Source organism: Python bivittatus, unplaced genomic scaffold (assembly GCF_059951505.1).
Source record: "Python bivittatus isolate LINGU-HERP-01145 unplaced genomic scaffold, Pbiv_v1 ctg000980_np1212, whole genome shotgun sequence".
In the NCBI taxonomy this organism is placed as follows: domain Eukaryota; kingdom Metazoa; phylum Chordata; class Lepidosauria; order Squamata; family Pythonidae; genus Python; species Python bivittatus.
The window spans coordinates 27717852-27957265 of record NW_028277125.1 but is presented as its reverse complement, the minus strand read 5'-3'; the positions used below and the strand labels follow the sequence as shown (position 1 = coordinate 27957265).

The 239414-nt window shown below is 36.6% G+C and overlaps 5 protein-coding genes across 7 annotated transcripts; 3 read left to right on the top strand and 2 right to left on the bottom strand.

The window, feature by feature from the left end:
• The first annotated feature begins 1119 nt into the window (after positions 1 to 1119).
• Positions 1120 to 54600, top strand: PLS1 (plastin 1). Its single transcript, XM_007433121.4, has 16 exons — positions 1120 to 1271; positions 16861 to 16967; positions 22486 to 22649; positions 24511 to 24640; positions 29737 to 29869; positions 30847 to 30928; positions 33348 to 33513; positions 33686 to 33828; positions 35248 to 35343; positions 36492 to 36687; positions 42755 to 42833; positions 45051 to 45165; positions 46968 to 47101; positions 49247 to 49370; positions 50890 to 51014; positions 53400 to 54600. The coding sequence occupies exons 2-16, from the start codon at positions 16898 to 16900 to the stop codon at positions 53533 to 53535; spliced, it is 1893 nt and encodes a 630-aa protein (XP_007433183.1). The 5' UTR covers positions 1120 to 1271; positions 16861 to 16897; the 3' UTR covers positions 53536 to 54600.
• Positions 54601 to 63779: 9179 nt separating this feature from the next.
• TRPC1 (transient receptor potential cation channel subfamily C member 1) lies at positions 63780 to 84566 on the top strand. Of its 2 annotated transcripts, none has more exons than XM_088131843.1 (13): positions 63780 to 64207; positions 64830 to 64984; positions 65157 to 65258; positions 66231 to 66454; positions 68526 to 68657; positions 70058 to 70253; positions 71542 to 71878; positions 73677 to 73816; positions 74973 to 75116; positions 76830 to 77005; positions 78360 to 78561; positions 78923 to 79117; positions 83184 to 84566. In XM_088131843.1, the coding sequence occupies exons 1-13, from the start codon at positions 64072 to 64074 to the stop codon at positions 83409 to 83411; spliced, it is 2367 nt and encodes a 788-aa protein (XP_087987969.1). In that variant the 5' UTR covers positions 63780 to 64071; the 3' UTR covers positions 83412 to 84566. The 2 variants fall into 2 exon arrangements, with proteins under 2 accessions (XP_087987969.1, XP_007433184.1); XM_007433122.4 differs by having other exon boundaries at positions 63782 to 64207; positions 66252 to 66454; positions 83184 to 84565.
• Positions 84567 to 84706: 140 nt separating this feature from the next.
• On the bottom strand, positions 84707 to 117783 carry PCOLCE2 (procollagen C-endopeptidase enhancer 2). Its single transcript, XM_025169762.2, has 9 exons — positions 117073 to 117783; positions 108978 to 109083; positions 98140 to 98395; positions 96972 to 97096; positions 92373 to 92509; positions 90687 to 90841; positions 89967 to 90050; positions 88993 to 89160; positions 84707 to 86847 (listed from the first exon to the last, which is right to left on the bottom strand). Exons 1-9 carry the CDS (start codon positions 117273 to 117275, stop codon positions 86717 to 86719), a joined length of 1365 nt encoding a protein of 454 aa, XP_025025530.1. The 5' UTR covers positions 117276 to 117783; the 3' UTR covers positions 84707 to 86716.
• Positions 117784 to 119611: 1828 nt separating this feature from the next.
• Positions 119612 to 179047, bottom strand: PAQR9 (progestin and adipoQ receptor family member 9). The gene is made up of 2 exons (XM_088131959.1): positions 173380 to 179047; positions 119612 to 130064 (listed from the first exon to the last, which is right to left on the bottom strand). Exon 1 carries the CDS (start codon positions 174812 to 174814, stop codon positions 173381 to 173383), a length of 1434 nt encoding a protein of 477 aa, XP_087988085.1. The 5' UTR covers positions 174815 to 179047; the 3' UTR covers positions 119612 to 130064; position 173380.
• On the top strand, positions 173986 to 238340 carry U2SURP (U2 snRNP associated SURP domain containing). 2 transcript variants are annotated; one of them, XM_007440091.4, is made up of 28 exons: positions 173986 to 174122; positions 192258 to 192625; positions 197740 to 197787; positions 199489 to 199587; positions 203901 to 204015; positions 204638 to 204771; positions 206985 to 207052; positions 214330 to 214424; positions 214504 to 214536; positions 214623 to 214705; positions 216324 to 216489; positions 217128 to 217339; positions 219032 to 219075; positions 223330 to 223434; positions 223647 to 223713; positions 223878 to 224041; positions 224413 to 224575; positions 225033 to 225112; positions 225625 to 225712; positions 226550 to 226672; positions 227915 to 228071; positions 229135 to 229230; positions 229486 to 229552; positions 231394 to 231556; positions 232139 to 232249; positions 233587 to 233699; positions 234497 to 234673; positions 236602 to 238340. In XM_007440091.4, the coding sequence occupies exons 2-28, from the start codon at positions 192581 to 192583 to the stop codon at positions 236738 to 236740; spliced, it is 2955 nt and encodes a 984-aa protein (XP_007440153.1). In that variant the 5' UTR covers positions 173986 to 174122; positions 192258 to 192580; the 3' UTR covers positions 236741 to 238340. The 2 variants fall into 2 exon arrangements, with proteins under 2 accessions (XP_007440153.1, XP_087988084.1); XM_088131958.1 differs by lacking the exons at positions 173986 to 174122; positions 192258 to 192625; positions 197740 to 197787; ... (7 more) ...; positions 216324 to 216489; positions 219032 to 219075 and having other exon boundaries at positions 217158 to 217339.
• Positions 238341 to 239414: the final 1074 nt, after the last annotated feature.

Here is a 239414-nt window from a genome sequence, read left to right as displayed (position 1 = left end):
AAATTTAATAAACTATTATTACTATTATCTCAGGAAATCACCAAAGTCTGAGACTGTAAAGTCACCTGAGAACCTTTAATGGTCAAGCTGGCTCTTCCTAAACGGAATAGAACTGACCACCTAAACTACTGTTGCCACACACACTACACCACCCAATGTGCTTACTAAGATTGCTTGTGATGCTAGTTTATCCTACCTCAACACAGTGCTTTAGTCAAGCTCAGAGGTATTTATGGCTACTCTCGCTGTTTGAACTCTGAGGGCTACCATTTCTAATTATTGCAAACTGGAATTTGAAACCATCTCCCAGAAATCCACAGCCAATGACTTCATATGATTAAAAAGATGCGTAAAGTTTGAAATGAAAATGATCTACTCACTGAAAATGATCTACTCATCAGTAAATCTTATGGCCTAATTCACATGTTGATGGTTTACTTACTCATGGCTTATTACATCACAATTTTGCACATAAAGCTAAGTTACAATGCATAGTTTACAAACCATAACTACTGGGTTCATGCAGTAAACCAAGCCAGAGCCAAATGGTATGGCTTAGTGCAATGGGAACCCAAGAACTTGTTTTTTGTTTGTGTTTTAATTGGACCAAAGAGAATGCATACAAGGAATTATTGGTGTCAACCCAGCTCCCATTCTAAATACACTCCCTTAAGCTCTATTGAACTGGGCTGAAGGATCGCAATTTCCCAAACCCCCAGCCATTATAGCCATTGTGTATATGGCTATGACTGTTGGGGATTGTAGGAACTATAGTCCTCCAATACCTTGGGGCCATCGAACTAAGGAAAGATCTTCTAAGTTAGGAGGTCTGGGTCTCTGTAAAACTTTTAAAATCACGTCTCTTTTTGCGGGATACCTCAACCAGGTAACAACCCTCGGTCAGAAACTCCTGCCCCGTCGCCAGCTCGGAACATGCATGCAACTTAATTAGTTTCGTTTTCACGCGGATAATTGCAGCTGGAATTTGATCCCAGGCAGCTCTCCTCCCAGCTCCTTTGTAACGGCGATGTTTGTGCTATAAACCCGCCTCCCACCGCCAGGAAAACGCGGGGATTGATTTCTATAGCTGTCAGTCAACAGCGGTACGAGGGAGGGACGGGCGGCTGGCTGGCTGCAGGTGTCCTCCTGTACTTTCCGAGGCTTAGCCCAGAAAGTGGAGCTGCGGCGAAATCCAGCTACGAAGCGTAGCGGCGTAGAAACCACGGCAGGCAGGTGAAAGGAGCAGAGTCCGGATCCTTGGTGTATGACAGGTATCTTTTCCTTGAAACGCGTAGGGCGGGTGACCCCGATTTCTTATTTCATTTTAGTTATACCCACAAGAAAGGCTGTTCATCAAATATGAGATTTGTTTTTAGACAGCTTTAATCTTTTTGTAGGTTTTGTCATGCTACTTGCGTGACTTTTCTTTCTTAACTTGTCAAACCCATAGCTTCTGAGTAAATAGGCCCTTTAGGATAAGAGAACCTTTGGTGAAATACAAAACAAGGCTGCCATTCATAACTATTTCCTTCAGCACAAGGTGCGTTTTCAGGGATCTCACGGAAGGGCAATATTACAGTGTCATTATTCTTAGTCTGCTAAGGGTGCAAAGCGCTCTTATATAAGCTTTAGACAGGCCAAATGGGAAAGTATGAAGTGTGTTTTCCCCTTTTCAAAGGTAGACCGAGGAGGATGCAAGGGTGAGCATGAAAGCAAACTATATTTCTGACAGTAAACATATTTGTCATGAAAGAAACTGGTCAGGATTGAAAGAAAGGATATGTTTTAGCAATTCCCTTGAAACCAGATGGATCAACAAGGCAGTTCTAAGTAAGTGTAACTCAGAAATACACTCCTGTAAATTGGGAAGGACTTGTTTTCTGATAAAAGTCTTTAGGATTGGTGCTGAAAATGGCAACTGTCCCTTCATCTCGAACCACAAACATCTTTGTTCTTTTCTTTCCACAAAATATGCACACATCAATAAATTCCAATTTATTTCTTTTTGCATTACTTTAAAGATCACAGGTGTATCAGCAGTAATATGAAAGATTTGTGACAACTCTAGGTTGTGGAATTAGGTGACATTAGGTTTACTTTTCATGTATAACTTCAGGATCTTTCTTGCTCCTTACAGTAGACAGGAATGGAGGAGAATAAAAAATTAATGTAGTAATGTAATCCTAATACAGCCCAGGAATTCAAAATTGCCCTATGTTTTCTGAAGAATTTAAATATTTATCTTGATATGACATTGTGAGTGCAAATGCTATTGGGTCTCAAAAAATTGAGGTATATATTCTAGGATAGCATTGAATTCGGTGTAAGTGTTGAGGCTGGAATTTGAACATGTATCCTTCCATAAGAATGTAATAAAGGATCTTGTACTGTATCTTCCTGGGTTTAATTATCAACACTGGAGTTAATTTTTTTTTCTTTTTCTGAAGTTCTTGATTACTCTTTTTCTCTCAAAGATTTCAAAACTGCTCTGAGGGCAAATTTGTTCTTCTTTCTGATCAGAGGTATCCAGTGTGAATTATCTATTTTTATTTTTCTTAACTATATATATTTTATATATATATAGGTTATCTTATCAAAATGTCTCCATCCAATATGACCGTTCACACTATAAACAGCAAAGCTATGTGATCATTTACAAGAGAAAACAATATTATGTAGTGTTTAAATACATGTGAAAAATGTAAAATAAGGTACTAAATAGCATCTCCCTTCTGTGTGCATGCAACTTTTAATTTATATTCTTACAGGAAAAAATAAATCCCCTATCCATCTTTATGTATATCTAAACCATCTTCCTTTTCATCTTCTTTCTGTAGAATTTTATAGCTGTCTGGTGATATGACTGTGAGAATTAATAGCTTGAAGTAAACATCAATTATATATTTTTTAAAGCAAAGTATATTAATACTACTGAAATCTGAGCTGTCTTGGAAAATCTTTATATATAGTTGTTTTATTCTTTATCTGTTTATTTACTTAATATATATCTGTATCACTTACCATGAATCTATCTCAATGTGGTTGTACAAATAAAAATAAATACTGTTAAAATACAATGGTAAAATGCAGTAACTTAAAACAATGTAAAACATACTGATTAAAAAAGAGGAAGGAAATGGAATATAAAACCTTTTATCCATAATATTCACCCAAGGAAGTCCTGAATGAAGAATTAGTTTCAACAGATACATAAGGACATAGCAGAAGACTGCTAGATTTCAAGAGTGAGAGCATCCTGGAGAATAGGTGCCATCATACAGAAATCCCAGATGTAAATAATTACAAGATGACATGGCCATGCAGGAGGATCTCTCTGATTACCTTAGTGATTATGCAGGTCTGTAAAGGGGCAGGAAATCTATTCAGTACCCTGCTTCTAAGTTGTCTAGATCCAGTATATCAGAAGCAAATCTTGAGTCTGAGCCTTTTTTCCTAATAATGTTACAACTCTGTTAAATATTTCAGGCAAGAAACTTAGAAAGGAAAAGGCCAAGCATGAGAGAGCTTCTGAACTTGTGTTCAGTAGTGCAATATTAGTTAATTGAGGAAAATGGGCCAGAAGCAAGCTGGAAAAGGTAATAAAAAGTGAAAGTATTGCAAACACATGTCTTTGCAAGGATATTTCTACCATGTGGGTACTGTAACATTCTAGATAACCAGCATTTGTATCCATATATGGTAATGAAAGTGGCTTCCTAAACGACAGGTTGAGTCACTCACCTTTGATCACACTGCTTTCTCTTATCTGCTCAGAACAAACTTTAAACCTGTTTTCCTTGGATCTTGCAAAAATGAAATAAAATTAGTTGTCTTTAAAGTCTGACAATTTCTTTGTTTTGGAATACTGTGGATTTCATATCCAAACTTTGAAGACATATTTGGTACTGGGACTGCTACCAACCGTTTAGATACCAAATATATTTCAGGAAATTCACAGATGAAAAATGTATAATAATTTACAGATACAGTATAAACATGCATCCACCTACTTCTGTGTGAAAACTCTGTTTGAAGGTACTAAGAATGTGGAATGAGGCATGGTAGAGAGAAGAACAAAGGTTAGCAAAGTGTTGCCTGATTTTTGGCTTATGTCTGTCTCTTCCAGCATTCTCTCTTGCCACATTGTTTAGGTGGGTTCAGTTGACCCTCTGGAAAGGCTTTTCAAAGACTGAAATAGTGAAAGAATCAGGAAACATTCCTAAGTTAATTTATCGTAAGACCCAAACTAATATCTTCACTGTTAACCTTTGGTAAAAGAGTCTTTTCTCAAATGAGCTTTGAATGTTTTTACATGAGTTCCTGAGGATAACGGAGTTGGAAGGAGTTGTTTTGGTCAATGCTCAGTGCAGAAATTGAAATTAATCCATGAAGAATGACTGTCTAGCCTCTGCTTAGACACATCCTGTGAAGATGAGCCCATCATTTCTCTAAATAATTGGTTCCATGTCGAACTGCTCTTATAGTTATAAAGATTGCTTAAAAAAAAAAATCGATTGGAATGAGAAAAAAATATGCCATGACCTGCTTCTGCTTGACATCCTTTCAGGTATTTGAAGAATGCTATCATATTCCAGCTCAGTCATCTTTTTTCAAGGCTAAATATAACCAGCTCCTCTAATCGCTCTTCATAGGATCCTGATCTATTCCTATGATCATCTTCATTGCCCTTCTCTGAAACGGTTTCAATTTATGTAAAGTCATGCCCAGAACCATATACAATAGATAAGGGGTGCATGGATCATGATGAAAGCAGAATAAATTGAAACAATTACATCCTGTGATTTGCAAATTATACTTGTGTTAATGTTTCTAAGACAGCATTGTAGTTTTCCTCAGAACATTACGCTGCTGGTTCATGTTCTGTTTGCATTCAACTACTGTTCCAACCTTTTTTTTACACAGGTACCATTATCAAATTAGGAACACACACGCACGCACACCCTGTTTTATACCTGGTGGTTTGATTTTTGTTTCCTAAGTGAAGAACATTCACTTGTCTTTGTTAAATTTCATGCTGATATTTTCAGCTCATTTCTTTAATCTATCAAAATAATTTTGAAATTTATGTTTGGTATTAGGTTTCCTACCCATTTTTTGTCAACTACAGATTTAATAAGGCTTTCTTCCACCCATTCATCCAAGTCATTAGTGAAAGTATTGCACAGTAGAGGACTTAGGGTTGTTCCTCATAGCATAGCGCTTCGCATTTCTCTCCAGATTGATAAGGAATCATTGATGAGCTTTTACGATTTTTAACCATGCGTGTATCTACTGAATTGTTATACATCCAGCCCACATTTAACTAGTTATGCTCTGCTGTAACAGCATAGCATGTGATCCCAGTCCATTTAGCATGATATGAACCAGATCAATACAGATGGTCCTCTTACAATGATGAAGGGAAAGAACTTAGGGCCAAATCACAACATTTGGAGGCTGTAAGTGGCTGTATTCAGAGGTTCAAAAAGCACAAGGACCTGGATTCCAATTAGCAAAATTGTTCTGATATATTTTGTTCCTTAAGGTAAAGGATGGTTCTTGATGCCTCTATTTTACCAACAGAAGTAGATCAGACTGATGTTGAATCTTATGTAATACTAGCACTTGGTTAGGATTCTCTTCACCCCCCAAAAGAAGTAGGCCAGCTGCAGAGAAGGGATCACTCAGAGGAGTTGATATTGTACCTCCCACCTACCCACCCATGTATCCCAACAGTTGCCTTGCTGTTCCTAACAGAGCAGCCATCCTTAAGATCATATGCCACTGGAGTGGTACCTCAATCTACTATGGCTCTTAAAATTAAAATAGCTATAATATTGTAATACTTGTCTGTTAGCCAGTCATACTGCAGTAATTTCTGTTCTGAACAAAGGAGATTGAGAAGTGAAGTTCAGCTTTGCTTATAATGTAGCACAAATGAAAACTGTGAGGGGATGAGGGATGCGGGCAGTGCATTTGGGAAGTTTTTAGATTGCTAACATTGGCCTAATTATAGGAACTTGCTGACTAATTAAATCCTTTAAAATGTTTCAATCCAAAATCTGGCTCACTGCCATTCTGTTCATATTCTTAGTTAGACTCAATGTGTAATTTATATGCATAAGACAACCTCTTTCTGGATTTCTTTTACATACTCTTCCCTGTCATTAGCAATTCTTTCTCTTTATCTTAAGCCACTTTACCAGAGTTCCTAGCATTCTCAAACTTTTGCTGCCAAATGTGTTCTTCATCAGAATCATGTGGTTTAGAAGTGTAAGCCTGTAATTTTCCTAATCGCTTTCATTTACAAGCATGCTGGTAGCTTCAGGCTCTATTAAGAGTCACAGATGTTCTTTTCTCCTCCCCCTGTGCATCTATTACTTTTTCTTCCCCACCATGATCTCTCTATGCACTCGCTGTGGCAGATTTTGATCACGGCCAGTCAATGCTTCTACTGTCTTTCTCTCCCAAAGTAGGTCAAGAGAGAGAAAGGAACATGAGGTCCCACATTCCCAAGAGCGCTGGGTGTACAGTTTCTGCCGTTCTCTTTGTCTCTGCTAAGAATGGCACATCCTTTTGGGAAGAGAACAGCTCCCACTTTTCAACAAAATGTGTAACATTTAGTGATAGCAAAACCATTGAATGTGGCATTCCTCAAAAATGTTTTAGCTATGAACAGTTAGGAGTAGGTGACTGGTTGCTAGAAACTTTAGAGGTTTTCCTTGGGAATGTAGAAAAAGCTGTTCTCTTGTGACTGTTTATAAAGATTTTTTTTTAAAGCCCCTGAATTTCTAAATTACCAATTAATGTTTTGTAATTACCAATGTTTGTGCAGTTATCATTCCATTTCTTTTGTCCTGGTGTATAAATCCCATCCTTTGTATTATCTTTGGCCTCTGAATCACAGGGGATGTCTAGGGAATTAGGTGGTGCGCACTTGTGTCATCCATCCGGTAGAGACTGATATGACATTGCCATGGGCAAAATGTTTATTCTGTAATGTTGTAAGTATTATTCATAAATTAAGTGTGCTTAAAATGTCTAATTGTCCATTGCCTTGCCTGGTTTTTCAGTTCAATTATGTGTGCTAGCCCTAGGACATGGTAAAGTCCTCTAAGGCTGAAGCAGTCTAGAAATCTTATGAATAAATAAAATGCATTTAAATCTGACACGGATAAAAATTTCCTTGATTTGCTTCACACATCTGTTTTGCCTTTGTGAGGAAAATGTAGTTATATGAACTCTCCTATTGTTCTTCAACTTTTGGGGAAACACTCAAAATGATGTTCTAAGCAGGAATTCTTAACTCCCCAAAAGAAGAGAAGCTTCTTAAAAATAAAAAAAACTGGATGCATGCCAGAATGTAGCAGTATGGCAACACATTCTGTGTTTTGAAATAAAGTCATTCCGGACTTATATCCCATATAAACATCACGGCAGGACCTGAAATGTTATTGGGTTAAAGCAGTTGGCTGTGGAGGAATTGGTGAAAATTCTTAGATAGCCGTATGAGAGATTGATCACCAATTACAGGGGACATTTAGTTGCAGTTGTTGCAGCTAAAAGTGGTACAATTCAATACTGAATTTAAGGGGCAGTTACTTTTTTAAACTGGCACGTTGCATGTTGGATTACTTTATTTATGATTTAAATGAAAAAAGCAGCAAATGTTGCTATTGCATTTTCAGTCATGCTCCGTTTACATAATGAAACTGTTATGCAAAAATTCAGAAAACCCTAAAAGGATTGTGTACTTTTTAACAGAACTGTAGATAAGAATGATCAGTTCACGTTAGATCTGTAATTGTCTAACCAAGGTAAAAGCCAGCGCCCGGTATTTGAAAGCTAGCATAGTAGACTTAGTTTAAAATTTTCAATTCCATTTTAATTTACTCTTGGCTTTTGACAATGCACTTTATATGGATTTATGCTGCTTTAGAGAGGCATACCTCAAGTGCACTGTGCTGTGAAATTCGTTAATCCCTTTTCAGACAGGCGTGCACAATTTTATGTTGAGTTAACTTCAGGAGTAACCAGTTCTTTGGTTTTGGCAGATGCTGTCTGTGTGGGTGATTGGCTAATCATTATGTCAGTCATGCAACTATTCTTCCTCTCCCCCAAGAGGAAAATTTCAAACACAATTTGCAATCAAAGTTAAGAAAAAGAGGAAACATCAAAACTCTGGAAGTACAAGAAATAAAATCTTTCCCTTTTCTTGGTTGCTATACAGTATTTTAGTCATCTAGTATAATAATCTTTTGATATAGAGTGTTGCCAAGAATTAACAGGCTAACAGAAGGACATATTCCTCTGTAATAAATATTACAAGATGAAGATTTTGAAATGTTAATAATATAAATAGGGCTTTACATTATCACTAACTTCCATCATTTGAGGGCACAAAATTTACTTGCTAATGTAGAACATTTGCACATTTGTATTAATTAATTACTACTTTATTAGCTTTTGGAGAGTCATTAAAGTAGCCAGTTAGCTTCCATTTATTGTGAGACTTCAGGCTTGTGATGATTAAAGTTTCTAGTTCACTATGAAATGAAATGTTAATTCTTACTGATGGAGTAAAGCTCTGGCTAAAATCATAGGCAGAGTTGAATCGTTCTTCAAATTATGTAGTTATGTGATTGTTGGACAAAAACATTTTTCTCCTTGATATATTAGTTTTATATGGCCAGGGAATTTTTTAATGGAATGAAGAGTCATCCAATTTTTTTTTTTTAGTTTTTACCTAACTTTCTTTTTTTCAGCACTCAAGACAGCCTACAACCATCACAACAAAAATAAGAGTATAACAATAAAATTGATGCAACTAAAATCAAAATTCAAGGGAAAAATAGATACTTTTGTCCATGCATATTTAGATTTTAAACTGTCATGGCTGCTTTTCAGAAGAGGTGAAAAAAAGCATATTATGCATTTATGTAATCAAGACTGACTAAGGACTAAATTGCTATTGAAATCTATGTCTCAGAAGGTTTCCATAGCCAACAAACCAATAAATAAAAAAAGGAAATCCTTATAATGAATATAATAATATGTTCATAATCATAATTATGTGGTCATTTTTCCTTTCATGCAAGCAGATCCTACTTAAAATATAACATGCTCAGTTTTAGTTTTAATCTAATTTTTGATTTACTAATGTGATATATATATGTATACTTATATATACATTAATTCACAGTTGTACATAATTTTATGCAGAAAATTATTTGTGATGGGCAAATATCTTGCATACATCTTTTATATAGCCTGCATTCTATTTCCTTGAGAAATCAACATACTTGATTAATCAAGTAGTACAAGCCATTTCATAATTGTACATTTAAGATATTGATTGAATTCATATAATGTGATTTGTTTAGTTTTGGCTTAGTATGTTGCAGGAATCCAGACATTGTTTGTAAATCAATGGTTTATGACTTGGTATACACTCAAAATATGGGGCTCATTCAACAGATAATGCCTAAATGTAAAGCTTCAAGTTAGTCTTGGACTTCTGGGGAGGTATGGCAAATTGCAGATGGCTCTGTGAAAGCGGAGCTAACAACTGCAGCAAAGACCAAGGAACCGGTGAGTAGACTGGTTCCTCGGAACCCTTCCAGAAAAGACAGGACTGGAAATTGCCCACATGTGCTCCAGATGGCTGCTCCTCATGAGGAGACTGCAGGACAGTGGTTTTCCATGGGTTTGAACGCCAGGAGACGAAGGGGTTAGCCCTATTTCTCACAACTGTGGTGGAGACTTTTAAAGGACACTAAGTTCGCAAACCTCACTTTCTAATCACTGTTGGAAATTGCCTATTAACCGTTTTAAAGCTATTGGAGATCTTTGGAATGACAACTTTGAAAAGTCTTCATCAGGTGAGTTTATCTTCAACTCTGAACTAAAGAAAAATTAATTTTAAGCTTAAGAACTTAAAAAATCTGAAATAAACAGCAAAAAAGCTAAATAAGATTTTGATTTTAGAAAGTTATAAATGGACTAAGGGTCCAGATAAATTTGGTATATTTAAACTTTTATGATAAGATTTTGGAATTAAATATAAAGAACGAACAGCTTCTCATGGGAAACCTGTTTTGGTTTTTGGAGGACATAACAGAGATAAGTAATCTCATGATTTAAAAACTGGATACTAGAGGGGACTAAAGATTTTAGGTAGAAGAAGAAAGTGCAAGCCTCTAAAATGCAAAACATTATAACAATGAAAATACTGAAGAAGACTTTTGATGTATGCAGTCAGAAATTAGTAGCCACAATATCAACAATGGTTGGCTATCAACAATGTCAGTAATGATGTCTGCTTTTATGGATAGACTATGTCCAAAAGATGTTATTGAAGAAATGACAGATGTAAAATAAATTTTATCTGACAAGATAGAGAAGGTATTGAAAGTAGATTTATAACTGACAGGCCAAGATAATGACTTGGAAAAGGGTGTTTCATTGGATCTGCAAAAGAAATTGGCTGATACTTTTAAAATTTGAAAGGGAAGTACAAATGATAAACCAAGAAAGTGACCTGGACAATTTTTTCCTGTTGGATTTACAAAAGAGGCTTTTAAAGCCTTGAATAACTCTCTGTGATGTGGCAAAGAAGAAATGAAGAGAAATCAAATCCTACGACAATGTTTGAATGAACTAAAGCTTAAGACTGTTAGAAGTAAAAGGAAGGAATGTAATGTTGGTTTATTTGATGAAGGTTAAAGCAAGATACATTGTTACTTCTGGCAACCCTTTATGTACTTTTGCTGACTCCAGGACTGAAAAGATGATGCTTTATGGATTGTGTATAGATAAGGGATGGGATATGGGATGAAGAGGTAATTGTTTGTAACTTTATGGGGGGTGAAGTGTTATTAAAATTGTTTATGCTTCTTGTGATGAAGGTTGGAAGTCACTTCTTTATATATTTCTTTTCTCTTTGTTATATTCTTACTTTTTTCTTTTTTCTTTCTTTTTTTTCCTTGCACCTTTTATCCTTTCTATTTTCTTTCTTTAAGTTTAGTTTGTATTAGATTTTACTATTATAATAAACATTCTTAATAAAATTAGAGAGAGAGCACATACACTTCAAGTTAGTCTTGACTTCTGGTAACTACATGGACAAATTCATACAGTTTCTAGGTAACATTTTTGGAGGTGGTTTGTCATTACCTTCTTTCTAGGGCTAAGAGGGAGTGACTAGCTCAGTCATCCATTTGGCTTCTGTGTCTAAGACAAAACTAGAACTCAGGTCTCCCTAATCCTAGTCCAGCACCTTACCCAATACAGTAGACCAAACTGGTTTTTAAATGAAACAGCCCATACAATGTGTGAACCAAATAATTGGATTAACCTAGTGTTTCTTAGTTAGTAAATAACAACAAATACAAGGATATGGTTTCAGTAGTACTGTATATTTAACATTGCACAGTTACCAGGCAAACTCAAAGTATCTGATTGTGAAGCGTAGTCTAGATTATAATTTGTATAAAGAAAAACAGTTTTAATCTGGAATCCATTTGCTATATAGTCCTATTAAACCTAATTTTATTAAAGAACTCATTTAAAATTGCCATTTAAACATAGCATCTTTTATGGAAACCTTGCAAAAAAGCTTTTTTTAAAAAAAGATAAATGGAAATGTCAGCCATAAACCCACAAAAAGGAGTTGGGCAGTGGTACCTACCCACTGTTGTGGTACTTTCACACAGCACAGTTTCAACTCCCCAATCCCTCCAAAGCAGTTTAAAGCAGCCATGCTAACTGTCTTCATTCATGTACATCATCTCACCTTGACATACTGAGAATGAAATGAGCCAATCAGCATTCGGTCATCAGTTTTACAACCCGTTGCTTTTTTTGCAAATACCTTTAACCATGGTTGTAGGCTGAAGCAGGGAAGGAAGAAAGAGGGCAATAAACTCTAATCAAATTATTTTTGTTTTAAGGTTGCAGGAGCTCCTTGTAAGCTCGTATCCATACCACCACTGTTTCCATTGTATTGCATTGCATTGCATTCCACCATTGCTAGAATTAACAAAATCATCTCATCATCCATTTTTCACAAAAGGGAAAGAAAATAATTAAAAAGCACTAATAATGTTTTTTAAGTAATCTCAGACTTTACATATCCATTCATCTACTGCCACAAAGAAGGGGAAATTATTGTCAGTTTCACACCTGCTATATCAAATCAACATTTCCTGTAAAGGACTTACTAGGACAGTTGAAGTTCAAGAGGTAGGTGGAAAGATAGCAGGGAGCTGCCTGCAGTGGAGAATGGACCATCCATAACCTTTGTTTAGCAGTTGTAAATAAAAAATGCAGTTTGGGTTATGTGACAGGTAATGCTGGAACTAAAACAATTCAACTTCAACCAGTGTTTTTCTTTTGAACTGATACTGATTCCTTTTTTGGGAGTGTCTCTTCCTTTTCCAGCAGAAGGAAGGTTCTTCAGGACCGAGAATCATATTACCTCTGATCTAGAACATAGCATATAGCCATTCTATTAACATTCATTAAAGTTATTCTTCCTATAATCTACTTTTAAAGCCAGTTCTGCTGGGGTCCTGCCTAGGAGGGTGTTGCTTTAATAACCAAATTAGTAATGTAGATAATTAGTAAATCTCAGCAGAATCGGAAGCCAGACCAAGCTTTGTACACAAGGTTCTAATGGTATATATGAAAGCTGGACAGTAAAAGTCAGTCCAAATATGAATAATGGTGATTAGGGATCATGCCTAGTGATTCCATCCAAGACTTAATCAGATCTGACCCTGCTTAGCCTTTTCAGAGTCAACTAAGGTCATTAAGGTGTGGCTATCTACTGTGACTGGCTTAACTCTAAAACAATATAGATTTTCATGCTTTTTAGACTTGAAAGAGGGAGATATAGGAAATATGTCCAAAATCTTGGTGTTTCATTTCTTATCGATTAAAAAATCAAGCACTTTAGTTATAGTCTAGAACATTTAGGTTTCTGTCATTTGTACACCTTTTGGTACCAGTTTTATTATCTTAAAAGTTTCTAAAGTAATAGTTTGTTTCATCAGAACCAAGAAAGAGTCTTAGGGTACCTTTACAATTTGATCACGGTACGTGCTTTTATGGGTCACAGTCCATGCCATCAGATATATGGTATGTGGACTTAGAAGTTGAGTATGCATGGTTGTGTGTGGACACCTAATCAGTAAGATCAGAGAGAAATTAAATACAAAATGTTGGATGGTGAAAGTGATGTAATTAATAATGAGACTCACAAAGTAGATGTAGGTAAAAACAAATGTAGCCATCATTTCTATATGCAGTGTTTTTATTTTCTGTTTTTTAGTTTCATGAAGCTGTCACTCAGGAATGCATAAAAACATTCTCTTTCATTTTTAAAGTGAAATGAGATCAGGTGAGTTTTGTAAGCTACAGAAGAAATGAGTGCATATATTTTAATTGTGCACTTAAATAAGACAATAGTAATAGATAAACAAGATCTAATATTATTTAGAAATAAGACAAATTTCTACCTATCTTTCATTTGACTTTCTTCTTAGAAAGCATTACATACTCAACTGGGTCATGGGGAGGGAAATAAGTGTGACATGCAGACTCTAAAACCTAGCCAATTAATCCAGAGGAAGTTAGATATAATCCCAAACACACCCAGTAATCCATATTATTTGCTGTGACAACATACAAGGTAATGAATTGACGGGGGGAAGGGATTGCTGGGTCATTTCTGACATGCAAACAGGGCCATTAGTTCTAATTTATAAACCATGGCAACTTTTTTTTCAATAAAGAATGTAATGCTTAGAATAACACATACTGTGACCATTGATAACTTCTGTTCTTTGCATATGACACAGTTTGTGTGAACAGAACCCCACTCATCTTGTGTCTTTCCTTGTTCACTTGACACTGTCAATTGAGGTACGTTAGGTTAGTTCCAAAGAATCCTATCTTGTTTTGAGCTAAAACTAATTTTAGGGATTAGTTTTAGCTCAAAACAGCACAGGATTCTTTGGAATTAACCTAATGTACCTCAGTCAACAGTGCCAAGTGAACATGGGAAAAAAAAGTTGCAGAGCGCATCAGTCTTCTTTTCCTACTGCTAGAAGGCAAAATCTACAGTAAGAGCAGCCCTGCAAAATGGCACTGCTCTATGACCTTCATCTTTTTTTCATTTTCATCCTTCTCCAACTGGGAAAAAATGGGAAAAAGCAACTACAAAGTGATGGGGTGATTAAGTCTCCCTTGGCTCTGCACAGTGGCACTGACCCTGATCAGGTCATATGGGTTTTTAATCCCCACCCCTAACATAAAGAAAAGTAGAAAGTGACAATCTCCCAGTGACCCTTTGTGACAGCTGGAATGACATAAAAATTGTTAGCTGCTGTTTGACCAGGACATTGGTGATCTGTGTTGCTGTTTTGTGGGTTAAGTGTTTATTCTGACAGAGTGTCTGACTGGATCAGTTGTGCTATGCATACATAGCCATAGTTTTTCTGTGAGACATACATGAGAAATACCATATAGAAATAATACATTTTGAGTTTTAATTTTAATTTAGTGGTGCTTGATCAGGTGTGTCAACAAAAGCAAGATTGGGCTACAGGGCAAGAATGTCTCTTATATCATTAGTTACCATGATCACTGGAGTTTAGCCATTACTGGTGATAACCCCAAAGCTCTGAAGCTGATTGGAAATCCGTGGGCTAGTCACTGAGTCTCTGCCTGTCAAATTCATATACATATACAATAAAATGAAACAAAACACAAAATTAAAGCATCATACACGCTAGGCAGCAATGCAGTCATTCAAAATCTAAACGAATACAAATTAAAAACTAATTAAAAGCCAATTTAAAAGCCTGGGAAAATAGAAAGGTTTTCACCAGGTACCAAAATGATGCTAATGTGGGTGCCATTTGCACCTTTCTGGGGAGTAAGTTCAATAAATGGGGTGTCACCAGAGAAAAAGCTTTCTCCACCCACCTCACCTCTTTTGTGGGGGGACCTGGAGGTGGATCTCATTAGAAGATCTTAATTAGTTAACTATTTAACTCTTAAGAGGATAGTTCAGAGGACGAAGCAGAGGAAGCAGGAATAATGTACTCTGGCCTCCTAAGAGGAAATGTTATATAAATGCAATTAATAATTCATAGGCTACCCTTATACAGAGAAAGGTTATTTTCTGATATTAAGAGTAAAACAACCAGAGTCAGTCTGTAGGGAATGTTGCCATGCTCTGTTTTTCTAACCTTCAAGCTACAGTAAAGAGAAGATCTTTCTGATACAGTGGTTTGGGTGTGCAGAAACAGCTCAGAAGCCATGTGGTTAACACACAATTTAATATCTTAAATAAAATGTTATTAATTATAAATTTTAATGTGTGCTAACCAATTAAAGCAAGCAAAGGAGAAATAATAATTTTATTTTTTTTATTTTTATACTATAATTTCAGAATGGATATCTGTAACAAATTAAAGAGGTTGTGCCATCTTAAAGATGTGTAATTTGTAGTTTGTATGCTAGACTGGCCTATTCAATCATGAGTAAACTAAACCATGGCCTAATAAGATATGTGAGTCCAGCCATTGTGTTACTAGTATTCAAATTGTGGGAATTTAAAAATAGCCAAGAATAGAAAAATATATACACAGGTGGAAGATAGTAGTAGTAGTGACATACTAACGTGTCATTCTATTATATACCTTAAACCTTCTACAGTTAGTACATGAATTTACAGTACTGTATAATACTTTCAAGTCACGCATCAAAATGTATTCATTTTCCAGCAGGTGATATCACTATGCAATTGAGTATGACAGCTGAATAGTTAAATTGGAAATTATATGTTAAAATGTATTTGGTGTTTTTATTATTATTCTTTGCCATTTGATGTAATTTCTATCCTTGACTCATTGGATATACTTGTCTTCTCTGTGATTAAAAAAGATTGCAAACCTATTCATGTAATGCTTAAGTTGCAATTTGTAATCAAAGATAACTTTAGTCCAAAGAACAGGAACAAATGTAATTTCACAAATCCAATTTATTATTTTATTGATTTGCTATTTATTGGATTATGGCCTTTTGACAATTATAACATAGGTTGTTAAGATCAAATTAGTGAATAAATAAATGAAATTGTCTTGATGATAGATTATAATTGTTACCAAAGTACATTGTGCAGAAGCAAAGTATCAAATAAACAGTCAGATTTCTGGGTTTTGTTCTGAAATAACACATTATAGTCATATGTACATGTCAGGCCAACAATAAAATAATGTACATGTCAGGCCAACAATAAAATAATTTAAAATCTAAAATCTCTGTCCTATGAAATTTACCTTAATTCTATCCCTACCAATCTACAATAGAACTTCTACCAGTAAAAGTGAAACAACTTTCTTAATAGCTAGATGTACCTCCAAGGAGTTCACTAAATGCCTTCTATAGTTTGCCCTCACTTTATAGAAACTTCAGCCACCGACTTCCTCAGGAAATTTATAGCCACCCAATTAAATATATTCCTACCATATATTCTTCTACCATTATAAGAAGAAGAAATGGAACACTAGTACTTTCTTTTTTCCACCACAAGGGCAGAGGTATTGCTTACAGAAGATATTGGAGTATCTGCCCGTTAAAATCACTGACACCATGCCATTATGTAGGCCCACTGTTTCAGTATGATAAATGTGGCCCAGCTGTTTTTAATATTCAGAAAAGAATATTTCTAATATTCTTTTAATATTCAGAAAAGTATAAATTCTAATGGATCAAAAAGAATATTTCTATTATTGAATAATATGTCTTTCCTAATTATACTTTGTAATATGTCTTGTTGATTATTTTTAGACATAAAGAACTGAAAATAATTGGTGTGGCAATCAAGATGGAAAATAACATAACAACAATTTCTCGAGAGGAACTAGAAGAACTAAAAGAAGCATTCAGTAAAATAGGTACGTTTCCTGAAATTTTCTGGGGTTTTAGCTGGCTTTTGGTGATAAAAGATTAAAAATTAATTACATCTACTACTTTTTATTTCATACTTTATTTCATAAGCCTGTCCCTTTCCAAGTTACATAGTATCAAGACATCTGCTATGATAATTTTGTAATAGATTCTGTGTATATTATCAATCTGGAGATTCTACATAATGGTCCTGCTCAACTGAGATTAACCAGTCTCATATTTTTAACATTCTGATTGCTATCCCTGTCTTGTTTCTTTCATAACAATCAAAATCATATGTATTGTCGAAGGCTTTCACGGCCGGCATACGATGGCTGGTGTGGGTCTTCCGGGCTGTGTGGCCATGTTCTGGAAGTTTTGTTTCCTAACGTTTCGCCAGCACCTGTGACTGGCATCTTCAGAGTGCAGGAGCACAGACAGGAGCTGGGTACAGAGAGAACTGCTCCTGTCTGTGCTCCTGCACTCTGAAGATGCCAGTCACAGGTGCTGGCGAAACATTAGGAAACAAAACTTCCCGAACACGGCCACACAGCCCGGAAGACCCACACCAGCAATCAAAATCATACCTTGCTTTTTCTTATTGAGAAGAACAAGGAAAAGATCCTGGTTTGGACCTATTGCTAACTGAATTGTGGGAAGTGGCTTCCTGAGAGCAATTAATAAGCATAAACTAGATGTTTGTTCCTGATATTCTTTAGCATTTCATCAAACTGGAGCAGTGAACAACTATTGTGATCTTTTTAACGTATTTGCTGTGTATTCTAGCTAGAAGATAAATAACCTTAATTTTTTAACAAAGGTGTTTGACATATTCATAAGAATATATGTCTTTTTATGAATTATTAAGGACTGTAATGCATATATTTAAAATATATTCCATGGGGGGGCGGGGAATTCTTGATCATAATACATCCAGTGAATCTTGTAGCGAATTGTGACCTCTATTTCCAATACCAAAATTTTTGTTTTCTCATATTTAAATCTAAAATGGTACCATCTGATTAAAGTACAGGATTTTTCTTGCAATGTGTTATTACCTGCTTTAAACATAGTCTGGATATATCTATCACATTAAACTATTGTTCATTTTAATCATATTTTGTTGAATAAACCATAGTGATTAGCTCTAACATCATGATAAGCCATACACTCTTATGGAATTACAGTATAATATCATTATACTGTACCATTTATACCATTAAAATAGCCTAACTGTTATAGTAATAATAATAGTAGTATTAATAATGTTTCACTTATTAGTTCCCATAACAGTTTGCTATAACTATATAAGCCCTCTGATTCCCAGTTCACACTGACATGTCTTGAGGGAATTACGCAGATTGGGGATAGTGAAATCTGTATTCCGATATAACTGTGTCAGGGGCTAGGAACAGTTGTAAAAGACTAAAATTGCAAAGACTAAAATTTGCTTGATACATTTTCCCTGAAATAACCTTATATTTTAATTTGGGGGCTATTTATAAGTGCTTAAAATATACATAATTAGGCTTTGGTTTGCTAGGATGTAAGAGATTTTGCCTCATGGTGCTTTTCAATTGCCATTAAAAGGAGTTGAACTTTGTGAGAGCACTGTTAATAAATAACCCCATTTAGCTTGTTCTGTTCAGTAAGAAGCTAACAGTTAAAAATATACTGGTTTCTCTTTAGATTGTATACATCTTTCACCTTTTACTGAAGATTTCATATAGTCTTTAACCACACGTTATTGATGGTATATTTGAAGGGTTGCAGAGAAAAAGCATTATTTTTCATTGCTTCTTGTAGTGTTAAAAGGCATACCCAATAATTTGTTCAGTTGCATAGAACATAGAAAGGCTGTGATGGTTGGCAATTCAGATAAACTGCTTACTCTGTGGCATCCTTCCCTCATACATAAGCCTCATACATAAGCAAGGTCAAATTGTCATGCAAGCAGCAAATCTTCCTGACACTAGTAAGGCATCTTTTCGCAACTTCCCAGTGTCCATAGAAATTTTGATATGTAGATCAGCTGCCCTCCAGTTACACTGATTTACTCAAGGATAACAGAGTGTAGAAACATTCAGGATTTCCCATGTTCATAGCACAAGAGAGCTACACTGTTACAACAACACGAAGGAGTAATTGGTGGGGCATCCATATCTTTGATAAGCTAACACATATGTGTAATTTACTTGATATCTGTGCCTTTGATTACTGATGCCAGCCTTTCTGCTCTGGGCAAATAAGTGCCAGATGACACCCTCTATTTCCTTGTCTTGACTGTAAAGCAATTATTCAAATAGCCTGTACTTCTTAGTATAGAATGTAATGGGATAAAACCAATATAAGAACTGTGTTGTGTAATTTCCCATTGATACGGACTTGTATGATGACTGAAGTCATGAATTGGCAAATAATAGACTATACAGAAGCAAAGTGAAATCTTGTGAAAATTACTAGTTTGACAAAGAAATAAATATAAGACAGGCATAAAGGAAAAGAGATTGAACACAGGGAATCCAACTAATTATATTGAATGTTTCTACACTAATACACAAAGTATGGGTTAACAAGCAAGATGAGCTGGATGTCATGAGGCACAAAGGCAAGTGTGACATAAAGGGATTATAGAAACATAGTGAGATGAATTCCACCACTGGAAATTGGACATGAAAGATAAACTTTGTTTCAGAGGAACAGGCAACACAACAGAGGAGATGGTGTAGCATTATTTATCAGAAATGAACTTACCTATACAGAGATCCATTGGACTGAAAATAACACAAGTGTTGAAAGCATCTGGATTAAGATAAAAAGGCAAACTAACAGAAGTGCTATTTTGCTAGGAGTCTGATACAGACCACCAAATCAGTCATTAGAGGTACATGATAATTTGTTAAAGCAGATAATTGAAGCGTCAAAAAATCATGAGGCGATTATGATGATCTATCCAGACATGAATTGGAAGACTAATTCTGTCAAATACAAAATGTCTGATAAATTTTTGATTCATGATATTGATAATTTTGTGGAGTCCTTGGGGTTCTCTGAGCTTGGTTCTTTTCTTGCAAACGTTTCATTACCCGGCTAGGTAACATCTTCAGTGCTAAAATGGGATGGGGTTTGCTCTCTATTTATGTGCTGTGACCTGCCTTGCCAGTGCTGGTATGGGTGGGGGTTTTGTTTTGCTCCTCTGGTAGTTCTTTGATTAGCATCTGTTTGCTGCTTGATTGTGTGCCTGGTGGTAACCTTTGCTTATCTGGGTGATGATTGCTGGTGATTGATTGCTGGTGAGGCGATCTTCTGGTCTTTTGTCTCTTTTGAATAGTATGTAGATGCTCTTTATCTCTATGTGTCTGTTAATTGCTGCCTTGTCTGAATACCCAGCTTCCAAGAATTCTCTTGCATATTTGGATTTAGCTTGGTCTAAAATGCTGATAGTTTCCCAGTTAAAACTATGATTGAGTCTGTCCATGTGTTGTGAGATTAAGGAATTTTCATCATGTCTTCTGACTGCTAGTTGGTACTCGTGGATGCTCTCTGCTAGTCTTCTGCCTGTCTGTCCTATGTAGTGTTCGTTACAGTCCTTACACTCTATGTTGTAGATGACTCCTGTTTTTTCTTCTTGGGCTACTGGGTCTTTTGGTTTACTTAGGATATTTTGGAGTGATTTTGTTGGTTTGTATGCTACAGAGATGCCATATGGTTCTAATAATCTGTTGGTGGTTTCTGAGACGTTTCTGATGTATGGCAGTGTGATCCTTTTCATAGCTTGTGTAGGTTGTGTTGTAGTAGGTTGAGTGGTCAGACTTTTTGATAAAATTACGTGGATATCCACTTTGTTGGAAGATGTTGTATAGGTGGTCTTTTTCCTTTTTCTGCTGTTCTGGGTTGCTGCAATGCATTTGTGCTTGCTTGAATAATGTTCTTACACAGCTCCTCTTGTGGGAGGTTGGGTTGTTACTTTGGTAATGGAGTACTTGATTGGTGTGGGTTGTCTTCCGATAAACCTGGATTTCTAATTTCCTGTTCTTTCCTCTGCTGATGAGGATATCCAGGAAGGGGAGCATGTTGTTGTTTTCTTCCTCTCTGGTGAATTTTATTCCTTTGAAGATGTTGTTAATGGTTTCATGTGTCTTCTCTAGTTGTTTCTTTTTTATTATAACAAATGTGTCATCTACATACCGGATCCATACTTTAGGTTGTATGTGGGGAAGAGCTATAGCTTCTAGGCATTACATTACCTAGCCGGGTAATGAAACGTTTGCAAGAAAAGAACCAAGCTCAGAGAACCCCAAGGACTCCACAGTTCAACCCTGAGCTACACATATTCACCTCTAGTGATAATTTTCTCTTTCAAAAGGTTGTGGTGGGAAGTAGAGCAATTTACTACCTTAGATTTGGTTCTTACTGAAGACTGAAGATATTAAATAAGGGAAAATTTGGGTGCAGTGACCTCGCATTGTTAGTTTTTGATTTAACAAAAACCAGGTGAAAAAAACTGTCAACTTAAATCATGGTTTTTAGAATGGGCAATATTAATACAGTAAACTAATGGAAATAGTAAGGAAGATAATATGGAAAGAAAATCTTAAAGATAACTGCAATTGGCTGAAACTTCTTGAAAAGTAAACTAAGAACAGTGGAGTCTCAAAAAATATTAATGAGGAAGAAAACTAGGAGCCATCTAAAGGAGTCAGCGTGGTTAAATAGGCAGGTCACAAAGGAGCTGACTAAAGAAGAATGCTTATGGAAGTGGAAGGAAAAAGTAACAACGAAGAAAGTCAACAAAGCTTCACCTCAGAAACAAGGAATGCAGTCAGGAAAACAAAGGTAGAAAATGAGATAAGGTTAGCAAGAAAGACAATTATCTAGCAATCCTGTGTTTCTTCAAACATGCTGAAAGCAAGAGAAAGTAAAGGAAGTGATGAGTTTACTGCTGATTCAAAATGGAGAAATCTTAACACATGACCAAGAGAAAGCAGAGGAACTCAACTCATATTTTGCCTCTGTCTTTGCATACAAAAATGGTGCTTTGAATAGCCTAGACTGTGAAAGAAGAAAAAAAGGGGCAGTCCAGTAGAGATGTGATCAGGAAACTTTAAACTAATTTGAATACCTTCCAGTCACCATGCCTTTGACTACCCGCACCTTAGAATACTGAAAGAACTGGCTGAAGAGCTTAGTTCATTCTTAGTTCACTTCAAGTTTTAAGTGAAACATAAGATGTGGTGACAAGAAAGGCTTATATAATAACAATAACCACACACACAGAGACACATATACACCCTACAGAAAACCACTATAAATATAAATGGGTTCCCAGCTAATCTGTTTGAAATTATAATACTTAAGCAAATCTCTTATACATTATCTATTACTAAAGATAGCCTAAATTCAAGAAGGTAATAACAAAAGAATAAAAATGTATTATTTTCAGTATTACACTCATGTGTTTTTAAAACAGCAGTTAAAATGTCAGTAGTAACAAAGCTGAGATTTTTTTTATTTTTTATTTTACAGACATTGACAATAGTGGATATGTCAGTGATTATGAACTTCAAGATCTTTTCAAAGAAGCAAGTCTTCCATTACCTGGCTATAAAGTCCGTGAAATTGTGGAAAAAATTATAGCAGTGACAGATAGTAACAAGGATGGCAAAATCAACTTTGAAGAATTTGTATCAGTAAGTAAGCTCATATCTCAGGCTATGTTTATCTGAATATAACTGATTTAGTATTAACTAATTATATATGAAACAAAAGGTCGTTATTACAATATACTTTAAAACGCATGTTATGAACTGTGGCTTTGCTTTATGTATCACATTGCTAAGTAGTGTACAATATTCCTAAATCGTACATGTACAATCAAGAACTGATTGGCCTGTCATATTAGTTGAGGAATGGCTATATGATACCATTGTTTTGTAACTTTCACAGTATTTATTTATTTAAATTTATTAGTCACCCAACTTTAGCAGCTTAGTGAGAGCTTTTGACCAGAGGCTCTCAAAATAATAATTTAAAGATTCAGTTTTGAAAATGAATAGAAGACTGTTTTAATAGTTATAACTTACCACATGTACTCTTATCTGTACTTTTGAAGATTTTCAGGGCAGCACATGGATCTTCATGTTCTTTTGCTACAGAAGACTATGAACATATATCAATTACAATAGATTGTGAAGTGTTGGCTGTTACATTTAGTGCAACAGTCACCAAATCCTATGACTTGGCCCAGGAAAGAAAAATGTACTACACAGATCACAGACTAGCAGAAAACAGCAATAATGTTCTTAACATGAAAATAGTCATCAATGTGCACCAAATGGGGTTGGAGTTAAAAACAGAAACAAAACAAAAAACAAAAGACAGGAAGCAATAGCTTCTTGGGAGAACTATATAAATACTGTAACTGATGCATAAAAGTGCGTGTGCATATTCTGTGTCATGAGTTGGATGCCTGAAACAGTGAATGGTTGAGTCACCTATATCACATAAGTAGGGCCAACAGAAGGAAGATTGAGGCCATGTAACACTGCATCCCCATAAGTTACGAGGAGGCTTGTGAAGATGCAGGTAGTCCTTGGGTTACGCCCATTCATTCAGTGACTGTTGAAAGTTACACAGCCCTTAAAAAATGGGCTTATAATCGGTCCTTGCACTTACAACTATTGCAGTGTCCCGCCATCACATTCGCCTGCCCTGCGCAAACTGCCTCCACTTCAACTCTACCCACCCACCCATCTCCCACCCCCCATCTCTGTCCTTTTGGCTGCCCTGCACAACATGGCCAAGATGAAGGGGCCGCTATATTCTGCTGCTGCATACCCTAAACTTTTCTCAGTTTAGTTTCTGAAATTAAACTGCTCTAAATGTTCTTGGACAAAACTCAAACGTGCTTTTCTTTAACCTGAAGAAAATTAGTACAGTAATGTCTTCATATTCTTCAGGAAGACTATTCTTAATTACCTTAGACAATTTTGCACCTTGTTGCTCTGGTTCTTATACTGCTCCTGAAAGGAGCTTATGTATGTAATGCATCGTTCACATTTTAAAGTTTTTTTTTTTTTTAATTGCAGAGTTAAAACATGAAGAAAACTTACCAGGCCATAGTCTGCCTGAAATAGCTTTCAGTCTTTTGCACATCTCTGATGCAGTTTGTTTATCTTCAATATGAATAAGCAAATTGTCTATAATAGATTAGGTAAAAAAGATTTTTTAGTGTATTATTATATAAAATACTTTAATTCCCCTATATCAAAAAAGATCAAATATGAAGGAATTAAATAATAAAGAATTGTTTCTCAATTATAAATCTCCTTAGTTTGTCCCTTTCTCTTTCTACTTTCAGCTTCTCTCTCCCTCCCCACTCCCAATTATAATTGACTTACTCCATGATATAGTGTTCATACTTCATCTAGTTGGAATAATTATGTGGATGTGCTAAAAAAACAGGAAGAAGAAAGTCAGCAATTATAGTAATGCTTTGACATGGCTGCTCTTTGATTATTTTCTGTTCTATTTGCTATTGTTTTGTTCCAGGTAATTCAGGAATTGAAAAGTAAAGATATTAGCAAATCATTTCGAAAATCCATAAACAAAAAACTGGGGATTACTGCAATTGGAGGAACATCATCCATTTCCAGTGAGGGGACTCAGCATTCTTACTCAGGTAAAAAAGCTGTAATGAGTTCAAAGGAATGTTTTTGTGAATGTAATGCCGGGATTAACATTTATATTGGAATGTGGATACCGCTCTTATAATTACTGGATGGCCTGTTCAATATAAATAAACTTTTGTCCTCCACTGCCCAACTGACTCACTAGATCCCCCTTTTATTCAATTAGTTCCATCTCCTCCCTGAGGATGGCATCTCCTGAGATCTCTGATGCTAATTTTTCCATAATCGCAACAATCTCCATCTTTTTTTGGAACATTGACTGGAAAGTGAAGAACTTGGATTGAGTATTATCCATTTCAGCACCATTCTGAGAGTGAGATGTTCCTCCTGGGGACATATCTCTGGAACTGTCATTACCCAGACAGAGTAGAGGCAATTAATTTGCAACGTGTGGGTGCCACAGCAGAAAAGACTCCTTTTGGGACCTGCCAGCTGACACTCCCTAGCTGACAGTACCCAGAGCATGTCCTTCCTGCCAAATTGGGTGGATAAAAACAATTGGAGTGAGATGGTCCCTTAAGTAACCTAAGCCATGAAGGGCTTAAAGGGTGAAAACCAACACTTGAATTGTACCCAGAAGCACACTGGAAGCCAATGCAGCTCACGGAGCAGTGGTGTCACATGTGCTGAATAACTGGCACCAATACTTACCTGCCCCACCACATTTTGCACAGTTGAGGCTTCTGAATAATGCTTCCCCTCCTCTAGATGTTTAAGCTATTCAGGAATCACTTTGCAGACCAAAGCACCCTGCTTTTTACCCTGTCTCATTTTATCCATTTCTCAATCTTCAACCTCAAGCAAGGACTCCAAAGAGCAGGGCACAACTCTCATTCTATAGAAGAGAATATATATAGCTCAAGGTTGTACTGTGGAGTCCCTGGTGATATTCAAAGAATTTTGGTATTCTTTGGCTTTCTCAATTATCCAGTATGCATCAGCAATAACATCTCACATTCCTCAGCCTTTTCTAAAGTCAGCTTGAACATGTGGCACCTCTTTTTCCATGTAGGGCTTTAATTCAGTTGGATAATTTTAAGCACTATTTTGCTAGCATGGGAAATTAAGGATATTGTGTATCATTTTCACACTCTGTTAAGTCTCCTCTTTTTTAAAATATAGATTGACTCTTTCAGTTGGCTGGCCAATGTGTCATTTTCCAGATTTGCTGGAACTTTTACTGAAACTTCTTCTGTGCTTGCCATATTTCTGTGGGTATTCCATCAGTTTCTGTAGCCTTCCAGCTTGGTGATGACTGGAGTGCTGAGCTAACTTCATCTTCTCGTACTAAAGATTCTTGTAAACAGGGAATATCTTCTAAGGTATCTTGGATGTTGACATCTCTATTGTACACTGTTTCAGTATAATCCTTCCTTTGAATCAGTTACTATCTGCCATTGGCATCATTTAGCATACCAATTGAGGTTGGAACCTCCCGATTTCAGAGATTTTCTTGCTTCTAACAGCTGTCTGAAATTTTTTCTTAAGTTTGTTTCTGAGATTTTTGTCTTTCTTGGCTTTGGATTCTCCTTTCTTCTTTGCAAATTCCAGAGTTTATTTTGACATCCAGTTTGCTTTCTTCTGTTTTTTTGTTTAAATCTTTGGCAGTCTTTTTCACCTTCATCCTTAATGACATAAGTTCATTCCACAGGTCCTCTGGTTCTCTATAAATTAGGTTCTGGTCTTCAAAGCAATTTCTGATATTCTCCTTGGAAATGGTGGGTGTATGCTCAGGTTCATATTGTGAAAACTAGTTGGCTTTGTTCTTCTCCTTTAGCTTAACTTGGAACTTGCACTTAGGCAGTTTGTGAACTATTCCACAGTCAGCACCTGACATATCTTTGATGTTATAACTGACCCCCTCCACCTCCTTTTAGCAATAATATAGTCAATTTGATTTCTATGTCTCCATTTGGTGATGTCCATGTGTACAGGTACCTTCTGGTTGTTTGAAGACAATGTTAGCTATAAAGAAATCATTGGAATGGCAGAAATGCCTATGTCATTCTCCTGCTTCATTTTGGTTTCCTAAGTCATACAATTCAACTACTTTTTCTTCCTTAATATTTCCAACTTTGGCATTCCAGTCTCCAGTCACAAGCAGCATATTTTGCTTGCATGTTCTGTCACTTTCCAATTGAACTCAATCACAAATCTCATCAACCTCTTCTGAGCATCAGTGGTTGGAGCATGAAGTTACATGTTTGTCATTTGAAAGAGTTGTCCACAAAGTCTAATTGGTATTATTTGGTCATTGATTGTACTGTAGCCAATAGTATTCTTGCTATACTCTTCCTAAGAAAAAATCAGTGCCATTCCTTCTTTGTTTTTCATGTCCTCAGTAGTAAACAGTGTGATCTTCTGACTGAAAGTGTCTAATTCCAGTCTGTCTCATTTTGCTGATGCCTAAGATGTCAGTGTGTAGTTGATTCATTTCATCTTTCACTGTGTTGAACCATGTTCATACTTCCTAAGTACTATGTTCCCACTGCAGCTTCTGATTTTCTTGTGAGAAACTAGACATCCCAAAGGTTTCATCTAACCACATCATAAAAACCATTAGTGCTCCAAAAGATTCTCAGCTCTTCCTCAGTAACATGCTGAGTGATATCTGAGGCCCTATATCATCAATCTGGCACTATATCATCAATCATTTTATATTTTATATCCATGTAGTTTTGTTGATAAAAATGCAGGAGTGGTTTACCATTATCTTCTCCTGCACAGTATGAATTGTTGCCTTTGCAATTGTCACTAAAATGATCATGTGCCTTCAACGTTTTCCTATATCACTTCTGCCCATTATAAATACCTGCTTGCTTTAGTTGGGGAACTGGATAACTGTCAGGCCCAGCCCAAGAACAACGGTGAAACAGTCCAGTTGAGTAAAGTTCCTTTATTTGCTTACACCTTATAGACAGAATCTTGCCAGACTAAATCTATACTACTGCAACTAGTGGATACACCCTGGGAGCTTGTAGGGAGTGGCTATCCTGAACCTCTTTTGCTTCCCACACCTCCCCTGTGGACTGTGTTGTCTCTTGTCTCCTTTTCCCTCCTGGAATGTACCCCCTCCTTTCTGATAGCCTTGATTTCTCACATTACCCTCCTCTTTGTAGATAGATTCCATCACAATAACCCTCACATCTTGGGGGACCTTGCTGGGAATATATACTCTTGGCATATATTCCTGGCATTCTTCACTCATCCCTCTGAGGGCCGCCTCTCTGCCACAGTGAGACAGTACAGCAGAACCTGTATATCAATCCAATAATACTATATCAACCCAATAATAATAATACTATATCAACCCAATAATACAGTCCCTCTCTGAATTAGCAGGCTGAGTGGTTCCAGCTCTTTTATACGCATACAACATCATGATAATATCTATCTCCCAGGTTGGAATGAGAAGGGCACTGAGGATTTTGGCTTCTATGCATTATCCACCTCTCCTCAGGTCTGAAAATTTGTACTAATTTTCTTTCTATTTTTCCATATTTTCATTTTTACCTCTTCTCTTGTTTCCAACTGCTGGCCTTATTTATTTATCATGCATATTTCTATCCCACTGCAATAAGAAAGACTTTCAGTGGTTTACATAAAACAAGACAATTTAAAACATCTTAAAAATTGACAATAATAATAGGAACAATAAAACAACATTAACACTAAAGCAACAATGATATTGTATAAATTGAGAACTCTCAATTTGAGGAGGGTTCTCAAAAACAGCTTGATTTTCAGGAGTTTTATGGTCATAATACAGGTTGCTGGATTCAGACACCTTGCACTTAAACTTTTGCAAGTTATTGGGAAAATACAAAGGAAGGCAGAACCATTTCTTTCAAATGCATGTTAATCATATGATGGTGTAAGATATCAGAATCCTAGCATCTCCGTGAGCATTATTTTTTATTTTAAAAAGAGGTTTGCCGACTACATTCTTTTCAGTGGGACAGGAATGAGCTTAGCATACAAACAAAATTAATTGCTAGCTGGTTATATCATTGAACTCCTCCTCATAGCAGTGGATACTGTAAAATGCTTTTTATGAACTGACTATGCCTCAGAACACCCTCAGTTTTCCTAATGTGAATTTCAGTGAATGATCTCTTGCAGTTCTCAAGTAACTATTAGGAAATATAGTTTTCTACACTGATTTTCTCATTAATGTCTGAAGAATGTTAGTTCTTTGGACCATAGCTGGAAAATCACTGATTTGGTGGTAGTTGTAGTAGTAGCATGAGCTTATAAATAAATATCATACGGGTAAATTAAAATTACATAGAATATAAATCAATATAAAAATAAAACAATATAATATCAGACAATTCCTAATAATGTATTAGATTGTGGAAAAAGTTAGCTGCTTCTTCCATTGACCATCATCTTCTCAGGCTGATAATACTGCTGCATAGGAACACCTTTATGCAAATCAGATGTAAAAATAATGGAACAGCAATCAAATTATTTTAAATGAAGGTCTTTTGCTGCTATATGGTGCGCAAGTCTGTGCATAAAAGGACACTTCTACCCAGGAAGTAAAGGCTGTTCTCCATGTCCCTCGATTAACAATAAATGCACTCTCCCATTTGGAACTTGGCTATGTCATTTTTGAGGCTAGGCTGGCTAAAACAAATATTCTGGGGTGTGTCCTTGGTTGACTGTACACTTTTTGATCATTATACCTCCTCCTTGAAAAAGCAAATAGACTTGGATTTTTCTTAATACGTTCTTATTATAGCTATCACCTCTAGATAAAGAGGTCCAGATAAAGCTTTGGCAGAGCTTAAGTAGAGAGAATTGCGCTTAGATGTTCAAAAGGACAGACCAAAAATGTCACATATTTATTACTGTGAGTTGGTGGGTGCTCCTTTTCTCATACCTAAATATTTTTATCATATTCTTCATGCCACACAAAGAAAAGCATTCACATTCGCTCAATTTGATGTCCTGCCTTCAATGGTTAGTACGGATACATAATACAATATTCCTTTTGCAGGTGCTTTTCAGCAAGGTTGAGTCTGTGGCACATGTGTTGCTAGACTGCTCTTAAAATGAATTCTCCTCTTCTATTTTGCAGAAGAAGAAAAGGTTGCATTTGTTAACTGGATAAATAAAGCTCTTAAAGATGACCCTGACTGCAAACATTGTCTCCCTATGGATCCATCAGATGACAGCCTTTTTAATTCACTTGCTGATGGTATCCTTCTTTGGTATGTTCAGTTTTTTTAAAAATGCTTACCAAAAAACTGGCTGGTGAGTTCTTAAGGCATTAACATTGCTTAATTTTGATAGGATAAGCTCCATTTATTTTAGTAGAAAACTTAAGCAAATTCTGAATTCTTTCATTGAAATCAATAGAAATTAGAGCGTATACAGGTCGTCCTCGCTTACTAATGGTAATTGGGACCGGGAACTCTGTCACTAAGCAACGTGGTCATAAAGCACAATGTCATGTGACTGCCCCAACTCGTGAAGGCAGTTCTGGCAGTCCCAGTTGCTATCATTAGGCGAATCCTGTGCGGTCGCAGCATCCCATACAGTTCCCCATTGCTGCTGCTCTCTACTGCTATTAGCAGTCTCATTGAGGAGTTCTACGAAGGAAAAGTCAGTCCCCCCCCCCTTCCATTCTGGATATGAATGAACAAAGACTGCTATTTTTAACAGCAGCCTCGGTTGTATATAGAGTGCTTTAATATAATCTATACTGATCCCAGCAATTACCCAAGGATAAGCTTTTGAAAATCAGACTTAAGCTAACTGTTTTTAGCAGGGTGCTAGTATCCTAAGGACCATTGCCTTCATTTTTCATGCTGAGTTAAAGACAGCTCTGTCATCTTCCATCTTAACACAGAGAAACTGTATGTTACATGAATGTGCGTATACATTTGCATATTTATGCTTCTTCCTCTGTGTGTGGTTTCTAAGTGCTAAGCAGATGCTTCAGTTAATAAACATTGAACATGAATGTGTTAAAAAACTAAATGAATTCCAGCTTTGTGTGTTATGATGTTGTTCCACTTCTGGAAACATTAGCAGTTATGTTATCTTGTTTCCGTATATCTCCATTAAATGTTTTGCTATTTAATGTTCACATTTATGGATAAATTAAATATGCCAATCTTTTAAATCACTTTACACTGAATTTCTTCCACATTGCACTAATAATTATTTTTCTTTAATTTCATAGCAAAATGATTAATTTATCTCAGCCAGATACAATTGATGAAAGAGCTATTAATAAGAAGAAGCTTACTGCATTCACTGTATCTGTAAGTACAACACAGTCAAAATCTAAGTAGTTGAATGGCAATTAAGAGGATGAACAAGGCAATAAATTGCAAGCCAAGACTTAAATGGACTATGTTGGGAAGGACACTAAAATTTGATCATAACCATCAAGTAAAATTTCATTATGAGATAATCTAAGCCTGAACATTTCTTGCCCAAGCCAGACATTTTGGGTGAGAAATGGCACTGATTCTTTAGATTAGCTTATAGTTAATGAGTATTTTAAAATATTTAGAAGAATGTGGTTTCTTTAAAACTGCTAAGTTGTAACGTATCCAGTTGAAATGTGTTTTGATTTTACAGTTTGGGCCTGATGCATGAGCAGAATCTGAAACTCCTGAATTATTAAAATTGTTAGAAAAGGTTTTTGGAAGTTTCTGAATATACAATTAATTTTAATCTACAACTGAAAAGTTGTATCAAGATAAATATAGGAGAACTTTCGCTTAGTTAGAACATCCTATTTTAACAAAACAATGTGCTAGAATTTTAAAAATGCCACATTGGTATTCTATGATCTCAGGATGCAATTAATTCAACAGAGGATTCTCTTTCATGTTTATTGTGCACCCCAGAAAAATGTGGGGTTAGGATTAGATTTCAAACTCATATGTAGCATTTTGGAAATGACACAGACTTTATGTTTTAGAGTTGTTCTACATTGATGACATTTTGGTATAATAACCATAAGTTTGTTAATAGCATATTGGGAAAAGAAATAAGGATAAAGATGTGAATGTGATGTTAAATTATATTCCCAAATCCTAGAAATTTCCAAAGTATGAGGATCTTTGGATTTATCGTTCATGGGCTGTAGCTAAGAAGTTTGTTTTACTCCAGTGAAAAGACAAAACCCTTAGGAGAGAATACTTTCAGCATAGGAAATGACTTTTTATTGATATTGCAGAAAGTGTGATCAATATGACTCTGGGTAGCCAAAGTTTAATTTGTTGTTTAAGACCTGAGTTTCAATTGTACATAAATGTACTGAGCATGTCTTTTTTTCCCCTTTCATTATTTTTCTTTGCATTTTTCTTTATTTTTGTTTCTGTTTTCTTGTATTCCTTTTAATTTTTGTATTTTGGCTTTTTTTGCTTCTGATTATAGATTGAAAGCAACAAGAATGCATATAAAAACAAGGCAATAAACTGTGATATTTCTAGTTATTTAAACTTACTGTATGTATCTCTATTGTATTAAATCCATTAATATATGTGAACCTTTGAGTATTAACAACTTCCAGGGATCTTTCTGGATTTTTTTTTTTTCTGCAAAGCTAAAGCAACCCAGTTTTTCATTTCTAGCACATAATTTGGCACATATTTCTGTCTGTACCACATTTGTAACACATGTTTGTAGAATACACCAATTCAAGTTGTTCTAGTACCACTTTTGTTATGACTATTACGTTTACAGAGTAAATAAATGATATTTTAATTGCACTGTGGATTGTAGTTGTGTGGGTATCATTTGTGAGGGAGAAGGACATGATTTCTCTTTTTGGTTATTCCTCAAATAATTGCTCAAACTTACTACTTCATAGATTTAATTTATTGCAAGAGTTTAAATTTTTGCAAGAGTTATATAGTCTGCTGACTAAACATTTTAATGTGATGGTAAGGATTGTGTGGTCAAGCACCCATGATATAGTTCTATAATTCAATTTCATGAATTAGGTTGCTAGTAATGATAATATGCTGTCCCCAGGTCAGTTCTTCCTCCTTGCTATTTTGTGTGAAGGCTAACTGCAATTTTAGTAGATTATGGAAGAGTATTCCTATCTCTGTGTACCTGGATGTCCTATGAGCTAATCTTGTCAGTTTTCAGACATATTACTTTGAGACGTTTTCTTCTTTCTATCCCATCCAATGTATGATTTTAGAACTACCTCCAATTTAATATTTTCCCCCTAACCAAACTACTTATTGTTTCTGCCTGGTGAGAATCAGCATGATTCTTTTTTCCATGCGCAACATATAGTACATATATTTTCATATCTGATACTAAGGGCTTTATTTATTTAACTTTCCTCTCTTAATTTTTCTTACATTATTTATTTTGTTTAGATAACATAGTTGTATAGCAATTTTTGGGAAATCCTAGCATATGCATATTCTGAGTTTTGATGGTAATATTTATGTTGTTAAGTTTCTAAGAAAGCAAACATATATTAATAATAGCAATATTAAGAAGGGCCTCTATCAGCTCTTTCAAAGACATACTTAATATTATAGAATAATTTATTAAATGTTCACTTTCATTTTTTCAAACATTTGAACTGAAATTGAAAACAGTTCGAATGCCAGTTGATTTGTGAAATCCTTTCTTAGTCTGTCTCATGTTCAGTTGTACATCTGTTTATTTCTGTCTAACAAACAATTGTTTTTACTTTGCTTTTAGGAAAATCTAGATCTAGCACTAAATTCTGCATCAGCTATTGGCTGTACAGTAGTTAACATTGGATCGCAAGATCTAAAAGACGGGAAGCCACATTTGGTGTTAGGACTATTGTGGCAAATCATTAAAGTTGGGCTTTTTTCTGATATAGAAATCTCCAGAAATGAAGGTAAGAATTTTAAAAACCTATCAGGAGTAATAAATTCTATAGCTTAAGCATATTCTTTTGTTTGTTTTCCTTCAGAAGTTCCAGAACTTCTCCTTCAGAAGTTCTGGAATAGAATAATAAAGAGTAATAATAGAGAGTAAACCAGCTAATATTTCTTGAAAACCTTTTCCAGCTCTTATTGGTTTGCTAAATGATGGGGAAGAATTAGAGCAATTAATGAAATTGTCTCCAGAAGAACTCCTGCTACGCTGGGTTAACTACCATCTGGATAATGCTGGCTGGAAGAAAATAAGCAACTTTAGTCAAGACATTAAGGTATATCTTAGTTAAACTCTGTAGTAAACAAAGCATTTGTTTTGATTCTGAATTTTAAAATAGAACTAATCAAAGTTTTCATACAAATATTGTACTGTTGCATTTTAAGAATTATCCTACTTGAAATACTTTTTGAACCTATCACACCATTGCCATACATCACCAACATATGAAAGATAAAGATTAGCACTATTTGTCCAGGCACCTTTTTATTGCTATAAATCTGCAGATGCATTCTGAGTATGATCCTACACTTTGTCTTTTTCAAAGGGGGTATCTCCAAGAGAGGTATGACATCCATTAAAAAGATACATTCATACAGAATATGACAGAAGTGGTGGTTGCCCTATAGAAGCCAAGCATCTTATTCTCCCAACATTTTTCCAAATCGTTTAGAACTATACTGGTCCTGGGGCTGGTATGATTATTTCCCTTATATTGGAATTAATGGGAGAAGAAATTAAAAATTCTCCCACTCTGTCTGTAGCAAGCCAACAGAGCTATAGATATGACAGCTGCTACACCACAGAATGTTCCTGTTCTCCCTGGAAATTTACATAATATATTAACAACTCTTAGTCTTCTCTGCTGTCTGCAAAGCAATGGAGGTCAAGTTACTTTCTGGTTTGACCGTTGTCTTTTTGCTTCTAAAATTAAACCTTCCAATACAGAAATAACTGAAATCATTTTGTTTGCCTATTTAATATCATAGGTTACAGCATACTAGTACAGTATAGGTGTCCAGTATGAGTCGCATTTCAGCATTGGACAGACAGTGTATTGTTGGAGCCCCAAGGAGGGCCCATGTAACGCCTCTGCTCCGCGAGCTGCATTAGGTGCCAGTTTGTTTCCGGCTCCAATTCAAGGTGTTGGTTATCACCTTTAAAGCCCTACATGGCATGGGACCAGGTTACCTAAGGGACCGCCTCTCCCCTATGACTTCAACCCATCCCACCCGATCACACAGAGAGGGCATGCTTCGGACCCCCTCAGTGAAAGAACTTCAATTAGCGGGGTCCAGAAGGCGGGCCTTCTCTACGGTAGCCCCCGCTCTTTGGAATATTCTGCCCCCGGAGGTGCGATTGGCCCACTTGCTCCTGGCCTTCCATAAGGCTTTGAAGACCTGGTTCTACCACTTGGCCTGAGGTGGGGAGGGAATACCTCAAGCATGGGGATGGCTAGCCCCATAGAGACCTCCTGTCTTCAGCCTCAGATTTTTCATCTTCTTGGACTCTCCTTCCCCTTTTTAGTAATGTTTTTAACTGATGTTTTATGTATTTATATATATTTATGTTTTTAATGTTTGTTGTGAGTCGCCCAGAGTTCCCCCATTGGGGGGAGATGGGCGGTTGAGAAATTTAATAAATAAATAAATAAATAAGAAGAATTTTTGTTTAGAATTTGTGTTGTTCATTTCAGGACTCAAGAGCTTACTATCATCTGCTGAATCAAATTGCACCCAAAGGAGGCAACGATGGAGAAGCAGCTATTGCCATTGATCTTTCAGGCCTTAATGTAAGTGTGCTGGTAAACCTTTCATATTATAAACACGGGCTAAGTTGGAGAAGCAAGTTATAGCTTTTCTACTAAAGAGATCTAATGCCCAGCACAAAATTTCCACTGGAGTATGATTTCTGGAATAGATAACTAAACGGTATGATTGAATAGATAACTAACAATATGATACCTTTAAGTTGATACTTTTTTAAAAAAATAATGGATTGCTTTATACTATATGATGCGACCAACTATGTTAGAAAAGTTTGCATAATCCAGCCAGTTGTGCTGGTTATTTAATAATGACCATCCACTTAATGTCAGTGGATGCTTTGGGAATGGAGCTAGAAGATGATTCCAAGTATACAGTTGAAGATTCAAGCCTACAGCTGTGGATTTCATGCCATCATGTCAACTATGGCCTTGTCTCAATTTATTTTTGTCTCAATATTGTGGAGTCAATTATGGCTTTTCACCACTACATAGTCTTAGATAATCCTGACTGTTCAGATCCAATCCAATCTAATTTCAGACCCTGACTACCACGAAAAAATCCCAAAACAGTCACGTAAGTCTGAAAAAGACTTGGCTGCTTGAATGATTCAGACTATGCTTTGAATGTGCTTCCATGAGTTTGGAGGCACCTCTTTTGAAAAATTTGCACAGCCTTATTTTAAATCCCGTAACAAGTAGATGATGAGAAAATAAAGGGAAACAAAATAGATATCTGTTAGTATTTTTAGAATAAATTCTTCTAGGAATGTAACAGCAAAGCATCTTACCCTTTTCACCATTATATAGACTGTTTTTTTAACATAATAATATATTCTTGAGTACTGTATTGTGTTCTAATCAGATTCTGTTCTTAGATATTATACTAAAAATCCTTGAGAATTTTATTTTGCTTTTAATGAAAACAATACATGTGTTTCCTTCTGAGGGAAGATTATGGTGGGACTGCTGTAACTAGTCCAAAATGTAAATCCTAGATGCATTTATACGCAATCAGGAACCCTGCTAAAACAGGATTCTCAGATTTTCTTTCCAAACAATTTCTGGTTTGCATCTATATCTAGCATTTTATGTCTAATGCAAACTTAGATGAATATATGGATTTAGAAATGTAAAAATATTTTATTTGAAATATGCAATTTATTTTTCCCCAGGAGCCAAATGATTTGAGGAGGGCTGAATATATGCTTCAACAAGCAGATAAATTGGGTTGCAGACAGTTTGTGACTCCTACAGATGTGGTTGCAGGCAACCCTAAACTTAATACAGCCTTTGTTGCAAACCTCTTTAATACATACCCTGCCCTGCAGAAGCCTAAAAACAGTTCTTATGATGTTAATTTATTAGAAGGTAAGCACACACTGATTAGATATTACAGAAATGACTATTTGTATTTGTAATGTTTATTCTTCCTTAATTTAAATAATATAATTTGTTTTTTGTTTGCTTGTTTATTTATATAGTGTATTTGCATGCTGCCTCTCCCTTAATCGCTTAGGGTAGTTTACCCTAAGCAATACAGTTAAAACAGCAACAGTTCAGTTAAAACAAATGCTAAACCAGATTAAAAGATCTGAATATGATTTGACCTGCTTTCTAAACCTAAGGAGAGTGAAGTGCTGCCACATTGTAGGCCAGCTGAGTTTCTGGACTGTCTTCAAAGGCAACCCATAAAGAGTAATCCAGTCTGGCAGCCACCAGTGCACAAGTTTTTCTTCTCCACTTATGGACATGATTTATCAACCAAAGTTGATAAAAGCACTCTTGATTTTATATAATGGTCCAGGATTAACACTAGATTCAAAAGGGACCCCCAGACTGCAAATTTGATCCTTAAGGGGGAATGCACCCTTGTCCAGAGTAGGCATTTTTCCCAAATCCTAAAGTCCACTTTCTGAATCCAACTCCAACTTGTCCACATGAAGTTTCAATTTGTCTTTTTAACATCAAGTCCCTTATAGCCTGGTGACATTCAGAACCCCAGGAGATGTCCCACCTGAAGCTCACCAGAAAGGAGAGGTATAGATAACTCTCATTGCCATACTAGATAACAACTAGTTCTGAACCTGAAGTTCCTCTGATTGTTCATATAAATATGAACTATCATATCTGTTACATAGATATGATAGCTCATATAGTTCATCTAAAAGTTAAATAACAAGGAAAGCAGGGTAGAACCTTGTGGGACCCCATAGGATAATTCTCAGGGTTTTGAGCAGAAGTCTCCCAGTTTCACTTTCTGTTAGTGCTTGCAGCAGTGCCAATAACAATATTGTGGTCAACAGTATCAAAACACATACAAAGACATCCAGGAATGCCAACAGCACTTCTATATCTTCATATCCTTCAGAGGCACCATGGCTACCTCCATACTGAATTCCTGTTTGAATCCAGACTAAAAAGGTTCTAAGTGTTTCACATTATAAACTAAGAATTCCACAAGCATTTTTAATGCTGCTTTTATGCATTAATTCAGCAAACAGGAGAATCCAGAAAGATGTTCAACCAGTCCATAGTAAGTTATTTAGGATTACCTTGATATTCTTTTCCAGGATATTTTGATGGAGAATTAAATCTACCTTTTAATTCTTTTTATATGACATAAAATGGGAGTATAAATAAGGCCATGTTGGCAGAGATTCCTGGATTCATGTCATTCAGTATTGTATTTTCAAATACAGACTGCTAGATGTCTCTTGGAATCTTACAGTCTGAAAATAAACACTGCAAATTATCCTGCCATTTCTTGATCACCAATTCTCAGCCTCTGACAAATAGCTTATAGTAGACATGTTTTTGGAAAAATTGTCTCAAGCTATTCTGAAGATTCCAAAGTCAGAAGTCCCATCTTCACATCTTATGGAAACAAATCTCATAAATCAATTGCATCATTTTAGGGACTTGGTTTTGTCTGCCCTATGTTTATTATCCATTTCAAAGCAAACAAACAAACCCCCCATCACCTTCTGTGTGAATAAATATGCAGTGTCTAATTATTGGCCATGACTGCAGCAAAGAGGGCCAAAAATCCATCTTTATATTTCAGAGGTAAGGTTTTAATACTGGAGACGAAGTGCTAGTTACCACGTTTTCAGCAGATAGAGAAATTTAGCTGTTTTCCTCCCTTGCTGCCCTTCTTTTAAAAAATGCTTTCTTTGAAATTGCTGTTTACAATGTGCAAAAATCCCCCATTGTCACCAATGAAGAGTGTAATTTCTGTGCCAGCACTGAAGCAGCAATAGAGGACAGAATTAAAAGTTTCCTCTTTTGTTTTTGTAAAAGAAGCCTTGACAAATTATCAGCATCTCTCTAGTTTGCAACTACTTTGTAGATTAAAATGTGCATATTAAATTAAAAGAAGTTTTTAGCATTGTTTATTTTGGCCCAGAAATCTATTATCTACTTTTTTTAATTGACATACTGTACGTATTTATATTTCCACAGATCATATGGTCTTCATAAATAATTATATATTTCAGTTAAAAAGGTATTTCGCAGTGTTTTCTCCAACCATACTCCAGGCTAGATACTTTTTCATGTTTTTTTGGAATGGGGAGAGGGCAGATGTGCTTGTTTCCATTCAAAGGAGCTGTGGGGTAAAATTGGAAGTTGGAATCACTCGACTGGATGTTCCTATACCTATAAACCTAACTGCACAAGTCAGTTAAGAATGAAAAAGATTTTCCCCAATACAGTTGAAGCTCCTCTGCTCTTTTGAATGTAAGAAACCCCTGTTTCTGGAGGTAGGATGGGTGGATGGGGAGGAGTTCCAATCACAAATCTGTCAATATCTTGGACCTTAAAGCCTGTGTTTTTAGGAATTTATGATCATGAATGTTAAGCATATCCATCTGTTGAAAGTTAGGCTAGCTCTCATAATCTTACATTTCATAACTTTCCAATCTTTCTTCATAAAATGCAGATTTGACTCCTCCTACTGTAGGTACTGTATGTAGTTGGGGGCTTTTGGCCTGTAAAATTATATTTTGAAATCTGTTTTCCTCTTTTATTCTATTACTGTTATGACTGCTCTCTTTGTAACTGTCCTGCTTTTGTGAAGTATTGGTCTTTTTCTTTTAATATGCCATTACAGCTGAAGAAAAATATTAGAAACAGCCATTGATTTTAAAATCCTATAAAATGCCAGCTTAACTTTATTTGCATACATAATTGGGCTCTTAAGAGTCATGATGTGAAACCTCACAAATGTGAATTAAAAGATAAAGTTGTCAAGAGAGAAAATTCTCTTCCCTAAATTCAACTATTTGTTCAAACCATATATCAGCTAGAAAGGCTTCCAACAGCTTCCAGTAGAATAAAAACAAGACAGTTTCCTGCCTCAGACTTATAGAAGAAAATTATGGAGAAAAAAAAGGGAAGACATGCAAACTTAAGCATAGTTCTTAATGTTATACAGTTGTTATCACAGACAATTGTAATACCATCAGAAGTTGTTAGTGGTGTTATCACTGTGAACTATAATGGAAACATTTCAAAGACAGGACAGAATGATGCTGCATCCTATATTTCTCTCAGAACAGCCTACTGAAATGGCTGCTGGATAACTCTTGGAGAACCCATGGGCTCTCCATCACAGCTGGGCTGATAGGCATATCTGCAGTCCATATCTTGGTAAAAAAATACACTGATATAATTTGTGCCATTCCATCAAATAAGCCTTATTTTGCCCGTGAGATAAGGCTGGAGATTAGTGCTGTTCTGCAGTTTTACAGGTAGTCCTCAGTTAATGACAGTAATTTATTTAATAACAAATAAATTGGGACCGGAATTTCCATCACTAAGCAATGAGGTCGTAAAATGCAAAGTCACGTGACTACATCACTTAGCGACGATAATCCCAACGGTGCCCATTGCTGTCATTAAACGAATCCCACACAGTCATTAGGCAAGGGCCCACCCTGATCCAAGCTATTCTAGGCTTGGCCCCTCCCACCCCCGGGCCTCGGTAAGCCTCAGTAAGACTGCCTCCTCTGGAACTCCCCCCACCCGCCTACCTCCCTCTATCTCTGCCCTTTTGGCTGCCCTGCCTTGCCACCCCCAGCTGACCTTCTCCACCTTCTTCTTCCTACTGCTGATGGTGAAGGTCAGCTGAGGGTGGCAGGGCTGGCAGAACACAGGGCAGCAGGGCTGGCAAAGACAGCGAAGTGCAGGGCGGCCAAAAGGTCAGAGATGGGGAGATAGGCAGGTGGAGGGAATTGAAGCACCTCTGTGGTTGTAAGTGTGGATGGGCTGCCAAGCAGCTGAATTTTGATCACGTGACCATGGGGGTGCTACAGTGGTCATAACTTCAGGGAACTGGCATAAGTACCATTCATTCAGCACCATCATAACTTTGAACAGTCTCTGAACAAATGATTGTTGCCTGAGGACTACCTGTAATGCAGGACAATTTATGGACAGTAATTGATGAATTCCTTTTCCACACTCCTTTGCTATGAATGTGACCAGTCATATGATGTAAAAGAGGAAACAATTGAACTCTTGTCAGTTTCATCCTATTTCTGATACACAGTATCATAGATAAGTTCTATACAGGATTGGCAGTGTGGCAGCCATTAAGACAAATAGTAAAAAAGTACACAAGTGCTTCTTCAAAAATTCACTAAACCCATATTTAATGAATTTTCCAAGATTTGAATCTGGACATTTAGTTTGCAATTGCTCTGGTTCATTCATGAAATTTTATAGAAGTCCAGAAAACAATATTTTCTACCACTACAGGTAGTCTCGACTTACGATGGCAATTGGGACTCGAATTTCCATTGCTAAGCAATGTAGTCATAAAGTGCGGCTGCATCGCTTAGAGACAACAATCCTTGCAGTCCTGGTTGCCACTGTTAACTGAATCCTACAGTCATTAGGCGAGGTGAATTCCAAAGTCAGTTACCAAACAGTTGTAAGTTGAGGACTACCTGCAATTCCATTTTATTTCTTATTATAAAAATAATCAAATCATATTAGAAATAATAATAGTAAAGACAGAAAAATGCACTGCATTTTGATTGGCAGTGCTGAGAGCTGCATTGCTATAAAACCCAATGGAGAAATATCTCTTACCCCAACAGCAGTCATGCCTAAAGGTGGCTGGATTTTTTTTTCTTGCAAAATGAATGTGGAAGTTACTACTATTCTGATAAATGAAATTAAACTATCAGCATTTTTCTATCTTGAGTGAAAAATAATCACCATAACTGTTCTGCTCATGTCATCTGTTTTGATCTCTATACACCTATTGCTGCCCAACATTTTGAATACAGAAGAGAAGTTCCACAAGTTATTACCATGTTCCAGCTTGTGTTGGTTTTCTATTATTTATTCCTATTCCACATAAAACAATAATGTATATTGTCAAGAAGGTATCTATTGAACATTGAACAAGAGGGAAAGGAGTTATGGTGATGGTAGGTGGTAATGAAGTTTAAGAATTTGATTTTAGAGTGGCATATTAAATGTGTTTATTTTTTACTTTCACAATTCCTTTCAGTCAGAATTGCTTGCATGTTATTTGTCCTATTTGTCCAAAGTGGATTTTCTGCATTATTTAGCATGAAGTTTTAATTTTTATTGTGAACTTGCCAAATACATCTTTTAGCATCCCTTCTTTCTATAACCAATTTTCTTGATAGCATGTTAATATACTTTGAAATATTCAAAATATATTTCAATTAGAGATTGAGATACCTTTTGAAACAAATCTTAATAATTAATCCCAAAAGGGATTATGGTCCCAATTTAAATAATATAAGGTCAGTGAATAAGCAACTGGATAAAATCTTTAAGTACTTTGTATTTGTTTAGCCTGTTCTCAACTGATTCACTGTTGAGTCTATGCTATACAACAGGGTGAAAATATATATAATTATGAAATAGTGGTGCCATTATTACTGCATAACCCTAATGGGAACTGGTGTACTGTGAAGAAAAATCAGGTAATTTTAACTAAAGGTTGCAAAAGAAAATATACAGTTTTCCTGAACTTATGACATATAAACTAAGTTAAAAATATGACATTGACTAATCTTATTGGTTAGCATTATAGCCAGCTGAAATGGGCTTTGACTCAAAAGATCTAGAGTCATATAGGCCCCAAACTTGTAGTTTGATTGATGGTTTTATACATAACCAGCAAACTGAACTAACAGTTTTTGACAGAAAAAGAGATTTTTTTGCTATTGCTGTACCCTGTATTTTGCACATTAAGTATTCTTTTTATAGTTTTGATTTAATTTAGATTTGTTTACTCTTCACCAATTTATATATTTTTCTACTTTATGATAGCATTCCCTCTCTCCTGCTTTGTGATACCATTCCTCCTATTTGGGGTTCAATAGAGTTTTAAAAACAGGCCAGAAAAAAAAATCAGAGTATAATTAAGTTATGTAACTTTCTGCTGTAGGTGAAAGTAAGGAAGAGAGAACATTTAGAAACTGGATGAATTCATTGGGTGTAACTCCTTATATTAATCACTTATACAGGTAAAATATAAATAAATAAACCCTTATGTCGTTTTTACACTGAGCAAACCTTGGTCACTTAAAGTCCATTGAAATATACCAACACTCTTAAGTGTTTTAGATCGTTCCTTTGTTTCAAGGTTTGATATAAAATTATTTATATGCAGTAACACAGTGGTGCTAACTTCAATCACATTTTGTCCTAGTACACCTGTGCTGAATCATTTAAGCTTATTTGAATTAATACTGACTTTTTATCTGCATCCAAGGGCAAGATTGTTCTAGCTAGCTCAAAACTTTTGCCAGTTTGGGCAGAATTATTTTTAGGTATATTGGTGATTTGAATATATGCCTAAAACTGTTGCAGAACTGAATTGGTGGCTAGAACACAGAGTTGACTTTACAGAGAGCTAACAATTCTAGGAGCAATTTGAGAGCCTACAGTTGCATGTTCTTTCTGATATACTTCTTGAATAAGTATTGTCTCAATACACTATTGCTTTCTGATTGAATTAGTAAAGATGGTAATCCAGTCTATGATTATATTGCATTCCATAGGATTCTCCCTGAATGAATCAACGATAACACAGTATGGAACAGTTTGAACCTGTTGGGCCTGAGGAAGTGGACAGGATTCTTATGACTGCAAACTTGCTCATTAGAACTGTGCCTCCCTGGTTGGCTAAGGCTGCCTGGGGGGTGACATGTGGGTGGGCTCTAGCGGTGGTGAATTCATCCTTGAGAGAGGGGGTTGTTCCTTCACCTCTTAAGGAGGCATTGGTTTGCCCCCTCCTGAAAAAGCCATCACTGGATCCCACCATACTGGACAACTTCCATCCAGGGTCCTTGTGGTATCCTTCTGGATGGACTCTGTGGGTTGGGAGTGGGTGGCATAGTATTGGGCTGGTTTTCTTCTTTCCTACAGAGTCAGTACCAGTAAGTGTTGATTGGGAATGGGAGGTCCCGTCTGTGGCCCCTACTATGTGGGGTCCTGCAGAGTTCAGTACTGTCTCTATTCCTATGTAACACGTACATGAAACTGCTAGGTGAGATCATTTGTCACCATGGGGTGAGGTATCATCAGTATGCTGATGATACCTAATTATACATCTCTGCCCCTGGTGAACTAAGTAATGCTGTGGATGTCTTGTCCCAGTGCCTGGAGGCTGTATGTCTGGATGGGAACAACGGGCTTTAACTGAACCCTGGCAAGCTGAATAGCTTTGGATCTTCAGGCCTTCTGAATCTGAGTCTTTACCATCTTTGATGCTGGATGAGGTAGCACTGCCCCAAACAATCTGGAGGTTCTTCTGGATTCACGGCAACTTTGTGTTGTGTACCAGTTGTGCTTGTTCCTGGATCACGAGGCTCTGCTCATAGTTATTCATGCCTTGGTCACCTCCCAAATGGACCACTGTAAGATGCTCTACATGGGGCTGCCCTTGAAGAATATCCAGAAGCTTCAGCTGGTCCAAAATGCAGTGGCACGGGCAGTTATGTGTGCCTCTAAGAGGACAAATGTCCCCTCTGCTCCATGAGCTGCATCAGTTACTAGTTTGCTTCCGGGTGCAATTCAAGGTGCTTTTTAACTTTTAAACCCTACATGACATGGGGACAGGTTATCTGAGGAACTGCCTGTCCCCGATTATATCAGCCTGTCCCATCAGATCTGGTAGGAGAGGCATGTTGTGGGTCCCATCTGCTAAGGAGTTCCATCTGATGGGACCTAGGAGGCAAACCTTTTCTGCTGTGCCACCCGCCCTTAGGAACATTTCCTCCTGAGGAAGGGTTGGAACCAACCTTTATGGCCTTCCAGAAATCTCTCAAAATGTTTTTTCATCAGGCCTGGGGATCCCCTGGCAACAGGGAGCACATATGTTGGCTGCACCATGTATAACATTCCAATTTTAACTCTTTCAATCTTGTTTTTATTTAAGTTTAATTATTTAAGTGTTTTAAGCAGTTTTATAACATGCTTTAATTGTTTTATAGTACGCCACCAAGAGTCACCTTGTGTGAGATGGGTGACCAAATAAATCTGATTAATAATAATAAATGATAATTAGAATAATAATACTTTAAAATAGTCTAAAAAAGAAATGTGAATGATTTTAGTAAATAAAATTCAGAAAATTTAGAAGCAGTGAAAATATCTGATTTCTGGTATATGACTAATTAAAGGATCATGGGTTTCCTTTTAATTAGAAGATCCTTTTTTTTCTCCCTCACTCTGACCAGTGACCTTGCTGATGGCTTAGTAATCTTTCAGCTCTATGAAACAATCCGTGTACCAGTAGAATGGAGCCATGTAAACAAACCACCATATCCTGCACTTGGGGGTAACATGAAAAAGGTTGGTAAATATTTCTGTGTTAGGAATTGTGGTGCCTCCTTAATCACCACTAATTTCTATCCATCTTTCTCAGTTATAAGCGAACCTGGTAGAGCCAGGTAGCACGCATGTAAATTAATATCTGTACTGATAATTTTTGCAGTTCTGTTTGTGATTCACAAAGCCAAATAGAAACTTGTAACAGAATTTTGGGCCCACTGAAACTAAGCACAAAAGTACCTTCCACATTACGACAGGTAGTCCTCAACTTATGACTGGTTGTTTAATGACCATTCAACATAACAACGGCCTCAGAAAGGTGCTTTACGGCCTGTAAAGCACTTCCAGCCATCGTAAAGGGTGCTTTACAGCCTGTAAAGCACTTCCAGCCATCATAAAACATTGCACCACCACCCCATGAAGTCACATGACTGCATTCCAGGGGCTTGGCAACTGGCTTGCATTTATGACCAGTTGCCAAATGCCCTGCAATCATGTGATTGCCATTTGGAATCTTCTCTGCCGGCTTCCCCAGAAAGTCAGTGGGGAAGCAGGCAAGGAAGGTTGCAAGTAGAGGATGGAGGGGAGCTGAAATGCATGGAAGGGAGGGGAAACCCTTCGGTGGGCTGCAGGAATGGAGCTCAAATCCTGAAGATTTCAGCTCCATTCCTGCACCCCCAGAAAGGATTTCCCCTCTATGCACAGAGGGAAGGGGAAACCCTTCAGCAGGCTGCAGGAAAGTTTGAGAGCGAAAGGGCTGCCTGCCAGGAGGATTTCATCTCCACACGGGCTGAAATCAGCTTCAGCAGGCAGCTCTTTCGCTCTGTCCACTTAACAACCCAGGAGATCACTTAATGACCACAACCAGGAGTGCCCAGTTTGCACTTGTTGAGCGAAGCAGTCACATGGGCATCTTGCTTAACAACTGCTTCGCTCAACAATCAAGATTTTGGTCCCAGTTGTAGTAGTTAAGCGAGGACTACCTGTATTTGGCTAATGTCCAAGCACTGACACACAAACAATAGGTGGTAGCTAATAACTGAAATAGGTGGAGTATTAAAGTGGGTACCAGCAAAAGCAGTGAATAGTAGAGACGTATTTAGTGATACACCATCAGGTGGCTGCCTGATAAGAGATCTCAAGATATAATCTACATAGCCATACTGGATTTAAAAAGACAGCAGAAACTTAATTTACTCTGGTCAATAACAAAGTATTTTATATTTTGCTCATGTACAGTGCTAGGGTTTTCTTTACTATATTAGCATAGTATAGTGCAAATATATAATATTAAAAAAACTCCAGGCAAACCAGAGCTCTGGCACCTTCTCCACTATTTCATTATCATTTTAAAAACTTACAGAAAGCTAAAGATCAGTTGCCAGTCCTATATATCTGATATAGCAATGTCACATGCCAAATTGATTATTTTTAACAGAATACTTCTGGGAAGGAAAGATTTTTTTATGCATTTTCCAGAGTAGAAATATGCCCTCTACTTTAATGTAAAGTTAAATTACTTCTTGACACATAGGTAATGCAAGGGCAGAATTGCATAATGAAATATACCAATTTAATCCAAATAAGTAGTTAGAAACTGAAGTAATATTAATGTATCCCTATGGGATTCTCTCTAATATATTTGGCAAACCCAAATTATACTCAAAATGTTTTCTAACTGAATATATTAGAGAAAGTGATCTCTTGATACAGATGCACTTCTTCCACAGGTATTTTTTTTCCTTCCAAAAGTTTTAGGTAAAAATATTTGCAATTTCTAAATCTGGATAATAATTGTGATTTTTATCTATAAATAATTTTAGATTGAAAATTGTAACTATGCAGTAGAACTGGGAAAGACAAATGCCAGATTTTCGTTGGTTGGAATTGGTGGAAAGGATCTCAACGAAGGCAACCCAACCTTGACCTTGGCACTAGTGTGGCAATTAATGAGAAGGTGAGGCTTTATCACATCTCACTAAACGCAATGGCTTTAAAAATCAGCATGTGTTCTTCACTTATTCAAGCAACTGGTTTATAAAGCAGTTTAAAATCCAGATAATTACACTAGTGTTTTTTCCACTAAAGCTTTTATCATTTACAATGTGCCTTTTTCTAAATGAAAATATGCATTACACTGCTGTGCATGTCTGCCATGCTATAAAGGACTTACTAATAAGTTAATCAAAATTGTTGCAATATTGAACGTCATGCAAATATTTATTCTAAATATCTAACTAAATGTGGTATGGTTTGTTTCCAATCTTGCTCAAGACTGGAAAATTTATATTTAGAAATTCAAGAAGTATATTAAAAATATATTTGTGTTCTACGTTTAATCCTATAGCATATTATAAAGATGCTTGTTATCCATAAATGTTTCTAAACACTATTTTAAAAATGCCAAAATTATTTTCTTTTTGAAAAGTAAATGTGATGGCTGTTGTAACTTGAATGATATTGGAATTTGAACTTGACAGACCTTAATTACCAGAAAGTTTATAAAAAACTGAAATAATATTTATGAGGAAGTGATTTGACGGAAAAAATAGATTGAATTCTTAATCTTCTGAATAAGTTAGAAGGGGATGGAAAGGGTAACTGTGAATTTTTAAAAAGTAGCCTCCTTAAGTGGCTGCTAGAGAGTTTGTGCACTGCAACTAGACTTGCAACCAAAGACAGACGATTTTAAAGCTGTAAGAACAATTTTGGGATCAATAAGCTGCAGGAAACAAATTGTGTAGGCACAAAAAGTGTATAGGTCTCTGTTCCCTCCTTATGCCTCTATATGCCAGCTTATCTGTTGTGCATTATTTAGTTATTGTTTAACATTTGTATTTTGTAAGCATTAGCCATGGAGGCTATAAGTCCTATTTTTAGCAGTTAAAGGGAACAGTGCTTAACCTACATAAGCTTATCTATGATATAATTTTCTTCTCTGGACTAACTACTTCTGAGTAATTGGGTGAATTCTACTCTGGTGGCTTATTTATTTATCTATGCCTTCGACTCAGTGTTGACTCCTGGCAACTGCATGGACAAGTCCCTGCAGTTTTCTTGGCAACATTTCAGAAGTAGTTTCTGAAGTAGTTTCTCAGCCCTTCCAAGGCCGAGAGAGAATGACTGCCCCAAGGTCACCCAGCTGCTGTTGTGCCTAAGTCAGAACTAGAACTCATGGGTCTCCCAGTTTCTAGCCTGAGGCTTTTACCACTATCCCAGACTGGCTCTACCTATGCTTTTATGACACTTCAATACTTCTGACCCTAAGTGGCTAATAAGCCAAAAATACAGTAATATAATACAATATAGAAAAACAGAATAATAAAATAAATACAAAATCATAAGCCAAATCTAGTAATGATAAAAAGTACCATATATTAATCATAATAATCAGCACTAATAGTTCATAATGCTAATATCCCGAAACATCTCAAATACAACCAACCAACTAATCAACTCCTCAGTCTCTGAATATCTTTTAAATAGCCAATTTTTCAAAGGCTTTATATAAAAGAAGAGCCCCTGCTGAAAATGCTTGCCTCCGAGTCCCCTCCTTAAGGGGCAGTCCATGGACCCAGCTATATTGGACAACTATCACCCAGCCCCCAACTTTCCTTTTGTGGCCACGTGGCAGCTGCAATGGATTCTAGAAAAAACAAATTATCTGGATCTTTTCCAGGCAAGATTTCAGGCTCAGACATGAAACAGAAACTGCATTGTTCACCTCTGTTGATACTTACAGGGGAATTTGGAGGTGAGAACTCTATGGGTCATGGATGGATTTAGGGTTGCCTTTGATGTCCTTTGACTATGCTATCTTTCTGGACCATCTGTGAGGGTTGGAGGCTCACTTTCAATACTTGGTTTAAAAAAAACAAAAACTGAATTTCTGTACCATCTTTTGTGATGACACTTAAATTCTCGTACAGTGTAGTGAAGTTGTGGCTTGTTTTTATATACGTCATCTCTTTTTATTTTATTTTCTCAGTGCAGTCACACCTCCTGTAGGTTTTGTTGAAAAATGTGTTTATCTAAAGCAATACCCAGAAAATTCAGGACAACTTTAGATTTCCTTACCAGTTGCATATACTATCTATTGCAGGTATACTTTGAATGTACTATCAGACCTTGGAGAAGGGGAGAAAGTAAATGACGAAACTATCATTAAATGGGTGAATCAAACTCTTGCAAATGCAAATAAGACCACTTCAATATCTAGCTTCAAGGTAATAAAAATACTATCCAAGTAAATGGAATATTATATTAATTAGATAGAGAAATCTTGGCTGGGAATGAATTTATAGCAGAAATTCAACACTTTTTTAAAAAATTGCCTACAATATTAGATTTAAAAAATGTAAAAACAGAAGGGATACTGGCTAACAATATGTGCATATGTATAGCTCTATTTGTAATGGACCAGTCTATTTTTCTGTAGAAATAGATAAAAAATAATTTTGTGGAAGGAATGAGGATTTTATATGATGATTAATTAAAAACAGCAGAGGAAGAACATCCTATCAAAGAGAGTGAAATCTTGCACTTCCACTACAATTGACATATAATAGTCAAATATAGAACTTAACAGAAAGTAGAGGTAGTTTATATATCATAAAAATATTAAAAGTATCAAAAGTAAACTCTTCAAAGAAAAGCATTTTTGGTCATCATACGTTTTTGAGAAAAATCAATCCATTGTATCACAAATTTTTGTAAAAAATCCCCAAATCTTCATTTACCAACCAAATATTTTACAGATCCTTGAATTTTCTATAGTTTCAACAGTATTCTTTTCTCGTGTAAATTGAAATAAAATTACAATTCTTTCTTCTATCCACACATGAAATTCTGCATTAGCTTCAATCAGCTTTGGACAAGTACAGCATTCTAAGTGCATACTGTTTATGGGAACGAACAGAAATACTATAGAAAATAATGTTATGACCAGTTAGCCAAAATGTTTTTCAGAGATCCAGCTTGCCTTTGCCTGTTTTTCTCTTGACGATGGCACACAAGAGATACACTTCAGAAAAATAGGGACAGAAGAGTTACAACAGACTAACATGATCCACAATTAATAGTACTAACAATAAATTCTATATCCCATCAATTTATTAAGAAACATCAACTTAATAGCTCAAAGGGGATAGTAAAATGCTGGTTTCAGATAATACAGGGTTCATGGTGGAACTTAAAAAGTATGAGCCAATCTTGAAACCATAGCTTTAATCTCCTGGGTAGGAAAAACACGGTGAAACTCTTAAAGAATAGAGCTAATTACATCATTCTAGGGCATCTCCTGCTGATTACTTGATGTCATGGACAAGAACACTCATCTGCTTGAGCTGTTAAAAGGATGCTGACTACAGCAGTAGCACCTGCTATTTTAAGACAGAAGAAGTACATTGTAGGATCCCAGGAACAAAATGTATTACCCAGGGACCATCTCAAAATCATAAAGGGATTCCAGAAAGAAGCAGAGTACTGTATACCATTTATAAATATGTAGAAGGAAATGGTAATAATAGAACAAAGCCATCCACATGAAAATTCTTATGAACGTGTTATCTGGGCAGCAGCAGAAGTTTCTGAAACCATGTTGATGAGACTTCTTTGTAATATCATGGACAACAGCTGGCTAAAAGAGAAAAGTATATGACAAACCAAATGAAAGATGAGAAATTAGGATGAAAGAAAATAATTCATTATTGATAACTAACAATACTTTAATATATTTCATTTCAGGACCGATCTATAAGCACTAGTTTACCCGTATTAGATTTAATAGATGCTATTGCACCAAAAGCAGTCCGCCCAGAAATGGTCAAGAGAGAAGATCTAACAGAAGCAGACAAGCTAAATAATGCTAAGTAAGTCCTTGCAGCATATTTCAGAAGACTATACTGTTGAATGAAAGCAACAAGTAATCCTTTAAAGTGCCATAGTTTATAGAAGTATGGAATTTTGAAGAACAATGTTTTAGTATGGGTTAAAGCTGCCTTTATTAAGTTTCAAATGGGAGAAGTATATCAGTTGTTCTGTATCTTCCAACTATTATGATTATGATTAGTAATAGTAGTAGTAGTAATTAAATTTATTATGGTTGCCCACTCCAAAAGAGTCTGGGCTGCTTACAACATATTAAAATATGTAATTAAAACAGTTAAAAATGTAACAGCAAGACATAATGTCCCAGACAGAAGACAACCATATCAAACTAAAATACAACTGAGTCTCCACAAACAGATTAATCCCAAACTGGGGAATATTTCATGCATCTAACAAAGTACATTAATGCTGGAAAACATACAATATCCTGCTTCTGCAGTGACTAATCTTTGCTGGAAAAAGATTTGCATTAGGCATACTGATGCAACGTTCTTTATTTCTGCAAAAGATAGAATCCCACTCAATAGACTACATGCAGCATGACATATTAAACTTTGACATAAGTCAAATAATATTTAATGGGTTAGATTTAGAATTAATCATACCCATGGCAGGATAATTGCAGTTGCAATGAGTCACATTAAAGACACTCTACATTGATATCAGTCCACTAAAGCAGTAACATCTTTTTGCAGATTTGTGTGGGAGCTTGAAAAATAAATGTACATGCTTTAGCAGTCCTCACAAAAGGACTGAAGCACGTCTTTTGAATGATTTTTGAAGCATGTACAGCCTTAATCTACATTATATGCTAAGTGAGGTAATCTAGGGTTATTACTTATTGTTAGTATGTTAATTACACCAAGCTGTAATTTCTGTCTCACAAATTCAATTGAAAAACAGAATTGCTTTCCTGAATCAATGTCTGGGATCAGAGATAATTTATACCAGGATGGATAAATATACACTCAGTCCAGATAAAACTGAATTGATAAAGTTGTTACTAGGCAGATAGTTTTGGAAATATCTGTTATTGGTACAGCCATACTCTCCCTAAACTATCATGTTTGTGATTGGAAACACTTCTGAATCACAGTGGCCTTGTAGGGGAGTGTTTTGAATCACATTTAACTAATAAGTGAGCTGTAGCTATTACTAGAATATCGAATCCTGACCATTGTTACTTAGGCTTTTGTTATTTAGAGATTTATAATAATAGGTCTCCATGAAGCTATCCTTGAAAGCCATCTGGAAACGACTTTCTGAATAGTTAACAGTTTGAAATTAGTGTATATCTACACAGCCCTTTCCTACAACTGTATTTTCAGTATGTTCATATAAGCTGAAGAAAGGACTGTAGAGACTGGTACTTTTTTACTGTCGTTTTCTATAACGAACTTCCAGGCTGTTCTCCAGGGCAATCTCATGGAGAATTCAACACAGTGCTGCAGCCTTGAATCTTTGATATTACCTTTCGTGAGAAGTCAATACTGTCTCACTAAGCTTCTCAAAGCAACAAGGTGTTCCTTAATGTTTTCTAAAATGTTAGGGCAGTGTTTCTCAACCTTGGCAACTTTAAGAATTCTGGAAGTTGAAGTCCATGGATCTTAAAGTTGTCATGGTTGAGAAACATTGTGTTAGGGATTAGTGTACTACTTCTTTCTGAATTGGTTTAAATTTGTTATTTAATTCTATGATTTATATTCCATTTTTCTGCCCATATGACACTCAAGACAATTAAATAATCAAAGAACATTTTAAATCTTATTAAAACAGTTAAAATCTCTGTTACAACTAAAGCAGACCAAAAAGGGCTGGCTGGAATTCGATGCAAGCACCTTTACTAGACTTAGAAAGGTTAGGGACTAAGTGAAACCTCCAAGAGAATACTTATTGTTTATAGCATTTTTTTAAATTTCTTTGTTGTAATTTTACACTGTGCAATGTTGTGGGAAATTCATATTTTATAATATTTTACACAATGTTTTATATATTGCATAACAACTGTTGAAAAGTAAATAGACAAAGATAGTTTAAAACACTGACACATATCTGTGACTAAAATATTAAAATATTCATAGGTTGGTGAAAAGAATATTCTGTAGTCAACTTTTATTAACCAATGCAGCTTTAAAAAATGTGTTACTCATAGCTCCTCTGAATAGCTAGTTCTGAGGGTTGGGAACTATCTGGAATAGAATGGGATATAGCATGTAGGATTGCAGTAGATTATGATTGGAGAAAAGAGTGGAGATAATTTATTGCTCATTAGCAAAGACAAAAGTTACTAAGGAAAGCATCATTGGGTATACCTCCAATGCAAATAATGCCAAATGAGTAATTTTTTCCCCCTTTTTCTTTCCAAGATATGCTATTTCAATTGCTCGGAAAATTGGTGCTTGTATATATGCCTTACCAGATGACTTGGTAGAAGTGAAGCCAAAAATGGTTATGACAGTGTTCGCATGTTTAATGGGAAGAGGACTAAACAAAATAAAATAAAGAAGACTTTTTTTTCATTTTCTGCCATGATAAACACATTGAATGCCTCATTGTTTACAGACTAATGTAAAGCAGATAATTTATATGCATAAATGTGGAAAAGTAAAGATAGATTATTTAAAATGGTTTCTTTTTTAGTTATCATCTGAAATGTGTATTATAACAGTATGTGAACTAACATTGCTAACATGCAATAATTGTAGTTAACATTACTATGTTCAATAGTTTTTTTTAACCTATATATGATTTATTTTTCTCAATGCAAAGATTACCAAGATTTTAGGAAATGCTGTGAAGTCAAACATTTTAACTGATAAGATAATTGCAATTGTTGCTGGCATTTATCACTTGCTATGGTTATAAAATGAGATAATGTTTTAAAGCTGGTTTTAGTTATTTCTGTGTTTGGAAATTAATAAGAAAATAATAAATAATGAGGGCCAGTGAAGTTGTAACAAATCTTGTACTTCAACCATGATTTAGGTGTTGAGAAGAAAGTAACCTTACCAAAGTTACTTTCTTCCATTAACCTGCTGGTGTAAATTATAGTTAACTGTTATGTGAGTGGCTCTGTTCTTCCTAATTTAGATTTCTTTTTGGAAAATGACTTCACAGAGAGATGGTACTAACTGTAAACCTTAAGCATTGATGAGACTGGTGAGAGAAGAATCAGCAAAATTTGCTCTGGAGAGGAGAAAGCATATTTTGTTTCAATCTCAAATCCCATGAGCATGTTCATGGAATGAGACCCCTGCATTAGCTCCAGAGTAGTAGCTTATGTTTATTAAATTGTAAACTATTTTATATTTCAATTTCTCAGAAAAAGGAATCTATAGAGAGTATGGTAGCATGCTACTTTAGTTATCCTTATGAAACAATCAGAGATGTGACAAAATGGAGAAATTTTGATGCAGAAGAGGAATGTTGGTGTATTCACATAGCTGTGTTTGTATGCCTCTAGTACTGCTAGGATAACCATTGTATGTTAAATGAAGGATTTACTGTTAATTAACTAATCAGTTAAATATTGGGAATTAAAGTGGTAACACTGATAGTTAAAACTTACTACTTGTGCTGCTTGAAGTTACACATTCCATTTCTGAGGTTTTTCTGTAGAAATGCTTTAGGTATTATAACTTGTACATTTTATATAAAAAAAATTTACTATAGAAAAATCAAACCGTTAGGGTTTGTGGTCTAGCGTAAAACTAATTAAAATATGTATAATGATAGCAAGAAGCAAATTGCATGTATATTGTATGCCTTGCTCTGTGTGTGTGTGTGTGTGTGATTATATATATATACACACACATATACATATACACACAAACACACACACATATGCACATTTTAAATAAAATACTGTATTAAAAATCAATAAAAGAAATAGCAGGTCCAGTTTTGGGCCTCCTGTAAATGCAGTGGGCTTCTTGAAAATATTTTTAATGTGTGTACATGTTCTGTTCATTGTATCTATTTGTTATATTAACTACTAAGCAGTAGGAGGCACTACAAGCAGTTTCATTCTTATTGGGATTCTTCAGGCATAGGTATCCTCCGTACCAGAGGAGGATGTTTGGAGGATACATATGCCTCTTACTGACTAATAGCTTTCTTTTTTTTTAGTATTTTTTTATTAAAAGTTTTAACTACAATAGTAAAAGATAATACAAACTAAAAGAAAAAAGAAAAATAGAGAATGAAAGGTGAAAGAAAGCAAAAAAGAGAAAGAGAAAAAAAAACCCTAAGAAAGTGATTTCCCACCCTCATCACAAGTATAAACAGTTTCACTGTGTCTTCGCCTCCTCTTAATTAACAGATATAAAACTCTTCATCCCATAACTCAACTCTTAACTATAGGCAAGTTCAATAAGCAACGTCTTTTCCAATCCAGGTGTCAGCAGAAAGTCCAAACAGAGCCCTAAAATAATAACATTAATTAACAAATATAAAATTCATCATTCCATATCTCAACTCTTAACTGAAAGCACACACAATACATGTTTTTCCAGTCCAGATATCAGCAAGTCCAGAAAGAACCACCCAAAATAATATGTTCCATTTTAACCCTGATCAAATAAGCTAACTTTATGTTGCTTCCTTTTGCATAAAGCAATCTTGGTCTTTAGTCGGTTCAAATGATTATTGACCCTTGTCTTGAATTTCTTCAAAAACTCTTTTGTTAAGTCCAGCAAGAAGAAACTATTCCAATTGCTGTCTGGGATTGGCATTTTTATTTCCTTCTTAACTTTTAAAGCCTGTTCTGATTTTTTTTTGGGGGGGGGGATATCCAATGACAATTTCTTATACACGTTCTCCATAATTGTGTCAGATACATTTTATTGCAAATCTTTTTCTGTAACAGCTTCTTCTGGGAACAGACTTATAAGAACACACAACATAGCTGACATTGTTGATTTAAGGTCCCAGTGCAATTCCTCAAAAATATCTCTGAATGCCATTATAAGTTGCTTATCATGTTATGTCTCCAATATCAAAATTAATTTTTCTTTCCTACAAAAATGAATTTATTCTTTAAAATTAATTTCAAAATCTTAATATTCAAAATCAAATATTTTGATTTCTGATTTCCTTAACCTGCTTAAAACTTTCTATAGCTAAAACCTTGTCTTTCTGCTGTTTATTTTAAATTCTTAAAGCTTATAAAGATACAGCTTCATTTTCTTATATTAAGGATTGAAGGCACCCAGTGTTTCCAGCTGTGTCATTTTGAAGATGTCTTAACTTCTTTAAAGCAATTAATAGGCAATTTCTGAAAGTGGTTAGCAAAGAAAGTGCAAACTTAATGTCCTTTAAAGGCTCTGATTGTGGCTGGAGCAAGAATGGCAACTTCCCTTGTCTCCCAGTTCTCCCACCCTCTGGAGATTGCTGCCTTGCAGTCTCCTCATGAGGAGCAAACATATGGAGCACAACACAATTTCATATCCTCTCTTTCTCCAGAGAGGGTTGAAGGAGCTGATCTACTTGCCAGCTCTTTGTTCTTAGCTGCAATCATCAGCTCCACTTTTTTCAGAGCCATCTTTAATCCGCCATGTTCCTGAGGAAGTCCCACTAATGGCCAATAGCTAATATAAAATCTAAAGCTATATAAACTCTCCCCTACCCCCCACCCCCGCCGCTGCCATAAGAGGAGATGGTCTTGAGGCCTCTAGCATTAGGCCCAGAACAGTAAAAATTACAAAACTCTAGTAGAAAAGCATATAGAAAAAAGGAAGGCATACTTGCATAACATCGATCTATCATATCTGAAATTAAGCAAGTTAATTCAGTTTTTTTCCGTTTGAGATTTTGCTTTAATGATGCCTTATTTTATAATTATTTCATTAATTAATTCTACTATGACCATTTTCTGCCTCAAAATGGCTATATATGAATTTCTGTTAGATAGAGATCTAGCAGCTAAAGGCTCTGGTTGCCCACTCATAGCTTTATAGTATGATCGTGTGTAGGCCTGGAGATGTTTTAAAATGACTTTAAAATCCCAAATATGTCTTTATTTTTGTTATTTTGTTGAAATGGTATTTGGGGACAACAGTTGTGGATATGAGATCTTGCCAGAACCCCGGTGCATCTTTAATTCTTTTTAATTTTATTTCCATTAATTTCCTACTTTCTTCTTTGCTTTGCACTCATGGTTTTGAAATTACTTGCTTCAGTTTGCTTTCTCTGCAATGAATGAAGCTGCAACAAAAATATCTTAACAGAAATAAGCCAAGGTGTGTCAATTGTATTGTTACCTGGAATTTTAGGCTTGATTATTAACTTTTCAATAAAGGGGATATTAGCATTTTAGCATGGCAGTCTAGGCCTCTTTTGAAACTTTAGGGAACCAGTTATTCAGCCATTTCCTTTGTAATGCGAAAGCTAACCTTTTCAGAAACTAAAAATAGGGAGTGTATTCTGAAGTCCTTGAATATACTTGCAAGTGTTAAGAAAGAAACAAACTTTTCCGAGAGGGGGAGTGGGATTGGGAAAGGGAGTGATGTAACCCATAAATTTGCCACTTGTGGAATGTTATCTAGAATCAATGTCTTCTATTGTTTGGTTCATTGCTTCATGTTGCATCTATCACAAATATAGAATGTGTGTTTCTGTACCCTATATAAAGACTTGACCCCCTTAATAAATGCTTTTTGCTTTGCCTGAAGTACTTGTGGTTTATATTATCAGGGGTGGGGGAGCCACTTTGCAAAGGTATAGTGTTTCTCTCCCAAATTCAGGGAAAAGGTTCCTCCAGCTCTATGCCACTCAGGTGCCAGAGTGTTAAAGGCAACAATTAAAGGGTCTATTTGGTTTCATGATTTCTTTTTGAATTTGGATTTCTAAATTGTATAGAGAGACTCAAGATGCTACGTGGCCCCTTCCAATTATCTTGTAATGCACTTACTGGTCTTTCTTGATAATAAATAACCACCGATTCTATGGATTAAATTAGAAGAACTGCAATTAATGTGCTAAAGCAACAAGCATCCTGATGGAGTAGAGCAGACCTGCACAACATGCAGCCTTCCAAGCAGCCTTGTGTGGGCTGCTGGCATTTTTTGAAAATTCAAAAAAACCACTGCCACCAGATGCTGCCCTGAAAGACACACTGCCGAGTACCTCCAACACCTGTATGATACCACCAGCTCCATTGCAGCCCCCACATCACTAGCCACCATACAGTTGATTGGGGCGCAAACTCTTCCTTTGTGGCCTACAATTGTTTTTATCAATTTATCAATGAGGCCCTTTCCCCTGTAGGAGTTGTGCAGGCTTGGTGTAGAGTGTGGTGCCTCAGAGAGTTGTAATCCAAATTCCTGTATGCCTCTTGACAGTTTGCATTTAGCTCTGGTTTCCTGCTGGCTAGTCATCTGCTAGTTTGTTGATAAGAGAAGCTGAGATAGGAACAAGATAGGATAGCAAAATATTCCCACAAGAGGAAGAACAGCTTTTTGGGCTGGCATTACAGGTGGAGTCTTAAAATACCTGGGAACTCTGGAAATGAGAACCAGGGGAGAATGGAGGAAATGGTTACTTAGATGGCCCTAAATAGCTTTGGCTGCAAAACTCTAGCTTTAATAAAGAACTTAGTTGGGCCAGGCAGTATTTGCATTGCTGAAGATTTGTCAGTCGGAGAATGGCCTGATATCCATAAAGTGGAGGATGGCAAGCTCTGGAAAGATTGCTGAAGCAAAGAGTAGGAAGCACTTCAGAACTTTGGCTATTTAACATAGAAGATCCCTCAGAGACAGGAGAGAATCAAAATTCAAATATTTTCCACCTTGAGGAAAGCCAGCTGCCAGCCTGACTCACAGAGGGAAAACCATCACCCATATCTGCAAGCTGTTCTAAATTAGGAGGAACATACATATATCAGACTGGCCAATACAAACATATGCTGCAGGTACATTTCTGGATCTAATTCAAAATCCTGGTTTTGACCTTTAAAGCCTTCAGTGGCTTAGGACCAGGTTACCTGGAAGAGCACCCCCTCCTATGTGTACCTACCAGATCTTCTAACAAAGCCCTTAATTGTATTTTACTTGAATATTAATTTATATTGTCTTACATTTTGACAGTTGCTTGCTGTTGCCAAGTTTGCATGGTGTCTTTATTTTGTATTTTATTGGATATATTTTGATTTGAATTTTTTTCTTTGCTGCGTTTATTGTAAACTGCCCAAAGAGCTTTGGCTATTGGGCTGTTTGTTTGTTTATTTAAAAATGTAAATAAACTATATTAATGCATGCACACACACATGCATACATACAGTCAGGTCCAGAAATATTGGGACATTGACACAATCCTAACATCTTTGGCTCTATACACCACCACAATGGATTTGGAATGAAACAAACACAATGTGCGTTAACTGCAGACTGTCAGCTTTAATTTGAGGGTATGTACATCCAACTCAGGTGAACGGTGTAGGAATTACAACAGTTTGCATATGTGCCTCCCACTTGTTAAGGGACCAAAAGTAATGGGACAATTGGCTTCTCAGCTGTTCCATGGCCAGGTGTGTGATATCCCCTCAGTACCCCAATTACAATGTGCAGATAAAAGGCCCAGAGTTCATTTCAAGTGTGCTATTTGCATGTGGAATCTGTTGCTGTCAACTCTCAAGATGAGATCCAAAGAGCTGTCACTATCAGTGAAGCAAGCCATCATTAGGCTGAAGAAACAAAACAAACCCATCAGAGAGATAGCAAGAACATTAGGCGTGGCCAAAACAACTGTTTGGAACATTCTCAAAAAGAAGGAACGCACCGGTGAGCTCAGCAACACCAAAAGACCCGGGAGACAACGGACAACAACTGTGGTGGATGACCGAAGAATCCTTTCCCTGGTGAAGAAAACACCCTTCACAACAGTTGGCCAGATCAAGAACACTCTCCAGGAGGTAGGTGTATGTGTGTCAAAGTCAACAATCAAAAGAAGACTTCACCAGAGTGAATACAGAGGGTTCACCACAAGATGTAAACCATTGGTGAGCCTCAAAAACAGGAAGGCCAGATTAGAGTTTGCCAAACGACATCTAAAAGCCTTCACAGTTCTGGAACAACATCCTATGGACAGATGAGACCAAGATCAACTTGTACTAGAGTGATGGGAAGAGAAGAGTATGGAGAAGGAAAGGAACGGGTCATGATCCTAAGCATACTACCTCATCAGTGAAGCATGGTGGTGGTAGTGTCATGGCGTGGGCATGTATGGCTGCTAATGGAACTGGTTCTCTTGTATTTATTGATGATGTGACTGCTGACAAAAGTAGCAGGATGAATTCTGCAGTGTTTCGGGCAATATTATCTGCTCACATTCAGCCAAATGCTACAGAACTCATTGGACAGCGCTTCACAGTACAGATGGACAATGACCCAAAGCATACTGCAAAAGCAACCAAAGAGTTTTTGAAGGGACAGAAGTGGAATGTTATGCAATGGCCAAGTCAATCACCTGACCTGAATCCCATTGAGCATGCATTTCACTTGCTGAAGACAAAACTGAAGGGAAAATGCCCCAAGAACAAGCAGGAACTGAAGACAGTTGCAGTAGAGGCCTGGCAGAGCATCACCAGGGATGAAACCCAGCGTCTGGTGATGTCTATGCGTTCCAGACTTCAGGCTGTGATTGACTGCAACGGATTTGCAACCAAGTATTACAAAGGGAAAGTTTGATGTATGATTATTATTCTGTCCCATTACTTTTGGTCCCTTAACAAGTGGGAGGCACATATGCAAACTGTTGTAATTCCTACACCGTTCACCTGAGTTGGATGTACATACCCTCAAATTCAAGCTGACAGTCTGCAGTTAACACACATTGTGTTTGTTTCATCCCAAATCCATTGTGGTGGTGTATAGAGCCAAAGATGTTAGAATTGTGTCGATGTCCCAATATTTCTGGATCTGACTGTATATACATATATCATATAAATATATTATTAAATATATCCATATCCAGGTAGAAAACACTTAAAGCTTCATAATATTAAGTGCAAGTGTTCACTCAATTTGCATTTTAGAATCTCAAGAGGTTGTCCCTTATCTAGAAATGGCAAGAAACAGGTTGTAACCTTGCTAGCTGTGCTAATGAATGGAGCTGGAAATTGAAAGGAAATGCTAAATGCTTGCTTTTATGCCTGGATTTATGCTTTGCACTGGGTTCTGTCAGAAAGCCAGTGTGACAATGCTATATTAGGTTATTGGGGTACATCGCTCAAACTATTTTCCCCCCCGCAGTGGTCCTGTATTTTTGCTTCAACAGTGCAGCTACCTAAGAAACTACCTTCTAATTCTTTAAATATATAAATTCAAAAAGCAACTATTCAAATATACTTAAGGAACTAGTTTCCTAATTCCTTAGTTTTCTTTGTCTTATATTTTTCCCAAACCATTTAATCTTCTTAAATGTAGTAATTTTCATTTCATTAGTTTGGAGCCAGGGTGGTGTAATGATTCAGATTTTGGATTAGGAGCAGGAAGATACAATTTGTAGTCCACTCTTAGCGATGGAAACATCTGGGTAATTTTGGGTCCATGTTGTTTGCTCTCAGCTTAAACTATCTCACAGAGCTGTTGTGGAGAAAAATAAGAAGAGGCAGTGTTACGTATATTGCCTTGAACTTTTGAATGAGATACAAAAGCCTGAATGGTGATGCATCATTGATAGACTGTTTATGTGCCATCAGGTTGGTGTTAACTCTTAGCGACCACATAGATTTTCTCCTTGATGATTAATCCCTAACCTAGTTCTTTAGATATTCCAACTGTGTACCCATCACTACTGTAATTGAGTGCATACATCTGGCTGCTGGTCATTCTCTTGTCTTCCTTTCCACCTTTCCCACCACTACAGCTTTCTCCAGAGAGCTAGGTCGTCACATAATGTGTCCAAAGTAGGATAATTTGAGCCTGGTAATTTGTGCCTCAGGTGAGAACTCTGAGTTAATTAGTTTGACAATCCATTTGCTTCCTTGGCTACCCATGCTATTCTCAGGAGTTTTCTCCAACACCAACGTTCAAAAGCTTCAATACTCTTCCTGTCCTGCTTCTTCAAAGTCCAACTTTCGCTTCCATAGAGATTCACAGAGAATACCATTGTTTGCAGTATTCTGATCTTTGTAGGTATAGTCACATCAAAGCATCTGGATATCTTTTCCAAGGTCTTCCTGGGTGCTGTGCCAAGTACTAGTCGGCAGTGTCTTTCTTGAGTGCTTGTTCCTTTACTGTTGATAGGTGATCCTGAAAGGCAGAGGCTATGTACTACTTCAAGATCCATTAACAGTCCTAAGGCTTGTTGTCATTAATTGGATCAGTTGTTATGCTTGTTGTCATTAATTGGATCTTCTTTATATTTTAGTCCCATTTTTTCACTATGCTCCTTGACTTTTGTTATTAGAGCTTGCAGATGTTTTCATTTTCGGCTATCAGAAGTAGCGTCATCAGCATAGTGCAGGTTAGTGATGTTTCTTCACCCAGTTTTAAAACCATGCTTATCTTCTTCTAATCCAGCTTCCTTTAACACATATTTAGCATACAAATTGAATAAATAAGGGAAAAGTATATAGTGTTGCCTCACTCCTTTGCCAACCTGGAGCCATCTGTTTTGCCATATTCTGTCCATACTGTCGTTTCCTGACCTGTATATAAGTTTCTCATGAGGACAATGAGATGTTCTGGGATTCCCAATTTTTTAAATTTGACATAGTTGACACAATTGAAGGCTTTTCTATATCAGTGAAACATATATTGACTTCTCTTTGGTTTGGGTCTCTCAATTATCCAGCATGCATCAGCAATAATGTCTCCTGTTCCTCATCCTTTTCTAAAGCCAGCTTGAACATCTGGCATCTTTTTTCATGCAGCTGGAAAGAACCTAGTCCCTGAATTTGAGAAACACCCAATACCTTTGCAAAGTGGCTTTTTCATCCCCCGAACAATACAAACCACAAGTACTTCAGGCAAAGGCATTTTATTAAGGGGTAGGGGGTCAAGTCTTTATACAGAGTACAGAAACAAATTGTACATACATTTGATATATGTGATGCATCAGAAAGCAACAATCAAACAATAAAAGACATTTATTTATTTATTTATTTAATTCATATGGTTAGGCTTGAGAAAAGACAGACACCCTTAAAATATGTTGCATCTCTTCCTTTCCCACCAAAGTTTGTTTCTTTAACACTTGCAACACTCACTTCAGAATACAGCCTTATTGTTTGACTGAGGATCCCTGAAAGGGCTAATTTTTGCACATCAAAGAAATGGCTTTGGCTCAGAGGAAAAACATGGGTTCCTAAACTTCACAGGGAGGCATGGATGCCATGCTAAAATGCTAATATCACCTTTATTAAAATGCTAATAATAAAGCCTGAAATTCTACGTCACACAACTACACTCAGTCTTCTATTAATGCTCTAAGCCGCTGAAAGTCATATACATTGTAGTAATCAATAAAGGGATGGAAAGGACTTGAAGGTTGGAGGAGAACCTGGTGAACCCGTGTGCGTGCGTGTTCGCGCCTGATGCGCGCGTGCCAAGAGCAATTCCAAGCAAGCCGCAAACAGGACCTGCTTTTACGTTCAAAGTTACATTCCTTCCCCTTACAGTTTGATCAGTCTACTGCACGATCAGCTACAGGCGACTGATGCGGTCCCCCGCTGTTCTCCTCTTTGCCGCCCCGCGTTTTTGACAATGGGATGGAGACCGCCCGCTTGCATCTCCCACCTTCTATGGAAACGATTGGAACGGACGGCCGTTAACGGGCTTCGGCGGCGGCGGAAGGCAGAAGAGAACGAAAAGGCGCATTGCGCATGCGCGCGGACCCTTGCACCGCCGTTTGCACCGCCGTTTGACAGCTCTGCGTCGTTCGCTCTCCCTTCGGCATGCGCGTGAGGCGCGCCTCGTTCGAGTGAAGCCCAGCGGGGTTGTTGGTCTTGGGGACAGGGAGGAGGAGGAGGAGGAGGAAGAAGGTGGCTTTCCAGAGCGGCCTCTCCGATGAGCCTCAGCCTACCGCAGGGCCGGCGCTATGGCTGCTCTGTACCAGAGTGCAGACCCGTCGGCCTCGGCTTTCCCGAACAAGCTGCTGGCGCTGAAGGACGTCCGGCAGGTGAAGGAGGAGACCACTCTGGACGAAAAGCTGTTCCTGCTGGCCTGCGACAAAGGTAGATATCTGTCTCTCCCTTTTCCCTCCATTTCCGTAGAAATCCGTTTTCTTCCGACCCGCATTATCAGCCAGCAGCGGGCCTTAGTCAATGAATCCGCCCAGCATCCAAGCGAGCAGCGCCGGAAGAGACCGGAGTTCCGCTCCTTATTCCTGGACCTATCCAGGATGAGAGACTCAATCCGAATCATAAACAGAAAGTGATTCGTAGAAAGGTCAGAACCAGCACTCTGGTTCTGACTACAGGGTGATGGCTGTAATGAGGAAGAACAATAGCAAAAGGCTCCCATCTTTTCTTCCCTTTCCCTTTTATGGGAATGTTTGTTTATGGGAGGGTTTGTTGCTGGAGGGTCTTGGCTAAAAAGCCCAAAGTAATGAGATTGTCAAGCAGCCTCATTATAACCTGTCGTTTTATTTGGTTAGTTTTAGCTTTTGCTTGTTCTTCTCCATCCCTACATATCAAAGGGGGAAGGGGGGGAGGGTGATTTTCAGGAAATGTTTTCTTTTTGCAACCAAGATTTACATATAACTGACTTTTTGAGGGGTATAATAAATATTAAAGAAGATCACTAAAAATTAAAATCTAAAATGCTAAAATAAGTTTTTCTATATTATTGGTTTAGGTGATTATTACATGGTGAAGAAACTTTTAGAAGAGAATAGTTCTGGGGAAATGAACATAAATTGTGTGGATGTGCTTGGGAGAAATGCTATTACCATAACTATTGAAAATGAGAATCTAGACATTCTACAGCTTCTGTTGGATTATGGCTGTCAGGTACTGTGTGACCTTGTTCAGTTAATAATATCAGTATACATTTGAAATTTCTATTCTTTTTGCTTGCCCTTTCAGAACAGTGTCTGTCCATGTTTCACTTCCTTTATTTAACAATGTATATTTTCTTTCATGGTATGTAGTTTGCTGTGATTTATGCTTTAATTTTATTCAGTCTACAGATGCATTATTGGTGGCCATTGACTCAGAAGTTGTGGGAGCTGTTGATATATTACTTAATCATCGACCAAAGCGATCCAGTAGACCAACAATTGTTGTTAGTATTCTTTAATTCTGTGTTTGAGGGTGCATCTCATGATACTCAAATCTTTGAGTTAAGCATGTATTTGATGATGGGAAAATTTTGATCTTGGAAACTTTGGAGAGCAAATGTAAGACTTTTTGATTATATATCTGAAAAGGAGCAAATTTATTCATTTATTAATTTATTATGTATAATTATTTATTAGATTTATATCCAGGAACTCAGACATATACAGCACTCTGTCCACTCACTTTTCCCCACAACAACAATCCTGGGAGTTATATTGGGCAGTGAGCTTCCATGGCTGAAAATGGACCTGAAGTTATTTTACTGAATGTTTATAAAGGATAAGGATTTTAAAAGTATTAGCTTAACAATTATTGGCACTCTGCTGCTTGAATTATAAATAATCAAACTGAAGGTTGTCTTAGAAAAGATTTCAAATGAACATTGACTTGTATACATACATGAAAAAGGGGAAGACATATTCATTCTAGTTTTTATAAACATTATCAAAAAGATAAGAATTGTTACAACCCATAAGGTCCTTTTCTATTTCAAGTTTATTTTAAATTGGGAGAATCACCAGAAGTTACAGTTCAAATTATCACATGCACATTGATCTATTTTTTATTTTTTTCATCATTTCAAATACTATTATACAAATGAGTGTTTGCAACTTTGGGTACTTAAGAGGGAGGAACATGTAAGAAACATAACTGAGTTTATCCCTTCTACTTCTTAATAGCCAGCCACTAGAAGAAAGAGGAATAGCATACATTAGAACCATGTGTGTGTTTTTCATTTCAGGAAATAATTCTTTGTGGAGCAAAATGTATTCAGTTAAATTTGTCAGTCATTGCATTTAGTTTAGTAATTTTGAAATTAAAAAGACCTTAAAGAATACGTTTTGGTTTCAGATAAGTTGTGTTTTAGATCTCATCTCTGCATTAGCAATTCATAAAGCTTAATTTATTTTCTCAGACTTTTGTCTGTCTGTTGCAGAAATTAATGGAACGTATTCAGAATCCAGAATATTCAACAACTATGGATGTTGCACCTGTCATTTTAGCTGCTCACCGTAACAACTATGAAATTCTTACAATGCTGTTAAAACAGGACGTTTCGCTACCCAAACCTCATGCTGTGGGGTGTGAATGTACATTGTGTACCGCCAAGAACAAAAAAGATAGTCTACGACACTCCAGGTTACAATAATTAGATCTTCATCCATGCATGCAGCTTTCCCATTATTTTTAAGTAACAACCACAAAGGAGCTTAGTTCAGATTTTAGAACAAACTGAAAACTCATGACAAGCATATATTTCCTTGGAGTGTATAGCTTTGCTTGTAAAAGTTGTTGTATTCAGTTCCTGCCGTCTCTAAGTAGAAATGGGAAAAATATTTGGATGATTGCTTATGGTCATTATACAGTAGTGAACAAGATGGTTTAGTGATCTTACTGGTTGTAAATCAGTTTGCTACTATATTCCTCGTAGTCCTGGAGAGAGGTTTTTATAAACAGGAACAATTTTTTTTTCTTTCATGTTACTATAAATTGGTAATATGTAGGCAGGCTTGTAAAATACTTTTGGCTAAAAACGTGAGGACAATAAAGACATTCTTAGTAGCAATGACTTTTCATTCTTTTGAAATGACATAAAGGAATTAAAACATGTATAGTGTTCTTTTTGTACTAGATCGAGAGAGAAAAATTGTACTCTAACTCAACAATTTAGACCTCTACATAATTCAATATCTGTAACTTAATGGCTGAGCCATTTTCTCATAGAAACACAGAATTCATTAATGTAGATTAAAACAGCAGAACAATACTTGTTTTGTTCAATAGGTAAGGGGCCAATATGACATTGGGTGCAAACTGTTTCATAAATATGCATATCCTAAGCATCTATTCCCAAATAGACTGCAGAGGAGATTCTACTTGGAGAAGGCAGTTCTGAAGCTTATCCATGTAAGGTTTTACAGTATAGATCAAGACCAGCATTTTGAATTGTACTTGGGAACTTATTGGCAACCAATACAGCAGTAGAAGAACTAGTGCTTTTCTACTGTAGTGGCTTTCACCAGGCAGCAGGCAAACAGTTGCATTCTGTACCAGCTGTAGTTTCTGTGTGGTCTTCAAAGGCAATCCAAAATACAGGTAGTCCTCGCTTAATGACCATTTAGTGACCATTCGAAGTTACGATGGCACTGGAAAAAAGCTACTTATGACCAGTCCTCGCACTTATGACTGTCTCAGTGCCCTCTTGGTCACATGATCGCGATACGGGCATTTGGCAACCAGCTGACACAACGGTTGCAGCGTCCTGGGGTCATGTGATTACCATTTGTGACCTTCCCAGTCAGCTTCCAGCAAGCAAAATCAATGGGGAACCATGTGATTTGCTTAACCACCAAGTGATTCACTTAATGATCACATTGATTCGCTTAATGACCACTGCAAAAAATGTCATAAAATCAGGTGCAGTCACATGATGCCTCGCTTAAGGACTGCCCTGCTTAATGATAAATTTTCTGATCCCTGTTGTGGTTGTTAAGTGAGGACTACCTGTAGAATGCATTGCAGTAGTCCATTCCAGAGGTGATAAGGGCATGAGTCACTATTGCAAAGGTTTCTTTCTCCCCAAAAGGCTGTAGTTGGCACAAAAACAGAAGCTGGGGTAAAGGCCCCTTTGGCCAGAACCTCCACCTATTTATCAAACGGAAACTGTGAATCTAGGAGGATTCATTGACCTGCTTCTTTAGGGAGAGTATCCAGAGTTAAACAAGCTGAAATCAATCCAGATTGTCTACATACGGAAAGTGTCTCTGCTGTGCAAAGAATCTATTTTGCCACATCCAGTCGCTCATAGCTTCCAGTGCCAGATAAGAACATGTTTGTTATGATATTATCATGAAATTACAGGTGGTGGATATAATACCCCAAATTGTCCCAGTTGTTTTGAGTAGGATTAATGTGTTTGCATGTTTTGAGAATTTTAATATAAAACAATTTTCCTTTGAATGATAATGGATGGCACACTACATCTTATTACCAAATCTTTAATAAAAGTTATCAGTCTTTAAACTAAAAATTGCTAAGAACTTTCTTAGAACATACGCCTAGGTGATGAATGGAATTCTTTTGCTTACGGTAATGATACATAAATGTATCAGATTTCTAAAACAGATTTCATATAAACAATGAGTTGAAATTATTAATCAAATGAAAAACTGCTTGTCTTAAGATGTGTTCTTTAACATTGCCACTGCAGATTTCGTCTTGATATTTATCGATGTTTGGCTAGTCCTGCCTTAATAATGTTGACAGAAGAGGATCCAATTCTGAGAGCCTTTGAACTTAGTGCAGACTTAAGAGAATTAAGCCTTGTAGAAGTTGAATTCAGGTATGGATAAAAAATAGTACTATTTTATTTCCAGCAACATGATATGATTAGATGCAGGCATACCACAAGTGAGCTAGGCTAACAATATACTGTACATCTTGTAAACTGAGAAAATGTATAATGCAAACTCATTAATGTTTACTGAGAAATGAGTCACACATTTCTATAGCTCTTATTCCCAGCCAAACATACTGAGGATTGTAGTCATAATCTCTAAATAATATATTTGAATGTCTTGTTACTAAGGAACAAGCACCAAATGGAAATGTTTCATGAAGAATAACTGTTTTAGGCTAAGGGTATGAATTTGTAATTAACTTAGAAGGTACTGCATATACTTCAAAGATTTATAGCAAAGATTTATGACTAGTTAAGGGTAAAATCTACACTGGATGTTACTGTGTTTCTTTTTGGTTCAAACACAATTACTCTGGTTATATGTCAGTAATTATTGGAGAATAATAAGGAAGGTTAAAATACATATGCAGACATATCTTGAAAGATCATAGTGGCAAACCACTTTGGCACTGTTGCCAAGAAAAATATATGGTTGCATCCATGAATATTTTATTCTCTATGGTGATAACATAATTCCATTCTGCATGGCAATGAAATGAATTGTTTTAATTTTTAGAGCAAACAATCCATATGCATTACTGAGGACTTTAAAAGATAAAGTCTCCTTCAAGTCAGGCTTGATTCCTGGTGGTTTCATGGATATCAGCCTAAAACCCTGAAATTTCCTGGTTATTTGCCATCCAAATACTAACTAACCTTCCAAATTTAGTAAGAATCAACACAGTGCTGCTGCCATCTCTAACATTAATTAATTTTATTAATTTGTTTTTACAATATTTATAACCTACCTCAGTCCTAACAAGGGGTACAACAAAGCCCCACCCTCAAATGCATTAAAACATATATAAAAATGAGTCATAAATCTAGTATATGAAATTTGCCTTTCTCTTAAGGGATACTTTATGAAATCAAGTTAAATTATTTATTTAAATTGTTCATTTCTTAGATTTATATCCCACCTTTCTTCTAGGAACAGAAGGCATCATATATAGTATTCCCTCTTCCAGATTTTTCCCATAGCAACTGCCCTATGAGGTAGGTTGAATTGAGAGAGAGTGACTGGTCTAGTCATCCATATCTGAGGGATTTGAACCTGGATCCTCCTGGTCCTAGTCCAGCACCTTAACTACTGTACTACCTTTAATTTTTAAAAGTTTGTCCTTTTTCAGTGATTTTAATAATTCATTTGAACCATCTTGATTTTAGCTCATTCCAATCTGGTATCCACTTTTGTTCAGGAAGGATGTTTCTTCTTCTTTTTTGTTTGTATGGTAAGTGAAATTAGCATTAGAAGTAAGTTTTGTCATTTTTGTATTTCCTAGAAATGATTATGAAGAATTAGCCCAGCAGTGTAAAACCTTTGCTAAAGATTTGCTTGCTCAGGCACGGAATTCCCGGGAGCTTGAAGTTATATTGAATCATACTGCAAGTGATGAGCATGTGGATAAACGAGGATTGCTAGAAGACAGAATGAATTTGAGTCGCCTAAAGCTTGCCATTAAGCATAACCAAAAGGAAGTATGTCGGTTTTGGTTTATTAAATATAGAATCCTCTAACAAATAAATGGGATAAAACAGATATGTGTCTTAGTAAGTTTCCAACGTCTAACAATTACAAAAATTATAGTACTAATTCAATACAATCTACTTCTAATGGAAACACAAAATATGAATTAGCAGCCTAGCCCAATCCCTTTCTGTGTAGGACAATAGTCAATGTATTTGTGTGGCAAAATCCTGAATGGCAAGGGAGAATTAATGCCATATTGGTATGAATTCCTTATTTCAGCTCAGCTGGTTCAGCAGCTTTGCTGCTCTGGTACTCACCTCATACATCTGTTGTGACATAGAGTTTTGCACTTTACTTCACCCTATTTCTGTTGGCTAGCTTTATGTAATGGTGCTGCAGTGACTGAAGTTAATTGCCTTTATAGACTGAAGGATAAAATATGGTGCAAGGTTTTTGTGCAGATGACTGGCACTAATGTAAGTGGCACTTTCATATTGCAGTTCCTCAGTTGACCATTTTTGAAGTTTCATTTCTTGCTCAGCATTTCCAATCATATTGATTTTTTTATTATTACATCTGCCTTCAAGCCAGTAACTATTGTTACAATTCTGCTATTTCTTGTGTTGGAGAAAAGCCATACAATTTGCCCTGGCAAGACTCTAGTACTTTGTGTATCTATCTATGTGTGCGTATTTAAAGAGAGTTACCCTGCAAAATGGAAGATGTTTCGCACATATAGTTCTGTGAAAGAGCCTGAAGTAACAGATATTGTGGGATATGGTTACTGTAATGGTTAACATTTCAAATATAATTCACATTTTATTGTGTTGTGGAACCGGTGGGGTCTGTGTGTGTCTGTGTCTGTGTGTCAAACTAGTCAGTCCAACGAAAGCAGCACTGTACTGCAGGCCTTGCCTTTTGTGTATGTATGTTGTGATGTGACATATTCAGTATGTTCAAAAGAGCTGGAGCCCATAGCGTAATGCAGCTTTCATCATTTTGATGAAAGCAGCTGGACACCATACAAACCTTTTTTGCAGTTAATTGTTCTCGTTTTAGCAAACATATGAAAATGAGAATGATTGAATGTCTCCTTTAAATATACAATGAAGTTCAATTGACTGATTATATTTAATTATACAGAATTTACAAGTTTAAAATGAACTTACTCTCCAAACACTATTATTGCAGCTAATTATTTCTGTCTACTTTTGTTACTCTCTTAAACAAAGAATGTAAATCATTGGCTCCTTTAGAAAGTGTTTTTTTTTATGTAAAAATATTTTTCTATTACAGTTTGTTTCTCAGTCTAATTGCCAGCAGTTTCTCAATACTGTCTGGTTTGGACAAATGGCTGGTTACCGCCGCAAGCATACATTTAAGAAGATTTTGACAGTCTTGACAGTTGGCATCTTTTGGCCATTACTATCTTTTTGCTATTTATTGGCACCACGATCTCGAATAGGCAAAATAATTCATACTCCTTTTATGAAATTTATCATTCATGGAGCTTCATATTTTACATTTCTGTTATTGCTTAATTTGTACTCACTTGTCTACAATGAAGATAAGAAAAACACGATGGGACCAGAATTAGAGAGAATAGACTATCTTCTAATACTGTGGCTCATTGGTAAGTATAAAAAATACAAAACTATTAAAATGCTGACTTTCTCAAACCCCCCCCCCATTTTGCTTAATAATGTGTAGTAATGTGAATAAACTTTGGATGACCATCTTGTGTGCTGTGTAGGGCTCCTCACTTATATGGGGAAAAGTCTAGATTTCCTAGAGGAAGTCCAGTAGTAAGTAACATATTGCTATCAAAGTACTCTACAAATAAGTATTCAGAATAATTGCTATATTAATGTCCAAAATTGTAGTCAAATTTATAATTGTTATATTGTTATTTCAATGTTATGTTCTGTTATTTCTGACAGAAAGCATGAAATCTTATAAAATAGTTAAAACCTATTTTTAAAATAAATATAATGTAAAAACCTTCATGAGTTAACTAGTTATAATTGACTAGAACTGGGAAAACCAGGTTCAACTCTAACTGGCCATCAAATTCACTCTAAGATTTTGCATTCCTTAAGGAACAGCAGTACATAAAGGTAATATTAATAAATAAATGTTTCTGACCAGTTTTGTACTGTAATTCTGTAGTTTCAGTCTATGAGAAATGCCTGCTTAAAAAATGAACCGATACTAGCAGATAAGTTTATCCAACCCTGTTATTCTCTTAGAACACACCTTCTGAAATAGCTTTCAGAAGTTCCCCAATTCTAAGCAAAACTACTATTTCTCCATGGCTAGGAGCAACAGAGAAACAATAATGGAGTCATGTGAGTCTGCATGTGTGTGCCTGTGTAGAATTTACTTACAGGCATGAAGAATCTCCAGCCTGTAGTCTTTATACAGTCCACTAGGTTTTCCCAACCAGCTCAGTTGAGTTTTCTTAATGGTTCCAGCTTCAGCAAAACTCCATGATAGATTTTGGCCCTGTTCACTACTGACTGACAGCCCTTGAAATTGTGTAACCAGAGAGAATGCAATCCTTTTGCCAAAGAGTAATGCTAGGAAGTGATGTCAGTTACCAAAATACAATTTTTCATAGTAAGATGTGAAGACATCTGCAGTCCTTAAACATTACTTTTTTTTAATCACACTGATGATGACATTGAAAGAGAAAGGTGTAAGTGTGAAAGAGTGCCAAGAAGTAAATAAAGCCAAAAAACTAAGCTATTACAGCATGACTCGTGGAGCTCTTTATAATAGGCCACACATAATGGTTCAGCTTACTTTCACATTTACATTATATCAACATTTTGGCCTGTAGAAATATTTTGCATTTTAAAAACATGCCAATGAACAAATGGCTGCTGTGGTAATGAGGCTGATTACAAGTTAATGTGAATTCTTTCTGTCAAGTTGCTGTGACATCTGCTGCTTGCCAGTGGTTAAATAGTTTACCAATTGTTAGTACCAGATTTAACTTAGCATTTTGTGCAAATGTATTGTTTTTGGCATCTGAGGAGGTTTCCCTCCAATACAAATATATTAAAGAAAATTTTCCTTTGGCTTACAGTTGGAAAAAAAGCTGTTGAAAAATAACTAGGGAGGGAGAAAAAACTCATATTCTCAGCAATGTAGTCTTATTCAAAAACAAGATTGTATAATGTTTGTGATTAAATATGATTACATATTTATAGTGGAAGACTAATTTTTATAAACTGATTATTTGGAATGTACTGATCTTTATCTAGTTCAGGTTCAGTATTTTTTTATCATATACTGTAAAATAAGCTGACTTTGTCACTAAAAACTCCCTGGAATGAGTTGTCCTTATTAGAGTGACCGTCATGTTATTTAAAATTTTAGCCAGACAATATTGAGATTGTATACTCTTTTTCTTTCTCTGTTCTAAGGAATGGTATGGTCAGATGTTAAAAGACTTTGGTATGATGGCTTGGAAGACTTTTTAGAAGAATCACGAAATCAACTTAGTTTTGTCATGAATTCCCTGTATTTGGCAACTTTTGCTCTCAAAGTAGTTGCCCATAATAAGGTAAATAGTGACTGTAAGTTAACAGCAGTATTAAGTTACTGTATGTTTTTAGAACATTCATTCTTAAAATCATCTGGTATGTCTTTGAGTTCAGGCACTATATATTTAGTGCTGCTACAGAAAGTAGACGTTTTATTTATTTATTTATTTAAATTTATTGGCCGCCCATCTCCAGTGGATTTTGGGCGGCACACAAAACTAAAAGAGACATAAAAACAGCTAAAAATATTAAATCAATGTAAAGAGCTTGCAGTGTTTCTTGTTGTTTGTTTTTTGTTGTTTGCTAAAATGCTTTTTAGAATAATGAAATATGAATAAAGTACATTTCCTGTTGTTTAAAATAGAATGTGTAATGACAGGAACATTACTGTTCAAAGTTAAATATATCCAGAATTATCATGCTATTAGCTTTTACAAGCCATGTGTATTCTGCACACATTATAAAAATAAGAAATACAGTGGTACCTCGGTTCACGAACTTAATTCGTTCCGCGACTCTGGTCGCGAACCGAATTGGTCGTGAACCGAATCAAATTTCCCCATAAGGTTCAATGTAATTACAGTTAATCTGTTCGGAACCATTTTTTTTTTTTTTAAACTGCAAAAATATGACACAAAGTACAGTACGAAGAGAGAGAAAGCTAACCTTGCTCGACGCGACTTCTGGTGTGGAGGACAGGAAGGCGGGTGGGGAGGCGGATATTGCTTGGAGGGAGAGTCCCCCTCCCTACAGGAAGCCGCGACCACGTGTCACGGGAGGGAAAATGGCCGCGGATTCTGTTTGTCATCTGATGCAGAGTTCGCAAACGGAGGCAAAATTTTGCGACTGGAGCTGTTCGTGAACCGAATTGTTCGTGAACAGAAGCGTTCGTGAACTGAGGTACCACTGTAACCTTCTAAATGCTTAGTACATGCCAATAGTTTTGCTCTCTTAAATATAAAGCACACCAAATTTCCTAGTAATAGACTGATGAGTTACAATCATCCATATATATACTGTATTTCACATACAAATTTCAGTAACCACTTTGCTGTGTGGTAACATTAAAAGATGCACTATGAAATGATTACCAGAAGAAATGTGTTCATGAGAGATACTGCTGAACTATTCATCTGTTATAACTGAAGTAATAACAGTTTCATTTAAAAATTCCAGTTCCATGATTTTGCTGAGAGGAAGGATTGGGATGCTTTTCATCCTACACTGGTGGCTGAAGGTCTCTTTGCTTTTGCTAATGTTCTCAGTTATCTTCGACTGTTCTTCATGTACACAACAAGCTCTGTCCTGGGTCCGCTTCAGGTACCTTCTTACGTGGCTTTCGTACATTGGTCACTATCATACCATTGTTGATTTAATGAAACTTACTGAAATCATTGCGTGTATACACAGTTGCCTCCATATCATTTGTTGAACTAGCTATGTAGGTTTATGCCTATATGGGTAAGGCGTGGTTGCTTCATTGGATCAAAATTGTAGAAACAAAATTAGAATTAAATTCCACATGGTTCAACTGGTAATGTTTATTTATTTATAAACTAATTCATTATTTATCATTAATTTATTATTCATTATTTATTATGTATTAGGAGGCACTGTTTTTTTCCTTGCCATAGCTGAACGTTCAAATATGTAAATAAATGTGAATATGTGCATAATAAATAGTATCTATGAAACATTGGAGGAGAGAGTTCTGTTGTCTGTACTTATTCCTTTATATCTTATCAGTTTTTAATCACAATTTCTCTTGCAAATTCCTTATTAATAATTTTTATAACCATTAAGAGTACAGGCTTGAATTCGCCTTGAAATGATTCAACATGTAACTTATTTATTTATGTGCTGAAGCTACAACATGCATTTTCATTAGTCCTCTGTAAGCAGACTCAGATTCCAATATACCCAAACAGGCAACAAACACCCCATTCAATGAGACACTGAAACTGAAATGACCACAGATATAGTAATAGTTTTACAGAAATAGAACTTAACCTTTAAATGCCTATAAATGGCATCCCTTCAAATGAAATGTGAGGCATATTAGTGCAATACATCCATTTCTATAGATATTGACAAAATAGTAAATTTTGCTTAATCATCAATCCTTATTTGACAAGCTACTAATATATTGGGTAAGTTTTTAGATTCATTGTAAATCATTTCATGGACATGTTAGTCTTAAAAAATACCACAGAAATATATTAATTAAATAAATTATTGCTATTAAATAGTTATAATTGAAATGGTTAATTATATGAAAAATAGTTATTAGGGGAAAAGAGTTGGAAGCACATTTTATTTGTATGCTAACATATATTATATACATACTTCTAAGTGTAATGAGTGATTAAATTGCAGTTAATTTTAACAAGGGCTAGGTCAAGATTATCAGTTTGTAAAACTCTATGAACAGTTTGAAATATGTGGTACTAAATTATTTGTGAAACATTAGAAATGTTTTACTCCTATTGCTTCCAGGGTTTTGGGGCGGGGGGGAGGGAGGACTAAGGATTAAAGTTATAGATTTCAGAGTTTAAAAAGTTCTACTAGTCTTGCAATCCTATCCTAGATATATTTCCTCAAAGTGGAGAGGTGTAGGGCTATACATTTTAGCAGAGAGAAAGGTCAGTAAATAGGTAGATTTACTTTTAAGTAAACAATAATAGAAATGTAAATAGGTTTTTTAAAAAGGTAACTTCCTGTGATCTGGTTTCATATTGTCTTTAGTCATTCAATTTTAGAGAATATAATTGTTATAAATATTTTAATTAATAGTTGCTATTTTAAATTGATTATTTAAATTTAGGATACTATTCATTGATCGAAATGAAATGAAACGAAATGTCACGCTTAGTGAAATACATAGTTGTTTTAATCTTTTGTGAATAACATATGATATCATGGGAATATGGTTGTAACTTTCTGCCTGTCTACTTTTTTCTATTTTTTTTCAATATGCAGTTACATGGTGCTTCATAACATTTTAATTAATATCAAGGCATATGTATTTTACAGATTTCAATGGGGCAGATGTTGCAAGACTTTGGAAAATTTCTTGGTATGTTCCTTTTGGTGTTGTTCTCGTTCACGATTGGATTGACTCAACTGTATGATAAAGGATTTACTGTCAATGAAGAGAAGGACTGCGCTGGGATTTTTTGTGAGCAGCAAAGCAATGACACATTCCACTCGTAAGTTTCAGTGCTCTCTGGCCATGCTTATTGCTGGTGCTTTGCTTGCACCTCGGGTGAACATGCTAATTACTAGAAGCTTTCTAATTGTGCTCCCAGGTTGGTAACAAAATTGCCAATTCCCTTATCTTAAATTTTTTGTTGATTCCCTAGCATATTTAAACAGCATTTCTACAGCATGTAATGGTGAAACAGCATTTCACCAGCATGTAATTGGCTTTAAGAAAATATAATTTTACTACAGAGTCTTGTTTAAGCAAATAGTTTTGGCTTGTTAATTATATAATATATCCTACAGAGCAATCTGAGAAATGCTACATTTTGTATTTGATGTCAAGGTGCATTCAATAATGAGTTAACTCCTGTCATCATCTAGAAAGATGCAGTTGAAATTGCAGCAGCTTCTTTTCTCTCATGCTCACAACTGGAAAAATAGTTATAACAGATCTCCACCACCACCTCTTCTTCCTCCATTTATACTGTCCATAGCTCTTTTTTTATTAAAAAAGATCAAACAATTCTTGACACATTAGCCAGTCATCCTTGAAGCAAATATGTTTAGCTGTCTCTTAAATACTTCAGCATAAATGTCCATGCCACTTTACATGTGTTTATCCATAACACTGTTCCATTTTATTTCTGTATTAATCTCAGGACTTTAAAATTTTGCATGAATTTATATTAATATATTTGTATTTATTTCTGTACAGGTAGTCCACAGATTAAGAACACCCAGTTTACAAATGACCCATAGTTAAGAATGGAGCATATTGTAGCAAAATTTGAGTTAAATACACAATGGCTCGAGTTAATTACACAATACTACTTATACAGGTTTATACAATAATACTGTTCTGGCTTACATACAAATTCGACTCAAGGACAGATCTTGGGAACAGTCTTAAACTGGGGACTACCTGTATTTTAAAATTTATTTTTCACTAGTATATTTAAAAATGTTTAAATATATATTTGAGACAAAATTTGATGTATGTAAACCAATGCAGATTAAAATCCAGCTCACATATTAATCCAAGGAGTAGCAATGAAGTTATTTCAGATCCACATTTATAAAGTTCATTTTTATCCTACATCCTTAATAAAAACACATATTAGGGAGTACTTGCTGTTTTCACACTAAGTTTTACCCTACTATATACAGTAGCATGTGATTCCTCTCTCTCACTGGATCCTATATAATTTTAAAGCTAAAACATTCAAATGAATTAGAATAGAGTTATCATTATTTCTCATTTTAATCTGGATTTTAAAAACCATGAATAATACAACAAATTTACTTTCTTTACGTGTTTTCAAGGGTTATCTAATCAAAGCTTTTTTTTTCTATCCTTAGGTTTATTGGCACCTGCTTTGCCCTATTTTGGTATATATTCTCCCTTGCACATGTAGCTGTATTTGTCACCAGATTTAGTTACGGTGAAGAATTGCAGTCTTTTGTGGGTGCTGTTATTGTTGGCACATATAACGTAGTAGTTGTAATTGTTCTTACCAAGCTTTTAGTGGCGATGCTTCATAAAAGTTTTCAGCTAATAGCAGTAAGTACTTATAGGGCTTATTGTTTTTATTGCCTTTATAACACAATTTTAACCCTGAATAATAATGTGCTTCTGGATTAGGGTACTGTAGGAATTTGCCATTTTCAGTGAATACATTAGTAATGCCTGAAGAACACTGATAGGACTCATCTGTCTTCATTAATAATTTATGAGCGAAACCCTGACTGCAGTGGGGGGAGGACTCAGAAAAGTCAAGATGGTGATCATGACTGTGTGACGAACCCTCTTTTATGTTTAAGTGACACACATTAAAAAGGGACAGAACTTAGAGGTATCTGTGTTTAAATTAATTATGATTTAGCCAAATTTCTGACATATTTATATATTTTAAATAATTTAGAATCATGAGGATAAAGAATGGAAGTTTGCTCGTGCGAAGCTCTGGCTTAGCTATTTTGATGATAAATGCACACTACCTCCACCTTTCAACATCATTCCTTCTCCCAAAACAATCTGCTATATATTTAACAGTCTCAGTAAATGGATTTGTTCTCACACATCATCAGGCAAAGTTAAGCGGCAGAACAGTTTAAAGGTAAGGAATTATAAATATATGTAATTATCATATACATTTATTTTTGATTGTTCATTCATTACTTTGGAAGGTTTATATAGCCATCTAACTTATATAATCATAACTCTGGGCAGTGTACATCAAATAACCTCTCCCAAATAATACTGCAGATACAAATCATACAAAAACCAAAACCCATAAACAAATGCATTAAACAATATACCTATAGCCGGGTTCATCAATTGTACTTTCCACCTCCCAGAGGATGGGTTTGTATATTGCCTTGGCCCAACACCTAGGGAAAATCCAAATTTTTAAAGCTTTCCTGAAGGCTAGCAGGGTGAGATAATTCCAAAGGATAGGCAACCCAACACCGTAAATGGAAACGGCATACCTCTTAGATCCTATCAGATGACATTACCTCAGGGAGGAGACCTGGACCATGCCTATTCTGTAATTGTGGGACAGGCAGAAATAACTGGAGACAGGATGTCCCACAAATAACCTGGTCCTGTGCCATGTAGAGCTCTGCAGGTGATAATCAGCTCCCTGAATTGCACCCAGAAGCCTTTTGGGAGCCAGTGCAGTTTGTGAAGTAGTGGTGTTAGAAAAGGGTACCATTTTTTCATAGAAAACAAAGTATAGTTCTATATACTACATTAAAGTCTCTGAAATATTTTCATCTGTACTTAACCTATTTTATCCTACATGAGGATTGGCCAGCCTTTCAGTGGCTGAGTCTGCACTCATCGCTATGATTGCAGTCCTAAACTGCAGTTGTGTTTTTTTTGCTGACAACTTGAGTTCAGTTTGTAAAGCATACTGACCTGTACCTAAATAACTAAATAAAAATCTGAGGGATTGCCTATCTCCAGGTGTCTCTGCCCGTCCAGTACAGTTCAGCAGGGTGGGCATGCTCTGGGTCTTGTCAATAAAAGAATGTCATCTCAGGAACTTTGCCTACTCTGTTGCAGTTCCTTCCCTCTGGAATGATCTCCCAGAGATTCATGTGACTCCCACCCTTATAACACTGAGTACTTATTGAAGACCTCAGTGTTCGCCCAGGACTTTGGGACAGGGTGATGGTGAATCCCCTTTGTCCTTTTGCCTGTTTTGTTTAGTTTAGTTTTTATTTTGAATATTTTGCTCTTCTAGTTAGTTGTATCTTTTTATATATACATATTACTTCCTAGTTGTAAGCTGCTCAGAATAGTTTCAGAATTGGACAGCCATAAATAAATAAATAACCACATTTCATCTTTTAATTACACATTAATAAATGAAATTTAATAATAGTATACCTGATTGCCTACAATTTTGCAAGTTACCATAGAATAAAAACCCCTCAAAACAAAAAAAACTATTCAAATTCTACCTTATTACTTGCTTCGTTTCTGACCTCTGCTGTGGTAGTCAATTGCAAACAACAGTAAAATGTGAAAGAGTAGTCTCGAGTCCCTTGTCAAATAAAGGAAGGTCTATCAGTTATTTTGGTGCTCTGTCAGATGACATTTCTGTTCTAAAAGTCCTAAAGCTTCATTTTCTACTACAATGCTAGTCTTTATCTGTATCAACAACTGTATTATCAAAAACTAACTTGACCCACTGATTCTTTACAAAAATAGGAAATTATCAGGCTGCAAAGCAAAATGTCCCACATATTTATTTCCAAGGTTGCCTTTGGACTCCACATGCCACAGTGTGCCACATAAAATTTAAAGGAAAGTTGGGGTACGGAAGGTTTGAGGAAAAGACTACTGGGAAGCATTCTCACCCATTCTCATAAATGAGTGATTTATGACTGGCCATGCCCACCATATTAAGCATATTTGTAATGGAAAGCATTATTTCTTGGGCAAGAAATATACTACGTACTTTAGAAATTAAATTTTAATCTGTATATCAGATAAAATAATGTTGGAACCTTGTAATTTTTATAAAATAAAATAATTTTATTGGAAATGAATAATAGGATAATCAAATTTAAAACAGTATTTTTAATAGGAAATATGAGCTTGCTCAGTTTTGCATGATTACTGAAATTTGGACTCTGATTTTGAAATAGCAAATCTCAATTCTCATTCTACATTTATTTTGGATCAATGTTTGCTCTTTAAAGCAACAACTATCCTGACTTCGCTGCCGATTTGTCCAGGCAGAGGAGGAACAAGTACTGCCAGAAATCCAGCTTCAGGTTTACAAGGCATCAATCAGCCTTTCTCTCTGATTTGCTCAAACAAGCCCACAACCTGCTTCTCCACGGAGAGAGGAAAAGAGGTCTGACAATGATCCTGCTTTATGTGCACAAGCTCCCTGAAATGTGTGACACACCAGCCCTCAAATTTGCATGTGGCCCCATCTCAGAGATCACAGCCCAGTATTTGAAATTGGAAGATTTTTGGTATCAAGAAGTTAATTACTCCTTTTGTACTGCAATATAATATCGTCTTCTTTCCCACAAGTCTATTATGAACAATTTAAAAGCAGCATTTGACATCCTTTCTGCTTTTCCATTTCAAAACATTATTTAAGGATTTGAAGTCTAGATCCATAAATACAGTAAAATAGCTGTAAATTATAATATATAATAGTAATAGATGTTAAATCCAAATCTAAATTTTAAAAAATGCCACTTCTAGTCTTCCTATACCAAATACTAATTTAAAAATTGTTCAGGGACCTTTTAATCAAAACACCAACAGGAAACATGGAGGCTTCTTAGTTTAACAGTGGTTTGAATAAATATATCTAAGGTATTGATTCATTAACTATAGTATTTATTTGTGATCCTTTTGGTAAAGAAAACAATTGAAGAATCATTCTATATCTTAAAAGAGAGGTGCTTTTGTTTTTAGGGCCAGCATATTTTTAACATGCACTGGAAAACATCAATTCTGAGCCAGATTAATATCAGTTGTTACTCAAGATTTTAAAGTAATTTTCTTGTAATTAGTTTTTGATTATATATACTTGTTACTATAGATAAGTAGATGCACATTTGTACATAAATAATTGTTTAATTTTTATATGTATGCAGTTATCTCTGAAAAATCAAGACTACACATTACAATTTATATCTATGCAGCATATTATTACAGATTTAAGTATTATAGGGATATTGGAAATATATTTACTCATGTAGATGTCATAAAGACAGTGTGGTTTCGCTTTGTTATGAAAACTAAGTCAATTGTGGTTTATTCAAAAACATTTGTTGAACAACCATGGTAAAGCAAACTGTGTTCTGGATTAGTATGCATACTTGGGTCACAGTCTAGTAAGCATCCAAAAATAATTGTCAGGTTTCTTGAATCAACTCAAGTAATCCATATTAGAGCTGTTAAGTATAGTGGACCTACAAATTCAATATGGCCATATACACAAAAAGGCCATATGCTGTTGTAGCATAAAAATGCACGTGCATGCAAAGGCATAGCAGGGCAGTTTTGGAATGGGACTTCAGCACTGGATTGTTATGGCTGGTGGCAGACGCTCCTGGACAGACCTCTAGAGAGACCACATCTGCAGAAGATCCCATAGTTTGGGCAGGCCCTTTGTTCAAATGCCATGCAGGCAGGTGAAACAGACCAATAGAAGTTGCTGGAGTGGTACAGTTTCAGAATTTATCCTGGTTATTACTGTATGCATAATCTGTATACTGCCTGAAGTTCAATAAGTAGACATTTATTGCAAATAAATATAAATAAATAAATGGGGATAAAATGACTTCTGAGACACAATCTTTATAGCAGTCAGCTCAGACATTGCAAAACCAACCAAATTAGTCAAAAGTTGTCATTAATCCAAAGGAAATGGTTAAATGTTAAAGCATTTACAGTAGGAAGTTGCAGCTTAATTATTTGTTTGTTTGGCTTTATTGCAGCTGCTGACCAATCTTATAGGCTTTGCAGTTTATTCATGGAATTTGTGACATTTTGGAAAGGCTTTATTTGGTGGCTAGCCTGTAGTGATGATGGAGTTTGATTTTCTGTGAGATTTTGGATATCTAAAGAATTTCGATTAATATTCAGTTTTTAAAAATGATTTGCCACACCAATTTATCTAATATGTCATTATTTATTTAAAGGAGTGGAGAAATTTGAAGCAAAAGAGAGATGAAAATTACCAAAAGGTGATGTGTTGTTTAGTCCATCGTTACTTGACTTCCATGAGACAGAGAATGCAAAGTACTGATCAGGCGACAGTAGAAAATCTGAATGAACTCAGACAAGATTTATCAAAATTCCGAAATGAAATGAGAGACTTGCTTGGTTTTCGGACATCAAAATATGCCATATTTTATCAAAGAAACTAGTTCTCAAACTTTTCTAATGGTTCAACTCAGGCACCTACATTTGCAGGGTGTTGGGTGGGGTTCAAAAAAAGTAATTTTATTAATATATTTTTAAAATGCAGTATATAAACTGTTGCCAGATTCTGTTGTGAAACAATCACTGGTGATTTTGAATTAATTTGAAGCTTATGATGTATATGATATGTAAACTGTATAGAGTCTGCTAAATGGCAATATTTTATTGTATGGCAAATTTGATATTCTCATTATCATATAGACATCAGACCAATTTATCTCTTGCGCTTTTGAGAAGGGGATGATGTTTAATTTTTTTTTCTTTTCCAGGTATGAAATGAAGGCACAAATTATTTTGACATGTTTTTAACAATTGTACCTTTCTAAATTAGTATAGACACAAACCAGTTATTAGCATATGTTAAAGGCTATATTTCTGAAAAGACTATCAATTAAGTTCATATAATATAATTTTAAAAGGATTGTTTTGGAGTTGGGCTAATATTGAAAGGCCATATTGCCATCTCTGTGACATGTTTGGTCCTCAAAAGCTGATGAATGATACCAAAGAATTTAATACAATGGAACTAAATGTATGGTTTTACTTTTATTTAAAATGGTGGCTGAGTAAAATTTCGTTCAGATAATCTGAAGGTGCCATTTTTATCTATGTCTCTAGCACCTATTTATATCAAGTTGTTTCCAAGATGCAATACTTGAAATAATGGATTTCAACATTCTTAGTCCCATAGATAATTTAGCAGAATTAGCGCTAAGCATGGTGCTTCAGTTGATTGTATTAGTTACTATAAGAATTCATCTTCATCATGAAAATAATGTGGAAATATTTAAAATATTTTATTCTCCTAAAATATTTATAGTAAAATACTTTGCTAGTGTAACAGATCAAGTAATGTATTTTCACTGATTTCATTGAAAGCATGCCAGATGTAACCAGATTACCCTCTCCATGTTTGCAAGAAATATTTTTTGAAGACATCATTAGTTTTTTTAGTCTCATATTTATTTTTTAAACACGTTACTTTGGGGTTTCTTGATGTATATATCCATACCCAGTGTAATTATGTTTATTTATTTTGTAAATATATTAATTATTTCTGCAAGTTAAAGTTATAAGGTGCTGGCCACCTAAGTCATTGATAATAATGGAAATAAAGAGATAATGAAATTGAAATAAAATATTTCTCCTGAGGCTTTTTTAATACACACCCACACCCATACACCCACACCCGAATCTATTTTTGCACTACAGATTTATAAAAAGTGATGATTACAATGTTGATGATTCTTCTGAATTGTCTGTATATTTCCATTTGAATAATAACCAGAACTTATTATCTCTGAAAAAAATAGGTGGATTCTTGGATTAGAAATTGAAGATTTTTGCTTAAGATAATGACTATTTTGTAGTGTATATTTTATCTTGTCAGCTGAAACACTACAGACATAAACTGGCATTAAAAAAAAAGGTAATACTACTCTAACGTCTGTTCCAAGTTTGTACTCAGAAAAATAATTCCTTTTGCTGTTATGAGTATCATAAAAAGGTATACAGCTTGGAAATCTCACTGTAATTATAGAAAAACAGAAGCTGTTTTGTGATCCTATTTTTTTTTCTATTTTTTTTTTGTTTCATTTTCTTCCATTCAGTCAAACCATAAATAATGTGCTTTCATTATTTAGCAGTGTTAGAAAAATAATGGCAAGAAGTTTATTTAAAACTTTATTTCATAAATAATTTGAACATTCCTATTAAATGGTTTTCTTTTGGTACTTTGTAATACCTTTAAATGAGAACTTACTAATAATTTGTTTTGGACCTAATAATCTGAATATACCCTGTTTTCTACTCCAGAAAGTGTTTAACAACAAAACAAAACCTGACAAAAAAACTTTTCTTTGTCACTATCATTCTTCAAAAGCACAATACTAGAACAGGCCACTCAAAAAACCAATACAGAAAGAAGTCAAACAGAATATTTTGCAATGTGAGGCTCAGAATTTCTTTACATAGAAAGCAGAATCCAAGATGGTACAATACCATTTGATAGCTTTGGGTTAAGGAGCCAACTGATACACATGGACTGATTGTTTCAGATAATCTACTTCATCTTGTTTTCTAGAATAGTTGTCTGTCTTAATTCAAAGGTTTCAGCATTATCTATTTAATTTACATCTATTATATGAGCAAGAAATCCAAGAATAGCATTTTAAAAATAATAGCAAAATAGCAAAGTGTGATACGCTAAGATCTTGCTTTGTCCAACATAGTATGGTTCATGTTTAAGCATGCTGGAATTTGGGAGGTTCAGATTCAAAAGTAATGAGATTAGATTTATACATTTAAACTGTTATCTTTTTGAGCTCAAAATTTAACATGATAAAACTTACATCCAAAAATTATAGGGCCTCACTTTCCAAATCTCAATAAAATGATCAGTGGACCAAGCTGGCTCTTCTTGACAGATTTAGTCTTATATATTAGAAATTGTCAGAGTTAAGTATCCTGCAGAGCTGTACTGATCTGACTGGAGATTCTAATGAAGTTCAGAGTCCAAAGTATATTTTAATCAGAATCTTCAGTGACTGTTCATAATCCTCCATTTAGTTTAGGGCCATTCAACAGTCTTGAGCCATTCAAATCAGATTCAAAATATGGATTAAAATGTATAAAGATGAAAGTATCCTTCCCACTGTTTGGAAAATTACTGTTCATCAAGTGATCATAAAAAACAATGTTGTTTCTGTGCATCATAATTGTGGGCCTTTTTGTACTGGTCTTAAGATTTTTAATGCTGTTACCATTCCCAGAATATTTCCTAGTTGTAATGCAGTGGGTCCAAACATTATTTTCCTCCCTTATTGTATATTGATTGCAGGCTCTGAATCAAAATCCTACAGCAGGAAATATTAGTTCTAAGCCTGAAAAGCATGTAGTTAGTTTTTAAAAATGTGTTAATAAAAGTGTTTTCATCATTGATAATACAATGAAACTGGAAACCTAAATTTAAAATGAATTATTATAAATTTTGCACTTGTATCTTCAATAATCCAGTATAAATTAAGAGTTTCAGTGTAGTAGAAATTTGTTGTTTCGAGTTGCCAAAAGTTTTGAAATATAGCATGCATATCAAATACATTTTTCTTTTGATTACTTGCAACACAGATCAATGAGGATTACATCGCTATAAAAATCCAGAAAGTATACCAACTTGAAAAGTGCAATTTTTGTCTGTACGAAGAAAAATCCAAAAATAAATGATTAAGAGATGGCTTCAAAAATTCATACTTCAGCACCTTTTGTTTTTTAAGACATTCAGGATTTTTTGGTTCTTAGTCTTGAAACTCATAGTAAAACTGCTGGGCAGGATTTTTCCTCTGCCATCTTCTTCTACCTGGCCCATGATTACATAGTTTAGACCTATTGAAAAAGAGAAAAATGGTAAATTCTGCTTTATAGCTCAGCCATGAATTCTTCTGAGGCAATCAAGGTACTTTAGACAACTCATAAGTTATTCAACCTATGCAATCATATACACATGCAAATATTGGTCAAATGCAAATATTGCTCAAATGTTACATGTTCTGTTGACTATTAAAAACTATTGTTTGTCTATTTCTTCAGTTAAAATGTATTTTGTCACATTTTCCACTAGTCATTGCCTAGTTAGTTTCTGTTGTGATCTCTCTCTTAACAACATTTGATAGCTGTTTAATTTATATTCATGGTCTATAACATTCACATAGCATTTCTGCGGTTTTATGCCACTAGTCAAATAACTCTAGTTAGGTGTAGTGCTTATTTAGAAAATGTTATTCTAAAAGCAGGCTTCTTGTTGGCAATATCTTGCTAGTAAATTCAACCATGGTGAATGAGCAAGCATAATTCTCATTTACTATGCCTTAATGAGCTTAAATATTTCATTCCTCCCAAATGTAGTGTCTCTCTTCCGCTGTCAGGATATTGGTCTAGCTACAGTATATTGCAGAAGCTTTCCAAAGGGAACTTTGGGCTGAGAGGACCATAGTAAATAAATTGTTTTTTTCCCTAACCTGATAAAAAAATATGCTGAAGGGAATTGGCTGGTTGCTCCAAGAGATAACCAGAAGAAAAACACTTTAATCACTGCTGTAAAGATTACATTGAATAGCAGTTAATTTTTCTAGATTGTATTTACTTTCATGAAAGATTTCTGCAGAACAGAATGAGACTTGATAGGTTTTGGAATCTTTGCATATATAGAGCACCTCAAATAACTCATTCTGAATAGGCAGCATCAAAGCGACAGGCAAAAAGGACATAGGCTATGTGATTGTCCTATATATAAAATTATATTTTTGTCTTGTCTAATTAAATATTATTTAACTTTTTAAATGATCAGATAATCACTTCAGATTGAGATTTGTCCACAATTTTCATTATGCCCAACTAATACATCTTGCATAAACTTTCCTTTTTTCCCCCTCTTATAGGTGGATAGCTCTCTTAGTATTCACTTGCTCAACAGTAAAACCTGAATCTGTAATCATTTTTAATCCTCCTGCTTAAAATGATCTGTATGTTTTTGTAATCATGGATAAGATGATAAGCATATTCCACCAAAAATTCCACCAGATGTGCAAATTTCTTTGCACATCTATTTTGAGTTCCTAGGTAAACAGATGTGTAGGGACAGAGCTAGCAGGCAGGCCACGCTTTAGCTATTTTTGTAAGCAGGTAAACACCTATGTAGTAGTTATATCCACATGTGTATTTAGTTATAAATGTAAAACCTAGTGATGAGGTTAGGATCTGCTCTGTATAGCTAAAGATACTAGGTTACATCTAGATTTAAGTGCCTGCAACAGGAATGCTGAAAGCAGATTTCATTGCCCCATTCTCCCTGGCAAGCCATCCAGTAACCCACACCCTTAAAATTATACACAAAGAATAAAGAGACCCTGTTGAGTGGGGTGGACTGTTACATAGGTGGCTGAGTAACAAAAACCAAGCAGGGCCAGCTTCCACGAGTGGAGCCAACCCTATATGATTTTGCACTTCCTGATGCAGGGATTCTTATCACATTTACACATAAAGATTTTTTTTAGCATTCATTCAGTGTTTAGTTTTTTATTGCCATTTAAACATTGTGAGAGCTAACAAAGGAATCTAACATCTAATTAGTTTTACTGAAACCAGAACAAGTCCACAGTCTAAAAATTACAGGTATAAGCAATACACTTTTGGATCTTAAGTGTTGGGCAAACATGGTTATGCCTCCTAATAACACACACTTATTTTAGTTTACTGAGCTATGGATTCTTTTATGAGAGCGAAAATAGCTTAAGCAATCATCCTGTTTCAGCTCACCTGTATTATTAATATATATACACACAACAACTGAAAAGGTTTTAAGATAAGCAAAATTTATGGATGTTCTCACTCATTCCACTGTGTTTACTGTTATTTAAATTATCTTTATATTTTGTTCTGTGAATGAGCAATTTAAATATAGTTTAATATGAACATGAAAAGAATAATAAAGTGTTATGTACAAAATTCAGAATTCCATTTGAGTCTACTTACCTCTTCTGATAAGAGGACACTGTTTACAGATAACAATAATCTTGGCACTCAGATTTTTGCCTGCTTGCTGGATTGCTAAATTTCCTTCTTTATATACATTAATGATTGATACGGTTGCATACAAACTTCCACCTCTAGTGTTGGTTGTGATAACAGATCCAGTTATTACTAAAAAGAACAATTTAGGAGGAATAGATTGCAGTTAACTTGTTACAACAATGAAGCAGTTTTTTCCACCATTCAGCAGTGGAAAAACCTAAATAGAAAATGTAGTACCTAAAAGAGAGTCTGAATAAATAAATAAACTTGAATAAAGTTTGGTAATTTATGGAATAAACAATGGAAGCAAAAGAGTGTTGCATTGCACAGCTTTAATAAAAAGAGAACTGCAGCTTAAATGTCCATGTTCAACTATGAATATTGGACAAATAAACTTGTTTGTGCTGGCTTAATATATAGCATGCTAATTATACTGATCAGTTGCACTGAGACATAACATAAAGCAATGATATTTATAACTGAAAAAAGAGGGGATATGAACTTTCACACTGACATCATTAAATATAACTACATTATAGAAACATATTCAGAAGATAGCAAGGAATTAAGAGCAAAACAGTATGTACTATGAATTTATCACTTTGAATAAAAAATACATGCTGTTCCAAGAAGACAACATGCTGATGTTGTCACTGAATCAACACTTTCATACAGCAACAGTCTCCTTCTGTTCAGTCATTTGTGTTTAGACTGGAAAACTCTTCTGACACAAATTCACACTGTCTTCTCATCAAACATCTCAAGGAATATAACTAAGTCATAGACTCCAGTGCAAGAGATGCAGTTGTATAAGCTGAAAGAATTTCCTTGTGCACTAATGGTAGCTTACAGATAAATGCTCCAACCCTCTCTTGTAAACATACAACCTTAAGTTACTGGTTGGGGGTGGGGGTGGGGGAGAAATCTGATCTTACCAAAGTTACTTGAACAGTAATTGCTCTCAAGAGTTCCACTCCTTCTGCATTTTTGCTGGCACAGGCTAACTGTAGGTTTCAAGGCTTTCCAAAGAGACCCAAAATGAAGAATTAAGTATTTCAGAACTCTGTTAAAAAGGACTTTCATTTTTCATGTGTTGTTTTTATGTTCAGTTACAGAAAATAATATCACCCCCAAAGTCAAAACCCCAAGCAATCTAGACAAGCCAGGTTTTAATAAGCCAATGTTCTATACCAGCTCTATAGGAATTATGCAATTATGTAGAACAGTGATGCCTGAGTTCATGGAAGCACAGATGAGACACTTAAGATTCAATTCTGGAAAATACACAACATCTCAATTGGCAAAATATGTCTTTTGTGAATCCAGAGGTTTCTTGTGATTACAATCAGGACTAAGGCAGAGGCATTATGGAGAGAAAAGCTTGCTATCGAATTAAAAAAAAAAATCCCTTGCCTTAACAACTCTAAGAGCTGCTGAATGAGCAAATATATGTCCACTTTTCCAAGTAAGGGCAGATACTTTATTTCAGACAAGCAATATCACTCCATGTGTGATGTTCCTGTCACTTCTGTTTAATCTAAACACTTTTTTGGGTCACTTAGTTACATTAAAATTGTAGCAGATGAGAAAAATGACATTGCAATATGCTTGAATTGTTTTTCCCTATATGATTTAAATGAAGACTCCATACTCACCTACGATGGTAGGAAGCATTGTGGTGATGGTTGGTGATGTGGTTGTTGGTAATTTTTTGGGTCTGAATTTATAATGACCAATAAAGCCATCAGCAGTTAAACTTAAATCAGACAAAAACTGAATAAACAACTCATTTCTTTCAGATATAATAGGCCTAAAAGAGAACAATGTAATGTTTTTATCATTAATAACTCTGCAGACCATAGTACATAAACATCCTGCACATATAAATATTTTGAATGAACCTGAACCTTTCTTTGTTCATTTCCATATGGCACGTAAAGATTTACTTTGAGAGAAAAGTAAGCTTCCCAATTCCTAAATAAATCTTTCTACAAATCTTTACTTTAGCTCTTAGGAGAATAAAAAACAGTGAAATAAAACAGAATAAATGGATCTAAAACAAACTGTTAGAAATTACTTATGGATCCATATACAAAAAGTATAAGTGTAGAAAACTGCAAAATTCTCAGCATGTGTTTATCATTAAGAACAAGTCCTATAGTTAATTCAGAAATACTCTACTAGTAGAACATCAAGCCTGTCTGTCTCTGTCATAATATATTTACAATGATTAATGACAAAACTCATAATTGGAGAGATAAAAAATCACTTATCTAATTGGATCTAAATTCAGTATTAGCTTTCAAACCTGACCACTTTCCTTTTCCCATTTTAATGCAGCCAAAATAATGCATAAGTCAAGTTCAATTAGAGTAAAGTGTTATAAGCAGTATCAGGGATGGTGGGAGGAACAAGGCAATCAAGGCAGCTGTGGAAGAGAGAAATAACGAGGAAAGAACTGGGCTCAGCTAGTTTAGAGCAAACCCACCAGTTTCTAATAGCTATAGCTAGAACTAGAAATTCTGCAACCTTCTTAGACATTTCTGTGCAGTGATCTTGCAGCAACTAATCTATACTTGTTGACTATGATCAGTGGGAAGACTTGCTAATAAGTTGATCAGTCAGATCACAAGGTCAGGTATGATATCAGTCTAACAACACGTGTGCCACAGACTCAACTGTGTCTGAGCGCATACAAAGGCAATCCTGATAAGAAATACTGTGATATCTACCTGTAGGGACCACTGAGGGCAGGGTATCAAATCATATTAATGTGAAAGCTCTTCTATGAGTGACATGGAAGAGATGATAAAAATATCTAGATGTATAAAAAGAAGTGCACATGGGCTCACAGTAGCAGAATTTTTGTATCTATCTTTTTGGACATCAAGATCCAAACTCTAGGATTTTTTTTTTTTTTTTTGGCAAGATGGCATGATAGCATTAGCACATTTTCTTCCCACTGCTTCTGTGGTACTTTTATCATACTTTCATATACATCATGATGGTGCTTGCTATTTTTAACCTTATTTAATGTGCACATTTGCTTAAGATAATTGAAAAATAGAATAGGATTATTTATAAATTAACATGAGTCATCAGTATTGTAATGAAACAATACTCTACCATTCAGATTTGGAACTACTGTAACTTTTAAGGAAGAGAAGATCAGTTACAAATGTCTAAATGTGAAAAGTTATTGCATAGATAAGCTCTTTTGAGACTCTAACAGGCTTTCATTGAAAGAAAAATTATAGCGGCCCCATCACCTTGTTCCATCCCTCTCTCGCCACTTTTTATAGCATTTGAAAAAGTGTAGTTTAACCAATAGGCTTACTTACACTGGTGGGCTGTCTCCGCAGTACTTTCCAATTCTCCTGGCATCATTAATCTTGCCACCATTAAAAACTGCCACATAGTCGTATCTGCAATAGTTATCTCTCTCTACATCAAATTTTTCAAACTTTAACTCTATGAGCTGCAAGATAATGAGTGATCTAGTTAAATTAACACTTGTTATAATTTATTATTACCATGAAAATCTCTTTGACATCTAAAACATTTCCTGACCTACTTAGTTTTAAGCCCTTCTTAAACCAGAAGGAGTTTAAGTCTACATTGGGTCACCTTTATTTTAATCATTTTTATAAAATATCTAGAACAAGTGATTTTAAAACATTTGGTGCAGGATAAATCTAAATAGGTCTCGGAATCACCTTTCTCCACTGGCATGCATTTAATATAAACTGGAAAGAGGTAAATCCTGTATGTCTTTCCTGACATGTGATTAAATAAATGTAAGCTTTCTATCAGTTTGTGGCTGTGCTGGAAAATAGACTTATTCATGAATCCCTATACAATTATTTAGCTTTGTATCTGTCTTTGGTCACTATGTGCATCTCTATTCAAACATGAAAGACTGCTTAAGTTATTTTTAGTTGTATTATGTATTTATTAGTTGGTAGTTCTTAAGCTACTTGCATATTAAGGATAAAACCAGAAAGCAAACCTCATTCATTGCAGAGCCTCATCATATAACAGATTACATAGCAAGTATCCCATGCTATTAGTCAAATAAAATGGGTCCCTTTCAATATTTTCCTTCACTTAATAATTGGATTTTCAAACACTAATTCAACATTACTTAATTAAAACATTTATATAACTAGACTATTCCTTAACTATCTGGCATTAGATTAAGGGTGAGGCCCTGATTTGCAGAGTTCCTCGTGGCTCAATGCTCTCTCTTCTATTTAACATCTGATTGACCATCAAGTCAGTGTTGACCCTTAGTGACCACATAGATAAATTTTCTTTATGACAATCTTTCCCTAACCTGGTCCTTCAGGTCTTCTAATGGCACAGCCATTGCCACTGTAACTGAGTCCATCCACTTTGGTGGTGGACATCCTCTTCTTTCCTTTCATCTTTCCCGGCTTTACAGCCTAATTTAACATCTACATGACATCCAATGACAAGGGACCAGATACCATCAGTACTCTGATGATACCCACTGGTTTATCTTGACCCTAGGCCAGCCATGAGACTTCGTCAATGTGCTGTCTTAGTGCCTGGGGGATTGGGAGAAATAGGCTGAAGCTCAACCTAGTTAGACTGAATGGTTGTGGGTTCATGGACTACTTTGTTCCAGGGACTTATCAAGTTTAGTACTGATGTAGTTACATTCCCCAGACAGAACTAGTATGCAATTGGGCAGTGTTCTGGACTTATAGCTTCTGCTTAAGGAACAGGCAGTAGCTATGACCAGGAAAACCTTTGCACAGATTTGTCTGCCCTCACCTTGTTCACTGTGTAGATGGATTACTGCAATGGCTCTACATGAGACTGTCCTTGAATACCACTTGGAAGATACATCTGGCCCAAAATGTGGTAACACAAGTAGTTATGAGTGTGCCTCAGTATACTCATGTAACACCTTACTACTTGATCGGCACATTAACAAATTGCTTCCAGGTGCAATTCAAGATGTTGATTGTCTTTGTATAAGACATAGGGCTTGGATATTTCCATGACCACCAGTCTCCCATTGCATAAATGAATTTAGAGATGACCTTGGGGAAGGTATGAAAGAGCCATTAAGGAGGAACTTGGAGAAGAGATTTGATTGCCCCTACAGAAATTGAACCAATTATGAGAATGAAATAGCCAGTCAGCCTGTACGTAACACTCAAAGGTTGGACTCAAATTTAGACTCCAAAAAAAGATGCCTTATTCAACTTTTTATGTTATCTTTTAAATTGTATCATGACTAAGGATCTCAAAAATTAGAAGTGGTGCCTAGTACCTAGAACAATATGTCTTAATGAAACAATATGTCAAATGAAACAATGACTCCAGGATATCAAACTGAATTATACATTTGTAAAAATATTCAATATAGTTAAAGTTGATTTTGAAAGAGGATAGTTCTTTAAAATTAGGGCAATGGTATGTTCTGTACCTCTGAAATACTTAGGATTGCTTTTTAAAGGTTTAAAGATTTCATTTTGACTCAAATACTGTTAGCCAGAGACAAAACATCTGGATTTTCCTAAAATTCCAACAAGTCTTGCCATTGGTCATAGTGCATCAAAGCCTTTTTGCTTTGAAGGTCCATACTTATTAAAGGTCTGGGAAGAATTAACTGAGCTTCCCAAGCCAATAACTTGTTTTTAAAATAACAAATTACATGAATTTTAAAATAATGAGCTTAAATGTCCTATTCTTGCAAACTAATGGAAGATTTTCAAAACTGTGAAACTATTTGATTAAAAAAATGTGATTAATATATTATTGTGATTAATACCATTGAAAATATTGTTTCATGTAATAAGAACACCCTCTCCCCCAAATCCTGCTATGCTGCCTCATTGTGGTGGTGGTGGGAGGTGTTCCTGCTAGGGATGAGCAAAGAATGTCGCGAGTGTATGCCAAGATTATATATTGCCAGCAGGGTCACCCAAGGCATGAAGGCCATTCCAGGTGCCCATCTAAAGCAAGCAAGCACCAATATTGGGCAGCAGTGATACAGGAAAATGCCAGAGGCAGTTGATCACTTTAGTGACAATGGCAAAGGCATCAATTCATACTGTGCAGAAGACAATGGTAAACCACTCCTGTATTTTTATCAAGAAAACCACATGGATAGAAAATATAAAATAATTAACGATATAGTGCCGGATGATGGGCTCCTCAGGTCAGATAGCACTCGACATGCTACTGAGTAAGAGCTGAGGATCTTTCAGAGTACTAATGGTGTTTATGATGGGCTAGATTAAAGCCTTTGGGATGTCTAGTTACTGATATTGCCATACAGGAAAAGAAAATCTGAAGCTGTAAAGATAGAATTGCAGTAGGAACATGGTATGTAAGAAGCATGAATACAGGAAAGTTCAACACAGGGAAAGATAAAATGAAACTATTACAAATTGACATCTTAGAGATCAGCAAATGTGGTGGACTGGGATGGGACACTTTCACACTGTTTATTACTCAGGACATGAAAAACAAAGAAGAAACAGTTGCTTTTATAGTTAGGAAGAGTACAGCAAGAAGAGTACTTGGCTACAGTGCAACCAATGACCAAATAATATCAATTAGACTTCATGAAGAACCCTTTAATATGATGATAATTCAAGTTTATGCTCCAACCACTGATGCAGAAGAAGAGATTGATGAGTTTTGTGATCAAGTCCAATGTGAAATCAACAGAACATGCAAGTGAGATGTGCTGCTTGTGATTGGAGACTGGAATGCCAAAGATGGAAACAAGAAAGAAGAAAATGTAGTTGGATTGTATGGCTTAGGAAGCCAAAATGAAGCAGGAGACCAACTAATAAATTTCTGCCACTCCAATGATTTCTTCATAGCTAACATTGTCTCCCTGGGCTGGAGGCATGGAACAGAGGTACAGCTATCCAATCCCACCCTTCTGAGATTTTAGAATATATATATATATATATATCCCACTGAAATGAGACTATCTTGTATGTCCTCTCCAACAGACCCTTTTCAAACCTTGGATGAGAGTACCCAACCAATTCTATGACTTCTGATATATTTTTTTCAAAGGTATAAGATTGCAACCTTATCCTAAAAATCAGTATCACAGGATTTAGAATGAGAAATCTAATGTTTCTGTATGAGAATAACTAATGTTATTGTAAAATGTATATATCTGATCAAAATAGAATTTACTATTACAGCCATGGCTACACAAATAATAAAACTTTATGAGTATCAGAAGCTAAACTTAGTCTGAGAATAAGAAAAATGTATTATATAGTGGACATGTGGATGTTATAGCAGAAAATAAATTCTCCTGTGATGTCACAGTTACTGATTTTATTTCTTCCACAATCTAGAACATTGTATACCTGTAACAGATATAATGTTGCTCTAAACTGTTGGGATTACAGTGGTACCTCAGGTTACGAACGCCTCTGTTAACGAACTTTTCGGGTTACGACCAGCTCCGGCCGCAAAAATTTACCTTGGTTTGTGAACTCCGCCTCGGGGTACAAACAGGATAGGGACCATTTTCCCTCCCGTGACATGGTCCGCGGCCATTTTTCCGCCCCTGACACGTGGTCTGCGGCCATTTTTCCGCCCCTGACATGTGGTCCGCGGCCATTTTCCGCCTGACACGTGGTCATAGGGAGGGGGACTCTCCCTCCAAGCAATAGCCGCCTCCCTGTCCTCCACGCCAGAACGGATTAACGGTAATTACATTGAACCTTATGGGGAAATTTCCTTCGGGTTGCAACCAATTCGGGGTGCGACCAGAGTCACGGAACGAATTAAGTTCGTAAACCGAGGTTCCACTGTATATGGCTGCAGCAGAACTGGGAAGAAGAGGTGGAGTAGGAAAGGAGAGAATATTTCTATAAATAGGAAAGAAATAGATGAAGGCTAAGGCTGTGTATTTTAACACAGTTCACCTGGTTCTTTGGAGCTACAATGTGCCAGGAACAGGTCACTCCTGCTGGGTAATCACGATCAGGCCAGTTAGGAGTTTTAAAAGATCCAGTTGGTTTATCTAGTCGTCCACCACAGTACTGGTCTCCTAGAAACACAAAACACATAACTAGTGTAAAACACAGTTTCGCATAGCACAGTTGCTCAACTGTCATATGAAGTCTATGGCAATCTACATCTAGGACTGTTACATTAGTTAAAAATAGTAACTGCAGTTGTAGGAAAGCCACCAAGTGTCAGCAAAGCTCCTAGCACCAATTCATTATTAAATCCTTATACAGAGTAGTGTGGTCTTCTAATCCATTCATTCTTTACCACTTTTTCCTTAATCAGAGTACAGTTTAAAGGAAGCAGAAGCTGTAGCTATGCACCATCTCCTCTCACCAGAGGCTACATTTATTCTGCTGTTAATCTGTTCATTGGTCCTCTGGGCTGAAGGTTGGGTAATGTCTGACAGGTCAGGGACTGTATAATACTAATTCAAGATTATTTATTTTCCTCTACTCAGGAAATAAGAATATAGTTTCCCTTTAGCAAGGACTTCAACAATTAAAAATTGAATTCATATTTCTTAATCTAAAAACCATGAGCTTGCATGTATAATTTCTAAATGACATGTATTTAGAAGTATATGAATAAACATGCTATTGCTCTGCCTTCTATGGAAAAATACTGTAACTCCAGATACAGAGTAAAGGACTGGATTTTAGAGATATGTGATCTAGCCATTTTTGAGAAATTATATTCTGTTATTCAGAAAATGTCACCTTATCACTCCTTTGCGAAAAAAAATCCAGACAGGCTTGGTGAACACCACAAGCTTAGTTTCTCATTTTCAAGACATAAAATCAGGAGAACTTGGAATATATTTGTAATTGCTATTGCTCTGTCTACCCAGACACACATTCAGAAAGGTAAAATTTTGGCAAAACCTTACTCTAGTGCAAACAGACTAATTCTAACATGATCTTTAAATTTTAACATTTTCTTGGTAAAGAATGAATTGTTTTAGACATATATTTTCAGATGGCTGGTAAGCAAACCACAATTCTACATGCTCTTGTCCTTAGTAAGGCTTCTGCCATGAAAATATAGGTCAGTAGATTTCAGTTTTAAAAACATGAAAAATACCTCTTTCATGTGGCTCTGCTGCAGAATATTTTGCGACAAAGCCATTTCCAGCTGTATTGGCATCCGAAATCATTTGCACTAACATCTTATTGCTATTGGCCACAAGAGCGCCAGGTCTGAAAGTGCCACAGAATCGGCCAAGACGTTGCCCGTTGACATGGCCGTTATAGACATCCACAAAGTCATATCGACATAAATTATCACTTTCCAAATCTATGAATCTAAAAGAAAGAACAACAACTTTCCCTTCAGGAACCTGTAGAAAGAAAGGACACCAGACTGAATAATCTATTTTTTATGAAGTGCTCTTAAGACAAAAAACCTACTATTTCTATATTGTATTTTAAGCATTATCTGTTGTAAAATAGATGCCAATTTCTCAAACCTCCTCATGTAACACTCTTACCAAAGGCTTTGTTTTCTGTAAAAATTTTGTTACCTCCCCTTTCCAATTTTCCAATTTACAAAGTATTATTAATCTTTTATTGTGTAATACTACCACTTAGCGGTAATGTTTTGAAATAACATTATCTTTGGGATATCTTAAACACTTTCCAAAGTAAGCACTCATTTCTGCAGTAAAGAAGCATTACTTTTTATTGAATTATTGATCTAGACTTTTATGCCACTTCAGTCCCAAATACCACTTCATGCTTTTGCCATATTTTTGCCATGTTAATATAATGTGTGCCCTTTATTACTATACTGCACAATTCACAGAATGCTTTGTCCATTAAAAATATGCTTGTAAGGGCATATAAACCATATCACTGCAATGTTATTGGTACTGTAGTGCTGGGGAAACATTCGTCCTTCTTTACCATATAAATAGAAGATCCTGCTCCATTGGCGGGAGACTGTAACTCAGTGGTGAAATACCGGCTTTGCATTCAGAAGTCCTAGTTCAATTACTATTCAAACACAAATGGGAAGTTCTTCTCAGATACCTTTGTTTACCCTTGGTATGTCTCAGTGAAACACAGTCCTATATCCATTGAGATATGACCCTATGGAAATTAGCCTTGGAACCAGATGTTTTTACCATCAGGATTCATACAGCATCCCTGCATCAGCCATCCCCAATATTTTGGAGTCGATGAGCACATTGGGAATGTGGAACATACATTGTGCACGCTCCTTCAAAATGGATGCTAGGGAGGAGATCTATCTGTTCACAAATAGTTAAAAAGCATCAATTTTCCAGAACACGAACTTTACACACACATCTGGATGATTCCCACTATCCCTCCTCATCTTTGCTCTTCTTTTTGCAGGTGACCACACTTTGAAACAAAGCAAGCACTAAACTACTTTTCTTACTTTATGAGAAAGCTTACAAGGCACAAACATGGTCCAGAGGCATTCTTAGAAATGAAGATGATGTTGGAGGTTGACACCATTCAACATGCCAATTTCCATTTTTAAATTAAAATGATTATTTTAAAATCTTAAAGAAGGGAGGTGGGAGAAAGAGCCTGCTAACTATCATGGAGGGTATATTGGTGCTCATGGATACTATGGAAGGGATCTCAGCACACACACACACACACACACACCGGGGTGGGGTGGGGGGGAATAGGAACCTTATGAAATTTTCCAGAGTCATTTTTCAATCAAATTCAGTACTATGTGCTAAGAAGGGGGAAGGGCTGGGAAAGCTCCAGAAAAGTTGCTTAGCCATATCAGTGATTATATTTTCTAAATGCTCTTGCCTTGCATACTTCAAGCACGTTGGGAGACTTAGGCAATATAAGGAAACAAAGTAGAATTAAGGGAAGGGGGTAGGTTTTGGCATTAACAGCAACTAACAGTTAATGCAAGATGATATGCATAAGTCATATTCAAAGCATTACCATTTGTTAATCACAAACCATAGCTGGCTTGGATGAATTCAAGGGTACAAATATAATTTAAGCTGAGCAAACTGCTACACTGAAGTGCTTCAGGAAAGAGAAGAGGTTTCTGGACAGGAGGCCAAAGCTCTCAAGAGGGGCAGAGAAGTGAAGAGAACACCAGAGAAAACTGAAAAAAGAAAAAACTTTGGCAGAGGCAAATGCATGGAAAATTGTGTTCCAAGGAAGCAAAAACATTAGAGGCTTGATGCCAGTGGAACCTGGAATAGTACCAGGCTCTTCCTCTAAGGCAATCAACCTTACCAAACCATACCTGTCAGCTCCACTATGTAGACCAACCAGGAAATCCACTGCACGGGAAAACCAGAATTATACTTTATTGAGATTGGCTATAAGACAGACTCTTGTGCTGTGCCTCCCCTCCTTCTTATATCACAGTGTATGGGATTTGCCTGAGCTGCTTCCATACATTACCTTGTTGCTCGGGATTTAAAGAATGTTTCAGCCCCCTTTTCCTTGCCTATTTCTGCCAGGGTCTCCTCCCTTACTCTCTACAATGTCACAGAACATTGTAGAAAACAGTTGGGCTGCACCAGAGGAAATACAAGAATCTCTCTGAGAAAGAGAAAGAAGAGGAGACTTGAAGCAATGGGTGATTGCCCCTTAAGGGGAATCAAGGGGGCTGTACAGACATGATATGATGCTGCAGGAGGCGTGTTGTCTACCTAGTGCCTGTATCGCACTATGATGGAGAGGTTACCAAGAATATGATGGAGAGGTTACCAAGTGTGATGGAATGTATCTATGACAAGGAGAGTGATGTGGGAGATCAAGGCCATCATGGAGGGAGGGGGTACATTCCAGGAGGGGAAAGGAGACAAGAGACAACACAGTCCTCAAGGGGAGTGTGGGAAGCAAAAGAGATTCAGGATAGCCATTCCTTAGAATCTCCCAGGATATATCCACTAGTTGCTGTATAAGGTGTAAGCAAATAAAGGAGCTAAGCTCGACTGGACTGTTTTACCATTGTTCTTGGGCTGGGCCTGACACCAAGTCTATTCAAACCCACCAATAATTATCCTTTCCTTTTGATCCATCTAGGACGAATGACACAGGCAGAAGAGATCTTGAAAGAATCCTTGGATTCTATGAGGCCCTGGGCAGAAATGTGAAGGAACCAGGAGCACATGTAGCATCTTTCTCAATCTTTCCAACTGAGGATAAAGAGGAGAAAACAAGATTGTGGAAGTTAATAATTGGCTATGCAAATGGTATCCCCAAGAAAGGCTTTGATTCTATGACAATGGCCTATGGTCTCGTCACGAAGGACTCCTCAGAAGAGATGGAGACATCTCACAAAAACTGAGAAGGAAGTGTTTAGCAGGCTCCTTGTCAGTTTGATCAGGAGGCATTAAACTAGAACAAAAGGGAGAGGGTGGCAAAAGCCCAGAACTGAATATGCAAACAAGGATTGGGGCCAAGAAAGCAGAAACAAAGAGAGGAGGTTAGGATGGGGACTCAACGTTTTGCAGGACACTACAACAAAAACTTCAGGGGGTGACATTCATAACCTCAGATATTTCTACACCAAAAGTATAGGGAATAAACAAGAAAAACTAGAGAGCCCGATTTATGAAAACAAATATAATATATTAGGTATCATTAAAATTCAGTAGGATGATACTCATGGTTTGCATACAGCATTGGAAGGTTAACGTCTTATTCAAAAGGAACAAATCCAATGGAGAAGTTGAAAAAAACATACTTGTGCAAAAAATCCAATGGAGAAGTAAAAAAAAAAAAAATACTTGTACAAAAATTCAGAAATCAGAGTATTTGAGTAAGATTTTTTTAAAAATGAGAGGAGAAAAAAGGCATTGTTGTGGGAATTTATCACAGTCTGCCTCAACAGGCAGAAGATAAAGAGGAGGTCTTCCTTCAAAGAGGCTTGAAGTATGGAACGAGGGTCAGGCTGGACATCAGAAAGAATTTCCTGACGGTATGAATTCTCAGCCAGTGAAATGGTAGCCACATGACATGGTAGCTTATCCTTCCTTCCTTCCTTCCTTCCTTCCTTCCTTCCTTCCTTCCTTCCTTCCTTCCTTCCTTCCTTCCTTCCTTCCTTCCTTCCTTCCTTCCTTCCTTCCTTTTTTTTTTTTTTGTGATTTTGAGTCAGTGTTAACTCCTGGCAACTGCCTGGAGAAGTCCCTGCAGTTTTCTTGGCAAGATTTCAGCAGTGGTTTGCCTTTGCCTCTTTCCGAGGGCTGAGAAAGAGAGACTGGCCCAACATCACCCAGCTGGCTTTGTGCCTAAGGCAGGATTAGAACTCACAGTCTCCCTGTTTCTAGCCTGAAGCCTTAACCACTACAACAAACTGGCTCTCTCTTCTTCCTTAGAGATCTTCAACCAGAGGCTGCATGGTCATTGTCAGAAGCACTCTAGTGGATCCTGCATGCAATAGGGGGTTGGACTAAATCACCTCTATGGTAATTTCCTGCCTCTGACTTCACTACTAGATATCTAGACTAAATAAATTCCCAATAGACACTGTTCCTTAATATGGCCGTGCAACGCATTAAGGAGGTGCTCTCTTCACATGCAAGAGGGGCAATGAAGCACTCCTCTTAAAACTATTAAAGAAATGGAGCGTTTCACAGGGGGGAAGCTTTTGAAACCTTACAAGTCTTCTGAAAGACAAAACTGCTTTCATGAACCAGTCCGGTATAGCGGTTAAGATGTTGAACCAAGACTAGGGAGACCCAGGTTCAAGTCTTTCTTCAGCACGGAAACTCACGGGGTGTCTTTGAATCAGTCACTCTCTTTCAAACCAACCTAGCTCACAAGGCTGTTGTTGTCTGGAATAATTGGAGGAAGGAATATTATGTACACCACCTTGATCTCCTGAAGAAAATACTAAATATAACAAATAAAATAAGCATGCTGGCTGGGGAATTCTGGGAGTTGAAGCACACACATCTTAAAGTTGTCAAGTTTAAAAAAATACTGGTATGGATGGATGCCCTTTCCCACATTGTCTCCTTTAACAGTAATGAAGACCTCCCGTCCCCCACCTTTTTGGTACCATTGTTGCTCTCATGCTACAGTAATCAAAGCAAAATGGGAAAAGATTGTTCTTTTCTTCTTATGTTCCTCTAGAGGTCCATGGGAACTTAGTAGCAGGAAGAACTGATGATGAAGTTTCATAGAAACAAAGTAGCAGTGCTCTTCCACACTTAATTAGTTCTAATATTCTCAAATAAGTAGAACAGCAAAAAGACAATTGTGGAAACAAGCTGAATAACTGAAAAATTTAACTGAATTTGAAAACTTTATGACTCATAATACTGTGATGGAATGGACTTATGAAGGCCATGCTCAGGGAGATAAGCGGGTCCTTAGCCCCCAACAGGAGCGTGGGAAGTTCAAGAAGATGAGGCTAGCACCTCCCTAAGGAATTCATGGTGTTGTGGCTGGCTGGCTTGGGAACTTGGGTTCAGTCTGGTGAGATTCTGTCTTGAGGTGGAAGCTAATAAATGCAACAGAACTGTATTTGCATTGTCTCGTGGAATTCTTTGGGCTGAACCTGACAAATACTGAACATTTATAGGATACACTGCATAATCCATTAGTGAAATATGATTCAGAAACTGAATAGGTCAATGATTGTATGATTAAATGGATGCAAAAGTTGAACATGGTTATAGAGATGGAACAGTGGGGATTTCAATGGAAAAAGAATATTAAATTCGAATATTGTACTTAGAGATAACCAAAGATGTTCTATTACTGGTGTATTACTCTAGTCATGATTGCTAAAACGAATACCTCCTTTTCTCCAAACTGCTGGAAATACAATGAACAGATTGGATCGTTCTTCTATATGTGGTAGCAATGTTGCAAATTTCAACAATACCAGAAATTAATTTATCATAGAATGGAACAAATTTTTAAAGTCATAATTCAATTCCAACTTGAATCATTTTTATTAAACTTCATCAAACCACATATTCCTTCAAAATATACTGAACTGGCATTGTATGTGGTAACAGATACAATAATTTTATATGTGTTTTACTGGAAAAGATGTCTGATCCCCTCTATGGAAAAATGGATAATTAAACTATGGGAATATGCTTTGATGTCTAGAATAACTTCATATCTAAAAATAAATATACAATTCAATCTTATTTGGAAAGTGCTTCTGGACTATAATTTTATACATGGAATTGTGCCACATCTGAAATTTGGGTTCTATAGTTTATACACACACACACACACACTTATATATATAAATATAAATATAAATATAAATATAAATATATATATATAGCCTACACATCATTTACAGTATTCTTTTAATGCATTGTTTATTTATAGCATTTCTTTTTCCCCGTATTGATTCTAATTGTGTTAACTAAATATTTTTACAGTTCAATAGAGTCATGTTTTGCCTAGAAATTGGATATGAAATGTCTTATACAGTTAAGACATTAAGCTGTTAATGGTGTATTAGATTATATTAGCCATATGATACTTTAGATTTGCTAGTTATTCAAGATTTGTTACTTATTCACTGTATTTTACTGCTTATACTGGTTTTTCCCTTCCTTACCATATTTAAATGTGTATTTGTATCAGCATTATTTCTTTTCCTTTTTTCTTGAAATTATAATAATAAAATTTATACACACACATACAAACATAAAAGAAACAAACTAGCAATATTGGTACATTGCAATGTAAATATGTTTTAAAAAATAAAGAGAAGGAAAAGGAAACGTTGCCGTACTGTGGGCAGGGCATGGGAAAGCAAGGGGAACACGAAGCTGAAAGGGTGCCCATTAAGAGATATAAATGTTAAAAGAAATTATGAACTTCCATAGAAGATGAGAAAACATGGGCTGAGGAAAATTCATTGACTTAATGCTCCTTAGCTGGAGAGGCAGCTAGTGAAGAGACAGGATATAAATCTCACAAACAAACAAAATGATGATGATGTTGATGATGATATGGGTCAATCTTCACTTACAGAAATTCACATTACCCTTTATTTGGAAAAGGGAAGCACAAATGTTTGAACAGCGCCTATTTTTCAGAATGGCAATAAGAAAACTTCCATATTAGCCAAGACTAATTTTGTGTCCAGCTTAATTTCTCTAGTTGTATGGACCACCCATTCTTAGAAGGATTACTAACTGCTCTCCCCTCCACAGCCACTGGAACCCTCCATCCATTTTTTTTAAATACTGCTATTCTCAAGTAAAGTAGAGTAAGGAGGAACAGTCATACCTAGCAGGACACCACTGTTGCACTGCTAATTACTAGGGCTGGTTGTCATCCAATAACTTCTGCTTTTCCCAGCAGTTCACCCAAATATTGAAAATCTACTTGAACAAGACAGGCTTCTCAGTGAAGGGAGAAGCCCATACAAGGAACACGAAAAAGAGAAACAAATAATGGTTTGATTCAGCTTTGCAAGTGTATATAAGGGAGTGGTGCTGGTTCCAAAAGTTATGGGTGGGGGGGTTTAAATTAAATAATTGTGAATATTAACTAATTAATTAAATTACTTTTTACATCTTTTATAAGGAAAAGAAATAGAAAATATTTTGAACGCAGGGGTGCCTACAGGGGGTCAAAAAAGTCAACCAACCATGTAATGGAAGCCCCACCCTTTTATTGTGAGGCATGTAAAACACAGTGAGGCTTTGATTGCATGGTTGGGGCTGCCATCTTGACTTTTTTTACCCCGTCTCTGCAGACACCCCTGTTTGAACATAAAGGGACAGTAGCATGTATAGTAATCCATTTTGAGTTTTGCAGCACTGGGAGGCGTGCACTCCAAAGTTTAAAAAAGAAATCTCTTTTAGCCACACTGAGCTGTTTTCAATTAATTACACATAATAGGAGGAGCAACCATTTCAAGGAATGGAATATTTTGCAGAAAAACTGATCCTGACTCACTTTTTGAATAGACAATTTTCATGGACAGATGTTGGCTGGCTTCCAAAAATGCAATTATTCAATATACATAAGATTTATTTTTTGAGTATGGGTAAGGTTCTATTCGTTTTTGTGGTAATATTTTCTGACACAAATATTTACCTATAGTGCTGTCTCAGCAGGAAAAGAAATATTTCTATCTGGCTTAGAAAGCTAAATCATCAGAAACTAAACTGATTTTTTAGATGTTTAATTCAGCAGAATCTGATTCTGCACTATTTGAATTAAGAGGATCATGTCTCAGTTCACAGGTCACGTTAATGTTTCATATTCTGTGTCCTTGATATTAATAATCCTCGTCTCATTTCAACTCATCTGCACCAGCTTTGATGTCTGCTTATAAGCATATAAATGCCAGCCTAGATAAGAACTCTGTGCGTGTGTATGTTTTTCTTTTATAGGTAACAAAAACCTTATGCCACTTATTCTTCTTTATGGAATTACTTTCACAAATGAATTTTAAAAAGCTAAAAATAAAAAGAGCAAAGCTGCATTGTTATTCGCAACCTCTCTTCTACACATCCTGCTAAAGAGTGTTTAATAGATTGTGAGGCTTTTTTCTGGCTAAAAATTAAAATCAATTACTTGGGAAGACTTTTCAAAACATACTTGTTGTCTCAAAAATTGTAACGGAATTCTGCTACTTATCATATTGAAATTGTCTACTTGAAGAGCCATAGTAGACTTGAATATTATTTTTATATTGCATTCTTAAAGACTCTGTGTCTATATTGAGCGTTCTTCCATTTTTCCTCCTAAATCACTGAGAACTGACAAGAAAGGGATTGTTTTAAAACCACTGGCATGTGATGCCTTGTGTTTTGCACTCTACAAATCGCTACATGAGAGACAGCAAGAAAAACAGCTGAGGGAGCCCCATCGCTTGTTGAGTGTGTCAAGCCTATAATACAATGTGCTGAATGACCTGCTGCTATAGTTAGAAAAAATATACAAGAGAAATAAAAGACAGAGCGTTTTGGCTGCAATTCAATATCTTCTTGTTCTGCTTCATTGGTAAGTCAGTCACAAGTCTTAAATCTATTTAGTATTAAACTCCTGCTGCTCAGTTACTGCAATTGTTAAGTTACATCAGCTTCTGCTTTTTAGGGGGGAAATACAGAGCATCCATGCAGTAAAAATAATGTAATGTGGTAGTTTGAGCAAAGACAGGAAACATGTTGAACAGGGTAGGTACCAAGATGCATCCTTTGGAATAGGAACTAGAGGTGAGAAAAAAAATAGGCTCTCAAACGCTGCAATGGAGCTTGCAGCCAATGTCTCCCACAGCCTGTTTCTGGGGACTGAAATGAAAGCTGCCTTTAAACTGATAACGGCAATATAGCATTTTCCCCAGGACTAAGAAATGCATTTCTCCACTAAATGGTGGAGAACCAAGCACTGACTGACTGTCCTTTCCTGAATCCTTCTTGCTCCTCCACCGAGATAACTATCTTGCTACACCCACTTCCCAATTCACCAGTTTACCATGTAAGGTGCCTGGCATATAGCTCATTTATATGTGCAACAGACTTACTGGGTGACAATTTGATGGGGCACCCTGGCATCCATTTTTATGGAATGGGAGAGAAATGGAACTACTCCAGTCCGCTAGAATCTGTAATGTGGGATCTACATGTATAAACCATGCTGCCATTATTGATGATCACCAATCAGCGTGCGCCTTTAGCAACTCAGTCAAAATTAAGCCTTATGCAGCGGCTTTGCGGGAATCCAGTTTACAATAACTTTAGAGTAAGGCTTCAGTAGTGCTTGTGGTATCACCAGATAGGCCTCAGAAATAACACAATGTGGTTCAGCAGGACTTTTTGGGATGCCAGGGGTTCCTAAGTGCCCCCAAACAAAGGAATTATTTTATTTTGGTACCCAGGCAAGGGATGTTTTCTCCAATCTGGGCCTCCATCTTTTTTCTTCTTATTACGGCCTGATAAAATGCTTTTCTCTCTAAGATAAAACCCAATGGGTGCAAGCACTGTTAACTCTGTAGGCCCTACACCCTTCAGTTAACCAAGCCCTAATAGATGCGCCATAACCTTTGGTTTTATGGCAGTACATGTGCCATAAAAGCAAAGTTTACTGTCATGTTAAATTAACCTCCAGAAGAAAATTATTTCTTAAAATCTTACATGTAGGAGATTCTTTTCCCACACAAAAATAGACATTCCACGAAGCCATCTAAGAAGCCTAATTAAAAAAAAAAAAAACATTTTTGAAAGTGTAGCATCTAGTAGTGAATTTGTTTGACAACAGCTGTTAAATTTTATAAAACTTCACCGAAGTATAACGGAGAACAAATGTGGTATGTGCTCATTTAGTTTTGTTTTAAAATACTATTGTCCTTCCAATTCATGTTTATCTTGCATGTTGTTTATTGTGCTTTTAAAAAAATGTTAAGGGGAAGAACTTATACACCTTTCTTCATGTAAATTCTCAACAGAAAAGGCATTACTTTACTCCGTATAATATCCAGAAATTTGGTATCTAATCTACCACCTTTCTAATAATACATGAAACAAGGCTTTCCTTTCCTTCTAAGGCATTTACTGCCTTCAGTTACAAACTTGGTAGAAAAGGAACTTATGGTCTGGGTTCACATAAACATTAAACTAGATGAGTCTAGATAGTTAGCTGTTCAGCACATTGTGGAAATCCTGGCATTTTCTGACATTTTGTGTAAATAAGCCATAATATATTTCAAACAGGTTTTGATTTAGAGCAAGAGTTCAAAGTCTATTGAGATTAACAGCTAAATTTTCATTGTACATAAAAGTACACTACTACAATCCATTTACAAGTGATTGAATTTATACTAAAGTTTGTGAACAAATATCAAATGTTCTGCATTTGGTTGTTGCAGACATGATATTAATGTATCGTTAGAGACATCCATCACACAATTAAAAGCACCAATGGTAAGACTGCATATTATTCTTTAGGGGGTTATGTGATATCAACATTTCTTACTGTGATTTTCCATGTACATTTGCTGTTTGGAGGGTAGACTCCTGGGAATCCTTCACTTCCAATAAACCCTGATATTCCGGTTAGAATACCACCACATTTAAAAGCCCTGGGAAACAAAGAAAAAAATTTTTTGAGATAGCATTATCCGAGCTAGATAAAACAGCTGGAATCTAAAATACCGTTGTCAAAATACATGGGATATTTGTAAAATGCATTTAAAAGATATTTAGCTATTTAAAACATAATGCAATATCACTACCTTAAATTGATTATTGATTATGTGCCATCAAGTCGTTTTCGACTCCTAGTGACCACAATTGGGAAATACAAATATATTATTGCTGAGTCAGGACTACTTCAAGATGCTGTAGTTGCACATGTATAAATAGGCAGAAAAAAAGACATAGATATACTTGATGCATGAGATGCTGAATCACTTAATTTCAGGTAAAATGTCCTGTGTCAACCACCACATATTTGCACATGTATACACCCTGCCAAAGTGGTTTTGCAGTTATACTGTATATTAGCCTTTATTATAGGATAGTAACTGTAATTTTATAGATGTATATATAGTTGTTTCCTTCAAAATGTTTGGAAATTAAGGCATGAGATAACTATTCTGTCCTCTCTATACCTTTCTGTCTTTGCAAGCAATCCTTACTTTGACCACGTCACACATTTGTTCCTTACACTTCTGGCCCCTTTCTCCTGTCTTCCCCTTCTTCTCAACCTACTCTCTTCCTCCACATATTCATTTTACAATTTGATTTTCATTATTTTTTTCTATATGACCAAACCACCTCAACTCATTTCTTTCATACTGGTTATTCTCATTTTTATTCAACCCATGTTCATTCAACTCCCTTTAATTTTTGACTCTATCTCTTCTTGTTTTTCCACACACACTTCTCAGCTACCCCATTCTCACTGCATTCAATTCATTTTCATGCTTCCCCTGAACTACCAAGCTTGCACTTTTATATCACAAAGTGAGCAGAAGCAAGCTCTTGTTGAATGCACATGATGAATTCCCTGCTAATGGAAGTAATGTACAGCTCAGTTTTGCCACAACTTGGCCTGTATGCTATCAGTGCAAACAAGGCCATTTTACTCCAAATAAACACTTTCTATGCAAGCTAGGATCTCTTATCAAGAGACTATTGTGCAATCCAACATATTGTTGTCTGTGTCCCACCAACTAGAAGGTATATGCAGTGTCTTGACAACATCTCAGGACCTTAAGTGTAGATCAACTGATTTTGTCACTGCATGCTTAACATAACACTGTGACTAAGTGACTACATCTTTCCTTTGGCTCTTGGCCAATGAACCTGGGGGTGGATGCTTTGTTCAAACTTCTTGATGTGCTCTGAATTATCATGTGATGGTAGGAGCACAGCTCAGCAACTGGCAATTCATCTAACATAAATCCACCTATTTCTTGAGGGTCAAATCAAGACAAATAGCTATATATACCTGTATCATTTTTACATATATTGGGGGGGCGTATAATCTGAGATCTTGGCAATGCATGTCGCCCTCAAAGATTTGGCTGTGTCTACAAAATGCCCTGCAGAGAATGCTGTTGAACTGAAATGTTAAATGTGTTAAAAGATGGAAAGTATCAAATACATGGGCAATAACTATATAAACTGCATTTTTATTACTTAATTTCTAATTAAATTAAAATTTAGCATTTTCCTTGCCTCATCCATTTCTTTTCCTTGGTCCTGCCCACTTTTTGAAGTTAACACTAGTTTGTTAATGCTAATCCAGAAATTACCCTGTGAGCCCTCATAATCTTACGAACCGTCCACCACTTAGGAGGTATATTGGTGTATTCACTGAAACGTGCTTAGGATGTACTAGAAAACAAAACTAAGAAATATGATGTATAGCAATATATCTATAAAATAAAATAGACTTTAAAGAACTATGGACAAGTGTCAGAATTAGTGTATGTGTAAAATATCAAACTGAAATATTAAGGATTCATATCTTAATAGGAAGGATAACTTATTGCAAATACAGTGTTCAATTTGTTTTGGTGATACGAAAAATCATTTGGCTATGAAGAAATAAAGAAGAGAGAACTGGTGATCTCCCAAATTTGGTAAAGAAGTCCCAGAAGTCCCAGCCAATACCTTCAATGGTCACTTGTTTTCATCTCTGGCTTCAGGATTAAAGCTAATATCTAACCTCTGAGAAATAAAGGATCACTATCCCTAAAGTTGTGCTAATATATAAGAACAAAAATATAATCCTACCTCAATCCCTCCAAAGCTAGTCAAGGTTTGAAATGCTTAAGTTACCTAGAATGCTGATTATTGATTATGTGCCATCAAGTCATTGTTGACTTTTAGCAACCACATGAATAGATTTTATCCATGAAGATCTGTCCCAAACCTGCTCATTTCCAACTGTGCACTCATCACCATTGGAACTGAATCCATCTACCTTGCTGCTGGTCATTCTCTTCTTCCCTTTCCTTCAGCTTTTCCCAGCATTAGACCCTTCTCCAGAGAGCTAGAGAGTAGGATAATTTGAGCCTGGTTGTTTGTGCCTTTGTTCAATGATCCATTGGTTTGGGTTTTTTTGGCTACCCCTGGTATTCTCAGGAGTCTTCTCCAACACCAAAGCTCGAAAGCATTAATACTTTTCCTATTCTGCTTCTTCAAAGTCCAACTTTTGCTTCCAGGAGTGTCACAGGGAATACTATGGATTGCATGGTTCTGATCTTTGTAGGTATAGACACACCATGGCATTTGAATATCTTTTTCAAGGCTTTCATATCTTCTCTACTAAGTGCTCATCTGTGCTGTATTTCTTGACTGCTTGTTCCATTACTGTTGATGGTTGATCCTAAAAGGCAGAAGCTATGTGCTACTTTGATATCTTGACAGTTCTAAAGCTGATTGTTCTACTTGTTCTCATTTTATTTCTCATTTATTTATTTATATATCAAATTTGTCACTGCCCATCTCATTGAACGACTCTAAACAAACATTAATTTGGTCTTCTTTACATTTAATTCTAGTCCCATTTTTTGACTTTTATTACAGACTTTATTTATTTTATTTTATTAGAGCTTGTAGTTCCTTTGCATTTTTAGCTATAAGAGTAGTGTCACCAGCATAGCACAGGTTATTGATGTTTCTTCCTCCAATTTTAAAACCATGCTCACTTTCCAATCCAGCTTCCACACACATACAGAAGAGAAATCTAAATCAAATCAATATTTGGTGTGACTACCCTTTAGCTTCAAACCAGCGTCAATTCTTACACTTGCACACTTTGTACACTTGCACAAAGTCAGGGATCTTGTAGGATTAGAGTCAGGTGTATGATTAACCAATTATACCAAGCAGGTGCTAATGATCATCAATTTCATATGTAGGTTGAAACACAGTCATTAACTGAAACAGAAACAGCTGTGTAGGAGGCTTAAAACTGGGTGAGGAACAGCCAAACTCTGCTACTAAGGTGAGGTTGCGGAAGACAGTTTCATGTCACAGGTCATACACCATGGCAAGACTGAGCACAGCAACAAGACACAAGGTAGTTATACTGCATCAGCAAGGTCTCTCCCAGGCAAAAATTTCAAAGCAAACTGGGGTTTCAAGATGTGCTGTTCAAGCTCTTTTGAAGAACCACAAAGAAACGGGCAACGCTGATGACTGTAGATGGTGCTCTGGACTGATGAGTCAAAATTTGAAATATTTGGCTGCAGCAGGAGGCAGTTTGTTCGCCGAAGGGCTGGAGAGCAGTACAATAATGAGTGTCTGCAGGCAACAGTGAAGCATGGTGGAGGCTCCTTGCAAGTTTGGGGCTGCATTTCTGCAAATGCCGTTGGAGATTTGGTCAGGATCAACGGTGTCCTCAATGCTGAGAAATACAGGCAGATACTTCTTCATCATGCCATACCATCAGGGAGGCGTATGACTGGCCCCAAATTTATTCTGTAGCAGGACAACGACCCCAAACATACAGCCAATGTAAGTAAGAACTATCTTCAGTGTAAAGAGGAACAAGGAGTCCTGGAAGTGATGGTTTTGCCCCACAGAGCCCTGATCTCAATATCATCGAGTCTGCCTGGGATTGCATGAAGAGACAGAAGGATTTGAGGCAGCCTACATCCACAGGAGATCTGTGGTTAGTTCTCCAAGATGTTTGGAACAACCTACCTGCCGAGTTCCTTCAAAAACTGTGTGCAAGTGTACCTAGAAGAATTGATGCTGTTTTGAAGGCAAAGGGTGGTCACACCAAATATTGATTTGATTTGGATTTTTCTTCTGTTTGCTCACTTGCATTTTGTAAATTGATAAACATAAATAATTACAATATATATTTTTGAAAGCATTCTTACTTTACAGCATTTTTTCACACCTGCCTAAAACTTTTGCACAGTACTGTATGTGTGTGTATGTATATATATATAAAATAGCTTTATTAAATTTTGAGAAAAAAACAATAAAAATTAACGAGAATTAATGTTAACAAAAAGAAGAAGAAAAGGGAAGTTGAAAAGAGGGAAAATAGTAAAGATCAAAAGTGCAAAAAGGAAAACAAAAGAACAAAAAGAATTCACTTTTGACCCTTCTCATAACAGATATAACTAACAATATACACCCAATTCTTACTCTAAGTTTAAAAAACAACTTCCATTATTTCTATTAATCCATATTATTTCTAATCATCAAATCCATACAACAAAACTTCATTTTTTTCAGTAACTCGCAAAAAGTCCCAAAAAGGTTTCCAGATAGTATTAAAATTATACAATGTCTTATCACAAATCAATACTGTCAGTTTCGCCATCTCTGCTAACTAGCTTCCCTTAATATATATTCAGCATGTAGGTTGAATAAATAAGGGGAGAGTATAAAGCCTTGTCTCACTCCTTTGCCAACCTAGAGCCAGTCTGGTTCAACATGTTCTGTCCATAGTGTGGCCTGTATATGTTTCTCATGAAGACAATGAGACATTTTGGGATTCCCATTTTTCTGAGCACATTCCACAGCTCAATGTGATTGACACAATCAAAGGCCTTTCTCTAATCAATGAAGCAGATAGTGTCTTCTTTTTGGTATTCTTTGGCTTTCTCAATTTTCTAGCATGCATCAGCAATAACATCTCATGTTTCTCAGCCTTTTCTAAAGCACCTAGCATCTCTTTTTCATGTACGGCTCTAATCTGCATTGGATGATCCTAAGCATTATTTTGGTTGGGACTTTTACTGATTCTTCTTCTGTTGCCTGCCCTATTTCCATGGGTATTCCATCAGTTCCTATAGCCTTCTGACTTGATAATGACCTGAGTGCTGATCTAACTTCAATACTAGAAGTTTTTGTAAGTAGGGAATATCTCGGAATACAGATGGATGTTGACATCCAAACTGTACAGTATTTCAGTATACTCCTTCCATCTTAAGCGTGATCTCCTTTGAATCAGTTTCTATCTGTCCATTGGCGTCCTTTAGCATACCAATTTGAGGCAGGATCCTCCTTCAGAATTCAGAGATCTTTTGAAAGACTTTCCTTGTTTTTCCATGTTTGTTTCCATCTTCAATGTCTTTACAGATGTTGTTGTAATACTGCTTCTTGTCTCTTCTAACAGCTCTCTGAAACTTGTTAAGTTTCTTTCTGAGATTTTTGTCTTTCTTGGTTTTGGCTTTTCTTCTGGGCAATTTCCACAGTTTGTTCTGAGATCCAGTTTGCTTTTGTCTCTTTCTTAATTTTTGGCAGTCTCTTTTCACATTCATCCTTAATGACTTCTTTAAGTTCATTCCATAATTCCTCTGGTTCTCTGTCAGTGAGGTTTAGTAGAATGCTGAGTCACAATTAAAGAAGAAAAACACAGGAATGAGAGTTGGGGAAGGTTAAATTTGGAGGATATGATTGATTAGGACCCTGAACAAGAATCATCCTGTGGTGAAGGATATGCTACAATTTTCTGTCACAGGTTCTTCTTATCCAAGGCATGCCTCTAAAATAATGTCTGTTTTACTACTGCAGCCAAGTTAGCACCAAAATGGAAACAGATGAGAAAACACATATAATTGAAGTATACTGAAAGAAAGTCCTGTCCTGCCATGACATCCTGTATTCTGTAAACAGAACCCAAGTTGTCACTTGCTCTTACTTCTATCTGTCATACAGATGGGAAGAGAGATCAGCAAAGGCTCATTTCAAGTTGCTAAGTGTAGGGACTGGGTGTCTTTTAGGAAAGCATCCGATGCCAGGAAAAGTTTCCAACCAACTATTCTAAAATGAGAGCATCACTTGGAATTCTGCAGTTAATGATGCTGCTGCTTCAGTCATAGTCATGTGCTTAACATAAACGCATCATTTTTTTAAAAATGAAAATAACACCATCCCCGCTGATAAAAAAAACTTGGTGATGTCACTAAAATTGCATTCCAGACTTGCTGAGAAAGGAAACACCAGCATACTTAGGGGATCCCCAAGAATTTGCAGAATTTTTTTACATAAAGAAATTTTAAACCAGCCCTAAGGGGACAATCTCACCACTAGCTTCTAATAAGGCTGGATTTCACTTAGTAACCACATGGCTGGCTGTGGAATTCTGGGAGTTGAAGTCCACACATCTTAAAGTTGCTAAGGTTGAGAAACATTGGGCTAAGGTGCTGTACTAGGAGCAAGGAAACCCAAGTAACAGCCCACCCTCAGCCAAGGAAGCTGACTGAGTGACTTTGGGCCCATCACTTTCTCTCAACTCAACCTACCATATATGGCTGTTGTGGGGAAAAACAGAAGGAGGGAGCGTTAAGTATTACACCTTGAGCTCCTGAATGAAAAAATAAATCAAATGAAGAATGCTTGCTGTCTTTTGAAAAGGGGGAGGGGAAAAAAAGGAGAGGAAGGGTATATACTAACTGGATCTGAGGAGAGGAATATTCACAGCAATATTTTTCCCAGGTCGTTCTTGTGCACATCTAACCACACTGGCTTCTGCACATATTATAAGGCAAAATTGATTTGTACAATTTAGACAAGAGGATGAACATAGGTTTTCCATACATCTGTGTAAGAAAAATTTAATGTAAAGCATCCCTGAAACTCCTTATTAAATTATATTGTCCTTCCCCATGTTCATAGCAAACAGACAGATCTCTGCAGTGTATTTTGCAACAAATACACATGTGTATATTTAAATGGAGTGCTGTATCTGCAAATATGTGGTAAGTATGTGCTGGAGAATTGTGGATCCACAGATTGGTTCTCTAATGCTATCCGCTGTAGTTTCCCTTCAATTGGCTGCATGAACAAGAAGCAAATCTTGATGCCACCTAAGTGTGAATTATCTTTCCTTCTCTAGAACAAAGATGATAGAAACCCTTTTTCAAAAATAAATCATCCTTATGAAGCTGGACTCAAGAATTGGCAGACACTTAGACACAGATGCACTTTCACCCTAGAATATTCCCAATCTAGAAATGTCTCACTGTTATTCTGAGATGAGGAATATGCACTCTGCATGTGTTTAGAAACACTTATTTTCACCTTCTCAAATATTTCTAATATTCAGCCTTTACAGCACAGACCAAAAAAGCCAATGCATTTAAAAGAGGTAGGGGAGAGTGACAAACTGCACACCTTCTAGGCTTGCAAATTCTTTCTCTTTGAAACTTGCACTTGCACGATAAAAGAGCTTTTTTTCTTTTAACTGCACCCGAGGGAGAAACGCGGGAGGGGGGAGAGGAGGCATGATTTGTCTCCACAGCATAGATGCGGTCCACCGTCTCAATAGAGATGGGGCAGAGAATCAACCAGAGGAAAGTTACGGGAAAGGAAGCTGCGCTACTATAGTAGTCCTAGAGGCACTGAACTCTGCCGTGCGCTTCGGACGTCCCAGCCAGTTCGCCGGGAGGCAGACCCTGGGGCTGCGGTATCTTGCGGAACAATAAGCGCTTGCAGCCAAGGGGGAGGGGTCGTCGTCACTAAGCCCAGAGGCGGTGCGGGAGGAAAGCGGGACAATTAACGAAGCCGGCAGGCGAAGCGGGCTCGCATTTCCGCGCGCTGAGGCAGCAGCAGCGGCGGCGGCGGCGGCGGCGGACTCGCGGGGGAGTTACCTCGTTCTTTGCGGCGGCTGCCGACTGTTGGAGGGCTGAGCGGCCGCCAGAAGCAGGAGTCCCAAGGCCAGAGAGCGCGAGGCTGCGGCCGCCGCTTGCATCTTTCTCTCCCGCTTCGGCGCCGTCAGCGTGGAGTTTCGTTGGAGGCCACCTGTATAAAGCGGCTGGCAAGAAACGCTGCCCCCTTTCCGTGAATATCCCATTTGTTCGCGGCGGCGAGGGGAGGAGAGAAGAGAAGAGCTCCCGCGGCCTCCTCCTCTTTCCGAAGAAGGAGACGGCGGGGAGGGGAGCGAGCAAGAGTCAAAACAGGCGCCCCTCAAGGCATTTACCTTGGTATAAGTGGCGGAGATGTCCTTGAAAAAGTCGTGTCCTCATCCTTTCTAGTCCTTCCCAGGCAGAGGGAGCCTTCGAATGAAATTCATTGATGGAACTCGCGGCCACAAATGATTACAAGTTTAGAAATCCCCCCCTCCCGAAGATGCCAAATCCCATTTGCCTCAGTGTATGGCTAGGAGTCAGACTTGATGGGAAATGGAATACCTCAGCTTCTCCCTCTCTGGGCTCAGGGGGTTCAACTAGCCTTTCCCCATTTGGTGCTCTCCATATACGAGACAGAAGTTCTCTTAATTTTGTGCTATGGCAGATAGTTACTGCCATGGAGTCCTTGGGGTTCTCTGAGCTTGGTTGTTTTCTTGCAAACGTTTGGTTACGGGGCTAGGTAACATCTTCAATGCTAGAATGGTATGGAGTTTGCTCTCTGTTTACATGCAGTGGCTTGCCCTGCCTGTGTTGGTGGTTTTTGCCATGCTAATGCCCAGGGACTAGAAACTTGAGAGTTAAGTCTAGGTTGCTCAAAACTCATTACTGGGGGGTGAGGAGAAATAACAATTTGGATTAGGCTTGGATGTGTTTTTGCAAATTGTCTCCCAATATTTGAGATTACTGGGAATTAATCAGCAGTGTTGGAAGAGAAAAAATAATGCACTGTATTCATTCCTAGGTGGGATCCTGGCTGTATTTACAAAATTTGCTTGCTCGTGGTTGGTTCTGCCATGCTTGCTCAGTCCATTTTTTTGGCTTGGCATGATGATCCATAAGGTTAGGTGTACACCACACACAAAATTAAGATTTCTTCACCTAGCCTGTAGTTCTGAGTGTTTGTGAGAAAGATTAGTTACAACAGGGTATGAGGGTCAGCTCTTTGCAAGTACAATAATAATCAGGGCTGTTGAGCTTGGAGGGTCAAACAGGAGTAATCAAAAGCCCAAAGCATATGCAGAGAACCAAATGCAGATTTGCAACATGCAGTTTCTACATCAACAATAAAGTCTCGCATTGCACATATGCTTTCACAGTTATGACATAAGTTCTGAATTATGTTGTATGTACTTCTGAAATTAAACCATGGCACATGTTTGGGCTTGTTAACATGCCTCCTGTTTCCTACATTTGGGGACTGTTTTTATGTAACATAATATCCATCTAACAGAAAAGTTGCTTTATACATTTTTGTAAGTTTTGGTTGGTCTAATAGGAATTCCTGTTGATGTTTTGATCAACCACCGTAAGTGCAAACATTGTACAAAATAGACCAATTCATAACTTCCATTACAAAAAACAAGCCAGTTTTTCTTACAAGTTCATAAAGACAAAATCGAGGCTTAACTATTCTTGCCCTGTAGGTACTACAGCAACTGCAGTTTTTTATGAATGTGAAGCCGAAATAAGGATCAACAAAGTAGCAGTCTCTGATACTGTGCAAAAATCTGTAATCAATACACACTGCAATTTAACATTTTAAACCGTAAACCTGAGTTTTGAAAACAATCAGATTCTATATATATTGTCTGATTATTGACTATTTTTGAAAGCGTTAGATTGGATATATAGCCAGAGTTTTTATACTGAAAACATTTAACCTTGTTTTTTTTTCCTGCTTCCTAAATTAGTGTTTTGCCTGCACTAATCTGCATAAAGATATTTGATCTGCTTTGAACAGCTGGAAAATTGATTCGTGTCTTTGAGCTTCTTTTATTTCCCTTACATCCCCTTACATTTCTGGCTTCCAGGTTGTATTTAAAGTATAATTACTAGCCAGAAATATAGTATGTGTGTATGTATGTATGTATGTATGTACCAGACATTTCCTTATATATTTTTGCTCGTCTTATCAGTAGCACTCTATTCTACTGTCCTTGGGATCAGTTTGTACAATTAATATGAAGATTTGTCCATCCAAACTGTTCCTGTTTGAGATTCTGGGACTGGTAGTTCTTGAAAGAGCAAGTAATGTTGGAAAAGACATTTCTCTCTCAAAGCCCTAGTTTAATTGTAGGGCACATACTTTATGACCCTCAAAAATGGTTCTCAACCATTGGTATATATAACACAGGTAGGACGGAAACACTCTAGATGGAATCTGGGGTAAATTAAAGAAACTTTAATCCATAAATCTTAGTGTAAATGATAAATATATAACAGTGCCTGTGAATATATTAATGCCCCCCCTTTTTTTTAAAAGGAGGGAATTTTAACACTATCATGGTGGGACCCAAGATCTATGACAATAATTGTTGGGAATGGCTGACAGCAGGTGGCAGCATCTGGCAGACTTTCACTGACCTCAAAAAAGCTGACAGGGTCAGATCTGGTTAGTGCTTGGATGTGAGTCCACCAAGAAATCTCCTAACTGCATGAAAACTTTGGAAATAGGAAAAAAAATCTGGAAGAAGGCAACTGAAAACCAATTATACATTGTTGTCAGTACTGTTTTTGATTGATTCAAGAAAATAATGGAAGATCATCACCAAAATATAGTTTCACAAATACAGTATTGACATATATTTGCATAAATAGTATCAAGAATTATATAATCTAGACTGAAATTTTCTCCATAATTATATGCTTGTACCAGGTTCAAAGGAGATGTTTGGTATGAGTCATGATTGGTTTGATTTCTACCTCAACCAGCCATATTTGTACCAGACTCAAAAAATATTTTTTTGGCATTAACCGTATGTGCTAATACTACCTCCAGATTCACAGGTCAGGTGTTAAATGTTGTCTGACCTCCTTGGAATCCTGAGGCTAACTAAATTCAAGTAATAATAAGGAAAGGAACATTTCCTATGTTTTGGACTACCAGATCTGGAATATAGAAGTCAAATAATCACTAGATGGAAGTAAAGAGACATAAAACTCCCTTTGCTGCCATCTAGTGGTTCTCTGAGGTTTTGCAATGGCTAAGTAAAAAAGCAACTGTATCAGTGCTTCCACTGAATAGTATTGGGTATTTATTTGCTTTGAGAGATCTTCATATATTTATTACAAGACATTATTCTAAAATGCTATCTTTTAATATGTTTCAACACATAAACATTAACTGACCAGTCTTTTAAACTTTGATGTTTATGTTATCTTTTTTTTTTTTTTGGTGGAAAGTGATTTGTTCATTTTTATTATAAAAGTAGGCATTTGAAATTTTGGCCAGCATACAAGGCCTTGGTCAGTTATTTGTTTAAAATAGATTCAATCTTACCAATTTGATTTTAATATTGTGGGGTTCCCACATGTAAAAATGAATGCTACTACATTTTTTCTTAAAATGCTTATAAACAGCTATTTTACATCTGCAAGACAAGTAAACCTAGGATGTATTTTATACAGTTGTAAGACTTATTGCAATACTACTGGTATATATACACATATTTTCCTATATATGCTTGCTGTTCAAATGCATTTTATAGCATTTTAGCCCTGTGTGGCAACACTGACTTCTACCTACTATAACAAGGCCCAATTTAAAGTGTTAAAAATAGTTCCAATATTACACTTTTGGAAGAATTTGCAATCCTATGCATGATCATTAGTACCAGCTTTACCTGATACTAGTCCCTACTGAAGATTTACATCAGGTAGCAGAACCTAAATGACCTTACTTGATCTTTAAAACAAACAAACAAAGGGTTATATCTGATTAATACTTGGATAGGAGACTGCCAGAAAGTCCCAGGACTGCTAACGAGATTGGGAAGTCAAAAAACATTCTGGAAGAAGGTAACAGCAAACCAATTCCATAATGTTGCCAAGAAAACTCTGGATGCGGTCGCCAGGAGTCAAGCTCAATTTATAGGCTTCTTTATGGTGAAACTTGTTTGCTATTAACCCAAGTAAATTAAAAGGTGAGTCATTCACTTTAATAATGTTTACATTTCTTTTTAGAAATATCATAAAAAAAGTTGAAATTAAAGGGAGATGACATTCTTTAATTATCCACTGGACACAATCTGTGTAGAGCACTTCAGGGCAAGCTTTTCCACAGCCCAGGAAAGCAAACTTCGGAGAGCTCTTGAAAGGACCACCCACACACAAAGCCAACTTTTGGATGGCTCTGAAAGGAACAAGGATGCCAGTATTACTACTGATACTGAAATAGTTCATGTCTCAGGCATGACTTAACTATTGTAACACTTTATAGAGGCTCCTTAAAAAGTAAACTGATTATTCATCAACGGCAACTCCTTAAAGACTAGTACCTCCATATCTGAGAAATTGATGGTGTTTGCATGATGTAATGAGCCACAAAAGCCTGACAAATTTTGGCCTAGCACTTTTTGTGAACTCAGGTCATAGGGTTAGTTTATGATTCATTATGATGTATAAACACAGAAAATGTATTTTCCTTCTAACACAAAACATCCAGAATATACAGTTCTGTCCATAGAACAAATGCAACCATTAATACTTATTCCAAATTAAAATACAGTAAAATGTTGATTTAATGAACCAGTTGGAGGTTCCATTATTCCCAACTGTCCATTCAACCAGAGAGTATGTGATCCACCATGTCAGGCCGCATGCAACTGGAGAGGTCATGGAAGCAAGGATAGTGAAGTATTGTTAATGCTAGTCTGGGGGATACATACATAATCTTGAAACAGTAGAGGAATTTCCCAACTTCATTTATAGTGAGTTTATTAAGGTGGAGTTAAAGTTGCCATTTATGAGATAAGGTACCAACTTGCTATCTGTCTCTTGATTGTTTATTCTCCCTTCCCTATTTTTCCTAGCCTCCGCATATTTTCTCAAACATGTTGGCATAAATGATGTGCATTGTGTCATTTTTACATCATTTGCATAATTATAATAGATACTATTTGGAACATTCTCCCTCTAACCTAACTCAACCATCCAAGGTGATCCTGATGTCCCCCACTTTTGTGAATTAAGTGAATCTGAGGCCACAAAAAAACATTTTTCTGCCATGGCACTAATTCTCTGGAACAGCTTCCCACTGGAAGCTGGATTGGTTCCTAGATTAGCCCTTCCAAAAATTACTCAGAGCTGAGCTCTTCTGGAGAATCTTTGAAGATTGACTGTCATCTACAGTTCTGTATAGTGTCCTTTATACTGTTACATTTTAAATTCTTAACAGTCTTCATTTTGTATTCTGTCATTTGGGATGAATATCCCCCCCCGCCCCAATTATTCCTATTATTTTGTACAGTTAATGTTTTAAGCCTCTGGGAGTATGGAAGGATTTGGTAGCATAAATATAACACACACACACATGTGGTGTTATTTTGTTATTTGCATCCTCATATTATTTCATAAATGATGATGATGTTATTATGCAAATGCTTTAAATAGGACTGGAATTTCATCACTTGCATCTGAAACCCATTGCATCAAGGTCTGTTGAACTGAGATTTCACCGCACTTTAGTGTTCATTCAGAGAGTTACAGAGTATGTGCAGCCAGGCTTTCCCCCCTCTCTCTTCCCAAGTATTTTTTGTGATGCTAAAATCTAAAACAAAAGGAATATAGAAAATACCTGACTTCCACAAACAGCTGTGACGGGTTTAAATTTGGATTGGAGCAGGAGAATAGCAGTAAGAAGCATCTAATCTCATTCTCCACATTGTTTTCAAAATCCAAATCAACCCCTAAAGCCAATATTAGATTTATCAAGTAAAAACTATAGTCACATTAAAATCTGTTCCCATCACCTACCTTTTACTTTTTCCCCCTTTTAGTGGCAAACAGTTTCAGGCTAGCAATTAATTGTGGTGTTGGTATAGGGAAACAGTTAAATGGTCTGCCACTGAACTCTGCTGCCCTGATCAAATTTAACTTCCCTCGCCTCATTTGATTTTGCATAAAAATATGAATGTCTATGAATCTAACCATTTATTAGACTGTTGTGTTTTGTTTAGCTATGAGCAAGGAAATAAGGATTTGGAACAAGGTGCTCGTTTGAGGAATGGATAGTGGATGGGAGTAGTAAATTATCTCTTCTGGGTGATGAGTTGTATTTGTGATGAATCCCATACTGATCTGAATTACATATTGAGATGCAATCTTCTCCTAAGAAAGTATGTCTACTGATTATGTGAGAGTTTACCTTACAGTTCCTGGAAAGAAGGAAGGGAAACAGTGGGATGGATGAATTTTGTTAATATCTAAGAGAGTGGTGCTGGCTCTATGCTGGTTTCTGGTTGCTTCTCACAAGCCGAAGACACCACAACTCTTGGAGGTGGAGAATGGGTGAGGGGGTTCCCATTGAAATTCTGCATGACTATTTGGCCAGTTTGTTACAATCTGAAGGGTCATGTGCCTCCTAATCCTTTGGACTGTTCTCATACTTTCTCCTCAATTTTCAGACACCATTAGACTCACGAATGTGGCATATTATCCATAATCTACAACTCCATAGAGGTTCACGTTCAATTCCTTCAGGCTGTACAGAAGTTTGTACAAGCCTTAATTTGATGTCCCAGATGTGGAAAGCTGATGTTGCATCTTTGAGACCAAATATGAGGCTGCCTAAACATACGTGGTTCTATAATGATTGTCACAATTTACCAGAAAAAGTAGTAATATTAATATTGATTTTGATACAGAATATATAGTCTGCTTACAGGTATCTGCCCCTAAGCATGATGATGAGAAAATGACAAAGCTTGTATTGCATGTTACAATTATACTTTTCATTGCAGTGTTATATACAAATATACAAAAGGTGGAGCTTATGTTGCAATATTGCAATGGCTGTTTCATCACTTGTTTCCCCCACCCGCCCCATGAATGATGTGAGTCTGCTCAGTGTGTAGATAAAACTGTTTAAACTGAAAAACTCTTATACTATTTTAGTTGCTTCAAAATAACATTTTCATTTTCAGTGAACTCACATAGGATAGGTAGAAACTAAGAGAGACACAGCAGGCCTTCCATGTTCCATAGGTTTTGTATTGCTAATAGTGATAAATTGTTTCATATGCAAGCAAATGAGATTGAATTTTTGGTTAAATATCTGTTTCTTCTGTGGAACCAATCAGCCAGAATGTGGGGCAGCAATGAATTATTTTTGAAGACGGGACAACCTTAGGGACATTTGAGGACGAGAATGCTGATGCCTTAGGAGAAACTGATATAGTATGTAAGTGTGTATGTCAATACCCTTTCAGTTTAGGTCTTGCAAAAATTGAAATCATGGCAAAAAATAAAATCTTTGCTTGACATATATGATGACTCAATCTTATGGAGAAGGCTTTTAAGTTTCCACCTCTGAGAAACCTAGATAGATCTTGGTTTTGTGCTTTGCAACCAGCCGTATGATTTTGCAGGTATTAGATACTTAACCAGATTCCAGTACATGTATTATTCAGTATTATCACTACTTTATTATGTGAGTATGATACACTATAATAGCTGGTATACCCTAGGGATTACATATCACAGCTTTGTATTTAATTTTCAGGTCATGTTTTCTCATGGGGATGTTACTGTTACTTTTTCCAATACTCCACCATAAAATGTCTCTACTTCCTTCCAGAAACATTTATATTTTTTTTTACTTGGATTGTTATTCTATTATTAAATTCCCTTGACTATGCTTGTTAAATGAACAACAATAGGAAATTCACAATAATTCTGTTATGAATAGCTTCCATCCTTGAAAACACCTGCTGAGATAACTAATTAAAGACATGACTACAAAGTAGCTTACTTTCTTTCAATGGATATCATACTGATTCACCTGGTTTACATACTTCATTGCATCTGTTCACCTTTTTCCCCTTTCTCTTTTTTGCTGATCAGTGCTTTCATATTAGAAGGCATTTGTGATTTGATTGAGTTGTTCTGGATCAATGTGGCTTTTCCTTGGAATGTATTTGCATAGTTTGTTTCTATGGCATTGCCCATTTAAATTTTTAAAAAATCATAACTGATGCTTAAATTCATCAGTAATACAGGAGACAAAGACAGGTTCATCTTCTACTTCACTGTTAAATGAAATTTTACAGCAGAATTTTTTTCGGTTTCAGTTTAGCAACTCTGTGTGTCCATATACATGTAATTATCAATCCTCTTGTTTTACTTATTACAGTAATGGTGAATGTATACAATGATGGATAGTATTTATGCATGCTTATCTAATGGGCAAGGAAAATAGAGTAAAAGTAAGTTTGGAGGACAGTTCAGTCTAGTTTATATGATACCATTGATAATATTGTACATTTATATTTTCACAATTTTCTGCTGTCCATCTATATGGAACAATCAAAGTTAATGTGGGCAGCATAGAGCTGATAAGTTGCAGTACAGGTAAACAAACAGTTGTGCCTCTAACTGTTGCTAAAGACCTAAACAAATATAAGTATGCTCTGAGCTTTAAATTGCAATCTTATGCATGTTTACTAGAGAAGTACTGTTGAACTTAATGGATCTTACTTCAAAGAAAGCATGTATAGGGACCTGTATATATGTATATGCATTGTGAATATTTTAACAGGATGAAATACAATTTTTTCAGTGCTGCCTCTCTAGGATTTATACAGTCCTCTAAATTGTGTTGTTGGTGAGACAAATATTAATCCCCATATCTGTTGTCATACCTTCTTGTCAGAAGATAAGGATGGCCTAATGGGGATATTATAAGCCCTATTCATCTTAGACACAGAGGGACTGATTGCCTCTTCTGAGGATGTCTCCTGAAGGAAGTAAGACAGGTCAAGCAATCTTACGATGCTTTTTGTCAACAACTGAGACAGGAGTTAGGACAGGATCTAGGCCGGGAGAGAAGGAGCAGAAATAAGATCAAATTTAGGGGATTAGCATGATGGATGCTAAAGTTACAACACTGTTGCTCTTTGTTATGCTATGTAGTAGTATAATTACCACAGAAATGGTCATGGTTCCAGATTAGAGTCAATATTAATTACAAAGACTCATCAGATCTAACATTTATTCTCATCCAAAAATTCCCATTCAGTTCATTCTGCATTGAATGAATAAGGTACAGTGACAATGTATCTCTTTCCCTCTACTTTTTTCATATTAAAATGATACATTGTTTAAGATAAAAGAGGTTTTTTTTTAAAGGAATGGGTTTAATCTTGAAGTTATTTCCTTTATTTGGGAGGAAAAGCATTTCTCTGTAACACTAAATGAGAATGGTAGGGGGTAAAGCAAGTTGATTTTATTCCAGTAAAGCATAGGAATATTAAATATAAAACCAGCCAGTTTCTTATTCAAGCTTATTAAATATTAAGAAAGCATTGTGCCTAAACTACTTGGCTCTGCAGCACAGAACAAGTACAAAATAATAATAATAATAATAATAATAATAATAATAATAATAATAATAATAATAATACAATGGCATAAAGTCAAAAGTTGGAGAATGTAAATTTGATTCCAGGCTAGTAAATAAACAGATATTTCATATTTATCATGAGATTTAGGCCAAAATCCTATGCTAAAAATCTGCTGGCTGAAGAATATAGAATTTGGCAGAAATCCCATTATATTTTGGAAGACTAGACACACCAACTCCGTAACAAATGCATCCCAGATACACTGATAATATAAGTGAAATCGGCGAGAGGTAATGCTTGTGGAGAGCACATTTACATTGAATGTATATAAGTCTTTATCACACAGAATGCAAGAATGGGAAATCAAAGACAAACATTCAAGTCATGTCAGGGGCACAAAATAAAATGCCTTCATTTTTAATGATTAGCTTTAAAGTCCTATCAAGGGCAAAAATAATGATGATGTTCCCTCTGCGCTGCAAACAAGGCAGAGCAAAACAATTCCTTAACCAACTACAGCAATAGACAGGAACTGAGCACATGTACAGCAGCTTCTCTCTCCTCTCTTCGTGACATCTAACTTTAGACAGTCAATACGGTGGTTTAGATAATAAATCACAATTGACTGTTTCACTATAGCACCCAAAACCGTAAGTCCTGGTTTGCAAACTACACAGGTTGGGTTCATACAACACACTAAGCCCAAAATTTTTATTTAGAGTGTTGTGTCAATCAAATCATTGATTGTATCATCACAAAAAGATCAGATGGAATGCTGCTCAAGTCTCTTGCTTGGCTTCTTTTGCCAGCAGGGAGAAAACCTCTGGTCCTTCATCATGGTTTATGTGACTTACAGGGGGTGGTGGGGGGGGGGGTCAAACAAACAAGATGATGGACATGGCCTCACTATGTAAGCCACACCTCTTTTGCACGTGCATTCACATACAAAAGGAGTGAGACTTGCATCACAATGCTATTGTCAGCCTTACGAGATAGACCAGACAGGGAATACAACCAGATGAACTAATTCTATTTTATTGTAAAACTATATTAACAGAATCTTGCAAGTCTAGAAGTACAATTTTCCCTTTCTCCTTTACAGCCCAAGAAACTACGGAGGGTCCCTTCTAAGCCTCTTGCCCCGCCTACTACCCAGTTGCAAGCTATGCTCTTATCTGACTGTTCCCTTGGAAGCATCTCTTTGCCCAATCTCCCAAGGTCTTTCCTATGTACCATTACAGCTATATCCACCACTTTTCCTGTTTGACTTCCAGTAGATGTCATTGTACAAAGACCCATTTGGAAATTTCTAGACCTTACAGAGAGATTTGGCAGAAGCCTGTCTCCTTATATACTACATTGGTAGGTGTGTCTTGTTTGATTTAGACCACCACAAGGACAGCATGTTCATTTCTGAGATCTTCATTCTACTGAGATTCTTATTAACTTATCATTTTATTTATTCTGTTATTCATCCTCTCAACTCTTCTGGATCTGCAGAACAGATGTTTTTTTTCCCTAATAATTTTTATTAAAGTTTAAAAATACAAAGATAAAAAACTAATACAAACTAAGAAAAATATAAAAAAGAAAAAAAAGAGTTAGAATACTTTTCTCCATTCTGTATTAGTAGGTCTCTTCCCCTTTATATATAATCTTTAGTTTTTTTCTGGTTGCGTCTAGTGACCAGTCTTCAAGGTCTCTTATGTTTTTCTCTAATCCACATTTTCCTATGGAAAGATTTCTTACACTTAGATTCAAAATCTTCATATATTTTTAATAGGATTTTAAGCAACCCACAGGAAAAATTCTTATAATTAGTTTCAAAATCTTATTTCCAGTTAATTTGGCCCCTTAGTCTGTTTGTAACTTTCTAAAATCAACGTTCTAATCACTCTTTTGCTGTTTATTTCAGGATGAAAAAAAATGCCTTTAAGTTCTTAAACTTACATGAAACTTCTTTCACTGAGGATTGAAGGAGAATCACCCAGTGTAATGAAACTTGTCCTTCTGAAGGTTCTTAATATCCCAAAAGCAGTTAACAAGTCATTTCCAGAAGTGATTAAGAGAGGAAGGGGTTGGCACCGAACTGCGGCTTGGGTGAGATGACTTTCTCCAGGCTCCCAGAGCTCTGAAACCCACCAGAAACTGCTATTTTACAATCTTGAGAAGACCCCCTGTAAGGAGAACTTGGGAATGATCCTAGTCCTCTTCTTGATCTGGAGAGGAGTTTGGGGAGCCGATCCATTTACTGGCTACTCTTTCTGCCACAGCCATCGGTTCTGCTCTCTGTGGAGCCATCCTCAGTCTGCCATCGCTTCCCCAGAAGCTCCAGAACAGGTCTGTTCTCAAGGAATCTTACAGCTGTAGCGGACACCCAGCCTTCAGCTTTATGGGCTTTATAGCAGTGTTCCATGAATATCAGCACTGCAGAAACAGTTTCCCCCTTTGGAAAGGCATAATTTGCATCTTTTTTGCCTTGGTGAAGGTGACACAGTAGAGTCTTTTAAGTACTGCTGGTTGTTTATAAAGTAGGCTCACTGTAATCATACCTCCTGCTTGTAGACCACTTTTTGGAAGCAAACTGCAAAAACAGCAGACTCTGAAATTACTATTGCTCCCTCTGCTGTGCCTTTCACTGTGTCACAGAAATTTTAGGCAGTTCCCTCATCTCCTCAAACTATCAGCCAACATCCCTTCACCCACAGAGGGTTTTCAGGTGTTTGTTGCACCAATACTGACTCTGAGAAAACTGCCCATTAAAGGTTTAAATCCTTCCAGGAGGCCTATTTCACCCAATTCTAACCAGGGCAAAAAGGAAAAAACAGGATAAAAGCCCTGTTGACTTCCCTATCCCACTTCGGCACTTTAAGTTCTTCTGCTTAACTGAATTTATTTCTATCAGTTCCACCCTTCTAATGAACTCCCCAATTTGTACTGTCCAGTCCTCATCAGCTGTTCTTCAGGCTTGGGGGTTATCTCAGAAGGAAGGCTTTGCGATAGATACCTCCTGAGGAATGTTTCCTCGCTTTGGAGTTGAGCCATTTGTCTGTCTCAAGAGTACATGGATTCTGATTGGTTGTCTAATTCTCATTATGCTTTGGCTTGCCCTCAGCTTCCTTTGGCACATTGGCACTAATGAGCATTTTTTAAAACAGATTATTATGCTTTGAAAGTACCTTTTCTATTTATTCATCATTTCCTTTTACATTATCACGTATATAGGGAACTAAGCACCCAGCTCTCTCTCAGAAGGTCTCAATTCCTGTGGTGAATAAATTGGTAGATTAATATACTTTCAAATTTACTTGAGCTCCTCATAGTTTGGAAGACACTCCAAATCTTCCAGGGCTGTCTCTGCAACCAGATTGTATCAGACACTTCTGTGGTGATCTAGTAGATAAAGAAGCAAAGAATTACAAAATTCATACTTTTTCTGCATTTTACATCACAGATCTGGCAATGGTACATTGATCGCTCAACTTTATTTAGGAATTTATATGCTGGAAAGTAAAATATTCTTGCTGACTACTTCAGCTATATCAGAATGGTATCCAAAATCTGAGTCTGAAGATTGGGGTGGTTTATAAATACAGTATTGTAAAATGATCGATTAGTCCTTCAGTTGAGGAAACTCCACAGGTGACCTGTTTTCAATATGACACAAAGACAATGTCTATCCTTTGCAGCAGGAGCAGAACAGATCCCCAGCAGTTTCTTTTCTTCTTTGTTTGAAACAAATCCCTATTTTAAATGTTGCTGCATGCTGTCCAGAAACCAAATATCAACAAAGGCTTGGTGAACTGCATTGTGTTGCACCTCAGTGACCTTGACAACCATGAGTTACCTTATTCATGCATCTTGCCCACTGAGAGTACCTTTACTTCCTGTAGCACCCACTTAACTTTCCATCAGTTAGGGACAGGTTTCCATCTAGACAATTCCCTTTACATTATAGCATGGAAGATTCAATTCTGCAACCCCTCCAGGATGCAGTAGAACAAGTTATTTTGGCTTCTCAATCCAATAAGGATTTCACTGTGCAGCTCAACAGAAACCTCTGCAATACAATGCCTATTACAATCATCTTTTCTTTCCATTTAAAACATTGGGGCTTGTTTTTTTCTTCAATAAAAGTATAATTTGGTGCCATTGTTTACCCCCTCATCTGGAGGTACTTCTCTTTCTTCCAACTTGCTGATTATACATTTTATGTAGTACCTAAGAAACCTCCATCCTCCTTTTTTCCCTCTGCTTCCAGCATGGAGCATCTCCTTTGTTCTATGCTAATGTTGAAACTCTGAGTTTATGACCAGTCTTTCGTGGAAGATGGACTTTCTGGTAGCCATGACATTGGTTTGTGTGTGCCTGACAAAGAGACTCTCCATTGCCCATTTTCTATAAGGATACAGTAATCCTTTGTTCAGATAGTTCTTTCTTTCCTAAATCAGTTTATTTTAATCCCTCGACTCCAATGAAAATACTGTTTCATTCATCAGGTATCTGTGGTATTCTTGTTTTTTATCTGAAACAGATAAAATATTTTTTAAAAGTTACTAGTTCCAGATGCATCCAAAAGCAATGGGCTTTCCCCTCATGTTTTTCCAAATGAGTAGTTGCAATCATCAAGGTTTGTTACAAGCTGGCTAATGAATGAATATCATTATAAATGTCTATTTCACAGCTAAATAATTAATTTAAAAACAATTGTATTAATATTTAATACCAATTTAAAATATGTAGCTCTGCCTCATCCACTTTTGCACTATGCCCCTGAGGATGCTGTTTGAAGGCTGATGTGGCCCTTGTTGAATAAAGCTAACGGTGGCTGTTAGTCCTGGTGACTAATGTTACCACTACGATCGAAGGGAGCAAAGCCTAAATATTGATTACTAAGGAGCAAAAGGGAAAGAAATCTATTGTCTTCATGTCCCACTTGAGTGTTTTCTGGGTTCACTGGTCAGTGTCTGTCACTGGATGTGGAATGAGAGAAATGTCTGACTCAACCCAGCACAGCAATTATATCCTCATAGACCTGGTTGGACAAAGTATCCTACCTGTCCACAAAGCCATTGTCTAAGGTGTATGAGACTTGCAGCCATGCCTGTTTGGCAACTTCACACACATCTTTCACCTCCAGGATTCACTCTATGCCAGATGCTGTCTAACAATAGTACTAATTTTGTTGGACAGTGTTATATAAGGATTAATTCTTACGTTAATGGGATGTGTTCATTTGGCCCTAGGATGGCAGTTAGTAGGGAATTGGATCAGTTCTGGGATAGTGTCTTTCTCTCCATGATGACCTGGCCCCCTTAGGGTGCACAAGATCAGTGCTATTCCCAAAGTGTATGAGGCAATTGTGGTGAGAAGACATGGTAAGAATGAAAGACAGCTGATGAGAAGAAAGGGTAGTGAATCCTGTTGTGATGCTGCTCAGCAGGGTGAATTTTATATGCAAAATGCAGGTAGGACAGTGAATCAATTATGACTAGTGGAATAGCCAAGTTTGCTGATGACCCTAAACCGTTAAAGTGGTAAAAACAATAAGGGATTGCAAAGAGCTCCAAAGGGTGGTCATTCAACATAAACAACTGTAAAGTGATGCACATTGGTGCCAAAAATCCTAACTACTCATACAAACTAATGGGATCAGAGCTGGCAGTGACTGATGAAAGAGATCTTGAGGTAATGAACAATTTTATGAAAGTGCCAACACAGTGCACATCTTCAGTAAAAAATGCTAAGAGCATGTCGGAGATAAGAAGAAACAATATTGACAGTAGAGGTGCCAATATCATAATGTTATATAAATCAATGGTGTGACTGCATATGGAATACTGTGTGCAGTTCTTGTTGCCACGCTTAAGAATATAGTGGAGCTAGAGAATGCTCAGAGGGCAACTAAGATGATCAAGGGGCTGGAGCTATGAGAAAAGGTTGTGACATTTGGAGTGTTTTTGTCTAGAAAGGAGGCAAATAAGAAGGAACATGGTTGAGGTATATAAAATTATGCACAGTGTGGATAAAGTGGACAAAGAGAAGCTGTTTTTCCCTTCCCAAAATACTAGAACCAGAGGTCACCCAATGAAATTGAATCCTGGAAAAATCAAACAGACAAAAGGATTTTTTTTTTTTTTTACACAGCACATAATTCAAATTTGGAACTCACTACCACAAGATGTGATGCTGGGTACCAGCTTGGTTAGCTTCAAAAAAGGGCTGGGCCAATTCCTGGAAGTCATGGGGAACAATGGCTCTTAGCTTTGATGGCAGTGTCACTGACTCTGAAGGCCATCTTCTGGGAGACTAGTGGGCTTCCTTCTGCAATTGGTTGGCTACGGTAAGAAGAGACTGCTTACTAGATGGGCTGGGGTCCAATCCAACAGGGCACTAGTTACATTCCTATGTAATCACTTGGCTATTGGTCTACATAGAATCCTTATTTGTTTAGCTGTGGGATACTTTTGTTTCTAACAGGCAAGTGTATCTTTCCCTCTATCTAAAAATGGGACATTCCATCCAGTTAGGGTCCTCCGCAACACTGTTACTCTACAATGAAGTATTAATTGTTGCTGAGAAAGGAAAAATAAGGAAGACAACTCTCCCATCTTCTGTGGTTGATATGAAGTCATCTTTGCATTTTGGACTGAAGTCAAGGAAGTGCTAGTTTTGCCCCAGACATAAGACTTTTCATCACAGGAGTTATGGAATATGCTGCTATAAATGTAATTAGCTGCCCCACAAGAAGTGGGTTGCCCCCTAGTCCCTAGGTTTGCCTAGAACCCTTTTGTACTTTTGAGGCATCTCATCCCGAGAGCTATATAGGCACAGTATGGTAGAATTTCCTATTTTCTTGTGCTCCTAAAGCAGTGTTAATGGAACAGCATAAAGGTTTGGGATGGCTGCCTGGAAGGATTGTGGATTGGCAATAGTGCAATTGTTACAGGCAGAATGTACTGATATAGGTTGTTACAGCAGAATGTGTTCCTATCATACTGAAGTCACTGGCTTCTTTTATATCTGGGTGGTGCATAAACATAGTATTTGGCAGAGCCCAACTGGAAAATGCTCATGGAGTTTCCAGAGACCCTGGGGACATACTGGTCACTTCTCATGAGTCTTCTGCTTGTTTATGCTTCTCTTCCCTTCTGAAGCTAAATCCAGACACATCACCCATTCAGCTAGCATAACAATAGGATACGTTTGGTCCCAGAATAGAGAATAGGCCTGTTTTCCTTAAGAAATGCTTCAAGATGGATGAATGAATGGCTCCACTCTAACACAAGCGTTTTCTTACTTTGGCTAGTCATAGCATTTAATCATTCAAATCTTTATTAGCATTCTGGATCAAGGGCCAAGTTTATACTAGATGTTGTTGATTTCACTAGGGAAGCTCTTGGCACACAGTATTGCAAAATGTAATATGAACTGTAATACTGCAAAAAGCAACAAAAGAACAAATATGCAACTGAAACCAAAAGAACTATAGCTGTATCCTTCCTCTTCTAGTCACTAATAGACTGATGCCCATTTTCAACTGCATAGGAACACAAGAAATTGTCTTACATCAAGTTAATAATTGGTCCATTTATTGTTTACACTGACAGACAGCAATTCTCCTGGTTTCCAGGCAGACGTCTTCCATAGTCCTACTATGGATTGAACCTGAAGCCCTTTCCATGTAGTGTGAATGATCTTCCAATGAACTGTGAGACTGTTCACCTAGTTAAACCAATCAAAGTTAGTTTAAAATTATTTTAACTGTTAAATTTGCCATTTTTTAAATTTACTGAAAATACAATTTCCACCATCTTATAATTAAATCCTTAAAATAGATTATCAGATAAAGAAAGAATCAAATTCTAATTTAAAAAACCCAACTAAGACGATATACAAAGATCCATACTATGCCATAAAAGCAGTGGCACAATTAAGTCTGTAACAAAAACTAGGACTGGGAAGAACTCAAGCATTAAAAACCTTAGTAAGTACAAGTTTTAATTTGATAAATGAAGACATTAACTCTGACATTTTCTTCAAAAAAGTAAAAAATACTGTGATTGGGCATACACCATGATTTATGTAACCATGGTTTACTGAATAAACCACATTCACATGATATGGTAACCCATAAATATTTAATAAATCGTTTAATAAACCATACCACACTTTAAGCCAAAGTGAAACCACATTACTATAATCTAAGATACACTGAACCGTGCCAGATGGGAGCATGCAAACTGCACCTAGAGATCATGAAGGCGAGGGCTTGAGATTGCTGATAGGTAGAAATCTTCCATTGGCAATAGTGATAGTGACAAGGGATCCAAATCATCTACGTATATCTTAATTAACAAGAAATTTCTCAAGCAGAAATACAGTCCTATTTATTGTTGCTTCAGTGAATTGCCTTGTGATGCCACTATTCTGAAAAGACCACCTGCAAAAGGACAGCACATGTGAAATCAGTTTAATCAAGTGGCAGCAGAAGAGAGAAAAGAAGCAGAGATACTGGGAGGTAGCTGGCTTTGTCTCTCAAACATCACGTAGTAACAGTGATTGTATCATGATACCAGAACTGTTTCCATTCCATCTGGTTGTTATAAGAACTGAGACTTCTAAAAACTGGAACTGGAGTTTCCATCCCTTTTCTTCTATGTGCATGTTTTTAGAAGCCAGATTTGAAATTTCAGCAGAATGTAAAATGACCCCACTCCACAGATTAGACGAAGATTACAAACACACATTCTTGTATGCTGCCCAACTTCCCTGCTTTGCCAACTAGGGTTGTCAACTCCTACTGAAAATAGTCTTAAAAGATTTTCCCTCACCACTAATTTATATGTGCATGGGTGTATATAAGCAGTATATATATGTTTGTATGTATGTGAGAGATAGACATGCATGGCTTGCTAAAATCAGTACATGATGGACCCTTCTAAAGCCTTCAGAAATAAATCTGCTTGTCTTCATGCTGACTTGTACACTGCTTTTGACCACTATCTATTGATGTCCACTGCATCATCCAGCCATGTGCGATTGCTGTAATTTTTTTAAGATCTCAAAATGTGAATGCTTGTTAACTGTCTGGTTGCCAACATTCCCATCATAGCTTATTTGAATTAGCTAGAGGACTTGACTGTGATGGATTCACATTTGCATAAGACATCTCCCAGTAACTTTTTATACTGTTAAACATGGTAGACTTCTGATCTCCTTCTAAGAGATAAGGTTTGGAAGCAAATTTATCTGTACATACAGTTTCATAATCTGTGCTTGACAGCCTGGTAATTATACTTTCAAGGCATTGGGACAGTCACCAAGAACTGTAGGATAAAGTGCCATCAATATGCCGATTACATCCAGCTCTACTATTCCATAAAAACTGAATAAGAGATGTGCATATCCTAAATTAATGTCACCATGCAATACTGGGTTGGATGGCAGCCTATTTATTTATTGAATTTATATGGCTGCCCAGCTCAAAAAATATGATTCTGGGAAGCTTACAAGAAACAACCAAGATAAAAACAACAATCAAACAATAAATGAAGAGACTGAATTTTGACGAGATCAGAAGTATATGGGTGCATGATTCCTGAACATGGGAATATCATTAAAGAAAGAGATACAGTGGTACCTCGGTTCATGAACTTAATCCGTTCCACGATTCTGGTCACAAGCCAAATTGGTTGCCAACCGAATCAAATTTTCCCATAAGGTTCAATGTAAATAAGGTTAATCCATTCTGAACCATATGTATTTTTTTTTTAACCACAAAAATATGAAACAAAGTACAGTACAGTATGAAGAAAGAGAACACTAACCTTGCTTGAGGCGACATCAGAAAGCTTCACAGCAAGTGTCTGTCTGTGACCGGGATCTCACCTAGAGGAAGCCACGATCACGTCAGAGCAGGGAAGATGGCCGCGGGTTGCGTTCGTCACCCGATGCGGAGTTCGCGAATGGAAGCAAAATTTTGCGAACGCTGCTGTTCGCGAACCAAACTGTTCGTGAACAGAAGCATTTGTGAACCGAGGTATTACTGTATGTCATTTGGGGAGCTCCTACGGTCATCAACTGTTACTAAAGGCTCAAATACCCTTTGTGAGGTCTCTGCTGAAGACTCATTTTTTTTTCATCCAGGCCTTCCTTTTTGACAAATGAAGTTTGACAAAGTTTGTCAGGTTAAGCAACATAAAAATGCTTTAAACAAACTCCAGAAAGAGGGCAAGGTAGGACAAAACCAAATTGATATTACTTGAGTTAAATCTCTCTCTTCATCTGTTCAATTGTATCTGACTTGCAGAGACTTTAGAGATTGCCTCTCTTCATTATTCCTGTTTCACACCTTCATGTAATGTTTCTAGGTTTAAACCAGTATCTTGCTTGATGGTATATATCCAATTTGCTGTCTTTACTTGCTAGTATCACCAAACCATTCCTCACCTGCTTAATTTTTCTAAGGGATTTGAAGTCATGATATGACCAAAATAAGACAGCTTTAGCTTCCAGTGAGATTTCTGATTGATGTAGTCTAAAATCTTGTTAATTATTTTTGCTGTCCAAGCTATGCAGTGGCCACCTCCATACCCATTAACTTGAAGGAGTTTTCTTCTAGCTGCTTTTTGGATAGCAGCCATTTAATTATTTTTGCTATCTAATTAATTAGACAGCAAAAATAATTAATTTTGCTGTTCAATTATTTTTGGATGGCAGCCTATTTAATTATTTTGCTTTTATTATTCAACTTCCCCAACCATAGGTAGTTCTAAGAAAAGCAATAGCAATTACAGTTCTGTAGTTGATATTAGGACTGATATCCTTGCTTTTCAGACCTTCTCCAAGCTAGTAATTGCAGTGTGCCCAAGTACTTACTTACTGTTTGGTTTATGTCCTGTCTGGCTGATTTTGGAATTGGGGAAACGAAGCCCTGGGCTGATTCAATTTGTTTACGGTTTTTATCCTGTCATCATTTCCAGCCGTTGTCTTCTTGATGTTTAGCTGCAATCTAGCTTTTTTGCTTTCTGCCTGTTTATAGCCACATTTTCTGCCAACAGAGTGGTCCCTGCACATCTTCTATTGTTAATGTTTCTGCCACGAACTGTCATTCCAGTTTCCATATCATCTATGTTAAGGTTCCTTAACACTGCCTCTGTGTCTAAATGAAGAGAGATAGAGATAGAATACAGCCCTGCTACATATTTTTTCCAATCTTGAACAGTCCATGTCTCTGTAAGTTGTTCTCACTGTGGCTTCTTTGCTGTTGTACAATGATTTTATTAACTGAATCAAGTGTTCTGGAATGTCCATTTCTTCCAGGTACTTACATAATTTTTCATGTTCAATGCAATGAAAGGCTTTGCTATGTGAGGCATAAATATACATCCTTTTGAAATGTACTTGCTTATTCCATAATCCATCAAACATTTGCAAAATGATCTCGAGTCTTTCCTCCCCTTCTAAAACCAGCCTGTACTTTGGAGTTGAGTTAAATGCTACAGATAAAAATTAATTACCTATAAAATAAGGTGCCTTATTTATAAAATTATTCCAACTGCATATACACACCGAAACCATTCTTATACAAACTAATCTTGTACACACAAGTACACAGACATTTACACAGAGAAAATAAAATGTCTACAGGAATCAGGGCATCAAATGTACTCTCAGGTAAGTACACAGTCTGCTGATACAATACAGTACATTTATTTATTTAGCTTAGCCCATTCTGTGACAGTTGAGGTAGAAGCTGGCAAAGAGCCTGTTGGCTTATCAAGTTGCTTTTGTTTGCAATGAAGGAACTTGTCAATATTGGTCTTTGTGCTGTGTTGCTAACATAAAGAAACCAGGGCATGCTTATGCTATCCTTAGTTAATACCTCTCATTCCCAAGTAAATAGGCCTACGCCTAAGTTTTCAGACAGTGCATGAGGCTCATTCTCCTCTTGTTCTCTATGTGTAGTGGGTGAGTGTCTGTCTATGAATACCTTCCACTGGTTGAGGAACCTGGTTTTCCTGGGTTCTAATTTCTGTGATTAGCTTCACTGCTGACATTCACTGGGGTTACGACATATGGACTGCAAATTCTGGAGGACCAGGAGATGGCAGCAAAGGGTTACAGGAAATATGAACTCTTTGCAGAAATCTAGTGGTTTTCCAGATTGTTGCTTTCAGATACGGTCACCCAAGCACCTCCTTTCTTCAGGTAGAGGATGCATGCTCAACCTTATGGCAGTGGCTTCTTCCCTACTTCTGTTTCTTTAGAGTTCTGCAGCTCCACCTATTCACTGGCTTTCAACATCCTCCTCTTTTACTCCCCTTCCCAGTTCACATGTAATTTACATTAAAAGCTAAATAAGGTTGTCCTCACTTAATAACCACAACTGGGACCAGTAACTCCATCACTAAGTGACAGTCATTAAACGAGACATCATGTGACCATGACTTGCAATTTCACTGCCGGCTTCTCCACTGATTCTTTTTGTCGGAAGCCAGCTGTGAACCATGCAAATGTCAATCGTGACTGCGGGATGCTGTGACTATTGTAAATGCCCACAAGTTGCAAAGCGCCTGAATCTCAGTTGTGTGACTGCAGGACACTGCAATGGATGTAAGTGCGAGGACCACTCGTAAAGTTAGTTTTTCAGTGCTGTCATAACTTTGGTCACTAAACTGGGCAGTTATTAAGCGAGGACTACCTATATAATATGATAAAAGCTTAGAGCTAGGTACACGACGGCAGAAATTCAGTGGTCAGTTAAATAGTTCAAAGATGACCATAGGCTGGCCAGTTTATATCTTACACATACTACACACAAACATTTATTTTTATTTATTTATATTTCAAATTTGTCACCGCCCATCTCACTTTACATAAGCTAAGCCATAAAATGGTTTGATTTTGACTTAACATATGAAGTGAACCCAATCAATTGTGGCTCAGTCAACATGGCTTAGTATATATGTGAAACAGACCGCAATAACCTAGGCCATAATGTGGCTTATTTTTGGCTTAGCATGATGTATGAACCATTCATTCTGGCTTATTATTATGTATGCTAATAAATAAATAAAGCTTGTTCATGGTAGCATTATATTCAAACCATGGTAAAAACCTGTCTTTTATTTAATTTACAGAGTTGGGAAGATAAAATTAGGAAACCATATACATTACCAAAAAGTTTTGAAGAAAATACTGATTACAAATTTAATATTTGTGAAGCTCAAAGATATTAGAGAAATGAATTTATCTTTTATCTGAGTAGGCTTATTTCGATTAAAATAAGAAAGTTTTTTTTTTAGTATTAGAATATTGTCATAACTATGTATATTTTTTGTTGGAAGTTGTTCCTCTTATGTACAAATTCTGCCAGTCAAGAATTAGTTAGGTATTTCTAATATGAAATACCATCATGATGGAAACAACAGATTAAAGACAACTACAAGAAGCTGTTTAAAGGAAGTGCTATCAAATATGGATCAGTTTATCAAATTATCAAAGAAATAATAAAAAATAATTTTTCAGCCAGCCAGCCAACCAACGTTTCCCACAATGTGTGTGTGTGTGCTTTGTTCCAGCAGCGTAATTTTAAAAATAATAAAAGAAAAATGAATCCTTACATGGAAAATGGTCCTTGTTTGCACATTTAATGCAATTCAGAAATTAAACACTTAAAAAAAGAACAAAACCAGAAAAACTATCAAGAACATTCCAGTATGTTCTTTGTTATTTTTGAAATGAAGCTAATAGTATAGCTTTTAAATCTTAGCCTACTTTAGATACATGACAAATGATTTTGTTGCTTTTATTGTTGCAGCCTCCTCCTACCTAAAAGAACAAAATCTCTGGCATTAATTAACAATTAATGCAGAATTGAAATAAAGTTCCTTAAAAGGTGCTACAGTAAGTATTAATTCCCCAAGCCAAAGTCATAATGAGGTATATTGTTTTGTTTAGTGCAATAGTGGCAAAGGTCCAACCCAGCAGCTCACCTTCCTGGACATACAGTTGGATTCTGTTATCATGGAAGGATTTTATATAGACCACAGACACAGGGAGGCTGGGGCATACCCAGTCTGAGACTATATTATCAAGCTGCAGAGTTAGGGTGTACAATTCCATTCATTATGGAACACCCTTCTAAATAATAGATCCAAACTGAAACTATTAGAGGGACATAATTTTATAAATCAATGTTTTTCTCACCCAAAACATTTTTTCTAGAATAAACAACATTGTAAATGTGTTCACTAAAATGATACTTCAAATTTGGAAGAGTAAATACATAGTTTTGATAAAGAATATTTCTCCTTTAACTTGTTTAATAACATATACAGATAAGGATAATCATTATAGTCTGGCTCAAATGAAACTGTTGAGAGGATAAAATCTTTACAGACTAAGAGATTTTTTATAGCAATAGGAACCTCTCAATAAAGATTGGCTAGAGCAATGAATAGTGATTCAGTTACCACAGTTCTTCTGGTATCAACTCAAATCACTTTTGTGTAATAGGAACGTTAGAGCTTCAGCTACTCAGCCTACACTAATTCTTAACTATCTAAAATAGCCATAAGGGACAATCTCAAAAATGTATAGGCTATTATTGCAATTAGAAATAGGAGATCCACCCCATGGTTTAAAGCAGGGTTCTCCAAAGTGGTCAAATTGACCTCCAAGGGTTGATGGGACTATCCAAGGGGTCAATGTTGTTGTTGTGATTATTATTTGCAATATTATTAGTTAAAGTAGTATTAATTAAATTATTTTCATATAATAAGTGTTTGGGAGTCTATGAACAATCTGAAACTTCATGAAGGGGTTGGTGATTTGAAGAGTTTGGGCACCCCTGGTTTAAAGGAACCTTGGGATACTGATCTTGGTAAACTATATAGGAGACAAATTAGCAGGAATTATGGAAATTGAATAGATTCACCTCAGCTTCAATGCAAGAACTGCAGATGATATGTTGCTGGCACTTGACCCCAGTTAGATTAACACATATATAAGAATTATTCTTCTAAATGTTGGAGAAGTGGTAAAAAAAAAGGGGGGGTCTTTCATTTGTGGTGGTCATGTGATAAAGCTATACCCTTCTGGTGTAAAATTTGGGGGGAGATAAGTACCATTACTAAACAAAGAATTCAGTGCTCCCCAGTTAGGCTTACTGCATTTATTTACAGGACTGAATCTCAAGCTTAAAAATAGAGAACTTATTATTTACTTAATTTTAACAGCTAAAGTAATAACTGGCCAACATTGGAAAACTCTAATGATTGAGATGTGGATTAATAAGGCCTCTTCGTTTGCTACATTACAAAAAAAAAATCATATGCAAAGTTAAAACAATGAAACATTGAAGGCAGGAAATACAATTCTATCACATTTGGATGGATTTTAAGGTTTATCTCAACAGCAACAGACTTACCACTGGTAATATTTAGATATATGGTAAATATGTATGTGTATACCTGTCTCTTTTCTCACTTTGTATTTGGTGGGGTTTTTTTTGGTATTTTCCATATCTTTTTTCTCTTTGCATCATGGATTTATGTTATTTAGTTACTTGATAATGTTTGTTACTCATAGTTCAATTAAAAATAATAATAAAAAGAGATGTGCCTGGGGGACTAGGGCCTGGTTTATTTTCAGGGCCACTGGTCTTTGAATCACTGGTCAAAGGATTGGAACAAGTATCACCTGAGAATTCACCTTCATCTATGAGACATACATTCAGAACAAAAAGCTGCTATCCTAGTGTGACAATCAGGTCATGATAATTAACCACAAACTTCAAGGTCAGAGAGGGTGAGGAGATTAGTCAGGAAATTTGTTCTCTTGTACTTCTTGGCTAACATCTGTCTCAGTACTGCTTTTCTCCAGAGAACCTATTGACCTGGAACTATTACCCGAAGATCTCTAGGAGCTTGGGAACATACTCAACTCCGTGTTAATGTGGACATGGAATGCATATTCCAAGGCAGCCATCTCCTTCCTAGCTTTTTCCTAGTCTAAGTTCTGGCTTATATTCTCCCACTTTCTGAACCAAGTTCTCAAGTGTCTTATTTGTGGTTAACTCTCACATATTTCCCTCCCAAGTCCTCCTTTGTTACCTCATCATGGCAGGGGGTTGTTCCTGGGAGAGATGAGTGAAGAATGGCAAGAGTGTATGCCAAGAGTATATATTCTCAGCAGGGTCACCTAAGGCAGTCTCATCCCAACTGCCCAGGTAAAGCAAATAGACACCTATATTGGGCAACATATAGGAAGATGATGGAGGCCAATGATCACTTTGGTGACAATGGCAAAGGCATCAATTAATATTGTGTGGGAGAAGGCAATGGTAAACTACTCCTACATTTTTACCAAGAAAACTATATGGATAGATTTAGAATTGACAATTAAGATATTAAAGTGGTAGGTAGCTTCTGCCATTTAGGATCAACCATCAACAGTAAAGGAACAAGCAGTCAAGAAATATACCCCAGACTAGCACCTGGCAGAGCACCCATGAAGGCCTTGGAAAAGATACTGAGATGCCATGATGTATCTATACCTACAAAGATCAGAATAGTGCAATCAATGGTATTCCCTGTGATACTCTATGGAAGTGAAAGTTGGATTTTGAAAAAGCAACATAGGAAGAGTATTGATGCCTTTGAACTTTAGCGTTGGAGAAGACTCTTGAGAATATTATGGAAAGCCAAGAAAACAAACAAATGGATCACTGGACTAATCAAAACCAGGTTCTCATTTGAGGCACAAATGACCAGGCTCAAATTATCCACATTATATGGAGACCTAGCTCTCTGGAGTAGACTCTAATGCTGGGAAAGGTGGAAGGAAAGAAAAGAAGAGGATGACCAGCAGCAAGGTGGATGAACTCAGTTACAATGGAGATGAATACACCACTGGAAGACCTGAAAGACCACGCTAGGGACAGATCATCGTGGAGAAAATCTATCCATGTTATTGCTAAGTCTCACCAACTTAGTCAATCTCCCTTATTTACTTATTTATGTAGAAGACTTGTATAGTGCATGCTCCCAGTCTGCAATTATTAATCAACCAATAAATAACCATATATGTTAACCATAAAATACCTGAGTAAAATAAGAATGCACAATAATATAAAATCTTATAAAGATCACAATGATGATCAAGGTAAGATTAAAAACAGGAAGCAAAAAAAAAAATTCTGGCTCATATGGGGGGAAAGTTGAAGGATAGCTGTTTTAAGGCTTTTTTAAAGGCATCAATGAAATGAGGGAAGAGTGGTTCCAAAGTTTTTTGCCCATTTTCTTTTACCACATTTGCTGCTGGGCAAATGAGTCACATTTGAGATGTATATTGAAACAGAAAATTCTGTAAATACCACTTTTAAATGGTAAAAAATAAATTCAGTCTAGAGGAGCAGACCAGAGATAGGTGCTTACAGTGGGAGGGGATGTAATCAGTAGCTTGTGGAGTGAAAATTGGGGAGCATGAAGTCAAACACAGCTGAAAAGTTTCAAATTTGGAAACTGGAGATTGTAAAATATTTATGTAGCTGAAGATCTTATTATGAGTGATAAATTTTCTTTTAAAACACTTCATCCTTAGTTTACTTTTCAGAAAATTCCCTAACAGTAGAAATCAAAAGCATTCAAGATCCCATTCTCCTTTTTAATATTTATGGTTCCATTTGCTAATGTTACTTTTATTTCATTGTTCTATATTTAGTTTTAGATACAGTGAGAAATTTAATGAGCACTTTTTAAAAGCCTGTCACTTGCCACTGAAAACATATGGGGGCTCAATAAGAAATCAGAACATGCTTATATGCTGCTGTTCTTAACAAAGTTTTGGGAGAAATGAAAGCAACCCCAAGAATCCTTGGGGTTCTCTGAGCTTGGTGTTTTCTTGCAAATGTTTCTTTAGCTGGCTAGGTAACATCTTCAGTGCTACAGTGGAATGGGGTTTGCTCTCTGTTTATATACAGTGGCACACCCTGCCAGTGTTGGTGTTGGTTTTGTTTTCTTTTGTTTTTTCCTCCGGTAGTTCCTTGATTAGGGTATTTTTACTGCTTGATTGTATGTCTGGTGATAATTTTGGTGTTACTCTCTGCTTATCTGAGTGATGATTCCTGGTAAGATGTTCTGATCTTTTTCCTTTTTATTGTCTCTTTTGAATAGTGTGTAGATGTTGTTTATCTCTACGTGCCTGTTGATGGCTGTCTTGTCTGAATACCAAGCTTCCAGGAATTCCCTCACATTTTTGGATTTAGCTTGGTCTAAGATGCTGACAGTTTCCCAGCTGAAACTATGGTTAAGTCTGTCCATGGGTTGTGAGGTTAAGGAGTTTTCATCATGTCTTCTGACTGCTAGTTGGTGTTCATGGATGCGCTCTGCTAGCCTTCTTCCTGCCTGTCCTATGTAGTGGTTGTTACAGTCCTTACACTGTATGTTGTAGATGACTCCTGTTTTTTCTTCTTGAGCTACTGGGTCTTTTGGTTTGCTTAAGATGTTTTGGAGGGCTTTAGTTGGTTTGTGTGCTATGGAGATGCCATGTAGTTGTAATAGTCTGTGGGTAATTTCTGAGACATTTCTGATCTATGGCAGAGTTATCCTTTTCATAGCTTGTGTTGGTTGTGCTGTAGTAGGTTGAGTGATCAGGCACTTTTTGATAAAGTTGTGTGGATATCCATTTTGTTGGAAGATGTTGTATGGGTGGGTCTGTTTCCTTTTTCTGCTGTTCTGGGTTGCTGCAGTGCATTTGTGCTTGTTTGAATAATGTTCTTACAAAGCTCCTCTTGTGGCAGGTTGGGTTGTTACTTTGGTAATGGAGTACTTGATTAGTGTGGGTTGTCTTTTGATAGACTTGGGTTTCTAATTTGCTGTTGGGTCCTCTGCTGATGAGGATATCCAGGAAGGGTAGTGTGTTGTTGTTTTCTTTCTCTCTGGTGAATTTTATTCCTTTGAAGATGTTGTTGATAGTTTCATGTGTCTTCTCTAGTTGTTCCTTTTTTATTATAACAAAGGTGTCATCTACATACTGAATCCATACTTTAGGTTGTATGTGTGGAAGTGCTGGAGTTCCTAGGCGTTGCATTACAATCTCTGCTATGAGTCCTGACAGTAGTGATCCCATGGGTGTGCCTCTGATTTGTTGGTATATTTGTCCATCAAACTGAAAATAGGTAGTGAGGCAGAGGTTGATCAGGTCCATATTCTGGGTATTTTGATCAGGGTGAATTTGGTTAGGTCAGGTGTGGTGTGTAGTACTGCTAATATGGATTCTTTCGCTAGTTTGGGGTTTATAGATGTAAAGAGTGTTGTGACATCAAATGAGACCATAATTTCATCTTCATCTGTGTGTACATCTTTGATTTTCTGGAGGCACTGTAGTGACGAGTTAATAGAATATTCGCTCTTCTCTATGAGATGTCCAAGCTTTTTTGTCAGTTCTTCCGCTATGTTGTATGTTGGAGTCCCTGGTAAAGGTACAACTGGTCAGAGGGCTATGTCAGGCTTGTGTATTTTTGGTCGTCCATAGAAACATGGGAGGATGGGCGCACTGCTTTTCATCTGCCATTGTTCTTCTTTTGTGGTCTGGCCTTTCTTGGTTAGGTCATTAAGGGTTCTCTTGATTATGTTGTCTAGTTTGTGTACTGGGTTGGTGTTAACTGGGATGTAGGTTTCTTTGTCCTCTAATAACTTTTTGGCTTTTTGCAAGTATTGTGATTTATCCATAATAACTGTGGTTCAGCCTTTGTCTGCTGGGAAGATGATGGTTTGGTCCTTCCTTAGGCTTTTGAGGGCTGTTCTGTCCTCTGCTTTGAGTTGGTGATGATACTGTGTGCTTCTGATCTGTGGTATGACTGTCTGCCTTATGTTTTCATGGGTCTCTGTGTTAAATCCTGTAGTTTGAAATGCTGCTTCTAAGGCTGCACAGAATTCTAGCTGATTAGCATCGTCCATGTTATAGTTGAGGCCTTTCTGGAGAATATTGCATTCTGCAGTGGATAGTGGGTGGCTAGACATGTTGATTACCTGTTCTGATTCAGGTACCTCTGTTTCTGGGGTTCAGTTGGAGCAGTTTAGTTTGAAGTTCTGTTTTTCTTTTTTCAGCTTGTCTTAGAGATGTGGTCTTGATGGTGGTTGTCAGTATATTGGTATGCTCTGGGGTCATGGTTGTTCCAGTTGCTCCTTGAGGTTGTCTATGGTGTGCTGGTATTTGTTAAGTCTGAGGTGTATATCCATGATCATTAGTCATATCATTTTACCGCTGTGTTGTGCTATTTCCATCCAGCTGTGCAGTTTATTGGAGGTTTGTATCTGACGCTGGTGGGCAGGGTATGCTGTCTTAGGCATTCATGTAGAAAGAATAGTTGTTCCCTGCTGGAGGTTTGCCTGCATGCAAATTTCTCCCATCTGCGTGCTTTCTGAAGCGTTTGATGCCCATATGTGGAACCAATAGAAGAGAACCCTAACCCTAACTTTGGCTCTTTCTTGGCTTCCAATAGCAATACACTAACCACTAAAATCTCAGCCCATGGGTTTAATTTTTGTGAGAGGGAGAGAGAGATTGTGTGCGCGTTTGCCTTTGAGTCAGTGTTGACTCCTAGAGATCGTCTAAACTAATCTCTGAAGTTACAAGGAAGTAATTTAAGTTGGACATAAGGAAAAACCTCTCAACAGTGGAACAGCCTGCTTTATAAGCTTATGGACCTTCCTTTACTGGAGGTGCTTAAGCAGAGTCTGGATGGCCATGTGCTGAGGATACTATAGTAGTGGATTCCTGCACTGAACTGGGGGTACTAGTCGTGGATTATATCACCTCCATTGGTCCTGCCAACTCTTACATTCTATAATTCTGTGATTCCTTTGTGCCAAAGTTAATTGATCCATGCTGCACTTCTATAAATTCCACCAATAATTTAGATGCTTGCATCGGCTGGTTTGAGCCATTATTTTCCTCTTCCCATGGAAACAAACTTTCCTATTGTTCTGTAAAAGAGAAATTACATCCTATTGCCTATTCTTCTGAAGCTGTTATTTATTCTTATGATGATTAAAGGTAAATAATATTACTTAATCATTGCAGGTAAAACACTGAAGAATTGTTATTTAAAAAAGGACCAACACATTTGAGTTGGCATTTTTTCATCTAGATTTCTCTGATTCTAGAATGTGATCTAGGATCTGTTCTGGACCCTGAATGGTGACTTTCACTGGTATACCTATCTGGATATAATTAATTTTGTTCCTTCTGGTATGTCTGGATGATTTACCCTTTACATGTGTGCAGGGAATTCCCATGCTGGAGTACAGAAATGATGGATTCATGCAGTCTCATTTCAGAAATGTGTGTGTGCAGGGCCTGGTATGTTGTTTAAGTACTGGAAACTGCAGCAGCTCTCATCCAAAGGTGTCCCCAATCTTATCTTCTCTTGGTTGGGGAGACTAGCAAAGTATCAGCATCAATAAAAGCAAATGATAATTTTGATAATATCTACAGTCAATCACACATAGAAGAACCACTTTAAGAAAAAATTTCCAGCTCTCTTATAAAATCACTACCTTCTACAAGATTCCATACTGTGCTTGGACAGTTCTGAATTCTCAGATTGCAACCTTTAAAATTTCCTAAAACTCAGGAGGTAGTTTCTGCTAGCTCCATCTAAAAATGGAATCACATGGTATTTTACAGCATAAGTTACAGGTTCAGAAGCCACAAAACAAATAAATATATTCAATTCATTGTATTATTATTATACCAATCTGATTAATCGATTGACAAAACTCATTTGCTTTAAAAACTAGGGCTGGCATCTGAAGGATACTTTAACATTTTCTGCTTAGACAAGCTGAATATACAGTGGTACCTCGGTTCACGAACTTAATTCATTCCACGATTCTGATCGCGAACCAAATTGGTCGCGAACTGAATCAAATTTATCCATAAGGTTCAATGTAAATAAGGTTAATCCATTCTGACCCCTACGAATGTGGTCGCCAACCGATTTTGGTCGCCAACCAAATCAAATTTTCCCATAAGGTTCTATGTAAATAAGGTTAATCCATTCTGAACCATATGTATTTTTTTTTTAAACCACAAAAATATGAAACAAAGTACAGTACAGTATAGTATGAAGAGAGAGAACACTAACCTTGCTTGAGGCGACTTCTGGCGTGGAGGACAGGAAGGCGGGTGGGGAGGCGGTTATTGTTTGGAGGGAGAGTCCCCCTCACCTACAGGAAGCCACGACCATGTGTCAGAGCAGGGAAGATGGCCACGGGTTGTGTTCGTCACCTGATGCAGAGTTCGCGAACGGAAGCAAAAACGGAAGCAGGTGCTGTTCGTGAACCGAATTGTTTGTGAATAGAAGCATTCGTGAACCGAGGTATTACTGTATATGGAAAAAGCTGATGAAAGAAGTTATTGGGTATTTAATTTCAAGAGCCAAAAGGGTAATGTCTTAAACACTAGAAGGGACGGAACAAAATGATACCCTAGTAAGAAAAAGAGAGAGTGTGTGCAATAGAATTCCATTAAATTGCCAGCTGTTTGCAAGAGATAAGAATAAAAACAAGTAAAAAATATTATGATAACTTGTTTGCAAAATAATAAAACCTAAAAACCTATCTGGATTCTAAAATATCACAGTTGTTGGGTTCTCCCAATCGGTCTATGGGAGGGCACAGAAAAAGAAATACAGTAATATGCTGTGACCTTAGGACAAGGAGCAACACAACTGCTTCTTCATTGATTTTTCCTCTTCCTTGGAAGAGTAATTGCAACGTAAGTGATTAAGATGACGAGATAGCTACCTAATCTTGTTTTTAAAAATAACTGCCCTCAGATGTGGTAACAGCCACCAAATTAGATGAATTTAAAAGGAGACTGGACAAATTCTTGGAGAATAAGGTTATCAGCAGTTACTAATTCTGATGCCTGAATACTACCTCCTGAATGAAAGCCAGAATACCAACCACTAAGGAGCAACTGTTTATGTTTATATACTTCCTGAATATTATACGATACAAAATACTGGACTAGATCAATGGTTTTCAAACATTTTGGTCTCAGGACTCTTTTACATTCTTAAAAATGACTGAGGACCCCAAAGAGCTTTGGTTTATGTGGGTTATATCTATTGATATTTACTGTATTAGAAATTAAAACTGAGAGATTTTAAAATACTTATTTATCTGACTTTGCAGACCACTGAAAGGGTCTTGGGGATCCCCAAACCACACTTTGAGAACTGCTGGACTAGATGAATCTGTGGCCTGATCCAAGAGGGCACTACTTTTAGTCTTAAATCTTAGCTCACAACTGCCCACAGCAATATATTACATAGTAACTTCACTGTTGGGTTCTACAATGTTATGTATCATTTCATTTCTATTATAAACATATTAAAAGTTCTAGAATTTAAAAGATCAACATAAAGGAATGACTCACAAACACCCACAGCAGTGTGCTAAGCTTCAAAGGGTGCAGATTCAGTGTGAGATACCCTTTGTATTATCTCTAATGTTGTATTTTTAGGATTTTAAATATAGAAAGCTCTATTGCAATTTTCATTCCCAGTCCACAGATTCAATTTAGAATGGTACTAACGTTCATAGCTATAATTTCTTTACTTTTCCCACTCTCACTATAATTCTAAATATAATTACTCAGGAATAAATTCTGTCAAAATCAGTGATTTTTTCCTTTAAATTGAATGATCTAAATACCTTAGTACTGTCTGGATTCCTTTCTACAGACATCCAAATCTCTGAGGCACAGAAATAATACTGGCATTTCCATCAGCACCAGAACCAAACACAGGGTACTCCAGGTTAAAACAGCTTTTAAGCCACAGCCTCTATATTCTCCTGTACTAGGATACAACCTACAGCATCTCCAAGCTAGTATATGAATTTAACGGAATGGAAATTGAAAACCACATATTTGCATTACATTTATCCAGAGTTAACTGAACTGTAATTTATGGAATTAGCTCAATTTCTGGGTTTACAAGACACAGCATAAATTAACCACATGGGCTGGGTACACAAAATATGCTTAGTCTAAAATGTGATGGGGGACTTTGGGGTTCTGTGTTGTGCTAACACAAGAATATACACCCTGGAAAAACCGAAGAAAAACCACCAGATCTTTCACTGGCTGGGAGGAGAAAACAAGCAGGCTATAGGAAGTAAACTATTAGTGTTAGATTCACTGGCATGACCTCAGCACACTTTCCCGAGTACTTGACTCAGCACAATTTGACTAGGTTCTAGGTTTATATTTGGCTTAAGGCTCTGAGACAGCTAACTGACCTTTGTGAATGATTCTGCTTTTATGTAGTTTAATTCTAGTGCTTCCCCCACCCCCTCCATTGGTTAATGGACAATTTGCCTTGCGCTTTTTGCTCTTAAACATAGACAATTGTTGGCTGCTTTCATAACTGACACTTCTAACCCGTGAAACTCTGGCTCCAACTTAATTCCTGCACTTAGGCCTGGGCATGCTTCCAACATAATTTGGAAGTGCTTCAGAGCCTGTATGACTGTGAGCACAGGGTCTCCTATTTAAGCACGTGTCTTTTTTCAGGTTTCCATGTGAGCTGAAAGAAGATGCTACTTTAATTTAGAAAAATTTTATGGGGTTCTTTGATTCCAGGAATATCTTTACAGGAAATGCAATTATCAATTAATGAGGATTTGGTTTTCCAAATCTGGAGCTACAGTATATCATCAAGTTTGCCTATTGTCAAGTATTAAATATTGGAAGCCAACAATTGATGTTAATTTTCCAGTTTGGGCAACTTTGGAATATACATATATAACACCTTTGGTTGATGGATAGTATTAGGATCGAAATACAATAGAACTGAAGTATCTCTGGAAAAAATTATGTCAGTTAGAATGCTATGGAATATAAGTCCAATAAAAAAAGATTTGATCCTTTTTCCCATGCTAAACTGACTTTATGGGGAAACCTAACATTAAAAATTGGGAAAAAGATGGTGATATGGAAAAATTGGATAGAAGTGGGGATGTTGATTTTGGACCAACTGATAGATGGTGAAGATGAATTTTTAACATATGCTGTGTTAAGAGATAAATATCATCTATCAGATGTAACTCAATGGCAATATTTACAGTTATAATACTTGTTAACAGCATTGTTTGGACCAGCAGCATTTTCAGCTTTTGAGACACCTGAGGAGAACTTGTTATATCCTTTAAAATGAAAAAACCTACTATTATTTTTATAGATGTTTGTAATCAATAAATCAATCTGATATACAGATGCTGAGAGATGAATGGAATAAAGAATTAGAGGTTACTATATTGCCTAGACAACAGGAGAGTGTCTTAACTTCTATAGCAAGAGTGTCAATGGACCTTAAGCTACAACTTATACAACAAAAAATAATATTTAGAATTTATTGGACTCCATTATGTTTGTATAGAAAAGGATTGTCTGAGACAGCATTTTGTTGGAGATGTAATAAGGACAATGCCTCTTTAAAACACATGTTTTTACAATGTCCTATACTTACTAAGTTTTGGGAGAAAGTAGTGGATTATATAAATGTAACTGTGTGACAAAAGCTAAAAATTTTCAGAGCATAAAATTCTCTTGAATTACATACCTAGTACATGGAACTCGACAACTGGACAACATAAATGGATTCTCCGTGCCCTTACTATGGCTAAAAGACTGATATTGCAGCACTGGAAAGATAAACGTGTGGCCCCATTTACTCAATGGATTGAAGACCTGATTGTACTTGCCACTTATGAGCGGACTGCCTATAGACGTAGACTTTGTATGGACAAGTATAATGAAATACAGGAGGTTAAAAAAATGAAAAATATTTTATACAAAATACAGTAGGTTAAAAAAAATGATAGTCATATAAATGTATTAGAAATATATACGTATTTGAAAAATATTTGCATCAGATAAGTATATACAGAATTGTAACTGTTTACTGTTATAACAATGACATATACTATTTTTTGTCACTTTTTTTACTTTTTTCTAAAGCACTTGTTTTCTTTGACAATATATTTATTTCCATCACTATCATTTTTTAAATTAATTAAAAAGCAATAAAAACAAATATTAAAAAAAGATGCTACTTTAATTAACAGAATCATTCAAGTACAAGCCTGAAAGCCTTGGAGTAGAGACAGGATTGGTCGCACTTATGGATGACCTTTAGAGGGCTTAGGATTGGGGTGGTGTGTCCTCCTGGATCTCTCTTTCGATATCATCAACCATGGTATCATTCTGGACCAGCTTTTTAGGAGTTCAGGACACTGTTTTGCAGTATTCTTCTCGTTCTTCCAGAGCTGGTTGCAGTCAGTATTGGTAGTGAGGGAAGAGGTCCACCCCTAGGCCTCTCTTACATGAGACTGCCTCAGGGCTCTGGTCTCTTCCCTCTCCTATTTAACCTATACATGGGACCACTGGGTAAGGTCATTCAATGGCACATGGCATGGTATCATCAGAATGTGGATGATACCCACTTATACATCTCCACCCTGTAGGTGATGCTGTTTAGGGGTTCACCCAGTGCCTGAAAGATGTGAGGACTTAGATGTGGAGGAACTGGCTTAGACTCAACCCTGGCAAGGAGTGGATTTGGGTTTTTGGTCTCCAAATATCCAACGAGTTATCTTGGGCTCTTGAAAGGATAGCACTCCTCCAGACAGAGTTGGTGTGCAATTTAAGGGACTACCTGGACTCCCACTAAGGGCCAGGTACCAGCCGTGGCCGGGGGGACTTTTGTACAGATTTGGTTTGTGCGCCAATTGCACCCTTTCCTGGACTGGGAGGTGTTGCTCATTGTCACTCATGCCTTGATCACCTCTCAGTTGGATTACTGCAATGTGCTCTACATGGGGCTGCTCTTGAAGACTATCCAGAACCTACAATTGGCATTATTAATATTAATTACATGTGGCAGCATGTGCAGTTTTGGGTGCTTCACACTTTGCCCATGTTCAAATGCTGCTGTGTGAGCTGCAGTGGTTTCTACTTGCTTTCTGGGTACAATTCAAGGTGCTGGTTACTTAGGTTTAAAGTCCTAAATGGCATGAGGCCAGGTTATTTGTGGGACTGCCTCTCGTGAGATAGGGTGGCCATGTTCCAGGTGCAGTCCCTTCAATGTATATCGTCCAGTGGGACCTTGGAGACGCACCTTTTCTGTGACTGCCCCAGCCTCTGGAACAGCCTCTCCGCTGAGATTCAGAGGGCCCCCACTATGTTAGCCTTTTCAGGGGCTGTGAAGACCTGGCTCTTCATCCAGGCTTTGGGCTAGGAGAGGAGTGAGCCCAGCAAATCTAAGAGCATGGGGAGTCTCTGTGATGTTGCGGCATTACACTTGGGATATGTGGTGCTTTTGTGGGTTGGGTTTATTTATTCAGCTTTTATTTAATATTATTGTGAGCGCCTAGGATTACTGCATATTAGATAAAGCAGTCATATAAGTTTCTAAATAGCTAAATAAAAAGATGCACATGCTTTAATGAAAAACAAAGACATGCTGTGCTTGCATAAGGCTGAAGCACTTCTGAATCCATTTCAAAGTATGCACAACTCTACTGGGTATTAAAACACTCCCGCTGTCACTTAGGATCCTGTTGTCTTCATGTAATGTTGTTTACACAGAAAAAGAATCAGAACAATTAGTTCTAACTGAGATACATAGGGCTTCTGTGGCTGATTATACAACCCAGCTGCTGATGCTACTGCTGCTTTACCCCCATTATTTCAACCACAGAAACTGAACTTCCCATCTTTCTCAAATGCTTTTTGCTTTAATTTATGACTGGTGATGATGAAATCGAAACACTATTCTGGCAGGCATTAATGGCTCTGCCAGATGTCTGTAATGCTGCTCACTTAAAACTCTTATCATCCTAAGTTTCATGGGGAAATTCAATGTCACCGTTGAAGCAAATGGCTAGGGCTACACTTCTTGGATATGATCTAGCGGATTCCAAAACAGCAACAAAAGGATCAGTTCCACTTTCTTAGGTTTGCACACTGAACCCCTTATCTCCTCAGAAAAGAACACAGAGGCTTTGATCCATTTGCTTTAGCAGCTCCATCTTCTGACCATGTTCTGAACTGTCAATGACCTTGAGAAATCTGCCTACACCTGAACTGCTTGACCACACTGGAGAGAACTCCAGTGATTCTGTACCACTGCATAGCCTTCGTATGCCTCCTAGTGGTCTATTTAAAAGATTTCCCACTCCTGCCATCTAGCATCTAGCCCTCCTTCTAAAGTTGATGAAGGCCTTTCCTACAGAACCTTAATCGCACTCCTGCTCTTAGATGCTTTCTTTTTCAGTAATCGTTTTAAACTGTTTATTGTGCGCTACAGAAGTACTTAAGGTTTTACTCCTACAGAAAGAGATCTATGTGTATGTACATATTTCACACTTTAAAAAAATCTGCTTATTTCCATTTTGAGCAAAGATAATAATAGCAAATGGGAGCCTTCCCCAGCCTAGTACCTGTGAGATATGTTACTCCTAGACTTCCCAGCCAGCAATTAATATTCTGGAGGTTGCTGCCCCAACATGCCAAGAAGGGCACCAAGTTGGGGAAGGCTGTTAAACAGAGACAAGAGTTGACAGGTCTCCTCTGACAGACAGGGATTCTGGCTGAATCTTCTTCATGGGGAAATACTGTGATTTCTGTACAGCTGCTATATATGCTATTTCTTCACAGCTAGCTGCTAATTTTTGCGGTCAAACGAATGGAGCAGAGAAACAGCAGAGGAACGTAATCTTGTTTACTTCCTCCATCAGCATAAAGAATACTCAAATGAGTGACCAAGACTTAAAATGGTAGGCAGCATGCTGCTGCTTCTTGCCTCTGAACTGGTAGCAGCAGATACAAATAATTGGCCTTTGCTCTTAGTCAAGAGTATTAGAGCAACCCTGTCTGCCCATTTACTGAATCAGGCATTGGCCTTCTGGTTTCATGGTTGAGCTCAGAACTAGAGGTGTCAAATTTTACTTTTCACATTCTGCATCATGAGTAACTTGGTTTGCTAGTAAAATTGTCATGATTCATATGTTAAATTTAATGCTCAGGGGTGATTTAACCACAAACTATTGGTACATTGTAGCTATGAAAATTATCCTCAAGTGTAATACAAAGAATTGAAAGCACTTTTCAATGAACTTTTCACTAAAACAAATTACTTGGACAAGTAAATGTGAACAAGTTATAGCTAATGTATCCAAATGGTCATAGTCCTAAGCATACTTTGCTGCATTCCTGTTGTTTAGTGGCTTCCACCATTTCCTTCTAGACAATAAATCTCATTGGTATCTACTTCTAACTCATCTCTGTGCAACAGACTATCCCTGGTTCATATTATTCTGTATGCAAGTCTTGCCAACATATTTATCTGCCTAGAGTCCTGCTTTTTGAATGTAAGTGAAGCCCTTTCTGCAATTCTGCATGAAGAACTTCAGTTTTCTGACTGAATTCCCCAGCTTTTCTGGCCTTCCAGTATATCCAATCTAGGGTGTTCCAGTATTTTTGCACCTGTCATTCACTATTTGGGCTGTTCTCCATCTTTGATGAGTCTATTAAGACATCAAGGGTCTGTTAGAATTTTGCTTGATTTCAGGCGCACAATGATTGTCTAGGTCTCCAACCTCAGCAACTTGAGATCCTTCAATTTGGAGTAGGCAATACTTTTTCTACTGAGGCTGCACTTCCTCAGGAGTAAGCTGTTAAGAGCCACATCCAATGCAACTGGTGAGCATTAGACTGAATAATATATTTAGCCAAAGGACTGTTGATTACCTATTTCTGCTTTAGCCAATAGTGGAAGGGATTAAACCTAAGACCTTCTGCATGGAAAGCAAAGGCTCTTCAGAGCTCCAGCGCTCATCCCGCTTTAATATAAAATATCTTGATACCCTGATGTACTGTTAATATTTCTAAGTTCTATTTTCAGTTTGGTTTCTCTTAGCTAAAGAGCAGCCATAATTTTATGTCTGCTGTGTTTTGCTGTAGTGTTTCTTGCTACAGAGTGCCTTGTTCATTATTGCTTTTGGAAGGTATTTCTGATCCAACCTCTCAGAACATGGTTTCAGATATATTTATATTTCCTTCCTAGTGATCTTTGGTGGTCTCTAATGCCTTATTTGCTATCCTACTGTTATTTATATTCTTACCAAGTTTCTATAATGAGGAATGCATGGAATAGTTTCCATTATCTGTTCTGTGTAATTTTATACACTTCATTTTCTTTTTTACTTCGAAAAAAATATAATAATGCTTTACATATCTTACCTGGTAACAGCCAATGCCTGTATCTTTCTGGAATCTGTCCAGTCCTTTTTTTAAACTCTGTCATAGTACTGGCCCTTCTATTTGGAAGATGGAAAGTTCCACTGATTCTCTGCAAAAGGGTTTGGTAGACTAATGTTATACTAGTAAGCAAGCAGAAACAAATGAAAATTCAACAATTTAATAACTAGGTCCATTAAAAAAACCTGTCAATCAAATTAAATACGTAAATAATGCATTGATGGAAAAATCTAAATGTGTATTGTTTGAATAAAACATATATAATTTGGCAAGGATCCACCATGATTTAAAAAACTCTTTGAATCCCAGTTTAATTTTGAAAATGATATATCAATACTCATTAATAATTTTAATCAATAAATAACATAATTAATAATTCTTGATAATGGTCAGAGTGGTTAATATGGAATATTAATTGTTGTATGCCACTCAGAGTCACTTTGTGTGAGATGGGCGGCTACATAAATATGACTGATTGATAGATAGATAGATAAATAAATAAATAAAATATTAGCAGTTGTACAGCATATTGATACAACTCCAATATGATAAATTATTTTTCAAATTCCAAAAGAAAGTTATTTCACAGTTTGTGCAAACTGCCCCAATGAACAGGTTCCGCGTAGCATATAAAAGAGTTAAACTAGAGCAGTGCTTCTCAACCTTGGCAACTTTAAGATATGCGGACTTCAACTCCCAGAATTCCCAAGCCAACCATGATGGGGAATTCCCCATGCCTGCTGGGGAATTCTGAGAGTTGAAGTCCACATATCTTAAAGTTGCTAAGGTTGAGAAACACTGAACTAGAGAATAAAAACAAAAAGAAATATATAAAATTCATACATTCAATCCTAATTAAAAGCATGGGGAAAGTGTTGTTTTCACAGTTTTATGACAGGTCAAAAAGGAAGGAGCTTTGAAGGAGAAGGCTGCAACAAAGGAGGCCTGCTCTGTGCTCCAAGTCCCCTTTGCCCAGGTAGCACAGCATGGGGATCCTAAAGCAGGCCTTCTCACAAGGTTCTTACCTGATGGGCAGATTCAAGGCAAGGCAGTGTTGATGTAGTCACCTCTATTCTGTACTGGGACAATCCCAGTGAAAACTGACCTTTTAAAAAAAGTGTAAACCTGCAGGCATCAGGTTAAAACAATTTAAAGAAAATTTTACATCCTTTCCTTTACCTTCCACCCTCCACTGTTTGCTATTCTCCCCCATCCCCCCCCCCCCGCAAAACAGTGCAGATTGAGCCATAGGAGTAATGTAGACTTCATCCCAATTTGACTTACTACCACATTTATGAATTTTATATGATGTTAATTTAAGAAAGTTAAGTTAGAGAAGCTTTGGGAGAGGGGAAGCTGCAGAGAGGGAAGGAACCTTCCTTCATAAATACTTACATCTGGATCCAAGCCTATTTCTTTCCAAGCAATACTGGGAGAGAACAATCCATCCATGGTTGGCTTATTAGTATTTATTAGAGAAATACAATTCATAGTGTACCACAGAATAAATGTACTTTATTGATTTGCACTAAACAACCCACTGTTCTTTTAATGCAAAACATATTGCTTAGAGAACTCATTAAATTTTAAAGTGAGTCCGTATAAAACCTGGTAAAAGCATTAATGTTTCATTTAACCAGATTAGATTGACTGGAAACTATATCAGATCCACATTAGTATGACATTGCAGACTTTCAGTCAAATTGACTCCAAGACAAACTGCATATTAGGTTACATCAAGTGAAATGAAAAACCATCTCGTTTTCTGTGGGAATAATGCACTTTGACATTTCCACCCGCCTTCCTTAACCTGGCATCCTACAGATGTTTTCAAACTACAACTCTTAGAATTCCCAGCCAGCACAAACAAATGGCATGCCAGTAGTTCTGCAATTCTTCACTCTAAGATTGCTTTAAAGTTGGACAAACAGCAACTGAGAGTCAATGATATTCTAACAATGTGTCCAAAAGGAGCTACGAAGTCCAAACAAGCACAGGTCAGAGATGCAGAATCTGGGCTCACAAAAATGCATGTACCCTTATAAGGCTTGGGTGCTGCCTCCAGAGGCTTCTGAAAGTTTCCAAATTGTAATTTTAATGAAACTAAAGAGTGATTGTAGCAATTAAAATTAAATTGTCAGTCTTGAATGGGGAACCACTTCCCCATTTGAGATTGGTGTGCAACTTGGGTCGGGGGGTCCCTCTGGACCTGCAGATACTGCTCAAAGAGCAGGTGGCAGCTGTGGCCTGGAGGACCTTTGTACAGGTTCACCTTGTGCGCCAGTTTCCTTGACCAAGAAGTCCTTCAGTCAGTCAGTCCACCTTGGTCACCTCACAACTAGACTATTGCAACACTTTCTACGTGAGGCTGCCCTTGAAGACCATCTGGAAACTACAATTAGCTCAAAATACAGCAGTGCAATTAGTAATAGATGATTTTCCTTATGCTCATGTATCACTGCTGATATGTGAGCTGCACTGATTGTCAGCTGGCTTTTGGTTGAAATTCATAGTACAGTGGTACCTCTACTTATGAACGCCCCTACTTACGAATTTTTCGAGACACGACCAGCTCCGGCCCCAAAAATTTACCTCTACTTACGAACTCGCCTCTACTTACGAACCGGATCCGCGGCCATTTTCCCTGCTGCCACGCGGTCGCGGCTTCCTGTGGGTGAGATCGCGGTAGCAAGGAGACGTTCGGTGAGGCTTGTGGTGTGTTTTGTGGCGTTTGGAAGGTTTTTGTGGCGTTTGGAAGGTTTTTGAGGTTTAAAAATAAAATGCATATGTTTCAGAACTGTTTAGCTGTATTTACATTGAACCTTATGGGGGAAATTTACCTCGGGGTGCGACCAAATTCGGAGGGTGGATTAGCCGTATTTACATTGAACCTTATGGGGAAATTTGCCTCGTGGTGCCACCAAATTCGGAGGGCAGAACGGATTAACCAGATTTACATTGAACCTTATGGGAAACTTTACCTCGACTTGAGACCAACTCGAGTTGCAACCAGAGTCACGGAACGGATTAAGTTCGTAACTAGAGGTACCACTGTACTGGTCCTCACCTATAGAACCCTTTGTGACAGTCTGCTTTGGGATTGGATCTTAAAAGGTGGCATAAAATGTATTTTATTCTGAAAAAAAGGTATTAAAAATGGATGACAAAATTGTTATTTACCTATATTACTTAATTTATAAACTGCCCCAAGGTGACAAAATCTGAGTGATGTACTGTACATGAGCAAATCAAAGTTAGAACATCAGGCAGTACAAAAAAATCCTTATGATTTAATTATAATGGATCTCTTAATTATTCTAGGATCTAAATGCCCACTGAAATGGGGTGGTTTTAATGACCTTCTGAAATGCAAGGAGGGTAGGAACCAATCACATCTCTGGAAATAGTGTATTCCTAAGTGTGGGGATTAACACAGAAAAGGCCTTGTTCCTAGTCTAAGCTCCCTTCACTTCCCATGGGAGTGAAATCTTTACCAAGCCCTCTCTTAATGTGCAGTCTAGACTGGCAGAATCATACTTGGCAAGGTGGCCTCTGATATATGCCATACTTCCATGCCAGAAAAATAATAATCAGCACTTTGAAGTACCTACCAGCACTTTTAAATTGGGTCTATAAACCTATTGATAACCAATGAAGCAACCTAACAATAGGTGATATTGTGCAATGCTGGGTTTCCCAAATTACCTTTAAAAATTTTTTTTAATTGTTTTATTGGTGAAATATAACAAAAAGTAAGACAACAGTGATAATACAATAAAAATATAGACACAAAGATGATTAAAATAAACTAAAACTTAAGGGAAGAAAAAAGTCCATACAATAATATAAAAATAGTGCAATTAGTGTACAAGCCCATACTAGGGACCACATTATGATGAGAAGGCAGCTAAATATGGTTATTTTTCTGCTCTTACCACATCAGCAGCTGTGTTTTTGAGTTGTATTTGAAAAAAAGAGTCAAGTGAGAAAATAAAATTAACAAATAACCATAACTGTGTGTTTACTGAGTAGATCTTACTGGCACAAAGTTAAGAGAACAGACAAATTTCCATCAACTGAACATTTTGCTTTTGAACAAAAGTATAAACTACAACCATTTGTAGGATGAAGAACTTACTATAATATTCAGAACAGATTTCTAAATGCATAATTCTTTAACTGTAAGTCTCAGAGGAATAGTGTTGTTAGTCAAGTACCACAGTTCTGAAGTCATGAGGAACCTTAAAAAAAAATCTGTAGAACAAACTTTTGTGAGCTACTTCATCAGACACATGGAATAGTGTTCTGAGAACAAGTACCATATATACACCCATGGTGGGGGGGTAAAGAATGGGGAAACAGTATAAGAACTCAGAAGGAAATGAAACGTGGAATATACAAATAATGGCAATTATCTATAGGTAAGACATTAACAAAACAGTAATTAAGGGTGGCACAACCATTCCTGCATGATAAGCTGTTTAGTATCTTGATGATGCAATTATCAGGTTTTACTGTATTCCTGGGGCATTAGATATTAATTACAAAAAAAGTCTGAATTCTCTATGAGCCTATTGCTGACACTGGTTTACCCAATAGTGCATTAATACTGAACAATAAATTAAACTGACAGGTTCCTAACTACAGCAACAACAACAGAACTAAGTAGGACAGGAATTCCATTTCTTAAAGTGTTCAGGAATTCTGTAGACCTCCATGCTCTCTCTCTGCATTTCTTTCATTCTCCCCCAATTCTGAAAAAATTGATGTTTCAAAAAGAAAAAAAAAACACTTATATAAAATTAGACTGAATCACTATCACTGCCAATTCCGTAAGTTACCCATAAAAGTTATGGAAATAAATTTTAGCAGTTCCAATACTCATATATAAAGGTCACATGTACACGCATCACTTAAAAACTCTTTTCAGGAGCAATTTTATTTAGAACCTTTTTTTTCTTTTGTGAAAAATTGCACAGCATATTTTTACAACACTATTAGCAACCAAAACTTTACAGGGGAGAAAATCCTTTGAAAACAAAAATGAGTATTTGCATGCTTTTATTCAGATTCACACACAGAAACTTAAAAATAACAGTGATATACAAAGATACACTCAACATAACAACAGATAAAAAGATAAACTTAAGGAGAATCTCCACAGTTCTTTTGAGTACTTTCAGCAGCAACAACCTGTAATGTATTTACTCATTGCAGCACAGATCTTCTATATAGAGTTCTGCTCACTGGGACACTGCTGACCATCAGGTCAGAAGAACACCCACTGAAGTGAGAAGATACTGGCATGGCACATATAATATGTTCCCTTACTAGAAACAGAGCAGAGAACTGCAGCTCCAACATCAAGAGGCTTGAAAATGACTGAAGAAAAAGATTTCATTACACTAATCAGCATACAAGGATTAGTAATATATTCCCTGGCACCTGACTGTGCATTCAGCCTATTCTGGAAAGAGTTGTTCTCCTCCCAAAAAAGCCGATTCATAGCTTGAAAAGTGCTCTTGATCCTATACTACTCTCCATTTCAGAAAGTACTGGCACCAAGGAAAGCATTTCCACATCTATATTTAGTGTGCAAGCTGCAACTGTTCCTGAGCTGGATGTGATTTGATAGAAATTAGCCATGCCCTGGCTATTTGACATGTGGTCTATATAAGGCTACCCTTGAAGAATATCCAAAAACTTCCACTGGTACAAAATCTGGCACCCAGTCTGCTAACAGATGCAGGTTATCAAGCTTGTATCAGACAAATATTGAAAGAGTTCAGGTTTTGCTAATTGTTTTCAAGGCTTAGGACCTGCTATCCAAGAGATCGCTTGTCTCATAATGAACCAACTCAATTGCTAAGAATTGAAGGAGAGTGTCCTTGAGGCCCCCCTCAGAGGAAGGCTTGTCAGCAGACAGGAAAGGCACACTGAAATGGCCCATAGAAATACCCTATTTTAGTGCTTCACCACTTTTCATATCTTAAGAGCCACTCCATCAAAGAATTTTGATCCCATTACAACAGAAACACTTTTTCCCAGAAAGACATGTTATGTTTAGAGGCATTTTGTTATTATGTTTATCATTTACAGTAAATTAATTAAAGTTTTAAGGAATTACTACATGTCTCAAATAGATGACTTCCCTTCCACTGCAGTACAGCTCCTTCTCTGAGAATTTTTCTTACTACTCTGAAACTGTGAAATGCAGTTAATTCAGAAATATGTTTCTTCCTCTTGATTTTTACTGACAGAACATTAAAGTACATCTTGTAAAGTAGGCTTTTAAAATTGCTTTGCATTTTTTTCTTGTTTTGCTGGACCCCATTTTGGTGGCTTTTTAGAAAAAAAAGGTGGTATTAAACACTACTGTAATAATAAACAAGCTGCAACATAATGTAAGATGATGAGTCAAAAGTCTCCATTTCAATTTTCCAGTCTCAAGAACACAGTGTAACTTAGTTTCTAGGTAGGCTTTTCACCTCTCCCAGAAAACAAATTAAAATAATGCATGCAGGGAAATAATATGTGCAAATAGGTCTCAAACCCAAGCAGACCATCTCTATGGCTGCTCACAGACTTACCTGATACATTACTCCAAAGTGATAATGAAAAATGAAAAGCACAGCACATTCAGATTCCAAGTTTTCAGCTGGGGGAGATGTAGACACTGCACTTTGCTGGAAGTATGTTAAGCTCTCCTTAAGGGAAACACACACTTTCTCCATATGCATGTTTCACACTCTGCCCTAACAATTACCTACAAATACAACCAAGCATTCACATCTTCCCACTCTAGAGTAATAGGCAGGCAATTACAATATGCTGTTTTTAGCCTACCATTCTCCAAATGATCAGGCTCAAATTATCCTACTTTGGACACATTATGTGAAGACCCAGCTCTCTGGAAAAGGCTCTAATGCTGTGAAAAGTAGAAGGAAAGAGAAGACGAAGACAACCAGCAGCAAGATGGATGGACTCAATTACAATGGCAATGAGTACACCATTGGAAGACAAGATTAAGGACAGATCGTCATGGAGAAAACGTATCAATGTGGTCACTTGGAGTCAAAAATGACTCGATGGCACATAATCAATCTTCCCTTGAGCATGGAGAATCCAATCTTGAGATGATACAAGTCCAAGAGAGGGTTACATCATTTGCACAATTGGCATTTTCACACTGGCTCAAGAGGACAGCCTTAGGGGAAGAAACAAATACTAAAAGCGAAACATCTCCCTGCCAGAGGAATTAACTGCTTTATGCAAACATGGATGGGTTTCCACAAATTCTGAAAATAAGGAACAACTATATTTGCACAGGCATGAATTTTTAATTCTACACAAGAGTGGACAGTTCTCACTAATTTCAGTGGAGTTAAAGAGAAGAAATTTCCTCTGGGCTGTTATGAACAAACATACTGAACCAAAAGAGATCCAAATTGTTTCTCCTTCAGAAGAGCCTGCACTTAAAGGCACTGCTGCTTCTTTAAAGTATACAATTAGCAAAAATAAAGTATATAATACCTGAGTATGGGTAGTCCCCAGTTTAAGAACGAGTTCTGTTCCCAAGGTCTGTCCTTAAGTCAAATTTGTATGTAAGCTGGAACAGTATTACTGTATAATACCATATAAGTAGTATTGTGTAATTAACTCGAACCACTGTGTATTTAACTCGGATTTTGCTACAATAGGCTCTGTTTTATGGGTTGTCTGTAAACCAGGCATTCTTAACCCAGGGACTACCTGTATAAAACAAGTGACCTTAAATACTCTTAAAATGCAAACTTGGCATCACATCTTGTGATGAGCTCCTGAACAGACTCTGGATTTCCTCTTACAGCCCAATGGAAATCACTGGCTGAAATCCCAAATTCTTAACCTGGCGTAAATCCAAATTCTTCTGTTAAAATTGGCTGCCGCACACTTGTCCTTCAAATCTCCCCAGATCTTCCTAGTATCAGTTTTCAGTAAGTTCCCCCAAAGTATTTTGTCCTTCTTACCTCAACTGCAGCACTTGTTTCTTCCATTCAGAAAAGCTATTTTTAAAAAAAGTGTTGTGTGATCAGAGATAAGTATTTCAATTACTTTCTCTAAAGTAGCACTGACTGCAGTAAATGATTTGAAGCTCAGAGTCACTATGCAATCAGACTTAAAGTGACTTCTTCTAATATTTTGAATAAATGCTAGTTGGTAGCTGTTTTCTAAACACTATGAGTAATGCTCAAGGTCATTTTGGGGAGCACTTGTCTCTCGTTGGCTCTGATTTCTGCATACTGCTTCCCTGTCCCCTGACAGAAATCCAAAACAACTGACTTACACAAAGACATTACTTAAAACAGATTAAAAAGCTATACCTTATTCATACTGCACATGCATGCTGTGCCTATCAGTCAATGTTCAAAAAGGAAAAAAAACCCCAAACCCTAGTTCTTTTCTTAATACTTTTCAATGCTTTCTTAAAACATTTTGTTAAAAATGCCCACTGTTCACATTATGCTTGGTAAGACCTACCTAAATGAGAGTATAGATTCCAGGATTCTTTTTTTTAAAAATGTTTAATTTAAGAGGGGTCTCATGAATGTTTGCTCATTCATATGGTGGTCTATGACTATAATAAAGATTTGATTTGAGCATTCAGATATATATGCCACATTTATTATAAGAAACAACAAACTATTAGAAGTAAATAACATTCAGAGACCTAACTTTCTATTACTTATTTTATACCTCATTCTGCTAACATTTTAATATGTTGTTCAAACCCAGGATGACTGTTAAGCAGCCACTAGTCCTTAGGAAAAGGATGTGGGGGACAGGCATTCCCATAAATTGAAGCTACTGTATTCCTGTAGCAGCATCTCTGCTATTCCACTTCCATTTTTATTTCAGGGTTTACAATATCTTTCTTTTGATAAACTTTTGCCATGCATGGCAGAACAAACCCTGATTAGATCACAATGAGAACTGCTCTTAGCACACATTTTAAGTGCCAGCTGGCCACCCACTACAATTTTATATACATGTCAGTGATGGTTTGCATTAAACCATGCTTAGCATGTTGAGAGACCATGGTCAGTATTTCTGAATAACTTGTGTATGAATATATCAGTCCTGAGCACCAAACTGGGATTAGAATTTCTGGAACTTGTTATTTCTAGTGCCTTGTTCCCATCATCTAGGTAGAAGCTCTAAGATGCATTTTTGTGCAAGTACTTTATGCATGATGCTCATAAAGCAATGAAGGCAGGACCTATACAATATTCACTAGTTTTGAAGCTTCAGCAGGACACTTTCTTATACAGTACTTATGTTTACATGATTATAATGAAATAGCTTTTACTGATATAGTCAGAGAAAACGATCAAATTATACTTTCTGTTGAAAATGGCTAACTAGATTGGAATTCTAGAACAGTATAGCATGAGACTAAAAGAAAGTTAAAATGTATAAAGACAGAATAGTATTATTATTTTTTTTTTGGTCTGGCTACTCTATTCCTATTATTTCAACATTTAGAACAAAACTGCATTCATAGCCTGTAACTGTCTTGAGTTTTTAAAATCAGCCTTGCTGTAAGCAATGGATAAATTATCAATTTTCTCAGAAATAGATCTCACTGATTCCAGTTAATCTTTGGATTGTGGCTAACTGGACAAGGAAGGATGAAATAAAGATGCCTCCCTAAAAATATAACTATGCATAGTGGAATGGTACCTATGACCCAGAGACCTCCATGAAGCTCCAGCAACAGCCTGGAATGAACTGCATCCAAACTATTCTATCCTCCCTGCAAAGAGCCTACGGTTGGATTTCCAACTTATATCAGCCCGTACATTGGGGTAGGTGAGCTGTCAAGGGCTGTAGGCTGCAGTTAAAATTTTGGGGAAGCTCCAGGACTCCAATGAAGACAGTAATGATACAAAGTAGGTGAGCATCACCAAACACAGCTGCAGGCAATGTTGCTAACCACTCCAGCAGCCTTCCCCAATATGCTGTCCACAGTCTACAGCAGTGTTTCTCAACTGTGGCAACTTTAAAATATGCGGACTTCAACTTCCAGAATTCCCTAGCCAGCATGCTGGCTAGGGAATTCTGGGAGTTGAAGTCCACATATCTTAAAGTTGCCAAGGTTGAGAAACACTGGCCTACAGCCTAACTTCCAACATGCATGGCCATTTGCTGTAGTGACTAGTGATAACAGAGGTTATGGTTCAAGACATTTGAAGAACACTGGATTGGAAAAGCTTGTTTTACAATCTGTAACAGAATCCTTTTTTATATGCAAGTCTCTTCTTCTTGTACCACTGAACAACAGCTTTTCTCTCCATCACTTTCTTAAGCAGAGTGGAAAATTTGGATACATTACAGAAAGTCTAAGAAATAATCTAAAATGCAGACTAGTCAAGCATTACATAAAGCTGTTGCTCAGAATCCTCCTCAAGGGCAGACCGGATGCTTGGAATTTACATATACCATTGGATAACCGGAAAGCTGGTCTCTCTGCTCATATTCTGGGCAATGACTGTGGCTCGCAAATCATGTGCAGAGATTCTGCCACGGACTTCAAAAAACAGAAACAAAGCAGGAATTCTGGTTTCCATATTATAGATATTTTGCTTTATTTTTTGTCCAAACTGATGGATAACTAACCATCAGGTAGTAAATTTGTCTGTCATTGCTCTGTGCATGCCTTTCAGCAGACTAAAAATAAGCACCTATTGCAATATAGAAATCCTGCAGAGGCGTATATGGTTGTAAGTACAGTGGTACCTCTACTTATGAACTTAATCCGTTCCGTGACTCTGATCGCAAGTCGAGTTGGTTGCAAGTCGAAGTAAATTTTCCCATAAGGTTCAATGTAATTACCGTTAATCCGTTCCGGCGTCTGCGGACCACGCGTCAGGGGCAGAAAAACGGCCACTGACCATGCGGCAGGGCAGAAAAAATGGCTGCGGACGTGTCAGGGGCGGAAAAATGGCCGCGGACCACGTGGAACGGGCGGAAAATGGCCGCAGGCCACGTGGCACGGGCGGAAAATGGCCGCAGGCCACCTGGCACGGGCGGAAAATGGCTCGTAAGTCGAGGCGAATTCGTAAGTAGAGGTAAATTTTTGGGGCCGGAGCTGATTGTATCTCGAAAATTTCTTAAGTAGGGGCGTTCGTAAGTAGAGGTACCACTGTAATTAATGCTTTCTTCTGAAATTTAAGATGACAAATCTAAATGGAAGTATTGGTCTCTGATAAATTCAGTAAATCATGAAAAGTTAGACTTCAAGTAATAGTTATAAGTACTTTCTTAAGGAGGTACTTATTTCTGAAGTTAGCATACTTCAGCAATAAGCAGTAAAGCACTGTATACAAACCAAATTTCTGGGCAAAATTTATAAGTGTGAAAGTGGGAAGAACAATAAAATCAACAGCTCTAATGATAGCTAACACCAACTCAGCACCATAAACTTTAATCTGTAATTGAACTATAAATAGAAGAGATCACATGGTCCAAATATCAAATGTATTTTTACTGTTCACTACAATCTCACTTTGCTTTGCAAGATGTTCCTTACAGTGCAACTGATAAGCAAGAAAAACTCACTGTATAATTTATTTTAAAAGCTTTCTTTAAATTTAGCTTGAACACAGAGCTCAGTTCTCTCAAAAACAAAGACCATTAACTCTGAGTCTTTTCCATTTTACCCTGCCTTTCTTAATTGTCAAATGGATGCTTTAAATGGTACCTTCCAAATGAATATTTCAAATAAATAATTCATTTAATTTCAAGATCGAGTGAGTCATTTCTGGCAAATCATTACAATAATTATTATTTGGGCTGTATTATATCCCAAACAACATTTAGTTTAAGTATGCCTGATCACCACATTTAAAGATCTTTTTGAAAACAAGAAAAAATTACAAAAGTTTACATGCACACGCTACAATTTGGACATCGGGCAAATTTAGTCTCAAGAGAAAATAAACATAGATACAACTCACACACAGTATGAATTGCTCAAAGAAGTGCTAACTGCTAACTTCTCTGCATGTTCAATGGCTGGAGAACTGCAAAAGAATAGGATTTAAAATTGTTTGATATAAGTGTAATGTTTATTCATGGTCAGCACAAATCATAGTTTGCACATTAACTTCAAACCATCGTTTCGCATTATTATTTGGAGTTTGCTATATTTGCCTTATCTTACCAGTTTTTGGTCTTAACGGGATTTAATGTCTGCCACTTGGTTTCTATTCTGTTTATTATTATACTATGATGATTATTTTCAGTTGTTGGCTTGACTGATATAAAACATTTATGATTAAAATAGATCTATAAAATACATTTGTATGGAGAAAAATCTCTCTAGGCTGGCATGTCTCTCTGTGTGTACAATTGGTCTACGAAGAAATAATTTCTCAATTCAATGAATTAGAATCTGCTGCTGAAGCAGAATCAGTATTTTGCCACTTGAACTTCAAAGCACACATTTATTTTGCCTTTGTATTGAATTGCATTGTTCCAATGCAGTATTGAAATTAGTTAGATTACAGTTCCTCTACAAAAAAGGACTGACTTTACAACTTTAAAAACTGATTTGAATACTGACAAAATGTCTGATCAAAAATGAAATCAACTGTTCATTACAAACTGTTTCTCAAAATACAATAGATTGAACTGCTCTAGCCTTTCTTCATACAAAGACTGGCAATCTTCTTTATCCATAAAACCAATACAGTTAATTCTCGACTTATGACCACAATTGGGACTGGAACTTCCGTCGCTAAGCGATGTGAGTTGCACCCAATTTTATGACCTTTTTTTGCTGCAGTCGTTAAGCAAATCACCACAGTCATTAAGTAAATCACACATCGTTAAGCGAATCTGGCTTCTTGCATTGATTTTGCTTGTTGGAAGCCACCTGGAAAGGTTGCAAATGGTGATCACATGATCCTGGGATGCTGCAACTGTCATAAATACATGATGGTTCCCAAGCGCCCGAATTTTGATCACATGACTGCAGGGACCCTGTGATGATCATAAGTGCGAGGACTGGTCATAAGTCACTTTTTTCAGTGCTGTCATAACTTCAAAGTCATTAAATGAATGGTCGTAAGTTGAGGACTACCTGTATGAAAACTGTAAATCAGAATCTTACACACACACACAGACTACATTATGACTCTTGAGATCATGAATTGCAATACAGAGAATTACAAAACAACAGATAAACTGAGAAATGGTGTGAAAGAAATAAAGGAGCATCATTTCTCTTCAACTGCATGACTGCCAAAATTTCTACTTCTAAGACTGTCAATGTTGCTATACAGTACTCGCATTTACTTTAGGAGTACTTTATTCAGGTCAACCCAAAATGAATGTTACTTTTGCTGCTAGAGAAACAGAATTCAAGTCCAAAGATACAGGGTAAAAGAACTACTGTAGAAATATGACCTGGAATTTTGAGGGATAGCTATATTCATATGTTAAAATAAACCAAAAGCTAAAAGAAAAGAAAACCTTAGTCATAAAATCTGACAATTCTATTACAGTACAATTAAGTAGGCACCATTTCATCAGAGGCATGAATGTTGCTCTCTAGGTTTTAATACAACCATATGTATAATTGCAGAGCAAAAATAATTGATGGGGTCAAAAAGATCTGAATGGTAAGCAAAGTGGTTTGTAACATTTCAAAGAAAAGCGTAAGTGTTTGAAAGACAAAAGATAGTCACCATTCATAATCTTCCAGGTTTTGCAATTAATTACTGGAATGGAAGAAATCTTGGTTCTATTTTCCCATAAATTAATAATATAAATGTCAAAAATGCTAATTTGCAGTCCATGCTAAAGGTTCTTTGAATTTTTTTTGTTGGAGAGCAAGCACTTTTCAGTTTTTAATGCTGCAATTTTCAAAATATCAGCTGTACAAAAATAGTGAGGGAAAACATTGAGCTGTGTGTTTTAGTTATATAGCAAAAAGTCCCTGTTTGTAAGCAAGGAGGGACCTCTGTCCATCTTCTGTAAAAAGGGAGATGCCCATTTTAGACAAGGGATCTCTCTCAAAAGCCCTGGGTTATCAGCCTGTGTGGTATTGTAGACAATGCCCCAATATCAAGTGGCCAATAAATAACACATTGCAACAATATTAAGACCAGCGTGCAGCCTGCATATTCTCCAGAACACCTCATCTGACCAGACAGCACGCAAGACACAAGAGGATGGGGGAAAAATGCAAAGTTCAAAGATGAGGCCAGGTTACTGTGGCCGTGAATTCTGTAATTTAAACTCTGAAGGATGGGCATTATAGGCTGAATGAATTAAACTCTGCAATTATTAGATTACATCAACACTTATAGGATAAAGAAGGAATGTTCAACACCGAAAATCTTGGAAACAAAAAGGTCAGCAACAAAAAGCATGGACTCCCCAGGCTTTACCACAAATCCAGATACAACCTGTGACTATATACAAACCACAACTAGCAATATTTCATGCCATTACAACCAAGTTCAGCCCTGCTATTAGGCAGAGGGAAGCCGCTGCCTCAAACAGCAGATCCTGGGTGTCCTGAAAGAGTAGCAAATGGTTAGTTATTCAGTGTTATCACTGTATTGCCACAATGGATATTGGTGCTGTGGAATTCTCTGAGTGGCATGGAGGGGGTGTACTCCAAAAGGAGGTGGGACCAACAGAAAAAATAAAAATTTAATTTAATTAAAATTGCTGGCATTAATTTATGGGGAGGATGGTGGATTTCATACCCGCAGCTTTGGAGGGCCACGTGCAAACTCGAAACTGCAGATTAGGTTGACCTGTTTTATGCTTATTATGTATATCAGAAGCAACCAAATCAGGACAATACTTTAGGCTTTTTAAAATGGCTGTTCTTCAAATAGTACCATTTTGAATTTTATCTGTATACAACCGACTTTTGTCATTATAACTTTTACTAATGATTTATTTACACAATCAAAATCCAGAAATTGTTATACTGAAGTTGTAGTCCTGAGATAACAATTGCCATCAGTAGGAAAATAAATTCCGTTGTCTTTGTGGACGTGTCAGCTATCCTGGGAATATTCTCTGGAAACTACGAACTTCACCTACAGGTGGCAACAACCTTGTTGCTGTCATAAATCCCAGCGTAACAGAGAGATGAGACAAACTTTTGCTATGGATTGTCATAAATCTTTCAGCTCAATGTTAGTTCACCCCTGTATTTAGGGGCAACAATTCCAGGATAACTGACCATGTAAACAAATTATGACAGCTTCTAAAACTTGCTGGTGCATGGTCCTATATTTAAGGTTACAGAATATTCTATATCCTGGTTCTAACGTACAAGCTAACTGTTGGATTTATACATCATGCTAGGGCTGCTTAACCATGGTTTGTTGAATGAATCACAATTGGCTGGAGTCACAGATCATGCTAACCTTAAGCCAAAAGGAAATCAACCATGTTATGGCTAAATCCTGTCACTGTGCTTGCTCTAAAGTAACACTCACTGCAGCTCTTACTTCTGTTTAAATGGTCAGTAACAAACCAGCATGACATATAGCTTGCAGATAGATATTAGAATTGGAATAAAAGCATCTTACAAAAGCAGCCTTATGCAAGAATCAGGGAAGTTATATCATCTGTAAGCTTTGTTCTCACAGTATGGCCAGAAACTTGTGATCAAAGTATAACCTGTCTCTACAGTAATTCACAGCCACTTAAATAAATCTCTATAAAGAAGAAATGTGTGTGCACAGTATTTGCCTCTGAGACAAAAAGAAGTGGATCTCAATTTGTTTATGTTAAAAACACAGTTCCAGTGTATATGACTTCAAAAAACACATAAACCCACATTCCTGGGTGCATAAAATTCCAAGAATTGCATGCAAATCAGATCTTAAATATCATTTGTTTGTCAGTGCAGATCGATTGTATATTACTCACTGTAACAATACCATCAAGTAGTCAGACTGAGACCAGCAGCTAGCATTGTCTATACATATTATTTCCCCTGAAAAACCATGATCTTGAGTCCATTAAATGGAGGATTACTTACAAATAATGTAATAAGGATCAAATTGTAGATTTCAAGCAGTAACTCTAGAATGGCTTCTCTCTGTATGCTAAGCAGCAATAAATAGAAGGCCGTCTACAGGACGATGGCCTAAGTGTTCTTTAAAACCTGTTTTGCTTCAAGAGAAGCAGCCGTTTTCTCAAAGGGGTCCGGTAACCGCAAGCCCGCCGCGCTCGGTCTTTCTTTCCCCAGGAAGAGCCGACCTCGCGGACTCTCGTAGCAGAAGCAGCAGCCACCGCCACCCGTAATTTAAGTAAGAACTTCATAGAAAACCTGAAGGAAAGATACCTCATTCCTGTTTGCAGATCCCTTGGCTGTTTAAAAATCTCCGGATGACCAGGGCGAGGCACAGTATCAAGCCCAACATGTAGCCGACGGTGCCCGCGAAGGTAGGCGAAGCGGGCGGGGGGTTCTGCAGGAAGTGCAGCAAGCCTTCCTCGACGTAGAACATCTGGTCGTAGATGCTGAGGAACGTGAAGATGTGGAAAAGCTGGTGGCTGTGCCCGATTATGTCGAACAGGCCCGGCTGGATCCGCTCGGGGATTTTACTGACGTTGAAGAAGGCGGCCACCAGCAGCCAGAAGTAGCGGCGGTAGAAGTACAAGAAGAGGGTGGGGTTGTGGCCCTGCAGGTCGAAGAGGAGGCTTTCCAGCATGATGGGGCAGGCCATGCTGAGCGGCATGACGAAGACGAAGGTGCGGATGGCGAAGGGGTAGGCGCACCACTCGGAGCGGCTCTTGCAGCAGGCCACGGTGCACGCCACGGCCAGAGCGAAGGCGACCGGCAGCACCAGCGCGCTGTAGGCGGCGATGGGCGCGCTGCAGTCCACGTGCCAGCCGAGGCGCTGCTGCAGGTAGCGACTGAGCATGCGCGGCTCCAGCAGGCTCAGCTTGGGCAGCAGGTAGTAGTGATAGGCCACCGTGCTGGCGAAGCCGTAGTAGCTGATGGAGGCGTAGTCCAGGTAGAAGAAGGCGGCACGCAGGCGTAGCGAGAGGCAGCTGAACACATGGGCTGTGCAGCTCATGGCAAAGGTGAGCAGCACGCCCGACGCGTAGCACCACAGCGGCAGCAGCGCGGGGTGATGGAAGGGCAGGTCGCCGGCCTCGCGCAGCAGCAGCAGGCGGGAGAATTTACCGGCGAACAGCAGCAGAGGGATGAAGTGCGTCCAGAAGTTGAGCGTCTCGTTGGTGGGCTGCAGCACTGAGGCCAGGCACTCCTGCGCCGTGCAGTGCAGCCGCCGGTAGCCCGACAGGATGAAGCATTCCACGAAGTCGTCGGGCACCTCGTCCCAGCGCAGCAGGGGGCCGGCGCGCCGGGGCGAGGGCAGGGAGGCGGCGAGCAGGGGCCGGCCGGGGTGAGGGGACGGCCGCGGCGGGGCAGCCCCGGGAGGCGCCGGGCCCTCGCCGGCTCCGCCCGCGGGCATCGTCCTCCGCTTCGTCTCGGGCTGCTGCCGCCGGTGGTGTCGCCGCTGGCCGTCCCCGCTGGGCGCGCTGAGATGCTCCCCGCCTGCCTGCCGCCGCCGCCGCCGCTGCTGAGGAAAGCGGCAGCAGCCCGGGCAGGGATTGTGATGTAAGCTCACAACGGCAAAGCCGCTTTTCCTCCTGCTGGAAGAGTTGCAGAGGATTTGTGCTTCACAGGAGCAGCCGCGGCGGTGGCAACCGCCTCCCCCTCCTCCTCTTCCTCTTCTTCCCCCGCCGCCTCTTTTTTCTCCTGCATCATTCATTGCAGGGAGGACAGGAGGCGAGGAGAAGCAGGCTTGCTCACCCCAGCCGGCGAACGGCAGCTCCTGCAGAGAGAAGCGGCGGGGAGCATTGCAGCAGTCCAAGCCTCGCCTGGCGCGGTGGGGTCACGGTTTGCTGTGGCCCAGTAAGGTGCCCCTCTCGGCTTCTGGTTCTTCCGTCCGGAGCCGGGGAGGACCCTCTTTCCTGCCTACATCTTCCTCAAGACACCCAAGCCGCGTTGAATGATTGATACCCCGTTGGAGCAAAACTGCAGCGCTGCTCCACTCTTTCGAAAGGCAAGGACGTTCCGCCTTTCTCTCTCCCCCCGCCCCCCCCGCGCTCCTATCGGTGCCTTTTTCGAAAAACACCCGCGGCAGAATTACGGCCAAAGAATTCCCATCGTATTTTCCTTAATTTTTCACATGGTGGTCTTTGTGTATGTTACTTTCCTTTTTGAACACTGGCATGTTTTTAGCAAGGGAAAAGGAGCAATGGAACACTGGCATTTTAGAGTTTAACAAAAAGCAATCCTGAATTTTAAAATACAAGGCAAGCATTTTGAAATAAACTAATTAAGAAATACATCTAAACAAAACACAGTACGTTAAGTTAAATGTGCACGGCTCTATTTCTAGATAATTCATTTGGATGTAAAGGCCACAGTATACTGGGACGTCTGCTTTATAGTGGCCTATTCTTGTGAAAAGAAGCAAAAAAAACCCCCCAAAACCCAAAGGGGCAAGCTTCAGTATTGGAGCACAGAAGCAATTTGAACAAACAACAGCATGGCAAATCCTTAGGCAATCATTACAAATTTAATTGCAGTTAAAATACACCCCAGGATGCTGTGCCAAAATAATTCTTATATTCTAATAATTAATCTGTGGGAAGGCACTGAACGGTCCAGTACTATTTTAAATTGTGGGAAAGGCTGGCATAGAATTGTAAAATAATTAAAAATCTACTTTTGTATGTCTCCTGGCATACAAAATGCCATATGGGATACGTTTGGGCATCAGAGTAGTACATATCATATTGATGATTCTTAGGAAGATGATACATTTATATTTCATATTTATGTTTATATCTCAAATTTAGATACTGCCCATCTCACAAAAAAGTGACTCTGGGCGGTTCACAATAAAACAACAATAAATATTAATTAAAATACAATAAGAACAATATAAAAATACAGTAAAAATAGAATAAAACCAAACACATACACAAATAATATCTTCCAAGATGTTGATGATCAGTAAGATGTTGATTTATCAGCTGTGCAGATGTAATCAGCGGAAGAGGTAGAATAAACTTCTCTTGCTATTGACAACTGTTTTTAAAGAAAACTTGAATTAATAAGATTTACTGTCTAGCTATTGTATAGGCCAATTCCTTGGATTTAGTATTTTCTGTCTCCATATCAGGTAAACACGAAATGTTTTGGATTACTGAACAAGGAGATACAAACTGTTGCCCTGTAGTTTTGAAGTAATTGGGATATGATAGAGAATATAACTCATTGTTTAGTTTTGAAATACTAAATAATAATAAACATGAAGATACAAAGTGTGTATGTGTACATGTAATAGTTCTTTATTTACAAAAGGAGATTTCAGTTGACTAAACATGTCCCTAGTAGAGTCAGGAATCTTGAAGGATGAAAGTGTTGAGCTATTTTACCAAGGGCTCATTGGAAAGATTTGCACATTGCACTAAGCAGTTAATTTTAATTATGGTTAGTTGAATAAACAGTCAAACACTATTCAAACACTATTAAGCCGTAATTTTCATTTTATACACCACTCTGATTAGGCTCATGCATTATTAGCTCAAACCAAGTCACATTTTTGTTTAGCGCAGTGTTTCTTAACCTTGACAGCTTTAAGCAGTGTAGATTTCAACTCCTAGAATTTCCTAGCCAGCATGCTGGCTAAGGAATTCTGGAAGTTGAAGTCCACACATCTTAAAGTTGCCAAGGTTGAGAAATACTGGTTTAGTGTAATCTCTAAACTAGACTGTTTCTCAAGGCCCAGGTGGTCAACTGCAGTTTCACACCCAGTGGTGGTCCCTCTTTCCTCCTCCATGCCATCCTACGCTGAGTGTAGTGCTCTGCCTGTATGACTTATTGCTGCTCTGTCTATTGTGCCATATTTTCCTTAATCCTAAGGAAATGCAGCAGGAATAACCTGGGTAAAGCAAACTCTACACTTTTGTGGTCCTATGATAGCTGTGTTTATTCTCACCCAGATTTTATGTAAAACATAGTTCTGCAAACATAAGCTTCATACACACTTCTCTTTTTGCCCTTTACGACATGGAGAAAAACCATAGAAATAGATGCAGGATATTCTGGCTACTGGGCTGGCCTAAGAAATTTTGTTACCTGAAACAAAATAGGAAGTGACACTCCCTGAGTCATACAAGTGTCATACCATCCAGGGCTAAGCTATTTTGGAATCTGAGGCAGAAAATCTTACAAACCTTCCTTTCCCATTCTTTATCCTAGCAGTAAAAATGGAATAATACATTAAATATCAATTTCTTCCCTTTTCATAATACTCCAATCTGAGGCCTTCTTAATGATTGGGCCAGCCTGGTGGCAAATAGATTGTTGTGAACCTTCTCAGGAATGGATGAGTTTCCCTAAATACTGTCTTATAAGTCTTAAGATATTTCTGGTATTGTGGCAAACATAATTAAATAAATAAAAGATAACTTACATGATAATATAGCAAATTTTAAGTTGGAAGAATTCTAAGGATTATTTGTAACAAGCTTGGCATGTACTATCACTAATAACGTTTTATTCCATTACATCAATAATTTGGCATTCAGTCAAAGGATCAGTGTGCCATAGAGGTTAGACTCTAAACTGTTGACCTTGAACAAGAGAGTGAAGCTGGTGATTTTTCAGTTTTCTTCAATTCTCTTCTGTACCTAAGTCTCCTGAGGTTCAGGTTTTCAATAACCATAGTTTTGTTATCTGGGGTTGTATCTTGGCATATAACTGCTTGGATAACAAGATCAGCCTCCGTGCCCAGCATAATCTAAGAATACCTGGCAACACAATTGTATAAATGCAGATACCTACAAGCCTGACTATGAATTTTATTCACACTCAGAAAAAAAATATTAAAAAGCAAAACTGACTATAGGGCTGTAATATTTCACCTTGTTCAGATTATATTTGAATAACAAATATATAATTATATTTAATAATTCTCTGTTAGAATATTATTAAATAGGAAACAGGAGGGCTGAGATTAAGTGCCACACTCTGTTATAAAGCTAATCTCCCTCTGTAGATTACAGGAGGCCACTGAAACCCTACAGCAACTTGAAAAGCAGCTCCAGTTTCTGGAGGATCCTAGGTTATCTTCCTGGTTTAGACTCTCACCTCAGCTTCCCCAGGGTGGCGCTCTCCAAATGTGAAGATTTATATCATTAACTCTGTGATTGCTATTTTTAAATCTTTCAGAATTAGGGCTCTTTTAGGATTACTTGCATCCTCCAGATGTTTGGGCACAGCTCCCATACAACCTGTCTAACACAACCAGCGGTCAGGAATTATGAAAGTGTAGTCCAAAACACCTTGTAGACTTCAAGTTGCTTACCTTTGGGTTACAGGATATGATGCATGAGTTTCTGTTCTTCCAGAGTATCTTTGTTAGAATCATAGATCTCCATGCAGAGTATCTGCCAATGCGTCTGATGTTTTCTGCAGGCAAATCTGTAATTGGGACTGTGTTATCTAGTATAGTGCTGGAAAAATGGAGTTCTCATAGCTGTCATTTTCTGCATCATTTTCGAAGAGTCTGGCAGAGCTGATATATAAAAAAGAAGCATTTCTTTCTTTACAAAAAAAGCTATGTGTGATATTTTAATGTTTGATGAACTTTCCCCAGATTGGAAATTTTCCAATCTTGTTCAATAATATTTCTTAAATTTCCATTAGGAAAGTCTTTGAAACAATGTATATTCTATTAATGTCCTATTGAGGTCTGTTACATACAGAACTGATTCCTATATCCTGTGTAGTTAGCTCAAAAGCCAACTGAATAAAAATTGTCACATGTATTTTGAAAGGTGTCCACAATTGATGTGGAGGTGGCTCAGTAATTGTGTGTCATTAAGTGCAGCTGCATTACAGTAGTCTAGTTTTATGGTCTCATTGAAGGAAGCAATATTCCTTTTTTGTGCTCAGCATTACCAACTGCACCATATATAAAAGGTATCTAAAGATATAACATGGCTTCTCTTTTTAAAATTGAAGCAGTACTAATATCAGTACTGTAAATAGATTATTGGTGCTGGATTTATTTTTGAAAGGAAGAAAGATATTACTGTGTGCAATTGATCTTCAATAAAATGTCCACTAAAGATGAATAATTAAAGGCTGCAATACTTTGGCAATTATAATATAGCACTTTAATGTACCCAGGATGCTTCAAAATTATGTCAGTAATCCTTAAAACAATCCTATATAAAGTAAATTAGCATTACTATTCCCATAGGGCAGGTAGGCAGGATTAAGATTACAGAATTCATAGCTGTGCCAAGATTTCTGTTGTAGACTACACAATCCACAATTCAAAGCTAGTCTGAGGTAGTTACCTTCCCATTGTACACCCTAGATTCAAGCAGAAAGTCCAAGAAGAGACCAATGAGACAATGGGCTACCTAAGGCTAAGGCAAAACCAAACAGACCACATTATTCTTTATTTTATTGAGTGAACTGAGCCATTAATGTTTATAAACCACAGTTTATGGCTTAGCTTGTATAAAATCACCTAGTTTATTCAATTAATCATGGTTTTGTGGACTGTTTAAACTTAATTCTTTCTTATCATAATGTACTCAAAATATTTTTACAACCTACCCTCCATGAGAATTTCCTTCTGTCATTTCTAAGAGCAGTTTCTTTTACAGCTCCATAGATCATGTACTGTATATTGCTTTAGTGGCACATTTAATATCTGTATAATGAAAGAATAATTTGACATTGTAAGGCAACATGCTTCTTTAGACCCAACCTCAAAATTATTTTCCTTGTCTATGCAAACTATCCATCACTGGATAGAAGTTTGCCTAAACAAATGTCATGCATGGGTCAGGTAATCACGAGTTCTGGCTGGTTACAATTTCTGAGATTATTCAAGTACACTCCCAGCAGTAGTCATTAAAAGCAAATTAACTAGGCAATTTTAATAATAGCCTACACATATAAAGTATTCTCAAAAATCCTATTTCAGCATTGTAGATGACTGGCCATCATTAGCTTGACCAGAGGAGAAATGTGTTTACCACAATTAAAAGGGAAGAACCCTTTGCAGAACTTGTAAAAACCTGTTGCTTGAGTGAATCATAGGAGGTTTTGCAAGATAAAATCCATCCAAGTGCTTCAGTTCAACCTACACCTCACGTGAATTGGCCCAGCCCATGGACACACAGCACCATCACTCCCTTTTGTAAACCCCACTTCCTGGAATTGGCAGCATTCACGTGGAAACATGATGTTTGTTAAAGTTGGGTCAGAGCTACCAGACTTCAATCTAAAAAACATGAGAGAGGCTAATGTTATTAACAGGAAAGCACTTCATTTAAGTTGAAGGAAAACATTGGTTACATCCTTAGGAACATATTGTCTACCAAAAGGATAGGCAACCTTGTGTCCTCTAGATATTTTGGACTATAGTTCCAATAATCTCTGAGCATTAACCTTGCTGGGCTGGATTTATAAAAATTGTAATCCCAAATCTCTGGAGGGTATCAGGTTACCTACCCCTTCTTTAACATGACAATAATAATTTAATTCACTATTGCCAATGTTCCTGGAATATATAATTTTAAAGAGAAAAATCCTACAAGCCTTGTTCTGCTATTTGTGAGTTCCTAAGGAATATGGAATAGGTTCTGAGAAAAATGAGACAATTTTCTTTATGCTCAGTTATGATTTCATCAAATTTAAAACAATGTCTAGCACCTACAGGAAATAAATTACATCATAGGAATACTTTTACTACAGTTTTCAAGGGGAAAGAAATTGTTTAATTAAGCAATTTTAACAAGCACATTCGTTGTGGGGAAACTGATAATTGTACCAAGGGAAAATTGATTCTTAAGAGTATGCAGGGAAGTTGCCGTTTTATCTCCAAGTTATATACCAACATGTTTTGGATAATATTCCTTTATCAAGGAACATGCTAAAATATGGGAGAGGAACTAAGTGGCCTTATTTTATTCACTCACTGGGAATGGAATATGCAATTCAAATATAATATAGCAGTTGTTTTTGTGTAAGGTACTTTTTCCCTTGGTTTCTAGAGTTTTTAGAGTCACCAGGAGTTAAGCTCAGTGTGAAGAAAACTGCATTTTTTATGGCATATAGTCTCAATTTGTAAAGTAGAGAAATGGACAATCCTAAAATGGGGTACAAAATTCCAGGGTGTCTCAGAAAAAGCTCATACTTCTTTCAGAAAGGCCATTAATTGCAAAGGAAAGCAAACAAATGGACAAATAATGTTTTCAATCTGTACTGTTAAAGCCATTGCTCAACTGTATAATTCAGCCATAGTTATCTATTCTAAACTATTAGAAACCATTGCTCACACTAGGTCTTGTGCCTTTGCATATGCAGAACCAGGAGAAATCCCTGAAAAGGAAATTAGGGAGAGCCTTGTCCTCTCATGTGAGAATATTCACATACAGTGGGGCAAAAAAGTATTTAGTCAGCCACCAATTGTGCAAGTTCTCCCACTTAAAAAGATGAGAGAGGCCTGTAATTTTCATCATAGGTATACCTCAACTATAAGAGACAAAATGGGGGGAAAAATCCAGAAAATCACATTGTCTGATTTTTAAAGAATTTATTTGCAAATCATGGTAGAAAATAAGTATTTGGTCAATATCAAAAGTTCATCTCAATACTTTGTTATATATCCTTTGTTGGCAATGACAGAGGTCAAACGTTTTCTGTAAGTCTTCACAAGGTTTTCACACACTGTTGCTGGTATTTTGGCCCATTCCTCCATGCAGATCTCCTCTAGAGCAGTGATGTTTTGGGGCTGTCGCTGAGCAACACAGACTTTCAACTCCCTCCAAAGGTTTTCCATGGGGATGAGATCTGGAGACTGGCTAGGCCACTCCAGGACCTTGAAATGCTTCTTACGAAGCCACTCCTTCATTGCCCAGGCGGTGTGTTTGGGATCACTGTCATGCTGAAAGACCCAGCCACGTTTCATCTTCAATGCCCTTGCTGTTGGAAGGAGGTGTTCACTCAAAATCTCACGATACATGGCCCCATTCATTCTTTCCTTTACACGGATCAGTCGTCCTGGTCCCTTTGCAGAAAAACAGCCCCAAAGCATGATGTTTCCACCCCCATGCTTCACAGTAGGTATGGTGTTCTTTGGATGCAACTCAGCATTCTCTCTCCTCCAAACACGAGTTGAGTTTAGACCAAAACATTCTACTTTGGTTTCATCTGACCATATGACATTCTCCCAATCCTCTTCTGGATCATCCAAATGCTCTCTAGCAAACTTCAGACGGGCCCAGACATGTACTGGCTTAAGCAGGGGGACACATCTGGCACTGCAGGATTTGAGTCCCTGGCAGCATAGTGTATTACTGATGGTAGCCTTTGTTACTTTGGTCCCAGCTCTCTGCAGGTCATTCACTAGGTCCCCCCGTGTGGTTCTGGGATTTTTGCTCACCATTCTTGTGATCATTTTGACCCCACAGGGTGAGATCTTGCATGGAGCCCCAGATCGAGGGAGATTATCAGTGGTCTTGTATGTCTTACATTTTCTAATTATTGTTCCCACAGTTGATTTCTTCACACCAAGCTGCTTGCCTATGGCAGATTCAGTCTTCCCAGCCTGGTGCAGGTCTACAATTTTGTTTCTGGTGTCCTTCAACAGCTCTTTGGTCTTGGCCATAGTGGAATTTGGAGTGTAACTATTTGAGGTTGTGGACAGGTGTCTTTTATACTGATAACAAGGTCAAACAGGTGCCATTACTACAGGTAACAAGTGGAGGACAGAGGAGCCTCTTAAAGAAGTAGTTACAGGTCTGTGAGAGCCAGACATCTTGCTTGTTTGTAGATGACCAAATACTTATTTTCCACCATGATTTGCAAATGAATTCTTTAAAAATCAGACAATGTGATTTTCTGGATTTTTTCCCCCATTTTGTCTTTCATAGTTGAGGTATACCTATGATGAAAATTACAGGCCTCTCATATCTTTTTAAGTGGGAGAACTTGCACAATTGGTGGCTGACTAAATACTTTTTTGCCCCACTGTAGGTACATTTATCATCTTCCTCACAAAAACCAATGAGCAGGGTGTAAGGAAACCTTGGTTCACTCTGGAAGAAGGACAGGCAAATGATAGAAAGAAGCAAGATGAAGGTAGCTACTGAGGGGCTAAGATCTGGTCTTAAAAATCATGTGATGGGAGGCTCAAACCAGGAGAGAGCAGATGTGAATTATGGAGACGTTGCATACAGTTATATTATGTAAGTCAGGCCTCACATAATCCAGGGAGCATCGCATTTTATACCAATATAGCTGATGACAACTTAAGGTTGTCTCCCTAATTGGCTGTTGGTGTTGTAAGGGCATAAAAGTGGGGACAGGACCTTTCTTAGAAGATCAACATATACTGTCCTTTCCCTAATGAATGAATGAGTGAGTAAAGTATTCATTAAGGCGATGTGTTTAAGTGGGATAATTACATGCAAGATTTCAGTTGAACTCCAGGGATATCAGTTCATGATTGGGATAGGAAACAACTATCACAGGCTTATAATATGATATAATGGGTAGGCTGAATTTTGATCACAGCTGCAATTCTCTGGGGTGTTGAGTCGAAGGCAAAACTGTCACTTCTTTATCTCCTCTGATTACTAATTGGTAGGAACAGCAAGCACAATAAAGGCAATGTGAGAATGGTTAAACAGTTTAATTAAAGGCCTCTTCCTTAAGTTGCTTTTAAGCATGTATTTTAATACCTCACATCAATAAGAGTATACTGCACACTGACCTATTTTAAGCCTGTTAGAAGATTATTATTCTTTCGTAGAAAAGATTATATTTGAATATGGACTGAAGACCCATTCCCCACACTTTCCTATTTCTTTAAACTCTAGAGTAGAGGGTTATCCTTTAAGATTTTCACCTTCCAGAGAAAGGTGAAAGGGGTGGGTGGGGTGCCTATAGAAGTTCCTGCTCCTATAGCACATTGCTTGCTCAGAGCTATCCATGGTGCTGCTGTGCCCCTATGTGGGTTTTTTAAACTTGAAAAATTGTAAATACAAGGCTGTTCATGTTTAGAGAATAGGTACTGTAGTCCTGATTCCTTTAAGTACTTCTCTGCTTTGTTCATCAGCGATGAATCCTATATGCAGGAGAGGTAGATATGGGTCCAAAGGAAGCAATGATTTCAGGGTATCTAGATTTAACAAAGGAGTAAAATAATAGGAGTAATGAACACAGAAGTCTCTGCAAGTGGACAAGATCTCAGAAAGACATTTAATTATTACTGTTTATAACTCAAAGCCTTTTCTAATCTGGCTAGAAATTTTGGGAGTTATAGTTGTAGGGGACCAGATTATGCAAGACTGACCAATATAGCATCTTCATATCATGTACTAATTTAAGTTAAGCATTACATTTACTCTTTGTTCAAGAGCCAGATGACATAGCAAGCCATGGCTATCTCTAATCTCTATTTAACAGCCAGTTTGGTACCAATCAATGTTCTGATGATTAGCAGATCAATACCTTAATATGATTAAAACATTAAAATTGCATTTGCCCAATGGTGGTGAAATGTTTGCAGATAGGGTATTGAAAGGATGAGCCTTTTTGCTCTCTTTGTGTCCTCCCGGGAACATGAAAAATAAAAACTTGGAGCAGAAGAGATACTTTGTCTAGATCACCCCTCATCTGAAACTGATTTAACTTCCTGTCTCTCTGTGCCTGAAGGACGAAGGGTTCAGAAGACACAATAAGCCACTGATACTGCCCTTTAAGGCACAGCAAATTTTAATGTCATTTTTTCATTTGCAGAATTAGATTGCAAATTGGTTTAATATGACATGCACACACAGCCACATCCTTCACTTTGACATATTTAAGACAGCAGTTTTTCTAGTATTTCCCTTCGACATACTTGTGAGGTGCATTGCTTTGAAATCTTCAGAATGCTTTGAAAGCAATCAACAAGCTCATTTCATTCTATTAAAATATAAAGTGACATGCTAGAACAAAATGCTAAACTTAAATACTGTTTCTGTCCATCAATATTTCTACAAGATCCAGTCCAAAGATCTGACATCAGTGACATCATTCAGGGATCGAGTTCACACTGCTGATGCATACAAGAAAGTAGTTATGCCACATAACTTAAGATACAATGTCAAGATCACAGGAAGTGATATTATTACTCTATGCTGTGCTGGTCAGACCACACCTAAAATATTGTGTCCAGTTTTGGTTGCCACAGTACAAGATGCTGAAGAAATAGAGTGCAGAGAAGAGTAACAAAGAGAGGGTTGGAGATTAAATCCTATGAAGAATGGTTAAAACAACGGGGTACATTTAGCATCAAGAAGAGAAGGCTAAGGGGAGATGTGATAGCAATGTTCCAATACAGGAAAGGCTGTCACAAGGGACAAGGATGTGGATTTATTCTCCATAGTGCCAAGAGGTAGGACAAGAACTAATGGGTGTTAGCTTTACAGAGGAGATCCACATTCAGAATAAAGAGGAATTTCCCAGCTGTAAGAGCTAATAAACGGTGGAACAGCCTGTTTCCTGGAGTCATGGATGCTCCATCACTGAAGGCTCTCAAGCAAAGATTAGACAGCCATTTGGGATGGCCTATGGATTGCTGTTCTGGGCAAGAGTGGGATTAGAAGACCTATGATTCTATACTGTGTTACTGATAGCACAAATGCCAGGCTAAATAACTGTTTAATGGGGATGACTTTTTAGATTTCTGCTATGGACCTGCTGTGCTTTATCTTTACACAATATTGCTTGGTGTCAATAATTCTAGCTGCAATTTGGCACAGATTATTCATTCTGAGAAGGTACAAAAACTGGAAGGAAAACCCAGTTTGTTTTAGACAATGAGGAGGACAAGTAAAAATGATTAATGAAATAAAATGAATGGAATGTTTCCAGAGAACACAGATCCACTCTGTATGCCTTGGAAATTTTTATTCTCTTAAACGTGTCCCTTTTTCAAACATCTTACCTCTTACATATTCTGTTGGCCTCATCAGAACCATGCATTTCTCTCCTGTTGCTTCACCTTTTCTTCTTTACACAAATCTACTATAACCTAGATTAGTTCATAATGTTTTGCTTCTAGAAAATCATTCTTGCTAGACCCCCTTTGGTTTAGGATTAGATAAAAAAATAAATGAAGTCTGTTGTCTGCGTACTAATTATTGATGAGTAACTTCAAGGCCCTTGCCATTTATTTATTTATTCAGTCAGTCAGTCAGTCAGTCAGTCTTTAAAACAGACTTGAATAGATTATCTTTCAAGCAGAGAATATCTTCAGAAAGATATCTGTCCTCTGTAAAAGAAATGGAATACAGGTAGTCCTTGACATACAACCATTCATTCAGTAACCGAAGTTACGACAGTGCTGAATGAATGGACTTACGACTGGTCCCTGAAGTTACGGATGTCACAGCATCCCCGTGGTCTTGTGATCAAAATTTGTGTGCTTAACAGCCCGCCTGCACTTATGACTGCAGGGGCACTTTAACTCCACCCACGCACCTATCTCCCCGCAATCTATGCCCTTTTGGCCTCCTTTACTCCATGGCCCCTGCTACCCTAGCTGACTTTTGCTGTCTTCTCACTCCTTCTGCTGACCAAGCATGCTCAGCCTGGCTCTTTGCGAGGCAGCTGCTGGGCACATGAGGCTTTCTTCCCAAAGTTGTGCAAGGCTGTTTCCTTGTGAGACCTGAGGAAGATGGCTTCATGTGGCCAGCAGCTGCCTTGGGTCGGGCTGGGGCTGGGCTTCACCTGGTGCAAAGGGCTTCTTGGCTCACTGTGGCTCTGGGGCTGCAAGCTGGGCTGAGCTGAGGCTGGACTTTGCAAAGGGGCTTCCCAGCACGCCACAGGTCTGGGGCTGCAAAAAGCAAAAATAGTAAAATAGTAAAAGCAAATACAAACTAAACTCAGAAAAAGGAACAGAAAGAAAGAATAAAAAGTGCAAAGAAAAAGAAGAAAGTAAGAAAGAAAAAAGGAACATGTAAAGAAGTAACTTCCAATCTTCATCACAATAAGTAAAAACAAATCTGATAACTCTTTATCCCCTATAAGATTACAAACAAAGATCACTTCTTCCCATAATTCATCTCTTATCTAAATGTAAACCTATAAATCATCAACTTTTCAGTCCTGGTGTCAGCAATATGTCTGTAAAGGGTTACCAGAGTTTCATTAAAAAATGTCTTATGTTAATCTTGATCAAACAAACCAGCTTTATATTCCTTCCTTTTACTTCTACCAATCTTGATCTTTAATTCATTCAAAGTTGTCATAGGATTTGGTCTCTCTTCAATTTTTCTTTTTCCCATCACAGAGGCTTCCTCAAGGCATTAGCAAACCTCTTTTGTAAATCCAGTAAAAAGTCATTATCCAGGTCATTGTCTTTGTCATTTTTATTTCCACTTTGATTTTCAAAACTTTAACCAACATCTTTTGTATATCCAGTAAAAAGTCCTTATCAGAGTCATTCTCTTGACTTGGCATTTGTAATTCCACCTTCTCTGTCTTGTAATCCACACTTTTTTTTTTTAAATTATCCAGTATTTATGGTTCTAGTATTTCTGCATCACATTTGACATCTTTTGGGCATAGTCTATTCATAGAAACAGGCATCATTGCTGACATTTGTGATGTAGCTACTAATGACTGGCCCCATTCTTTGAAAATCTCCTGAAGTATTTCTAATGTTATAGCATTTTGTCATTTTGTAAATCCCCACATTAACCAAAAACTAAAGACAAGTTTACACTTTTTTTTCTTTTTCCTTTTCTGCCTGGAATCTTTAGTCTCCTCTAGTGTCCATTTTTTGAAATCATAGTTTCCATTTTCTGTTTTGACTTAAAATAGACAAAACAATCTGGTTCCCATGAAATGCTGTTTATTTTATTGAATTATTTCCAAAACCTTGTATTAAAAGTTTCAATGTTCCAAGGTTGTCTGGACCCTTGTTTATAACTTTCTCAGATCAAAATCTTATTCAGCATTTTGCTGTTTATTTCCAATTCTTTAAATTTTCAAACTAATAGTAAATTTTTCTTTTGTTCAAGAAGGAAGGTAAACTCACCAGGTGTCTTTTCAAACTTCTTGTTCCGAAGATCTCTAATAGCCTTAGAATAGTAAATAAGCAATTTCTGAAAGTGATTAGAAGTGAGGCTAGCGAACTCAGTGTCCTTTAAAAGGCTCCACTGCAGTTGTGAGCATGTTGGCTGATCTCTTCATCTGTATTTGTGAGGAGCAGCCATCGGGAGCACCTCTGGGTGATCTCCCATCCTCTCCTTATCCAGAGAAATTCTGAAGAACCGGTTTACTTGCAAGTTCTTTGGTTTTTGCCACGGTTGGCACCTATGTTCTTTTGGAGATGTATTTAGTTCACCATGCCTCCATCAGAAGTTGATGCTAAACTATAATCTTCACTTGATGTATAAATTCAGCCATCAGCATCCCAGCTTGAAGTAGAAAATGGAATTGTATTTGTTGACTTCAGCCTCCATTGTCACACTGAAGCCTATATGCTCATAAGTTCTCTGTGTTACTGGGATCTCAAGAAAAGCAACATAATCATTCAGCTACAACATGCCAATGCCAGTCATCATATTGGTTGAACATATAGGGGTTAGGGTTAGTGCAAGTGAGCACAATCTGATATTCCCTCAAGTGCTTAAATCTACACACAATTCATACGGATTTCTGTTGTAAACTGGTTTGAGAACGTGCATTGTTTGTTTATTTTCCATGATTATATTGTCAAATTATAAAAACTCTAGGTGGTTCCCAACAGCACAATAAAAACACAGTAAAAGCCTTGTTAAAACCACAAGATAAAAATAAACAGAACACATAGGCTTCTCATTATGCTTTCCTACGTTCCTTGTGGCAACACACTTAAAAATGTAGGTAAATGTTAACAGCGATGATGGATCTTCTTCTTCATCCTAGTATTTTCCCGCAGGTGGAGGGTCTGCTTTTCAGATCAGTGAACACCATTTCACACAATCAGACCCAGCAACCAGGTCCAACTGGATGATTTTTATGTCTGCATTAATTGTGTCCTGTCATCTTTGCTTCGGTCTTCCACATGGGCATTTGCTATCAGTGTGAAAGTGGTAGGCGGTACAGGCAACAGTGGGGGGTGCTGCTTCTAGAATGTGGCCATACCATTGTAGGTGTTTTTTCCCACATTTTCTCTGTTATTGGTGCATCACCCATCTGCTGCTGTGGCTGAGAAGGGAGACACCTAATGACCAATGGAACATGCACATCTCCATGGCATGTAAAGGGCGATCAGCACTTTTGGTGGTTGGCCAGCACTTAGCACCATATAGTGCTACTGGGCGGACCATCATTCCATCTAGTGATGAATGAGCAATTTATTTATTTTTTCTGAAGCCGCACAGTTCAGTTAGAAATGGTCTTCACTATTTCTTGAGAAAATTCACACAGTTCTTCTGTCTCAATGCTGTGTATTGTTGGCTGTTAAAATCAGACTGATAAAACTATATATGCATAATACTTTTTTTAAAAAAAGCAAATGAGAGATATATCCTATGAAGACAGGCCATTTTAAATTGCTGCTCATTATTATAGTTGTCTGTGCTTCTTTTATACTTTTTTCTAGAGACTAGTATATACTTTGATTTGTTACTGGACTAGATGATAAACTACCTTTATTTATATTTTCTCCATATATTCTTATGGTCTCTCAAGGTCTGTCCAAAGCCTAGTGCTACAATTCTTAGTTAGTAAGCTATCCTCCCCTCCCAAATGTCACACTGCAGGCCTTGGGACTAAATCAGTGAAGGAAAGTACCTGTGGTACCAATTCACATACAGCTCTTATCCTAATTTTAAATGCTTTCTGCAAGTAATCAGTTCCGGTTTTGGGCAAGAATGATCTCTGCAGTATCCCATTGGAAGGAGGAGGAGGAGGTTGCTAAAAGAAAGAAGAAGAGTTATCTTAGTCCAACAGATTGATGAAGGAAATGCAGGCAATGTCTGCATTAAAATGTTCCTCACACCGTACCGAGCAGTATTTAGCATACTCCCTTTGTGGAGAGAATACTGTTTGTCAGGGGATGTAGCCTTTTCATTGCCTTGCCTGCTAAAAAGATGCAGCATATGAATGATTTACAATGGCTTGATAACACACAAACGTTTTGGTTTTGGAATAAACCCACATTGCAGACTATATTATGACTTAAATCATGTACCATGCTAAGCTTTGGCTTGCGTATTTATGGTTTGATTAAACCACAATTGGTGGGCTTCAACAGAGTAACCCATACGGCTTACAAACCATAATGCTGTGTTCATACAGACAATACTAAAACAACTGCAGTATGATAATTATGATGCCTTGATGAAATTTAATATGCTTTCTCAAGTAGGAGTTATACTTTTCCAAAAATGAATACTGTATGCATATGTACATGGCTTTCCTTTTGAAAATCCGTGTTTTTGCACCCTCTGGTGGCAAAGAGCCTCCTAGAACACTGCCTTCAAAGATTTTGGTAACATCATATCCCCAGTGTTAATATACAAATGCAAAGCTGGATGAGCAAAAACATTTCCTTTATTAATGCCTAAACTATGGGGGAAGTGAGATTTCAAATTCCATAGAACAGTCTCCTTAAGGTATAAGTTCTAAAAAAAGGTGCAAAAAGTTAAACAGGGATTCCGTATTTATCAGGCAAAGCCAAGATAGGTCTGTTCGCTGGTATTATTCCCTACCTATTGCTATGACTTTTTATTTTTCTCACCCGCTTCTGTGACAGGTGTAAGTTATTTGATCCTTTCGGCAACAACAATCAGTTTGTACTCTGATTAAGGCAGCTGGTGCTTAAACCTTGCTGCTTTGTTATATATAACTTGTACTTTAGGGATTGTTATGTTGAGGCTGGAGCTGGTATTTTGGATATAGCTGCGCCAATAGAAGCCATTATTATTAATCACCAAACTTATAAGGGAGGGGACAGATTTCCTCTGGCAGCAGTTTCTAAACAATGTGTGGGGAAAAAAGGGGGGATCATGCTATTTGAGTGAGAGGGCTTTTCTTGGTTACCTGGTTGCTCGCTGTGAAAATCAAGATGCTGAACTGGATGGATCTTTGATCTGATCCTGCCGAAGTTCCTTTTTTGTTTTTTTATTCTTGTTTCTTTTAAATAAAAAAAGGGGGAAGATGAACATTAATATCTCACGTTTGCAGCATCTAACATATTTTCTCTTCTACCCTTCATTTTTTATTAAATAAGTTGTAGGGAATTCCAATGAACTTGAAAGACTGCATAATGTTTTGTAACATTTTACTGGCCTAAGATTTATTTGCTTGATTTGTATCCTGCCTTTCCTCCAGGAGTTAGAAGTGGGGTATATTCCATATCTTCCTATTTTTTCCTACTGCAACAACCCTCTGGGCTAGTTGTTGTGAGAGAATGACTACTCCAAAGTCATCTTTGGTTTGAGAAACGTGGACTTGAGCCTGAATCAGCTTTAACCATCACACCACTCTGGCTCTTTTGCATCCTATCATTATTATAGAAACATCTGTTCACTCTTTGTTATTTTGCTTATGTTTTCAGAAATATGTCCCCATGCATGTTTATTTGGAAATAATTATTTTATTCATGTTTAAACTGTAGGGGAAGCAAGATTTTTTAAAATATAAATTTTATTAAAAGCTTTAAAAAGATAAAAACTACAATGTTGGGAGTAATTGGCAACTGTACATAGGACTGCAATTTTTAGTGTTATTTTTTAAAAATGTGAACATCTTCTATAATGCTATGTCCATTTAAGCTGCAGTCCTAATGATTGCAAACACATTCTTTGAAGGGATTAGTAGATGCGTGCGTAATCATAATTTTCAATTATGCCCTGTGAAAATTATTACACATGCAGTCGTTTGACAGTTGTTGGTGCTATTCAGTGGCATGCAACACCATTTTCCTGTCTTGAGCCCTCCGGGTGGCTGGGGATTACGGAACCTAAAAACCAATCCAAGGTTGGAGATGGGATGCCGTAGGATTCTGAAAAGATAAAGGAAGTTTGGGGGAGAGGATTACAGGAAACAGAGGAAATTATCATTTTTCTATTGCAAATTTCCCAATTTCTCCGAAAAGCAAGGTTTTCTGTGTTCTTTTCAATTTCTAGAGAGTTAACAGCTGAGTCAAAACTTGGTGAGGACCGACGTTTGGAGAAAGCGGCGGCGCTGCTGCGTCACCCGACAGCTGCACCCGAAGGAAGCGAGCACTTCGGCGCAGGAAGGGCGCTCTGACGCACTCCCCGTCTTCCGCCCCGCGGGGAGAGGTGGAGTTAAGTTTGTCGCACAGGCTTCCCAGTCTGCCACATCTCCCTCCCGGCTATCGACTCATCATGCCTTCTTCCCCTCTTTCCTCTTGGAGGCCTCTGTTCAATCAGTGGAGTCGGTGCTCGATTCTCCGCCGCTAAGGGTTTGAGCGGGGGAGAGAAGCAAGATGGCGGACAAGACGCCAGGCGGTTCGCAGAAGGCCAGTGGGAAGGTGAGGCCGTTTGGGGGGTCGACTTAGTTGCGCTGCGATTCCGAGGAAAGCGGGAGGCCGGAAAGAAATATACTTAGTTATCTGCAAAGCGCTGCTGGGGAGGTGGCTTGGAGCCGCGTGCCGCGTCGGAGAGATGGTGCGCAGGCAGGCGAGAGAGGAAACTCGCAGGTTGGCTTCGCGGCCTATTCTTGCCTCCTCTCATCAAGATCCAGCCGATGATAGAGCTCGTTGGATTGAACGGGAAAATAAGAGGAGTTGTGTGAGTTGAAATTAAAAGGGCGAGTCATCCCCTTTTCCTATTTTGTCCGAGACCTGGCTTCGCGCCTCTACTTTCTCTCATCTGTTCTCTTATAATTTAATCCAGCCTTACCCAACTAATGTCCTCTAGGTGTCATGGAGCACAGTTCCCATCATCCTGTGGCTATGCTGGCTAGAGATGGAATACCTTACTTTCTTTGCAGTATGTACCGAAGAGACAGTACGACTGTGGGATTTAGATGTATTTAAACATTTGTGTTTCTTCATAACTTATTAAATTTCTAATTCGAAATTAAATGTTCCAGAGGAAGCCAGAGTGGTTTACAAGAAAACTATCTTAAATACAGCGATCATAAAGCATCTCCAGCAGTGCTTAAAACAATAAATATAATATTAAAAGTTGAGTTTTTAGGAAGAAAAATACTAATGGTAGTTTAAAATATTGTTTCGCCCTGGAATGTGGTGTTATTCTACACATGCCTGGCTGAACAGTGTGTGTTTTCAGTTGCCTCTAAAGGTGGAGTGGGACTGTCTGTATTTCCCCTGGGAGAGAGTTCTATAATTGGGGTGCTGCCCCTGAGAAGGCTCTGCTCCTGGCCACCCTTCTATGAGCCAAATCAATGAGTGGGGCCGTCGGATCTTAATGTACAGCCTGGATAATATCAGAGAAGCAAATTTTTAAATACTTGGGGTCTACCTAGATATGCATGCCTCTCTTTTTCGGAGTTTTCCTTTTGCTGCCCCCTTCAGCCTGGGAAGCTTAGTCTCTGACTCATCCTTTTTAACATCCAACCTGTCATATGATATTTAGCTTCAAATAGTGCTCCCCAGTGTTTGTTTTTTATTAAAATGTGTCTGTGCTAATGGTCTTTGAATGCAACAGATAATATTAACTGAAAATATACTAAATGAAACAGCAAAGCTATAGTAATATTAAGTCTGCTTCATGGAAGATAGTTTGTCCAGTGTAAGGTTTCATGTAGAAAAAGAGTATCATTTGCTACCTGTGCAGGAGGAAAGTGTGATTGTGATGTATACATGTATTGTAGATGCGTATAGATACTTTCCTTAATACTATACAGAAGGTAGGCTTCTGTGATATCTGTTTCCTGTATTTTTATATTTAGAACTATTTAACTTTAGTTTTTTGTCATGGAGTTACATGCAATCATGTCTGCAGGCAGAAGCAGTTCATCTGAGGTAACTGTCTTAATTCTGACTTGGGTAAGCAGCTAAGTGTCATGCACGTGGGATTAGAGTTCTGGAGCCCTCTAAAATGTAGAATATAAATCAAAAGTGAGAAAATAGTTAGAACACTAGAAAAACATTATCAGGACACTACCGTAATCTTATGAAATATCTAAAGCTTTCTTTTTTAAAAAAGAAATTGCTTATGATTTTATAGTTTATTAGATAAGATGTAAGAAAAATAGGGTGAACTGAGGAAAAAAAGGATTCTGGCTTTACTTTTTATACAGCTAATAACTTATGAATGGCCATAGAAAGGGTTCTCACAGAAACCTTTATTTACTTATTCACAGGACACTTAAAAACATATGGTACTGTACATTGCAGTTCACTAGTATAGTTATGATGCTGTGTCATGTATTTTCTTTCATGCATGGCATCCATTTTATTGGGATGGATATATATTCAATTTTTTATGAAGATTTTTTTCTGGAAGATCAGGAAAGCAAAGCAACATGACATGACTAGCATTGATGAAGAAATAAAAATACTGTATTCATTTGCCATGAGTAATTGAGTCTGAATTCCAACTCTTAAGAAAAAAAATGAAATTAAGTATCAGTAACATTGAATTCCATGGAAGTGGATCAAAAACTTTCAGTAAACTAAGAAAGTTTGTGCTTTTCATAGGTAATGTAAATAACATGTTGCATCTTTTTGAAGCATGAATTAATAAAACAATACTGCCTTACTTTAATTTTTATTGGCTCTTGTCTGCATATTGTTAAGATTTTTCTGCCTATCCAGTAACTTAATTTGAGAGAACAACATAAACGATATCAGCTTTCCCTACTTTTGTATCCAGTAATGTGTTTGGACAGCATGTACCATCCTGCTCCATCATTTATGCCAATGGCCATGTTGGCCTGGAATTTTGGAATCCAGTGCAACTAGACAGCATCATTTTTGGGAAAGCTGCCATAGAATAGTGCATATGCTATGTAACATAGGTACTAAGTGAGTATAGTATAACATGACAGACCATTGGTTAGTGATAATTTATTAAGCACGACTTCAAAAAATAGGATCCTACTTTTTGAGAAAAAAATCAGTTGTAGATGGACTGTCCATATAATCCAATGGAACAGGTTAAAAGTTTTATCTATTTTGGAGCACTGTTCCGCCATTCATCATGACTTTCCCACCATTGTTTTGCACTCCAGAAAGCTGAAGCCACTCTTATCCGCTCTGCTTTTTTTTTTCTTTTTCTTTTACTTTGCCTGTGAGAACTTTGCTCTGGTTGCTGTTGTAAGTTTTTAAGTTTTTAATTGCAGCTTCTGTACAAATCTCAAATTTGGATCAAAGCTGGTTTCATGTAAAGTTTCTGAGGGCTCTCATAAATGTCCCAAGTTGGGTCCCAGATGATATCCTTCTTGAGTCTGGGCAGTGTCCTTTTGAAAGTAAAGCCTGGCTGTCTGCAGGAAAATTATGGCTCAAAATTTATGTTTTTGAAAGTGCATTACTGCTGGAACTCTTGAACGATAGCTTTACCAGCACTTGGACTATTTTAACAGTTCAAAAAGTTTCTATGCTGGTCTGTTGCCAGGTGATTTATTTGAAAAGGGCGATAAGTCTGCTTCATTTATCACTAATCTTTGCTTAGTGAAATATAAAATATTTCTTTTCAGGAGCTTTTCAGGAGCTTTTCAGATCAGGTTAAATCACACTGGTTATTGTGGAACTTTGGCATCTGTTACAGCCTTCTAGATGGCTTGTGATTTAAATCTTTTCCATTATAAATACTGGATTGCTTTTACTAAAGCTAGATTAAATGTCTCACCGTCATCTAAATTGAAACATAGATTTGTTTGGTGGGGGGGATCCCTACTGCACAAAGATTTTGTTTTTACGATAGTAAAGAAGTAGCTGGTGGACCATGTTCTCCTAGTTTGTAATGTTTACGTAGTGTTCACCAGGATCTAATCTGTCCTATATATAAAACATATAAAATAAGCTGATCTTATTTTAAATATGCTACGTTCCTACTGATTTTCAGAGATACCAAGGTAACTCTTGCAACTGCCAAATTTTGGGTGGTGGCTATCAGGTTAAAGGATATAACTAGTGAATTAGTTAGGAATAGTTGAATTTAAAAAAATAAGGTATTTATTTAGAACATTTTCTCTTTCTGGATAGACATCATTTGTTCCTTTAATGCATTGTTCTGGCTTTTTATAATGTAAAACACCCAGAGTCATTGGGAATCAAACATTCTTTAAATCTGTGTGAATGAATAAATGAGAAAGATCTCTTTCGTGCTCCAAAGTGCAGGACAAGAAATAATGGATTTAAATTATAGGAAGGCAGATTCCAGTTGAATGTTAGAAAAACATTCCTAACAGTAGGAATGGTTTGACAGTAAAATTAATTAGTGGTTGTGGGGGTCTTCCTTCATAGAGACTAGACAGCCACCTATCAGGGGTGCTTTAATTTCCATTCCTGCAGTGAACAGGGAGTTGAATTCAGTGGCCTCTGTGGACCCTTCCAACACTGAGACTCTATAACTACAGTCTGAACTGTCGTCTGGGTTTGGTTTACAAGTTAAGACAAACTATAATGTGACCTAATTTGTTCTATCAGATAGGTTTATGGTAACTGCGACAAGATTATTGTATGCAAAAAGTTGGAAAAGCAATGAAATGTCTCCAGTGGAAGATTGGATTATAAAATTAACTGAACTTGCAGAAATGACAAAGCTGACCATTTTGGTCAAGGAAAAAATGATAAAGGCTTTTTTGAAAGACTGGAAACCTGTTGGACTTTTTGTTGAAAGAAGAAAAGGTTGGGGAAAATTTAAGATGATAATTACTTGATAGAAGGGAGGAAGGCATAATTGTATGTTTTTCTTTTTTTTAAAATTTCTTTTTTCTCTTTTTTCTTATTTTCTATCTTTGTTCTTGTTTGTTTTGTATATTTTACTACATTGAAAAATTCTAACACACACACACACACACACAAATAAATGTATTTTAATCCTACATATCACATACGATTTGGTTGAGTTTTCTGAGATACATGCTGTTGACTGAACTTCTAATTGTTTAGAAAATTCTCTTCAAAACCTGAAGGAATAACAAATTATTTTAAATTTTAGGTAATGAGCCATGAAAGTAATATTATGAATTGGATGAAATGAAGCACTGCTTTCTCTCAGTTTCTTTCTTTGAATCTTGCCCATTCACACTTCCTTTCAACAGTGACTTCTATTATTATATTCCAAGCAAATGTAAGACTCTTTCTTTTCAATTCACAGGTCAGTTATTAGGATCATCTCCCTTTCTGGAAAAAACAGTACTTAAACAGTTTTATATTCCTACTTTCTATATGCTGATGGCAACTCAGTCATTCTTGAGCTGCTGCTTCATATTTTTGGAGGAATAATAAGTCCTTTAAGTAACTGTACAAGTTTTATATCATTTGGAGAGTCCTAGAAATCTAAGTTGAATTTTCCAAATAATTTTACACTTGGAAAATTGTAAAGTAAACACTTGTGAGTTTTGATTAATATTGGAGGTCAGTTAAAATGAAAACTTTATGCCTATATAAAAGTTTAAAATCATTAAATGCTTCCTGATGATGATGATTTATTGAATTTTTACAAATTTTAGGCCAGACTTCCAGAAACAGCACGGGCCACTGGATCTCCAGAGACTCATGTAAGTTTATAGTGTAAATGGAAACTCTGCTTCTGTAGTGGATTTATATTAACATATATGTGAGCTGTTGGGTACTGGAAAATAAATTATAGAACTACATGTAAGATTAACTTTTCTGTGGCTTTATTTTAGTAGCAGTTACATTAATCAGTTTATGCAAAAGGATAGTTCTATACTACTACTGTTTAATAATAGTGGAACTTTGATTACAATAATTACTTTTTTTCATTAAAAACCATACATTTAATTCTTTATTTCAGTCATAGGCAATCATAAAAAGAAATAAAGCTACAGAGGTAACAAGTAAAATTGTTGCACTACTAACTTATATAAGATATAATTCATAAAATATAATGTAAAGCAATTAACAAAAATAAATGTGATTAAACTACATGTCTAAACCTAATCATAAATTCAATATTAGTTTAAGTTTAATGTAGAGAACAAATTTTATTACAACCATGGGTCAACTGAGTAAAATAGTTAAAAATACTAAGCAATAATGTAAAAACAGTGGGTCTCTTATTAAAGGGTACACCCACATAATCTGGCATTTAGAGATTTTCAGTCTCATGTCACTCCAAGATAGACAAGAAGTGAATTAAATTAAGATTGCCTAATAGTCAAGTGGCCAGTTCACAAAGCAGTGTTTGTGTTGTTTCATTTTGCAGTCTGTGCTGTCGCAAAATGTTTGCAACATTGTATATAATAAAGCTTTTTTTAAAAAAACTGTATCTCTCCACATTTGGTGAGGACATCTAGCTTCCTTTGAAGATGCCATTAACTTTAAAATCCTAAATACTTTGGGTCAGGAGTAATCTTCCCTGTTTTGCAGTAATTCAAACTTGCATACAATTTTCACAGGCAGCTTGGTATGGAATACAGTATAGTCCAAATAAGAGACTATTAGAATGTGCATGATGGTAAGGGAGCTGTCCTAGAATAGATGGTTTGCTATTGCTATATCCACCTAAAGTCAAAAAGGGCATACTTAGGCCATCTATACATCCAGTAGCTATGCTGAATTCAAAGCTACTTTTAAATTATACAGTCAGACTCAGCTAAATATGTGAAACAAACCACTAACTACAATTGTCTTTTATGTTTGGACATGTGAGATGAAGTGGGTAAGTTAAATTGTTGGACCAGGACTGGAAGAGCCAGGTTTTAGTCCATCTTCAGCCATAGAAGCTCATTGGTTGACTTGGGCAATCGCTTGGCCCAGTCTACCACCCAGGGTTATTGTGAGAAAAAAGGAAAAGGGATGCAATGTATGCTGCCTAGAGTTTCTGGAGGAAAAGCAGGATATAAATCTAGCAGTTAAGTAAATGTGTGTGTGATAGAATGTACATTTAAGGTGCTTTGTAGAAATGTTTAAGCTCATGTAAACCAGCAAGAGAGATTATTAGGATATAAGCAAAATAATTTGTGAATTTCCATTTAGCTCTGAGGCAAGACAGGTTTGCTCAGTGGCATGCAAAGACAGGCTGTAGTCTTCGTTTAGTGACTGCCTCGGACAGTGACCTTTTGCAGTTACGATGGTGATGAAAAAGTAACTTTGCTTTCGTACTAGAATACAAAAGAGCTCATTTTCATGTTCACAGCCACATTGGCAATGTGTATTCTGTAAACTTAACAGAAGAATTTTGCATCAGGTGATAAAATTGTGTTGTTATGAATTAATATTTTTCTCTCTTTTAGCCACTCTTAGAAAGCAAACTTAAGGCATTCAGTATTGGCAAGATGAGCACTGCCAAGAGAACTTTAAGCAAAAAGGAACAGGAAGAATTGAAAAAGAAGGTAATTATCACAAGGGATTTGACAAGTCAACTCTTGCAATTTTTTTTATCAACACAGCAAAGTAAGGTTTGGTTTTAGGTAATGTTTCATTACAGCAACTTAGTTCTCCCACCTTTCTTATTGATCAGTAGCTGAGAAATGGCATAAATCTATGAAGCAAAGTTAAATCCATGAAGGCTTCACTGGTATATCATTGCCAAGCTTTTCTAGGCCAAACTACTTGTGTCCTGGAAACAGCATCCTCAACAGTCAGTGCTGCATAGAATTCACAATGGTCTGCTAGCCATCATACTTCCATATTTCTTCCCCTTTCTTCCTAGGATACCTGTCTTCTTCTTTTGCCAGCTTAGCAACAGTCCCATTTTCCTATGAGAAAGTTATGAAAAACTAAGTGTATGTGTGACAGGATAGCAGAGAGCAATAGGCAGATTTACTCATTGGTTTTCTTCGACCCCCACAACCACTAATTCTTTGTTATGCTTTTTTCTGCTTTTGGTTAAAATGAATCTAAAGGTGTCTTTTAAAAAAAAACTTTGAGATTGTTAAGATTATCAAAATAATTGAATCTGACTGCTTGGAGATAAAATATGTAACAGTATATTTGCTATTAGTTTATTTTTAAAAAATTTTTGATTGCAAAAAAATACATAAAAGTGGTTTAACAAAAAAGTGAAAAAACAAAGAGAAAAAATGTGTTAATATATCATTATAACAATAAACCATTTCAATTCTATATATGCTTATCTAATACAAATATTATTCAGGTACGTATATGGAGAATCCATTTACGTTATCCAGGTGTCAAATTCCATGGACTAGGAATATAGTTCAAAAGAATATTATCCTCTGAAAGTTTTAGCTTTTGCCACGCAATCATATTTATATAGTCCACTATATAGGGCATTGTAAAACTGATCTTTGTTTTTATTTATCTACAACTAACCTAATGTAGTCTGCTTCTTGCCTAGTTTTTATAAACCCTGCTTGATCGTTCTTAATAATGAACAGTATCACCTGCTATAATCTGTTTGCTAATACTGCTGTTAAAATTTTTGTGTTGACATTAATCAGTGAGATTGGACAATAATAAGCACACCGATCTTTACCTGTTTTTGGTATAACTGTAATATAAGCCTGATTAAATGCTGGTATTAAAATTTTCTTATCAAATATTTCTTCATACACTTGGCAAAGTTTTGACACCAAAAGATCTATAAATGTTTTGTACCACTTGATAGGGAATCTATCTAATCCTGGTGTTTTACCACATGCCATTTTTAAAATTATTTGTTTAATCTCTAGCTCAGATAGTGAAGCAAATAGGAGTTGTTTTTGTGTTGTACAAATTCTTTATCATTCAATAGAGAAACATTAAGATACTAATTTCTTGATACCTTAACTGGTTTCTGAAACATACATTTCAAGGTGGTTGCACTATGATCAAATACATAACAAACATCAATGTTACGTTCTTGAATTTGATGATATAAAGTCAACAATATTAAGAAATAAGCCTAAAAAAATCCTGGTGCACATTTGAATAAAATGTATATTCTCTTTTAGTTGGATACACCAAATGCCAAGGGCCTATTAAATTCAGTTCTTCCATATAAGTCTCAATTATTTCCCTCACTAATTATTGTTTTTTCCATGCTGGTGTATTTCTATCAAGCTCAGGCTCCAATATTCAATAAAATCTCCTATTATCAATTTATCATAAATACACCCATTCAAGTATTGAAAAAAATCATAAAACGTGGTAGGAGAATCTAAATTTGGTCCCTAAACATTAACCATAGCTATTACAGTCTGCTATTTTGGGACACAAAATTAAATAACGCCCATTTACATCAGTGATGACTTGTATATCAGTTGGGAATCCTTTTCAAACCAAAATGGCCGCACCTTTAGCTTTTGTCAAAGTATCTGTGAGGTAAACACAGATACTTTCATTAACAGAGATTTACCCTGTTCCATTAAATGAGTCTCTTATGAATAAGCAATATCTGCCCTTAAGAATTTTAAATACGCTAAGATTACATTTGTTTCTTGGATTCTTATTAACACTTTTACATTTAAACTTACTAACCTCATCCATAAATTTTATTTTGGCCCACTTTTCAATATTCCCCCAATACCAATTCATTTTACAACCTGTACCATTTAACAAATATCTTTTGTTATTTCTATATTTAATATTTAACAGATTTAACAGATTTTCTAGTATTGTTCACAGACATAGAACCTCCATAAAAACTCAATTTAATGTTCAAATACCATTCTTTTATGCATATATAGAATCTATACTTAAAGGGAAAAAATGATTATGTGCATAAAAGTAAAAAAAACAAGCAAGTGACATAATAAAAACGATTAAAAGGAATCTTAAATGAGGGGAAAAAAGTAAAGGAAGGAAGGAAAAAAAAATCACAGAAGTTGACGACTTCCCAAAGGGGATGGCAGGGTGATTTCATCTCTCTTTTTACACTGAAAATTACAAAACAGTTTTAAAGTTAGTAATTGAAGGGGGAAAAAAGTACTGTGTGTTAAAAATAAGTGATAGAGTTGGCGGTATGCCCAGACCCTCTATCTTGAAATAACCAAAACAAACACAAATAGGGGTACAGAAAAAAAAATACTGGCATGCAGACTTTTTAACTAAGGCTTTTACTGTAGGCAAACTCTGACTTCTACCACAGCAGATTCCATAGAATGAAACACAACAAGCAAATTTTAATGATAGGATCAAGTCCTCTGCTTTCAACGAATTATCAAATTTGTGAATCTGATCTTGATGATTAATGTAGAATGTAGCTGGAAAATGCATGAAATATTGAAGTATTGATTTGGCAAGACTTTGAGCTTTTTAAAACATCTTTCTCTTTTCTGAAACCTCTTTAGTAAAATCAGGATAAATTGATGTGTTGCTTTGATTAGAGCCCCACTTCAAAGGAGGCTACTGATTCCTGGTGAAATATATGTAAAATCTCATTTCTTGTGGTAATACGGAGGACTTGCACAATAATAATATTACCAGTCTTCCTTCTCATTGAAGGAATTTTAATCACATGGTCAATCTCAACTGGAAAGTCCATTCCCAAAGAAAGGAGCTTTCTGAAAAAAATCTTCCATAAATTTGGCCAGGTTTGATTGATTTGGAAGGCTTTAATACCATTCACATGTAGGTTTTTCCCATGCAGTTGTGACTCCAGATAAGTAATTTGTTTATCCAAAATATTATGACTGGCTTGAGTTATAGTCTTACGAGCACTTAAATGATCCTCATAGCAAGCCATTTTTTCTTTCATTGATTTTAAATCACATTTAAGCTCTGCCAGATCTTGTTGAATCAGCTTCAAGAGTTATACCTGAGCCAGGATCTCTTTTAGTAAAGTAGCAGAAGAATTCTTCTCCGCTGTCTTGCCTGGCTCGGCAGATAGTGACATAGATGAATTTGAGCCAGCCATTGAATGCTTAGGTCTAGTTGCCATTCCAATAACTTGTTAAAAACAAGATAATAAGTAATGAAAAGTTTTATTTACTGAATGATGAAAGTCCTTATCCACACAGTCTGATAATACTGAAGTTTGAAAGTCTTTTAATCAGAAGAGAGACAAGAGACGTGCACTCACTGTGGCATCCCAGACAGGAAGTCTTGTATATTTACTATTAGTTAAGTTAATGGTTTGTGATACACTCATCCCAAAGTGGGCCAATTCAAGTTTTATCTTCAGGTTGAAATCTGCTTGAAAGGGAAGATTACCTGCTCTACTTCATTATCATATTATTTGTTCTCAGTGGTGTAGTAGTTTTTATGAAAAACCTTGAATTAGAACAAATTTCCTGGGAAGTAACTTAGGTTATTTTGATTTAAATTTAGTAAATGATATATACCACATTAATATTTGCAGGTAGTTGAAATAAAATATTTGATTAGGAAAAATAAGCATATTGATTGTATTAAGCACATTGAATATTGTTTAAATGTTAAACTCAAATTCAAACCTTAGTGGCACATTATTATGATTGGACTATTTTAGAAGTCACAAAAACTTTGTTTAAATTCAAAGGAAAAATGTTCAAGGCAAGTACTATCCTTAGGGACAGCTTTTGAAAAGAGTTAATTGAAGCCTTTGAAGTATCATATTTGATGAAAATACTCTTTTCCATGCAGTTTCTTGTATGTCTGAAAACCTGCTGTTGATAGTAGAGAGATCCTCACAGATGTCTGGAATTTGTTATGGGTCGGAAGCTGGATATAATCGATGGTTACATTAATGCTGATAATTTGTGTAACATTTTGGTGACTATAGGAGGATGAAAAGGCAGCTGCAGAAATATATGAAGAATTCCTTGCTGCGTTTGAAGGAAGTGATGGCAATAAAGTGAAAACATTTGTCAGAGGAGGTATTGTTAATGCCTCTAAAGGTAAGGCGTACTACAGTATTATCTAGGAAAGATATTGGGTTCCAAGAATTATTTTAAATAAAATATTAAATTTTACTTAATTTTGGGGGTGTTGCCTTCAAATTTGTATTTCAGGTAGATTACAATAGTGGGCATTTATTAAGATACTGTTATACTGTTAATGGTACTTTCTCACTTGAGTAACTAGATGGTTATAACTGTAGTTTTCATTATATTCATAGAATTTACTGTGTTTCCTTAAATTGAATATAATATATTTCTTGATAAATATGTTGATTTTTGTTTCAAGTTAAAAATAATTTCTAGTACATTTTCTTCAGTGGAGGAATAATCAGTGATTTGGCAAGGTAATGCATGTCATGCAAAGTTCCTTGTTTTTGTGATTAAGAGATTTTATCCTTATACTTTTTAAATAGCTGAACCCATCTTCTCCATTTTTCCTGGCAGTAGTCCTATGAAACAGAGAAGTTTCAAAAGTAGTTTTGAGTAGGATGTTGTGGGCAGAGGTCTTTTTTAAAAGGGCAGCTTTAAGCATGGTCGCACCGGTATGTGCACTTAAACTAGCTCTTTAGAAACTTGCTAGTGTTTCAGTTAGTTATTTTTATGATGTTTGTCTCACCAGAACATGAAACAGATGAAAAGCGAGGAAAAATCTACAAACCTTCATCACGATTTGCAGATCAAAAAAATCAGCAGAATCAGTCATCTTCTAATGAGAGACCTCCATCTCTTCTAGTGATAGAAACCAAAAAGCCAGTAAGTTTAGATTTTTTAGAAATATTTGTTACTGCCCTGTTCAAGTATATTGGTAACTTATTTTATATAGTTATATAGCGTTTTTCAGATGAATTTTGTAAAGCAGTTTATATAAAATTATATGTGGAGAGCCTTTGAGTCAGTATTGACTCCTGATGTCTGCTTGAACTACTTCCTGTAGTTTTCTTGGCAAGGTTTTTGGAAGTGGCTTGCCATTGCATCATTCTTAGGGCTGAGAGAGTGAGTGACCCAAGGTCACCCAGCTGACTTTGTGCCTAAGGTGGGACTAGCACATGTGGTCTCCCCATTTCTAGCCTGGTGCCTTAACCACTACACCAAACTGGTCTCTGTATGAAAATTCTTATAGTGCCAACTCATGGCTTGACATTAACAATGAAATGGTCCATAATCTAATTACTTGTAGTTGCTTTTAATTTAAAAATATTGTTAGTAAGGAAGTATGGAAAATTAGTATGGAAAATCTATATAATCATTCTAGTTTATAAAGATAAAAATATTTTCAGGAAAAAAACAAAGGCTTCTGTAAGAGTCAGCGGGTTTCTCTCTTTTACCCAGAAATGAGGGGATATTGTTTTGGTTTAGCCACTTGCCAAAATGAAATTCAGGGCCATATTCTTTTTGTTCTGCTAATTTTCAGTCATAGTAGTTTTATTCCATTTAGCTGTATGATCCTCTAGCTGTAGACTGAAACAGTAAAATTTATGAAACCTATTTGCTTTCTTACCTGCTTATTTTTTAATTTAATTTTTTTTAAAAAAAGTTCTATAATTGAAGCTCTCAGGTGGATGTCCATTAGAGATCAGATAAAATTCATGTAACTTACTCCAAAGAAATGGCAATCTGTTTAAGCTCCAGTTTGCCATTAAGCTCCAGTAGTCTGTGGGAACTAAGCATTAGAACTGTAACTGTGCAACCTGACTGGGAGCATATTTGATGCTCACTTAACTGATGTTAATAGCATTGTATTTTTATTTTGTTGTAAGACTGTGATATAGTCTATCCATTTTATTTATTTACTTTATACTCTACCTATTTGCAATCTTTATCAGACACCTAATATTCTATACAGGTAGTCCTCACTTAACAACCATTCGTTTAATAACAGTTTGGAGTTATGATGGCCTCAGAAAAGGTGCTTTACAGCCCATAAAGCACTTCTTGCCATCGTAAAACGTCATGTTGCCCCCTGGTTATGTGGCTACATTTTGGGTGCTGGCAACTGGCTCACATTTACAATCAATCGCCAAGCGCCCCACGATCATATGATCGCCATTTGTAATCTCTGCCAGCTTCCCCAAAAAGTCAGTGCAGGGAAGGTTGTATGCGGAGGAGATTCAGGGAAACCTCTCCGCAGTATGCAGGAAAAGAGCTCAAATCCTGAAGATCTGAACTCCATTCCTGCACACTGCCAAGAGGTTTCCCCTCCTCTCCCAGTGGTGTGCAGGAACAGAGCTCAAATCCTGCAGATTTGAATTCTGTTCCTCCAGCCCCATGAAGGATTTCCCCTCCATCCATGGAGGGGAGGACAAACCCTTTGGTGGGCTTTAGGAACATTTGAGAGTGAAAGGGCTCTCTGCCAGGAGGATTTCAGCTCCACCTTTTGCTCTCAAAGAGCTGCCTGCTGGGAGGATTTCAACTCTGTGGAGCTGAAGTCTTTCAGCAGACAGCTCTTTCATTCCGTCTGCTTAACGACCCAGGAGATCGCTTAACATCCGCAACCGGGAGTGCCTGGATTGTGGTCGTTGAGTGAAGCAGTCATGTGAGCATCTTGCTTAATGACCGCTTTGCTTAATGATCGAGATTCCAGTCCCAATTATGATTGTTAGGTGAGGACTATCTGTAGTGCATCAGTAGTGGAAGGAAAGGATCTTTGATGATTTACTGTTGGTTCTTGATACTGCCTTGATAACATTAATTGTATATGTGCAATAACTAATAAACTCCCAGTGCAGCAACTTACAAGCTGTATTATTTTTCTTTATTTATATTTCAAATTTGTCACTGCCCATCATTGCAGAGTGACTCTGGGCGTGCGCAAATAAATAAATAAATAAAATATTTTATGTGTACATTTTCTTATCCTTTCCTTTTTCCAGAATGGATTTTCCAAGTATACACTTAAATATTTATACTGGTAGAATAGTAAAAATAGCAGTTGTGTATGTTATTAAACATTCTTCAAATTGTTTCAGCCTCTGAAGAAGGGGGAAAAAGAAAAGAAAAAGAGCAATTTGGAGCTTTTTAAAGAAGAACTGAAACAGTGAGTATTTTATTTATACAGTGGGGCAAAAAAGTATTTAGTCAGCCACCAATTGTGCAAGTTCTCCCACTTAAAAAGATGAGAGAGGCCTGTAATTTTCATCATAGGTATACCTCAACTATGAGAGACAAAATGGGGGGAAAAATCCAGAAAATCACATTGTCTGATTTTTAAAGAAATTATTTGCAAATCATGGTGGAAAATAAGTATTTGGTCAATATCAAAAGTTCATCTCAATACTTTGTTATATATCCTTTGTTGGCAATGAAAGAGGTCAAACGTTTTCTGTAAGTCTTCACAAGGTTTTCACACACTGTTGCTGGTATTTTGGCCCATTCCTCCATGCAGATCTCCTCTAGAGCAGTGATGTTTTGGGGCTGTCGCTGGGCAACACGGACTTTCAACTCCCTCCAAAGGTTTTCCATGGGGTTGAGATCTGGAGACTGGCTAGGCCACTCCAGGACCTTGAAATGCTTCTTACGAAGCCACTCCTTCGTTGCCCGGGCGGTGTGTTTGGGATCATTGTCATGCTGAAAGACCCAGCCACGTTTCATCTTCAATGCCCTTGCTGATGGAAGGAGGTGTTCACTCAAAATCTCACGATACATGGCCCCATTCATTCTTTCCTTTACACGGATCAGTCATCCTGGTCCCTTTGCAGAAAAACAGCCCCAAAGCATGATGTTTCCACCCCCATGCTTCACAGTAGGTATGGTGTTCTTTGGATGCAACTCAGCATTCTCTCTCCGCCAAACACGACGAGTTGAGTTTAGACCAAAACGTTCTACTTTGGTTTCATCTGACCATATGACATTCTCCCAATCCTCTTCTGGATCATCCAAATGCTCTCTAGCAAACTTCAGACAGGCCCGGACATGTACTGGCTTAAGCAGGGGGACACATCTGGCACTGCAGGATTTGAGTCCCTGGCAGCATAGTGTGTTACTGATGGTAGCCTTTGTTACTTTGGTCCCAGCTCTCTGCAGGTCATTCACTAGGTCCCCCGTGTGGTTCTGGGATTTTTGCTCACCATTCTTGTGATCATTTTGACCCCACGGGGTGAGATCTTGCATGGAGCCCCAGATCGAGGGAGATTATCAGTGGTCTTGTATGTCTTCCATTTTCTAATTATTGCTCCCACAGTTGATTTCTTCACACCAAGCTGCTTGCCTATGGCAGATTCAGTCTTCCCAGCCTGGTGCAGGTCTACAATTTTGTTTCTGGTGTCCTTCGACAGCTCTTTGGTCTTGGCCATAGTGGAGTTTGGAGTGTGACTGTTTGAGGTTGTGGACAGGTGTCTTTTATACTGATAACAAGGTCAAACAGGTGCCATTACTACAGGTAACAAGTGGAGGACAGAGGAGCCTCTTAAAGAAGTAGTTACAGGTCTGTGAGAGCCAGACATCTTGCTTGTTTGTAGGTGACCAAATACTTATTTTCCACCATGATTTGCAAATAAATTCTTTAAAAATCAGACAATGTGATTTTCTGGATTTTTTTCCCCATTTTGTCTCTCATAGTTGAGGCATACCTATGATGAAAATTACAGGCCTCTCTCATCTTTTTAAGTGGGAGAACTTGCACAATTGGTGGCTGACTAAATACTTTTTTGCCCCACTGTAGATTAAAATAAATAGGGACAATCAAAATAGTTGCGGAAGTAGATTTCTTGGTGTATGCAAAGGATTTGTTTTATAATAGGTAGGGCATCAGTCATTTGCTTTGAATTGTAAAAACAATCTTGTTTATGAAAATGAAGCAGTTATATTTTGAAATTAGAGGTTTCTATATAAAATTAAAGTTTGCTTGATAAAATGTCATCTATGAACTTTTGAATTCAAATGAGAAAGCATATGAAACAAAAAATAAAATAGAGTATTAAAATAGAAAACACAGTCAAACTAACACAACAAAGATAGTAAAATGAAGCATAAAAACTTTTAAGGAGAGCAAAAATAATAGATCATAATCATATTTAAATCAAATATAACTTAAAGATAAGTAAATTTTAAATTAAGCAACAAATGCTAAGGACTAAGAAGTTCAGAATTAGAATTATGAATGCTGTATAGGAAAAATTTTGGGAGAAGTGGTTGAACTTATAAAAAGAAAACACTAATAACATGATTAGGAGATGATAAAGCTCAGAAATTAAATAATTAATTTAAAACCACCAAGGATTTTCTCAACTAGTATTACTAGTTGAGAAAACAAGTCCCAATTTTTCTGACGTTTTTAGGCCTGGCACTTAGTACTGCCATTAATTACCTTTATAGAACCAGCATGTTCAGACATTTTAATTGGAAACTTGATGCTCACAAGAGGTATTTGGAAAAAAGGTATCAGAGGTGTTTGATCTTCTATAGTCCATTATGGTAAAATTTGATAAAAAAATACAATTCTGTGGATGAAGCAAGCTTTATTTCAATTCCGCTGGTGACTGTAAAGAAATCTAAAACTTTGATCTTCTGGGTCAAATTTCATGTATTCATAATCATTCCAATGTCAGATTTTTGATGCAAAGATGAAAATTAGTTTGGCTTGTTGTTTGGGCATCCAATGTAAATTGTGTCTCCTGCTGTTCAGAAGGCAAGAATGATGTGATTTAGGTTTATTAGGCTTAACCATATCTGGCCTGTAAAAATCCAGTTATGGGTAGTCCTCGCTTAACGTCCATTCATTCAGCAACCATTTGAAGTTACAATGGCGCTGAATGAGGGGGACTTATGATGGGTCCTTGTAGTTGTGGCTGTCGCAGTGTGTCTACAGTCATGTGATTGTGATTCAGGCTCTTGGCAACCAGTTCACAGTTACATTACAGCTTCACATGGTCATGTGATCACCATTTGCAACCTTCACTGCCAGCTTCCGATAAGCAAAGTCAATGGGGAAGCCAGCAGGAGGTTGCAGATAGTGATCATATGATCGCAGGATGTTGCGACCATGCAGGATTCGCCTAACAATGGCAACTGGGACTGCTGCAACTGCCATCGTAGGTGGTGTGGTCACGTGATGTTGTGCCTTATGACCACGTTGCTTGTCCCAATTCTAAGGTCCCGGTCCCAATTACTATCTAAGCAAGGACTACCTACACTAGATAGCAGAAAGAGGGTTAGTTGCTGCCATCTAGTGGTGTACTGATTTTTCCAGCACGTATGTGGCATCCCTATGTTCATTCTGTCATCTTTTTTACCACTTTTTAAAATTCATTTCATGTATTCTTTTAGGGCCAAAATTATGTGCCTCTCCTGCTTGCCTCAAAATCTCTACCATCCTTTTTTTTTGCCAAAAACATCATAACCTGGTGCTAGTTTCCTTGTTTCCTCCTTGTCTTTCTTTTAAATAAGAAGCTTTTTCTTCAGTACCTTTTGCCTCAGCAATATGCAGTGGCATTAATGGGCAAATGCACTTATAGCGAGCCTGATAATGAAAAGCAGAAAGCAGAACACTGAATCATTAGGCAGCAATATGATCAGAAGTTGCTCAAGTCATCTCTACTTGAATACAAAAAAATCAGCTGCAGAGATCTTTCTAATTAGTGGAAGCAAACTCCACTAATTCTGAATATTGGATTGCAAATTTAGTTCCATACTCTTCACAATTTATAGACAAGATTCAAAGATCTTCAAAAAGGCTATCGTTTCCAGAGTACAGAAGTTTTAAGATTTTAAGAAAGTACTTCTGCATCCTATGAGAAATCAAAAGCACTCTTTCTTTCAGCCACCAGATGGTATAAGAAGATTATCTAGCTCTATAGAACTTTCTGTGGTCTCTAAAGAAGTCTTTGGAGCAAGACTCTTGACATATCACTAATTTTCCAAACCTCTCTGGATGCAAGTAGAATTTCCCATAATATTTTTTACTTAGCAAGACCCTCATTCTGAGTTTCCCTCATTTCTTTTTCTCAAGGGCTGTATGCAGAATAAAATAATCATTCTTATTTCAGGAGAGCTTAAAATAAAAAGTGATTATCAAGACTCTCCTAGACAAGACAGGCAGTTTTCTTCCTCTAGTTCATATAATCCTCCCTAAGGCATTCTCAAACTCCAGACACAAGCCTAAGCACTTTCCAGGATTTCAGTATTGCTTCATGGAGGAATCTAACCATTAGTTCCTGGATTCTTCATGAAAATAACTGACAGAGTTTGCATTGCACTGTGTTCAATAGACTGCGCTTATAGGCCCCTTTTCAAATCTTTATGCTGAATGTGCAATGATCTAGTAGGAATCATTGTGTCTCAGTCCAGTTATCCTGTATCTATATAGAATTATAATTCTGTCAGGATAAATAATATTACATCTTAATATTAAAATGCTAACAATTTGATATCTAAGAACAGGGATGGGTAGTATGTGGTTTTCTGGATTTCAACTTAATCTGTCTCAAACTCAGTGTGGAATATACAGCCATCTTAAAATTAAGTCTTTCCTGAAGGAGCTACTGAATACAGTACTAGCATACAGAAAGGAGTACTGAATCTCTAAAGCTTCTTGGAAAGAGTTCATTAATTTTTTTTAATAATAATTTTATTAAATATTAAACAGTTAAAAAGATAAAAACTAATATAAAATAAGAAAAATAAGAATAAAAAGAAAAATAGAAAGTGCAGAAAATAAAAAAAATGGAAAAGAGAGGAAAAAATAAGACTATAGTAAAGAAAAGAAAAGAAATATATAAAGAAATGACTTCCCCCTTCAACACAACAAGTATAAACAATTTTAGTAACTTATCACCTCCTCTTAAAATACAACAAATGATCTCTTCTTCCCATATCTCATCTCTTATCTATAAACAAATCTTTAAAACCTTGTTCAGACCTGGTCAGCAAAAGTCCTTTAAGGGTTACCAGAGATAACATTTTAACCTTGATCATATAAGCCAACTTTAAATTCCTTCCTTTTACTTTTAACTATCTTGATCTTTAATTCCTTCAAAATGTCCTAGAACTTGATTTCTTTTCATTTTTTCTTTGTCCCTTTTCACAAAATTCTTCAAAACTTTAACAAGTCTCTTTTGTAAATCCAATATAAGAAAGTTATCCAGGTCATTCTTTAGATTTGTTATTTCAGTTATTAAGACATCAGCCAGTTCATTTGTATATCCAGTGTAACATCTTTTTCCATATCATTCTTGTAGCCTTTCATTTTTATATCCACTTTCAGATCAGTTTCAGTCTTGTCTGGTAAAACTTGTTCCATAATATCTTTTAAAGACAGTCTATCTATAATGACAGAGTCTTTTAAAATTAACTTCTGGGTCCATTGTTCACAAATATCTTTCAGTACATCTGATGTTAAAGTATTTTGCTCCAGTCTGTATTAGTAAGTCAGATTAAAGTCTTCTTCTCCATTAATTGTAATCTTTAGTTCCTTTTTAAGGATTCAAAACAACAGCATTTTCCCACAGGAAGGTTTTTTACAATTAATTTCAAAATCTTATTTCAAATCCATCTAGACTCTTAGTCTGTTTGTAGTTTTCCAAAATCAATGTTCTAATCACTCTTTTGCTGTTTATTCAAAAATAAAAAAGGAATTTTTTGAGTACTTAACCAGGTATTTAAAACTTCTTATGCTAAGGATTGAAGGAGAGTCACCCAGTGCTGTGAAGAAAACTTGTTCCAAAGGTTCCTTATAACTGAAAAGCAGTTAACAAGCAATTTCCAAAAGTGATTAGAAGAGGAAGTATGTGAAACCTGTATCCATAAAGTTGCTAATCGTGGTTTGGGCAAAGATGTCATTCCCTCGTCTCCCAGAGCTCTAAAGCCGCCAGAGACCACTGTCTTGTGGTCTCCTCGTGAGGAGCAACTGTATGGACAACTTGTGGGTGATCTTCTGGACAAGGTCCTCTCCTTGTCCAGAGAGGAATCCCAAGCAGCCAGTTCATTTGTCAGCTCTTCATTCCGCTGCAGTCATCGGCTCCGTTCTCAGAGTAGACGTCTTCAGTTTGCCATTTGTTCCTTGGAAATCCCGGAAGGGGTTCATTAATTGGAGTAGGAAAAAGAAATAGATTGTACAAGGGCAGTTATATGAGAGTTTTTTAAAAAAAACATTAGGCCTCAAATCTTATATGCTCTAATATCAGGTTTCTCTGTGTTCTTTTGTATTATTCAGACTACTAGGTCTCATCTAGAGATATTTTTATCAGCTCTCTGATACCAGGCCAATCGTGGAATGGCTTTTCTTATTTTGATACCTTCCTTTGGTCTTTTAGAAAGTCATCTTTTAAAGTTCACAGCTTGTACCTTCCTACTCTCAAAATGATATATTTTTTAATAATCTCCTATGCCTAAAAAGGGTAATAAACAATTGTTTTATCAATTAGGAATCATCTGTCTTTCACGAGAGAGTGACATCTAGACCTTAATAGTATTTATGTCTTTCAGCAATCTTGGGAACCTTCTCATTATTTCTTTCTATGCCCACCATCCCCACCACATGTTTTAATGATACTGATGTTTCCATCTTAGCTCCTTGGGACAAGTAATTCCATTGGTAATTCTTTGGGACAAGTAATTCCTTGGGAACAGTAATATCCACACCCAGTGGATAGAAGTCTGCATCACTTTGATTTATGAGTCTTAATACCTGGGCACAGATTTTTTTTAACATGTTATACAACTGTTGTTTCTGTATATTTAGTGGATACTTGGTGACATTTTCAGCTGGTACCATCTTAGGGTTACTCTTAAAACTGTATTTTCTATTTCTACAACTGTCTAACAAGCTAGTTTTCTGCTGCAAGCTGAGCTGTCAGGTTAGATAAGAGAGCAGTACTTTAATCTAAATTACAATATTTTCAGCCTGCCAACTAATAAGCGGAGACATAATTCATATTGGGTATCTCAGATTGAAGGGAAGCTTTTATGGTGAGTAGTAATATTTTGCTTGTTTGAGAGATCTTTACCCATGGCTTAAACCAGGGTCCCCAAACTCTTCAGGTCATCAACCCCTTCATGAAGTTTCAGATTGTTCATCAACCTCCAAACTTTTATTATATGAAAATAATTTAATAAATATTACTTTAATAGTACTATGAATAATAGCAACAACAGCAGCAATAATGGATAGTCCTATCTACCCTTGGGGGTCGATATTGACCGCTTTGGAGAACCCTGCTCTAAATGAATTCTGTCTTACAAAATAAACATGATATATTACATTAAAACTTGGATAGATGTTTTCAAATATTAGAATAAGTTAAATCAAGTTTCCTTTAATTATAATGATAGCCATTACAACTGAAGCCATTTACTACTTTTATAAAATATCTGTTACAGAATTCAAGAAGAGCGTGATGAAAGACATAAAACCAAAGGTAGATTAAGTCGTTTTGAGCCACCTCAGTCAGATTCAGATGGACAACGTCGTTCCAGTAAGTAATCACTGTTGTAATGCAGTATTGTAATTCTACAAAAACTTGAAACTGAACAGACATCCTATCTTTCCTTTAGTGGATGCACCTTCAAGAAGAAACAGATCTTCAGGTGGTAATATAGTTTTATAACTTAATTAAATGCTTAGTTAATTTAAAGTGGATGGATTGGATTACATCTTGCTTTCTTTGTTTTAGTACTAGATGACTATGCTCCAGGTTCACATGATGTTGGAGATCCAAGTACAACAAATTTGTATCTTGGAAACATTAATCCCCAGGTAATAATTCCAGGAGTTAAAAAATGTTCATTCTTATGAACTCTGTATACAGTTTTTTATATCAAGTATGCAAATATTATTGTGCATATTTACCCAAAATTCTTTATATAAATATTTTGGAGAGCAAGGGAATTATGATGCTTATATGCACAGTGTGTGATACTTTGACATGGCTGGGATCTGTTCATCTCCTTTTGGCCACTTTTGACTGCTGCGGATATGCCCTTTCCCCTCTGGTTGCTGGTGTCTTATCTCCATGTCCATTTGGTTGGGCAGAAAGAATGATCAGGTTCCTTGTACATCTGCTGATGTAATGCCTCACTGGAGCGTCACAAAGTGAGAAAGACAGACAGTCAAGCAAGAGAGTCAAACAAATGAGTGAGAAATACAAGCAAGCAGTATTGGGAGAGCAAGTGATAGAACAAGGATAAAATGAAAGAAAACACAAATTACAGATGGAGTGAGTGAGTGATTTTTTTTTGTTTACATTCGTCAGTTCAAAGACAATAAAGATATGATGCACCTTGACTTTATACTCTCACAAGAATCTTCTCCTTACTCTTTCCCTCTAGTAAGAATTTAGATAAAAAGCATCTAATTGTTTTTGAAGGAGAATCACACAATGGAGGAAAATGTTTTGTTCCCTGCCTTCTCTCTTAACTGTTAACTTTAATTTTATGCTTTTCTGCTTTGTCTCCATCATTCCATCTGTGGGTCCATTCCCTATTCGCTTCCATTTCTTACACCCCCTTCAGCACCAGCTCCTCTTCCTGGCTCTGTTTTCTGTAGTATGGCAGGAATATATAATGTACGCCTGATATCTCTCCTGAGCCTGGAGGCACATTTATCTTGTCAGAAATTAAACAAGACGAGTGTGCTGCAAAGCAACAGCCTCTAGCAACATGTTGATTTGCAGCAAAACCTTTTGGCCTGACATCGGTCCCTCCATGAGCATCCTGCTTTGCTAATTCCCCATTTGATAAATGGGCATTTTTGACTGTTTTCTATGGCATCTGTGTTGTGGAGGGTGCTTACTTCATGCTCTCAAAATTTTTAAATGTGTCCCTGGGCCCTGAAAAGGTTATCTACCCCAGCTGCATAGGGTCACCAACTTTCCTTTTGTTATCTTTCTTCCCCCAAAGACTAAACAATGATTTAAAAAACAGCCAAAATAAGAAACTGTCATGTTCTAAAGCAAAGCACTACTCTCTAGCTTCAGGTTCATTTGCAGAAATTCATTTGGTTATAATAGAGATCCCAACAAGATTATAGAGAACACTTGGATTGATGGGGCTAGTTCATTGTACAGTTGTGTGTGCGCGTGTGTGTGACTGGCCCTGTTTATTATAGTAGCCATTTTTGAAGTAGGCAGCTTTTCCAATTGCATGTAAAAATTTGTAAAAATTGAGACTCCAACCCCAAAGTTATTTAGCACTGTTGGATTATGAACCATGCTTTTAATGAGAACAAATCATTAGGGTATATCTGGATCTTGTGATGTCTTTTATCACAACACCATTCTTTTAACAAGTCTTTCAATTTCTTTCCTGTTGTAACTATAGAATATAGGAAATGCAATTCCATTTGAGAAATACCCCATTCTGTTTTATATCTCTAGATGAATGAAGAGATGTTATGCCAAGAATTTGGACGTTTTGGACCTTTGGCAAGTGTGAAAATTATGTGGCCAAGGACTGATGAAGAAAGAGCAAGAGAAAGGAATTGTGGATTTGTTGCCTTCATGAACAGGAGAGATGCTGAACGTGCACTAAAGAATTTAAATGGTACTAAAGAATTGAAATTAATTTCAGTATATATCATTTCAGGAAGAACATTAAGAGAAGCAGTATGTTTCAGTGAAAATCATTGCATGGGGAAGGTTTACTTACTCATCTATCTGTGCTTTGTTATGAAAATCTTAACAAAAGATTTTCATAACAAAAGTATGTCTTCCTTATCTTTTAAGAAAGTAGTAGGTGCCAGATAACTTAATCTACCAGATTGCCTCCATGTTTATATAACTGGGTTTTTCCCCAGAGGAATTTATTTGATGTTTAGTTTGTGGTTTTTGAAAAAAGAAAATGCCAGTTTGGATTTAGCTCTAATAGTAATAGCTGAAATGCTTGAAATCCAGTTATTGTAATCGTGCAAATGTATGCATGTCCACAAAGTCTTATGTCCATTTTTAAATTTGATAAAATACTTGGATGTGAGAACTGATCTTTGGAGGTCGCAGGGCTTAGTTATTACAGTATCCTTGGTCAGATATCTTTAAAAACTGAGACTAAATTTAATGCAGAGAGTTTGTTTCTGTTGCATGATACATATGGTAGATGACCAGTGAGCTTCCATATGAGCACCGATATTCATTGAAATGCTGATCATGTAATTTCTAAATCAGTACAACTCTTTCATTCCCCAGGCAAGATGATCATGTCTTTTGAAATGAAACTAGGCTGGGGCAAAGCCGTTCCTATTCCTCCTCATCCTATATACATTCCTCCTTCAATGATGGAACATACCCTTCCACCACCTCCTTCGGGTCTGCCGTTTAATGCTCAGCCCAGAGAGAGATTGAAGAACCCTAATGCTCCAATGTTGCCACCACCTAAAAACAAAGAAGATTTTGAGAAGGTAAAAAGTTACCCAGGGCCATACATCTTATATATGATAATATTTGCAGCCGTGTGATAGAATTGCAGTATTCAGTTCTCAGTTTAACTGAATTGTTCCCTGCCTTAGTTTAAGGAGCCTTGGCATGTTTGGGCTACATAATTGGGCTTTGTTTTTAATTGCACTTTTAAATCTGGCCACCATGTGTTTTCCCCCTCCACACTCCCTGGTTTTTTTCTCCTCTGTCCCCCTTTTGTTAGCTGCCAGATTTGCAGTATCTAAATTAATCTTTTTAAAGGCTACATTTAAATTCAGGCAGATTGATTAATTAGGATGAGCTCACATGTTTCTATGTAAAAAGCTATTTCAGACATTGAATCAGTAGTTGAGAATAACTATCAGGATATTTAAAAGGATTTTTTTAACAGACTAGTAAATGGTAAGTAACTCTTAAACACAAGTGATATCACATTGTTTTAATACTTTCATGAAGTTTCTTAGGTTTGAAAGAGTTGAGAACTAATGGCCAGTACAAATATAGTAGCTCCTGGTTCAAACAGGCTGCAGGATTGCTTACTTTTTTTTCTCTTGTTGCCTTGCTCAGGCAAGCTTTTGGTTTTGGACTGCAAAATTCTAGTGCTGGCTTTAACATAGTTAAGTGTTGCTTGGGCAGTGACAGTAATTGTGGTGAAAACTTCTCAGGGACTGCTCTCCTATGCATTCTCTAAATCCTAGGTTCCTAGCAGGATTAGAAACCTGGTAAGCAAGAACCTTGGTTAGCCTAAACTGTTGCCGCTCTCAGTGTGATGCTTAACTGTGATTAAAACCAGTAGGGCTATCGGATCCTTTGAAAAAGCTACTTTGGAACACATGGGAACTGTATGAAGCCCCTCTTTCCAAATAATCAAAGAGCCATACATTTTTCCGGACTTGTGCAACTCTTTTGTAAGCAGCTCCCATCTGTTTTCTGGCTCTGCATACACTGCTTTAATGATTCAAAAAGAGGTGATTTGTATGGATTCCCACATATTCCAAAGCACTGCTTTCAAAAGATTTAAACAGCCCTCAAAACCAATAATGAAGGTTGGGAGAATTCAGTCTCCAGAATGGAGGGGATGGAAAGTTAGAGCATTTAATTCCATAGCCTGATCACATAAACATGGTGGAACCACCACAAATATTAGCTTGCATAGGACCAAAATAGTAAATAGAAAATATGATTCCATTTTCTATATTTGCCTTCATCTGGCAAGCCCCTTCATATGCATGTGGTGGGTTTGTCTGTGTACAGTGAGGCTTTTGATTTTTTAAGTAGCTTTTCTATGCGGTATGGGGAAGTTGTTTCACAAACTGAAGATGTTGTGAACAGCAATTGATGCAGTAAAAGGAAAACTGCTGTTTAGAAAAGTGAAAGCCTTACTATACGCTTGGATATTTGTGCCTAATCCTATGGGCTGTAACCAGTATAGTATCTATTCAGTGCATTGATGTGCATTCTGTTTGAATGTACTTTGAAATTTGTGAACCTTTTGTGGTTCACCACACACAGTAATTTGCTATGTAATTGCATAGTCTATAACTTTGCAGCAGTGATTGCCTGCAAGACATGTGATAGATGTGTAGTATTTTCAATGCATATGTATTTTTTGCTTGTTACTTGTTAACAATACTCACATATTCTATGTTTATTATCTGATGTGACTTCATATACAGACTCTGTCGCAAGCCATAGTCAAAGTGGTTATCCCAACAGAAAGGTACATGTTTTTCTTTATTATTACTGATCTAAATATAGCAAATATCCCATTTGGAATTTTATAGAAATTGTGATGTTGAGGAAAAGCTTAGGTTTGACTGAGCAATGGTTGCTTTATAGGTATGAGTGAGAATGTTGAGGTTTACTATCTATATTAAGCTGGTTTTCACTAGTATTTCAGTTCAGGTATAAGCTTAAATGGAATGAAGTTGGAATTATTTTAGCAGGTGGATACAAAGGAAGTCCAGTATTTCAGAACTTTGTGCCTTCCAGATGTTTTAGATTTAGATGTTTTAGTAGTTTCGTTGTCCCTGGATAGCATGCAGGACCATATTGCTGGGGGTGGCCAGTAGTAATACAGCAGATCTAGAGCTGTCATGTTGTGAAAAGATGGACTGATACATGTCAGTAAAAATCAGAGTGATTTTAGGCTTGCTAATGATCAAAGGGTATTGTTACAGGCACATTTATCCCACAAACATGGGGATATTGAATAGATTTTAATTATATAAACATCCAGAATTACAGTAATTTCATCTTTTGTTATGGGGTTTCATGGAGGATTTTGATCTTGGATCGTTGGTTGACTTGTATGATTGAGGTTTGGATGAAAGGTTGTCTTTTCCTTAATCTTTTGAAGGCTTTAGCATAGTACTTCATAATTACATTATCTTTCTTAAATTAGGAGGTGAGAGTACTAGGAGTATCTAAGTATAGCAGTATAATTTTCATAATTGGTATAATTTAGTATATTGTAATTCAGGGCCAAAGCAGTACAGTATGTGTTAGACAAATCCTTGCTCAGCCAAGCATAAAGCTCTTCTGAAACATAGCAACACAAACACTTGTTTAAAATAAATGAGCACCAAAGATTTCCAAATTCTCTTTGACATTGGCCTTGGTGAACAACACCAGCTGAACTGTCTGCGGCAGCGGGGGACCAGGAAAACATCATGGGATGGATTGGGAAAGTATACAGTTTTTGACCAGACATTGGTACGATCAGCTCCAATTAATGTGGTTTTATTATAACTGAAAGACTTCTTTTTGTTGGCCAAATTGATGTTTTACAAACTATTATCCTTTTGTCTTACATTGTTTTTTATCATAAACATTCATAATAGTTGTAACCAGGCTGTAAGATTTGAAGACAGAAGTGCAAGCATCTTTTCCATGATGCTTTTTTTTTCTTTTAAAGAGGAGATAACAATTTTCAGTGCTGAAGAATTCTAGCTATGTGATATGACTTATGAGAGCCAGGAGAATGTGTTTGCAAATGTTTACTTAATTTTTGTTGTTGTTTAGCATTGAAAACATTATCATAACTTTTTACAAAAAAGGAATGTTCTAGTTTTGCTCACTGCAGCATTTTAAGAGTCCAAGGATAGAAAGTATTCCTCTCTATATCAATAAGTATATTTGAGAATGTGGTGAAACCTCTATTTAGAAAACGTCAGATGCAGTGGATGAGAATTCCTGTTGTATTAAATCATTTTATGTCATTGGTGTAACAGTGTCATTATACAAATGATGTAAAATGATGCAAATGATAATGATTTGTGCAATGACATTGCTGTGAATGATATACATTCTGATTAATGACAGTTGTAAATAACAACTGATCCCCACAATTAGTCTGTTCAATTGATACTTCTTTTTACTGTTGAATTGAAATGATTTTGGCCTTCCAATAAATTGACATGATGTTTTGGAAGCAACATACCTACCTAAAAAAGATAAGCCCACTAAGTTCTGTGGTGTCATTGTTTAGGATTGTAAATTTAGTGGGCTTAAAAGAAAAGAGGGGAAATTTACCTTTGAATTCTATGAATTTGTTCACATTGCTTCTTTGCATTGTGCTTCCTTGCTTTATTTATAGGCTGCATTCTGTCAAGATGTCCTGGCCTAAAAATAGAAAAAGAAAAAAAAGTCCCAGTAAAAATACAGTAAGATAAAATGCAGGAATGAAACAGCATCAGATAAGATAAAAATTAGATTTAAAACGAAGTAAAATAACACATTTTCAGAGTTAAGACCAAACTAAAATAATTCTGGGCCTTTTTTCTTTTGATGGAGAAAGCATTCTTCAAATGGGATGCCACCACTAAAAAGGCTCTTTGACTTATAGCTGCTTCTCATCTTCCTTGACAGGACACTTGAAGGGAGAGCTTAGGTGATTTTGTATGTAAGATAGATAGTCCTTGAACTACAAAGAACTAAAATGTTAAAATTCAGAACTTGAAATTATGTTTGCAGTGCCATTTTAAAATATAATTGCCATGTGATCAAATATTTCCTCTTAGACTTCTGCAGTGACTAAAATGATTACTTAATTATTTGGATATTGTGAGCAGTAATTTCAAGGATATTGATAGGAAATTAAGAAATGAGTAGAGGATGACACTTTGAAAGCTACTTTTGGTAATTGTGTTAGCTTTTAATGGTATAAGGATAGTCATAGTAATAATTAAGACAGGATTTTTGTTCCTTTCAGCATTTATATAATATGCTAAAAACAAATGTGCATTTTGTGTGGTCCTTGATGTGAAATTTTATTCACACTAAAAGTTCCTGAAACCCTAAGCTTATAAATCTGGGATATATAGCTCATTTAGTAGTTACAAAATCCTTTTGAATGTGCCAGAGAACCAGTATTCTTTCAGTTTAATGCAAGTAACACAAGAATGAAACTGGGGTGGGTAAGTGGGAATGAGGAGCTTTTATTGTTCTAGTACCTCTTGTATATTATGAAACTTATCTTTGTATACAACTAAGCACCCCAACGCAGTGAGCTCTTTTTCATGTGCATTAAGAGGACATATGTGGCATAGATTTTTAGAACTTCTATTTAGCACTTTTCCTTTATACGATCAGGAACTTATTTTTAATTCTGGAAAGCATAAACTGCAGTCTGCAGTCCAGCCTAAGATACTACTATTTAGAAAAATTGCTAAACTAAAACAAAGCAATAGCTAACTATTTATGGATCTCCCGCTTGCAGTTCTCTGGATTGGGGTTAATGGAACTGCTTTCTAAAATAAATTAGCTTAAAGAAACTCACAAAAGGAAAGTACCTGCCCCACATGTGTCTCTCTTAAAAGGCACGTGTGTGTTGCTTGTGTGTGGGAAGGAGTTGCTGGTAGAAAGAGAAATTGGCTAACCTGATTTTAGCTGACTTCCTACTTGCACAGGAACTTTTTCCACCTTATTTTGAAGAAAGCTCCCTGACCTTCCAGAGCTACTTTTGGAAGTATTGTGGGAATGAAAACCTTTTCCTTCTGTGAGCTTCTTAATGTTAACTTATCTTTGGATTCAAGCAACTTGTTGAAAATCTGAGAAATCACTAAATAATCTCTAAATTGTATTGCAGTTTTTAATTTTTTTCTTATGCATAGCCTCAGATCTTTCAGTGCAGTTTGAAATGCTTAATAATGAACACTTTCAATTTCTTAAGTTGTACTCAGTAAAAAATAATAAGTGTATAAAGTGTTTAAAATTTTGTGAGTCAGTTTGACACTAATGACAGCTTCCTTTTCATCAGTTTTTAATATGTTTCTGGAGAAAATTTACTCCCTAATGTTGTATTTCTTAACAAATATATTTATATTTATATCATAGTCTCACAGGGAGTTCCAAGTGATTCAAGGAACTGTCAACGCAGCTGACAAAATGTTGCAGGAACAGTTATTCCTAGGCTATTCCTAGCCTGCCCCACCCTGTATTTTTGTTGCTCACATTTATACGCTAACTGAACATCAGGATTTTTAACCGTTTTCATTTTTAATTTTTTTACTGGACTAAGACAGAGGGTCTTATATGTTAAAAATATAATTTTGAGCATATTGATTTGTATAAAGAAACTGTTAATATGCTTTCTTTTATTGCATGTCATTAGTTGTATTCATATTTATTTATAAGAATTATGAATTACCTTACTCCAGAGGCTCTAGGCAGCATACAAAATAAGTCAAATTACAATATACAGTTGTCTCAGGTAGATATAAAGAACCAGTGAGATTTTATACTGAAAATATAATCTAGTTACTCTAGGTCTTCCTTATATTCATATTGATATTGAAGGCCCATTGTCTAGATTTATTTTTGATTATATAAGGTTAGAATAATTTGGAGATTTGGAGCAATCTTAACTGTACATCAAAAATAATCTTTTTCATTTATGAATACCTTAGGTGGTACATAGCTTGCATAATGTTAGGTATGAATCAATTTTTCTTTAACTGTGTTGTTGTTGCAGGAATTTGCTTGCACTAATACATCGAATGATAGAATTTGTGGTGCGTGAAGGACCTATGTTTGAAGCCATGATAATGAATAGAGAAATCAATAATCCAATGTTCAGGTACTTAATATTTTCATTAGTTCCATTTGGTATATATTGTGTAATTGTTGAACTGAATTATGTTAGATAGAAAATATGTATTACAAAGTGATTGGTAGCAGTAACTCTTTTGTTCTGATTTTGAAACTTTAAAACACTTTTTGCCTTACTTTTAGGACCTCTCATTTTTTCTTTGTAGTAATATATTTGATTCCACTCTGCTTTTTGTTTAGATTTTTATTTGAGAATCAGACTCCAGCTCATGTGTACTACAGATGGAAGCTTTATTCAATTCTACAGGTAGGAAACATTTTTGCAACTATTTCTAGTACTATTAGGTTGATTCCAGTAACTGGAGCACTGGGGGCTTAGAAAGAAGTGAGGGATCTTCGAAAATTGGAAATACTTTTCTGTAGCTCCAGCATTTGTTTTACCCTGTTTCAATTTTTGTTCCAATTTGTTAGGGTGATGCTCCAACCAAATGGAGGACTGAAGACTTTCGTATGTTTAAAAATGGTTCCTTTTGGAGGCCACCCCCTTTAAATCCATATCTCCATGGGATGTCTGAAGAACAGGAACCTGAAGCATTTGTAGAAGAGCCTAGCAAGAAGGGTGCACTTAAGGAGGAGTAAGCATCTTTAAAGAGCCTAATGTACCCAATTTTTCTCTAGACATAAAATAGCCCATGTACAGTATTCCACTATATTTAATAATACCTAATATTCAGATTCCATTGTAAGAAGACCTAATTGTGTATTTACTTTTTAGGGCAGCGTTTTGTAATCCTAAAACCCTTATAAGTAACCAACTTCTAAACAGTTTTTTTTTCTTCCTTGCTGAGTAAGGATGAAAGGATACGTTCTTAATTTCAGTAAACCTAATGTAAAAACAGATTGTTTTTAGTTATTTTGATTCTGAAATATAATATACGTAACTCATTTATAAATATAAAGAAAAGATGTTGCTAAGTGTTCTAAAAATTTGAAACTGAAATTTTAGACAGAGGGACAAATTAGAGGAAATCCTGCGTGGGTTAACACCGCGTAAGAATGATATTGGAGATGCAATGGTTTTCTGTCTTAATAATGCTGAGGCTGCTGAAGAAATAGTGGACTGTATTGCAGAGTCATTGTCGATCTTGAAAACTCCACTTCCTAAAAAGGTATGTTTGATCTCTACATGTCCATCATGATTTTGATCTGACTGACATTGAATTGATATTCATTTTATTTAATAACCATGAAAGGAGAATTCATTTTATTAAAAAGCACCTTTTACTAAATCAAAAATTTCTTGATTCAAAGCGATAAATCTGTTAATGGCCATAACAATATTATTCTAATCCAAATTTCATTCTGTTTCCTTTTCAGGGAAAAAATCAATACTTTTTTTTTTAATGTTTTAACATAATTTTATTTTTCCAATATAGAAAAAGATTCTGATAGTTTGGTATATTTGAATAGTACTTAGCACCATATTACACTTGTTAAAAAATGAGCTTTTCTAAGGTATCTACTGTATTTGTGTTGTTTTATGCTCCTGTAATGGGGTAAAATAATGTTCCTCTCTTTATATAAAGAAAATTAGCAGTAGTAAACTTAATTCTGTATTCTTTATAGATTGCAAGATTATATTTGGTTTCTGATGTGTTGTACAATTCTTCTGCAAAAGTTGCCAATGCTTCATATTACAGAAAATTGTAAGTATAAAGTTTTAAACACTTTTGAAAAAAAAATACTACTTGTGGGCTTTAAAATTTGCAAATGCTATCTGGTTGCTCTGTATTGCCACTTAACATAACCTGCAGGAATCACCACTTTTGCAAAAAAAGTACACATTGCATATTGACCCAAACAGTATTTGTATCTGTTGACTCTCAGCTTTTCTCCTCTGGTCAGTTTAAATTTTCGTCAGTAACTTGCAGTTAGCTATAGCTAAAGAGTAAAGCTTGCTGTTATGTTTTGTACATGTATATGTACATGTACAATACATTTTAAATAAGATGGATTGAAATACAGTTATAAAGCAACTATGTTCTAGAGTCTTAAAGGCTTATTCATAACCTGACACCATTTTCCAACTAGGTGTTCAGAATTTCTTTGCGTGGAAACTTGGGGACATGTTTATATAATTCTTCATTAAGTTGGCTGACTTTCACAGTACAGTACATCACACTATAAAATGTCTAACATATGAAAACTGTCTTTTCAGTTTTGAGACAAAACTATGTCAGATATTTTCTGATCTGAATGCTACCTACCGAACAATACAAGGCCATTTACAGTCTGAAAATTTTAAGGTATGTGCATGGTTATTGTTGACGTGACATGAGCAGAATGCCTCATAATTTATATAGTTAACAAATTTCAAGGAGGACATTAAGTATTTCCAATGTGGTCCACTCAAACAATAAAATAAGTACATAATATAAATGGCAAAATGAACATAGGCGTTTAACTGTATCATTTTAAAAACTAGGTGAAAATTATCTTTGCCAGGAACCAAAACATTATTATTGTGGATGCCAGGGCAAGCGCTCTTGGGAGAGAACTTTGTAAGGAGGCTGCCACAAATGTGAAATCTTACTTGAGAGATAAGCATAAGATATAAAGACTAGATAAAACATTGAATTTTAATAGGTTTGAAAAGGCAATGACTGTCTGCAGCAAAATGTCTCTCCAGCAAGAATTCTATTCAGCTCTAAGTTTGAAGACCTATTTTATACCAAGTATTTCCAGATTTCCTATCATTAGCTTTGTCTTTGACCATAAATTGATTATTAATTATTTAAATAAGCAATTTACATACACAAATTTACAGTATTTCAGTAGTCTGAGTTGATGCTTTCATATTAGGTCAGAGGAAAGACAGTCTCATCAGTATTCTCTAAGCTAAGCTATATTTAGCCGTCTTGTTTTTTTAAAAAGGTTCTGTATTGAAAAGGACATTGAAACTAAATATAAATAGTGCATTCAGCATCCCATGGTTTATGACGGTTTTCCAGTCAAAATTAGCAAATACATCAAAGCAGGAGTGACTATGCTGTAAAGGCACAGTACTAAATAGATGTATAGCCTTGTATTTATTCTTAAAGTACTTCTCAATACAAATGACTAGCATTGTTTACTACTTTTAGCAACGGGTAATGACATGCTTCAGAGCATGGGAAGACTGGGCGATTTATCCAGAACCATTTTTGATCAAACTACAGAATATTTTCTTGGGGCTTGTAAATATTATTGAAGAAAAAGAAACAGAGGTAAGTATGAGATAAGATCATTATTGATACTATTGGTCTGGAAGCAAACAAGAGAACCTTAAGGTAAGGAAGAGGTTTGTGGCAGAGGTTTGTACTAGGACTTTAGAATATGAAGGCTTCTTTTGGTTCCCAGTTGAAACTCCCCTTTGATTTGAGGTTGCATAAACACATATTTTTCTGATTATGAATGTTAACATTGTCCATACCTTTGCCTTTGAACTAGCTCATTTACCTGTTACGTATTGGAAATTGCTTGGAACCTGAAGCACGTGCATTGCCTCTTTATCAGTTTTCAGGTGTGTGTTTGGATGTGAGAGGGAGAGAGAATTCTAAAATATCTGAATGTTTGAAATCAGCCTCTCACCTCTTCCATATTATGGGTGCAGTTGGAATAACAGGATCTTTGAAAGGCATTGTTATGCAGGCATTTGTCTTGGCATTGTCTTAAATTTCTAGAATTTGCTTCAAGAGTTGTTAGAGCCAAGATTATTTTGATCTTATATTTCCTTTCTGCAGTTTCTTATGGATACAAAGAGGAGCAGTTTCAAAACTGAATTAAAAGCTGTTTCATTTTGTAATGAAAGTGGAAGATACAAAATACTGTGTGATGCTTAAAATGATTGAATCACTCTTATTATGAATATATAATTCATTGCTGTTTATATTGTTGTAAATACACATGAAAAATGGGAAATATAGGAGATGATCTAGTATCTGTTTTTCTGATGTAAATCATAGAAACTTAAAATATCTGTTATGTAGCTTATGTATCTTTAAAAAAAAAATGTAATCAGGGAATAATTTCTGGCAATTTAAAACTGTATGAATATGAAATAGCTTTGCATATTGAGTGTTAAGATTATTCTTTATTGGGTTGTACTCACCTGCCACTGCATGCACAGCATGACTGTAATGCATATATTCATATATATCTATTTGTGTGATAAAGTATGTAAGATTCACTAATTTCTTTCTTGAGCTTGAAAGATTATGTGATTTTGGGTATATAGTACAGATGTTTGTTAAATTGTATATTGAAATGTAGGCACCAAAGTTTGCTTTTCTTCTGTTTTGTGTATGAGAAATTGCTTTATTTATGAACTGGCCCAAATTAACAGATATATGTATGATAACTGTCCACTTTTTTTAATTAAAGTCACGAGCTAAAAAAAGCATATGTGAAATAAAGCACTTGAGAAGATACTAGGACTATAATAATCTCAATTTATACTTTGTTCTCAGGAAGTACCTGATGATCTTGATGGAGCCCCCATTGAAGAAGAACTTGATGGTGCTCCACTAGAAGATGTGGATGGAATTCCCATTGACGTAGCTCCAATTGATGATCTTGATGGAATCCCTATTAAATCGCTTGATGATGATCTTGATGGAGTACCTTGTAAGGAATCTTCTGATTTAGCGCATACTTAGAAGCATACATCTTATTATAAAATTTTATGTTATATGCAAATGAAAAACATAATCTTTTCTGATTGCAGTATTTATTAGACTCAGTTTTAATACAAGTAATTGTAGGCCATGTTTTAAGGGATATAACTCTGTTGGGATTGCCTGCAGTGCAAATCAATGTAGTAAATAACAAAATAGTGAGAAATTTAATATGAAAAAATGCTATTACAAACATTTGAAGTCCTTTGTAATACTTTCTTAGAGCATTAAAAGATATGAAATATAAACAAGATTTTATTTTTATTATACCAGTAGTTGATAAACTCTGGAGAAAGTTCTTTCATGTGGACTTAATTTGAATGCATACGAAAATTGATCTAATGCAAAATAAGATATATTTTTTAAAAATGTGCCTGGATTCAGTAGCATTTCAATTCCTGCAAAGCTCTGAATCTGAATTTGGGGTAGGTTTGGATGTTAAAATTGGACATACAGGGCTCTGTAGATATAATAATATTTATATCTGTGCAAAGAGAGCTAATGGACTTGACATTTATGTTTTTATGTGACGTTACTATACTTTTGTGAATTGTATCAGGTTCTTCTCCTAAATTTTCAGAATTGTGAACATGCAGGGTGAGATGAAGTTTTGTCTGCCTGTAAGCGGAAAATAGCACTGGTATATTAGATTACATCACCTCTCTGAATTCCTTCACATATGCCCCAGATTTTCTCTGGAAGATTGGGAGATCCTCCAGAACTGTTTTTGGCAGCATTCTGAATTGCAGGGAAGAGGCAAACTAAGAAAGCTGCTTTTGTGGGAGCAGAAGTCTGCTTGTGCAGCATTTAGTGCAGCTTACAAGGGGGTCAATTCTACTGAACATATTGGAGCATGCTTCTCACTAAACATGCATTGGGTTTCTTCTGCATGACAAGCAAATATGGTGAAGATTCAGCTTTTTAAATTTGAGTTTTCTTGTTGAAGTACCCTAAAATAGGGCACGCTTCAGGTTGTATTTCTTCATGTTTTGCTTAATTCATTTATTCAACAGTGGATGCATCTGAAGAATCTAAAAAGAATGAGCCAATATTTAAAGTTGCCCCTTCAAAATGGGAAGCAGTTGATGAGTCTGCACTTGAAGCTCAAGGTTAGTTCCTGTTTAACTTTCTATTGTTTCTTTTGTTTACTGGTATTATTAAATATTTTCAGCACTTGTGTTTAATATTAATAAAAACGTACATAGATACCACTCATACTCTGAATATTTAATAATTTAATTTAATTATTTAATAAAAGTTTATGAAGTTACAAGAATTTAGAGTAACTACAAATTTCTTTTAAAATGCTTATATATTTTTATGAGACGCTGACATTTTTATTCAATTATGAATTGTCATCCTAGCGGTAACAACATCTAAGTGGGAGCTATTTGATCAGCATGAGGAATCAGAGGAAGAAGAAAATCAGAAGTAAGACGATTTTCCCCTAGATTATTTTAAGCATATTAAATGGAATAAAAATGTTTGGTGATTTTCATAAAAGAATAGAGTTTCTGTGGTTACTTCTGGAACCTCATATAAGGGATAGTAGTAGAATCTGCATATTTCTTCCAATGTAAATGTATTTCAGCTTCCTCTTTAGGAAGGAGGATCCAAAGAGTATCTTAAGCAATATCTATTGCAACTTTCACATTTCCAAAATGAAACAAAATTAACAAAACTGTTTCAGTTCAGTTACAGTTGCAAGAATTAGGATCCATGTAAACATGAGTACATTTTGTTCAAAAATATTTTTTTTCCTGCATTAGCAAACTGTAGGTATGAATGAACTGTGTGCCAAAATTGCCATTCTGAAAGGACAGGAATAGATTAATAAATATGAGGAGAGCATGCTTCATGTTGTCCTAGAACCAAATTTCATCCTCCGCTGAAAGGGTCTTTTTGCCGTGCATTTTGGGAGAATGTCTCTAGAAAAGGAAGAGGCACTGACTCTGTACAGGATGCATTCTAAGTATATTTCATTGCCTGGTTTGTTCCCTATTGTCTTAAGTTCAGGCAATTCACATGTACATTCATTCTCTGAGCTTATGACAAGCCTCTCTGTGCTGGCCTTGAATATGAAAAGGCAGTGGGAGCAAGCTTTTAACACCTTTCAGTATCAGAATCATAGTCAGTGCTCTTTGGATTTTAGGAAATTAGACAGGGCTTCATGTCACTACAGTCCATGATCTCAAATTTCACTGATAGCTCCTATAAAGTTGCCTAATAGGATGATATGTTGATAGCACATCCAGGTTAAAATAAAAATAGAGTCTTGAATTATTAAAAATATCACACTTGCATAACAATTACTTTAGAATATGATGTTTTTCTTTAAATTATGCTTATCACTAACAGTTGCATAATACAAGATTGAAAAACTTTAATAGAAGTGGACCCCATTTCTAAGAAACAAAGTCAGGATCCAACAATGCCTTATCCCTTTCATTATCTTTACTATCCCTGTATTTGTATATGGCATGAATTATACATTTTGGATTATTTTGAAGTTTATAACCCAGAATTCCCTCTGAATTGTATGAATAATTTTAGGCTATATACAATGCTTATCAAGATGCATTTCCTCTGGTCTCTGTTTCTCAAATTCTCCCAACCCTTCTGACCACAAAATTTATATGGTATGTGCATTTCTGCCCCTTCCCACCACTATCACATCCCTCTAAAGAGATTAGGCTAAGAGATACGTAGGGACTGGCCTTATAGCCATTCAACAGGCTTCATGGTTAAGTGGGGATTTCAATCTGTAATTCTCCAACCTTAGTCCAGGCTTATGCCACTGCATGACATCTTCAGTTCCTCTCTTCTCAGACTTTAAGTAGCTTACATCAGTATGTTCTGATTAAATCCTGTCTCCTGCCCCTTACCCACTGTGAACTGTGCTAGGTCTTCTGGGGCAAACTTTGATATCATGCTATTATACTATATTGCAATTAAAACCTTTGGATTTATAATCTTAACAGATTTTGTGTCTAATATACTTTATTAGACTTTTATACTTTAGGTATAAAAAAGAAGGATAAAATATGTTTACCTTGCCCTCCCCTTCCTCTTACTATAATTTTATTAGTTTTTAAAATGGCATGTAGATTATATAATTGGAAGATAAAGTGATACAAAATACATATCCTTGGGGTCCCATCGACATGTTCTTATTTTATGATAAATGTTTTCTTGGGAAGTGCTGTTCATTGTAAACCTTTCTATTGAGAATAAATTAAGAGAATTGTTGTGTTATTTCTATTTTTTTAAAGCCAAGAAGAAGAAAGTGAAGATGAGGAGGATACTCAAAGTTCTAAATCTGAGGAGCATCACCTATATTCCAATCCTATTAGAGAAGAAATGCCTGATTCAAAGTCATCAAGCAAATTCTCTGAAATGAGTGAGGAAAAGCGTGCCAAGCTCAGAGAGATTGAGGTATGCTTGTAAAAACAGTGATACAAATATAATTTCTACATTGTATTCCCTATCTGATATGAATGCAAGAAGAAATGAGAAGTACATTGAGAAACACTCACTTAAATATGGTTCAACATTGCACCTGATCTCCAAACTATAGTTACTGAAGCAAGGTAACTTCCAAATATGGTCCATGAAGTTGGCTTGTTTCATTTTTGTCTCTGTTCAGATGCTATTCTAAATTATGTTAAGTTTAGAGAAATGACCTTCCAGTCTCATAGCGATGGTGGAAGAGGAAAAAATGCACTATCCAAATAAATAAAGGTCTAGTAATTTAATAAAGCAATACTGTTTTACATAGTTTGATAGATAATTCTCCAATGTGCAAGATTAATCTTAAAAATAAATTCAGAGTTTTACCAAGATTATTTAAAACATGAATTGTACCAATTGTTATGTATATTTGTAATTGCAGAGCTGCTTAGAATAATATTTCAGCCATATCCACCAGGGTTAAAACTACATAAAAGCAGTATTCTGCTTTTCTGTCTTTTACAAACTTGCAGATAAGTGTGCCTTTAAAATATTGTTTTGTCTCAGTTGAAAGTAATGAAATTTCAAGATGAATTGGAATCTGGAAAAAGACCGAAGAAGCAAGGCCAGAGTCTTCAGGAACAAGTTGAACACTACCGGGACAAATTGCTCCAGAGAGTAAGCAGTGTTTACAACTTAGAATTTTAATTTAGTTTTCAGTGGCTTGGATAAATGTATTTTAATAATACTACTACTACCACTACCCTTTAACAATGGTATATTGTGACTTGCATGAATAGCAGTGAACCTCAAGTGAATGCTTTCTTCTGCACACCCCACTCTGGCTTCAGAGAAGGACATAAAATACAAAGTAGGAAATGTTGGTAGTATTCTTATACTAAAAAAGGCTATATCATACAATTTTTCCTTGCTTATTCAGGAAACCATAAAGCTATGAGGTAAGGTTATTCTGGTTTGGATGGAACGAGGTTTTTTTTTCACTATATGGTATGAGACATCTTATGGTCTCCTTGCAACTATGCCAGAATAGGAGGCAAAAGCATGCAACTATAGCTTATGTTTCTTACATTGAAACATGGTTGAACAAACAAAAACGTGTTTTATATAAACTCAGACCATAGGTCAATGCAGTTCAGTGCTGTTCATCTCAGACCATAGACCAATGCAGCTTTAAGTTGTTCACGGATTTGGTAATAGCTATTCAGGATTTCAGAAAGTTACATCTCCCTATCTAGAGATACTGAATCTTTCAACAGTTGTATATCAACCTAGTCTCTACAGGTCTTCTTTGTGCAAAGCTGTGTTCTGTGATTTATCTATGTTTAAAGTTGTGTTTTGTGACTGAGCTGTCTTTATGTTAATTTAGAATATGGCATAAGACTCTGAGTGTATGCAGTTCATAAACAATGTGAATTCAGTTAAAGATTTATTTCCATATAATACTTTGGGGTTAGCGAAAAATACCTTTAATAATACGTAGTTTGGCCTATGTAAAGACACTTTGCTCAGTATCTCTTAGCAAACAAAATGACTTTCATACCATTGCACTAAAGAAGTTTGAAAAAATGATTCTTTACGTTTAATTCTAATAAATCATTGACTACAGGAAAAACAAATAACTAGTGTTTGAGCAAATAATTCCCTATTCAGTCAGGTAATATGTGGAAAGCTTTGTATTGGAAACATTGAAGACAAAACATTGTAGACAGAAGTGATAGAACCCACCTAGATGAATTCATACTTTGGTTCACTATAAACTGTTTCTTTGTCCCTGTTTCTTCAATGTATTTCACACCCTTGTTTTTTTAAACTAATTTCCATTTGGAAGACTATAATTTAGCTAAAATTGAAATAGTGAGTTCTTCACAGGAAGTCTTTGAGCAGGGAGGCTGAATAATCCATCAGAGATGCTCCAATGAATTCTGCACTGTGCAGGGATTAGACTAGATGATCTCTGAGGTTACTTCCATGCTTCTGTTATGTTTTATGTCTAGGAAAAAGAAAAGGAATTGGAAAGGGAAAGAGATAAGAAGGATAAAGAGAAATCTGATTCAAGATCCAAAGACAAGAAGGAAAAGGAAGAATGTACACCAACAAGGAAAGAGAGGTGTGTTTAAATAAATTAATATGCCTTATTGCAATTAAATATAAAACTAGGCCTAAACATTTCATAATATACACTTTCTTTTTTTATTCCTGTCTCTGCTCCTCTCTTCTTTTTACTCTTTGGTTCATGCGTATCAAATTTTAGACTGTAAGCTCTTCTTGGCGTTTTACAAAAATGTGTGCATTATGAATGGTGTTAAACATTATTTTCCTTGCTGCATTAGTTTAGATGTTTTAGTTCCAGAATCCCAGCCCATTGCTATAATATTTACAAACAGAGATATGCAAGTATTTAGTATTCTTAACATCCTACCTCTTGTGCAAAGAACAGCTTGACATTCCCAGTAACATAATTTAAATATTGGAAATGTAAAGCAATGTTATTTTTGTTTGTGCTTTGCTTGATTTGTCAAGCTATATGTGGCAGAAAAAGGACGTAACTATCAACCCAAAGTGACATTGTAATTTATGTGGATGGTCCCAGCTTGCTAAAAAACTGTTTGGGTGACTCAAAATCTTTTGTGTCATGGGTTTCCAAACCTCTTTTTTGGACATTTTGTTTGGCAACTAAATTAAGTCCCAAACTTTTTTATGTGTACTATTTTCATTGGCCATATTACCGCCTTAGATGTTTTGCGAAAATACCTCTTATCACTATGAATGTATATGTAACGAAATGTAGAATATATGAAAGATTGAATGTTCTTGAAGGCATTATTAAAAACTGAGACTTGTGTTTATAAAATGAGATATACTGTTTTGTGTGGATGGCGATAATTTTCACTGTTTCTGCAAAAGGAAAAGACGACATAGCACATCGCCCAGCCCATCGCGCAGCAGTGGAAGCAGACGAGCAAAATCTCCATCACCAAAATCTGAACGATCTGAGCGATCTGAAAGATCTCATAAAGAAAGCTCACGTTCTAGATCCTCCCATAAGGATTCTCCCAGAGATGCCAGTAAAAAAGCCAAGAGGTAAAGCAGTTGTTTTACAGTTGAGATTGTCATTTTGTTATTTAGTGACATTAATACTCATTTAAATTTTTATTTAATAGTGAGATTATATAATGTAATAAGAGGTGGGGGAAATGGGAGATACTATAGTCCAGGAGAGAAGATTTAGGGAAAGGGAATCTCTTTTTGTTGGGGGCAGATTATAAGGGAATTAAAGGTATGAGGATTTGGGGATTAATTGGACATTTTTAAGATGGTGTGACTAAAAAAACATGATGAAAACAATATATAATTTACATTAGCTTGAGTCTTAATTTTATTTATGATGGCAGAAATGTAGAGGCAGTACAATTTCACTTCCCCTTGAAAGGCTTGTTTCATCCTAATGAAATGGTATGTGCATGCTTGGTATTGGAATCCTAAAACAGTTCATTAACCCAGACAACTAACATCTGAAAGTTTAATTTAAAACTTAATCAATTTTGCCAGGGTTAAACTTAGTCTACCAAGATAGCCATATCTTGGGAATATTGAAATGCATTTTGTATGATTTTTGTGCTAAGAAAAATAGCTGGAGAAACATTGTCTGAATAAACCAGCTTCACTACAGGTAGCCTTTGTGTAATGACCATTCGTTTAGTGACTGATCAAAGTTACAACAATGCTAAAAAAACCCTACGATCAGTCCTTGCACTTACAACCATTGCAGCGCCCACACGATCATGTGATCGTGATCTGGGTGCTTGGCAACCAGCTCACACTTCAACCCGTGTCGCCTCCTGCGGTCACATGATCACCATTTGTGGCCTTCCCAGCTGCCAATGGGGAACTGCGTGATTCGCTTAACGACAACATGATTCACTTAACAACCACAGTGATCCACTTAATGACTGCCTCAAAAATGTAAAATCAGGTATGGTCACATGATGCCTCACTTAATGACCACCCTGCTTAACAACAAATTTTCTGGTCCCTATTGTGGTTGTTAAGTGAGGACTACCTATATTACAGTACTCATTGCCCAAGGACTGGTAGCATATGATGTTCCTGTCTGGTCAATAGGGAAGGGGCTAGAGATGACATGAAGCCTTGCCAGTACTTTCCTGGTGAAAGCATTCATGGTACATGACTTGTTATCCTAGAATGGTGAATTTGATCCAGTTGGTGTGATTGTGTGTATCTTAACCACTGGTAAGAAAGCTTGACTGGGATAGTAGATGAATGAATGAAGTATGTTGTGGGAACAGGGAAACAGTGAGTCTCTGGGGCAGTGTGCTCTTTAGTTTTATATAAATTCTTGTCACTCACTGAGATAGGATTAACTCTTTATATCAACATCATAATCATAATAATTTTTGATGTGGCTAGCCACTGTATGAAAATTATAGTTAAAATAGGCCTGATTTACAGGAAGGTTGGAAATAAAAAGAAGTGTCAGGATCAGATTGCAAACCTGGAGCGAATAAAGTGTGTTAAAGAAGAACTTGAATGTAAAATTAGAGAGAAAACAGTATGCTATGTGCAGAGGTAGTCACAGTGGTAAAGGGGTCAGGCAACGAATAGAGAAAGATTCTGTAATTAAAAACAGTCCCATGATTCAACCCTAACAAGTGGGCTTGAACATTTGAACATGAGACTGTTATGCATATTTATTTAAATCAATCTCTGCTAAGTTTAGTGATAACTTATCATTAGATATTTCTGATAGGATTGCAACCTAAATGAATTTCTGTTGTATAAAGATATATGTAATATATACATGTTATTTTTTTAAATTCTGGTTTCATGTATTTGTGAGTCTTGCAAGACAGAATTAAATTTACTTGAAAAGCATTATATCAAACCCAGCATAGTATATAGCATTATCAATTGTCTCTTTCTGTAAAGCAGTAAAAGAATAGATAGAAATCAAATGAGAAAACTGCTGACACCAGACAGTTTATTTTTAGGTCACCATCTGGTTCAAGGACACCGAAAAGATCAAGAAGATCACGATCCAGATCACCTAAAAAGTCAGGGAAAAAATCCAGATCTCAGTCCCGTTCTCCACACAGATCCCACAAGAAGTCAAAGAAGAGTAAACACTGACAAACTGTTAATTTTTATGATGCTGTCACTTACTGGAAATGCGGTTTTGTTTTTGTGCCTGAACAGTCTGTTAAACAAACAAATGAAAAAAGCATTCCTAATTTTTTTTGTGAATGCACGTGTATATTCATGAGTAACTGCATTGGTAGACCTGTCATTGTTTTATATTGTACAAAACCTTCATTGTGGCTATTTCCCAGAATGAGATTTTGTGTTTAGAAACTTCATCTGAAATGTGTGTAACTGATCTGCTGGCAGTAGTAATACTTTGTTTTAGAATGTTGTGAGTTAGGAAAACCCCATTATTGTTTCCCTTGTCCCTTTTTTTGTAGCTTTGACAATTTGAATTAGATTTGAAATAAAATCTGAAAAGGAAATATTAAAAAAAATGTGTTTCCTTGTCCCTTTCCATTGATTCCCCTTCCCTTTAACTTCCTAACACACAGGGCTACCAATGCAAACCTCTTAATACAGACTTTTTCCATCTGTTCATCAAGTTAGATTGCTCCTCAATTATGTTGGGATCTGCCACGTAAGCATTGTTGCTTGACAATGACTCTTAAGAGATGAACAGTGTATAACTTTTCAGTACAGATTATCTGGTAGAATGCTTATTTTGGGCTGTACCTTGAATTTCCAATCAGAGTTTACTCTCTAAGCTCAGATTTTGGCAACTACAGTGAGTGTTGGGTCTTGCTTCATCCATACTTCCAAAACCAGATGATGATTGTTTGGTGAAGAGGGATTATCACAGTTGCAACTCCTTCCTACTTGTGTGGTGCTATAGATGTTTGAGCAACGAAATACACGGTAAAAGAGAGAAAATAGTTTGTGGGCACTGAAGATCTATTTCCAAGCTTTCCTTCTACAACCTCTTCTGTTTCATTGATTCCTTGAACTGTTGAGCCATTTATAACATCACATTCATGATTAGAATAGATTTTAAATCTCAATTTTTAAATTTAATTGGGGCAGTTTTAATAAACACTTCTGGCTTATTTCTGTTGTACAAACTCTTCATGCATGCATTTTCCCCCTGCAACTAAGATGTAAAGAAGTTCTTACTTGAACAGTTGTATCTTTTTCATAGGATTATTGCCAGTTATATAGTTCTTCATAGAACATGAAGAGCTCTGTTGGCATTTAGATGAAATAGTGTTAAGACCTCAGTATTAAGTGTATGGGTTTCTTTTCATGAAAGCTATGAAAAGAAAACAATATATTTCCTATCCCAACAAATACTCTCAAAATCATCATAAGAGAAGAACACATAATGAATTGTCTTTATAAAGTCAGTTTTATTTTGGAAAATGACCTTGTAAATGCATTTTTTTGTACTGAATTCATCCTTTGGCTGTGCAAATTGTTGAAAGAGTAGCAGAATTCAGATTTTTTAACTTGTGTCTTTTTCTAATATAATTGTACTACTCCCCCCTCTTGTGGTCCCTTAGTTTTGGATGTTCTTTTGTTTTAAAATATGCTTTAAATTTTTGGCATAGCATATCCTCTAAGTCATTTAATTTTTTTTCCATGAATAAAAAATACAAAGGTTCACTGTTTGTTTACTGGAGGAGAGGACAATTGTAATAAACATGCAGAGTTTAAAGGGAACTGGACTCTGATGAAGCATTATTTTATAATTATGTTAATTCATTATTTCATTTATATAAAAGTATCTACTTTCCTTGTAAAAGAGGACTGGCTACTCTCTTCTGCTGTATATAAGATTTTAACATTTTATAGTAGTTAGCTTTGAATCCAGGTCTTTGATTAATGAAAATATCTAAAGTTTATACTTTTATGTCCTTTGTAGTTGTCTAAAGGGCTTCCAACAAGCTTCCAAAAATTTTTCTGATTTTTAAAAGTGCTGTACTTCTCAGGCAATTACGTTAATTAATCTAGTCAATCTAAGAAACAAACCAACTAAAATTAGTTATTTATCAATATACTGTATATGCTTTCTTTATTCAAGAAATTCAAAATAATTCACAACTTGAAAGTAGTGAAATGGTGGAATTACTTTTTTCAGGAGCTGAATGATATGTCATCCTTGGCCTGAACTTCTGTCTTCTCTTGTGATATGTAGATGTCCTCTGTGAAGTGAGGGAGGGATATCTCAGCTTAATTTCTGGGGGAATATTCAAGACACTGAAGGGCCAAACAAATGAAATTCAACAAGATGGCTGTTTTTCCTTAACTCTAATTTCTACACCTTTAGTACTGGATGTTATTTTTTTAAATGCTGGAAAAACTCAAAACACATACTCTGAGCTTTAGTGGTCAATAAAAATTACTCATTGCAAGCTAAAAATTTTAGGCATGGTAGGAGGAAATTTGATTTTTTGTGTGTGTGCTGGCTCTTGGCAGCTTATTGACATTTATTTTGCAGATTCATCTTTTATTTACTGTGTTCCACAAACTAACAGCTCTAAAGATGGGTAGCTATTTATCTATCTCTGCAATTTGTCTTCAATGACACAGCTTACTAATAATACTAATTTTTGATATTTATTATGTTTACTTGATTATTATAACAATGATCCAGAGAAAAACATAAAACATAATAGATACAGTTTGATTTCATAGTTAATAAGGCTTTTTTTAAAGAGTTTTTATGTAAGGAAAAGTTATTGGTGCAGTGCACTTTGTATTCTCCTTAAACTGTGGAAAGAGT

Bases quoted from the DNA above. Each gene is read 5' to 3' on its own strand.
- U2SURP (XM_007440091.4), top strand. From the start codon at position 192,581: ATGGCGGACAAGACGCCAGGCGGTTCGCAGAAGGCCAGTGGGAAG. The intron at 219,076-223,329 runs GTACATGTTTTT...TTGTTGTTGCAG, and splicing joins GTGGTTATCCCAACAGAAAG to GAATTTGCTTGCACTAATAC. The intron at 234,674-236,601 runs GTAAAGCAGTTG...GTTTATTTTTAG, and splicing joins GCCAGTAAAAAAGCCAAGAG to GTCACCATCTGGTTCAAGGA.
- TRPC1 (XM_088131843.1), top strand. From the start codon at position 64,072: ATGGCTGCTCTGTACCAGAGTGCAGACCCGTCGGCCTCGGCTTTCCCG. The intron at 64,208-64,829 runs GTAGATATCTGT...TTATTGGTTTAG, and splicing joins CCTGCTGGCCTGCGACAAAG to GTGATTATTACATGGTGAAG. The intron at 65,259-66,230 runs GTTAGTATTCTT...TTATTTTCTCAG, and splicing joins CCAGTAGACCAACAATTGTT to ACTTTTGTCTGTCTGTTGCA.
- PAQR9 (XM_088131959.1), bottom strand. From the start codon at position 174,814: ATGAATGATGCAGGAGAAAAAAGAGGCGGCGGGGGAAGAAGAGGAAGA.
- PCOLCE2 (XM_025169762.2), bottom strand. From the start codon at position 117,275: ATGGGATATTCACGGAAAGGGGGCAGCGTTTCTTGCCAGCCGCTTTAT. The intron at 97,097-98,139 runs GTATTTTTCATG...TTGTGTTTCTAG, and splicing joins AGCAGAGCCACATGAAAGAG to GAGACCAGTACTGTGGTGGA. The intron at 89,161-89,966 runs GTAAGATCAGAT...TGTTCTTTTTAG, and splicing joins TTACTGTTCAAGTAACTTTG to TAATAACTGGATCTGTTATC.
- PLS1 (XM_007433121.4), top strand. From the start codon at position 16,898: ATGGAAAATAACATAACAACAATTTCTCGAGAGGAACTAGAAGAACTA. The intron at 30,929-33,347 runs GTAAGTACAACA...CTTTGCTTTTAG, and splicing joins TTACTGCATTCACTGTATCT to GAAAATCTAGATCTAGCACT. The intron at 51,015-53,399 runs GTAAGTCCTTGC...TTTCTTTCCAAG, and splicing joins GACAAGCTAAATAATGCTAA to ATATGCTATTTCAATTGCTC.